Raw genomic sequence first — 288,358 nt, 5'->3', positions numbered from 1 at the left:
GAACACTTGGTTCTACGTTAGAGAAACAGGGACTTGGCCCAGTACATCCAATTCTGATCCACAGCAGAGATGTTTCTAACCATGTCTAATGCTGTCTGTGTTTAATGTTTTCTGCTGATTTATATAGGCAGTACCATCTTGCTGTATTCCCTGTATCCCATTTTTATTGCCATAAGACTTTAATTTTCTCCTTGATAAATCCTTCCATTGGGATCTACTTCTCTGTATTGGGTACTTTTACCAGCATCACAATTTCCTTCCACCCGGCAGATAACTTCCCATCCTATTATATTTATGTCTCTGAATCTCACAGCAAAGCTGTTTGCTGAGAAATAACTGCCTTTTGGGGGAGATATTTCTTATATTTTGTGTATGCCTGAAACAATTGCGCCGAGTTACTAAAAAAAACCGACTGATAAAATTATACAATATCCCTTGTGATTTATATATCTTTGAATGAGCTTTACAAAAGGCTACTGCTTCTCTTGCTAACTCTGGATTGTATAGTTCATCATCAAATACAGTCCTCTACTCCAGTGTTTGTAACATACAGCAAGAAATAGACCTGTGAATCACATTTATTCTGTCCTTATCTATTTGATTTACAAATATTTGCTTTCTTACAGTACCATAATGGAAGATTCCTCACTGTCTCTATTTTCTTTCACTGGCTATTATACAATTGAAAACAAGCCTGTTCTAGCCACTCTTTCATCTCAAAGAGATTTCCCTACTTTCCTCTTACTGCTCTGTGCTCATTTTTCTGTTGTTCAAGTTTCTAAAGGACATAGAGAGTAAGAAAGATTCGAGAGCATTAAAGCGCACCAGAACTTCCGTTTAAGTTTGTTTTTCTTTCCTTAAGTCTGAGAGTCGGTCTCTCAGCAGCACAAGGGACCTGTTTATAGGCAATGCTGGCATTAAAGATCTATTGTGCTGCCTATGCACAGTATTCATCAGATAGCCAGAGACTCTTCATTTTGTTAGTCTGCAAGAAAGCAAACCTACTGTGGTCTTGGCTGCTGCTATTGTGAGCCTGGAGCAATGGAACAAAGTGATGTATTTTGGTTACTTTTTCCTTGGGGGGAAAATGGATGTGGTCTCCAGAACTGGAGACATCTTTGCGCCACATGCCATCTCCCTGAAGTAATGTTTAACATACTAATAAAGAATGAGCAACTTAAACTGCTCCTTTCTCATTCTTCACAGGTGAACACAGATGTTAGCGATACTGCTGGGAATGGATCAATACAAAGCAGCTTGTACTGCACATTACATAGCAATTGCACATAAGGAATAAATATTACCCGGGGATTTCATCCTGAGTCTGGGGAGGCGGGGCCCGTTGCAGCTGTATGTTTGCCAGCACTGTCTGACCCAGCCTGGGAGGACACTGGTAATTGAGGGTGATGTGGTTTCCGACTTGCTTCATCTCAGGCTTTTGCCCTGAGATTCACGCTTTCAGAGGATTTCTCCGGTGAGCTTCAGAAAGATCCCTCCGCAAGTGATGAAGTGAGGCTGAACAGAACACTGGAGAAACAGATAAATGGGTCTTGCCCAGGCATCCACATAATCACCTGGATTCTCTTCAAGAGGATGAAAATTCTGTATATTTTGTGCCCTTTTTAAAAATCAAACAGCAGCAACATTGGAATTTTCATTCCAGATCAGACCAATGGTGTGTCTAAGCCAGTATCCTATCTCTGAGAGTGGCCAGTGTCAAAGGCTAAGAGGAAATAATAAAAAAAAAAAACATAATAGAAAATTCTGGAACAATGTTCTAAACAGTTATAATCCTCTTCTGATTCCTACTAAGCTGTCTCTAAAATACCTTGTGGCAAGGAGTTCAACAAGTTAATTATGTATATTTCCTTTTATTATTTTTAACTCTGTTGACTTTTCATTTTACCGGATGTCCCCCAAGTTTTTGTATTGGAAATACATGCCCCTGATTTCCCTTCTCTATACCATTCACTATTTTATATATCTCTATGATGGCAGGTTTGAGTCTCCTCTCTAACAGTCCTGATCTTTTTATTCTCTCTCCACATGGAAGCTTTCCCATGCATCTAATCACATTTGTTGCCTGACTCCAATCCCCTTCTATTTCTGGTAAAATAACCCAGCTGTTTGGTGGAGGGGAAGGGGGCTGCCATTTGACAGGAACACACCAGATTTTTCTCTTTCCCACTGTAAGCTGGTGTGGCCCTTTCCATAATAACAAGTGGACTGTATTTGCTTTTGGATTAATACTGTTCAGTTATGATCTTGTAAGTTTCAAAGCATCTGATTCATTCTTTTTATAATGGGTAATATATGTCCTATGCGTAGGCTTGCTGTTCCTTATCTGTAACAGTCTGTTGCAATTGATATTAAACAAACCTTTCCTGGCTGTTATGGCACACAGTGCAAGTCTATCTTTCATATTCTAGACTCAAGATGCCCCTCTTTCCTGACTCATTCTTCCTTTAAGACATAGTAACATGCCACCTGAGCATCATCAAGGGTTCACAAAGTGCTGTGGTGGCAACAGATTTTTACTGGCAGAGTCTTCCCACATCTATTGAATATCTCCACACTCTATACCCCTGAGACAGCTGTGATTCTCTGTGGGCACAATATGGCTTGTTCTTAAAACATATAAAACTACACTTGATTATCTTTTCCCCATAATGGAGATTTATGCATTGTTTTAAACACGCTGTCCTCCTCCTCACACACTATCTCTATGCATGCCGCAGCTGGTATTATCTGCTGACTGGTCCTCTTGCTTTTCTTAACATATTAGCTATTCCTCACATCAGTGCAGATTTCAGTGATTATGTAGGGTCTTTTGCATATTGGGTGATCAGAAGTTATAAACACAAACTTGTTTACAGCATTTAAGTTGATGTCATGTCTTTCTTATCTGGATATTTTGCAATCACTGAAATCACACCCACTGACTGATATACACCTTACACTGTCTCTCGCCTCATGTTTAAACCAACCTCTAAGTAATGGGGGTTAGGAGGAAATTTTCTCTGTGGTCAAGTTATCCCACAGCTGCCTACTGCAAAATGTTTTGTCCTTTTTTCATCAAAGGTACCTGGTGCTGGCCACTGTCAAAGAGATGAATCTCTGGTCTGGTCAAATAAGGCAATTCCGAAGTTCCACTAGAGCAGATGGGTGCTTTATACACTGCAGGGGGATGTGTAATTTTTGGCCCATCTTTTCCACCTATGCATATTTTATTCTACAAGGGAAGTTACAACACCCAAAGCTTTTGCCTCAGTCCTACACGAGTTACTTATCTTGCATACATTTGCTGCATTAAACCCCAAATTCTGTTTCCACAGGCAACCAAAATACCAGGACTGTGCAGCTCTCCAGGAGAAAGTGGAGAGAAATCTACTCTGCAGGCCACAAAGCTGCTCCTCTTACATTACACCAGGCTCAGGCCTGGAGCAGCCCTTGGGACAATAGCAGCCCACTCACGGGGCCTATAGCCAGAGGATCTCCGCGGTGGCACATTCAGAGGCCCCATCTTCTACACTCTCTACACCCTAACTCCTGGCACAGTCGCTGGTTTTGGGTGTGTCTACACTGCAATTACACTACCCGCCACTGGCCCATGGCAGCTGACTCGGGTACACGGGGCTCAGGCTAAAGGGCTGTTTACCTATGGGGTAGACATTCGGGCTCGGGCTGGAGCCCAGGCTCTAGGACCCTGCAAGGTGGGAGGGTCCCAGCCAAACATCTGCCCCTTAGCCCAAGCCCCATGAGCCCGAGTCAGCTGGCACGGGCCAGTTGCGGGTTTGTAATTGCAGCATAGACATAACCCTTTGTCTAACAAGCACTTTCTTTCTAGGTCATTTAATATGATTTTTTAAAACCTGGATGGATAGTTTTTTTCTGTAAGCCGGATTGTGAACTGCATACTGACACTCACAGCCTCACTGGCATCAGTGGGGACACTCACGCGAACATATGCACAGCACTGGGAGCAGGGGGTTACAATCTGACCCAATACGAACAGGAATATTCGCCCTGTCTGCGTGTTCCCTCCATCATAGTCTTCCTTGCAATATGTTCACCTCCATGGCTTCAAATGGTGCAAAACACTAAATGAATCTCAACACACTTCACAGTCAATGAGATCTGAGGGCACTTAGCACCCTAATAGTCAGTTCCTAGCAAGCTACATCCCTTTAGTTTGAATCTGTAAATGCTGCTAAATTCCTCTATGATTTCATTTAAACTCTATCTGTTTTTTCCACTAGGCCTAAACAATGCAACTAACAGTGACCACAAATGGGAAAAGTTTGTCTGAAGTCGCTAGCAACATTCTATTATCTTATCTTTACATTGTTTTTCATGGATTATAGAAATGTAGAATTATGATTTTTCCCCCAACTTCTCTTAATCTTGTATTACAATATAATCAAAATCAACCCGTTATAAGATCACTATAGCAAATCCTCTTTTTAAAATGCCTCTTCAACATCCTCCCCAATTTTCATTTTCCCTGCCTTTTCTTATTGTGCTAAAGCCCAGTATCTGAAAATTGAACCAGAGCTTTAAACTTTTTTTATTTATTTTTTTTTAATACAGGCCATATCTGTTCTCTCTCTGGATTTTAATGCTGTAAATATATTGTAGGACTCTAGCCTGTCTGCGGTTAAATGTCTTGCATTCCCATTGTGTTATTGTAAATACCACTATTATGTAGAAATGATTGACTTTGTTTAATACTCTGTTCAAATAGTCTGCAGAGATGTCTGCGATATCAGTGTCATTGCCATAGTTTAATTATAATTTTAATCATCTCAGATCTTCCCTCTGTTTGTGCTATAAGCTAATTATTTTTTTTTCTACCACAAAGCACCGGAACCGTGACTTAGTATTAATAATGTTTATTATTAAGCAGATTAGCACTTTACTGCTGCTCTCTTGCCTATGTGAGAGTGGAGGTAAACGGGCTGTCTGGATTTTCAAACCCTGCTCCTTAAAAAACTCTACTTACTAATCTCCTCTTCCTCTGACTCCCATCACTTTGCATTATTTGTTTAGATTTGTACACACATTAAGGCCATGTATACACAACAGGCTCTGTAGCGGCATAGCTACAGCACCATAGCTAATGCTACTGTAATCCTGTAGCGTAGACACAGACGACAGTGACAAAAGAGGTTTTTTCCACGGCTGTAGGAATTCCACTTCTGCAGGAGATGGTAGCTAAATTGGCAGAAGCAGTCTTTTCTCAACCTAGCTGTGTCTACCCAGGGGTCAGGTCAGCATCACAACAGCATTTTTCACACCTGTAGATATGTCGACCCAAGCACTGTAGATAGGTCGACCCAAGTTTTAAGGGGAAACCAGGCCTATAAAAAGGCTAATTCATATGCCCTTGATATATCTTAAAATACAACAAAATCAAAACCCGTATACATAACTAAAGTGCAGTACAATTCAATACAGCTCACTACCAGCAAACCCAGGAATTAAAATCTCTCACCCTTTACAATCTGTACCTACCCCGTCTTGGAACGCAGCGCAACAAAGTTGAACGTAGCTGCATGCCCTGAAAGTCAATAGATATGGATACCAGGGGAAAGCGGAAAGTAAATCCAAAGCTGTGGGGCGCTCACAGAGAATGCCAGCATATACCACCAGCACTGCAGCTTCAACATCTCTGCTGATTTTATTGCTCTTTTCTGGGCTGGATTCTGGCCTCACTATGGTAGAGTAACTCCACTGATGTTAGTAGAGTCAAGCCAGCATCAGACCAATTGAAGTGATAATTAATTATCTCAACCAGGTGTGCCCTTTTATTTCTATAATTAACTGCTTCACCTACACAGATGGAAGTAACACCACCTAACTAGTGAAGTAATATATTGCCGAACTCTAAAATATCTTATATTCTATTGAAACGTTTGTAGGGAGCTGTCTTCCCTAAGATGCAAGCAGCACTGTAGAATACAAGCACACAGGGTAGAGTTTTCAAAAGGGCCTAGATTTAGGAGTCTAACTCTCATTGACTTTCAGTGGGACTTACGGGCCTACGTCACTTAGGTGCTTTTGAAATTTTTACCCATAATTTCTCTGTTGAATCTTAGCTTTAGTTCTAATCTAACCTATAAAAATGCCAGGTGAAGCTCAGATGCATCCTAGTTTACAAATATAGGAGGCCTTGAGGCAACTTGCTGTATATATTTACCGTAAAACATTAAAAAAATGAAATTACAAAAATAACTGAAAATGCAGATTTTGTAGGATTTTCTGTACTAATCCCTGGAAAGTTAATTCACTTTGATTTGTTTTGATGGAAACTCCCCTTCCCTGAATGTAAGTCTCGAAATGCTAACACCTGATGTAAGAAGAATATAGACAGAAAAGGAAGGGTCACTTAAGAGGAACATGCAAGCAATGTGCAGCAATTCTAGCCTGATCTTTCTGGGCTGAATTTGCCAAGTGGCTAATGCGTGGGTGCAGTGACATGCACTTTTCTGCGTCCTTCCAATTATGGTTTATTTTTCAAAGGTGCCTGCAGTCAGGCTGAAAATTCATTCCTGACAAAAGGACATCCAAAATCTGGGTTGTATGTACAGCACAGGGAGTTTGAAAAGAAGCTTTGAGTAGCCGCGCCTCCTGCTGTCCCTTCTTTCCTTGGTCCTAGCAGGTCTGGGAGAAGCCAAGGCATTATCCAGCTACCTTCTGCTCTGCTGGAATATCCACTGGCTCTGCACTACTCTCTGGAAATTGCTCGCTAAGTTTGGATGTCCAGATAAATTGATTAACATTGTTTGGCAATTCCATGATTAGAAGAGGTAGTGTTGATGGTGATCTAACAGACCCATTTCCAGTCACAAATGGGGTGAAGCCAGGATCTGTCCTTGCTCCTAGCCTTTTTGGTCTATTCTTGGCTATGATGGTAGAGGAAGCCCTGCATGGCTCTGCAAACAGTATCTTTAGATGCTTTTGCACTGACAAGCTTTTTAATCTCTCTCATCTACATATGACTACCAAGGTGATTGAAGCATTTTTCCAGGAACCGCTCTACACTGATGAGTGCGCCTTGGTGACAAGATCTTACAAGTCACTTTGCTGTGCAGCTCATAACTTTGGCCTTACCATCAGCTGAATGAAAACTGAGGCTATGTAACAGACAGTTCCACCACAACCTTACCAAGATCCATCGATATGCTTGGAAGCCGTCAAACAGTTTACGTATCTTGGCAGCATGTTAAACAATAATGTGACAATCAATCACAAAGTGGATGTGCAAAATAAGAAAGCCAGCATCACATACAATTACCTCTGAATCTGGAAGCAACATGGAATCTGTCTAGAGACAAAAATCAAAGTGTATGTCATAAATATAAAGGGAAGGGTAAACACCTTTAAAATCCCTCCTGGCCAGAGGAAGAACCCTTTCACCTGTAAAGGGTTAAGAAGCTAGGATAACCTCACTGGCACCTGACCAAAATAACCAATGAGGAGACAAGATACTTTCAAAGTTGGAGGGGGGAGAAACAAAGGCTCCCTCTCTGTCTGTGTGATGCTTTTGCCGGGAACAGAAAGGAATGGAGTCTTAGAACTTAGTAAGTAATCTAGCTAGGTAGGTGTTAGATTCTGTTTTGTTTAAATGGCTGATAAAATAAGCTTTGCTGAATGGAATGTATATTCCTGTTTTTGTGTCTTTTTGTAACTTAAGGTTTTGCGTAGAGGGATTCTCTATGTTTTGAATCTGATTACCCTGTAAGGTATTAACCATCCTGATTTTACCCAGGTATTCTTTTACTTTTTCTTCAATTAAAATTCTTCTTTTAAGAACCTGATTGCTTTTTTTCATTGTTCTTAAGATCCAAGGGTTTGGGTCTGTGTTCACCTATGCAAATTGGTGAGGATTTTTATCAAGCCTTCCCCAGGAAAGGGGGTGTAGGGTTTGGGAGGATTTGGGGGGAAAGACATTTCCAAGCAGGCTCTTTCCCTGTTATATATTTGTGAGACGCTTGGTGGTGGCAGCAATAAAGTCCAAGGGCAAAAGGTAAAATAGTTTATACCTTGGGGAAGTTTTAACCTAAGCTGGTAAAAATAAGCTTAGGAGTTTTTTCATGCAGGTCCCCACATCTGTACCCTAGAGTTCAGAGTGGGGAAGGAACCTTGACAGTGTATAATGCTGTTCTCCTCATGACGTTCCTCTATGGGTGTGAAATATGGACTTGTTATCAATGGCACATTAAAAAGCTTGACTGCTTCCATTTGCAACACCTACAGCAACTTCTGAGCATCAGATGGCAGGACCAGGTGTCCGACATAAAAGTTTTGGCAAAAGCTGGTTTGGTCAGTCTTGACGATCATTTGATTTGCATTCAACCAAGACACGTAATTCATAAGCTTCAGACCTGTCTATCAGAACAAATTCTATATTCCAAATTAAGCTCCATCAGCTGTAAGTGTGGAAGGCTGATGAAATGCTTCAAAGATCCTCTGAAACAAAATCTGCACAAGACAATATTTCTGACTCAATCTTCGAGCAATTGGCTACTGCAGCTGGAGCCCGGCTTGATTTAAAAGACCCGGGGCTCTAAAGGCCCTGCCTCTTCCGGTTGAGCCCACACCCCTTCCAGTTGAGGCCCCGCCCCCTGCTCAGGACTCCTGAGTACCAGTAAGTCCCTTAAGTTACTTTCACCCCAGGTGTGTCCATAGCTTTGAGACGAATCACATGGCACAGCTGGAAGCACAGCATCAGGTATGGAAATAACATGCAGCTCAGTGAACACAACCAGGCAAAGGCTCTGTTGGTCAGAATAGTAAATGTTGTTCTTCCCGAATTGGTCTATGGAGCCATGTCAAGTCCCATTAGTAGACATTGTGGTTGTCAATGTCACCCTTGAAATCAGGGTGACTACTAGTAGGAGTTACTTTGCTGGAATAAATTAAATGGTAGGCTGTAACTCTGCAAGAGAAAGCGCAGAAGAAAGCCTTAGTGGATTTAAAAACTGCACTGGAAAATTCAGAGAGACTGATTCATGCACTTTGTTTGGCTATTCAACCCACCTCCAAGAAAATAAAAAACACGAACTCACCTTACATGGTAAGGTCCTGCTCCAGAATCCAGCCTAGCTTCTAGTTGACTAAAATTTTCTTTATTTCATAGATTTTTAAGGCCAGAAGGGACCACTGTGATCATATAGTCTGACCCAGGGTGGGCAAACTTTTTGGGCCAAGGGCCACATCTGGGTGGGGAAATTGTATGCAGGGCCAGGGCAGGGGGTTGAGGTATGGGAGGGAGTGCGGGGTTCAGGTACGTGCTCAGGGCAAGGGATTGGGGTGCATGAGGGGGCTCAGGAAGAGGGTTGGGGTGCAGGAGGGGTGCAGACTGTGGGAGGGAGCCTAGGGCAGAGGGCTGGGGTGCAGGAGGGGTGCAAGGTACAGCCGGGGGCCCAGGGCAGGGGGTTGGGTTGCAGGAGGGACTCAGGCTATGGCCCGGTGCTGCTTACCTAAAGCGGCTCCGGGGTGGCAGCGGCACATACCGGGGCCAGGGCAGGCTCCCTGCATGCCTGCCCAGGCCCCACGCACCGCTGCTCTGGGAAGCAGCTGGCACCATGACCCTGCATGGCCCCTAGGGTGTGGGGGCACAGGGCTCCGCGCACTGCCCTTGCCATGCCTCCAGGTACCTCCCCTGAAGCTCCCAATGGCCACGGTTCCCCGTTCCCGGCCAATGGGAGCTGTGGGCTGCGGTGCCTGGAGGCAAGGGCAATGCACGGAGCCCTCTGTGCCCCTCCCCCCGGGGCCCCAGGTACGTGGTGCCGGTCGCTTCTGAGAGTGGCGCAGGGCCTGCGGAACCATGGGGGACAATCCCGCGGGCCGGATCCAAATCCAGATCCGGCCCGCGGGCCGCAGTTTGCCCCACCCCTGATCTGACCCCTTGCATGTTAAACCTTTTCTTGGATCTATGGATAGGCACATGCATACACCCACTATTATCCTATAAGCTTAATTGACAATTTTAGGGGATAAGAAGTCAGCAGTAGGCAAAGTCAACTGCAAAGTTTTCCTAGTCCTAAACAAACAAACAAAAAAGAGAAATATCACTTAGAAACAATTAGAGATGGGCTCAAACCACAAAACTTTATTCACATTTTGAACCCCTCAAAGTCTGGAGGTATTTGGATCTAGGGTTTGGGTTTCTGTCCATCTCTAGAAATAATTAAACCAAATTCGCATTAAAACATTCTAGTTCTGGAAATTCAACATACGCACACACACACACTGCAGAGCTAGTAAATTATAAAATACTTAAATCTGAAATCTAATTGCAGTCATGCCTATATGCTTTCTATATTTGTGTCTTTAGATTTCCTCGAATGGAAAAAAACAAGACAGGCCTCTTTTCATTTGCTCATAATGGTCCACTAAGGCCTGTTTTCAGTGTGCACCCTTTTCTGGACAGACTGGCATAACATGATAGAATTAGAGAACCATGTAGAAAAGTTACAAGCAGATGATTTCTGTCTTGACAGAGAGACAATGAGCCAAACTGGCTGGACACGTGGTACTCATTGACTTCAGTGGGAACTGCACATTTACATTAGAGATCAAGATTTTGCCCAGGATGAATTAATCTTCCCAGATCTATGTTGAACTAGCACATTTTCAAATTTAAATTTTTCCTGTATTTATAAACCCTATGGATGAGGTGTTTAAAACAAAGGGAGAGGGATGCCTTTGAATTCAGTAAGCAATAATCATTTTCTCCCCTCATGTTTGCAGACATGTTCTTTTATCTGCCATATAGCAGATAACACAGCAGCCATTTACGTGGGCACGTTATCGTTGAAGAGAATCTCCTGAGGTGCTGTGTTAAAGTAATCAAATCAAAAGTTTGAAATGTACTGCAGCCGTAGGCTAGACTCTAAAGAAAACTTGGACTAATCACATTTAGGAGTAGTCTCCTGCCAATGCACTTTAATGCATCTTGAGAGAAGTAGAAGCTTAGACAGGGGATGAAATCCTGGCTCCACTGAAGTTGACGATAAAACTTCCATAGAGTTCAGTGGGGCCAGGATTCTCAATCACCAGGTCCCCCAAGCCTTTTTTGTATCTATCAGAGAGACTGGGATAGATCATTTATACAGAAGTGAACACACACAGCATTAAGGAAGTCCAAACAATTTATAAAACAGGATGTTTTCAGATTAAATGTGGTTACACTGGCCCAGTTGTGCCTTCCATTCCCCATATTGGCAGTGAGTTGCACCACTGAAAACAGGCAGAATTGTGTCCTTTAAGTCTTGAATCCCTGCAGGCCCTCAACAGCATAAATCGTACTCGTAGGTGCTGACACGTACGTTGCAGATTGTGATTATTAGCAGACTTTAACTGTCCTGGCTGTGTGTGTGTCTGGCTGTGGTAGAACTCAAATAAGATTAACAAGATAGAAATGGAAATATGCTCATCTGGAGCCCAATTCATTTATACCATTTTGTTGGGTTATTCCACCCCTTTCGCCACCATGCACTTTCATAGCAAATTACCTCCTGGAAGACCCACTTACTTATCTTCCTGGCCAATGTCCTGAATTAACAGATGCAAATAGTGCCCTATTTTCAGTACTCCCGCTGTGAGGCTATTCAGAATACAACTACACTACTCCTTAACAAGCTTACCTTATGGGAGTACATGCATGTGTTCAACTGGCTCTTATGAATATATTTGGCTCTGCTTTGCCTCTATGTATCAGTTCCATCTACTGGCCAGTTAGAGCTGCTGCTTTGTCACACTAAGCAGAGGTGGCTGGTTTGAAGCCAAGGTCTTGCCAGGATTTCACCAATGTCAATCTCAGGTTGTTGAGATTTTCAAAAGTTGGCAGGTATATGATGGTTACTGCTAAGATCTTTACAATTTAGCCTGTTGCCTAATTAACAGTACCATTGTATTTTCCACACTGAGTATAGGGAATACTGCGAATACCAAGGTAATGTTAATTACTTGCCAATGGAAATTAAAAAGATTTTAGCAGTAACTTAAGTCTGTACATAGAGTCGGGGGGGGGGGGGAATGTTCAGTATAGTTTGGAGGAAATTAGATACACCCCTATATCACAGTCAGAAATACCACAGTCTGAACTTTTGGGGCACTTGGTTCAAACTTGTCAGCACCTTCTAATGTTCATCTATTACTTTTAAGCAGTTATTAAAAATGCTTAAATGCTCTTCCCTAAGCTCATTTTCAAAGCAGGCTTCTTAACTATTAAGACACCTCACCCCTTCGACCTCCCGCAGTGTCACAGAGGAATCCAATTTTAGCTCTTTTTAACCTCTAAGCTTTTCCTCAGAAAGAATATTCTTCAAAGTTATAATATATGAAAGCAGAATCGTGTGATTTTTGCTAGTTACCTTCCTAGCAACTGTTGAAATTCATTTTAAAGTCAATCCACAATGAGGTGGTGGGTTTGGTTTTTTTCGGGGGGGGGGGGGGGGGGGTTGGTTAATGGAAGGAAAGGTGAGTCAGATTTAGCTGGCACATCATACACACTGAATAATATGGTTGCATGAAAATAGAAAATTTTTAAATATCTGCCCATATTTCTAAAGACCATCTTCCAGTAGTCCAAAAAAAAAAAGGATCCAATGATACTTAACATATGCTAAAATTCAAGTGAGATTTTCAACAAGTTTGAGTTTCCCGTGTGTGTTAGTTTCAGACAACTGTATGCATTTCTGACTTACGTGTAGAAGACACTGAAAAGCTGCTGGTGTGAGACAATTGTGGATTCTTTGGTTTGTGAGTATTTCACCAATTTTCTGTTTTCTGCACAATCTTACTCTTTTCCCATGAATTGTTTTCTTTCTTTTACTGTTGCTCTGTCAATCCAGGTGAACATAAAATGGTTTCCACACAAAAAACAGCAACCGATATTTAAAATTGTACTTCACCTTCCCCTTTTCACTTCAGGTGAGATATACATTCAAAGACAAGCTGGAAATGTTTAAAATGTTATTAGCCAACAGTAAGCCAAGAGGCATACGTTCACTTGCAGCCAGAGCAGGTTTTTGAAAAACCGCTGCCCCATTTTAGGTTTCAGAGTAGCAGCCGTGTTAGTCTGTGATCTTTGCTTGCTATTTGAAGCATGTCTTTCCTGTCATGCTGCCAAGGTTACAAGGGCACAGAAAAAGGTTTCTCTCCCCGTACCCCTGTTCATGAATGTTTGGAATTTTTTCTTTTTCTCCTTATCAGTATCCATTTCAATACAGAATGTGTATGAGACTCCCTTTTAAACTATTGTATATCGCTTGGTAAGGGGATGCTGAAGCCCTACACCCTATGCTTGGAAACTCAGTATTTAACTGTGCAATGCCTTGTCTCTTAGAGACCTAGTGTTTGTTCTGATGTCTTCCATTGACTTCAGTACGCTTTGAAAAAAGGTCACTAAGGAAAACTGAGTCTTCCCATTTACACCACATAAAACATCTTGAGAGATTGAGCTGCCACGTAAGTGTCTCCTAACAGTTCATTCTTGAGTGTAAAAGAGCTTTAACTGGTTTTATTTTGGACAGAGCAGGGTTGAGTCGCACAATCCAAACACATCTAAGTTCTTTCTGTGCGGGGAGATAAACATTTCATTGCTGTACTGGAGAAAATCACATTGCAAACAGGTTCCCTGACATGGGGGTTGTCCTAGCACAGACAGATTCTCTGTGGGTTTCACTTTTTTTTTTTTTTTTGGCCTGTGTAGCAATACCGAGAAACTGCTTTGTTGAGCTGTTTTTGTTTTTGCCAGAGCATTCTTGCTTATGCCATTTTAAAGAGCAGGTATCACCACAGCAACAGTAACTGAGCAAGCACATGAGTCACTATCACAACATACTTGTACTTTTAAAAATCCTAATAGAAACAATACTTGTTGAAAATCACAGTCCTCTAAATACTTCACAATTTCCCTTCCAAATCTCTGCTGTCCTGGCGAGGATTTGCCTGTTTACATCTCTCCACTTCCAGCCTCTACATCTGCATGAAAGGCTTAAAGTCAGATTCTTTCCTTAAAACCTTATCATCTTGTGCTCTTTCCCCACAAAACTCCAGGACATCCCGAATGGCATCACAGCACCCTGACAGTGAACACAGGTGGCAAACAGGAGCAAAGTGAAGAAAACCCTGATCTAGTAACTTCTGTTTAAAAAGCGGCAAGTGAAGCCTATCAGTAAAATCTACTTCCCTCCCCCCAGTCATTTGCATTTTGTGTTCATTTAGTCCTCATGAACTGGAGTGCAAGAGGAGATTAGGGGACCCACAGCTCCTCGCACAATCAAACGGTAAGGAGGGCTACAACACAAAATCAAGCTCTTGAGATTGCACATGGCAGACACACTGGTTAGTTCCAGGAGTTTTGCTCTGTTTTTAATAATCCTAACATATGGCTTTTAAAGCTGTTTAATATTGCACAGTGTCAGCAGGGGTGCAGGAGAGGCGCAGCATGCTTCCAAAATATACACACTGTATGCAGGGGGGAAATTTCAAAATGGAACAGGTTTGTATAGATATATATTTTTAAAACTACATGGAGGAAAAAATATTATCTCATAAAAAAGACGACTTTTTGCCCATAAAAATGTTATAGGCTCCACTACCCTCCAAGTAGGAGTGTGGCAAAGTTCAATATTGCACAGGTCCTTCTTTAAAATCATGTACAGGTCACTCTGGCAATGACTTCCTTCTGCGGAATAGATAAATTATACAGGATGTTGAAAATCCACATTGGTGGTAAGCTACATTAACCCTGACCCCAGGCAAGTTTAATGTACACACTGGCTTCTTAGGAACACCTTTTTTTTTTTTTTCCCACAAATGTATTTTGCTTTGTGAGCAAGAATTTTTTTTCCCTACCGACTCTACCCCTCCCACCGTAGGCTATCCCAACACTTCTTGGGTCAAAATAGCTCAGTGACTATCAGCAAGATAGTTTAAAGCACATTCCTTTACATAAGTTGCACAAAGTCTGCCCAATACAGTACTAAGTAAAAACAAGAGTTCATTACACTGACTATACAAAAATGCAGATCATTTGGCAAACACAGACTGGTTTCAGATGTGCAATTCTGGATCCCTAGTGAGAATGCTCATTTCCACTTGTATGTTCAATGCTTTATGGCCCAAACCTGCCATCATTAGTTCTCGGTACCACAACTCCTACTCAAGTCAATGGTAGTCGAGCCATTCAGCACCTCAAAGAAATGTACCGAGTGCTCCTGAGAGCTTCTGATCACCCTCAACTAACACTGAAGTCAATGCGAGTTGATGGCAGTCAGCATCTCACAAGAAGTGCTCCACATATTGCAGGGTCAAGCCCATATTGAGCAGATCTAGAGATAGATATTCTTTTTTTTCAAATCGATGTCACCCTAGCGATGGGAGAAGTTCAAAAGTGTCAAAGTTCTATTCAATCCCGATAAGCAGCTAATGGTTTATTTGAACCTCTGATCTAAAAATAGGTCAGGATACCATGGAAAATGTCCCCTTTTGCAAGGCTTTGTGATTTTTGGACTGGGTCTGAAATACGAGAACAAGCTCTGTGGGAATAGTGCAACATTTGAACCAGAACCAGCAGGGGGAAGGGTTAAAAAAAACCCACAAACGTCTTCACACCTCAATTGGACCATAGTTCAGTTCAAGTTTTGATTGTAAGTTCTTTTTTATTTTATCCACCCCCTACGTTAATAACGTGATGCCTCTAAATCATCTGCAGTTTGGGTTATTTTGAGATTAATTTAAAAAAAGAAAAGGACCTCTCCACAACGACATAGAACTCGGCCATCGCCGGCTGGCTGCTTTTGTGTAAGGATCACAGCAAAAGCGGCTGAAGGAGGAGAGGGCAGTGTCCTTGCAGATTAGCTGGGAAAGGGCTTTCCTTGCATACCAGGCAGCACAGAAGAAAGCAGAGGTGTTTGTGGGAGGAGGAGAAAAGTAGGACCTCAAGACTAGCATCATTGGTAAGGGTGACAGAACAACAGGCAAGAGCAGATAAGTAGGGAAGAGTCTGTTCATGCAAGGCCATGTAGGTCAGCACGAGAAGCCTGGACCTTTGTAGGATGGGAATTCAAAGGAGGAGCGACTTGGTTAGACTGATGGGCAAGAAAGATTGTTTTTTTTTAAAAAGCAGGTGCATTTTGAATCAATTGGAAGTGGTCTTTGGGAGACCAGAGCCAAGTGTGCACTAATCAAAATAGGAGATGATGTGGGCCTGAAGGAGAGTTTTAATGGTGTGGATGGCAGAAAAGTGCAGATTTTGGAAACATTCTGGAGGAAGAAACAACACAATTTAGACAAAAATGGATGAAGGGGTATCAGCCACCTGGAAACCCTCATGGAATCTGAGGAGGATCATCCTGGCCCCTCCCCAGGGGATGTTCAGAGCAGGAACCAGTGGGGTGGCACACAAAAGCATGACTCCACTGAGCTTGCTGTGGCAGCCAGTGTCTAAAAATGCTTCCTCTCTCATGGAGGGGGCTACATATCTAAAGGGTGAAGGCCCTGGAATCTCAGTTTCCATATTTGGCTTCCTTTGCTGTTTCCTACATGAACGGTTCTCTGCTTAGATGCTGAGATGAAACAGGTTTTCCATTTGCATTTTCCAAAATAAGTTGCTGGTTTTCTTTTTTAAATTCTTTCCTATGACCTTGGCTGGGGGCACCATGAATTACTTGTGCTATTTTACTTGACCATGCATAGAAAACAGGGAGAGGAATGTTTCAGCAATTCTCAGCCTGTGCATTTTTGGCAGCAGACCAGATCTAACTATTTATTTAGCTCATAGAAATAAGCTTTGCAGGCGAGGCATCTTGGTGTGTCAAGCTATCATATGGATTGGGAGTAGAGAATTGTGTGGACTTTGTTGTTCCTTTCTTGCTGCCCTAACAAGAGCTAAATTATGCTAGATTCTCTCTCTCTCTTGCTCCTTGATTTTATGCATTATCTAAGCCTGAAAAGGTTGATTTCACACTTGATCTGGTATACACAGATAGAAAACAAAAAAAAGTTATTTGTTTTTAATTGGGCAGTGATTTTGTGAATGCTTGTGAAAGTCAGTCATCTGATTACAGTGCTCTGTTATAGGCCAGGGGAGGGAAAGAGTTGCATAAGCTTTCTCCCACGTAGCAAATACCAATCCATCCCTTTTATTCTAGTTCCACAAGCTTCTTCAAAAGAGTGACTGTGGATTTTGGTGTACTGCCCATTTCATTTTGCTGCCAGGTGTAGAGATCTGAAAGTGTGTTGCGTTCCAATAGCATAGCAATTTTCTAATGCAAACAAATAACCCCTGGGAGTGGGATTTTCAAAAGAATCAACGGGAATGCAGTGTTCCGCTCTCATTGAATAGGAAGTTGAGGTCCTAATTCCATTAGGCACCTTGGAGCCCTGATTGATTGTGACCCACTTAATTCCCCCTGTGACCTAAAATAGTCCTGGATCCAGAACTCCAGAGTTGGAATAAACCACAAAACAATCTCTGCCCAAAGTGTACTCTTGAATGTAATTTATCTCCATTAGCAAAGTAACCACTCTGTTTTACGCAGACTTATTGAGTAATAGCAAGAAATACATAGCACTGACAGAACATAATCTCACTTAAGAGTTGATGATCTTGCTAAATACAAGAGTGCAAAGCAATGAACAAGTAAAGGGTGTGGTAGGGTGTGTGTCACTAGACAGAAATTGTATTAAAACTGCACCACTTTTGTTAAAGGTAATCTTAGTGGTTTTCTTTTCTCTGCTGCAGACAATGCACTTTCTTTTTCTTAATCAAAGGAAGCTGCATGGGCCTTAGTCAAGAACGCAGCATTAACCTGGAGATAGGCCAGCATCTACATGTACTAGTCACTCAGTGCCTACTTCCTGCTTGACCTACTTCTAACATCAGCAAAAAAAAAAGCACATTGATCTTGCAGGTAGTTTTGCAAAACAAAACAAACCCAACCAACGTTTATTGTGCTCCCTGGGGATCTGTCGGAAAGATCACTGGAGAAGTTACAGAGATTTAATATGGGGATGGGAGGAGACCAGAGACTGACGCTTGTTTAAACTCACCCCCTGTCCCAGATTTCCAATCTTACCCTCCCCTGTCCCTTCCTACAGTACTTCGGTGCAGGAGTGAGCATTGTTACCACACACTAAAGGCCCAATCCCACAAGGTGTCAATGAAGTCAATAGGAGTTGAGAACCCTAGACCTAGAAGTCGGTGCGCTCAGCATCTTTCAAGGGTGGGCCGTCAGGAAGATATGATAAATTATGAGCATTGAGGTGAATTTCACAGCCTCCCTAACAATTGACAGATCAGCCCTCCAAACCGATTTCTCTCTCACAGGTGATTTCTAAGGCTATGTTTACACTACCCAGCTTTTAGTGATATAGCTGCGTCACTACACCCGTGCTGCTAAAAGTCGTGCAGTGTAGCTGCTGTTTGTCAGCTTTCCTGCTGATAGAAAACTTCCACCCCCAGCGAGTGGCGTTGGTGTTGTCAGCAGGAGAGCACTCCTCCCGACAATGGGCTGTTCACACTGGCACTTCTCATGACACAACTTTTGTCTTTCGCGGGGGGGGGGAGGGCTAACACCTCCGAAAGACAAAAGTTTTGTCGTTCAGTTGCCCGTGTAGACATAGCCTAATTGTCCTCCCTCACAACTGTTGATTTCTCATCTCTTCCATCTTAACTCCACTTACCTTTGCCTTTCCCTCAACTCAACTTATTTTCTTTTCTATTGGAGCTGGGTGATAGACCTTCAACACCACTCATTTGTCCCATTTTTATCGGTGTAGAAATGTCAGCTTCCTTAAGACTGTGGCAGACGGAAACCTGCTCTTTGCTAATCATTAAGCAATAGTAGGCCTGATCACGGACTAGCCCGCAGTGGTGGTGTAGCCATGTTGATCGCAGGATATTGGAAAAACAAGGTGAGTGAGGTAGTATCTTTTATTGGACCAACTTCTGTTGGTGAAAGAGACAAGCTTTCACGCTACACAGAGATTGATGCCCTTAACTGCCATTTTCTGTAACAGCAATAATCTCACCACATTTAGGGTTTTGTGGGAGCAGAATTTTGCTTGTGCAAAGCAAGGAGATATACACTTGATCTGAGCACAATCACTTTTTGCTCTGTTTTTGCTTGATGCAGTGCTTCTGTGTCTTGAGAGAAGAGCAGACACCAATGGAATTTATTGAAAGTGACATTACACATCTATTTTGGTTGAAGGAGTGGAGCAGGTAATGTCTTTATGACAGAATATCTCACCGATTTTACTAAAGGACTCTGACCTCTAATGATTGTTTCTGGGAAAAACAGAAAATGGGCAGATAAAGTGAGTGCTGTCTGCAAGTTGTAGTTTCCTAGACAGCAACATCCCTGCTGTGGGATACATCTGCAAGAAGTGTTACTTCTGAAGCATTTCAAGTTGAGAAAATTTGGGATCTTGTGAATTAATTGAGAATCACAGGAATGACAGGAGCCAGATTAGAAAAAGAGAATTACTACATACATAAGACTAAACTGGATGGAAATCTGGGCATAGCACCCTGAGAACACACCAGTCACAGGTCTTTCCTCTTTTCTTTTACCAATTCTCCATTGCCGTTCTTAGGATTGGAAACCCCAATACATCTGCATGAGACCAGCACTGGAGAACCAGAAAAGGAAACAGACAGTAGGCTCATTTAAGACAAAGCCCTGCTTTGTGGGCAATACAAGATACATCTCCCCAGCGGGCTGTCCAGGTGACAGTGCCTGATGCTAGAGCAATGCTTCCAAGAGCTGCTTAGGAGAGCCTCACTTGCACTATCTGCCCCCGTTCCTACTGCTGGGCTCTGATCTCTTGGTAAGCTGACCCTGCCTGCCTCCCCAACAGCTGACTCTTGGTCTGCCCTCTGGCATGTCTCAGACTTTGATCTCCTGGGATCTGACCTGGCTCTTGACTCCCACTCCAACCACTAAGTCAGACCTCCCACATCCCGGCTGTGACATCAGGGGAGCATTGTGTCTAGACCCAGGGTTGGTGCAGAAGGCTCCTTCTGACCTCACCCCATGCAGTGCCCAGACCTACCGTTACCCTATGAGTAGAAAGTGAAATCTGACTAGAGGTTTAAACACCCGATGGACAGAAAGAGCTTAGATCAGCCTCACACAAAAGACAATGGATCTACAAGCGACTCAGGAAGCCGTTGTCTGATTGTCAGGGTCTCTTTATGTTCAATGCTGAAAGGCTCTAATGGAGCACGAAAAAATATATTAATTTATGCTGAAAAAGAATGTAAATTATGCAAACAAGTAAAATTATAGTGGGACAATCAGCTTTCATTAATTGAGTCCTAAATAAGGAGATGAGAAAGCAAAAAATTGCTTCCCTTACCTCCTGCTAGGAAATTGGTAATTATGCATACAAGAAGAGTTAGCATAATTAGACATAGCTGCCTATTTTAGTTTGGCTCCAGTTATGAAAATGAAGTGTGAGCACTTACAAATCACATTCCACAAAAACAGCTAGCAAAAAGGTGGCAGCAAGGGTACCAAATAGCAAATATACTGTCTACAAATCATTAACAACAGAGATGTTTACATTGTTGTATTTTCCTGAGCCGCTGACAGGAAGAACCCATTTTTGGGGCATTGTAACTCTATATGGATGCACCAGCTTTGGCAGTAGAATAATTTAATATTTTGTATAGGCTAGGGCCTTTTCCTGTGAAAAACTGACTCCATAGCTGCTCCCTGTTCCAAGAAGAGATACTCCGTCAGCTGCTGCTTCCTTTGACAACTCACCAGTAACTGGGTTGCTCTCTCTCTGAGGGTGGAATGCCTCATTACGATGTTGCAATCAGGCCTGACATCACAGATCTGGCTGAGAAGGAATTGCACAAGAGCTGTCGTAACCCCAAATATGCTCTCCCTGCCTGGAAGCCGTGCTCATCAATAGTAAGATGATGAAAGGGCCATGCAGCCCACCTTCAAAGCAAAGGCAGTTGTACTGGGGAGCCCTTACCCACCGCAGCAGAGAGCGCTCACAATGGCAGGGAAAGGAGAGAAAAAGAGCTCTCATTTCCAGCTCCTAAGTATCATTTTTAAATGATTCTGGCCCATAAACCACCCCCAAATCACTCACCTTGCAAAGGCGCAACAGCAAAGGCTTCAGCTGTTCCCATAGGGTAGGCAGCCCAAGCAGGATGGAAGAGACATCCCAGATAGATTGACAGGATAGGGAGTACTGGAACAACAGAGACCAGTAGCTCATTCATGTGATCACTAGGCAGCTCCCTGTTTGTGGAGCTTTTTATTTCCACAGGACATGGGTTGGCAGATCCCAAATTAGGCAGAGCCTTCTGAAGGGAATGGAGACTTTCAGAGGGATTGAGCCCTGGAGCTATTACAGCAGAAACACCTGCTGATGGGATCAGCATTCACAACATCCGTAATGAATCGTCTGTGCCCTATAGATTTTCCAGCTCCGTTGCCTCCCACAGAACTTTTCGTTTCTATTGTTTCTCAGAAAATGACTGCCAGCACCACCAGCAATATACCAGGCACTATACACAACCCCGGGCAGATTGCCTCTGCTCTCTCAGACAGCTTTACTCTTTGGCGCTGGGGAATTCGAGACACACTTATATTTCATTTTGAAACGCGGGGCGGGGGGGAATCAACATTGGAAACTACGCCTCAGCAGAGATTGTTCAAAGCACTGTCAGTAAATTTAGCATTGGCCAAGCTGATTTGCTCGGCTAGTCACTATAGAGGCAGGTCGTATATTTGCTTTTGAATTAGAAATGTACCTAGTGAAAAATTGACCAGACTGCAAAAAAACCAACAACCCAGCTTTTAAAACAAATAATAATAAAAACTCACTTCCAGCACAGTACATATGCTGTACTAACAGACAGCGTTCTTTTGTGTGCTGGATGATAGCCAAGTGACGGACATAAGACCGCTTTCTATGCCGATGTCAGATCTATCACCTGCCTTTCATACCACTGATCACAAAGTGCTCCTGAATCAGCTGCTCTGAGTTGCAGAGGTTCCTGGCATTGCTCTAAGTGACTTTGATCATTTATTTTGAGTAGGTTTTAGTGACTGGTGATCTCTAGTTATTCATTAGCCCTGAGGGTATTTCCATGTCCATGTCAAGCTGACTTCATATATATTTTGTGTTTGAAAGTGATCCAACCATACTGCACAATTGTCTGATTCTGACACTGCTGCTGTGCAAGGTCTATGTGAAGCCGTTCAGAGAACTGATAAGAGAGCATGATCTAACCTGCCTCCAGATTTCTATCCTCCTCTGCCTCGAGGAGGGAGATTCCATCTGAACACTGTCACACCCCCTGCCCAAGACTGCAGATTGACTCAGACATTTTAGAGGAATGTAAAGGCTATTTTGGCAGGTGCTTATTATGCCTTATTGCCTTCATTTAAAAATGTTTTACCTTCATTTTTGTTTGACTCCAAAGACCTCTAGACATGGGGCACTGAAGAAAAAAATTTGTTAGCAGACATCTTGGATGAGCTTTTCCATACGTCACATGAATACCTGAAGAAAATCGCCACAGGCCACACAGAGTATACAATACATCATTCCAGCCCTGATACTGACAGCTAATCACTGTTCCGAACATTGATCTACTTATTGGTTGCCCCATGCCATGTTCTTGTGGGCATTGTGACGTTGCACTCCATATGATTTTATGAAGATATGCTAATGAATGTGAATATAATGTAACCGGAATATGCCTCATGCAAAAGGTCTCTTGTAAGGTATTATTACAAACCTTATAAGCTACTGAGTGTGTTCATCTTATTTGTATAAATGTATCATTCTTGTATCTGAAACTATAAATAAGAAATATAACTCTGAGTTCCTATTGTAACTATGCAAAGTGTGGGCCATTAATGGTGGTTTGGAATCTTGATGGCTCCCATTAATCAGGACAATTGACTGTAGGTGGCTCTGTTTACTTGCAAGCCTTCCTATGTGTCAGGCCTGGAAGAATGAAGGTTTGGGGTCTCACAGGACATGTGACCATGTCACCTGGTACTGGAATCCATCTTAAACCTGGGGTTTTTCCATTTAGAAGGAGGGATGGGGACCCAGAGGGACAAAAGATTCCCACCTTGTGCCAAAGCTATATAAAGGGGTGGAACAGAACAAAGGGGGCTGAGAAATCCCCTAGCTACCACCTGAGCTGGAACAAGGACTGTACCGGGGAAAGGATTGGGCCCAGACTAGAAAGAAGTCTAGTCTGTGAAAGAAGCTTAGTGGAACATCTCTGAGGCCTGGTCTACACTACGAGTTTATGTCGGATTTAGCAGCGTTAAATTGAATTAACCCTGCACCCGTCCACACAACGAAGCCATTTTTTTCACATAAAGGGCTCTTAAAACAGATTTCTGTACTCCTCCCCAATGAGGGGATTAGCGCTGAAATCAACATCGCCATTTCGAATTAGAGTTAGTGTGGACGCAATTCAAAGGTATTGGCCTCCGGGAGCTATCCCACAGTGCACTATTGTGATCACTATGGATAGTGCTCTGAACTCGGATGCACTGGCCAGGTGTACAGGAAAAGCCCCAGGAACTTTTGAATCTCATTTCCTGTTTGGCCAGGCGAGCTCATCAGCACAGGTGACCATGCAGAGCTCATCAAGACAGGTGACAATGCAGTCCCAGAATCAAAAAAGAGCTCCAGCATGGACCAGCTGGGAGGTACTGGATCTGATCGCTATATGGGGAGAGGAATCCGTGCTATCTGAACTACGTTCCAAAAGATGAAATGCCAAAACATTTCAAAAAATCTCCAAGGCCATGAGGGACAGAGGCTACAGCAGGGATGCAACACAGTGCCGCATGAAACTTAAGGAGCTCAGACAAGCAAACCAGAAAACCAAAGAATCAAATGGACTCTCCAGGACAGAGCCCCAGACATGACGCTTCTACTCTGAGCTGCATGCAATTCTAAGGGGGGCCACCACCACTACCCCACCTCTGTCCATGCACTACGATGGTGGGGTACTCTCCGCCATGCCTGAGGATTTTGCAAACAGGGAAGATGAGGAGGAGGAGGAGGAGCTTGAGGAGAGCACACCGCACACCGTTCTCCCCGACAGCCAGGATCTTTTTATCATCCTGACTGAAATACAGTCCCAACACAACCAAGCCAGAGAAGGGACCTCTGGTGCGCGTACCTTTTTAAATATAATACATGTTATAAAAGCAAGCATTTTTTAATTATTAAGTAGCCCTGAGGACTTGGGATGCATTCGTGGCCAGTACTGCTACTGGAAAAGTCTGTTAATGTGTCTGGGGATGGAGCAGAAATCCTCCAGGGACATCTCCATGAAGCTCTCCTGGAGGTACTCTAAAAGCCTTTGCAGAAGGTTTCTGGGGACAGCAGCCTTATTCCGTCCTCCATGGTAGGACATGCCATGCTAGTAGCAAGTAATCTGGTATCATTGCATGACAAAGCCTGGCAGCGTATGGTCCCGGTGTTTGCTGGTATTCATGCAACATCCGTTCTTTATCTCTCTGTGTTATCCTCGGGAGAGTGATATCATTCATCGTAACCTAGTTGAAATAGGGGAATTTAATTAAGGGGACATTCAGAGGTGGCCGTTCCTACTGGGCTGTTTGCCTGTGGCTGAAAAGAAATCCTCCCCTCAGTTAACCACGCGGTGGGTGTGGGGGGGCATTGGCGTGGAGCTGTTCGCATTTGGCTAGCAGGGTTCTTCCCTGATACCAGCCACGCGGTGGGATGAGGGGTAAAGCAATCATCCCAGAGAATTGGATGGGAGGTGGTTAGTTTGGTTTCTGCTGCTGCACATTAACAGGAAAACTGCAGCTCTAAATGGCCAACTCAACATGCTTTTCTTGGTATGGGAGAGGAGGGCGCTGCTGTTATGAAGCTTGCAGAAGCCAAAAGACTATGGCTTACCATGGCCACCTGCAAGCTGAATTCTGTTGCCCGGCACTGCATGTGTGATCTCTAACACCAAAGCCGCAGGCACTCAATATAAGACGCAAAACGCGACCTTGTACCAAAATCACATGTGCTATGTAATGTGAATAGTGTTGTTCACCGTGAAAGAGTATAGCCATTGTTCTGTAAAACGTATCTTTTAAAATACTTCACTCCCTTTTTTCCTTCAGCAGCTGCAAATGTTTCAAGCCTCCCTCCTCCATCCCAAAAGCTATCTCAGATAAGACGGCGAAAAAACGCAAGCACAATGAAATGTTCTCTGAGCTCATGCAATCATCCGGCACTGACAGAGCTCAGCAGAATATGTGGAGGGACACAATAGCAGAGTACAGGAAAGTGGCGATGAACGTGAGGAGAGGTGGCAGCAGGAAGATCAGAGGAGGCATGATGCAATGCTGGGGCTACTGTGGGATCAAATGGACATGCTCCGGTGTCTGGTGGAGGTTCATGAACGGCAGCAGAATCACAGACTGCTGCTGCAGCCCCTTTTTAACTGCCCTCCCGCCTCCCCAAGTTCCATAGCCTCCTCACCCAGACACCCAAGAACGCAGGGGTATGGGGGAGGCTCCGGGCACCCAACCACTCCACCTCAGTGGACAGCCCAAGCAACAGAAGGCTATCATTCAACAAGTTTTGAAGTGGCCTTTTCCTTCCTTTCTACCCTCCTCCCACACCCCACCCGGGCTACCTTGTGAGTTATCTCCCTATTTTTATAATCAATTAATAAAGAATACATGTTTTTTAAACGATAGTGACTTTATTTCCTTTGCAAGCAAGCTGTGATCGAAGGGGGGAAGGCCGGTGGCTTACACAGAATTTAGTGGCAACCAAGGGGGCGGGGTTTCATCAAGGAGAAACAAACAGAAGTGTCAGACAGTACCCTGGCCAGTCATGAAACTGGTTTTCAAAGCTTCTCTAATGCGCAGCGCTTCCTGCTGTGCTCTTCTAACCGCCCTGGTGTCTGGCTGTGTGTATTCAGCGGCCAGGCGATTTGTCTCAACCTCCCACCCCACCATAAACGTCTCCCCCTTACTCTCACAGAGATTGTGGAGCACACAGCAAGCAGCAATAACAATGGGAATATTGGTTTCACTGAGGGCTGAGCGAGTCAGTAAACTGCACCAGCGACCCTTTAAATATCCAAATGCACACACTACCACCATTCTGCACTTGCTCAGCCTATAGTTGAACAGCTCCTTACTACTGTTCAGGGTGCCTGTGTACAGCTTCATGAGCCAGGGCATTAAGGGGTAGGCTGAGTCCCCAAGGATAACTATAGGCATTTCAACATCCCCAACAGTTATTTTCTGGTCTCGGAAGTAAATCCCTTCCTGCAGCCATTTAAACAGACCAGAGTTCCTGAAGATGTGAGCGTCATGAACCTTTCCCGGCCATCCCACGTTGATGTTGGTGAAACGTCCCTTGTGATCCACCAGTGCTTGCAGCACCATTGAAAAGTACCCCTTGCGGTTTATGTACTGGCTGCCCTGGTGGTCCGGTCCCAAGATAGGGATATGTGTTCTGTCTATAGCCCCACCACAGCTAGGGAATCCCATTGCAGCAAAGCCATCTAGTATGAGCTGCACATTTCCCAGAGTCACTACCTTTGATAGCAGCAGCTCAATGATTGCGTTGGCTACTTGCATCACAGCAACCCCCACAGTAGATTTGCCCACTCCAAATTGATTCCCGACTGACCGGTAGCTGCCTGGCATTGCAAGCTTCCACAGGGCTATTGCCACTCGTTTATGAACTGTGAGGGCTGCTCTCATCTTGGTATTCCTGCACTTCAGGGCAGGGGAAAGCAAGTCACAAAGTTCCATGGAAGTGCCCTTATGCATGCAAAAGTTTCAGAGCCACTGGGAATCATCCCAAACCTGTAAACAATATGCGGTCCCACCACTCTGTGCTTGTTTCCCAGGCCCAGAATCGGCATCCCATGGCATGAACCTGCCCCAGTAACACCATGATCTCCAAATTGCTGGGGACCATGGTTTTAGAGAAATCTGTGTTCATGTCCTCATCACCGCACTGCCGTCGCTTCCTCGCCTGGTTTTTCAGGTGCTGGTTCTGCATAAACTGCACAATAATGCACGAGGTGTTTACAATGGTCATAACTGCTGTGGTGAGCTGAACGGGCTCCATGCGTGCCGTGCTATAGCGTCTGCTCGGGCAATCCAGGGAAAAGGGTGCAAAATGATTTTCTGCTGTTGCTTTCATGGAGGGAGGGAGGGTTGACTGATGACACTTACCCATAACCACCCACGACCAATTTTTGGCCCCATCAGGCATTGGGAGCTCAGCCCAGAATTCCAATGGACAGTGGGGACTGCGGGAACTGTGGGATAGCTACCCACAGTGCACCGCTCGGAATGTCGACGCTTGCCAAGGTACTGTGGACGCACACCGCCTTATGAATGTGCTTAGTATGGATGCATGCACTCAACTTTATACAATATGTTCCAAAAATTGACTTCTGTAAAATCAGAGTACTTTCGTGGTGTAGACATGGCCTGAGGGTGAGATTTCCCTGTATTCAGTTTCTTAAATGTATTAGGCTTAGACTTGCGTGTTTTGCTTGGTAACTTACTTTGTTTTGTCTGTTATTACTTGGAACCACTTAAATCCTACTTTTTATATTTCATAAAATCACTTTTGCTTTTTAATTGACCCAGAGTAAGTAATTAAGGCCTGGGGGAGCAAACGGCTGTGCATCTCTCTCTATCAGTGTTATAGAGGGCAGTAAATTTATGAGTTTACCCTGTATAAGCTTTATACAGAGTAAAATGGATTTATTTGGGGTTTGGATCCCATTGGGAACTGGTTGTCTGGGTGCTAGAGACAGGAGCACTTCTTAAGCTGTTTTCAGTTAAGTCTGCAGCTTTTGCGGGACGTGGTTCAGATCTGGGTCTGCATTTGCAGCAGGCTAGCGTGTCTGGCTCAACAAGACAGGGTACTGAAGTCCTAAGCTGGCAGGAAAACGGGCTCAGAGGTAGTCTCTGCATGTCAGGTGGCAGTCCCAAGGGGGTCTCTGTGACCCAACCAGTCACAGGCATATTTTACTTCATTCTTATTTACACAAACTGAAATGCATAGACATCCCAATTCCCTTGCAGTGCTAGGCACAATGGCATGGACTGAAGGACTTGTCCTCCTAACTTTGAGGATGAGTCCGGTCTCCACACACTATCTACCACCCATTTCACGTCCCAGCATCTCCTCACACCCAGTTCCATGCCCTCTGTACCCTTCTTCCACCTTTCAAGCCCCTTTTTCTCCCCAATTAACAGGACATTATAGGCTAAGGGCCTATGAGTTGGGGCTGAAGGATCAACTTTTTTAGACTGTACTGCCTGGCCTCATTGCTAACATTTTAATGTAGGATAGCACCCTAGAGAGTCTTCCTTTTTTACAACATATACCAAAAGCCTATATTGGAGGTGATAAGATGAGAAAGGTTTTATCAGTCGATTGCAGATACCGTGTGCTCATTGCATTGGCTGCTTTTCCTCTAGCCTATTTGTACAGATTTCACATAGCCGGTAAGGCATTTTAGTTCCTGGGGGGAAATAAGTAAATCACTCCAATCAGTTGCATTTCTTGAGGTGCTGCAAACAAATTGCAGTGGAAATGTTATCATTTGGAACAGATTTAGCCTGCAGGATCATGTGTTAATTTAAACTTTAGCATTTAAAAATAGCTTCCCATGGCACCATGTAAATACAGGATGTGGCCAGAGCAAGCAGATACAAATCAAGTGAAGTTTTATTGCTTGAAGTTGTTTATTTCTACATTTGACAGTTACTGAGAAAAACTCACCTCTTTATTCTCCTGAGCCCCTCTGTGCAGCCAGGCTCTGAAACAACACTCTGGAATACAACGGACAGTATACAGACGTATATTATCATCTCAGTGGTTACTTTTCTGTCTCAAACTACTTCCAATGCAAATGTCAATGGCAAACAGATTGGTTACTGTTTGATAAACTCATTGGGCCTGATTTAATGCTGCTAACAGCATTGACCATATGGCCCCAGTTGCGGAAAGCTGGGCCACTGCGCTCGCACTCTGGCTGGGAATCCCTGCAAACTAAGGCTGATCACAAATGTTTTGCTAAAACTGTTTCTTTGATGGAAAATTGGGTTTCTGACCAAAAACATTGTGGAAAGTGGCTGTTTTCTGTGTAAATCTTAGGGATTTATCAAAATATTTTGGCCAAAAAACCAGAAGTAATTTGTAAATATAATTTCCTAGGTTTTTAAAAAGCAAACTGAGAAAAAAAAAAAAACCAAAAATTCCATCATGGGGCATCATATATTGACACCCCCATGGGTCATCGGCAGAGTTGGAACCTTTAGATCCACCACACAGACCTGTGCCACTTGCAGCCAACAGAGTAACCGATAGCAATAGTAGGTTGTCATTCTCTATGTGGACCAGTACTGCAGACGGCTGACACTCATGTTTGCTGGTGAGTTTCACAGATATTTGCTGACAGCAGAGGAATGGTGAGCCTCGGTGTGACGGGTTCGGTCACAGAGACCCCCTTGGGACTCTCACCTGATGTGCTGAGACTACCTCTGAGCCCGTTTTCTCTGCCAGTTTTGGCCTCCAGACCCAGCCTTGTTGAGCCAGACACACAAGCCTGCTGCAACACAAACTCAGGGTCTGAACCACGCCCCCAAAGCTGCAGACTTAACTGAAAACAGCTGAGCGAGTGCTCCTGTCTCCAGCACCCAGACACCCAGCTCCCAATGGGATCCAAACCCCAAATAAATCCGTTTTACTCTGTATAAAGCTTATACAGGGTAAACTCATAAATTGTCCGCCATCTATATCACTGATAGAGAGATATGCACAGCTGTTTGCTCCCCCAGGTATTAATTACTTACTCTGGGTTCAATAATAAACAAAAGTGATTTTATTAAGAATAAAAAGTAGGATTTAAGTGGTGCCAAGTAATAACAGACAGAACAAAGTAAGTTACCAAGCAAAATAAAACAAAACACGCAAGTCTAAGCCTAATACATTTAAGAAACTGAATACAGGGAAATCTCACCCTCAGAGATGTTCCAATAAGCTTCTTTCACAGACTAGACTCCTCCTTAGTCTGGGCCCAATCCTTTCCCTGGTACAGTTCTTGTTAGTTCCGGCTCAGGTGGTAACCAGGGGATTTCTCATGACTGCCAGCCCCCTTTGTTCTGTTCCACCCCCTTTTATAGCTTTGGCACAAAGCAGGAATCCTTTGTCTCTCTCTGGGTTCCCACCCTTCCTTCTAAATGGAAAAGCACCAGGTTTAAGATGAGTTTCAGAGTGGTAGCCGCATTAGTCTGTATCAGCAAAAAGAACGAGAAGTACTTGTGGCACCTTAGAGACTAACAAATTTATCTGGGCATAAGCTTTTGTGGGCTAAAACCCACTTCATCAGATGAATGGAGTAGAAACTACAGTAGGAAGATATATGTATACACAGAGAACATGAAAAGATGGGGGTTGTCATACCAACTCTAATGAGACAAATCAATTAAGGTGGGCTTTCTCCTGCTGATTTGATTTGTCTCGTTAAAGTTGGTATGGCAACCCATGTGTGTGTGTCTTCCTACTGTATTTTCCACTAAGTTATATATTCACAGCTGGGAACTGTGACAGGGTAAGACCAGATGGCTATAGAAAAGTAGTGGGAGATAGATATATTAGCTCGAGGCTAAACAAATTCCTGGTACCAGGATAAGTGAAATGGCAGCTGCTCCAGGTCAATTAAGACACCTGGGGCCAATTAAGAACTTTCCAGAAGGCAGGGAGAATGCTAGGTTGATTGGGACACCTGAAGCCAATCAGGGGCTGGCTGAAACTAGTTAAAAGCCACCCAGTTAGTCAGGTGGGCATGCATGTCAGGAGCTGTGGGAGGAAGTTGTGCTGTTGGAGAGACTGAGTAGTACACACCATATCAGGCACAAGGAAGGAGGCCCTGAGGTAAAGGTGAAGTGGAGCTTGAGGAAGTGAGGGCTGCTGTGGGGGAAGTATCCCAGGGAATTGTACATGTCATGTTTCTAAAAGGTCAGCTACCATAGCTGATACTATTAGGGTCCCTGGGCTGGAGCCTGGAGTAGAGGGTGGGCCCGGGCTCCCCCCCCCCAAACCTTTGCCCCGTGATTAATCACTGAGACTGGGAGACAACAGAGACTGTGCAAGGAAGGATAACTTCTCCTCACTTCCCTCGCTGGCTTATGATGAAAATGGCTCAGCAGACTGTGACCCTTGTCTCTAGAGAGAGAAGGGTTACGTGGAGGGTCACAATGAGCCTGTGAGGCTAGCGAAATCTGCCAGGAAAAGCGGGACCTACGGAGGCAAGGACAGAGCTCTGTCACAAGACATAATTTGGTCTGCAGAGGTTTTATTACTGGTAATGATTCAGGAGAAGGAAAAAGAACAGCTTGACTGCCAGAGCCCAGAATGAAATTTGAAATTTCAGACCAGGCACTTAGGAAATCTTTTTTTTTTTTTTTTTTAACTTCTACAATAACCAGACTAGATCTTGTCCATGGAGAAAGAGACATGGAACCTCTCGATGCTATTTGTACAGTCAATCACATTTTAGGGTAGAATCACACTTCAAGAGCACTGTGGACTTGACTATGAATTCCTTTGCGATTCAGCATGTATACTTCATCTGTATGATTACCACGATTTGATTTCCCCCCCTAATTTGTTCAAATAAAAGATACCATCAGCTTTACATGCAAATGTAAGAACAATGAATTTCACAATCTTGTTATTTTCTTAGATAAAGATACACAGCTGCATAGTCATCCCTAACAGGCTGCAAAAATAAGAAATTTTGGCAATGATGTGTCCATACTAGGATAGAAGGATTTGGGAGGATGGAGGAAGGGAAAGCATTTGTTTACATGTCTTAAGCAAGTCAAACTAGATATGAAAAAGTGTGTACCACATATTTACGTTTTGTGTTAAATGTAACAGGGTTAAAGCTAAAAGGAATTCTATAAAGAACGAGCTATCAGAAAAATGTCAGAGTATACAAAAAACAAAGAACCACATTTTCTTTGATATCATTAAACAGAATCATTCCAAACACTCAATGAAAGTGACATTATTTATTTGAGTTTAACTTCTTTGTGTGTTTAAGAAAAGATTGTGCTGTGAAAACTACAGGAAAAAAGTAACTTGCTATGCCTCCCGTTCCTCCAGGGATGGTTCTAGCAGTCCGCAGGGAACAGCCATACCTATTGAGGCCCTTATTTACTGCTTCACTCATTCCTCACGCTCTTTTGCAGGAAACCACAGGGCTTCAAGTGAGGTCTACCAGCAGGTGCACTGGGACTTAGGCAGGCTGCAAAGGAATACAAACACCAGCTAATTAAGTCTATTGTTAAAACAGTGTGTTTCTTGCTGAGACTGAGTCATCTGAAAACGTTGCAAGATGACAGATTTCATTTGTGGGGACAGAGTGCCATCTTCATTCTGGAGCTGTCCTTTCCCCTCCCCCACTCCATTGCTCTTTCATTGCAGAACTTACAGTTCCCAAAATGAGCGAGCAGGGCAGTGTTGGGTTTTTTTTAACAAACATTTTCCATGGCCACATTTCTAAGCTCTTCCTTAGGTAAAGTCATTATTGATGGGAAATAGCCCGTCACTAATGTCGGGAATATTAGCTCCTAAAAGAAATAAAAGTAACAAACAAGATTTGTAGCATCCGTATCCAAAACTCTATTTGTAATGAACACCTGCCCCCAAGAGGCCAGAGGGGATATTTTTAACTTGTGGGTACCAACAATAGATAACCACAAACCATTTTTTCCATTCGGTATGCAGGCCTGCCAGCAGAACCCCGCACCCTGGCATGAACAGCTTGAGCTGTGACTGTTGATAAATCAAGCAGTATATTTACAATGAAGTTGACTTTTGGACCCTCCTGGGAAAACAGATGTGCTCCACAGCAATGAGAAAAGTCAGCTTATTTCAACATCTATATTCTCTATGAAGCAACATCACAGATACTAGTATAACCTTGATTAGCCAGTTAGGAAGGACACCCCAAACTTCAGATAACTGAGTGAGCTGAATCTGCATTCAGGATCTCCTGATCCAGTCTACTTCTCTCAGAAGTTTCTTTACAATAGTCTTTTATGCAAATGAGCAATGAACCTTCTTCCAGTTACATTATAACATGCATACATTTATAAATGAGAATTCTAGAACACAAAATTCTTTACTCAGCTTTTGAATTCAAATAATTTAACACACTATTAATATAATCCCATGGTGGCCTTTTTGCTCTCAAAGTTACACCCCTCTCTTTGTTTCTCAGAAGTTTTTTTTTTTTTTAATCTTCTCTGTATTAGCTCAGAATACCCTTTAGAAACAGGAATTGTCAATATGGTACCTGTAAGCACATGGAGTTCCCACCTTCCTCCAAACAGGATGCGCGCGCACACACAGACACACAGCACATAGTCCAAAATTTCCCCCTTCCAAGAGTTTGGCTTTATTGATCATCCAAACTAGCCTACACCTAAACCTTATCACCATTCTCGACAGATCCTAAGCTAGGCTTTCCATGTAGGACCTCCTCTGTCCCAGTCCATAGCTCTTTTTACCTCACTCTCTCTAAACCCTCTTCTATTTTGGTTGGGGCTAATTAGATCCACTTATCAGTCTCAGTCAGTAGTAATTACTCTGAATCTTTAGACAGGGTTCTAGCACCTAATTTTAGGGCAGCTCAGCAAAGGAACCCAGTTACCTTCCACTGTTCCAAATCCCATTGTACCATTTTAAAACATTTGAAACATCTGTTCTGGGAGTCCATGACAGTGCATCTTCCCACCAATTCTACAAATGCTGTGTACAACAGATTGCCATATCCTAGTTAGGGACCAAAATCTGAAGCCTTTAATTAAGCAAAACTTTCATTACGTTATTATAAAATGTGGTCAGTTATAATGTGGGAGACAACAAAATCTCCTTCATACCACACATACCGCTCCATAAAAAATATATTTTGGTTTGGGATAATCAGGTAAGTAAGTAATATGTGGAAGAAATGTAAGTGGTATTCATTAGGGATGGTTAAAGCACAGCTCAAAACACTCACACATTTCTCTGAATCAACCCCACATTGATTTTACACCTCCTTTAACTATCATAATTTATTCTGTTAAGAACCGTTTACTTCCTGATTCTCCTCCTCCTGCTAACTCCTTCTCATAAAGCTCTTGCTCCATTTCTATTCCCATTCTACTTCCTGTACCTGTAAAGATGCTTTCCCAGGTCCAGTTGTGTCTCTGCTGGGTCCTGGCTCTCCTTCAATTCTCATGTGCTCTGCAGTTTGATAAAACCCAAACTGCATTGTGTACTTCAGTATATTCACCAGATCTGTCTTTGCATGACTGTTTTCTGTCATGCATTATTTAGTTCTGCAAAACACTCTGAGACACACTGCTTATGAAAAGTATTTCACAAAATACAGCTATATTTTAAGTATATCCAAAAAAACTATGTTTTGCCATCGTAAACGAGTAAAAACAAGGAGGAGTACTTGTGGCATCTTACTAATTTCCCCATGCTAATTTGCCCCTACTGTTACTCACACCTTCTTGTTAACTGTTTGAAATGAGCTGCCCTGATCACCACTACAAAAGTGATTTTTCATCCTGTTGATAATAGCCCACATTAATTGATTTGTCTCGACCCCCCCCAACAGGGTAAGGCAACTCCCATCTTTTCATGTACTGCTATATATATCTTCCTACTGTATTTTCCACTCCAGGCATCTGATGAAGTGGGTTTTAGCCCACGAAAGCTTATGCCCAGATAAATTTGTTAGTCTCTAAGGTGCCACAAGTACGCCTCGTCATTTTTGCTGATACAAACTAACACAGCTACCACTCTGAAATCTGTCACCAGTAAATGAGTAGTTATTCAATATTTCTTTTTATCCTTCTCATTCAGTGTGGCCACAGGCCTCACTTACCATATACCATCTATATCCTGCTCTGAATACAAAACTGTTTATTTCCTTCCGGGTGTTTCTGTGGCACTCATCACTATAGTATCTGAATGCCACACATCAATACTCCTGTGAGATTAGGTGAGATTATCCCCATTTAACAAATGGGAAATGGAGGCACAGAGAGATTATGGTCAACATTGTCACATGTCCACTAATTTTAGGAGGTCAATTTGAGATACCTAGGGTGACCCAAGAACCTTTTGGTGACAACTAGCAAAGGTCTCAGGGGATACATAGGGTCAGTATGATGAGGTGTCCTCCACACACACCTGGAAAGGATTAAAAGAGGCCAGATGGACCAATTAACCTATTCGGCTGAAGGCTGAGGAGAAAGCCCGAATTAAGGGAAGCTCACCTGTACGAGAACAGACAGGTTTCCGTAAAGCCAGGGAGCTGATAGCAGGAAGGAGGCTGCAGGGATCTAATCTGCGGTCATTCCCTGGGAGAAGGGTGGTGTGTTTGAGGGCTTTCGAGACAAGTAGCCTACAGTTGGAGGAGGGAGTAGAGAGGCTGGCAAACCCCAAAGAGAGGGGAGTGCTGAGGTAGGAAGCCCAGGGAGTAAGCAGCAAGGTTGGGGACTGAGTTGACCTTGGCTGTGTGTTGTAGGGTCCCCAGGCTGGAACACGGAGTAGAGGGTGGGCCCAGGTTCCCCTACCTGCCACTGGGGAAATGGAACTGGTAGGGCAGTGAACTGGAAGATTGCCTGGATCACTGTGGGAGCGACAGAGACTTTGAAGGATTATACCCCAGACGGGGGAAACACAGATAGCGACATGGCTGGAGGGTCAAATCATGATGATGATGCTGTGGTTCCTAGACTTAGAGATGGGCTGTAGACCAGAAAGAGAAATGGCATGCAACCGTGGGATGGGACATCGACCTTATGAGCTAATCCCCAGAGTGACCAGGAGGAGGCACCACCTGCAGTGAGTAGAGTACCCTGTGACAATCAGATATATGCATAATCGTTCACCTACAGGTGGCATGTACCAAGAACCAGTAGCCCAATGGTTGTCAGAATCACTGCAAAATGTTCATACAGATAATATTGAAGGAGTTAAGTGTCTATATTAAAATGCATGTTCTTAAGGTCTTGGAATTAAGGCAAGTCACCAGGAGGTGACATGTCTTGGATGTGTTCCTTTCAGACAGGAGGTAGCAGACACTTATCTCCCTGTCTGGTCACATGTGTACTATATGCTTCACAATATAGGTCTATCTGCATACTGAGCCACAGACAAAAGAAGCAACTGTGAAATCTACAAGGGAGGGTTGCCTGTTTATGACAAAAGACAAAGGATTGTTGGGGTATATCTGGAGGTACAAGGAAACACACAGCGTCCTTCACCTGGGAGAGGCAAGCTTGACAGCATACTTCCTTATGAAAGCAGGATCACCGCCAAGCCTGGCTGTAAAATGCTGCAAGGACTTTGGGTAAGTGTCACTCTACAAGTCAGGAAAGTATCTAGTTAATTAAGTCAAGGTTCCAGAATGCATGTTATGATTTTATTTTATATGTAACCATTTGTTTCTAATACTTTCACTTGCTATTACTTGAATCTCTTGTGCTTTGTTAAATAAGCTTATACTTGATTTCCCTATAAATATATCTCAGAGCTGTGTGTTAAGTGGAGCAGTGACCCGAGGTGCAACTGCTAAGCTGGGGTGTACATTTTATTTGGAAGCAGTGAATCTGTTAATAATGTGAGTGTCCAGTGATCAGGGGATGAACACTCCAAAGAGATGCTCGGAGGGCTTGAGGGGTGGGGTTTGCCTAACGCTAATCTATAGAGAGAGATGGGGTCTGTGAGGCCTAGAGGAGAGCATCTGTTGTTTCCCGTGACCAGTGGAGCTGGGGAGCTGACCTCCCACAGGCATAACAAGGCTGCCTCATGCTAAGGGCAGATGGTCGTGCAGTACATCACAACCCTTGGTACCCCCAGGAGGCATCACACCTAGGGCCCAATTTTTCATCATACTTAGCATTTGTATAGCATTTTATATGTTCAAAACACAGCTCCCGTTGATTTCAGTTGCACCCGTGAGTGCTCTGTATTTCTGAAAATCAAAATCGCCCCCCAGGTCTCAGGATGGACACCCAGAAACTGAGGAACACACAATGAGTGACTCCCTGTGAAAAGTTTGGTTTAAGTGACTTTGCACAGAAATTGTGTGGCAGAGGCAGGGATAGAATCCAGTTCTCCATCATTGAACTGCCTTAATCATTACACTGTCCTCTCTCTTCCTCTGTGCCTATCTACACCACGATACCCAGTTCCTGCCTTCTCCCCCCCCTACACCCAGCTCCTACGTGCCTCTCCTTCTGCTCCTATCCAACACCCCTTCCCACCTCCGCCCTGGCCCGCACTCCCTCCTCCTGAGCTTCTAACCAGTTCTGCCTCCCACATTTGCTCCTCTCCAATCCCGACTCCAGCTCCTGGCCCCTTCCCCTGTACTCCTCTCTCCTGCCCTATCTACCCCCAGTAGGCTGGCTCCTGGTCCCACCACATCTGCTCCCCCATCGCACTCCATTGACTTTTCCCTTCCCTCTGCTCCCCCCAATTTCTGGCTCTTGCAACCCCTCTCCTCCTATTACCCCCCTCCGAAAAAAAAAATCATCGCCACCCCTCAGAATTCAAGTCAGGGTGATTCCTCTTTCTCCTCCACACTGCCTGACCTCTAACAATAAGCAGTAACAACATAGGGGAGACCGTCTTCCTCTTCTTAGTTCTTGTGTCCGGCACCAGCCCAGGACACAATGGCCAGAAGTAGTAACTGAGGGAAATTGCCTGCTGCCCTGGACTGGAGCACACTCAGTGCCAATTGAATCTTTGAAGAATTTAGATGCCAAACTCGAACAAGTCTCTACTGAGCATGTGCAATCTGAGATTTTGCAGAGGCTAATAAACTTGGTCAAATTAGGGCAAATTTTTACAGGGATGGCAAAAGGCTCATCCCTGACCCCCTGCTAAATTTCATGTCCCTGCTCTAAACCCAGAGGCACTAGAACAGGGGTGGGCAAACTTTTTGGCCTGAGGGCCTCGTCGGGTTTCTGAAATTGTATGGAGGGCGGGTTAGGGGAGGCTGTGCCTCCCCAAACAGCCAGGCATGGCCTGGCCCCTGCCCCCATCTGACCCCCCTGCTTCTCGCCCCCTGATGGCTCCCCCAGGACTCCTGCCCCATCCAACCCCCCATTCCCTGACGGCCCCCCCGGGGACCCCTGCCCCCATCCAACCACCCCTTTTCCCTGACCGCCCCAGACCCCTCGCCCCCACCACCCCATCCAACCCCTCCTCTCCTTCCTGACTGCCCCCCCGGGACTCCTGCCCCTATTCAACCTCTTTCCCTGCCCTCTGACCACCCCGACCCCTATCCACACTCCTGACCACCCCCCGAACTCCCCTGCCCTCTATCCAACCCCCTGTTCCCCGCCTGCTTACCATGCTGCCTGGAGCACTGGTGGCTGGCAGTGCGGCTGCACCAGGACAGGCAGCCGTGCCATGCAGCACAGAGCGCCGGGTCAGGCAGGGCTCTGCAGCCCCGCCGCCCAGAGCATTGCGGGCCAGGAGCTCAGGGGCTGGGCAGGACAGTCCCGCGGGCCGGATGTGGCCCGCGGGCCCTAGTTTGCCCACCTCTGCACTAGAGTTTCTTAATGAAACAGTGGTACAAATGTTTTTTAACATGGCAAAACAATATATGTTTCTTAATCTCATTCTGACAAACAGGTTGGCCATTTTAGCTGAAATTTCCCAGAACAAATCAGCCTGAGGTGGACACCTGCCATGAAAAATTTCAGCCTCAACAGTTAAAGTTTGGCAAAGTTATAAACAGCTGAAACAGGGCTTTACAATGGGGACTGTCAGGCAAGCTTAACTATAGGCAGCACGACCAACCCTGCCTCTAATAAATAATGAAACACCATCGGCTCTGTATGTGACAATTAAAAACAGGACTAACACGGGTAACCTACAATGCCTTATGGAGAGAGACATCTCATTGTAAAGCCTAATCCTTCATCACACAGTTATGCTGTCAAGGTTTGACGTGAGGAGAGGCTTTTGCTGAACCAGTGTCACAACCTTAACAAGTTTTGAATATGGACATCGATTCTGCAACACATACTCATGCGCTTAACTTTACTACTGAGAGTATTCTATTGAAATCAATGGAACTACTCATGGTAGTAAAGGTAAGCACAGGCATAAGTGTTTGCAGGATTGGCACTGTGTTTTAAGTCCATTTTTCTACATTACTCTCCATGATAAACATTAAATAGTTTCCTGTTAATTACATGTTTTCAAAATCTAATCTATTATGTATTTACAAGAGACATGAACAGCCCAGGGAAAGGAGGTAGTTGGCCTAATAAGATAGCAGTGAAATTTGCAATAAGAATCTGCATTACCCAATGTATTTCAGTACTAAAAATCAGTGAATGCTTAGTATCTGCTCACTGTATACAATATTATATTCTGCATCTTGTGAAAAGAACATTGTTTTTGCCATGTGGTATGTACATTTCTTAAAAATACATTTCACCATCTAGGTCACTTTCTTAGTTAATGTATTTTATTAATTATGTGTCTCTCCTATGTATAACATCTCATAGGGTGAAATCCTGGCCTTATGGGAGTTTTGCCATGGACTTCAACGGGACCAGATTTTCACCCAAAATGTGCCTCTATAACTTGTATGCAATGCAGACATTTGAACACCAGAGGACAGTGTTTGAATGAATTAAAAAATACAGAACAATTGAAATGCACTTCAAAAACATAATTTAAAATACCTACTACTTATTACCATTCATATTCCTGGAAGCAGAATTTTGTAAGAGACTGACACAACAAATTAATGTGAAAGATAATGAAGACTAGAATGATTTAGGAATAATTAATAAGTGAGTTCATTCTATATGAACTTATATTTGAGTATGTATTAAACCTTCTTACCATGATTCATTCTTTTACTGATGATTTTAAATATGCTTCTTTCTCTTTTAGCTGTGAAAACCCAATGATGGCTATAGTTTTTTGACTCTTCTCATCATTTGAAATCATCTCTCTTTTCTTCTTCATGTTGATTCTTATGAAGATTCGATATCTCTTCCTAAACCCAAGAAACTTTGTACACATAATAGACAGTCACTGCAATAACACGAAAAAATAACAAAGTCAACAACTTGAGACTCTTATGACAGCAAAAGGCTGAGCTTACAAAAAGAGGAGGAAAGATATCAACTCTTCTTGCAGGTCACTGCAGAAGGGTCAAAGCTAAATGGGTATGAGCTGTAGCTCATATCCGCTTATGCTCAAATAAATTTGTTAGTCTCTAAGGTGCCACAAGTACTCTTTTTCTTTTTGTGGTTATGAAAAGAAAATTACACTCATCTCTAGAAGCTGGTTCATCAGAATTAAAGCATACTGGTGGTATGGTGTGGGAGAACCCTTTGCCCATACTGTACCTGATCTGTGCCTAAAGAGATGCCCTTCAGGCTCCAGAGATATCCATCTACTGTATACACCAATTATAATGGGAAGTGTTAGGCATCTTTAATAACAAGCAGCACTATCAACCCCACCTATAATCCAAAGACTATAAAAGGTCAAATTCTGCCCTCAGTTTTATCTATACAACTGTACTTGAGTCAATATACTGAAGTAGGCCAGCAGCTGAAGTCAATCTGCTGTTGAATTACCAGAGTTAACTCTACCAGGCTCTAAATGGAAGTTAGTGGGGTGTACACATGTAAGCAAGATTTGAACTTGCCCCAGAAGATTTTTGAAAACAGACAAATTGAGTTTAACCCTTCAGTCTGTAAGAACCTTTTAGGCCTTGATCCACAATTCTTTGGGATGGGTCTGTCATACTAACATCAGCTGCAGTCACTCAATGGATCGTAATAGGCACTTCATTGACATTTCAGTCAAAGCAGTCAGTAATGTTGTGCAAAACAGTCAGTAATGGCTCAACTGGGTAAATCCATAATTGCATGTAAAATGTTTCTAATTTCATGCTAGCCCATTCCAGCTCCATAGGAAATACTCCTTTTAAGCTAACAGGACACACTTCATGAATATTACAGTGAGCACATATTAAGGATTAGACCCATAATGGACTAACAGCTAAGGAGTCATATCCCAATCAGCTGGATCAACATTTCTCTTTCATGCTTTTTTCATTTTTTCCTTTGATTACAGCTGTAAAAGAGAGTCAGAACAAACGAACCTATCACAAGCTTATTCAAATGACACACAGAATCTACATTAATGTCAGAAAATCAATAATGAGGCTTAAAATCCAGGCTCTTGCTCTGGTATGAATTCCCACCATTTTATACCTTTTTAGTATGGCACAAGATGGCAGTGAAAAGCTCAGATTTTCAGCCTTCTCCCTATATTTTCTGCATTTTATGAGAAGTAACATTACCTAAATATTCCAGGAAACAGAACAACATGTTAAAGACATCTCCCATATAATGCATACAGGTAGTGGGGGGAAGCAGCATTCTCCCATGGCTAGAGCACTGGACTGGAAGTCAGGAGACATGGGTTCTAGCCCCAGCTTTGCTGATGACCTTGGGCAGGTGACTTTTTCTTTTATTCTCCTCCCACCACTGTGTTTGTCATGTCTATTTTGACTGTAATCTCTTCAGGGCAGAGACTGTCTCTTGCTATGTGTTTGAATAGTACCTAAGACAACGGGGTCGTGATCTTGATTGGGGCCTCTAGGTGCTACTGACATCCAAATAAATAACAAATAACTTTTTCCTCAGTCTTCTCCCCTGCACCACCTACCCCCAAATCATGTGCCACATGACAACAGCCTTTGTTGCCCCTCCCAGACAATATTTTCCCAATATTATTTCCACTCCAGGAGTGGAAATTCTATACCTAATTCTTGCAGCTAAATCTGGATTCCCCAAAACAAATTTCTAAATGCCTCAATTCATTTTTGCTGCCTACCTTTTGAATTTTTCTGCATGGGTTTTTGCAACAAGATGACCAAAACTAATGCAAGGAGAAAGTGCACTGGCTTTTATATAATGCTACTAAAATCCCTTGCATCTTGTTTAAGATAGCTGAATTTTCTTTTTTGGCTTCCCACTCAAACTACTCACATTGTTGTCTAGATATTTTTCCTGAGAAGTTTTGACTAATTTGTAATCCAGGATTATGTACAGTGTTTTAAATTATTGCTCTTGATGTGCATAACTTTGCCCTTGACTAGATTTCATTTCGGTCAGTCTGCTGCCATGATGTCCAGTTGCCTAATTTTATTAAGTCTTTCTGGAATTATTCACAATCGTCCATAGTACCGGCTGCAATAGCTAACCTAAATAATTGTGCACTGTCAGGAAATGTCACCACTTCATTATTTAACCCCACTTGCTAGAGAATTATTGAACACCAGAGGTCTGAGTAATGATCCCTGAGGCACCACATTGTTAACTAAGGCTAAGTGTGGTTTTGTGGGAACCACAAAGAAACTGATCCAAATCCTACAAACCCCAGTAATGCCCTAGAAATAGATTCAACTCACTTGGATGCTTCACTCCATATGTCCGCTTCACTCAGGAGGCCCCAGCACCTTTTCGCTTACCTTTTGTACTCACCAGTGGTGCAGAGGAGAGGCTGGTGATCTTTATATAAGCACCTCTTGAAGCATTTCAGGTTAGCCAGCTAGCCTACCTCACTAGACATATTTTGCAGGAGGGTATAGTCACCTACGCCTACTATTCTCCCAATCCACAGGAAGCATTTTTGGAAGAATGGCCTTGAGCTCACCCTGCCATTCTCCACTTGCAAGACCAGAATACGCTGCTCCAGTCCTGCAGCTGGCTCTACTAGTTACTCCTGAGGGAATTATGTGCCCCAAAATTAGAAATTCTGCACACAATATTTTAAAATGCTGCAAATTTTATTTGTCAAAATAGCACTACATAATCATGCCAGTTTCAATTATTTTGGTAATTGATTTCAAAATACAGGTCAGCAAGTCTGTCTGTAGCAATACAGACACAAAAAAATTCCACTAGGAGTAGAGCGGTAAAGAAACCCCTACGACAACCCAGTTCCTGTTTCTCTGCCCCCACCTCCCCAGAGCCCAGCCAGGGGGCCTGACACTCACACTCCCTCCTCCCCAGAACCTAGTCACAGCCCCCGTCCCCAGCCCAGACACTCACACTCCCTCCTCCCCAGAACCTAGTCACAGCCCCCGCCCAGAGCCCAAACACTCACACTCCCTCCTCCCCAGAACGTAGTCACAGCCCCCGCCCCCAGCCCAGACACTCACACCCCCTAGTCCCCAGAGGCCAGCTGTAGCCCCCACCCCGCCCAGACATTCACACTCTCTACCTCCCATAGCTCAAGGATCCAGAGGGAGAAATAACCTGATTATGGGTCCTGGGGTTGCATGGAGTTTCCTGCATGCTGCCGCCTCCTTCCTTCAGGGTGTGCTGGGAACGGCAGCTGCAGGGAACCCTCCAATTCCCTCCCCCTTCCTTGTCTTCTGTTTGCGAGCTGGGCTCTGCTGGGTCCAGCAGCCCCTACTGATGGCCAACATCTCTGCAGCCCTTTTCTGTGGGGGAAAAAAGGAAATTCTGCGCACACATTAATTTCTGAAAAATTCTGCATTGCGCAGTGGTGCAGAATTCCCCCGAAGTATCTAGTAGCCCTTATTTTACTCTGGGGCGGAGATCCCCCAGACTGAGATAAGAGCTGTTGCAGAAAGAGCACAGGAGCAATTATTGATCTTGCTGCTATAAATGGGGGACGGGTGGACACTTCTCAAAGAGTTCAGGAGGTGGGTTGGTAAAAGTCATTGCCTCTCCACCTCAGAAGACCACTAAGAGGTATGTGAGTTGGTGGAGAGGGGTAGAACCTAGGACTAAAATTCTCAGCCTTAGAGTCGAAGGTTCGTGTGAATAGGGCATGGGTCTGGAAATCAGGAGTCCTGGGTTCTTGTCTCCTCCTTAGCCATTGACCTACAGCAACTCCCTTAATGAAAAAAATTCAATTCTTCACTAATTTTAGGTACCCCCAATTGGAGTGCTCAACCGGAGACATTTACCGCCTGATTTTCAGAGTTGCTGAGTGCCCACTGCTGCCACTGAGCTTTGGGTGCTGTTGCTGTTGGGGACTAAAGCTGTGCAAATAATTGATATTTCAGTTTAGTGGCTGGAGTGAAAAAAAATAGGATCAGGTCTACCAAAAATAATCTTATTTTTCAGGTGAAATGAAAAAGTTAAAAAAAATGGTTTCAGGTCAAACATTTTGTTGTTCAACCCAAAATGAAACATTTAATGGCCATTTTAATCTTTTTTTAAAAAAACTTTTTAAATAAAATTGAGTGAAATTCCAAAACAAAATAGGTTTCTGAAACAAAGAGTCAAAACATTTCATTTGGGGAAAAATATTTGATTCAATTGAAAAAATTCACCAAAATCAACCCAAATTCGTGAATTGTCTAGGCATTTTTCAGCAAATTAATGATTTGCACAAAAAAATGTTGCCTCGCTCTGGTTGGGACTGTTTTTCTACCAGCCACTTTTAGATCTCCATTCTGTTGACGCTGGGCAACACTTCCCCTTCGCCCTTGGGGAAGTTTGGTAAAAAATCCCACTCCGAGTACCATGTATGCGGGAGTCACTTCAGGGAAAAGCCAAACAGCACAGCAATAGCTAGAAAGAAAACCCATCTCAGCATAAGCTAAGGGGGAAACCCCTCTTTAAATGAAATAAAAATCAAAAGGTCAATACCTGAAGTCTGGAAAGGACAGGAGTCAGCTCCTGAGAGGCAAACAAAACCTCTCTTCCCTTTCCCTCAGCGAGGCCTGAAGAATCTCTCCAATTCAACAGACCTTCAAACATTCAACTCAAAAGGGAAAAAAAACATTTACAGCTGGTCTCCCTTAGTTCATAGGAATCTGGCCTGACTTCCCACTCGCCACAGGGGTGAACAGCTTGTAGCTTCTCTTTCCCAAGAACCCTGTAGCTCTTGGGCCTCAGGGCCCCTGATCCCTTTCAGAACCACAAAAGAAATCCTCCCCCTTCCAAGGCAGCCAGCCTGCTGAAGCCTGCATCCTCCCTTTTGTCTTCTGTTCCTCTCTTGATTATTTCCCCAAGTCTGGGCATTTCTGGCAGGCGTTGTGGGGTGAAGCCATCATTTGCCTGCAGGTCAAATCATTAACCCCTTACTGCCCTGGCCCAGTGTAAGATTTGTACATGCCATCACAGGCAAACCAGAGCACTGGCTGTGTGGCATAGTGCCAATACCATTTAAACTGGCCTATGATTCAATTCTATATTCCTGGAACACGTAAAATTCCCATTTGTGTGAATAGGAGTTCTGGATGCACAAGGAACACATAACCAGGCTCTTAATTTGCTGTTACAACAATATTGTCAATAAACTTGAAAATTGGAAAAGCAACACCACTTCCATGGTCAGCCCATGCTGCAGAATTTACATTGCAGCAGGAGAGTGTTTACCAGTTGTGACGCTTTGGGGTTCAACCCAGACCAGCAAGGTCCTGTGTCACAGCCTGCCCTGCAACTATGGGTGCCTGCAATAGTATGCTGCTGTGGCTCACAGCCCTGACACGGACAGGTCACATCCTGGCTTCCACTGCCGTTACTTTTTACAGAGTGATGCCAACACACTCCCCATCCCAAATTTCCCCAAAACCATCTGTCCTGTGATGTCCAGCCCCCTACTGAAGAGCCTCAGAAGTCATTATGTTTGTTGCTCCTTTAAAGAAACAATATACTGCAGCCTGTTAGCTTAACTGGAGTTAGTATACCCTTCCCTTCAATCCAGGCACTGGATTGGTTTATAGTAAAACTAAAACAAGTTTATTAAACAACAAGTCATGGGTATAAGTGATATATCCATGTATAGGTACATCAGGTAGAAGGAGTAAGGATAGAAATGGTTACAAACAAACAAAAGTAAAAATACTCTTCTAAGACTAAAATTTAACTTCCGCAAGTTCCAATCTTTGCCTAACCAGGTTTCTCACCTATAGTCAGTTCCCGGAGACTTCAACCCAGATGCACTTTTCTCAGCTGTAAAAGGGCCCTGGCCATATGTCTCTGCCCAGTAAAGGATAATCCTCTCTTTTCATAGTCCCAGTGAACCTTAGAAATTTATTCTTTGGAAAGTAAACCCAGCCAATGCATCTCTCTCTTGTTGAGGTGTAGATGCCATGCTGTCTTCCCAAAGTTCATTGACCCTGCTTCAAGAGGCAGGAAGGCTTCCTAGGGTACAGTCTCCATATGTTAAGCATTCAGCTTTCCCTGCTTACTCTTCTGATGGCTTTGTTTACTATGCATGTCAATGTGCTTTTCTTTGCCTTTGGTCACACCTTGCTTAATTTACATTGGCGACACGTTCAAGCAGGTGGAACCATATTCCCTTGTCTGGAACAAGAGTGGCTTAGGCATTGCTCGCCACATACACTTTAAGAACACATTTGCAGCACATATCTGTAAGGGCCTGTGTGGATGTACATATATCACACAAGAACATTAATGATCATTGAGTTACTAGTGTTCCAATGACATATTACATACCACCTTTGGGGTATACATCATGACAACAGTATGCCAACTGGCATTGGGGAGGTCACAGCAATTGGGAGGTCACAGTCACTCTTACTCCTTTTTAGAGAGAGGCTGAAAGAGAAAAAGACAGCCAAAAGGGACAGAAGTAGGATGAGGATCACATCTACTTCTGAACAGTAAAAAAAAAAAAAAGTTACAAAATCTTTTGATCTGCATAGGGAGGGGAAAAAACCCAGCTCGGAGTATTTAGACCACCACCCAGTTCTTGGGCAAAAGAATGTAAAATTATACAAAATGACCATATCTATCTTACCCGTATGACTTTCAAACCAAACCCAACCCTGCCTTTCTCTACGATCACCACTGCTGTTGCTGCTCACAGGGAACGGAGAGCCTCCAACAACACAAAAGACTGCCTCAGGCTGCTGCCGCCTCCACACACACATGTTCATAAAACATTCATAGACAAGGCTCTGTGCTCAGTTATGTTTGTTTCTGCTTCTGCAAGTACAGCTCTGCCAAACAGCAGCGTTACTGGGCTAAAATAAACTAGCAGGAATAATCACACCTGCAGTTACAGTAGATTTGGAGTAGCAGTTCTACTGCAGAAAAGGGACCCAGGCAATGAAGTGACTTTGAGCAGTCTGGATTTGTTGTTCCTCTGGTACATCCCTTTTAAAGGGCCGGCTTGCTTTCCAACCACACCAAACCAGCACTGGGCATGCTCAGTTATTTTAACAGTTCTGAGATTGGTTGCTGTATAGCATTTTGCAGTTTTAAAAAAAAGGGAGAATAACATTTTTGAAAGAAATAACACCTGCTACTATGGGCCGTGTTGCTTCCTTGTCGTCTCCTATCAAAACATGCCTGCCCTGTGTTACAAACCGAACCTCACTTGTATTTGTTCCATATGGTAATAACCTGAGCGTGCTATTGGACTCAAAAAGGTACAGTATGTGATTCTGGCTGCAGAGCCAGACCAATACAAATCTTAGTGCCAGCACTAACCTAGTCACAATGTTTCATATGGACCATCAATAATGAAGACAACAAGCTGTTTTCTTTTCAGCCCAGGGCTCTCTTTCCAAATGACCAAAAAAAAAAAATCAAATACATTCAGAAATACTAAACACCAGAAAAATGTGGGAAAACTCATTTTAAAAAGCTAATCATCCCATTTATGGCCAGCAATAGGATCCAATTATTCAAACACAGATGAAGAGGAATAATTTATGGTGCCCATTTGCACAGTCTGAGACAAGGTCTGTAAGTCAGAATATTAATTGTCAGCTGCCTTTAATTCTTATGTATGTGTTTTATCTACATATATACGTGCTGATCAATGAGATACCACAAAGATTAGATAGAGAGGTGACAGGTGCCTTAGAAATACCTAAGGCTCTGATCCTGCAAGTTACAACATGGGCAGAACCCCCTCAACTCACCTGAAGCCTCACTGAAGTCAAAGGGGCTCTATGCAAGTACGTTCACGCATTGTAACTTGCAGGATCAGAGTTCAAGGTATAGCGCAATAGAACTAGGTGCTACAGTTCTTTCATTAATAGAAATTGTTAAAATTAGTTTTTTATATGCCATTGGTGTACTAGGTAGTGTTCACGCACACAGGAAATCCCCCAACCCAATAGCCCTGCAATCAGATCCATGCCAGCCAACCCCTGAGCCCATGCAGAGCCCCATTGATTTCAGTGGGACTCCACATGGCCCTTTACAGGGGTCTGATCATAGGACTGGGACATAAGACAAGCAACACATGTTGTATACATTTCTCATATATTGAATACACCCAAGCTAACTTTCCACAGTAGTTTATAATGCACTTAGTCCTAAAAGCTTTGGATATTTAAAATAAACTTTAGGTAAATATGCAAGCTGTAGTGTCCTTATCTGATTGACCAGAAGCCCCAAACCTTTTGAGGTTTGCCTATCATTAATATGGAGAAACTGCTTTATATACAACCCTTGCTAATGGTGTGGTTATCCTAAAATAAGTTTTTACATATTATCATTTCTTTAGTATGTGATGCCATGTGTGAAACTTCCAGGAAACACTTTACTAAATTATTAATTCCAAATACAGGGCCAAATGCTGCACTCCCTGTTCAGCTACACCATGCATTGTCTTCACCTAAGGACAGTAAAGTTTGGCCCACAGTACATAAAAATGTTGTTCATGATTAAAAAATTAGAACATTTTAGAACTAAATGGAAAACAGAGGTTTCCTTTGAAATAAACCACAGTCAATCATAATAGGGACTTCAGCGATAAATAAGAATGCAAAGAAGTGGACAAATGATCCTAAGTAAACAAGTTCTCATGACTGTTTTGCTAGCTCAGTTGTTTGCTGTAGTGAATGACAGCTGGTACTTCACAGTCCAATAATTAAACTGACATAGCTCTAGCAATCCGGGAGCTCAGGAAAAGGGCAGCCACAGCAAAACACACAGCACAGAGACATGTTTGATTAGCTGAACGTTGAGATTAATCTGCTTTTGAAATCCCAGCAACTAACTCCACCATAGGAGAGATCGTCTCACAAGGGAAGCACCTCTCATTCCCTAATGAAAGGAATATACATCTGTGCGGCCTCCCTAGGGTAAAATTACAATGATTACCTAATACAGAAAGTCAAAACATCCTCCAGCCACATGACAGGGGCCTCCCAATTATACCCCCAACTTCTTTCTCTCTCTTTGCTCTGAAGCTCCTCCAAGGGGCCTAAGAGGCACTGATTTGTTTGTTGGTCATGCTCTCATCAAGATAAAACAGTTTTGGGTTTACAAAATACCTTGCACTTATGCAGTGACTGTCATGCAAGTGTAAACAGAACTCTCAGAGGAGGGTTATTGTGTTATAATTTGTAATACACCTGAGGGTCACCATGTCCCCAAACTACTGAACAAGATTTAGTAATGATCCATCACAGTGGTAGTATAATTTAAACAGCAGGAGAGAGCTGGTGAGGGGGGGCAGGTTTTACATCATAATAAAGGATTATTTAATGGTAGCCAAGATAATACAACTGCTTGTCAAAAAAACGAGGATTTTATTAACTAGAACAAACAGAACTCGATTCCACCTCCCTACAATAACATTAAATTGATTAATACATATAATAAATAAATTTATAATGGTTCAAATATACACACACACCATAACTTACTGCTAAGTGTACTTAACTAAATATAATCCTCTAAATAAAGAAATATTCCTATAGCTATCTTTGTATACACAGGCTATTATTTTATAGGTTATTTTTTCCGATTTAAGGTTCCCCTTTCCCCAAATATCTCACTGGATGCTGTCTAGCACCCAAGTAGTCTTTGAGCCTCAAAATGCCTCATGACTTCCTGAAGAGATGAACTCGACTCCAGTGATTCTTGCTTGCGTGACTGCACGTTAGACCAAACCACTGGATCAGAAGGACCTTTGGATCTCCTGTTCCAGATCTCCAGGGCCACATGAATCAATGATAGGAGATGACTGGAACCGATGATTAGGAACAAAGAGGAAGGGATGCTCAGGAACACACCATCCAATGTGGACTGACTTGACCAGCCACCTTTAAACTAAAAGAACCCTCATCTGCATATCTATCTTTCCTGCCCAATCTTAGCCTCTCACTTACTCTCGGTTTCTCTCAGTCGGGGTTTCCCCCCCATCCCTCTGGCTGCTCCCTGTTTGACTCAGTTTACTGACAGAGTCTCTGTTTCTCTCAGGCTCCCACACTGCCTGCCTCTATCCTTCAACCATGCCCCTCTTCTCCTCCAACTGTCACTTCCCTCTGAGAAAGTGAGAGGAGGTGGCTGCTCACCTCAGAGGGCGGAGAAGGCCTTCCTCCTCTCCACAGAACAATGACAGTGCATTCACCCTGGACATACCCTAAATCATATGTCCCCATACAGGGTTGCATCCCTTTGCCATATTTACACAAGGATCTCAAAGCACTTTACAGAACAGTGTGTAAAAAATTCCCCATTTGTAAAAAGGGGACAATGAGACACAGATTAAATGACTTGCCTGTAGCAACATAAAAAGTCACTGACAAATCCAGAGATTGAATCCAGGTCATTTGAGTCCCAGATCCCTCTCGTACCCCCCATTTCTGTTCCTGCTATAAGTTAGGTTACATTTTCAGAAGTGCCTCTATGACTAAGGAGTCAAAATCCCATATTCAGAAAAGACTTGGGCATTTAGGAACCTACAGGAACTTTTTTAAATGAAACTTTGGAGCCTAAGTCATTAGGTGTGTTTGAAAATTTTAACCATATGTCTCAGAACAACAGTATTGCAGGCTCATTATTATTTAGTGAGGAAAATATTCTTTATTCTTTACAAAAGTTTGGTTTAAGTTCTAACTTAAGTTAGAACTCAGAGCTCTTTCCTCCTCCTCTGTCTAATGGTATTCTCCAAAGAAGAAATATCTCATTCTTTCCTCTTGCTGTCTCAGTTGAGTGCTTCTTCTGAAAGTCACATGTCATACTGCAGACTGTGGGTTAGGAACCAGGCTAAGAATAGAGCTGAACAAGAACATCTGCACCATGAACAGCAGCAGCTAATATCAGTTTAGCCTTGGGTTTACAGAAAGACTAGAAATATATGTTAGTATCACATTGGATACCCCAAGATTCCCCATCTGGGGAAGAAGCCCTTCCCCACCCTATTCTTCAGCTGGTCTCTTCTCTCCTAACCATCATGACTGGACTGACTCACATGACTGGAGTACAGTCATGGATGGTTATAAACTGTTCAGGAAGGACAGGCAGGGCAGAAAAGGTGGGGGAGTAGCACTGTATGTAAGGGAGCAGTATGACTGCTCAGAGCTCCGGTACGAAACTGTGGAAAAACCTGAGTGTCTCTGGATTAAGTTTAGAAGTGTGTGCAACAAGAGTGATGTCGTGGTGGGAGTCTGCTATAGACCACCGGACCAGGGGGATGAGGTGGATGAGGCTTTCTTCCAGCAACTCACGGAAGCTACTAAATCACATGCCCTGATTCTCGTGGGTGACTTTAATTTTCCTGATATCTGCTGGGAGAGCAATACAGCGGTGCATAGACAATCCAGGAAGTTTTTGGAAAGCGTAGGGGACAATTTCCTGGCGCAAGTGCTAGGGGAGCCAACTAGGGGGGTGCTTTTCTTGACCTGCTGCTCACAAACCGGGTAGAATTAGTGGGGGAAGCAAAAGTGGATGGGAATCTGGGAGGCAGTGACCATGAGTTGGTTGAGTTCAGGATCCTGACGCAGGGAAGAAAGGTAAGCAGCAGGATACGGACCCTAGACTTCAGGAAAGCAGACTTCGACTCCCTCAGGGAACAGATGGCCAGGATCCCCTGGGGGACTAACATGAAGGGGAAGGGAGTCCAGGAGAGCTGGCTGTATTTCAAGGAATCCCTGTTGAGGTTACAGGGACAAACCATCCCGATGAGTCGAAAGAATAGTAAATATGTCAGGCGACCAGCTTGGCTTAATGGTGAAATCCTAGCGGATCTTAAACGTAAAAAAGAAGCTTACAAGAAGTGGAAGGTTGGACATATGACCAGGGAAGAGTATAAAAATATTGCTCGGGCATGTAGGAAAGATATCAGGAGGGCCAAATCGCACCTGGAGCTGCAGCTAGCAAGAGATGTCAAGAGTAACAAGAAGGGTTTCTTCAGGTATGTTGGCAACAAGAAGAAAGCCAAGGAAAGTGTGGGCCCCTTACTGAATGAGGGAGGCAACCTAGTGACAGAGGATGTGGAAAAAGCTAATGTACTCAATGCTTTTTTTGCCTCTGTTTTCACTAACAAGGTCAGCTCCCAGACTGCTGCGCTGGGCATCTCAAAATGGGGAAGAGATGGCCAGCCCTCTGTGGAGACAGAGGTGGTTAGGGACTATTTAGAAAAGCTGGACGTGCACAAGTCCATGGGGCCGGACGAGTTGCATCCGAGAGTGCTGAAGGAATTGGCGGCTGTGATTGCAGAGCCCTTGGCCATTATCTTTGAAAACTCGTGGCGAACGGGGGAAGTCCCGGATGACTGGAAAAAGGCTAATGTAGTGCCAATCTTTAAAAAAGGGAAGAAGGAGGATCCTGGGAACTACAGGCCAGTCAGCCTCACCTCAGTCCCTGGAAAAATCATGGAGCAGGTCCTCAAAGAATCAATCCTGAAACACTTACATGAGAGGAAAGTGATCAGGAACAGTCAGCATGGATTCACCAAGGGAAGGTCATGCCTGACTAATCTAATCGCCTTTTATGATGAGATTACTGGTTCTGTGGATGAAGGGAAAGCAGTGGATGTTTTGTTTCTTGACTTTAGCAAAGCTTTTGACACGGTCTCCCACAGTATTCTTGTCAGCAAGTTAAGGAAGTATGGGATGGATGAATGCACTATAAGGTGGGTAGAAAGCTGGCTAGATTGTCGGGCTCAACGGGTAGTGATCAATGGCTCCATGTCTAGTTGGCAGCCGGTGTCAAGTGGAGTGCCCCAGGGGTCGGTCCTGGGGCCGGTTTTGTTCAATATCTTCATAAATGATCTGGAGGATGGTGTGGATTGCACTCTCAGCAAATTTGCGGATGATACTAAACTGGGAGGAGTGGTAGATATGCTGGAGGGGAGGGATAGGATACAGAAGGACCTAGACAAATTGGAGGTTTGGGCCAAAAGAAATCTGATGAGGTTCAATAAGGATAAGTGCAGGGTCCTGCACTTAGGACGGAAGAATCCAATGCACCGCTACAGACTAGGGACCGAATGGCTAGGCAGCAGTTCTGCGGAAAAGGACCTAGGGGTGACAGTGGACGAGAAGCTGGATATGAGTCAGCAGTGTGCCCTTGTTGCCAAGAAGGCCAATGGCATTTTGGGATGTATAAGTAGGGGCATAGCGAGCAGATCGAGGGACGTGATCGTTCCCCTCTATTCGACACTGGTGAGGCCTCATCTGGAGTACTGTGTCCAGTTTTGGGCCCCACACTACAAGAAGGATGTGGATAAATTGGAGAGAGTCCAGCGAAGGGCAACAAAAATGATTAGGGGTCTAGAGCACATGACTTATGAGGAGAGGCTGAGGGAGCTGGGATTGTTTAGTCTGCAGAAGAGAAGAATGAGGGGGGATTTGATAGCTGCTTTCAACTACCTGAAAGGGGGTTCCAAAGAGGATGGCTCTAGACTGTTCTCAATGGTAGCAGATGACAGAACGAGGAATAATGGTCTCAAGTTGCAATGGGGGAGGTTTAGATTGGATATTAGGAAAAACTTTTTCACTAAGAGGGTGGTGAAACACTGGAATGCGTTACCTAGGGAGGTGGTAGAATCTCCTTCCTTAGAGGTTTTTAAGGTCAGGCTTGACAAAGCCCTGGCTGGGATGATTTAACTGGGAATTGGTCCTGCTTCGAGCAGGGGGTTGGACTAGATGACCTTCTGGGGTCCCTTCCAACCCTGATATTCTATGATTCTATGATTCATGGCATCGCCTTATGGGAGCTTGAGATTTATAACGCATCTATGGTTTCTAACTGGTAGGTATTGTTCTGAGTAGAGCATGGCTGAGAGAACAGCTCAGTTGCTAATTTGAACCTGCATAGAGCAGCCTCAACCAAGTTTGCTGAAAACATGAAAACTGGGAGCTCACTTCAGCAGATGTAGGTTTACCAGTATTACAAGGTACAAAGCCACAGCAACCTTTACCATTTGGGTATCGTTTTTTATCGTATATTTTTTTCTCCCACAGTGCTTTGGGCCACATCTCTTCTGGGAACATCACAAACGGGCTTCCCCTAAAGGACGATTCTGCCATGGACCCCCTGTGATCACCATGTATTCCACTGCTTGAACTACAGTTCAAGCCCTGCTTTAGCCCAAAGTACTGTGCATCATCAGAATCACTATACTTACACACATATGGAATGGCACCTACCTATTCACCGAGAGATCTGAGGACTGCTTTTCTCCGTGGCACTAATATAACAAGAAGGGAATTTATGTAACCAATGGGAACATGGGGCATCATCTTCCCTCATAAAAATTCCTCAAATCTACTACGTCAGCTCAGTGGTGTTTAGTCACCTAGGAGCGGTCACTTCTTACTGAAAGTGCAGCCTGAACCTCATCTGAAGTCACTGTGGTTATGAATCACAGTCTAACTGCAAGTGCCAGGAATTAATCTGTAGCCCGCAGAAATAAATGACTTTCCACAGCTCTCTGGCCTACTGAGTGCTGTGCTGTTTTTTCTGTGTTTAAATAAAAGCATTCGTGGCATATGGTTCAAGCTGCAGTTCTTTCCTAACTTGAATTTTTGTCAGTTTTTGTTCCTGGATTTCTTTTCTTTTTTTAATTGTCATCTTCAGTAGTTTGGCCAATTGTTTCTTCTTCATGCTCTCCTTCCCCACCCCCATGCTGCCAACGTCATCCAGTGAAACCAGGAAACTGGGCAAATTCTTCTGCAGAAAGAAGTTTATGACTTAACCACTTCAGAAGCAGGAATTCTAGGTTTGCTCGTTAGACTGCCTGCATGGAAAGAGTCTGTGGGCAGTTTGCATCTGGCACCACATGGACATAGGAGACAAGAAACCTCCTCCCTTATGCCTCCATACAGATGTGATCCCCTAGTAGCTATACTGACTCCACACTCTTCAAAGAAGTTGAGGATGGAATGGGAGTAAGGGACCCACTTCCCACCCCACCAGCCAGCAGAGTTGTCCACACACTGGAGGAAGCAAATGTTCCACCTTGTAACTGACTGGTGCAGCATTTATATCGCTCCTCTGTCTCAAGGCATTTCAGGCAGTGTGGTGCCTGGCTAACGCTGGATGACTCCTCCAGCTGTTACTGGAGTGACGCTTCTCTGCATTATGCCTAATAAAAAGCTGTGCTTTCAAGGCACAGTGAATTCCTGTATTTGCAAAAGGATTTAGAAAAGAAAAGATGGCTCTTGGAGAGAGGGTTTGGTAATGCCAGCAAGTACTATAGCAGATAAAAATTAACATTGTGCTTATAATACAGTAGGTGCCAGCAAACGCACCACTGTAACTAAAGCTGCTTTAATAACTACTGTTTGTTCAAGTGGTTATATAACTCAGTGACTTTAAAAAATACTGAAATGACTGAATAAGGGAAGATAGTGCTCAGTCCTGGACTGATTTTTTTTTCTTTCAGCGCTGATTGGCAAAAGTATTATTAGAACCATGAAGGGTTTTGTGGTTTCAGACTTTTTTTTAATAAACTCAACAAAAAATACAATTTTCAGGCAGCTGTTCCCTACTGTGGATTAGAACCTTGGAATATCTTGAAAAACCAATAGCGCTTAAGAACTGAAGGTAGGCAGCACTCTTTCCTCTGAGTCAGTTACTGGATCTGAAATCCGGCAGGCTGTTTGAGGGGCATTTTTGTTGATGTCTTTCATGAGAGACCCAAAACAGAGGTCATTAAAGATCCCACTTCACTCTTCTCAAAAGTAGGGCGGCTAATGCTGCAGTTCTCACCAAGTCCCAACTCAGGTAATTGCTTCCTGCCTCTCCAAATACCTCCTGCCCCTGCTGTTTCAGTAGATATAGTGTTCTTCACATCCCTTGCTGGGGCTGTATTTTATTCCCCTCCTCCCTGCCCCATTGAGTTAGTAACAAGTGGCCCATGTGGGTAGCTGGAGGCATCAGATGCCCCTTTTGTTGCCCTTACTTAGGGCTACCAGTGACATTATGCGTGTGCAGGCAAGGACTCCATGTGATTGCCCAAATCCCTTATTCTCTTCAGTACCTAGGGCTCTCTTGTCGCCTCCTTGGGCTGTTCAGAGTGTCTAATTAAAAAATTAGAAAATACACACACAGAATCCAGACAAGCTACATTTATACCAAGAACCACAAAGACCATTTACCTTCAGCAAACGAGTGCTCAAGAAAAGAAAAATTGGAGAGGGAAGTTAAAATATTTCATATAAATATACCCTATCAATAGTACATATTCTAAAATACATGGTACATTTATTCAAATGTAACCTCAGAACAATGATCATTGCCCGCAACAAAATTAAAAATCTAAAATTCAGTAGATCTCTAAGAGGCCTTTGGTCCGAATTCTCTTATGCAGCCCCAATTATCATCTTTTTAAAAATTCAAAGGACTATGATTCCAAGTTCAAGAGCTTAGGCGAGAAGGAGTTCTTTGGGGATTCTTCACTGGAAGATAGATTGAGAGAGTCCTCCTCTAAACCCTTGGGAGGAACCACCATAGCTGTAAATATGCTCCTCCAGCTGTGACCAGAGATTTTGTCTCAGTTGCCTGAAATGCCTTAAAACACTTTAAATTGGAAATTTGCAGAAAAACTTCAGGATAGGGCGTAAATTTGGAAAAATTATAAGCTGCTTAATTGAACGTAAAAGGAGTGGTGATCGTATCAGGACCTTTTGGAATGCTCAGAACAGTAATTAGTTTTAGGAATAAATCTGTAATTAAATAAAAATTAAGAATAGTTTAAATTAGAAAATCTAGTAATGGTGACTGTAGGCTGATGTAATATAGTGAGAGATCCCATTTCTAGGGCACACAGGAGTCCATTGCCTATGATGTAATAATTCCACTTCCTGTGGGGAATGACTCAGCAAAATCCCATAGGGATACATTGAAGCCCATAGGAATACATGGGACTTTCAAACAGGAAGTAGCTGTTCAGCTGCAAAACTCCATAGGAACATATTGAGCCCATAGAAGTCTATGAGAGGAGGAGGAGCTACTAGGACACATGATTAATTAGCATACAATCAACATATGCTAATCTCTAAAACCTGATTGGCTGAGCTTGAGTGTCAGGTTGGTACACATGACATAATTTAGCATATGCAAATCCCTGAAAGCAGATTGGCTGAATTACGATAATAAATTATAGCTAATGCGCTGCAAATCACGCCAGTGGAACTCTGCTGGGTAAGAAAGCTAACGACCCACAGTCACCAGCATCAACAGCACTCGCTAGCCTCAGACAATGCTCACTGGCGGCCATCGCTCACAAAGCAGCTACTACTGCAGCAGCACCACAAGCCATAGCAACGGCTTCTGTAAGGAGCTAATGGCCTTTCCATCCTAGCAAAGCAACTAGAACAGCACCGCAACCCGCGCTCGCTAGCGCAGTTCCCAAGCAGCCACGACAACCCCGCAACCCGCGCTCGCTAGCGTCGTTCCCAAGCAGCCACGACAACCCGGCAACCCGCGCTCGCTAGCGTCGTTCCCAAGCAGCCACGACAACCCGGCAACCCGCGCTCGCTAGCGTCGTTCCCAAGCAGCCACGACAACCCGGCAACCCGCGCTCGCTAGCGTCGTTCCCAAGCAGCCACGACAACCCCGCAACCCGCGCTCGCTAGCGTCGTTCCCAAGCAGCCACGACAACCCCGCAACCCGCGCTCGCTAGCGTCGTTCCCAAGCAGCCACGACAACCCCGCAACCCGCGCTCGCTAGCGTCGTTCCCAAGCAGCCACGACAACCCCGCAACCCGCGCTCGCTAGCGTCGTTCCCAAGCAGCCACGACAACCCCGCAACCCACGCTCGCTAGCGTCGTTCCCAAGCGGCCACGACAACCCCGCAACCCGCGCTCGCTAGCGTCGTTCCCAAGCAGGTCTTGCAGCAGCAGTAACAGCAGTCCACTCAGGGTTCCAAGGTTGCCCCTGGCAATGACCGTTTCTGCCACCCAGCCAGCCGAGGCCACTGCAGCAGCTACCTCCCGTATCTGCTCCCTGAGGAGAAGCTTCACCTCAGTGGAACGGGCAGCTGCTTGAACAGCGGCACAGATTGCTACCAGCGCTCCCAAAACACAGACCGAGCGGAAGGCCCTCGAAGACGGTTCAGAGGGATTGTTAAGAAAGCCCTTGTAAGTCCAATCTTCCTTTTATTTTACCATCCCCTAGAATGTATGGGCTGCAACTGTAAGTAAAGTTGGATTTTGTGTATGAGTGAGATCTGCTCCTACCCATTTAGTAACCACCAAGCCAGCGCTTCCTAGATGCTTAGTTTTAAGTATTTAATATTGACCGGTTAATTAATATATTGTTACGTGTTTAACTATTATATTGTTACAAGGTATAGAGTATTAAGTGAATGATCATATTGTTATATGCCATAGAGTTAAATTGAAATTATTATTGTAGGGTTGTGTTTTTATTTGTCGCGTCGCTTCATTCCGTTTTTAACTGTAACCTTATTTTATCTATCTCTATTCTTTTACTGGAACCACTCATTTCTAAATAAATATTACTTGTGTTTTCAAAGATTCACTGCCTGGACTGTCTATTCTTGATCAGAGGGCTGTATCTGTGTCCTGTCAAGGGAAAGTTAGCTAGCTGCCGCTTTCCCTGGAACCTCCACAATCTTAATTACCGGAACAGATAAATTCAAAATAAAGGTTTTAAATTAAGAGCCACATTTGTAGGCAACATCACTCGCTAAATACAATTGGTTTCAAATCTTCCAGTAACACAGCCTCAGAACTACAAAATAAATATTCACAGCCACCCAAAACAACTTGCAGTTTGGCAGGGTATAAAACCATTCTTTTTGTACAACTTTGTGTAAATCCTGACTTGAACATATCTAGTTTTCTGTGCAGAATATGCATCAGTCTGGCAAAACCCAGAAATTGCTCCTTCCAGAATGCTCATGACTAAGCTCTTATTATTTCAAGAAGCCTATCCCAAACTCAAGTGGAAGAGACAATAACCTCAGGAAAATTAACATGAGAAGCGTTCCCCCTTGCTTTTGTACATGCTATGCCCAGGATCCCAAAGAGGGGAGGAAGGAAAGGGAGCTAACTTGACACCCTTGGCAACGCACAAAGGGAGTGGCCCATGACACTCCTAGCACATCACAATACCCGGGTGAGCAGGGATGGCCCTGGACCAAGTACCCAGTGGGAACATGGGAGGGGGTGAAAGTCAACAGCTGCCACACACAATGGGTTAAAGCTTTCAATCCCTGGAGGAAACACCAGCCCCAATCAAGCCCATCAGAACCCATCAAGCCACACTGCACCATGTCAAGAACCTCCGGAGGAGACAAACTGCTTAACGAGCTTGGCTACAAGCTAGGCCAGACCCTGGGTGAGGGCAGTTACTCCAAGGTGAGGGTGGCCACCTCAGCCAAGTACAAGGGCCCGCTAGCTATCAAGGTGGTGGATCGGCGCCGGGCACCCCCCGACTTTGTACACAAGTTTCTACCACGGGAGCTCTCCATCTTGCGGGTGATCCGGCACCCCAATATCGTGCGGGTCTTTGAATTCATCGAGGTCTGCAATGGGAAACTCTACATCGTGATGGAAGCAGCGTCCACTGATCTGCTCCAGCTGGTGCAGCGGCTGGGGAAACTACCTTGTGTCCCTGAGGCCCGGGACATCTTTGGACAGATTGTGAGTGCCGTGCGCTACCTTCATGACCGGAACCTGGTGCACCGGGACCTCAAGTGTGAGAACGTCTTGCTCACCTCTGATGGCCGCCGGGCAAAGCTCACTGACTTTGGCTTTGGCAAGGAGGCACATGGCTACCCAGATCTGAGCACCACCTACTGTGGATCAGCTGCCTATGCCTCCCCCGAGGTGCTGCTGGGCATTCCCTACGACGCCAAGAAGTACGACATATGGAGCTTGGGCGTGGTGCTCTATGTAATGGTGACCGGCTGCATGCCCTTTGATGATACCCACATCCACAGCATGCCCCGCCGCCAGAAGAAGGGGGTCCTCTACCCCGATGGTCTTCCCCCTCTGCCTGAGCCCTGCAAAACCCTCATTGCCCAGCTGCTCCAGTTCAGTCCAGCCTCCCGGCCTGGGGTGGGACAGGTGACCAAGAACAGCTGGCTGAAAGGGGATATCTAAAAGGGCAAGGCTCCCGCATATATTCCAGCCCTAGGACATGTGCAGGGACAGCTGGGGCACCAACCCTGTGAAGCTGCATGTTAAACAGATATTGACAATGAGGAGCTGGAAAGGACTAGGGTCATTTACAGGTGCAACAGCCACATGAAGCTGATAGTAAGATTTAAAGTGATGATGTGACCACATGTTGCTAGAAGACGGTTAAAGGCCCAACCACCCTATGAAGCTGCTGCAGGTTGGATTTCAAGGTAGCGGGACCATGCTGAGCTAGTGGCAAGAATGACGAATGGGGCTGTTTAAAGAAGCATTGACCACAGGGAACACTGGCGTACCATCAACTTGCCAGTGGCAGCAGGAAGGAGATGGTCTCCCCAGCAGGCAGGTTTGGACTTCACCACAAAGCCTGAAGGCGGCAGTGTGCGGATGAGACGGTGAGACAAATAGCAGCAAAGATCTTTGTGTCACCTACTCCCTAACGGACAATAATAAACTCTGAAGTTCCCATGTGGCTGACTTTCTGTGCTGCTCCCTGATTCCTTTCTGCCAAAAAGCGTCTTGAGTCTGAGTCACCTGATAGCATTTATAAAAGGGGCCATGGCCAGGGCTTTGTGGGGGCTGGAGGAGACCTTTTTAAGCTCTTTCCCACTGCTCTTCAGCCTGTTTTCAAACACCATTTCCTAGGTTGCTCCTTACCTCACTCATTTGGAGGGAGATTCCCTCCTTTTGGAACCTGGGATCTGAACAGTCTCCAACTTTTGTGATGTTCAAAATCCAGATCTGATTCTAGGGCCAAAACTTTGGATTGGGCTCAATCAGAGCTGCATAAAGCTGGAAAATGATAGCTATTTTGCTAAAAACAGGGACATTTTGTATTTCCAGCTCCAAAAGGAACCTGAGAACTGCACATAAAAAGTTAGCAACTGTTCTTAAACCAGGCCCCAAATCTCTGCTATAGATCTCCATAGCCAAACCCCCACTTGCAAAGAATCTTTCACTTATGGGGGAAAGCGCCTAAAAGACCTTTTAATAAGATCTTTAACGTTTCCCTTATTCAAATGAAGCCTGACTCAAACTTCCACTGAAGTCAATGGAAAGGCTCCCATAGAGACACGTATCAAGCCCACAGTCACATCCTGTTAGACAAACGCTTCTGTTGTTGTTTAAACCAACCAAAATCAATAATAGCAGCTTCACCATCCAGGATCCATCTTTCACTAATCAGTGCACATGGCTTTGCAAGAAGCAAGGTCAATTTTTTTGTTTGTTTGTTTAAGAAACAAATTTTGATTTCAAGCTTCTGAGCTTTATAAAAGTAGCGGGTTAAATAAAACCACCCTTAGCAGTGTACATTTCAATCCAAAAGGGTTGTCCAGAAAATGGTCTCTCTGCTGCATGATGGAAAATGCGTTCCTTGTGAGATGACTGTCTCCTCATCTCAATAAAAATATAACCTCTTGAGTTTCAGCACCGGAGGGCATGGATTTATGGAGTCATTAGTGCCTGTGCACATTTCAGCTTTTTTTTATTCTCAGCAAAGAGTGCCAGGGAACATCTTTTATGGAGATCTCACTGCAGGAGGTAAGTGCCACCAAAGGTGGAAAAGTCCCCGCAAGGCAGTGCATCTGTAAAATTGCAAGGGAGCGGTCTCCATTAGGTGGCTATTCATACTGATCATCTGCAGTGGATGAGAAAACCCCAGCATGGATGCAACCACCTACATAAGGCGGGGATCAATTCTACAGGGACATGCTGTCCATGGGGTATTCTAGTGAATTCTCAGGCGGTTTGAGGTTTGGATAAAGATCCAGAGTGTGGATGCTCATCTGAACTTCCAGAAGCCAACTACCCCCCATCCCATGACACTCTCCTATAATCTGTCCCTAAAGAAAACCACCTCCCCTATGGCTGTCTTCATTGGGGAAGTAGAAAAGGCGGTCCCCTCCAGGGTGTTGAGAGGGCAAATAGCAAGTCTGTCACCACACGTACGCTGCAGCTCCCCTCAGACAGCAGCTCCCCTTTTGTTTTCTCAGTGTTGACTCTAGTTTATCCCCTTTCCCTCTCTCTCTCTTCCCCTCGGTGACCTCCAGGTTTCTCTCCATTTGACTGTCCACTGGGAGTTAAAGTAGGAGGTTTGGATAAACATCCAGAGGACACACTCTACTGCACTCCATAGATGGCCTTATCCTCCAGTGAATCCTTCTGTGCTCCCTGCCTAGCCCCAGTGTGGTCTCAGTTTCCCAGCTCAAGTTCCTAAGGGCATTTGCCTTCTAATGCATCCCCTCATTGTCCTCCAACAAGTCTCTGCTGCCCACTCCCCCATTCCCCCGGTGTTCCCAATTCTTTCCCACTCAGTCGTGAGGTGGGAACCTGGTAGTGTAAGTAGGGTGGAAGCTAGGGAAGGAAGCAAGGCTAATGGCATGGAAGAGAAGTAGAGAGACAGGAAAGCAGGAGGCTGGGTAGGTCTTCAGGGAGCTGTTAGGCAGGAAGAGTGATTGGGTATCTGGCAGGATGGGAGGCACAATACCTGGGGAGGTTGCAGGCAGAGAGGGGCTGGGTTACCCTTTGCTGGGGAGTCCCATCCCTATTGGATGGGATTTCTCAGCACAAGGAAGGTTCCTTAGCATGGTCCGTCTGTGGGCTGGACCATGTGGTAGTGGTAGGAGAAAGGAAGACAGCTGTCCTTCCCATGAAGATCTGCCGTCCTCAAGGATTGGGAGGGAGGAAGGGGTCCCCCTGTGGCAGGTGGGGAGCCAGTCAGCTGCCCTCAGAAGACAATGGGATGGAACGGGAGGCAGGAAGACACTGCCCTTCTCTTCCAAAGATCCCAAAGTTAAGTGGGGAGCATTGGGAGGCCCTGGGAATAGGGAGAGGGGCTGCTGGGGGAGGAAGAAGAAAGGAGAACATCATCTTGGGGTGAGGAGCTGGGACAGCAGGAGGAGTTGCTGTGTTTGGGACCAGAAGGGGATTCCCTGGGTTGAGGAGAGCTGGGTGAGGTATGAGAAGGGCCCACTAGGTGAGGAAGGGGTTACTGATTGCAGGGGCTGTTGGCCTCTCTGGCCACTTTCCCTTGTGCCTCTTCTCCTCTGTGCCAGGCTGCCACAGGCCCCAGCTTAGGTGCTCAGAGAGGGATAGGCACCCGCAGACCTCCTGCCTGCACCCCACATGGTGGCCACTGCTAGCTGCAGCCCAGAATTTCCCTTTTTAAAATAGTTCTGCCTACTGCCAGAGCCCCTTGGACAGGGGGTTCAGAACCCAGCTACAGAGGAATGTGCCAGAGAGTGTAATTTTACCCAGACCACCCCAAGGATCCTGGATGCTGAAAGCATTTAGAGGAAGCAGTGCTGGGAATTTTCCAGAAGGGCCACACCAAGCTGAAGATCAGTGAGCTGATGGAGAGAGAGACAGACATGTTTAAGAGCAATATGTAACACCATGGTCTGAGCAAGCCCATGGGCTCTGATCCCAACACCAAATATACATGCCCAACCCCACCCAGCCACTACACTGTCCTCATTTCACATCCCTCCAGGAAACTCACCTCTTCTCTGAGGCCTACAGGTCAATGTCATTCATTACTTGTCCCATGACATGCACCTCCCTACATTGAGCCTTCATGTGATTTTATTGCTGTAGCCCTCATCCTTCCCAACCCTTGCCTGCTGTTTGATCATCCTCATTCACTTTGCCACATGAAAAAATGTAAACTGAAGTTATCCTAGGCAGAGATTGTGTCTGACCTCTGGGAAGAACCTAGCACTCATTTCAGATGCTATAAAATAGTAACGTACATCGTTCTGTGATATCACAATTATCATGTGTGATGTCACATTGTTCTGTCAATCATGATATTTTAGAAAGGTATTTGATGTGGACACAGTGGCAAAAGGAGGACAGACACATGCATGGAATTAAGTGGCAGGCTGAAAATTTTATTAAATTTTAACACGGGGAGAGGCATTATGCACCCATCTCCCATACTCTCCTGTACCAGGCATTTAATTGGTTTTAGTGCAGAGATTACAGTGCTCCTTACCATACAGCCCGTAATTGGTGCCAGGGTTACAGGGCTGCTTACCATATAAGCCATAATGGAGGATAGGCTCTCCTCAGCCTGCTCCCCAGCACTCAGCTCTCTGAGTCCTCATTTCCCCTTCCCCGCACCCCCACAAGGAGCACAGAGGGTGCAGCAGAATGGGGACCTCAGCCCGCAAAGGCCACAAGGTCTCACCTGTGACATGAGCCCAAAGCCCATCATCAAAATCCCAGCTCTTTTTCCTGTTGGAACTGTTCATTTTACTCTCCTAACCGCACTGGAAACCAGCCGCAAGTTGCAATGAATAACCACCACCAACCCAATGCCTCAGTTAGGTACTAAACGTGTTCCCTACTCAATCCACCGTCACTTGCAGGTTCTGTGAGGAAGGCAAAAAGATCCCCGGTCCTCTGCCTATTAGCCCCGGGAGAAAAAAAAAATCCCTCCAGACCCCCTGAACAGGCAATCGGCGAGACCTGCAGCATCTATCAGGCTGGGTTCCCATTCCTAGTTCAGGTGGGTAGTGTGGGCTGCTGGAGCGGAGCCAAAAGAGGCTCCACATGGCCCCCACACTGAGTTAAATCCTGGGAGCTGGGGAATGCTGGCCAATCAGCACCTCTCCCTCAGCTGGCCAATGGATGCCAGCGACTCCCAGGGGGAGGAGCTACCCATGGGCCTTTGGCAAGTGTCTCCCTCTCTTGCTACTAGGACTGTCCCCCTTTCACAGCCAGCCTCATCCATTTCCCTCACCCATTGATGTGGGTGGACATCATTTCTCTGAGTGGCATCCTCAGCCCGGGTATGGGGGCATTCAGTGCTCACATTTGTACTTAACTGGATTTCCCTTTTTTCTCCTTCAATCTCTCTGACTCAGAGTTCCCATCTATGAAATGAGAATACCTACCTACCTCACTGAGGAGTTTTCAGCATTAGTGACTTTGTAAAGTGATCTGAAGATGAGAAGTGCTAAGTGATAGTATTGCTATTACTTATGACTTATTGTTGAAAGATGCTGAAGATTTCCCACTTAGCGAAACATTTACAGAGTTTGTACTTTCACATTCCATCCCCTTATAACTTACAAGAGGGTTCCAAATTCAGTGGCAGCATCTTGGAAGCTGCTAGCCTTGCTTCAGTTCAATCACCATTTACAGTCATTTGTATACAAGGAAAAATCCTAGCACTTAAAAAGCCTTCATGTTTCAGCACATGAATGGGAGAGCTTTATAAATCCATTCAGTGCCTTCCTATTTGTTGTGATTCATCTCTGAATTCAGTGCTGTCATTAATTACAAAATAACTGTGTTCTCCAGTCCATGCAACAATTTTCCTTGTGTAAGCCTTCTGCCAGGTGATTAAGGCCAGCAAAGAGGGCTGAGTTCAATATATCTAAGGTTCCTCTTGACAAATAACTAAACTGGCTTGAGCCTCAGTGCCCCACCCAGAGGCAAACTAAAAGCACTCTCCCCAGCTGCCCTTAACAGGCAGAATTTCCCCACTCACAAGCACTCAGACTGTGTACAAATAAGGAAATCCTTACTAGTGGAAAGGGAACACAGTCAAACCAAGCACAGAATATATATGCAAATCAGAAGTAAAATATATTCCTCCCTTCAGGAATTTGGCAGTAGTCAGTCTAATTCCCTCCCCACCCTCAGGTGAGAATGTGATAATCCCTTGGCTAAACCACCTCACCCATCCACCAAACCCCTCTCACAGTTTGGATCAGCTCGTAGCAGTAGTTCAAGTGTTTCTTTGTGGGTTTCTCTGCAGTCCCAAGGAAGCTGCTTGCATGGTCATGCCAGGAGGCACTACCACCTAACCCGGCTTAGTGATTGTCCACGTGTTTGTTGACCCACTCAAAGAATTCTAATAGATTGAGGCTGCATGATTTCCCTTTACAATGCCGTGTCGACTCTTCCCCAACACATCATGTTGATTTGTGTGTCTGATAATTCTGTTCTTTACTATAGTTTCAACCAGTTTGCCTGGTACTGAAGTTAGGCTTACTGGCCTGTAATCAGGGCCGTCCTTACGCACATGCAAAGCATGCAAATTTTCTGGTGCCCTGCGCAGCTGCTCCAGCCCCTGCTCCAGCTCTTCCCCAGGCTCCTGCCCCTGCTCTGCCTCAGCCCCGCCCCCACTCCCCTGAAGATTGCAGCCAGGCCTGACCCTGCACTCACGACATGGTAAGTGGAGCAACCCGGCCCCAGCCTGCTCTGCTCCCCTGGCTCCCAGCCGCGGGCCGGTGAATTCCCTCTCCCCGAAAGCCTGGGAGCCAGGGCAGCAGAGCAGCCTGGGGCCCCAGGCCTCTGCGGGTGGGAGTGGGGGGGGCTGCGTGGGGCCCTGCCCCAAACCTCCGTTGGGGGGTGGGTGGGGCTGGCCCCAGGCCTCTGCGGGAGGGGTGGGGGGCTGGCCACTTCCTGCAGGAAGTGGAGTGATCCGGCCCCAGCCTGCTCCACTCCCCTGGCTCCCAGGCTTAGGAGCCCGGGGGGGGGACCGGCCCCAGCACTTGCTGGGAGCCACGGGAGCGGAGCAGGCTGAGGCCGGGTCACTCCACTTCCTGCGGAGGGGCTGCGGAGGGCACCAAAATAGCTAGGGGATGGCCCTGCCTGTAATTGCTGGAGCCTTTTTAAAGATATCCACCAATCATCTGGTACAGCGGCAGATTTAAGAGATAATGCAGGTAAGAGAGATGTGTGTAGACCTTTTGTTGTTTAGAAAATCCTCTTCTCTTATGTTATGCTTTGTTCCTGCTGCTAAACAATGCTTTTGTTTTAGGAAACTGTTTTGGGTCACTGTAATCTACTGGTTACAGACCCTTGAAGGAATGCACCGCAGCTGCGGAATCCACTCCGACCTGCTGAGGAAGCACCGTCAATACACAGGGTCCTGTAGTTTAGGACCAGGTCTAAGTGTGGAAAAATAGTGTGATTCCATCCCAAGGAAGGTAAAAGCATGAGGTCTGACATGAACAGTTCCAAGAGGAAAAGGAGCTGGGATTTTGATGATGGGCATTGGGCTCATGTCATAGGTGAGACCCGCATATCTACACTGCAATCAGAGGTGTGACTGCAGCACAGTTGCAATACTCATGGTAGCCTTAACCTAGCTAGAACGGCTATAAATAGCCATGAAGACGCAGTTGCATGGGCTGTGGGCTTCAGTGCTGGCTTACACCCAAGTATGAACCCAGGGTCCTGGATGGACCTGTACTGCCATGTCTTCACTGCTATTTTTAGCTGCACTAGCTAGATTAAAGTTAGTATGAGTATGCCAGCCCCTGCTGCAATCACACCTACGACTGCAGCACGGACACACCCAGGGAGAGGTCGGAGTGGCAGCTGGCCCTGTAACAGTGACAGTGATTCATTTTTGTTAAGGTGTTGGGTAGGCAGGGCCTCACCTGAGTCCACACAGCTCAGCTATGGTCCTCTGCAATGGCTCTTACAGTGAAGCCCTTCGTCTACTCCATCTCTTGCAGTGGCACCTTCAGTCTGCATGGCCTCTCACAGTAAAGTCCCCACAGGAGGGGAGCCAAGAGCAGTCAGGATCTTTGAGCAGTCTCGGCCATCTTGGAAACGAGCTCTTTGCCACAAAGTAATAACTCTATCCCTACCTCAGAGCATCTTTGGGAGCTCACTGCCCCCAAAATCCAAGCCCATGGTAGTTATGGTGACTCCTCAATGCCACTAGAGGAATTGTGGGTAGGTAGCCTATGCAAATGAAGCTCTCTATGGCATAAATTTTCACCAATAGACGGAGTGGACAGCTCTTTCCATTCTACAACTTCTGGCCATAGGGTTATAAATTACAAACAATTCCTCTGGGTGAGAGGCACACTTCTCCAGAGCTTGTATGTTTTGTTTTTTATCACAATTGAAAATTGATGATGCACAGGCCTTTCAGAAGAGTAGTCATGCAAAAACCAAGGGTGAGGAGAGGGAAAGGGGCCATATCAGGGCACTGGAAAATCTCTCCGTGCTCAAAAAAAAAAAAAAAAAAAAAAGTTGCACACATGAGTACATGTGAAAAGCAAACCTATGCCGCTAGATAGGCTGGGTCAGGACAGACTTCAAAGGGAGAGCTCACAGTGAAGGAAACTTTTCCCGTGGGGCCAGGGTGTGGAGCCCAGTTCCTTTTTTCAGTAACAAAGCAACTTTGACAGGGAATTTTGCCCAATTGCTTTCTTCCTGGTAAAAATGCAGTTTACTCCGGCAGTCAGTGGTCTAGTTTGCTCTTGTAACAAACACTCCCCCACCCCCAAAAAACCCCAAACCCCAATACGGGTGCTGTGTATTCAGTTTAGATTTCCATGCACAGAGCAGAGTAAAAAACCATCCCATTTCCACTCTACTGCAATGGATCATGAGCAGTTTAAGTTCAAAAGAGTCTGTTCAGGCTCTGTAAGACCCATTTGCATTACGTCATCTCTACTCTTTTTAAAAAAAAAAGAAAAAAAAAGAACACAGCTAATAAAATTAAAGGTTCAAAACCCAGAGCTATTCATCTGACCTCAGCAACAAATTCTCCTAAACATTTGCATCTGTTCAGGATATGGGTAGATGGGACACATGACTAATGTTTCAAGAGGATGTTCCCCCTTGAGTAACTTGGGAAAGCAGCTGGGGTTAAAAGGACACGGATACAAATGAGACGCACGAGGCTTGTAATGCTACCCCTCAGTACTCTTTTCTTTCTCCATGCAGTTGGTAATCTCAGAGGGCCACTTGCTCATGATCTCGGAGCAGTGGGTGGAGTCATGAGACCATAAAAATCGTCAGTTACAAATTGGATAATACTGATTTTTAAAATAAACGTCATAAAAGATCCCCATTAAAGACACTGAACTTGATTCTGATCTCACTTAAACTAGTGGGAGAACGGTTGTGAATGAGATCAGAATCAGCCAAAATTCAAGAGAGACTTCGCCAGGCACTCAAAAGACAACAGAATCACTTGCATAATTACTGCTAGAATCTATCACTTACTTGTTGGTCTTTCATACATTCCTACCCATCCTTTTACAATACTCTTGTATTTTTCCCAGGTTGGTTCTCATTTTTATTGTCTGCCATGTTTTGAGCTTTTCTCAAACTGGGCATATTTCCTCTTTAGGAACAGAAAAATAATTCAAACACTTCTCAGAACTGCACAATAAATATATCCAACGGCCACTTACCAGCACCTCTGCAGATCGGTTCCATTGGTCTAAAGGAATCGTGTGATATTATGTCACAGAAGTTTCTTGGCAAAGGGCCCATTGTTCTTTGCAAACCGCTCTCAGACCTGACAAGCTCACTGCCCCAAACACGTCGTATGGATATTCATCTATATAACATGTTAGGTATCTACAGAAAGCTTATAACTTGTCAAAATTCATAATCATTGTGAGGCGCATGTACAGGTAATATTTAAAGAATAATGTATTTATATGGAAAGTACGCCTTATGGACTTGGAGTAAAAGTTAATCACCAGGGGATAATATGTCTCCATGATGGCCCATTCAGTCAGCAGGGAATTGTCACCCCACCTATTAAGCCAGGGATGCAATGCAAGGCTCAATTGTTTCACCTTGCTCAGTCGCAAGACTTTCAGTGGAAGACCATCAGAGACAACTGGAAACAATCAAAACCTCTTGAAGGTAAAAAAGAAAGGAACAAGAGATTGTTACAAGACAAGAGATTCACAAGCTTATCCTTCACATCAGCAATGACCTAAAATGACACAAAAGGCTTTTTCAGTATAACACAAAGGAGAGAGATGTCCTCTAAATCCTTTCCCTGAGACAACATCTTGAGGAGCAAGGTGTTCTAATGAAAAATTGAATCCTGGTTCCTGTGAAGCCAGCCAGTTCTGGAACAGACTGATCTTTGGGGAGAGACCCACTTTACTGGATAGGAAAGGTAACTATGAATAAGTGTAGACCCAGGTTGGTGATTTATGATTTTGTTTCATATTGTAACCAGTTGTTTCCATCACTTTCTCTCACTTGTAGTTAAGTCTTTACCATCTCTTAAATAAACCTACTTATGTTTAAACCTACAAGTGCAGCGTGGCTTACTAGTAAAACTGGGGTGCACTGTACCCTTAGGATGGAATTTCTGTGAGTAGCCAGTGTCAGGGGCTGGATATTATGGGGGAACGATTCAAAGGGATTGTGTTGCACCTATCGTTAACCTGCAAGGTGAAGACAGGACTGGCATAGCCCAAAAGAGAGTACTTGATTGGCTGAAAGGCTGGTGGTGTCCGGGAGCTGACACCCAGCCAGGCACAGGCAAGACTCACTCACACCCGAGGCAGGGGGTAACAAGGTGACTCCCAGTCTTGAGTGCCCTGAGAATCATCACTGTATGTACCCCCAGGTGACAGGAGTTTTGCATTGGGAGAGAAATCCATGCTGGAAAATCCCACAGGATTCACACTGTCCAAGTCAGATCTAGAGCTTTGGCTACACTGGGGTTTTAGCAACTGGGTATATTGCACGCATACAGACCCCTAGCATAGACACAATTTACACAGGTGCCGTGAGATTTGTACCAGTTTAAACTGTATCTACAGTAGGGGTTTGCACTGGTACAGCTACAAACCCAATGTAGACAAGACCTGATTTGGGCCTGATCCTGTGAGGTGCTGAGCACCCAGTGTTTGATGAGGGCACTTACCTCCCTGCCAGATGGTGTCTTATCTTCTACACATAACCTCCCTGCGAATCTAATTCTGAACATACACCAATGTAAAACATGAGTAGCTATATTAGTATCAATGGATTAACACAGGTGTTGGAAGAAGTCTCTTTGTATTATAGTTCTGTCCTTTCTACGGTGTTTGCAACATTTTAGTTTAGCTTCCTCTGCAAAGGAAGGGAATTCTGAAGATCTACCCCATAATTAACATGTTACTTACCTCCTCTTCCAGCTCAGTGAGAAAGAAATGTAAAGACAGGACGGAACATTTATCTGTGCAGCAAGCCCCAATCAGCTCCCTGCAGCTTACTAAATTGTCCTTTAATATCACCTGTTGTTAATGGCCCATCAGTCACTACTATTTGCCACCTATCACCCCAGCTATGCAAACACACCTAGCAGCATTGTCAGTTTTTAAAAAGCCTACATCTGTAAATGAGTTACACTGAATCTCAGCATTTCGGGGGGGAAATAAAGAACAGTGTTCCCCAGGCTTCCTGAAGCAGCTTTGTCAGTAAAGAGAATTCACATAACCATTTCAGAGAGACCATTCCAGACTGTGGTGTAATTTAGCTCCTGCTACTGTGTTGTCTATGAATTCATCTGCACCGGGCATGAAACAGTCTTAATTTCTTTCCAGTCCTGCAAACAAAAGGAAATGGAAATAACGCACTCAATGTTGACATTAAATCTCCCTTCCCAGCTAAATAACATTTGTTTACAAGATTTTAGGTCATTGTTGATTTGAAGGATAAGCTTGAGACTCAGATATTAAAAAGTCCGGGTTGTAAAATCACATTGAAAAATATATTAATGAATTGTGGGAAAACACTGCTGGGTAATCAGGTATCTTGTGGGTTTCTACATCAAATCCAAAGCTGACACTCTCAGGGGATGATGCAGACTGAACAATTTTCCTACAATGAGGTTGGACTGCCAAAACGGCAGCTAATGATATATTTCAATTGTCCTTGGTCAATTCTGTATGGATAGATTGGTATTAGGAGTACCTGGGTGACCCTGCCTTTCCTTGGCAGGCAAAGCTTTTAGCAGGCAATATAACAAATAACCCAGTATACTTAACTCTGCTTGAATGCATTAACCTTTTCATAATTACAGCTTTCAATGTTGGCAGCCTTTTATCCAGTTACCTAGCATCCAGCACTCCACTTTCAAGTCACCTATTGTCTTGAATTGTGCTGCTCCTGGCTTATTTTTTTAAAAAGAATAATAATGTAACCCTTTATCAGGTTAAGAATTTGTACCTGTGGAGAGGTTATAGACAGGCTGAATCTGAATTTGGATATTTCTCCCATTTTATTGACCATTTCAGGCTCATAGACCTAGCTGTCTGATAAAAAGGCAGGGCAAACATTTCCTGCTCCTTAAGCCATCCAACCATGCTCAGAAGCAGAAACACAAGCAATAAATTCTCACAGGAGTCGGAGGAAAGCTGAGGGCCATTTGTGGGCATGATTTTCATCTCAAGCAGGAAGTGTTCCCTGGGAATAATGCTTTTCATTTTCAGACTGCTTTACAAACGTTAATTCTCACAATACCCCCGGGCAGTAACAATTATTCTCCTCAGTTTGCAGAGGGAGAGATTGAGGCAGAGAGACTAATGGACTTACCCCAAGCCGAAAGGATTCAGTGGTACATTACAGCTCAGGACAGTCTTGGCTCCCAGTCCTGTGGTCAGACCACCCCTCTTTCTTGAAACAATAAACTCAAAATTAGACTGTGAGGCAACCTATTATTGGTATAAAACAAAGTAGGAGGCATCTGTACATCAAATACCTCAGAAGAAAGACAGAACCTGGAAGTAAAGGTAGGCTCACCCCATAGTCAGTTCCCAACTCAATCCGATTTAGCTCATGAATCATTAAAGAGAACGTGCTAAAGGGCCGACGACTAGTTCTTATTAGGCTCTCCAGACATGAGAGTGTGTTTCGGGAGTTCCTGCAGATAAGGGTACCACATTTCTCATCTCCTTTGTGTATTCAAACTTACTTTCAAGAAGATGCCCTGTCCACAAAGTAAAACTTACCCAAACTTTTGCACTGAAGAGACAATAATGATATCCTTTGGAGGTAAGCAGACCTTGCTGTTAAGGAAATTGACTACAAGGAACATAAATAACTGATTTTCCCCAAACCTAAACCCATGTGCACAGACAGAGCACAAAGCATTTGGCCCATAAACAAAGTCTTTTCTCATGAATGGGTGGAGACTTCTGCATCCTTCCCTGCCAATCTAAGAGTTGTTCACAGGTGGGAAAGCATCCTCTTCAGTGAGCCAATTGCTACCAACCAGCTTTTGAAAATAATTAAATTAAATTAATCTAAATTAAACTAAATAAAAGAACTTCACCCAGAGGAAGACAGTGCCACAGAAACAAACTGGCGATGGGGCAGTTAGATACCTAAAAGAACAAGAGCCCTAGTTAAAACCTGTGTCTGGCAACTGGATTTTATCGCTGGAGGATCTATTTTCTCCTCCCAAAGTGATGGACACTGTATAAGTGCCTAAACAGAACACACACGTGTGTAACACTATTCCACATTTCTCATAGGATTATAGAAAATGTGGGAGCAAGTACCAGTCCTTTCTCCTCACGCATTACTGTAAACTGCAACGAAAAAAAGTGATTCCTTGGAAGACATTTATCTGTGCTGCTTGTTGTGGATGACCATCTGGACACTATTTATATAGCAGTAACATCTAGAAGGCCCAGTTGAGATTGGGGCCCCCTTCTGTGAGGCACTGTACAAAACCAGAGATTGTCCCTGCCCCAAAAGAGCTAAATAGACAAGACAGACAAAGGCTGTGGGGGAAACCCAGGTGCAAAGAAGTTCACACAATAGGGCAGTGGGAGCGCCCAGCTACCTGGCCAGTACTGTCCTCATATAGAATAGAATAGGAGCAGTGCTTCTTAGAACCAAGGCTTTCAGTGTGTTTCTTTAATACCGTCTACTCCGCCTAATGAGAGCAGGATTAATCGGGAAATCCAATTAACTGAGCTACCTGTCAGCAAATCTATTATAATAGTGTGAAACAAGGCCAGTGTTGCCAGGGATATTCCAGTGTGAACATTAGGACCAACATGGTAGATGATAGATAAGCAAAGTCACTTAGTTGGAAAATAGAAGAGCCCCATTTATAAAGGGCCAGATCCTGCCAGGCGCTGAGTGCCCTCATCTCCTTTTGACTAATTTTAAAGTCCATGGTACCTGAGGGCACTAAGCACCAACAGAAGATCAAGCCCTTTATAAACACATCTGTATTTACCCACAGGGTGACATTTGCTTAATCATCATCTACCCTATTGGTCTGACCGGAACGTCACTGGCAACGAGACCTTGTCATAGCATGTAGCGTAGCATCGCTGACCTTGCCGTATCGAAGGGACATGTTCTCGGCAAGGTGTTGGCTGCGCAATTGCTCTTAAACACGCAGTCAATAACATACCCTCATACTGGCTGTAGCTGACCTGGCTTTAACTTTAGCTAAATAAAATATTTACTTCCCCCTTAGAATGGTTCTAGCAGGAAGACTGGTAAGTGTAGAAGTCAGTGTAACAAGTATGGAGTATTCTGTGCTCTTTTTATCACTGAATATGTTTGCAAACATCCTACCAATATGATGACTACTGCTACGACGACTGCTTTTATTCCTTCCCTAACATATTATTGCATTGACGCAACATGGAAGAATATTGCAGTGAAGAAATACATGAGTAATTGCACTGCCCGTTTTATAAACAATTCTATCAAGCTACAGTCAGCAATCATGCACAGGGATTGAAATCAGCAACAGAAGATGAAACAAGACTCACCAAAAATGGAGCTGGTACCTAGTCAAGATGTACACATTCTTACTATCTGCCATTTCCTGTGAGTAAAAAGAACTTAACTCCTCAGCGGATTCACAACACATCTGACAGCATTTGTATTAATTTCATGCTAAGAGAAAGTATATTTTATCTCAAATATAAATAATTGCTGGTTCCATATTTGTTAAACACACACACACCAAACAATTATTTATTAGAGTGAAATACTTTGAAATGCTTTCATTATTCTATCTGAATATTTTCACCCAATCACAAAAAGATTTTGAATTGTGACTATGTGCTTTGGCAGGCCTATATGAATCCTAACAACTGAATACACCTTGGGAACGCTAAACTGTGTATTCTATGTTACGTAGCCAATTTGCCTGCCTGGAAACAGGAACCATGCTTATTTGCATAGTAACAGACCATTCAAAGAGAGAAGTATTGAAAGAAAAACCCATGGATGTTTTAGGCCTGGTTTAATCAGTAGATGTAAAATGTACATTAGCACCCTTGTAAACACTAACAAGCAAACCAATTAAAAAAAAAATAATCCCAAACAAAACAATATTAGTCAAACATCCATGTTATAAAAGAAGAAACTGAGGTTAAACAATGGAAAGGAACAAATGTTATTAGTGGCCATGGAATCCTATGTTAAAATGAATATATCCTTCATTTCTATATCAAACAAATGAGATAAAAACGGTACATCTATAAGAGAGAGAGAGAGAGACCATGCTTGTCACATGTTGCCAGTGGGAAAGACATTTTGTCCATCTGTGGTGTAAGTTATATTTTCATACTTCGCTGCACAGGGTTGGTGTCCACCTAACAGTATATTGTCACAGAATCTGTCTAGAAGTGAATATCTTTGTGATTTTCCCTTTAATTTCTACCCTCTGCCAAATAAACTGTGCTCTCCGATGATGAGGACTGGACATAGCAATTTACATTAGCGTAGCATAGTGATGTAGCATAGTGAGGTACGTTAACGAGAATGAACTCTGGATTCAAAGGAGAGCGAGGGTCTCACTGAAAATAATCCTCATCCTGGTCTCATTGAAATTAATAGGAGTTTTGCCATTGACTTCAATGGAGCCAGGATTTCACTGAGTCAGGAGTAAGAAGAGCTCTGAACACAGTCAAGGAAAGAAAAGGTTGCAATCATCACCTGTAACCATCTGTAAACAAGCAGGCCGGGGGCAGTGTGGGCAAACGGAGAGCCAACAATAAACCTCAGTTCCCTGCCACAGAATATGCTCTATTTAAGGCAGCATCTGAGTCCTTAGCAGGAAGGCATTGAGACCGACCGCTGTGTTGGTGGGTTCAGAACTCTGAGTCACTTTGCGAGCAGATTACATTGCTAATGGGCTGCCCTGCCCTATTAGCCCTATGAGCACTGCCCTCAGGGCCCCATGTGTTCTGTGCCAAGCTGGGCCTAAATTCCATGGCTGCTGCTCAGCAAACGGGAAATTCTGCATCAACTTCATTTCAGAGACTGGAGTATTTTCATATTTAATTCAATAACATGAATGACACACGATGGCTGGATTACTCATCATACTACCATCAAGTTATTTCAATCGGCCTCTAAATTTTCTGTGTGCCTCAGATTTTTATATTGACAAGACTCAAGTGCACTGCAGAGGCTGGAACAGATCCTTAGCTAGTATGAATCATTGTAGCTCAATTGAAGTAAATTGAGATATACCCTTTTACACCAGCTAAGGATCTAGCACTTAAAGCATGAGAGGTGACTTGGGACTGTCGGACAAGCATGTGAACCAGGTATTTCTATTAAAATAATTAGCGGTGAAATTGTTAGCTATGTTGATACAAGCTGCCATTGTTAAGTTTCAGCGTTAACCCCTACATGAAATGAATGGGGCAGTTCACACAGCAGAGTTGTTGTTTTGGGCTGTCTGCAGACTCAGGCAGACAATGCCTCACTTACACACAGTTCGTGTTTTAATGGTGCAAACACAGGCTAGATATGTTGGGGGGGAGGGTTTAAACATAAATTTAGATTCTGGAGGACATTCCTGTGCCAGGTGGTGGATTCTGTGGCCAATTCCATGACCAAAGAATTGGGGGGTGGGGAAAAAATGGGGCCAGTAGGGGAAGGTAGTTTTTGTAATGTGGACACTTCACTAGTAGTTGGATTGGAGTCAAACCACCAACACACTTTACACGTCACTGAATGGCAATCAAATGGTAACAACTCTTGGTCACTACTAACATGAGCTGAATTTTGAACTCCACAGTGAACATATCTACAGCACATTACCACCAATTCCCTATACCATGTCTTCCATCAAGCCCGGCTTAGTGCGGGGGAGGTTGTTGTTTTGATTTAGTTTGGGTTTTTTTTGTGGTGAATAGCTATTAGCAAATTCTCTGCTACTATACTGCAAAAATTCCTTCCTCTTTTTTATTAAAAACGAAAAACAAAAAAAACCCCAAACCCCTGAGGTGGGCCCTCACTCTTCATTGTTGTGGGGAGAAAGCCACTGTCCAACTCATGTAATATTTACCTCTCTGGCTATTTAAGGAGTAACATATAATGTACAAATGCCAAAAATGGTCCCATTCAATCCTGGCGGGACTGAAGAGTAATAGGTATAATGTATTCTCTCAAGGGTGAAAAAACAAGGAATTCTGCTGTGACTGTTTATTTTTATTCTGTGGCATGAAACATCTGTGTTAAGATGCTGTATTTTAGCAAGTTTTTTCTGTCTATTTCTCATACATTTCCTACAGTTTAGCTTTCCAAGAAACAGAAAGGCTTCCTGCCACAACTGCAAACTGATTGCAAACAGCTACATTGCTTGAATCTAATAAGTGCATTTCCTAATGTGCGAGATTATATTATTTTTCTAAAAAAGTAAAAGAATGGTAAATTCATCCACTATCTGCACAGTAAAGATTGAGGACAGGGTTACTTGGAGCTAGTAGAAAAAGAAATGATTATAAACAAAGAGGAGGGGACCCAGAAAGGTTGCAAGAGCAGGGAACTAGCACATTGTGTCCAAAGAAAGTTCAACAATTTTCCCAGCTCACTGAATTGTGGGAACTCAGCTTTTCCAGGGAATAACTTGCTATCTTTAGCATTTTTATTACACAGTTTGTCACAAGCTGTCTCAGGAGACTATCAACAATTCGTTTCAAACAGAATCTGGCCACGAACACTGCTCCACATGTGATTTAGAACATCTGGACTGAAGGAACAAGCTTTCAAAGCATGCCAGGGCTGTGCTGGCTGTACAGTCTTTTCCTCACTTCTGTCTTCATGTCCATTGTCACGGTCTCCGCATAACGCCAATTCAAAGACTAAAATTATAAAGCTGTTAACTTTTCCCTAATTACATATCTGTGCTAAAGGAATGGGCGCGCGCACACTTTGTTCTTTGGAGAGCGCGCAGTTTTGGGTCACATTCCAGGCATTGCAGAGTTTCAGTGATTTAGACGTCATTTTCCCTATGAAATTCTTGGCCTGGAAGGATGCCAGCATGAAAACCCATGCCAAAGTGTTCACATCACACATCATATCTACAGATCTTAAAAGGAGGTGCCTAATGCTTCCAGCTATATTCCTGCTGCACATGCTGGCAGCACATGGATTTCTCACAGACGCAGGGGGAATGTTTGCAACACCGAATATAGAAGGTGAATTGTGATCTCTTCAAACTGGTTTTCAGGAACGCTGAAAAGGGAGTAGAAGAGGAAGTCACGTTATGATCCCAACCGGAGTCTGTAATGATCTGTTTGGTGTCTGCATAGCAGATTGTAAAATGCATGAGACGGGAGAAATCCTGGCCCCATTGAAGTCAACGAGAGTTCTGCCATTGACTTCAGTAGAACCAGGATTTCATCCCAGGACTGTGTCTTTAATGCCTATGTACACTGCATGCACACGTGAGCCAATATATTTAAAAAAAAAAAAGGTAAATACTGGAATACCAACTTACTTGCAAGTTTGACTTTCCCACAAAATTCCCAAACCTATATTCAAATGTTCGTAACAAAGCCAAGACCATACAATAATGGGTGCATTTATATTCATAATACATTTATACATTTTAGTAGGAGAAGGAAACTATAAACTGCACTTCTTATGGGGCCAATGTCAAGTAATTTTAGGCCCCAAATTTATTTTATTTTATTTATATTTAATGAAAAGAATAGGCTGGTAATTCAGAACTATTTCTCTTTTTCAGTTCAACACAGTTCCTCTTTTTCATTAAACATTTTCATTAAACTTTAAAAGATTTTACATTTCCACTAAGTGGCCATTTGACTTTTTTAAAATTAATTTTTACTAGGGGACCTCATCCCTCCTCCTTCCCTTCCTCTGAGATCTTTGCTTTGCATCCCCACTCATTGCCAACAGTCTTATATTTTCCCATAAAATGCCAGCAGACCTTCTGCGTCAGTGGCCTTTGTTAGCTTATGAATGCAACAGTACAAAAAGTAAAACAAAAGTAAAGCATCCACGAGCAAGCACAGTGTCTTTCTCCTCCGACAGTCTGCACTGAAATCCGAGAACAAAATGGTTGCTGAATTCCTCACCCATGGAGAGGGCTTAGCATTTAAATGGAACTGGACACAAAAAAGCCACATCACTGTCACAGATATTTATGCATCCTCCAAGGATTCACGGTTTTAAATGTCATATTCAGTGAAGGCTTCTTTTCACATACAAAGAAAAAACATCCCAAATGGAATAGTAAGGGAAATCTAGTTGGGCTACAATAACAGAGGACTGGACTTGATGATTCAGGATGTCCCCTCCACCCCTATGTACTTCAGTCTCATAGTTTCTGAACACAGATTACGTGCCTTCCATCTATTAAAAGAAAGATGGTGCTACCACTTTCTTACTGACTGGGCATACATTCCACAAGAATCAAATTCCAATCCTTTCATCTCAGCTGGAGGAGCTACAGTCCCCCTATTTCTGATAAACTACATCTGTGACAGCCACCATCTTGGCCAACACATGAAGGACTGAACCAGGGACCTCCTGAGCTCACACTCCTTCCTCTGCTGCTAAGGTAAGTATAGGGAGAGCCTCTGTTGCAACCCCTGACTCTCCAGGGAGGGGACCACTGCTACTCCCAAGGAATTAGGAGATCCGAGCTGCTGCCATCTGCCTATCTGGGAAGGGAGGAGATCATGATACTGTGGGTGGAGGCAGGGCTTCAGGGGGGCCCTGTGTCATGGTGCAGCTAGGGGCTTGGATTGCCTTAATCCAGCCCTGGCTACACATATTGAGAGGCACTGTTGAGTTCCAGTTCACACAGGGATTCACAGCCTCACTGAAGTTGGTAAAAGAAAAACCTGCAAGGCAAAGCAGTGAAACTCACTGACTCTCAGGGGCCGATACTCTCCTGTGGCTGAGTACTGCTCCAATGACTTGATTCCGAGTGCCGTGCTAACCCCAGTTATGAGCTAGGGCAGCCATGGAGTTGATCTAATGGACTTCAGTGGCATATAGTCCCAATTAATCTGCTAAAATGGCTTAAAGTGGCATAAAGACATCAGATCGTACTTACGGAGCACCTGACCCTATGTGTTTTGCCACCCAACTGTGCTTGTGGATTTACGACAAAGAAAGGACTCATAAATGGCACCTTTAGAATGAGCAGGAGTGTTCTGACATGGAGGAATACATTTCCCCCCCCCCCCCCCTTAGGACATTTATTCCCTAACGTCAACATTGGATTTACGTGATTTTTTTCCAGCAAGAGACTGAACCAAGAATAGAAAAGCAAAGTGAAATTCCCAGGAATCCTACCTCCTCCTGGACAGAAAGAGAGGGGGGAAAAAAGTCAGGTCTGAGTATAGATCACACCTAAGGATTAGTATAAACCTGTAAGGTGCTCAGAAGTCATGCTGATAAGAGTGTTATTCATAAAAGACAAGACATCATAACTTTGCCAACATAAAAAATTGTGAGTACATAATCCATTCATTTGGTAACAAAGACAGGGATAAGTTTTGAGCCCAAGTTGATGGACTGTCCAAAGGGAATGCACATGTTGCAAATAGTTTTGAACAAACAAACAGTTTAAAACAAAGATTCTTTCCTAAATTCGTAACTGAAAATTGGTAACATTTACTTTATTTTTCATTAGTTTCACTTTCTGCATTATGCTAAGATTGTAATTCACATCCACTTCTAGGCCCCTTCGCTCTGCCAGAATCCAGTCCTAAGTGCCTTCGTCTGTATGCTACCTTTCACACTTCTCCATTTTCCTTCTTTTAGCCTAACAGGAATTTATTTTGTAGTCCTGAAGACTGGGAGAAGGAAATTAAGTTGGTGTAGGATTTATGAGAGCATCAGCTCACTTGGTTGTGAAAACTTCTCATGCTAAGAGAGAGTAAGATTGGTGAAAGATGCCTGGAGAGCAAGAGAATGTTTTCATGTCTCTTCATCTGTGCTTACATTTTTCCTTTTGCTCCAGTTTTTGGAAATAGCTGGGCTGTAGATATGGTTAGCAATCTGCTCCTGAAAGGGGAACAAAGCATCTTTCAGTAAGGTCAGCTCTTAATTAGAAACTGAATTTAAAATAAAGAGAGAAAACACTCGCCACATGCTTAATTAAATCCAGAAAAGCACAAGACAAAGCAGTATTTAGAGAATCTTTGCTAATATAGCAAACTCTAAAACGATAGATTGCAATTTTATTCTTTATCCTCGAAGTGCATATGCTCCCAACCACCACTGAGCAGTGCAAAGAGCTGCGAATAGAGATGGGGAGAGTGACTACTGTGATAGTAGCCTGCACAGAAGGAACAGGGTTAAGCAGGTACCCTCTTCCTGGAGGCTAACTTTCCTCTCCACCAAATATCACTACCCTAACTGGCCTCAGCTGAAAATGCAGGTGGGCTAGGATGTGGAGTCACACTAAGTGACACTCAAACCTGCCGGGCCTGCAAGAGTCAGCAGGTTTTGCTGCAAAATGCATCAGCTCCTACTTACCTGCTGCAGAGGGACAGAGGACAGTTGAAGTCAGTGAGTCAAGGAGCATGGCTACTAGGCCTGCAGCATTGCTACACGAGAGGGGTTGCCATAGGCTGCAAGCCAGTGCAGTGGAAGACTCCATCCACTGGGCATGGTCCGCAAGATTCTGGGCCAGGATTCCACAGATCCCCAGCTCTCCATTCCATTTTCCAACCCCTAGGATTTCACACCCGCAGACCAATATGTGGGGGTGGAAGGGTCACTGAATGTACAGACTCTATGGCTCCTCTGCTCTCCACACATTTTGCACAGGAAGTGGTTGGTAGGGATCCTTAGCTACGTGGCACTCCTAATGACAACCTAATTAGACTTTATCTGATTCCTTGAGCTGTTTCGACCATTGAGCTATCCTCACGAGTCACAGCCTGTTATTTAAAATACCACCAAACAAATGGAACTTAAATTATATTAAGCTTCTTAAAGTGATAGGATGGCAAAAGGCTTCAGGAAGTCTTGAGCTAAGTTTCTTTTCCTGCATGTTTGCCATACACTCACACCTCCCCTCAGGGTTTGTATTAAGTGGGCACTCAATGGTGCTTTTTCCTTCTCCGCTCTAGAAAGTTAGGAATTGCCTCAGGTTCTACTCCCAGTTCTGAGAGTAAATTGGGGTGTGAACGTGGGCAAGCTCACCTACCCTCTGATCTGCAGCTTCTCCATCTATAGGACTTATCTTATCCCAGTGAACTCTGCCATACTGTCCCCTTGCCTACAGGGCACAGCCCTCCTGCAGGGAGCATTGAAGAAGAAATTAAAATACTCAGCCGCCACCTTCTAGAAGGGATGTTAGATCAGACAACCACCAATGACAACCGTGTCACTCTTGTAAGCACGGTCAGCCTGTCCCCTTTGCAGCATGAGTGACAGCAGAAGAGCTTTGCTTGTTTCTTGTCTCCATCTATGGGTACAAGAATTTGTACACACTTATCTAGGCTAATAATGGACATGTTGGGGAATGTGGTTGAAACGGATGGGTCAATGGCTTTGTTTCTGCAAGATCACACCCCTAAGGTACACTTATTTCTTGGAATAGAGGTTTACTTTTATTTTAGATTTAATTTTCAAAGATTAAGCTAAGTGCCAAATGCCTAACAGCCATAAATAGGGGAAAGCTAAAAGCAGGTAGCATTCTAGGAAGTATATAAAGGTATGATGATTTTTAGAAATGACATCTCTGTTTTTCTTTTTGTTGGTGTCAACTGTTTTGTGCAGCTCTGGTTTGTATAATGTAATTTTGTCCTGTCACATTAAAATGTTGACATTTGATAACAAGAATTGGCGGGGGAGTCTGTTTCAAAAAGCTTTTACCACACAAACTTCACCTGTTGACGATGACATCAGTCACGTCCATTTCTAACACCCATTTTTGAGTTGTTTTAAAGTTGAGTGTTTCAGCCCATGAAGGAGTAAGAGTTGGTTTCAGTTGATGTGGAGTCTGGATGTAGTTTGATGTTCATTTCACAGCCGTTGTTTAGGCAGGCTTACTCTAGGCAAGAACAGCAAGCCATATGGAGTATTCATCTGTGGGTTTCCTTACTGGAAAAACCAAGTTGCGTTTCCTTCCCCTTTACTTTCAGCTTCCAAATGCATTCCACTAAATCTTCCCAGAACTCCTGATCCCAAGCCATCCCACCATACAAGGATGATTTTTCCAGTTTTATTAGCAGCAGTTCAAAAGGATCAGGATCACCGCTAATCCTCATCCTCCATGTCCTCCTTTTAAGAAGCTCAGATGGCTAAGAGACCCCACCTTATAAATCCTCAGTCTCTGATGCATAAGCTAAATGCCAAAGTTAATGTTCTACCATTACTTTGGATCAGAGGATACGGCTTGTGTGTATATATGGAGACAGAGAACAAGCACCTCTATTGATGTTTCTAGCAGAAGGAAATGCTGTTGCCCAAACATGCTCCTTGCCAATAATGTTTTTCGATGTATTGAACAGCCTTTAGCACAACCTCTGGAAGAAACTACCTCACTTAACAAATGGGAAAATGGAAAAGCTTTAGATAGAAGTGACGCATAGCATATTATTGTCCTCTTGTAGGAGCATGGTACCCCTTGGGCTCAATCCTGCAGACACTCAGGTGTTTGGGTAACTTTACTCACATGAAGTCCACAGTATTATTCACATAAGCGAAGTTATGCATGTGCTTCAGTGTCTGCAGGATCAGGCCCCCCGTCTGTAACCTGAATTACAAAAATCCTGTGCTACTGAAAGAACCCTCTCAATAGGAAATCTACTCAGTTAAAAGTAGATTACTTAAAAGTGGTTTCAATTACTACAATCTGTGCCAGAGACCTTTGTTTATTTAGGGGATTTTACAATAGTTTTTTAAAATGTTTTTCTCTCCCTTATTCTTGTGTGCCAAATTCCAGGGGAAACTGATTATACAATGGAAACAGTGAAATTGACCATATGCAAAATATTGTCAAATGCACAGAAATAAAGATGCCGAAGGAGCAAAGATTACAGGAAAAACTGTGTTTTCCTGTTACAGCGATCATGAGTGTTACTTGCCACAACACAGATGTGTGTGAAGTTTAAGTTGATGGCATCCCCTTTAAACTGTTTAGTTTTTCTTTTCTGTCCTTGAACCATTTTAATATCCAGAGAAGCTTAAATATTTAATTTGTGTTGCCCTTCCTCTCCTCTTCAAATAGCAATTATACTATGGTGCCATTTGCAGAAATAAACTATATCATATCCTATAGAACATTGAAATAGGTTTTTCAAAAGTAAGGACTTAAATATTTAAAGGTTTAACTATTAAACAATGAAAATTCAGCAGAAGGGGGAAAGATATTTTATATTTAAGTTTAGGCTTTTTAACGGATTCCAGAAGTGTTTAAAAAAACAATACTTTCACTTCTGGCAAAAGCAAACCAAAAGACAAACAAACCTGGCCTAATACGAATGCTGTTCTTTATGCTGTACATCTTAGTTTACTTATGATGTGATTTGTATAATGAAAAATCAATTATATAATTCAGTATAAAACTGTAAAAAAAAACATAAAAGGAAAATCTCTTCTTCTCTTCCATAAAACAAAAACAAAAAACAGGTTTGTGGCTTGATGCCATTTTATGAAAATCAAGTTAATCTGGCCTATTTACACTATTCCCTTGGGCAGCCAATCCAAATCCTGACAACAGGAACGCTGAATTTGCAGAATGTTCAAAGAAAGCAATGTCTAGAGAAAGGTTTAACTCATTCACATCACATTGCACACAGTAGAACGTCATTGAAAGAAAGAAAAAAGGGTTATTGTGAAATCATTTGGAAAGAGATGTTGCTTCACAAGAAAATTACACATAAAATTCAGATTTTATGTTTTCCTAAACCACTCATCAATATCAGGTTAACCTGAATATTAGGTTTAACCTTAAATCTGAACTTCTTCCCAATCCCATGCAGGTAAAACTTGTAAGGAGTACAAGTAGCAGCTTACAGATTTAGAGAGGATATGGGTCTAGGAACAAAGTTTTATTTCTTATTTGGTGAAGTCTCATGCAGGGAGTTCCCTCCAACAGTGATCCTTGACTGAGAGTTCCAATGACAGATGAAAAATTACAGATAAAGGGATACGTAAGTTCAGCACCAGCGGGTTTTTGCCCCTTTTTACAGTTGCACCAGAGTAGGTTAAGAAAGGAAACGGAAGGAAAGGAAACTAACCACATGACCGTATATTTTCTTTTCAACACCCTGCATACTTATTCTAAACTTCAAAATATCATGACTAAATGAACATATCCAAATAATGTATGTTCAAAAAAACCTCTCTGTACATTTAGAATCCAATAATTTTGTAGGTGTCCAATTGCAATATATGACGAAGTATGAACTAGTTCACAGGTTAGAAATTACCACAGTTCGGGAGAACAAACAACACAATAGAAACCAAGGTAAAGACCTTCATCTTCTTCAAATATCTCAACTATCCTTTTAGTATAATCATTTTAAATACACACCGAGGATAAAATTGAAGTCATTTATAGAGTGACTTGATGCAAAAGTGAAAAGGTAACACTGATTCCATGGGTCAAGTGTTCAAATGCTCCTGAATTCCACCACTAATTTTCCACATGCAAACAATTGCAGGAACCAATGACATAAGAACGGCCATACTGGGTCAGACCAAAAGGTCCATCTAGCCCAGTAGCCTGTCTTCTGACAGTAGCCAATGCCAGGTGCCCCAAAGGGAATGAACAGAACAGGTCATCATCCAGTATCCATCTCCAGTCGCTCATTCCCAATGACAGAATTTACATGTCTGCTTTCCTTATTTCCAGGTTATTTTTTGAAAATTTGGCCCTAATAGGTTCCTACTAGAAGTAGTCTGAAAGGTTAAACAACTTTACAAGCCCTTGTAGCTTTAACTGGATTACACTTTGCCAAGCGGAAATTTTAATTCATTGTATGTGAAGAATGGAGTTTGAAATATTAGATCACCACCTTTGTGCTATGTTTTTTGGGCCATGACTTCATAAGCTGAGTGCACCCTAATATTGCTCTAGAAATTGGAGGCTGCTTTAAAACTTAAAATTAATTAATCTGACAACACAGATTTATTTTGAGCCTTTAGGTATTACTAAAAGATTACGAGAAAGGGGTAGCTTTTGTCTCATTTACGAAAAGTTTAACACACAAGTTTCACCACTATTGCCATTCAAAAAAAGTACACCTCGGTAGCATTAAGGAGACAAGCGGAAGCAACCATTTTGTGCCCCAATCACAGCTAAACCCTTTTATTTCATTTTAACCCAAACCAAAATGTGACAAAAATTTCAAAAGTGGAACAACTGTTTTTCTGGACATGTAAGGAGTGCGTGTGAAGCCCTGGTGACTGCTGCAATAAATAGCAGGGTTTTAATATTGAAAGTCTACATTACAATAGAACAACAACATAAGGACACCTTCACAAATACTATATAACTTCACCAACAGGAGACTAATGAGACTCTGAACTTTGTTTATCTTTACTTTATTTATGCTTGGGCTTTCAGCATTGCATATCTGGTATCTTAACCTGTCTTTGAAGGCAGGGATTTGTATCAGCCTGCAAGCACGCAATACTTCTCAACTGTCCTTTCATCAACAAATCAAACAATTACATTCAACAAACCCTTCACTTGAATAGTTACCTCTATCTAAAAACTCAAAAGTGTCCCCATAAATCCATGCTTTCAGCTAATGCTTCTGGTTTATAAAAGATTAATTGCAGTGAGTTACACTGAAAGTGTATAATGCAGTTCTTGATTGTAAAGTGTTTCTGTGCACACATTACATCAGGCACAAAAAAACTTATAAAAAACAGTTCTGAAATACAAAAATATGGTTATAACATAAGAGTACCAATCATCAGAGAATTAGGACAATTTTATTATTATATCAATTTATATACATCATCCCCCAGAATTACGAAACTTTTTAATTCTAAGTACTTTTCCCAAATTGACAACTGTAGTGTACATTCTAAAAAACTGCAAATTAAAACCACAAACCTACTTTCATCCCTACATCATCTATGCAGGCTGTACCAATCATCTCTCTCTTACACACAAAAGTGTATTATAAATAATTTTTCACAAAATGTCATGGGTGTTTTATTGCACATTGTACATGCCCATATCTGAAAAAGACTAACTCTTCAAATAACTAACCAGTTTAAATACCTTGCAGTTTTCATTATTCATGCTACTGCATTTTTCAGGATCTAATGTTAACCAGTAATTTAAGGAAAAAAGCAGAATAGAAAATATGCTTTGAATTATATTGCTTTTGTGAATGAAAGAAATATGTTGTTGCTGCCTTAATTCTACTCTGCTTCCTACTGTATAGTCATTAAAAATATCTGACCTAATTAGAAAGCCTGTTTTGAAACACCAGCTTCTTTACTGCAAATAAAAACCATATGCATATGCTGCATAGGCAGTTGTACATTCCTTCTGCTTTGCAGAATTAGGTTCCCCTGTGCTACATTCTGTTAAAGATCAAGTTACATACCTCTTAGAGCTGTTTACAATTAAAGTTACTGTTTCAGTCTCATAATTCTACCAGTCTCTCTAATGGTAGCAAACAATTAATCCTTTAGATCACCAGCAGAGATTGGTATAAAAATGCAATGGGCAGAAGTTACCAATAAGCATCATATCTTTTATGATGCAATCTATATATCTTCTGTTAGGCAGATTTCTACTCCAATGAGTATTAATAGTTTTTTCATTAATATGTGGGTTTATGGTATGCTGTACTAAAATGTGATGGCTAAACAAAGAGCACATATCATATGCAACAGATATTTTGCCAGTTCATAAAATGCTGCCACTGGACAAAATGTACATTTTGAGGGTTAAAACTACTGCATTAAGAAAGATTTAAAAGCTTATTAGTCAAATATTTTGCCAAGGGTTTCTAAAGCTATTAGCCACTAGCAGCCCAAAAAACTAAAAATTGCACTATAACAAAAAAACAAGTCCATGAAAGGTAGAGGGATCAACTGCAGTTAAGGTACAGCAACTTCAAGGAGCCGGTTGTTTTTTCGTTTACAAGTTGGGATGTTGCCATTTTTCTGGTTGCCCTGTATAAACTTCACACATACTTTGTCTTGTCTGAACTGAACCAGGAACCTAGGAGATGGAATAAAATGGGTTTTAATTAAGGGTGGAAAAACCACATGTACAGCAAATAGTCCTTTGTGCAAGAGTCTCTTTCATTAGCTACTGTAACAAGAAAAAGGTATATGATATTACCTCATGAAATTGTTTATGATATTAGTAATAAAAGAGGGTTAGAAACTAGAAAATGTTCTGTTATATGTTATTTTTGTCCATTTATGCTCCCATGTGTTCAATTATCTTCCACTGTCAGATTTTCAAACTCTAGATTTTTGCAGTACCAGTTTAGAAAGGGAACATTCAGAATGGTCTGTTTGAAAAAGCGTGATTAATACATGAAAATATCAAAATGACAAGAAACAACACTTAGCATCATTCAACACTCCTGTTAATACACCCCCAGAATATTAGCCTGAGAAACACCAGTCAAGGATGGTCGAGATATATTTAATCCTGCCTCAGTCCTAGAGGAGGGACTAGATGACCTCTTAAGGTCTACGTTTAAAGTACAGTATAGATATATACCAATTAATCCTCAAATACGCCTCACTGAAGGTGGGTAAATAAGAGCCCCATTTTACAGGTGGGGAAACGGAGACAAATGTGGAAGGACTCACCAAAGACCACACGAGTAAGTGGCAAAACAAGGACCTGCCAATTCCTAGCGCTGTGCTCATTTCTCCGGACACCATCTGATGGTTTAACAATGGTCATGTGTATACTATAACTCTACAGACCCAAGCATCGCTACCTTTCCCCCCACAATATTTTATTTCTTCCCCTTTCTCACTACCCTTTAGATCAGGCAATCTAATTGCCTATAGGCAATGTGATGGATATCAGTATATTACATCCAATGTAAAACAGGCACATCAGAGCCATCACATCTGATTGTGCTCTGTCAGCAGATTTGGCAGGATGCTTTCTAATCATAGTTTCAAGAAAGGTAAGATTGAACAAGTTTATCCCTAACCATTTCAAAGAAACAAAACATAAAATAATGTCTTCTAAATTGAAAGAGAGGATGACCTACTATGAAGGGATTTTACAATCCGCTGAAGAGCAACTTGCTTTCCCTGTTACTGCTGATCTTCATGATAGTAAAACTCAGGTATTCTGACTGCCCGCACTGAATATAATTTCAGAAATGCAAATCCACTTTCTTACCAAAGGTTAACGTCTAGATTACATGCACCGAATAATAAAAAAGGTCCTGTGATGAGGCCACTCTTGTAAACAAAGTTTTTAAAAATTAAAACAGGATGTATAGATGTATATTATGGGATTTCTCGAAAATTTCTTGTCTACATTGTTCCTTGAGAAAACTTCCTAAAATAAATATGCACTGTTTCCCGCCACTGTTAGTAGTTTCGGGGTGTAGAATCTACACCCACTAACCATTTGCTGAGACTGGGTCACATGGCTAATACACAGAAATCTTAGTCCAGGGCAAAATTGATGTGACAACGTATCGAGGGCACAGAGATCTTGTATTTGAGACATTTACAATTATTCCCCACTTACTGCAGCACTGGAACAGATCTTCTTGATCTTCTACTGGTTTTCCAAAATCCTTCTCTAACTATATCTATTGCCATAAATGCTAAAATATCAAATTCCCAAGGTCTGCAGACTGTTTCAAAGATGATAAGGTTGTTCAAGGAGCAAATAACCTTAAAAATATAGTTAAGTGTTGTGTGGCATAAAATTACCTTGCATAACCACTATACAACAGATTTCTGACTGGGAAAAAGTGGAATAAAGATTGTGCGTATCTAACAGTCAATACACATACTGATAAACACTTTAGGGTTCCAGAAGTTTTGCCCAACAGTATTCCCAAGTAGCCATTAAGACTGAAGTTAATACAGAAAAGGATCTTTCTCATTTTATACCAGGGTGCAGCATTAGAACTCTGACCTGTAGAAGGTGACCCAACCTGCAGATGGTTTTACTGGGTATCATGAAACAATCTGGAATGCTCAGTTGATAAGGAAACTATTCTAGATGTACAGAATTTATCATTTCTGGAGAATTTCTCTTGTAGATAAATACTTTTATGGCCACCATTATTGTAGTATCTGAGTGCCTCACAATCTAATGTATTTATCCTCACAACACTCTGTGGGGTAGGGAATTGCTAATATATCCATTTTACAGATGGGGAATGGAAGCATAGAGAAGTTCTGAGTGACTTTCCCCTGTGTCATACAGGATATTTGTGGCGAAGTGGGGTTTCCTTGAACCCAGGTTTCCCAAGTCCCAGGCTAATGCTCTAACCATTGAACCATCCTCACCAGAAATATAATAAAGACCATATCCAGCTGCTTCCTGCACCAGAGGAACTGTTGGTTACATGAAATTAAGTGGCACAGACTGGGTATGGTTTGTGGCACAGACTGGTCAGGCACCAAAATTATGAACACTTGGAGCACGTTTGTTCTGGATTGCTTCCATTCTGTGTTTCTGGAGTCTAATAACCCTCATATTTCTTACTCTCAGTCAGTTTTCACAGTTCTCTATTTTGTGATTACATAAATTTCTCAGCCATCTGCAAGTTTCTGATAGCTACTTCCTGCAGTCCAGATCGATTCAATTCTGCAATCTGGCGTCTCTAACCCTTCATTTTCCACTGAGAGTGGAAAAAACTCCCTTGCAATCATCCAGTTGCTTAAAAACCATCAATGCATCTTTATTAAGTCTTTCTGAATTTCACCACCACCACATGTAGCGAAGGGGTATCTGAGGCTAACAGCAGTAAACAAGACAGCACCACATCACTGTTTGGCTCTTCCACAACTCCCATTGACCTAAAATAGGTCTTTTGTAATAGGCAGATTTTCCTTTCAGCATCTTTAAGAAGTCTTCCAGTAGAGGCCAAAAACTTCAAAGAAGTTTCCCCTTCAGCTGGAAAATCAAAATCAAGCTGTCTGCAAAGTGCAGGGGAGGAAGCAGCCTGAGCTTTGCAGAGCTTCCACTCAGTACATTCTTCCTGCTGTACAATGCCAGACGCTGAAGAGTCACTTGTTCAGAGCTCCCAGCCACGCAGCATCCAGAAGTGCCACTAAGTGCCGACATCCACAGGCTGTGTCACCTGTGCTGCACTTTCCTTGATGTTCTGACCTCCTGAAACAACCCCCTGTAGGGTGACCAGACAGCAAGTGTGGAAAATTAGGGGGGGGTGAGGAGGAGAAAGAGATAGGCGCCTATATAAGACACAGCCCCAAATATCGGGACTGTCCCTATAAAATCGGGACCTCTGGTCACCCTAAACCCGTGCAGCTGGCTCACCATGTCTTGTGAGTTTTGCTGACAAAAATGACAATACAGAAGACAGATAACCCCATTTCAGCACATCTGATTGACTCAGCAGTTAGCCTGTGACAATAAATAAATGCAAATACACTACAATGGAAAACTATCTTACCCCCCGGCCTGCCCCAACTGAAAAAAAAATGATTGACTGGGCATAAACACAGGTCAATGGTACTCTTGCCTGCAGGTACTCCCTTCCCAAGGAGCAGTGCCCAGCAGAGAGAGCAACGCCAAGGACATGGCACATAGTTTTTCCTCAGTTCCTAATCATTCAGCTGTGTTTAGATCTACACTTGAGAAGGGACAGCAGAGCAATATTTCTCCATCGCTAAACATGGTGCTACTATGAAGTTCTTTACATACTTTTGTGTGGATAAATACAAGGACAACATATGCCTGAAGGGTTTTAATTTCCAAGACAACAGATCCACAAGCAAACATGCAAGCCTCTGTGAAGACTTAGATTGTCAGCAGGAAAGATGACAAGATCTCAGTCATCAGACAGGCCACACAAGTGCACTAAACAGTCTAACATGCATGCTGAAATGTGATTTTGATAGCATATGCCTCTCCACTGACCATTACATGAGATCCTTGTTTTGGAATTGCCTCAACATTTTAAAATGCTCAGGGCACCTATACTTATGGTTGAGTAAATTTAATTGCACTTTTTATAGCACTAAGAAAAAAGTTGATATTTTCAGATGAAGAGCAACAACTGAGGAACAACATCTGAAGAAGTGGGTTTTTTACCCACAAAAGCTTATGCCCAAACAAATCTGTTAGTCTTTAAAGGTGCCACCGGACTCCTCGTAGCAACAACTCTAACTTTTCAAGTTAACCCTACATTTCAGTATCTATCAGATCCATAAACTGCACTCACATTACAGGACCTTTAGGCAGCAGCCTATGGTTAAGTGAGCAACAGCACATACAGGGTCCACGTTTTGCCTAGAGAAATTGTTAATTTCACTAATGCTAAGAGGAGGTTACTCACCTGTGCATTGATTGCCGCGAGATGAACTCTGATGGAGCTGAGCGATAAACCTTTGTTTTGAGTTCTAAAATGTAGTCTAGGATATTGGGAAGGGGTGTGGTGCAGGGTGTGAGGGTTTTCTGTAAGCACCACACCGAGAAACGTTTCCACTTTTGGAGGTAAGCATTGCGGATGGAGTTGCGTCTTGTGTCATAACACGTGTCTGACTTGCTCCGAAAAGGCCAGTTCGTGCAACTGGCACCAAGGAGGAGCCAGGCCGTCAAATGAAGTTTCTCCAGTTGTGGATGGAGGATGCAACCGTCACTCTGGGAGAGGAGGTCCGGTCTCATAGGGAGAGTTCTCGGAGGGTAGATCGACATGTGAAGCAGGTAAGGATACCAGGTCTGTCTGGCCCATGCCAGGGCGATAAATATGAACTTGCCCTTGTCGTCCCTGATTTTGCAGAGAACTCTTTATTAGAGGAATCGGAGGGAATGCATACATGAGTGTCCTGTTCCATGGGATTAGGAATGGGTCTCCCAAGGAGCCGGTCCCGAGTCCCGCTCTGAAGTGAAATAATTGGCATTTGCGGTTCCTTGCTCTGGCGAATAGGTCTATCGAAGGACAGCCCCAAAGGGAGACTAGGTGGGATTCGATTACAGGATTTAGTTCCCATTCGTGTTCCTGTGAAAAGTACCTGCTGAGGGTGTTGGCGGTGGTGTGCTGACACTCTGGCAGGTATGAAGCCATGATGTCTATGCAATGTCGCATGCACCAGTTCCAAAGTTTGATGGCTTCTATGCACAGGGAGCGTGATCTTGCTCCCCCATGCATGCAATGTTGTCCGTGAGTACTTGAATAGATTTATTTCGAATGAGTGGGAGGAAGTGAAGGCAGGCATACCTGACAGCTCTCAGTTCTAGGAGCTTTATATACAGATGGGCTTCTGGTGCAGACCACCTGCCTTGTGTCATGTTGTGTTGCAGGTGTGCACCCCAGCCTATCAGGGAGGCGTGTGTGGTGAGCATGAGTGCTGGGGGATTTTGGGGAAAGGGAACTCCTGTGCATATATTCTCCCTTTCTGTCCACCAGTGCAGTGAGTTCAGCACGTTTGCGGGTGGAGTTACCATCATGTGGAGGCTGTGCTTGGTGGGTTTGCATACTGAACTCAACCAGCCCTGTAAGCACCTCATGTGTATCTGGCGTGTTTCACCACGAACTTGGCAGCTGCCATGTAGCCCAGAAGTTGCAGACCCATTCTGGGGACACCATGTGTATGAGGTGTTTGATGGTGAGGAACCTGGCCTGCTGGAGGAAGGCTCTGGCGAGGGTCAAGTCCAGGTAAGCCCCAATGAACTCCATTTGCTGTGTAGGTGTCTCAGTGGACTTTTGGAAGTTTATTTGCAGTCCAAGCCTTTGGAAAAAAGCGATGGTCGATAGCATGGCTGTTGGCGTTTCTTCGTATGATCGGCCCTTGACAAGACAGTCTTCCAGGCACAGGAAAAATATGATCCCTTGTTTGCGAGGTGGGCCGCTACCACCGTGAGAATCTTGGAAAACACCCGCGGTGCGGTGGAAAGACCGAATGGGAGCACTCTGTATTGGAAGTGGTCGTGTCCCACTGTGAACTGTAGGAATTGTCTGTCTGCTGGGTATATGGAGATATGGAAATATGTGTCTTGTAGGTCGAGGGGTGAGAACCAGTCCCCTCGTTCCAGCGCCGGTATTATTGTGCTTAACGTGACCATTCTGAATTTTTAGGGGCGGATGAATTTGTTGAGTTGTTGCAGGTCTAGAATGGGTCACCCTCCTCTGCTTTTCTTCTGGGTCAAGAAATAGTGGGAGTAAAATCCCTTCCCTCTGTGTTGTGCTGGAACTCATTCCACTGCACCTAAGAGGAGTAGTTGAGTTACTTCCTCCTGAAGTAGGTGTTCATGAGAGGGGACCCTGAAAAGGGATGGAAAGGGTAGGGGGGCATGAAATAAAGGGGCTGGAATAGCCCAACTGCACTATTTCCAGGACCCAGTGATCATGTGTGATGTTTCGCCAAGGGAAGCATTGGAGGCGACGGCGGTAAGGAGTGGTCACTCAGATCCTCAACCAAGACTTCAAAATTGTGGTTTGTTGACGGACTGGCGGGACGTAGGTTGTTCCGACTGGGTTAGTTGACATCTGGTTAGACCTGCTGTGGGACCTCCCAGTCTCGTACTGCTTGGACTGTGGGTGGTTGTATTGCTGCGGGTGAGACCTCTAGTAAGGCTGGTATCTCTTTCTCTTGGAAGGAGGGGTGTAGATCCCTAGTGTTTGCAGGGTAGCCCTGGAATCTTTCATCGTGTGAAGGACTTCATCGTTTTTTCCAGAAAAACGTTTGTCTTTGTCGAACAGTAAATCCTCCACTTAGGTCTGCAGCTCTTTAGGGATGCCAGATGAAGAGAGCCAAGAGGCCCTACGCAGTGGCTGTGGTGCGACCTGCCATGTCAGGGATGTCCAGAGATGCTTGAAGCGCCGTTCTGGATACTAGCTGTCCCTCTGCCAGGACCAATTTAAAATCCGCTCTTCGCTCCTCTGGGATGTGGGAGATAAATTCAAAGAGTTTGTTGTAATTGCCAAAGTCATAGCTAGTGAGAAGAGCGGTATAGTTGGCAAATCTAAATTGGAGAGTAGAGGATGTGTAAACCTTGCAACCTAAGAGGTCAAGGCATTTGAGGACTTTTTCCTGGGGTGTGGACCGGTAATGAGGTTGCTTAGCCCTATGATTAGCCGCTTCAACCACAAGGGAGTTGGGCTGTCGGTATGAAAATAAAAAGTCTATGCCCTTAGCTGGGACATAATATTTTCGGTCAGCCCTTTTACAGGTTGGCGGGATGGAGGCTGGTGTCTCCCAGATAGTGTCATCCGGTTCTAATATGGTGTTGTTTATGGGGAGTGCAATCTTTGAGGACACTGAGGGTTGGAGGATCTTCAAGAGTTTATGTTGATTCTCCTGTACTTCCTCCAATGGAATGTCCTGGCTGATTGCAACCCTCTTCAATAATTCCTGAAATTGCTTGAAGCCGCCTGCCATAGTTGGTGGGAGTGGCATGACGGCTTCATTAGGCAAAGAAGAGGAGTTGTGTTCAGGCAACTCCATATCAGGTGTGGGCTCTTCCTCCACTTCCTCATGTGGATCCTCAAAGGTTCTAGACGCGCATGGCATTGGGGATCCAGCTGGAGAGTGGATCTGTGCTCTACAGGGTGAGGAGGTGCAGGAATAGTGGGCCTTATAGGGTGCGCATGGGTCCCATAGTGCCCACTGCATGGAGCATGGTAGTTGAGGTCCCATCCTTGGTGGAGCAAACCATGGGAATTGGGGTTGGTCCTTCTGATGCATGTTCCTGTGAGGTGGTCTTTGTTGTGGTGGAAGAGAGTCGGGTGGAGAAAAGACTGCATCTCTGTGATCACCATCATCGTCGTCTGTGAAGACAGAGCATTCAGTTGGAGAGGGTGGCTGGATCAAGGGTGAGCCCTGAGTACTGAGTAGATGCGAATCCACTGAGATGTCTTGATGTGTTAGAAATTGCATCTGCACCGGAGCGTGCATCACCGAGGATTTAGTCAGAAGCTGTTGGTTTAAGCCAGAGGTGGGAAAACCGTGGAACCATCCTGCCTGGCCCCTGAGCTCCTGGCTGGGGAGGCTGGCCGCCCCCGGCCCCTCCCCTGCTGTCCTCCCTCCCCCGCAGCCACAACGCCAGCACTCTGGCCTGCCAGGTGCCCTTCTGGGCAGTGTGGCAGGTTCCGCCAGATGGCGAGCTCCTGCCGGGCAGCGCGGCGGCGTGGCTGGCTCTGGCATGGTAAGGGGGTGGGGAGTGGAGGGATTGGATATGGGGCAGGGGGTTCCTGGGGGCAGTCAGGGGATAGGGAGCAGTTGGATTGGGCAGAGGCTTGGGGGGTGGTGGTGGTCAGGGGATGGGGAAGAGGAAGGGTTGGATAGGCGTGGGAGTCCCAGGGGGCCTGTGAGGGGGTGGGGGTATGGATAGGGGTTGGGGCACTCAGGGGACAGGGAGCAGGGGGGGTTGGATAGGGAGGGGAGGTTCCAGGAGGGGTTGGTCAGGAGACAAGGAGAAGGAGGGGTTGGATAGGGGGTGGGGTCCTGGGGAGGCAGTTAGGGGTGGGAGGTTCCGGGAGGGGTTGGTCAGGAGAAAAGTAACGGGGGGGGGGGGGGTTGAATGGGTCGGGAGTTCTGAGGGGGGCAGTCAGGGGGCGGGGGCCAGGCTGTTTGGGGAGGTACAGCCTTCCCTACCTGGCCCTCCATACATTTTCGCAACCCTGATGTGGCCCTCGGGCCAAAATGTTTGCCCACCCCTGGTTTAAGCCGTTTGTCTTTGGTCTTGGCTGCTGCCGGTGGCCCCATGGCAGCACCAGCAGCCGGTGCCGGATGGTGTGTCGGTGTCAATGGCGTTGTCGGTGCCGGGGCTCTGTGAGCGGACGGCGCCGACTCCGGCGCGGGTGCCAGTGCTGAGGAGGAGACCTGGCCATGATGCGGTCTTGACTCCTTACTTTTCTGCACCATATGCCCGGTGCCAGAGGTGTCGGGAATGTCGCAGGTGCTGACCCTTGAGGCAGCTGGACTGCTGGCAAGGACCTTGCTGGGGACTGTTTGTTTGTGCCCAGTTCTCTGTTTGTGGAGGTCGAGGCTCTCTTCCTCTTCTCGTGAGATGGTGGAGCCATGCTCTTGGTCGGTTCCAAACTGGTCAGAGAGCACCTAGGAGAGGGTTTTGTTCTGCCCGTCTCCAAATCAGGTTGGAGGGATTTCTCCAGAAGAATCATCTTTAAAAGCAGGTCTCGGTTGCAGCAAGTTCTGGTTTTTAGAGGATTGCAGTGGATGCTCTTAGTTGGGACGTGCGTCTCACCGATGCATTTGACACACCAGGACTGTCCGTCCGAGCGTGGTATGGGGTCCTTGCAAGAGTCGCATTTTTTAAACCAGGAAACCCCGGCATCTTTAATGTGGCCCACTGAAGAAGGTCTAAGAATGAGACCTTAGTGGGGTTCGCTCCCAAAGGGGGAAGAGGGGTTAAGAAAAACTAGGTGTTTTGTTTTGAGGGGTGGGGGGGAGGTTGTTTTGTTTTTAGTGAGGTCTATGCAACTGTCTAAAGGTAGGGTAGTAACTGGGGAGGTTTTATCTAACTAAAACTAATTTTCTTTCAAAATGGGGAAGAGGTTCAGCACTGCTCTACTCCATCTTCAGCCAAGGACAGTTGAGAAGGAACTCAGGGGGTTGAAACGCGCGCGCGCCAAACAGACTCCAAAGATGCTACAAGACACCAACTGTACACGCACGTCCCGACCGGGCACTGCTTCCGAAGATCTCCGATCAATGGTGCCTGGACACACAGATACCTGAAGTGGAGCACCCACAGGGACACCACTTGAAGAAAAAAGGACAGATTCTGCCTCCTTTATTCAAAAGGAACAGTACCTTACTCTGTGAGCAGTCCCACTGTAATCAGTGGCATTACTCAGAGTACGTTTCTACGCCACATGAGCAAATGTGGCAGAATCAGGCCCTAAGTCCGAAAACAGTTGGTGGTCTATTTCTTAACAGACCTTGCACTTAATCAATAAAAGCTAATTTACAGGGCAACTTTACTCTATGTACTGATAATAACAACTTTACTCTAACAACATTGATAATCTGAATCTTACTCAAGAGACCAAAACATGAAACAGAACCCAATGGACACAATTTATAATTGGAGATTCCAGTTTTCTGCTTAAGCCACAATCAACTCATTAAACATCAACAGGAATTTTAAGCAACATACACTGAAAAGAAAGTAGAGGATCTTTCAGATGAACTGACATCCTTTTAACGTTTTGTCTCTGTCAATTGCAGCCTGTATCATTTTCTGCTCATGTTCTCCATGATTCATTATTTGGTCACACAGAGTAGCAGCATGTAACGCTGCTTATGTATGTGGGTTACACACAGTGTGAAAACATAAATGTGTACAAGTAAAAGATGGTTTTAAATTGAATTTGTGTTTATTTAATTTCACTGATAATGAAATATGATTTCTGCTCAAACGTATACAGTCTCATTTCAAACAAACCTAAAAAACAAAGAATTTCTCTACTGAGTTTCAAGGCTCTAAAATAGCCAAAAACGAATACTGGAAATGAGCACAGACAGAAACAGAAAACTGGAATCCCTGTCATCAGAAAAAAAATCCCAGTTACACAATGCCCTTTTGTTTATCCAAGGTTAGATTTTTGACTGATGAACCTAACAGCATGCTGCACTGAAGGAAATGTCCTTTTAAAAACAAGCAAAAAATAAACATACTCATCAGAAATCTCGATGTTGAGCTTCTGTTTGGTCTGGCTGAGAGTGGTGCGGTAAAGCTTGGTGGCCATTTCAATAAGGTGATCACTGCTGAACAGGAAATCCCCTTTACCAGCTGCTCCTGAGCCCTGAAACAGAAAGAAATGTCGTTAGTATCACCACAAATATACTCAGAGGAATCCTGTAGCATTTTATATATATATGTAAGCAGACTTTAGACCCCCTCCTTCCTATGCCACCCCCCAAAATGCAAAACATAAGGATCAAATACCAGTAAAGCACACCACTGGGCAAGACAGAGTAGCAAGGAGGTTTCCTGTCACCAGTATTTTGACTTCTAAGTTAAAAAGGAACACCGTTCAAATTTTGGGCTTCATATATGACCCAATTTTAAACCTGTTAGAATCTGATGAGAAAGCTGCATGGGATTCTAAATATCAAGGTAAATTCCCGCTCAGCCCAAAGGAAAGCCACTAAACTTTGTAGATCCTACAGAAATGCACTGTTTTAGTCTCCCTCTGCTGGCTACATCACAGCAATTCACACTATATCAGGAACTGAAACCAATTGTTGATACTAGCACACAGAAAAAGATGTTCTGGCATGACAGGGCAGTATATAAATGGAATTTGTTCAACAAAACAGCTAGGCTATCAGCTCCATTTAAGAAAAACGCTGACAGAATAGATTTTTAAGAGGGTTCTACAAACAGTGAAGAGAAACAAAAGTACTTGTAGATTCTTTTAGATTGGTAACTAAATTAGTGATATAATAATGTAAATTTCTTTGAGCTCCCATTGAGTGGATGAATGGTAAAGTTAGTGATGATGAATGCAGGGAGTAAGATGAAGTGAACAATAAAAATGTGGTAAAAATATTATCAAAGAGTTTTTAGAAGCCTAGGTATACAAGCTAATAAGTTTATTCAGAAGAAAAAAAGGGGATGATATTTAATCTAAACTTCCCACTTTCCCTAAAGAGCAGAAACATATTTACTAATCTGTTCGTTATACTTCAGTTACACTGAAGAGTCAGGGAAAACTATATGAGGGGTTAAAAAGCTAAAGACAAGTTTTCACTATGAATAAAAACCAGACTAAAGGGCCATTTCACAAATGGAAAAAGTCTAATCCTGAAAAGGCTGAAGCAAATCACTAGGTCTCATTTTCACAAGTGAATTGTCACCCATTATTTAACAGTTCCACTACATGGTATTTAGTAATCTTAAACCTACCACTTCATAGATGTGGGAAAGGTTTAGACAGCTTTTTTAACCTTACATGCTAGCAACACAAGAATTAATGTTTTAAAATAATTTCTTCTCATACAGTATAAATGTGCTTGATAATTTATTACAGATTTAAACTCTACCTCTTTGAGGTGCACAGCAAAAAAGCCATCATTTTGAGAGCTCATGGACACTTTAGTAACATCACCCAGAGGGACCTCTGCCTTGATATGTCCAGACTTTTGATCAGCAAGGAGGACATTATTTTTTGTTAGCAAGAAAATCCTGGATGCACACTGTAAAATGAGAAAATGAAAAACATTATCTATTCAAACACACAGAGAGGAAGATTCTACAACACAGTAACCATTAAGAAAACAAACAGTTCATACAACTAAGAACTGTGGCTCAAATTTTCAAACCTGAGTGTCTTAAGCTCAGCGAGAGCTGCAGTTTGATCAACGTCTCTGAAAATGTGGTCACCTTTATTTAACTGCCTTCTTATGGATCCAGAAGCCTAATGCATCCCCAGTTCTTCATTTTGCCCCCTATGCTTACATGTATAAACACAATGTTTTTAATTGTAAGTTTATAGATGTACAATCTGAAAATGGAAAGTCAGAATACATATATAAATGAGAATGATCCTGATTCTTCGTTCCTTGTGCACTGCAAATGTCCATTGAAATCAACATAAATTTTGAGTGCAGAATAAATGCAGTATCAAGTATATACGTTTGTGTGCACACATACTATATGTACCAAAATGCTTATGTATTTTAAATACTATGTTGTCCTCCGCTACCATCTCACAGAACTATTCTCCTAATACGCAGCTAAGCATTAATTTTTCTAAATACCAACATTTTTTGGAAATTAGAAATATACTTATCCTAAAAGAATTCCACACTTCCACTGTGTAAAATGGATAATTTAATAAAAACAGTTATGAAAGAAATTACCATCAATTAATAAATAATACCTGCCTCTTATACAGCACTTTTCATCAATAGATCTCAAAGTGCTTTATAATAGAGGTAAGCATCACTATTCCCATTTTACAGATGGGAAAAGTGAATAAATAAGCATTTTAGTACCTTCAGAACCATTGAGTGGAAAAATAAAATTGCCCTATATGTTAATTTACAACAAGACCTATCACATCAGAATACCCTTTGGGATGAAACAGTGCCATTTTATTACCTTCCCATTAGCTCTATTGATTTTATTCACAACTTCAGCAATAATGATCTTTTCTTCCACGGCATCTTTGAGTCTTTTGTACTTGGGGTTCTTGCTGATTTCCAGGTAAGCCCCCTGGAATGGTTGCCCAACACTATGGAAGGACAAAACAATACAGAAACACTCAAGTTAAGTTTCACCTTTGGGCACAAGTAAAAATCCCAGAACTGTCACATTCTGGTGCAGGCTTTACAATGGTGCATTGGTACCAATGGCAGTCCCAAATACCTTATTCATGGATATTGTATTTACTTGCATATACTTCCCCACCATAGACCTTTGTTAATTGCACAATGTTTAACACAAGAATATATAAAATATCCCAGTCTCAGCACTTAGGTAGATATTTTCCCAGGGGCCTATAGCAATTTGTTAGGCATTCAACTCCCACTGATTTTCATGGGAGTTGGGTGCCTACCAGTCCTCTGTGCCTTTGCAAATTTCTCCCTGAATATACGTCAGATTTGGATTTATCTCCTACTTAGTCCTATCTGACAGCATTCAGACTTCCAAAACCTCAACTGTACATTTTAATGCATAATACTGCACTCTTCAGTCTTGAACTGTTTCTACATGAGAAGCACCACATCAGAGATACAGTGAACACTGCTTCTTCCTTCCTGCAGCACAAAAGGGATTCTGGAGTTCCACAGGCAGATGTCTATTGGCTGGAGGCAGACATAAAAAAAATGGGTGTGCCAACCAAGATCCAGGGGACAGCACCCTCACAGAAATATGGAAGCCTCCATTAAAAAAACAAAAACAAAAGAGGAGGAGATCAAAAAGAGTTAAGAGAAATAGAAAGAGGTGGAAGAGACACAAATACAATGAAGAAAAAGATATTCCAGGATCTATTATATGAAAGAAAGGAGAAAGACTGAGCGAAGCCTGGGATGGAAAGGAAGTATAAGAAAAGCAAGAGAGATGTCATAATTAACATATTTTTAAATGTATTAAATATAAAGTTGTTGGCTGCTGATAACCTCACCCATTAATACACAACTGTTGTATGCCTCTAAAATGCAGGTAGTGTCAATTTGGGGGCCTTCGAAGACCAAATTTTCTCACCTAGTGGCTAGTGGACTTAATCCGTCTAGGTTCTTAAGATAGTAAGTACTGGATAATATTTTCAAGCCCTGCTTCAGGCAACAGTGCAGCACGACAGTATATTTAGCCAAATAAGTTTTCAAGAAACACTAGCATCTCCCCCTCTGTTGCCACACTTAAACCAATTAGCTGAAAATGTTTTGTAAGTCTTTAAACAGTGTGGTTTCATTTCATTCTGAATTTAGGAAACCTTTTGGTTGAAAATATGGATTCTGGCTGAACCAAGAGTTGAAGATTTAATTACAATGGGTATTGGCTTTCATTTAATCAATTACCCATTGCTCAAACAAGAAATCTCTCCACATTCAGATTCTGACTAGCAGGCTGGAGAGAACAGTCTAACACAAGCTACATTTATACAAAAAATAACGACACTCCACAAGGTTTGTTTCCCCTGAAAACTGAACGTCTAGTTTCTCAGCACCAGTCGTGACTTAAGCTTAAATTTCAATTAAGCTTCTTTGAAGATCTCCAAAACTGATTTTTATCAGCGTTACTACACACGACATAAATATGCAGCCCAAGGAAAAATGCAGACATTCTTGCAATTACTTGAGCAACGTTAACTGGGCAGATAGCACCAACTGGAGACGCATCAGAAATTCGCTGATATTTTCAGGCCTCTACCTGTCTGAAATACTGATAAGAGTATTTGTAGAGATATGTAAGGTTTTAGCCAGCCTAGATACTATCACTGAGTAGACAGAATCTCTGGAATAGAAATAATTATCAAACAAACGTGGCCTTGGGAAGATAAAAAGCTTTACAAGTTTCATTATTTAAAGGTATTTCTTAACAGGCTTAACTGCAAAACTGCCTAGTCCTCACATTCCAATACTGCTCACTTATTTCATTAATATTTTGGAATCAATTAAGCTTAAATAATGACCACAGCAAATCTGCTAGCAGCAAGTATTTTTGTTTGCTTCTTATTGTCCAAATCCTGAACAAGTGAGAAAGGCCTACATGCTGCTGCAAAGATCATTTCCCTTGCATGTCTCTTTGCCCTTGTTACTCCTCTCTTTGCAGCCCTCCACTGGCTAGTCCCTTCTTTGCTGCCTCAGACATAAGCCACTTGTCTTTACTTTCAAGGCCCTTCACAACCGATCCCCACCAGAACAAGAGTCCTAAAAATAAATAAATAAATTAAAAGCCAGAATGCAGGGCAGTGGGAGGCCCCAAGAGTGAGCAATGGGGTGCAGGGAGCTATTGGGGGGAACTGGGAGGAAGATAAGAGCAGTGGGGGAAGTTGGGGAGCAGGGGTAACTCCCTGCAGAGCCTGTCCTGTCTCCGTCTCCACCTCCCCCGCCAGATATCTCCTCTTCTCTTGCTAACGTGTTAGTTTCCATAAGAGATATCTCTCCTACGTATGCCCAGCACCTGCTCCCTGTGGAGACTCTGTTGTCCAACTCCCAACATCGCCTGGCTCTCGTTCCACCTTAGGGCTCCCAGCAGCTCTACCCCCTGAGTTCCCCTGCCCAGTCCTGGCTGCAGCACCCTGGCTCCCTTCATGCTGAGTGCCCAACCTCTCACCTGCCAGCTCAGTTGACAGCCTGCAGCCAGAGACGGAAAGGAGCCACCTGGCCCAGGACCAGAGGAAGTACTGGAATGCCACTCCCGCATGACTCAAGTGTGGATACCCACCTTCCCTGTCATCTCTCATTCACTATCTAAAGGTTGATGCCTGTCTCTGAGCAGACCATGATGCCAGCCTCCATCCCCTACTTGTTACATTTTGAAACAACCACTTTCGTGCTCTGTCCTGCTGCCCCACATGCTGGGAAGGAGATCCCTGTAAACATCCACAAAGCCACCTCCTTCAAACACTCCTTTGCCGTGACGCCTCCAAAAACCTTAACGGTTATGCTGCTAGTGTGCTGAGGACCACTGCTTACCAAGCTGACCAATACTGCCTCCTTGTTTCCTTGTACTCTCCCCTGGATCTATCTATATCTATCTGCTGTCCCTTCTCTTACACTTAGATTGTAAGCTACCTGGGGCAGTGACCATCTTTTTTATTTAGTATTTGTACAGAACCTAGAACAGTCAGCTCCTGGTCCATGACAGATGCTCTTTCATGCTAGGGTAATACAAATAATTAAGCATAATAAATCTGCACCGTGTTACAGCAGGGCTGGGAGATGGGATCCTTAGCTCCAATGTGTATTGGATGCTCAGATTTGGAGTAGCCAAGCCACGCTGGATATTGCCGGGGATGGGGGGAGGGAGCAGTGGACTCCATTGGTTGCTCTCTCTCATGTGGGATGTAGGCTACTTAGCTTCGCGCAGAGTGTGGGCTTCATGGCCTTTTCCTCATCTGTGAGTGAGACTTAATTCCACCCCTTCACCTTGTTCTGTGGCACTCACTTCCAGATCAGCAAGGCAAGAGAAGGAGGCAAACATTCCCCTGTGCAGGTTCGCTACATGTTTATTATTCAAAGAAACATCCTTTCTGCTATATTTGGGGTCTTGGCACATGAAAACAGTTCTGTTTACAGTGACAAAACTGGTGGCAGTTTCTGGGTATAATGATTCTAACAGAACACGATCAAAAGTCAGCAGTTTAACATTTAATTTAGAAGCAAGTTGATTTCACTGTGTAGGACTGACAAAATAAGCTATGACACCTCCATGATTTGATCAAGCCAGTAATCCAGAAACAAAAAGTTCTCAAGGCATGTAGGATTGGCAAATTGGTCCACAACTAGCAGTTTCTCCTGGTTAAAATAAACAAGGCGTTGTTTTTTAACTCCCTAAATCTATGTAAGGGTGCAGATTATTTTTGTTTTACACTGTGAGCAGTGGTACCAGAATAAGTCATTACCTGGCAGGATATAAAGCCTTCTTGTCCTTAAAAAGTTCACTGGCTTCCAGTTTTTCTTCATATATAAGCTTCTGTTGATCTGTGAACTGGTCTCTGTACTTTTTACACTACAAAACATGACATTTTAGAGGAATCATAAATCAATCTTGGAAATCTGCTTTAACGCAGCAGCCATCACTGATTACTATCCACTTATTGCTTAAGATACACATTCTTCGTATATTTCTGGAGTGACTCAACTCCATCCGACATGCCATGGTAACACAGCAACCACTAGCTGAGGCCCTTCAGCCTTTGCCTGCTTTACACACCTCTGAATTATATTAGACACATTAGAGATGATTTTAAAGAAAGTATTTCATTTAAGTATATATAGTTAGCTGACTGTACTGTCAGCTAAAATCCCACTGTACTTCTCTGTAGCAGTTCACAAAAACAACACTTCACAGGTGTGGTTTTTTGTTTTTGTTTTTTGCTATGATGTACCACAACACAGCCACTTTACATAATTAATACAATAATCAGGATCCGGCTGTTCCTTTTAGCAGGCAGAACTGTATTGTTGTACATGTTTTATCCTGGAGTTGCTTTGAGTGGGGGCCCCCTACTTTCAGCATTAACTCAACTTTCTGAAAGCAAACACAATTCAGAATATAAACAACATCAAATAATTACCAATAGCTATTAATAGACATACATAAATATACAGAACTATCAAAGTGTAGCTGAAGAATTTAGATCTGTTTGCAGAATTCAGCATGTTCCCAATTTACCATGTTAAAAAGTTACAACAAGAGAATCTTTGCCCTTGACAATTTGCAGAAAATGGCATAGTTGCAAAGAGATCATCACGGATGCTGAGTGCTCACCAAGTGTCTCGGCAGCACTTAAATAGATTCTCGCCATTTTCTCCATTAACAGGTCCAAAACAAATTTCAGCTAACCACAGTTCACATGCATAATATTCCACTGAGTATTTCCACTGTTAGACTGAGCAAACACCAGTCCTGGATATGAACATAAGTATTATAAGCTACCGATTAAGCATATTCACTTCATATTAAATTAAGAGCTGGGGGGGGGGAGAGGGGAAGCAATACACTTTGCTCTTTTTTTCCCCAACCACCGAAAGGACTAGATAATGTATAGTTACGTCTGGAAGGCCAAATAGAACGATAAAAACAAACAGCTTATGCAAAAAAATTAGTGGACAACACTGTAGTAAATATTTCCTAAAAATACATCCTCCATGAACAAAATTGAGGCACTCAAATCATATGATCAAAATGTACCCTACCCTCCACAAGTGGAAAATCCTCTTCAGTTCCTTGTGAGTTGAATCCAAGAAGAGGTAAGGCCTTGCTGGCCAGTTTTTGTCTATTGGTGATAAAGAAGGCATCTTATTCTTCATTTCCAAGAAGTACTTTTGCATCTGTGATAAATTTGAAGCAAGATGTTTTATTAATCTCAACCAGTAAAGCTATTAAAACAAGCTAGAAATGACAGGTGCTCTTCAATAGTAAGTGTTGTTATTCAACTGCAATTCCCACACTTATTAAGCCTGCTCACAAGTTTGGGAGGCTAAATTTATTGAGAAATGCTGATGCTGCTTTAGGTGTAGGCTGCCCATGCCCTTAACTTCAAAACATGTGACTATTCCTTCTTTACAACAGAAAGAACTCAACAGTCATGCTATCACCTGTACAGTATGATGACTCCTTTACAAATATTATTAAGGCCCTCGCAGCTAGCACTTCTGGCTATGCTAGAAAACAAACTTTTACATTAACCTATAATGTATATAGATACTTACAATTTTCTGAAGTGTAAATTCATAAATTTTCCTTCCAGCATTGGCTCGGAAGAATTTCCTGTATTCTCTACGGACCTGAAACATTAAACAGGCCTTCAGAGTGAATATGTATAATTAACATTTATCCATGAATGGTTTTAACAAAGCATTGTACATTACAAAAGTGAAGTTACAAGTGTGGCCAATGGAAACAACAGAAAAATCAAGCATACTCAAGATGTGGGAAATAGGTCACAAAGATCAAAGTTGCCTAAAGCTGCAAAGAACTATATTAAAAGTGATACGGTAAAAAAACAAAGCAAAAACAAAAACCAAAAAAAAACCAGAGGACTTTCCATTATCTTTACAACTGTCAAATATGATCAAGTTGATCGCATATTGAGAATATTTCCACAGCTTTTTTGCTGTAAGCCTGGGATAAAGAGAGTGAAGCTCTTTTAGTGATAAGGATTTTATTGAATCGTAATTGCCACTGGGTTGATTTGTGAATTATTTTGTTAATTGATGGGAGGATTTTTTTCTGTACATGCACTTGGAGGTTTTTTGATGTGTGTATTTTATAAACCTAAATAAACAGAGATAATGATAAATATTAAGAAAGTGAAATCAGAAGAAAAGTTCTGTACATCAAATTTTTCATACAAGTGCTCTTAGAAAAATATCAAGAAAATGAGCTACTGGTGACTGAAAGAAGCAGAGAAAATAGATTAATTTTGCTTAGAGTCAGACACATGAAATAAAATTTAGCAGAACAAATCATGAGTAATCATTAAAAGCCACTTTTAGAGGAGATTTCTGATACTACTTTATATATGTGATTTTTAAAGCAACTCTAAGGTAGAAAACAGAGAAATTTCTACCTACCTTTGGTATTACCACTACCATGGTATCTAACCTCTCCAACTATTACACACTTGAAACCAAAATTGAGACAACACACCTTATTTGGACTTTTGTGAAATGCCCAAAATTCACGACAAGTTAGCTGAAATTCATTAACTTTTTTGCATGCCTTGGCTGAGTTAGAAGCAAACCTGTTAAAGTTTTTAGTGGAAATCAGGGAAAACGGCTATGGTCTTGCATACTTTTCCACACAGCTCAGTGGTTTTGGTGAATTTCGCATAGTGTTCTTGGATTCATCTGAACCAAAACCAAAGTGAAAGCCAGCAGGTGAAAACCCACATTAGTCAAAACACAAAAGGTTCACATAGCCCTATGCCACCAGCCCTCTCTCCCATCCCAAGCATCTCACACAGCTCTTCTCTAAGCCACCATTTTGAAAAGAAGAATTTCTCAAATGTTCTCATGAAAAAAACCCAACATTGGGGGGAAAAAACACACATTAATCACACATTACTGAGATATGTTAACAGCATTAACAATATTTAAAGTGCTTCATTCTCACCAAACTTTCTCTATTCAAATTTTTCTTTTCCTCTTCAGTTAAGAAGAAAAATGTTTGAATTTTCAGATGTTGACTTTTACAAGGGATTTTTTTAATGAATTGCAGAAATTTTCAGTAAAATCTATATCTTCCTTATGCTGTTAAAGTTTAGCCCTCTCTTAATTAGCACACAACCATTATCAGTTAGCAATGGATATTATCCACCAATAAACACATTAACACCTTCAATCCCAGTCTGACAATATTCACTGAAAAATATTAAAAAGGTGACTTCCTTGTAATATACGGGTCCCATATCTCACCAAGTTCTCACTGGTACTCCTTAAAAACAAAGTTGTTATTACTCTTCATGAGCAGCAGTCTGTGTGAGCTTAGTTTTTAATGAGAATACTGCAACACACACACACACACACACACACACTCTCTGTCTCTCTCTCCTGGCACAATAGGAAAGCCAGCAACAACATAATTCCTTGGCAGATCAGTACTAGAGAACCCCAAATCTGGGAAGTACTGTACATACTATTAAAATCCCATTTATTTACTATAAACAGAAAAATAAATCAAAAATAAATTTAGAAATCTTTATGCAGCTTTATTTTTCAAAATACTAATGATCATGATTCAAATAGGTGAAAGTGCTTTGATTTAACAGCTATTAACTCAAAAGCTTCCCTCTACAAACATGTTGGAAGAAAACAAACAAATCACACAGTATCTAACCAGGCAAATAAATCACACAGCATTGATGTAGAAATGATTATACATAGCTAGGATCTTGCCATGGAACTCACAGTGTGTATTCATATTCCAAAGAATTGTGTGCTTTAGATGAGTCCATTTCTGCTAGAAATAAAACCTTCAAAACCATTGCATATACAGACAAAGGCATGTCCTTGCTGTATAACATGTTAAGGTTTTGGCTTTATTAAAGTTAGTTTTCCTTTAAAAAATAATGCTCAATATACAGCAGTGTTCTTGACTTCTTAGAACGGACATTTTCTTGGTTTCTAATCATAAAAACTGACCTACTTTGACAGCAGTAAAGCATGATTCTAATCTGAAGAGTGACTTCTTAAAAATGGCACCTTCATATCCCCTGTGTTCCTTCCCATATGTATATTGAGTCACATTTAATTTAGTGACAATATGTTTTCACTACATTTTATCCATGTTAGCACGCAATAGAACACCTCTGAAGAGTTATGACTTATACATCAACAACAGAACTGTCAATAAAGTTTCAACTGTAGAGCCAAATTCTTTCCCCATTTACACTTGCGTAATCCCGGTTTGGCCCAGAGCATCTCTATTAGTGGTGATGACGATCAAGCCAAAAAACACCCATTTGGTCTCTCAGATCTAAGTGCTCAAGGATAGCAGCTGAAAACTTTTTTCTTGTAAATGAAGCAAAAGGTGATATGCAAGTACTGTGACACAAACATGGAGGCCCATAAGATGCCATTTTTACAGTCTATTTACAGAATAGAACTACACTTTACAGATTGCAAATGTATTTTCTTTTGCCAACCAATCCTCAATGTAGAGGGATATAGAAAAAAATGGACAGACTGTAATCATTCGACTTTTCTAAGAAGGCCTGGCCTCCACTGAATAGATGTCACAGCATCAAAACAACTCAAAGGAAAGTGACTGGACACTATGCTTAACTCTAAGTCACGCTTTGGCCATCCCACATACATCAGTAGGTCTAAAATGAGCAGCAATGACGTCAAATAGTCACACCCTTCTTCCCACTGTAACAAGAATAGGTCAGGAAAAGAAAATACTTGTTTGTAATCTTTCCAGATGGGATCCTTGCCAATGTAGGTCAAATTTTAAGTCAACAACCATGATAGTGTCCCTTTAATTAAAAACATTTTTGGCATTTTATCTTCCATTTGAAAATTGAAACTTCTGATAAGACAAGGAATATCTTCAGATTAAAGACAGCTGTAAATGTAACAATATTGTTAAAAATATTTACAAATGTCTCATTTAACAGACATTTTCGGATTAAGGATTTTTCAATAAAAAAGTCCATGACAAAACTAAGCAAAACTAGTATCATGCTCGCTAGTGATCCCACACAATTAATAGTTTATTATGTGTTAGTAGATGCCACGCTTTATTGAGTTCATTGTTGACACAAGGGAGTGGTTGAGAAAGTACCTTCAGTCCAAGCCAGTAAGCCCAAATGACTGCAACAGCATGCTTACGCCTAGCCTCGTCCTTCAAGCGTTTCAATTCCCTTCGAGCCTAAAATGTTTAGATAGTGAATAAAAGAGACAGCCCGATGCAGATAGCACAATGACCAGGAAAAAGATCCTCCCAGACAGAACAGCTGATTTATGAATAAGATATAGAAAGATGGAAGAATAGCATATAACCATTAAAACCCAATGTGTCAGTGTGGAAATGGTGTTAAGGCACAAATGTGGTCAATACAAGCCTCTAAACTGCTTCACTAATACAAAAGGTAAGAATTACACAGGCTCCATTATTTGCTATGAACATCTGTGTAATGTCTGCCATGCTTGTCTGCAAATCATCAATGTTGAGTGTCTGATACTTGATTTTAATGGAAAGCTTTCCCTCCAGTTACAAGACCAAAGTGATATTTATGAAAGTGAAGAATTGAAGTCACACTATACACCCAACTCCTCCAATGACAAGTGCCTCAGCATCGTATGATTAACTCTAACAATTAAAATTATGAATTATTTTTGGTCCTAGTCACAACTTTAAATAAAAGAATCCTTCTCACACAATTTTACACACTATTTAGAACTTTCGTTTCTGGGGTTTAGTTAAGATTCCAGTATATATTTTCTCCAGTCTGGCAAATGATCTCTTTCTCTTTCTGATTCTCCACACGATGAAGACATTGGTGATGTCATATCACCAAAAAGCATGACTTCATCACATGCAAAACAAGGAGACAGGTACATAAATTTCATCTACAGTCTTTGTTTAGGCAAGCAAAATTCCAAAGTACTAAACATAAAGATGTGATATTCTGTTAAGTTACACTTTTTACATTTCAGAAAGTATTAGTAAATTTATTTGTTCAGTTATTTAAAGACACAAGACCAACAAATAAGTAGCTTCAACTGGCTTGGAAAGGGCATACCAGTAATAGTAGTTATAGCTATGTACTTGCAGTATTCATATCTTGCCAAGTATACTGAAGAAACTGTGAATCCACACCCAACTTTGCCAGTTGCACTTTTTGGATACTCTTCCAATTTAACAATAAAGGCTATTCTCCATTAATTTAAGCCTTTATAAAGGATACATTTTAGTTCATTTGGGATGGTACACAAATTCAAGCTCTCAGTGTATGACATGCTAATGCTAAGGACACTGCATAGTCAATATCTGTTTGAATTTTGAAGAGGAAGGAATTTGAGTTACATTTCTACAGTTTTTGAAAAAAATTAAACAAGTATTAAAATAATCACTGGAGATAGATGGATCCTGAAGCTTTTGCTTTAATTTCCCTCTTAGGAAAAGAGAGAGTTTCCTAAGATGACAGGAAGTTGCCAGATACTGAAAATTTCTTATAACCCTGATGAGCCAAATTAGATTGGTTACTATTAAGTTTATGTCTGAGGGCATGGTAGGCACATTTTTATTTAAATACATTTGTTTCATGTTTAACCAAAAAAAAACCCCAACTAAAATGTACAATAACGATATAAACCAATGTGCAATATATTTTAATTAGGTACTGTAATATAGAATTTATGCTGCATTTTCGTTTGTCATGTCCTTTTTTAATAGAAAAATCCATCTTTACTCTACATCAGTTTGCCAATACTGCTACTGAGCTATTACTTTGCATGAGGGACTTATCACTAAGGCATTAACAATTTAACCAATTGTTTTATATGTTGATACCAAGCACCATAAACAAACATGATTTTTATATTTATATATATATATATATATATATATATATATATATATATATATATATATATATAATTTATACTACCCTAGTTAGGACAAGATAGTGAGACTTCATCTTTACATAAAATAAATAGAGGAAAAAACTGTGTCTGATAATGACAGCTTTTTAACAGTTTATTCTGACACCTGAAGATCAAACTAGAAATAAAAAGATCTCTTATGAGCTAAATTCTGTAGATGTTTATATGTTGATTCCCAGGGTTACCTTTCCATTCTAAGAGATTTATTTCTTTGACAAAATAAAATGGCTAAGATCAAGCTCAGCATTGTACTTCTTCTGTATTTTAGCATGCTACTAGAATCAGAGATATTTCTTTCCTCATTTAACTCGCAAGGTGTTTTGATAGCATATATAAAGCGGGATCCAAATAATAATTGGGCTATTTTAAAATTTTAATTGACTGAATAAAATATTCTAAGTCAAAGAGTTTTTGTTAATTGAAACAATTGTTTCAACATTATTCCCTAGAGTACAACATTTCAAATGTTCATATAACCCAAAACTGCAGCCTGCAATTAGCGAGAATCTTTTAGTGGGACTTCACTTCTGAAAACAAACAGCTGATGCTGGAATTCCTGGGATTTTTCTAGGGCCATAAATTGAGAACTGCATGCTAACATCGTTTTCTCCTAAAATTTGGGTCATAATATTGTACTTAATTTGCAATACTGGACTTCTCATACACAACCAAAGAAACAATCAAAACTGATTTCAGATTTTGTACAAATTATAAATAAAAGTTGTTTACATTTTTAAAATGTACTATTTTGAATTGAAAAGGAGCCTGTTTAATTTAGGTCACAGAATATACAATCCAATTAAAAGGAATCTAGATGTGTATCACTGCAAGCACTTAACAGAAGAACACACGTGTGGAACATTTACATTTAGTTCAAATGCATTTTCTAACTTGACCTTACTGCAGTCTAATCATTTTTAATCTAGTCTAATGACTTGTTAGTAAGCAATCAGTACTATTTGGCTGAGCATGCTTAGAATTTTCTAATATACAAGACAAACATTTAGGATGCTGTCAGGTTTATTAAGTGTGGCATAAATAGAAATGAGAAAAATCAAGGATCATGCTTTAGTATCTACTAGGTCACTTGTATTAGTTATTAATCCTCGCTATTTACTACTGATTAAAGTTGGGTGTTGTTGGGTAATGAAGGAATCATGGAACATGTGCATGAAGTACCTTATATCCAAGCCAGTAAGCCCAAACAACAGCAATAGCATGTTTATTTCTAGCCTCCTCCTTCAGTCGTCTCAGTTCCCTTCGCGCCTGTGGTGTATTTGAAAATGGGTTATAGAAAAAGTTTAGGGCAGAAAAGGTTACTGCAGGTCCCAATGGAGAGAGAGAGAGAAAGAAAGAAACCAGTCAGTACAAAACCGTAAATATAAAAGCATGTCCTGGCTTTCCAGATTGCAACGGTTAAAATGTGTGCAGCGAAGAGAAATGGAAGTTAAGTAATTTAAGCCATTCAAAACATTTCTCTCTCTCTTTTCTGGAGGACTTTTGCTCCACACACTGGCTTTGAAACACTGAATGTTTTCTGGCATTTTCTTACCTGGGTACCATGCCAATAAGCTGCAATGGTTGTGGCTGCTTCCTTACAGCGCTTCTGATGCTTAAGTTCTCGAAGAAGTTTTCGAGCCTGTGATCAATCAAAAGAAAAAAAATAGTCTTATTTCTAACCCAAACTTAATTTCAAAAGGATTTACACCCTACTGTGCCTTTCTAGTTCAAATCTGAGAGGGAGGAAAACAAAACAAAACAAAAAACCCCAAAACACCCTCAAATTTTGCAGATGCACACGCAGAACAACATGCAGATCTGAGAGGATGGGTCTTGTGCTTACCCCCCAAAGCCTCGAGCACTGCAGGGGGATGGGATACCAAGGCCACCAGCCTCTCCCAGGCTCCCGACACCGATTGGGCAGCCTAGGAAGGCTGGGTGAACACCCAAGGGTTCCATGGGTACCATAGCGCCAGCCACTGCGCTTGGGGCCATGGAACCGGTTTCAGTGCCATCGATGCCGTCATCACCATAGGTACCGAGGCTTGTCCCGCAGTCAGGGAACATCGCTCCGTGCCGGAGCTGTAAGTGGAGCGGTTGGTACTGGGTGACCAGGAATGGGCGGAGGGATGGCTCCTGTCCGACTGGTGCTGGTTGCTGCGACCCAAAGCCGACCTGTCCAAGCGAGTCAGGTGTCTTGTTTGGGGTTTCAGAGCCTGACGGCGTTCAGCGGATCTGTATCGGACACGGGACATCGAACAGGACCGGTAGCCACTACAGGCCAGGTGCTGGGAGGAACCTCCTAAGAAGGGAAATCTCCTAGGAGACGGGCGACGACGGCTGGGCGATCAGTGGCCTCTGCTCCCTGATTGGTACTGGGCCCTAGGAGATGGTGAGGGCCGGTCCTGGATATCTTGCTGGGCGGCACATGCCCCTGAGTGTCTGTGCCAATCCACCGGCGAGGAACACCTGGAATCCTTCCATCAGTGCCCCCAGTGTGGGGACCAAAGAGGGCTCCACTTAGCCTGCCTCTCTAGTCCCGAGGCATGACGGCTTCGCACGGGCGACTGATGGCACAACGTCTCTCTCAATGGGGAACAGTGCCACTGAGGTGGGGAAAAAAGCATAGGTCTCAAATCAGGTTTTCCTCGAGACCGGGGTACTGCTGGAGCCAATGTGGGCAGTGTCAGGATCTCTTGAGCTGCTTGAAGGGCTTCGGGCGACAATGGCACCTGAAGTTTGCTGGGGCCTGCACCGCTATTGGAGTCCCAGGCGAAGTACAGGATGCGCCGCACCGCTTGACTTGAGCTGGGGCCCGGGAAGGAGGCACTGAGCTGCCCAGCATGGGTCGTGGCTCGCCCCCAGCCTTCTCCTTTCCCTTGCGGGAGGTAGATCATCCCTTCACATTCTTCTTCGGCTTCATGACCAGGGCCGTGGAGGGAGAGCGGTGCCAGCTCGCAGACAGTGCCAGCGGAGCACTGCACACAGAGGCCATGGTGCTCGGTGCAGAGTTGGACCACTGCTCTGGTGCCGGAGTGAGTGCTGACTCTATCAGGAGCGCTCTTAGACAGATATCGTGCTCCTTCTTCATCCTAGGTTTAAAGGACTAGCAGGTATGGCACTTATAATTTATGTGCCCCTCGCCTAAGGATCTTAAGCAGCTGGTATGTGGATTGCTGACGGGCATAGGCCGTTTACAGCGATTGCAGGGCTTAAAGCCTGGGGACCAGGGCATGCCCAATCCCCCAGCTGAGTCCCATTTGGGACTAACGAAGAGTAGAGAACTATTGCTAAGGGTTTAATTAAGAAACTACTAACTATATACAACTATTTTACAGGTTTTCAAAGTTTGCAAGAACAGAACGAAACAACACTAGCTGAAGCAGCAGAGTTCCAGCACCGTCACTGGCAGCAAGAAGGAACTGAGGGTAGCAGGAGCCAGTGGTTCCCCTTATAACACACCATGCAGGTGCCACTCCAGAGGGCACCAGAACCAGTCCCCTACGGATACTGCTCAGGGAAAAACTTCCAGCACAGGTGATGTGGCAAGCACACACACCTCATATGGAATGGACCGGCTACGTAAATATAAAGAACCAAAGTTATATCTGGGTCGCCAAACCACTATTAACCTGAGTTTGCACAAATAATAATTTAATGTTCTCAATTCTTTTGGGACAGGCAATAGCATAAATTGGCACCTGTCCTACAACTGTTAGGACTACTCTTGTAGCACACAAAGAGTTTAGTTTGTGAGGGATATAACAGTACTAAGATGCCAAGATTTTTTCCCCACAAGATAAAAAGTGGGCTCAACCCTTTCCTGAAACTAGGTTTTACGTGCAAGATTTTAGATATCCTCCAATCCCTGTCTGAGCAGTAAGGAAATCTCATTTTTCTCTCTTTTTACCACCTTGCTCCTTGTAGTCTCTGTCATGGTCACAATTCTTCCTTCAAGAGCAGTGGACAGGATTCTTTGAAGAGAGGCAATGCCACAACAAGTTGGGGGTGAAGATAGGGTGGGGTAATGAGACACTCTCTCTCCAAGGGCCAAGTATACTGTATCAAGAGCATTCCCACATCCCCAGGAGGCACAATTGACTGAATTCAGGACAATCTGACCCAGGACCTGGCAAACCCATAAACTTTATAAAACTGTGTTCAGTTTTGTCTGTGATTTGAAAGTCTCTAAATCAGAGAGTGAATCTGCTACTTACACTCATCTCTCGTCAACTGAGCCCAACATCCTCAGATTTTATTAGCCTAGGCTAGCAGAACCCAAGGCAGTCGCTGCTCAGTGATGTCAAACTCACCTTCCATCCTCTGATGTAAGACTGTACTACAATGGCCGAACTCTTTATCCTCTGATACTTCTTTTGTTGCTGTATTAAAAATCAATAAATATAGTTCAGCAGAGAAAGTCATAGTTTTAAAACTGCTTTACATCAAAACATTCTTTGGTAACATCTAACAAATATATTCATATGCAATTTAATCAAAAAAAAGTAATGGAGAAGAGTGGGTTAATTTCTGAACACACAAATGAGGATGTGGATTTCACATCTAACTCAAGAGGAAACAAACACACAGACAGCAGAGTACATGGACAAGGCCACTTTATACACAAAGAAAGACTAACTTTCTGGCCAACAGAGGAAAGTTATGTGAATTAAATATGAACAGCCACTGTTTTGTTGTCTTTCCCACCAACAAAATAGTTCAGATTGTCACAAACGCTTTGCTCCAGTTTGTCAGCTGAGCTTGCCATTGACAATCATAAGGCTTCTGTTGTTCTTCACACCCACTGCCCTCTTATAGTATCGGTACTGATAATAGCTTATAAAAGATAGTTTGTTGAAAGCTGGACTGGAATGCTATCCACCTAAGTCAGTTTGATGTACACCCTCATGACAATTTCCTGAACTGTAGAACATTTTCCTCTTAAGGTCAATAAGATCCTTATTTTTCTAGTAAGCTGCTGGTTAATTTAATACCCTATCAGCAACAGGCTGAAGGTTCGGCAATGCAACATGAAGGGCCAAATACTCAGCTCAGCACCCAGTCTGAAAAAACTGTGCTGGTCAGCTCTGCTGAATTGCAGGTGTGGATATGGGTGTCAGAAGCCCTCCCTCAGACGCCGCAAAACTAAGGAGCCATTCCATGGCCACTACTGTAGCTTCAACCTCCTCCCCACAACCCTCTCACAGACAACACTTTGTGATGGGAGGGTTCGGTTCTGTGAAACAGCTGATCCCCTCGCCAGACCTTAAGCACAGGGAATTGTCACAGAGCTTTACTCAGGCAGGCCCTTATGCAGCCTCCCAAACCCTGACCCTCTCTGTGCCTCAAATCACATTAGTTCTGATGCAAGAATGCTCTTTATATTAAAAAAAGAGGGGCAGGATTTTCCCCCAGGTAATTTTTTGGGCACTTCAAGGAGCCAAATGACTGCCCATTCTAACAAAATAACTGCTGTACGTTTTCAGAAAACCAATAGAGCTCTACAGGTTAGGAAATATTCTTCCTAATGTTCATACAGGTTTGGTCAGGTCAAATGTTGGTTTTCATTTGTTCTCATTTTCTTATATCAACAGGCCTGCAAATTATGTATTTGACAACTCTATTTTTAAACCATTAAAGCTCCACTGGTATACTCAGTAATGTAGATACATAGCTGTAATGCAATCCAATCCTAATGTTGGCTGAAGAAAAGGAGTGAATTAAACTGGACAAGTTTGTACTGGAAATGAATTTTTACAGTGGTAACAAGACAGTAAATGAGTTATTTTGAGATATAAATAGCCACATATTTTCTAATTTCCAAGACAAGTTAATCTTTGACTGACCTCCATGTTCAATCGAATTGAATACTAAAGGATTTCAAGGCCACGTAGAAGATTATCAAAAACCATACATCATCTGAGATACGTTAATTTAATAATATTGTAACATTTATTTAAGGGGAGCTCTCTTTCAGTATGATATGCTATTTCATCAAACCTTCTCTTGGACTTTCATAAGTCTTGATAATATATATTTCTTTAAAAAAGGAAATTAAAAACTTCTCTTACTAACTGGAAAAAAGATTGAATCATTATACATCATTTAAGTTCAGTTCATAATGATGTGGAAGATCCTGTCTACAACAAAATTTGAAACAGTCTTAGAACTATATTAGTAAGAACCATTTAAACACAGGTCTTTACGAGTTGTACCTAATAAGATAAATCATTGGGACCCTCCCAAGCATTCTTGTGCCTCAAATTTAAAGGCTTCAAATAAGGCAAAAGACAAAAAACATCTTACAATGATAGAATTTCACATACAGTAAACATACACATTACTAAACTTTTGTATGCATTGGTTGCCTGTTGGTACATGCTACAAAGTTTTGCCCAATGCTTGAGTCGGTTGAACTATAGAGAGGTCCCACCATTAGTGCTGGGAAATCCTGTCTCCAAACAGTTGAACTAACCAGGATACCTTGACAATCCTTTTCACACAGATCATGTACTTCATCGTGAGCCTATTTAACTCAGTTTACTTAGTGGATATTTATGGTGCCAAAATACAGACATAAAATTGAATAGTTGCATCACTTTCACCAAGGCTGATAACAAAGAAAAAGAATCATTAAGTACTAATAAGAAATCCCTGTTTAATAAAATTTGCATCTTACTGCATATCTCCTGTACCAGGAAGCAATCACAATCTGGCTCCGTTTCATTAAAAGGAAACGTGTCCGACATTTCCAACCTCTGTAAATCTTCTGAATGAGTGTGGCCAAGTCCTCTAGACGTTGCTTTCTCAGGTCTTCTAATTTGAAGAGCTGAGTTAAAAAAATAAAAATAAATAAAAGACAGAAAAACAGAAAAGCGTAATTAGGATGACAAAAAGGGATCAATTCCCTGAATCCCATGCTTCGCCTCTTGAGAAATCTTTGGCTGGATCATGATTACTGTACATGGCACATAAATGTGGTATTGAATACCATATGCCTTACATCCTGAGGTTATTCAGTGGATGAAGACTACATTAGATATTGGACTGTTGCTGACAATTACCTTCATAGGCTTTTAATTCCCTCTCAGCCTCACTTAGGTTTATTTTTAATGCCTTCTTATAAGCCTGCAATTAATCACTTTAATTTCTATACAATGTTTATCATTCTATTACCAGAGCATTGTGTTTGGAGAAACCTGCACTTGTCATCCAGCAAATTCTTCAGCATTATTGATGGGTAATCGTCATGCAAGCTGCTCTTTGATTAGTGCTTAAAAAGCAGTCTGAAAAAAGTGGGCACTATCATAATCAGGGAGCAGCAACTTTGGAAAGAGAGAGTTTAAAGTGCACCCCTCAGCAACCTGGCTCAATTTTATTTATTTAGTGCCAGGTCTGCAACATCCCATGCCCTCCCCCACAAACAGCACAGTCTTTGATTCTATGGTGGAAAAGATTTGTTCACACACCGTTCTTGGGTTGCGGATGAATATCTTTGATCGGCCAAAGGAATATTCTTCCTCAGGGATTTCCAATTCATTGAACAGTACCTCTACACCAGCCCTAAGAGAAGAAAATCAGCTTTCTGTGATATATTTAAAACTCTTCAGACCAAAACATACATACTACTTAGAGTTTACACACATACACACATTAATAGGCAGCATGTTAAAGGATGTTTTAAATCCTTAGTGTTTTGATATGAGAAGAACGGAAATGTAACTCTTTTATTCATATTTTTTTATTAAGCTCTAGACACAAGAATCATATTTTGCAAGGGTATGGAGCAATTTGTGTACAAAGGGAACAATTACCATTAAACAGTGCCAGTGATGGCCTAGTTTTGACAGCAATGATGGTTTTACATTGAAAAGAAAATGATACAGGATCTCACATCAATGTCGAAATATAATACAGGAATTTAGATAGCACGGACTGAAGTGTTTCAGTCAAATACTACAACTGCACCTGGAAACAGTTTACTCTACAGGGATTAGGGGATCGGTGGTGCTCCACTGTCCTCGGGGGGTGCGGTCTTCGTGCCTGGTGCTGGGGAGCCATGCTTCTTAGTTTTCTTTTTGGGCACCGTTTTACAAACGCAACACTTTTCCTTCACATGTGATTCCCCCAAGCACTTGATGCAGCTGCTGTGGGGGTCACTTACAGGCACAGGTGTGTTACAGTCCGCGTAGAGCTTAAACCTTGGAGACCAGGGCATGCCCCACCTGGAACGAAGTCCCCAGTGAGACTAACTTCTAACTACACTTAACAACTACTTAACACTAACCACTATAAACTATTTACAAGGCCCTAAGGCTTGAAGTCAGAAGGGACAAAACCGCTGGCCCTTGCTATGCAAGGAAAGGCACTCCGACTAACCACCACGGGCAGTAAGAAGGAACTGAGAGGGCGTAGGGCCAGCGGTGCCTGATATACCAATGCATGAGCGCTGCATTCAAGGGGTCACCACAGCCAACCCTACGGATACTGCTAAGGCAAAAATCTCCAACAACTACGCATGTGGGCATGCACACACCTAGAATGGAATCGACGTGAGCAAGCACTCAAAGAAGAATGAGAGTTTGAAACAGATATAGTGAGAAAGAATCAAGCCACACTGGGACAATATTTAATCTTATTTTAGAATTCCTGATTTATTTAAAAATTTCAGGATATGTGGAAAGCAATTATTTTATTCACTGAGCTATGAACGAATAAGAATACCAATGTTTTTCTTACCTAGCAGGTCCTCTCCAGTGAGGCCAGGTCTGCTTACAAAGCATCTTGTACCTTTCTAGACAAAGCTCATAAGGCTGTCTGAACGCATAGCCTGCCCTTCTAACCCGGACATTCTCTAGGAGACCTAGGTACCGGACCTGGTGACACACTAGCGCTTCATTGAAGATATGTGCAGCTTTTTTGTCATTGGGCTTGATGCATCTGGAAATTGAAACAATATTCTGCATTTTGTAGGAATACTTGTTTATAACATAATAACTTTACATGTACAATACAATAGTTTAAATTTTACAAGCCAGGCACGATCAGATATTAGTTCATGTTTAATTTAGGTAAGTGCATTGGATATGAATAGCACCCCATTTTCAAATTTCATTTCCTAAAAACCTACAATGAAATAAAACTTGCCATTCTAAAATATTAACTATGTACACGTGAATTGCTGATGTGCCAAATTCAATGCATACACAATTACAACCCAGTGAGATATGCAGATAGGCTATGATCCAGCAAAACACTTAAGTATTTAACTAACTTTAAGCACATAAATAGCCCCACTGAAGTCAATAGCACTATTCGAGTTCTTAAAACCTAAGCATGTGCTTATGCACTTTGCTAAATTAGGACCATAATTTTATTCAGTTTCTCTATTTTTTTTTTCCATTTACACTCTTTTGTTTAATGGCCTCCTTGTGCAAGAGATGTTAGAATGAAGTCCTATTTATCCACAAACAATTATGTGGTATAGACAGCACCAATGCAAACTTCCTCACACTATCCCTACCAACGTGCCTCACCCTTGACTCTTCAAGAGTAAGGGAGCAGTTGCATTTCTTGGCCAATTCATCCTATGAACTCTCCAAGAATGCCCAGACTCCTGTTAATGCCAGCTCTAGTGGAGGATTTGGGGAAGTGCACTAAAACCACCAACTCATTTCATATAGACAATTGAACAAGCAGGACAGAATAACAATTTTAAGTCACTGCTCACCTGGACTGAATTTACATCAATGAGCTACAAGAGAGAGGTTTCATTATCTCTTGAACTACTCTCTGGAGCCATCCATTCTCTGGTTTTTTGCTATCACATTTGGTTAAAGGCAGACATATCCATTATCATTTTTTAAAAGCTATCAAAGAATAACTTACCTAATATAGTTTGGATTTTTTGTCTGCAAATTCTTCATCAGAGTAGCTACAGAAGCCTTGAATTGTGAACCTGCTGTTGGGGGTCTCTTTAGGTTAATCTTGGCAGGGTTACCTTCTGGGAATAATGCTTTAATGAGGGAGTGGTTGGCCTTCCACATGGCCTGGGAGAGGTCACGGTAGAGTAGATCATTATTCTTGTCAACAAATCCTTCTACCTGGTACATAACCTAAACAACATAGAAGAATCTCATTGACTGATATTTTGGGATATAATATAGGTCAAAATTAGAGCTGGTCAGGAAGTCCCTCCTCTCCCCGTACCCATATGATATTTTCCAAAAAAAAAAAAAAAAACAACCCCGAAATTTTTCTCAACATTTTTTTGAATGTTCATAACACAAACGAACAACTTTGTTGGAGGTTTTTGACTTTTCAATAAAAGCCTAAAATGTTTTGAACAATATGGACATTTTCCGTAAGATTTCTGTTTTGTCCAAAAAAAAAAAAAAAAAAAGTAAATTTTCAGCCAACACTAGTCAAAATATTACCAGAAACTAATACTCTTTAGTGATGGCCTGGGAACTTGATAAACCTCCTCACCCAACTAACACGCCAACAAAGTCTCCCACTCCAGCCAGATTAATAATTTCTCGCTTTGGAAAAATGCAGTGATTATTTCCTACTGTTTTAAATCACTATACCAAAAAAACCATTCAAAATAGCCAACCAACCAACCACATTTATTTAAGTTTACTTAAGTAAAACAGCAGTTCAAAATAATATTAAAAATTACACAATAAAATTCCTAAATCTCAGTTGATATGTACTAGCTAGCTGTATACTCCCCAGGGGGCTGACATTTTAAAAATAATTCTTACATGGAAAACAGCCTGATGACATGCATGCACAGGAAGATCTGAGCTGCACTTGCAGACACAGGAAGCCTCCAGAAGAGCTTTACCCATCTCTCCATAGGAGAATATTCCAGTTTTTTGGGTTGCCTTCTTTTTTAGTCTTTAATGTCTTGGCATATGATCTCATCGATAATACAGATGCCTTCAGTTTCATGATTTCATTTATTTATATGTCTATAGTACATTTAATAAAACTAAATATTAATGTTGTTGCCATATTTTACAGTGGATCAAGTGACTGGAAACATTTCATTTTCCTTTACAAAATGCATTTCTGAATGTAATTGATACGGAAAATATTGGCAGGCATTACTACTGAAAAACATACAAAGTAACTTAAATAATTATATTTTGAGGTAAAAAAAGTCACCAACTTTTGTTAGTGATCAAAACTGTCTTCAACTGGGCATGGAAAAACAATGCCAAAATAGTATGTACCAACTGAATGTTCTGCCCAGTTAGTAAATGTCAGAACAAATGAGGACTCATTGGCTGCTAGTGCAGACAGATCATCTGCCCTAATCCCATGCTGAGTGTCGAGAGTTATCTCCAATCAGTTTATTTTAATTTTGACAATCAAATTAAAAAACAAATTAAAATGCCTTAAATAGTATTCTAGGGCAGATTACAATCCAATACAAAATATAACCATCAAACACAAAATATAAATGTCATTATCTACTATGCCAGTTCGGGGAAACCCTGCTCCCAGCAACTTTACTGCTACGGACTAAGAGACATAACTGTGATGTCAAGTTTGTGATACACAGACTGGTGAGAAGTTAAAATAATGTTAAAAAGGATAAATACATTGTTCTAACCAATGATGGGTGAATTTTTTTTTAAACCTGTCCAAACCTTCACTCATGCCCTGAAAGGAACCATTTTTCAGGTTCAGATCAGTGGCCTAGTCTGTCACTGATTGTCTTATCTTAGCTAAGGTAATCATCATGATTTTTAAAAAGAAAGTTATATGCAAAGAAAATATCAAGAACTTCAAACTGTGAGGCCTGTATTTATTCATGCTGTTTATCTTAGTAAAAAGCAAAATACATTTCCAAGCCTTCTGTAGCGCTTTATCTTCCATCTGTCTAAACAAACAAGACTTCAAAATAAACTCAGCTACCCTCAAATTCATAAGAACTCCACTTTCTCAGAGTATTAGCCATTTCAGTGATAGCAAACCTATTTTCAAGACAACATGTCACCTTCAAATGTGTGTTCACCCTTGCATCTCCAAACAGGACATTTTGGTTTCACAACCTATACACTTTCAGTGATTAAGTCAACACGAGTTTTGCCATTGACCTCAATGAATGCAGGATGAATCCTCAAAAATTAAATACACTGTCAAATAATTAACTTGTCACTAGTTTATTAATAGGAAGATTAAAAAATATAGAAGTAATTTTACTTTATATTCTGCATTTGACTGAGACAACTCCAAACTTCCACATCATTCCTTCATTGTATCCTCATTTATTATTTAAAAGAGCATAGCATTGTTTCGCTTCCCAAACCTGGAGCCCATGCAGTTTGGCCTCACATGCAAAAAACACAGATCAAGCTATGGGGATGTTATTTCAGTACAGTACCTTGCCAGCATAATGCTGAATTCTAAAGCAACTGTGAGGCAGCGATGTATCATTCAGGAAACGTGAACACTTGCTCATCCTACTCTCAAAGTGCTGATGAGTGGCACAGATTTGGTTCAGTTTCTCTAAAAAGGTGTCATCGGTAACGGTGCCTGGCCTCAGACATTCTTCATCTAGCATAGCCAGAATTCCAGTTTGATTCTGTAGTTTAAAAACAAATTTCCTTCTTTCCTTAATGCATTGTTTTTATCTTTTTATGGAGATAAATAACATTGTGCTAACTTATACAAACAGTAACTAAAATTGAACTTTACTTAATCAAAATATACATAGAAATGCAGAAGTCAGAAGTAAAGATCAGCCATATTAGTCCATTTTCTGCTGTTGTTCAGACCCATTAATAAGTCGAAACTTTGCAATTAGCTTTCCAAATTTCCAACCCTCATATTACAGCTGAGTTTTAATTAGGAGCAAAGAAGCCATTCCATTCTGAACCCCTCTTTTTAGCCATTTGTAACTTTCTCAAAATTCTTCTTTTTGGACACACAGTTCGCAAGCTTGATATCAGCTTAAACCTGAATTTTATTTTGAAACTGTGAAGAAAACTTGTTCAACCATTTTCAAGACACCTGAGCATATGGGAAAAAAACAGGTTTCCTCTCAAACAAAAAAATTAATCTTTGCATATGTTTTTTTTTTTCAAAATGACATTTTCACAAGTTCAAATTTATGACTGAATTCTTCATTGCGAGCTAATTCAGCTCTTACATCTAAATTCACCCCCAGCGTGAGCAGTAAAATTCCATTGACTCTGGTAGAGCAGGACCTGTAAAAGCCAACTGTGAACACACCTCAGTGTGAAAGTGTTTTTTAATTAATTGATAATACTAAAAAGAAAAGGATCATTTGTGGCACCTTAGAGACAATAAATTTGTTAGTCTCTGAGGTGCCACAAGTACTCCTTTTCTTTTTGCGAATACAAACTAACACGGCTGCTACTCTGAAACCTGATAATACTAACGAACTCCTATACAGTGCTCAAAGCACTTCATAAAGAAAGGTATCTCCCGATTTTACAGATGGAATATAGAGTTCCAAGTCAATAACAGGTCAGCAACAGACCTAGGGATTGAACCCCAGCCAGTCCCCCTACTCCCAGTATAGTGACTTATTTCACTTGACTAGAATACACAATCTCCACATTCACACTTATGAACTTTTGAAGATGATGCACTAACCATTCACAGTATGTTAATCAACATTTAAAGTGTGCGACCTAGAAAATGGGCCCTTCTTCACAACAACTCAAAATCTGTCCAGTTCCCATTTTCCTCACCCGTTCTCCCCAGCACACATGTGGTTTCTGTATTTCTGAATGCGCATTCTTCAGATTTGAGTCTTCTGACTTGCACTTTTAACTTTCAACCTAAACGTCATTCTCCTATTTCATTTATATAAGAGGCTAATCTATAGCCTTCCACTCAAAAAGAGGTAAGGTAATCAATTTATGGGCAAAGCTAGCATGCATTTTGTATTATTGGTTAAACAATGTTTCAATTTGCATTGTTGTTAAGGAACTAGCATGATGTGAAACATAATGTGTGTTAAATCAACAGGAACTACTGTGATTAAGTACAAGTACAAGCTGTATAAGAAGCATACAATGACTCAATAACTGAGTTGCCTGGTTACCATTCAAAAGAAAAAGTTATTTACAGCATAACTGGCAGTTGCTCGTGATGTCTTTTAATAAAAGCAGCACTGCATCAAAACACTGATTATGTGAAATAAACTGATAATGTATTCTTGTTATCTCACTAATAAGCGCTGCACACATCTATAAGAGAAAATGCAATGACATATGAACTCTATCTTTGTCCACTCCACACTTCTGAAATACGCTAGCTCTTTAGTATAATAAAATAAGTGAACTGTAATTTAATACAAAGTCAGAGGGTCACTTGTTTCTGAAATCAATATGCTAAAAAGCTCTCGTTACAAACTAATTTTAATTCAACGCAGTTACGATATCATTTCTATTTTAGGCATCTTAATTTTCAAATATTAATTCAAATTTAGGAGAAGAATTCACAAAGGCAAAATCTTTGAAAGCAGCAATTGCAACTTACATTTTCTATTAGGTCACAAATTATGGCATTGTTGAAATATTCAATGTGAGTCCATTCAATATCCTATAAAAACAAAAAGCATATAATATATGAACAGAGAAATAACTGCGGGAGTTCTCTCTATTGGCATGTTTTTATTGCATTCCTATTTATTAAAATACCCTTTTAAAAGTCAGCCCTATATATGTAGATTTTGGGACCCTAACATTTTATTTAAAAAAAATGCAATCTACCACTAACATTATTTGGCCAAAATGAATGCCCTTGAATGGTTTCCAGAATTGCTTTCCATTCCCTTCTTCAATCTGTGTCAATTTCCCATGCACTCCATTGGAAACAAGCCAAAATTTTATACAGGAAGGCCTTGGGTCAGTAATGCTTTGTGTAGACTTGCAATGTTTATAAGGAAATAAGTCATAATTTCAGTACAAAAATCTAAGACCAAGATTTTTCTGTTCTTAATTTTCATTCAGGACAAAAAAAAAAGGCTAAATTTAGATGAGATCATCTGAAAAACCCACTGAGTCTGGCTGTTATTCAGATATTTGAAAAAAATTAACATGTTAAAATCAACAATAGAACTTCCAAGTATGGAATAATAGTCCTACACCAGATGACAATGAATGACAGAAAAAACCAAGAGAGTTTCAGACTTGGAGGGATACAGCCAAATGTACAAAGTAAAAATACAAGCATTTCAATTCCATACTTAATTTGTATTCTAGAGTAACATCTAATATTTTAGTTTCTTCAGAGAGGTTGAAATTTAATTCATAAAGTAAATTACAGTAATTATCTTTCAAAGTGCTTGACCAATCAATGCAAAAAAAAAAAAAAAAGAGTTTGTCAAAGCTCCACATTGCCTTCGTGATTATAAGGCAGGAAGAAAGTCTACCCAATTTTCAAAAACATTTACACAACACAATAGTGCCATTCAATCTGAATACAGACAGCACACAAGTTTCTACAGTTTTGAAAGATATTTCCTATGACCTATACATATAGTAGTGGGGAATATTGCTAGAATCAATAAAAACTTTGTAACTTTAGGCACAACCACTGTACACCACCAAACCATAGTAATTTAGGCTCCAAAACTCATCTTCACAGTTTATTCTTAAAATAGCATGTATGGCTCATTGTAAGAACTCATTGCAGAAAACTAAGGGCATGTCTACAGAGCAAACAAAGACCCGCAGCAGCAAGTCTCAGAGCCCAGGTCAACGGACTCGGAATCACAAGGCTTGTACTGCAGGGCTAAAAATAGCAGCGTAGATGTTGGGGCTCGGGTTGGAGCCCGGGCTCTGCAACCTTGCAAGGGGGAAGGGTCTCAGAGCCCAGGCTCCAACCCAACCCTGGTCGTCGAGACTATTTTTCGCCTCGCAGCGCAAGACCAAATCAGTTGGCAGGCTCTGAGACTCACTCTCGGGGTATGGTTTTGTTGTTTAGACATGGGGTTCTCAACATTTTTCTTTCCGAGGCCTCCCCTCCCCCCCAACATGCTATAAAAACTCCACCATCCACCTGTGCTACAACCACTGTTTCTCTGTGTAACCAGCAGATAAAAAGGCAGGACCAGCGCTAGGGAGCAGCAAGCAGAGCAATTGCCTGTGGCCCCACGAAGCTTAAGTTGCTTGGGCTTCAGCTTCAACCCCAGGCGATTGGACTCAGGCTTCAGCTTTCTGCCCTGAGATCCAGCAAATCTAATGCCGGCCCTGTTCTCGGCTTTATTTTGACGGACCCTCTGAAACCTGCTTGCGGCCCCCCAGGGGTCCCCAGACCCCTGGTAGAGAACCACTGATTTAGACATACCCTCAGAGAAATCTATATGCAATTACTTCCACCACACTTCATCCTATTTCATCCACCTTACTGACCTTAGAACTATCACTCATCTGTCACTAAGAATGCATCTATTTGAAAGTTCAGTGTATTTTACGGCCGACAAGATTATACCGTGAAATAAAAGTGCATTTTTTTTTGTATTTTAGCTCTATGAGGGAGCTAAAGGGTTTCCTGGGAAAATTGCATAGACTGGTTCAAGAGGCCAGTCAAAAGACTGAAAACTGTATCAAGTGACCAGCCTGACACTGGGGGATGTAGGAGTCCTGTGTCAGATAGAGAGAGATACACACACACACACACACACTTTTAAAGAGCTATCATGAGACTGACGAGAGGGACAGGCCCTGTGAGAGGACATGAAGGTCTCTGAACCAGGGTCTCCATGCGGAAGATGCACGACACTTTGTAAGCCAGACCTGCATATAAGCTGTTTATTGTTTTTTAAGGTATATTTTCTCTGTAACACTTTTGCTCTGAATAAATAAACTTTGCTTTAGGAAGGGTGGTTGGTCACTGTATAACCCTGTCATTTCTCAGAGGACAGGGCTGCAGGTAGTGAACTACCATTGAATCTGCTAAGGTGATCACAATGAACAATAGCCTAAATCCCCAGTCTAGAAGGGAATGTGTCATGGGACTCTGCCCTGAGAAAGGTAACAGAGGTTTGAGACCTATCACGGGGATCAGAGGTGCAGTTACCTTGGGAACTATGATAGCAGATGGCAACAAACAGTGCTACTCTCCATGGCAGGCTCAGGTTCAGAAAGAGAGCTCTGGGTACGGTGCCCAGAAAAGGCATGTATTGGTAAGTGGGTAAGAAGTGATCATATAAGCAAATGAATTTGAACATTACCTCTCGTATGTATTCCTCCTGTTCTTCTTTTAGGGTGAGTTCAATGAAGATCTGCTGCAGCTTCTCATTACAATAGTTAATAATGAACTGCTCAAAGCTGTTGTCCTGTAAAACAAATCACATTTCTGTTCATTTGTTGCACGTAACATGCTCTGGAATTCAGTTGGAGTAAGTTACAGCAAAGGCCTTGAGTCTACAAGCAGCTTTACGGGCTACTCTTTCTGGTTTTAAAGGTGGCATTTCCATGTATACATTGTTAAAAATGGATTATAATTTCAAAATTTAGGATCAAATCTTCTCATGTGATTTTCCCCACTATGAGGGACTGCAAGTTTGACTTATGGTGTTTCCTCATCATTTCCTCAGGGTGGGGTGATAAAATGGGGCTATTATAATATGATGTGGCCATTTCCCATGATGCCAGAGCAGAGACCATGTAGAGAAGACTTCCCCCTGAACAACCCACTCCTAGCATGTGGTACATTGGGAGCACCTAAAGGGAAGTTTCTGCAGGCTCTGAAACATAAAACCATGAAACCCCTATACCCTGCACAGCAAGATATAGATGTCAGTCTGCTCTCTAACATTATGGTTTTTTTAAAAAAACTGATATGCCTTTGCATTTACTGACTAACCAGTATTGCTTGAGAGAGCAGATATAAAAGTAAAACAAGTCTATTATCAGTATTGTTATAAGGTCCATAGTAAATGAAATATTACATTTCCCTATGGATTCTGATTAGCAGGGCGTGTGGCCACTCAGAGGCAGTGTGGTATATATCAAACTACAGAATGTCATATTTTGGATATCACCACAGTACATTTCCAAAATAATACATTTCAGACTCTGCGAAGCTATCATTAGGACAAGTTCCTAAATACTATGGATGAAATTGCAGCTCCATTGAAGTCATTGGTATAACTGCCACTGAATTCCAAGGGGCCAGGATTTCACTCTAAAAGGTTTTAGCTTATATCTTTATTTCAATTATCTTAAAATCAAGGCAACCAATGTCCAGTTACACATTTTCTGATACATGCTTAAAATGTGTTTATTAACAAAAAGACACATTCTAGGCTCTATTTTCTCCTTAGTAAGTGTTCATAACTCATTAACACCTTGAATATGCATATCTATTAGCAAAAAGAAAAGGAGGACTTGTGGCACCTTAGAGACTAACCAATTTATTTGAGCATGAGCTTTCGTGAGCTACAGCTCACTTCATCGGATGCATACTGTGGAAATCGCAGAAGACATTATATACACAGACACCATGAAACAATACCTCCTCCCACCCCACTCTCCTGCTGGTAATAGCTTATCTATTAGAGCGATTTTACTTACAATTATGTAAAAGCAGTTTTAGTTATTACTACTGTTCTTTCCTTCTCAATTAAAGACATTCCAACATATTACTTTTTTACTAGCTAATATGGCTATGTCTTTGGTTATTTTGGAGGACTGATATTTGCGTAACAAACTAAACCATGAAGTTACACCTGTCAACAAATCTGCTGCACAATACCTATGAAGCTGAAGTTACACTTACAAATTTCTTGATAATAAAAAAAACTGCAATTTTTTAAACATCAGTTTAATCAACTAGCTGCTAAAATACTAAACCATGATTAAGAACACACTCAAGCAGATTAGGAAAAGCTGAAGTAGCATAAAGAAAAGGAGTACTTGTGGCACCTTAGAGACTAACCAATTTATCTGAGCATAAGCTTTCGTGAGCTACAGCTCACTTCATCGGATGCATACTGTGAAAAATACAGAAGATGTTTGTTTTTATACACACAAATCATGAAAAAATGGGTGTTTATCACTACAAAAGGTTTTCTCTCCCCCCACCCCACTCTCCTGCTGGTAATAGCTTATGTAAAGTGATCATTCTCCTTACAAATAAATTGGTTAGTCTCTAAGGTGCCACAAGTACTCCTTTTCTTTTTGCGAATACAGACTAACACGGCTGTTACTCTGAAACCTGAAGTAGCATAGTTACCCATATCAACTTGGGTTTAAGCTAAAGCAAAATCAAAGCTGATCTCTCAGGCTATGTCTACATAGCAACTAGACACTTGTAGCTGGCCAATGCCAGCCAACTCCAGCTTGCCGGGCTCAGGCTGGGGGGCTGTTTTATTGCTGTGTAGACTTCCCGGTTTGGGCTAACTCTACGACCCTCCCACCCACCTCACAGGGTCCGATAGCCTGGACTCCAGACCTGACTCCAGCCCGAGCCCAGAAATTCACACAACAATGAAACAGCCCTACAGGCTGAGCCCTGTGAGTCCAAGTTGCCTGGCACAGGCCAGCCATGGGTGTCTAGTTGCTGTGTAGACATACCCAATTCTTTTCTGCAGTCCCTTCAGATCCTGACGTCCTTCAAAGCTTAATTACAGATCAGGGTTTGGAAATTTTTCATAGCTCTAGAAGAGAAGGTTAAAAATGTAGCATGCATAAAAAGTACACCGCAAACAAGTCATACTTACTGCATTCTGTTTCAAAAAGACAAATTACATAAACTGCAATCAGTCCTTATACAATTTCTGTAGCACTACAGTATACAAAGCTACACTGAATAAGTGCTGACAGATATAAACACAGTAGTACAGTGGCATCTTTTCGTTTACATTTCTATAGCTTGATATAGATTCATGTTTGTACATCACACTGAAGATGTAAAATGTAGTATGAATGTTAAATGTTACCTATGTAGAGATGCATGCATAGTTATTTTAGTTACTTGGCAACGTGACCTAAAACAGGAGTTCTCCCATGCTAAACTTCTCTCTAGTCAGTGAGCAGCATTTGACTTGGACAGTCACATATATGACCCTATGACCATTAATCGATAAATCTTGTTACAGGGTAAGGAGCTACAACACATTTAAGGAAGAATGGGTAAAAGTTTGACATATGTAGATAAACTAAATATATCAAGAGTGATGCCTTTGAGGAGAACAGAGTCAAACTGACATATTTCCTTGGCCAAAACAGTGATGAGATACAGACCATATCCCCAAGTCAGGTAACCCTATGCACTACCAAAAGAATGTTCTTCCTGAGGGATTATTTTTGTCCTTTTACAAGGACAAAGACAGGACTTTTAGTTCACAAACTGTATTCCGTAATCCTCAATATAAGCATATCCATATGGAAAAGTGATTAGTACTAAATTCTACTGACTAAAAGTGTGTGTATGTTACATATATAAAATGTTTATTATTATTCACACATTGAAACATTTTTCAGATTTACTTTTTTAAAAATCCAACATATTGTCTGTTAAAGAAAAGCAAACCCAAAAATCTACATATTTCTTTCCTTTGCAAATCATCAAAAATAGAAAATTAAATTTTATTTAAAACCATCAAGATACTTGATTTTGCCACTCTCGCAATCAATTTAAACAGGACATCTTTATTATTATTGACATTTGCGCATATGACCGAGTCAATGGCCAAAATTTAAATTACAATAAAGGATATAAGAGAAAGTGTACTTGAACTTCCACAAGCACTAGTGACTATTAATACAAGATAACTGCAACTACAGACATACATCAAGTTTTGTTGTTTTTTTTAAGTTAATCTAAGTTATACTTTGAGGAAAGACATTTCTTTTCACAGTTGTCTGAAATTCTACCCCAACAAACCAACTACAGGCAAATACTGAATTGAAAAACAGCTACTATCAAGCTATCACATTAGCTCATCATGTATCAGTCTATATATAATTCAGTAATTCAACAAAAGTCCTTGAATAACATATATTTTCTCAATTTAGATACACTTAGAATCCTAGTGGCCAACTCACAACAACTCCAATCATGCTGCCATGAAATAAACATGATACTGTCTATTTTATAATGCTTCTCACTGAGGCTTTGGTTGGTTGGTTTTTTTTTATTGTTGTTTTTTCCTAACTACTGATTACGTTCGAGCTAAAGGCTGTGGCCCACCAAACTCCACTAGGGAAAGCAGACTTAAAATATACTTCCTAGGATCATACAATATTTGTTGCTTTTTCTGAACATTTAGATCTAGAGACAGTAAGTGCTTTAACAATAATTAGGGATCATAAATAGGGGGGAAAGGAACAATGTCTTTAGATTCAAAGTTTCTCCATAAAAGCTGTTGAATTGCAAATATTGTAGGAAAAAATCTCAATGATCAGAAGCTTTGCACTTTCCAAGATTTACTGGTGAGGCTTCTTTTCCATGATGTAGGCTGCTCTTTTAATGCTGGAAATGTCTATTTAATCATTGCATTTTACAGCAATACTATACTGGCTGCGCCTGGGAAGCCACTACAGAGCAAGTAACATGACCCTCAATGGGGCAAAGAACATTCTCAGTCCCTCAAGTCAAATGAAAGATGCTAGCAAATGAAACGTCACCTGGGATAGATACAAACATACATCCAAATGCAGGTGGTCAACAACCAACAGCTCATTCTCTCAATCTTTAATCAGTTGTGACAGTGAATGGCAACTGAAAATGTAGTCAGACTAGTCCTGTGATACTGTACTGATTCAACATGACCAAATCCATGCCTGGTTTAACACACTCACTCTTCATCTCTTGATCACACACATTTTTCTTTGTTATTAAGTGTCTAACTATTGGGCGTCAAAGTCTGTCATATGGTGACATCTTTATCCAGTAAATTCTTGGAATATAAGAGTTATGGGGCTAACGTCTGCTCTCTTATGCAGAAACATGCTGCCTGTGGGTAAATTAGGCCACTATTTTGCTTACACCCCATGTCAGCGTGCTACCTCTTCATGGTCCATTCCCTTTGCTTTAGAATATTAAGCAAAATTAACTGCTAACAATAGTGAGTACAACACACATCTAAATCCAAGTCCTTCAGGGTCATGAATAAGGGTTTCAGTCTGAAGAAAAGTTGTTGATGTTTAATAGTTTGATTTATTTTATGTTAAGTTCTAGCCATGCAACACATAAAATTATCAGAAACAATATAGATGGATATTCCTGACCTAAAAGGATATTGGCTTGAGTAGATACCACAGACAAGACAAAAGAATGAGATTTTTACCAAAAAGAGTTAATTGAAGCAAAGTTTACAGAGTGGCCTCAGGCAGAAATGCCTTGGAATGGCTAAACTCAAAATGGTTGTCAGATTAGTAAAAGCAGGATAGACATTGATAGGTTTAGACAGGATTTGCAGGAGTATTTCAGGTATATTATGGCAACTCACCATGAAAATGTAGATGTAAAAATAACTGCACCTATGATTTCTACCAGAACTATGAAGATGGGGTTAAGCTAGAAGCAATGGCGAAACAAGACAAGCTTTGTACTCCTGTTGAAGACAATACAGGCTACTTTCTTAATTAAAGGAGTTGCTACAGATTCTAAAGAGAGCGGATATTCTTCTATCAAATTATTTTATACTCTCACATTTTCCCTCATCATAGGCAACATGTGTGTCTATTTTTGAGGTACACTACAAGAGCAATTTTTCAAAGGAACCAAGGACAGTTAGCTGCCTAACTCCCATTGAAAGTCAATGAGAGTTGGATGCTTAACCCACTTTTGTGCCTTAGAAGATCTTCTCCCCACACACACTCCCCAGACTGTTAAATTTCAAAAAGGTTTTGTTTGTTTGTTTTAATACATAAAACACAATAGTACACAAACAAGACTACTTTATAGGAAAGTTGAACTTTTTTTTTTTTAAAGTTCAGAATTGTGCCAGCTTGTATCCAAAGCAACATCCAAACTGGCTCCTTTAAAATTAACATATTAGTTAATTTTTTTTTTTTAAAGTAGCAGGTAACTGAATTCTGGTCCCTTACACTCCCAAAAATGTGTAATTCCTTTTACCTGTACCACAGCTCCTCTCCCCCAACTTAAACATCAAAAAGCGTACCCCCTCCTCACGGTAGGTGGAGGATCCAGGGCAGCTCTGGCAACCAGTGTAGGCTACTGCCAAAAATTGCAGAGGAAAAAGAGCTGGGAAGGGAAACCATAAATGAAAGCCTAGATGCTTGGTTCACTGAAAGGAATGACGTGATGAACCAAGCAGTAGGCCTGAAGATTTAACCTATATCCAGATGTGAGGTCCTGCTGGAAGGATGGGAAGGATGGAGATTTTAACAGATGTGCAAGTGAGACTTGATTTGTAAAGGAGGAACTACATAATATAGATGCTAGGAAGGTGGGAATGTTGCCATAAGAATGCAAATAAGAGGGAAAGGGATGAAAGAGATATCAGTTCTTCCTGCCACAGAAAATGGTTGTTTACATGCAATTAAGGTCAGAACAATCTACCTTTTTCACCCCTGAGAAGTTTCCACAGGTATTTGTTGTTCAGTATTTATTCCCTGAAGTCCTTTAGGGATTGAAGTTTCCCTGGGAAAAGCTTATATACTCTGGTGGTGGACACTGTAGAGAAGCTCTATACAGACTGTTGTGTGTTTATAATACATCTATCAATACAACTGTTGATTTTTTAAAAACCCTGGACTTTTTCTTTGAGAGGGGAAAAACTATACTACCACAGTATTGCTAAAAGAGTTTGACAAATTCCACAAAACATGTCCACAAATTTTTACTTGGATGTCAAGATGAATTCCCTATGGTTCCACTTTTGTGTTCACTTTCATGAACATTCACGTGATCAAACTTTACGGAAAAAATGCTCATGGAAAGCAGATTTTAAGCGCACATATTTCTGTAAAAATATATCTCTAGGCACAGAACCCTAGAAGCATGACACTTAAATGTACATATTTCAGATATCTGTAGTCACAAAACTTCCAAAATATAATTCCCATTCATTAGTTACACCAAAATGTATAATTAAGGCAGTAACAACAACATACGCCCAAATCACAGGGATTTCACATTTCCCACAGTCAGTTAACTGGGCCTGCCCCTGCTCCTATTAATGTCAATGACAAAACACCCAATGATTTCAGGGGCGAAGGAAGATACTCAGGCCCCCTGAACACATCTTGTTCTCATCTGCATTTTTTGGTACATGCAGGCTAAAACCAAGTAGTGAGTGGGAGGGGCAAGAATCAACTGTGTCTCCAACAAACATAATATGTGTGTGTTACACAAAGAAAACTCAGATATAATCACATCACAAACACAGGTTAGCAAATTAATCCTAGAATCACAGATTCTAGGACCTACTAAATAGTGTTGGTCCATTTGCACATCATGGAATTAATCACTGCTTTAGGGGAAAGCCCTTTAGCACACTCAGTTTCTCTGTATTCTATATTTTGCTCATCTTTAAAATTATGATGTAACCCATGAAAAGCATGCAATCAACATGTTTTACAGCAGTGATGAATATTACATAATGAGTTTCAATTATTTCTTAACAAAAAAAAAGTTAAAATTCAGTAAATCAGTTATTTTATAAAAAGTATTTTAAAAGCTCCACTCTGACATCTAGAAATCCAACCAAAAAACAAAGAACAAGCAACACTCTTTATGTAGGGCTTACCATGTTGTGTGTTCCACTTTCACAAAGCTAGCCCGCAGATGCACATGATAAACAACAGATTTAAGACTTAGTTCTACTCTTATATACTTGATTGAGCTGTGCTCTGTAGATTGCACAACTGTCTGAGTACACGTACACCAGCACAGCAATCAATTTTTCAGTACCCTTTCTCTGTTGATGGGTATCAGAATAGACTTGTGTATGTATAAAAAATGAAACATTTATATCTAGAACTGAGATTTATATATTTACAGTATATACACAAGTTGTGTTTTCAGGTGAATTGTTGATACGATGCTTCCATCTATTAGCTAGCCACCTCATAATAAATTTTAAAAAACTGCATCTCTATTGAGATCTCATAACATAATCACAATACCACTGTAGCAAAGTGTGCTGGGCTCTTTAAAAGTGGACACCACTATCCTAGATGTTACTGGGACTCAAGCTTTCATGGAAGAGCATGTGGGGAGATGTAGTTCATAGGAGAGATTGTTGGAAGGCGTAGTATCAGAGGGCTCATGCGATTGCCAGGACTATATAGGAAAAAAGCCTTTGGGGTTCATGTAGGGAGCGCTCGGGTGAAGAAAGGATTTGGAGGAAGCCTATCTAGAGGCCTGAAGGGAATAAAAGGTGGTGAGGAAATAATTTCTTGCAGGCACTGTCTGTGTCTGGACTCTCCCTAGGTAGCATGCTTCATCTTACATAGTCCTGGCAATCACATGACTCCTCTGGTACTACATCTCCAGCTTGCTTTTCGTTGAAGGAGTATGCCCTTGTATCATCTGGGCTAGCAGCAATTACTCTTAAAGAGCCCAACACATTCCACTACAACCACCAAGAGGTAGGTATTATTGTTCCGATTTTACAGAGGGAGAAACTTAGACAAAGACAAGTTATGAGACTTAGGCAAGGTGTCAGAAAGCTTGTGATGGAGCTGAGAACAGATCTCAGATCTTCTGAAGCCTATTTCTCTGCTATAAACACAAAACCACCCTTCCTTAATATAATTCTTCACCCTCTTATTTGAGCATCTCTCTTAAAAAACAACAACATTCATTGAAAACACAACTCTAATAAAGAAAGATGTGTTGCCAATCATGACATCATCTTCTTTTACATTTCTTATGGCATTATCTCAGCACAGATGTTATCTACGTTTAAAGCCAGGATGATGGCTTATGTAATTATATTATTTACATTTACAGAAGTGAATCCAACTTAATTTTTTTATGTGATGATGGATGGGACCATTATCAAGGTGTCACAATGGTAAAAAATTGTTTGTGGGTAGCATATCATCAGCTGCCATTCATGGTGGAAACCAAAGAGTTCTCTGAGAGCATCCAATTAAGTGTTTGTACTCTGCCACAGACTGTCTTACTTGTACAAAGAACTGCTGAATGCGAAATGCTTTCTAGCAAAGTATAAAGGAGCATGTTTCTTACATGATTTCAGGTAATACTGTGTTGCCATGCGGTCTGTTTGGATAGAATATTTCAAGGGAAAATTGCTAGGGAATTTACACATCTTTCTCAACGGTGCTCAATTTTCAGCTATCATCATATGATGTTTGAAGTGCATGCATATTCATTTGGGCCTGATGATGGGTCATTTACCATGTGGACAGGTTGCAGTTTTCTGGAGTTGATTGTTTTGTCCAGATTTTAATTCAACCACTATTATACTGTCCAGATGACACACAATTTTAAAGACACCTGTGCAAAGCCTGGTAAATTATTCTAACTGAATTGGAGAAATCAAGAGAACAATATGATGTGGTGGTAATATTTTATTCTGGTTTCAACACCAAAGTCTAGTGTTTGGGGAAATACCTGTCTATTTCCTTCCATCTGCAGTCACAGTTATCAGATTAGCACCACACTTTCCATGCTTTATAATGGTCCTTAACCTGGAATTTGTGACTTGTCATGAAATGAAGTCTTTGCTCTGGCATATATTTTCAATTGACTTCACGAGCTGGTTTCTTCTGTGAGCTAAGATTGAAGGGATTTGCACAGACATTTCTGTAAGGAGCAGAATCTAGAGATGATGGGTTGCAAGAGAGGACTATAGGAGTTTATTCCCAGAAAGAACGGCTATGGGAGGAGTCACTCAGAATTTTAAATGTTTTTAGCTCCTTTTTCTGCCAGCACTGAGTATATAAAAATGGATAGACATTGCCTAAAGAATAATGAAAAGTTGCTACATTCTGTTTTGTTTTAGCAAGTCAGTTTTTGACACAGTGCAAACACGATCAACTGAACAAAGCCCCAGGAAGCAATCCAGCTAGCTTTATATTCAAACTTCTCGAAAGGAAGCTAGGGGGAGCTGGGAGAAAAACCATTAGAAATTTTCACAAAACTTACATTGTATTTTGAAAAGTTAAACCCAGTGATGCTGAATAAGAGAAATTACTTTTTAACAGGAAAAATATGATCAGCCAGGGAAATTTTAGCAATGGAAGTGAACCGTCAGATAAGGTATTCCAAAAGCACTGTAATTAGAATCTAAACAGGTGGCGTTTTACAAGCAAATTAGTCTGATACTCTCATAGGCCCTCATGGGCAATTTAAACATTTGAGGTGAAACAGTGCCCTGCTGAAGTCAATGGAAGTTTTGTCATAGACTTCAATGGGGTCAGGATTTCATCCTTCATCAGTAAACACACAGAATGTATTGGTTTGTCAATGGTTGGGCAAAAGTTAAAAAATAAGTACCATGCCTCCTGTATTTTCTAACATGTATCTCTCCTCCTCCACCTTCCTGCCATTATTTCTCATATAGCTGATCTTATAAATGTAACAAAGCACATATTTATATTTTGTACATTAACTAAAGATAAACAGGAAAACACATGCAACAGAAAATACATCTTGTGGATTAATGCTGCACTTTTACAAGGCAGTCTAAAAAGGTATCCAAATCAACAGAAGGTGCACTAATACTAACCCAAGTGGTAGTTAATTTGGTTTGAGATTAGTTTAAAATAAGCAATTATACTTTTAACACACTGAATCAAGTTTCAAATTTATGTTACAGGTTTGCAGGTGGAATGGCACTCCAAATGCACTTTTATCATCAAAATCCATCATGTACATTACTGAAGTTCTATCCTTCAAGACAGTGCATGTTAATTTAAGAGATAACAAAACATGTACTAATTGGTTCTTAAGGGGAATTTATAATCACTTCCTGGAAATACTAAGAATAATAATTAGCTCTGTAAATTCACTGCCATTAGCTATATGTCAGCTAAAATTCTACATGTATAATAATCCTTTTGTAAAATATCCATCCAGAAGAAGAACTCTGTACCATTCAAGCTAGAAAATATAAAAGATGTTGCTGATGATTATCTCACTTCATCCGATGTATTGTACTGCATATATTACATAATGTTTCATTCAATTACAGCAGATTAGTTTACTATTTGATATATAACTAGTTTTACCAATATGTATTTTTGTTTGATGGTGGCTAGATTTCTTTATGCAACTATTTCTTATAAGCATTTCCTTAATTGTCTTTGACTGCACATGTGCAGTACCATCATTTATAAAAAGGCTCCATAAATTCAGGTTTTGCCATGTATCTTTGTTATTTAATTGAACTTACTTCATGCAGATTCATTTACCTGACCATAAAAAACATTCCACTATACCTGCACAATGTTTGACTAAAACCTGTTTACCAATTTAATAATTTCAGTGTTAGGATTTTGTTCCAGGTGGGAAATGGATTGGTCTTTTTGAAGGAAAATACACAATTTTGAAACAGAAAACAGAACAAAATTTTTTGAAATGTCTCAGAAAATGAAATTCTGGACAAAAATTAGTACCAGGTCAATTGAAACATTTTGTTTTGACAAAACTGAAATGTTTTGTTCCAATTTTGATTTTTTAAAAATTTTATATTACATAAATACAAAATAAACCAAAAACTATTTTGAAAAAGGAAAAAAAATCAAAACATTTCATTCCAAAAAGCTCAAAACAGAACACCTTCACCCTACCAAAAAAAAAGTCAAAGTTGACTCATTTCCACAACATTTCATTGTCAACTAATCAGCATTTTTCAATGGCAAAATATTCTATCGAAAAATTTCCTGACCATCTTCAGTTCTGATATAAAGCCACCCTTGTTTCCTGAAAGGTTTCTGAAGTTAAATTTGATATTATTAATATTTGATCATAGTAGCCCCAAGAGGCCCCAGGCCGGGATCAGAACCCCGTTGTGCTAGGCATTGTACAAATGCATAACAAAGAGATACTTGTTGTCCCTTCAGCATCTCCTCAGCACATCTCCTCAGAAACACAGGCTACAACTGGCACATCACACCTGTTTTCTGCTCTCTCCGCTGGCTTTTAATAGAATTTCAAATCAAGCTCAAGGTCTCGTCCTTATCTTCCAAGTGCCCAAAGGCCTGGGCCCAGGATACCTAAAAGACCATCTAATACTCCTGGATGACAACTATAGTTGACAGCTTCACTCCTCTGTCACAATGGCACTCTCAACAATAAGAGAAAAGCTTATCTGTGGAGGAGACAGAACTTTCGTGACTGCAGGGTGAATTCTTCCAGGAATTAAGGAGCATCACAAACCTCAACTCTTTCTGCTTCAAGTGCAATGCACGTTCTTTAACCCTGCCTTCTTTAATACAAACACATAGCAACACAAATATTTATTTAATAAATAAATAAAAAACACTGCCAAAACAAGACACTCTACTGCACACACTTCTTCCTTTAGGGAGAAGATGAAAGAACAATACATGACAGATGTGTAGTCACACTGCTTAACACACTACTGGAAGTCACTCAGATACTATGGTGATGAGTGCAGTATAAAAACCTCTATAGAACAGAATAGTCCTAGATAGCTTACAATTTAAAATTTAGAATTTACACAATCTAAGCCATATAATAGGACCTGACCCAACACTCCTCATTGTTAATGGAAAGGTTCCCATTGACTTCAATGAGCATTGGATCATGCCCTTAATATACAGATGTATATCTTGTGGTTCCACCATGACACTTACATGATGCAAATGACCCTTGATTGCCCTGTGTACCTGGGTGAATTTCACCCTATGAGTTTAATCCCGTGAGGTAGAGTACTTTTTCTCCCATCTGCTTAATTAGAAGTTGAGGTTGCTCAGCATTTGATAGGATTGGACACTAAATGAACAAACTTGCTCCATTTTCAAATTTACTATTTTAAGCATTTTATAAACTATAGTATAGTTCAATATACATCTGAGAGGAAAAAAGCATGTAGTCTTCCATTTTGCTGCTATGAAACTGTGTCCTTACGTCTAACTACTTGTTTTTATGGCTTTATTTTTCTAATGTCAAACTTCTTAAAAAAAAAACAACAAAAAACTTGTTTCTTTGCATTCAATTTAACAATCGATAGCCAGCCCACAAACTCAGATTTATTCCAGCGTTTTTAAACTCACCCTCACCCTACACTTAATCAAGTGCACATACACAGCTGGTTAAAACAAAATTTCTGCCAACAACAGTAACATTCTACTGTGTAACTTTCTAAAGGAATATAACTACCACCATCTCCACCAAATATATTCTAAAGGAATATAACTACCACCAAATAGTCCTACTACTAAGAGTTACTTCCAGATTGGTCCCATACAGTACATTTTCCTAAGTTTCTTCATATGTTCAGGAAACTAAATATTATCTTCTTGAGTAAAAACCTGTTTCAAATATTAGCTATATCTCTTCTCTTTACAAAACTGTTAGACTACTCTGATTCATTATATATCTGAAATGAAGCATATACTACCTTCCCCTTTCTAAATAACATTTTAAAACCTCTTTGGGAAGAGATAAATCCAGGTGGATTGTTCCTACCTTCTATTGAGAAAACTAGACTTACTGGTCTCCTAGAGAAATTGTGAGGAAATGGGAAAGGAGGAAATAGACAAGATGTTTTTCCCCATAGTTTCTTAGCTGGAACATTAAAGTACAATATTTAACTAGATATTCAAATCTCCTGAAATAAAGTTTGCCAGAATAAACAATTCAGTCATGATCTCTGTACCTAACAGCATCAGGCTAACCCACTAACTCACTTGATATAACTGAGAACTTTTGATAGTACATTTAAAAACACTTCAAAAAAATCTAAGTGTTTAAGTGTACTGAGATGAAATGAAGTATAATTTATTTTTAGTTCTAGCAGAAAAGATGTCTTCTTTTGTAAAGGAAAAGAACCTTGTTTGCAGATATCTATAAGAAGCCTCAAGGCCATACACAGAACATGTACTATAGACAAATTTTGTATGAGAGCATGGACATTACCACAATATTTCCTATGTTCAGATGGTACCATAGTAAATATTTACTTTTCAGTGGTACCTGCTGTATCAATGCAACATATTCAATTTGGCTTTGATAGATTTGTGCTATAATTGCAAGACATACTAAGATGACCTAACTTTAGTTTCCATTTATCGTGTGTACTTAGAAAGATGCACTAGACTTAACTTACAGAAGGTGAAACTGTGATTACACATACATGAACAACTAGATTTACCTTTAGTAATAGCTGTAAAGTTTGTTATAGATATGCAAAATTCTATTTAAATTGTATTCTAAAGCACTTACCTCAAAAATTTCAAAGCCATAGATGTCCAGTACTCCCATGACCTTCTTTCTGACTTTTGTTTGTGCCTTTTAAGAGAAGATTGAGTTATTGTTCTGTATATTTAGCATTTGTGGTCAAGATACGTTAAATGCGCCTTATAGGTATATTGTTTAGGCTAAAAAGTTAGGTTTGGTTTTCCAAAAATGGTTAATATAAATATTTTCATAAGTTTAAAAACGAAAACAAGCACACAGATTTTATTTGGATACAAATATTCACCTCCAGCATTGGCAGCCCTGCAACCCTGCACTAGTGCATAAGAACAAAAAAGTAAAACAGACCAGTATAGTTTTACTGTCCCCACTCACTTCATCTATTTCTATTGATTTCTTTATGGGCATATAAGAAAATTACCTTAATGCTCTCATTGATTCTGGTAACAAGCCAGGAAAACAGTCTACTGTACAGATTCTTAGCCAGAGCATCACGGGCATAATATGCCTAGCCAAAAGAAAGAAAGAAAACATTAGAAATACTGGGCTAATTCTGAACCATGTGCGCTATTCCAGTGGTTTAAAAGTGCTATAAAAAGGGTGGAAATGACTTCTAAGGAATATGTTCAGCATGAGAGGGCCACCTGGTCAGAATAAGGCTGCAGGAACAGCTCTACAGCGTTCTCCCTCCCAACCTTTGGCATAGGGACTTGGTAAGGGCTGGAGATGGAGACAGTGTAGCCAGAGCACATTGCATTCTGCTAGTCTCAGCTGGCCAACAGCCCATTACAGTATGTCTTTACCAAAATAAAAGACCCACAGCACCACCACAGCTGGCCCTAGTCAAATGATGTGGCTCGAGCTGTAGGGTTATAAAATTGCAGTGTAGACATTCAAACTCAGGCTGAAGCCCAGGCTCTTAGACCCTATGAAGATGGAGGGTCTCAGAGCCCAGGCTGTCTACACTGCAATTTTTAGACCTGCAGCCTGAGCCCCATGAGGCCAATTCAGCTGACCCAGGCTCAGACTGGGTACCACAGGGATTTATTCACAATGTAGATGTCCCAACCTGTGGTGCTAGTCTAACCACCCATATTACCGACTTCCGAGGCTCCTCCCAAAATGTGGCTGCTCTAGCCCTTTGTTCGTGGAGCCTGTGGGAAAACTTCTTTGTCCTCTGACAATTTGAAAGTTGGCCTGTGGAATTGTGGGATACTTTCAGCAGACTCCCAGAGCACAAGTCCATTGGGGCTGCATCGACACTGCAAACCAACAGGGCTTGAAACCTGGGTCCTGGCTTGACGCAGGCTCAGATGCTCCACCTGCGTGGAGTCCTGGGACCGGGGGCCGCTTGATTTGTGTGTAGATGGAAGGGTTAGTCTTGAGCCTGAGTTGAAACCCTGGTCTTACACTACAGTGTAGGCAAATCCAAAGAGGCCTTGCAGCCAGAGTTGCCTTAGGGCTGCTTTTACTTATGCCCACAGTTTGATAGGCCCAACAGAACCAAGAATTCAAGAGGAGCAAAGTTGGCTTAAAGACATCTTTCCCAACCTGCCCCCTCCCCTTACTCCACTGCAGGAACAGAGAACTGAAGCCAGCGGTTAATAGGATTGCCTCGAGTAGTCACATACTTAAGAGATGCCCGAAGGGACCAGAAAAACAGTAGGTCTAATAAAACTTCACATTTCTGTCTCTGATAAAATGACTCTACAATTTATATATCCCCAGCGGGTTCCTCATTCTTTCTGAGGAACAGGCTCCTGGGAACCTTTATAAGAGGTGAAACTTTATGAATCTAGTTATTTGTGGACCAGGGGAATATAGCAGTCCTCACACTAATGTATTCTGAGAAAGCAATAAGAGGAGTTGAGAGAAATAGGAAAACAGATAAGGGATGGCAGAGGGAGAGAGGAGGCAGTAAGGAAGGGAGAGAGAGATGGGCAAAAGCAGCAAAGGGAGAAGAGAGGAATGAAAAGCAGTCCTCAATTTGTCTTAAAAACTCCGAAAGCATGGTTGTTTATTGAACATTTTGCAGTCTCCCTTCTTCAATCTGTTTCTGACAGGTTCCTACTTATGTGCTCTTCTCAGATATTTTTTCAAGACCCCGTAAGTTAAGTTTCTAGTGGAGGTTCAGGGCAGCAGAAATGCACATTATCAAGCAGATTGGATGATGTTGAATAAAATTAAACAGGAAAAAGCGAGGGATGAAATCAGAATTTTTATCACTTAAGTGAATAAGACAGAAGATAACAAATTCTCAGGTCAAAATAGAAAAATACACGTATGCTCTATGTGGACAAATTGTCCAGCACATCAATTAGAAGCATTTGGAGTTTATTAGTTAAAAAAAAAAAAAAAAGGAGAGAGTCACATTTCAACCATCAGCCCCATGTAAAGCAGCAACAAAACACAAACAAGGAAGATGAAAATTGTATCAACAGAAAAATACACTACAAGAGGTGAGATAGTCACTGTAACATGCTAGTTAGACCGCATCTGGAATACTGTGCTGTAAGAGGCACAGTGCCACCAGGAGAATACTAGTGCCTTCAGGAGGGTGAAGCATCAGACAACATGGACTTTACCAGTTCTGAAGAATTTAAGTTATGAAGACAAGTTAGGGAGTTCTGTTTATTCTACTAGAAAAAGAAAGGATCCAAGCTGACTTCACAGAAGGTTTCAAAACTAGTAAAAGGATTCAGAAAGTGATTTTTATCTTTTTTAAAAGCCACCCTCACTCCCTTCCATGTCCACCCATACAGACTGGTTTGGGCTTCTAAAACTAGATAATCTAAAATAAGGAGTAAACAGAGAATGTAAGCAGAACTACTCCAGGACAAGAGAAATAAGTGTATGGAATAAGCTATTGGCAAGTAATTGAAACAGTGTAAGTGATTTCAAGAGACACCTAAATTTGTTGCAGGGGAAGGACTGAAGGTTATGGTGAAAAAGCAGGAAGCTTGGATTAAAATAAACTAAGAATGAGGAGTGGCAAATGCAACCAGACGGCCTTTCCTGTTCCTAAAATATCTTATATTCTTCACGTACAAACTTCCAAGCTGGCTCGCCACCGATATCATTAACTGAAGCAAGAGGAGAAGGAAGGGAGAGGTGCTAAGAAATTAAGAAAAAAGGAACAATATGAAAAGTTGAATTTATTCATTTTAGCTGAAGAAATGTCAGAACAGCCCAGAGCGCACAAATCCTGTGAAACCAAATGGGCTGTTCAAAATGAAAGATGGTCTGCCACAGCAGGATATTTTAAGTTTACCACATTTCTGCACAAGATGTAGGAAAAGCTTCCTACACCCTTTTCTTGTGGACATGACTCTCATAAAAGCAAAATGTTCATCAAGTGTGTTTGAACATTCAAAATGTGTGTTGAAGGAAAGAAACTGAAAACAGTGATAAGTTTTACTAGTGAAATATTTTATCTGGAAGTGCTTTGTGAGCAGTAACTTTATTTGGTTGCTATGCAGAAAACACTTACTTAAAATAATTCTTTCCCTTAAATAAAGAATGTTGCCTCAAGCATGTGACATAAAATAGTGTTCAGTTTTCTGGTTAAGAGTTAAATTTTCAAAAGCAACTAAGTCACTGAGAAACCTAACTCAAGAATTAATGATCTAATGAAGTCACAGGAGCCAAGAGAACGAAAGCTAAAGAGGCGAGAGGGGAAGTGACTTTTTGTCAGACTGTCTGAAGCCATTAATTTGTTTTAATAGCACCATTTAACTTCAATTTCTGAATAATGTTATGGAGAAAGTAAGAGATTCAGCAACTTTTAATTTCCAAGAGATAACAACATACATCCTCTGAGACCCACAAGCAGCAATCCAGAAATTACATTTGATATATCTGAAGTAAAATCAGAACAAAACAATCCCTTAAAATAACCTTTCAGGTCCTTCTGATACATAAAAAAATAAAAACCCACAATCCTTATTATCCTTATGGAAAAGAAAAATGTTTTACATACTTCACAGAAAAGAAAAATCAATAAGAATCTGCTTTTACCTGAGCCACATTTAGTGTTGTAGAGACTTTTTCTTGCTTGGCTTCAACCGTTCGGAAGCTAAAGGCTCTTTCCAACACTGACTGATCGATCCCTGTCAACTCACAAATTTCTTTGAGCTCTATGAAAGCAAAAAGCCAGAGTGTGACTACAATTAACACTTTCATATCACCGTATTTGTATTGGCTAACCTTACCCAACACTACCTCATACAAAAAGTTAATTATCTTCTTTAACTTCGAAGCAGTGGAAAGTTTGTTCAGAATAATTTTTTGTCAAGTTTTGGTTGAGTGTTACCACCACCCCATATAAAGTTGGCTGAAAACCGTAACAAAAAAGATTCCATAAAAATCTTAAGTCTGAAAGCATTTTTCATTTGATTATATTTCAGTAAGAGGCCATTTTTTTCCCTATCTTCTGTGGAATCTTTTTCCTGAAACAGAACTTTCAAACACACAAAAACAAACATCAACTTTTCAAAATGTACCAATTACAAAAAAAGGTCGAAACAAGTGAATAAGCACCACTTAAGTTACACATTGGCAGTACGAAAGCCAAAAATATTAACTGAAAGAATACTGTGGCACAACCAACACGTTATATCCGTTTATAGTAAATCAATTTCTTCCATTTAATATTTCAGAAGAAAGCTTTCATAAAATGGAAAATCTAGAAAATGTTCATGAAAAAGACATTTTTGTAAAAAGCCAAATTTTGACTGAAACACTACATATGAGAGATTTGAACTAAATCTATTTACAGATGATGTTCAGAATAAAAAAGGAAGTAATGTACTTTAATTCAGCTACAAGAGCAAGAGTAAATCTTGTGTCTTTACAAGAAACAGAATTTGCAATGAACTATTCAAATATTAGGTTTTTTCCTAACACCAGTGTCATCTTACCGTTTTTATCTTTGATTTTACTTTCATCTAAACCATTTACTCGAGATTCAGGTTTGAATTCAATGTTTCCCAGTTTTAGAACTGCTGCTACCACCTCCAAGATGGACTGTGTTTCATGATCCATAAAGCCAACAATCTGCATGGCATTCTGGAAAAGGGGAAAAAATCATGAGACAAAGATATACATTTTTAATCAAATAGATCATACTTGCAAAATCCACCATTTATATAGAACAGCACAGAATATAAACATTTTCCAAACATGTATGATATAACAAGAATATGAAAAAATTACTGGGCTTGGATAATTACACCACAGGATACGAAGTGAGGTTTGCGAGAATTGTGTAACTCAGTCGGCATAAAGGTTAATCTGTCCCTAGTGTCCATACCAGAGCACTGAAGTAATTCATGTTTTTATAAAGATTTTTTTTCCTAACTGCCTATAGACCAATTAGTCTAATTTCAGACTCATAACAAATTTGAAAAGCTAAGATAAATGAATAGATCAACAAAACACTGATGGATTAAATTTAAATTTAGCAACAGAATAGGAGAAAAATATCACTGGAGTTCACGCTTTTCTTTCTTAAGTGCATATATACAAAACCAAACTATTCTCTATCAAGACTTTGGTTAACCAATGTTACATCTAAAACTCATTGCATACTATACATCTGCAAGAAAAGTGCGTTTAACACTGATTAAGGCCCCAGTCCTGAAAATGGCTCAGCAGAGGTGGATCCCCTCTAGTACAGACCCACTTGCAGAATTGAGGGTTTCGAATTTTGAGTTGTGTGTCTTGCATTAAACTGGATTAATCTTACCCTAACTGTTCTGAAGTTCACTGCATCATCCACTCCATTTACTCGGGCAGAGTCCAAACTCAGGTAGTTATATCTGCTGAAATCCCGTTCAAGTTTAAGTTTGTCTAATGAATGGAATGAAAATAAGATCAGTCAGGTATCCTTGTTAATGGCTCTCTTTCACCCTTACGGGTGAAAAGTCCTCCTTTTCTTTTCACCCTTACGGACAGTATCTGAATAACTGCTATTAACAAATAGTTAATATTAAATTGACCTAGTGATCTTTAAATTACAAGCCCTTTAGGGCAAGGATGGTCTCTTTTCTGTGTTCATACAACACCTTGCACAAATGGGGCCCCAATCCTGACCATGACCTTGATTACGACAACGTAAGTATTTACTACTACTAACAGTAATAATAATAATAATAATAATAATAAATAGTAAGTTAAAAAATACCTTTCTTCACACAAAACAAAAATATTGGTTGAGAGTATTTTATTAGGAAAACAAAAAGCGGTAATAATGTCTGATAAACACCAGAAGTGCAGTACTTACTAAGCAGGTCATCTGATGCACCAGATAATATCTGATAGAAGATATGAAAGTTTCTTTCACCTCTTGGCTGTTTAACAACACGGGACTTCTCTAACAGATCTAAAGACAAAATCATCAGAGTTAATTTTTGCCACACCATTTTCTCTCTATTTTAACATCATTTTTTTTTAACTGTTTCCTATTAACACCAGAGCTGATCAAATAATACTTCTTGAATAATTTAATAAGCGGTGATATTTCTTAACTAAGTTATTGGCAAAGAATTTCGTTCACTATTTGCCCCGCTCAACCTACAATAAGCTAATGATTTTTATATATTGCAGCCTTACCAATTAGACATGATGGGCCAGATTTTTAAAGGTATTTAGGTGCCTAGTAGTATTTTCAAAAGCATCTAGGTGCCTAATATCACCCATTGAAATCAATGAGTTTTAGGTGCATAGGTGCTTTTGAAAATCCCACTAGGCATCTAAATACCTTTAAAAACCTGGCCCTATATTTTCAGGCATAAACAGCACTGTGGGGACTAACCCCATAGTGCTGGAAGAGAAAATAAGGTTTGGGGAGGATTGTTATATGAAGAAAGAGCTTTAAAAGGAGCTGAGGTGTGTTGAGGGTGGAAGCAGCAAACAGGAACAGAAAATTTTAGAGCGGAACTAAGAAGTGTAACTGGGAATAATTCGATGAAACAGAGTAAGGGGAAATTGGAGATGAATAGTCAGGACACCTTTTATGACAGTGAGGCCTACCAGATTATCCCCCAAGGCACCTGATGAAAAGTCCATCAAATGAGGTATTTAAAACTAGACTGGGAAAAAGCACTCTACGTTCTATAGGAGCATACACTGCACTGGTAAGTAGTTTGAGAAGGTTATTAGCTCTTTTCCACCAGTGACATCTATGATTCTTGCAATGAGGACAAGAATCTTGCAAGACCGTAGAGCTGGATTGGCTCAGAACAAAGAAGATTCTGGAGAGCTCTATCACACTTACCGCTCAGATGGCAATGCAAATTCAGCTCGTGGTTGAATTGCACTGAGATGGTTTTGGTGGCTTTGGGCTCAGTGCAGCGTGAGAATGAAGGGAGATGTGGAAAGGGACGTTCCGGATGGTGAGGGCAACATTCAGTGTGGCACAGAGCTGCTCACCATTTTGTGAGGTTGGAGGCTGAGCTACATCTATTTCTTTTAAAATGTCTTTCATTCCTTGTTTTAGTGGCATACATGAGGGCTCAACACCATTGCCCCAGCCATGCCTTGTGTACAACCCCACCTTTTCCCGGACACGCCCTTTCTAGGTCCCAGGCACCCTCTGGGGTGAAGGTACAGGTGCCAGCACACCATGCCAAGTACAGTGCAGAGAATGTGCTAATGCTACGTGTGCACCTGCTGACCAGTACATGCCACTCATCAGGTGTGCATGCCCTTTTGCACCATGTTAGTGCGTGAAAGATCAAGCCCTTTAAGAGTACACATCTCAACATGTTAAAAGGAACATGGTTGCTTGCATGCCTAGTCTAAGTCACCCAGTTAATTTACAAACAAAATCCAGACAAAGCTTTGTAATTATTTTTAATTCAGTGTTTAGAGTCACAATTTGAACAGGCCAAAACTTATGTGCAGTTAAAAATTCCAGCTACATTAAAGGCAACATACTCAATTAACATCGAGCATTAGCTTCTTAATACGTTAAGAGTTTCATTAGGCATCTGTGGGAGCTTGATAATCATTGTGTAAAACTAATCAAAACGAAGGTTGGGTGTACTTTCTTAATGTCCCTGCAGCAATAAGAAAGAATTACTTAAAGTCACACTCAATCCATGCTGCATGGGTGGAGGTTCCATAAGGCACCAAATACCTAGTCAGCAGCTACTTAAATTTTCTTGTCAAAAACTGTCAATGAAGCATCCTGCATCCTGTTCAATGATTTCTTTAAAAAAAGTTAGACTAAGCTGTCTCTACACTTTCTATCCAGAAAAGGAAGATACAGAAGACAAAGGAAAGTTCTTCAGAAATCACCAAGGTGACCAGATGGCTGACATGGATAAGAGATGGATGTAGACGCTCTGGGCCAAATTCTGTCCTGTGTTACCCCATGTAATTCCAAAGCAGTTGCACTGAGACTGTTGGTAGATGTGATGCTACATTCTAGGAGAGTTTGGTGGACCAGTAATTACAGGTAACACTTCACAGAAGTCAACTATTGGGGTTTTTGAGTTGGCTAAAATGAATTTCTCTGCTAAATATCCCCACAGCCTGGTTAATGTGTGGACACTGAGTGTAGAATTCAGCTCCTCATCAATTTTCATTTTTACTTTGAAATGCAGCATGAGGAGTTAACAGGCTACCCATTATCAAATTCAGCGCTCTCCTTAACTTCCTGACTGGTTTGAGGACACTTACCTTCCTGGAAAGTGACTGTATGTCCCTTGGCACTTAAACATTTATATTCTTATTAATTTTTTGTCTCTAAGAACCATTTGCAGCACTAGTGTTGCACAGAAAGATACACAGAAAACTGCTTGGCTCCACTGTAATTTTCTAAGCATACTGTGGTAGCAATAAGCCATATCAGTGTACACATTTATTTTGTGCTGAGTTGAGAGGACTCCACCATTGTGTTTTGTGTATGTCCCTGCATGCTGCCAGACAGAGTGCTATGTGGAGAGCATTAGAGTAGGTGCGGCTAGAGAATCCAGTACTACATAAATCCTCCAAATCCAACCCTCCCCCACTCTTGGGAGGCTACTCTAGTGCTACACAGATGACTCCAACCCTTAAACTGGAGTAACAGCTGCAAAGCAGCTACATCTTTCCCCATCCCAGCTTTGGATGAGAATTCTTCTCTCTTTTGTGTCTGCAATTTCCCACTGCCCAGCTCAGTTAACAGGAGGATTATTTGGCCCTTGGTGTGGTCGTTGAATGGATGAAGACACAAGGACATTCAGAACTCGTGGGAGTACAATAGAACTTATTAATATTTTAGTCAGTTACAAGCACTACTTTGTCTCCATGCTGCCTGTTGTAATTATCACAGTTCAACCCACTTGCAAACACAGCATAAATCGAAGATAATACTTTACTTATTCTATTAATATGCAGCAGGACTAGGAGAAGGGATTAGATTAAAAAGACCATGCTAGCAAATCAAGTGTAAAACACAGGGACATAAAAATTGAATTTACTATTCTAGTCCTCCCACAAAGACATTTTAACATCTCCTACTCCAGCCCATATTAAGCCTCTCACAAATATATCAGGAACAAAGTAAATTACATTGTGCTCAAAATAACCAAGTGCCAAGGTGAAAAATTTAAAGCACCACACTGACCTGGACAGCAATTGGCAAAACCCACAGCAAGCACAGCATTTCAAAGGCTGAAGACCATGGTAAGGAGAATTTCACTAATTTCGGAGGTCTCAGTGGCACAGTTAGGATGATTTCAGTCTTTTTTTTTCAAGCAATGTCTGCATTTTTATAATCTAATAACCCTATAATTTGTCTTCTCTGCTTCCAGATGTGGCTGTATTTCAGCATATTCAGCAACATGTAGTTTTGCAAAACCTTTTAAAAAACAATCGCTATCCACCGATGCAAATCGCAGTAAAACTTCAGAGTTACGAACACTAGAATTACGAACTGACCAGTCAACTGCACACCTCATTTGGAACCAGAAGTACACAATCAGGCAGCAAAACAAAAAGGAGCAAATACTGTACAGAACAGTGCTGTGTTAAACAAACTACTAAAAAATAAAGTGAAAGTTTTTTAAAAGTTGACAAGGTAATGAAACTGTTTCTGTGATTGTTTCATTTAAATTAAGATGATTAAAAGCAGCATTTTTCTTCTGCACAGTAAAGTTTCAAAGCTGTATTAAGTCAATATTCAGTTGTAAACTTTTGAAGGAACATTTTGTTCAGAGTTACAAACATTTCAAAGTTAAGAACACTACTGCATGACTTTAATAAAGATGAAGTGCAATCACTTATCTTATAAAAATGTCTCCTGTGGCTTGATCACATACTACAAAATCAAATTACCTATATGGTTTAATACAGCAGGAAACGGACTGTGTGTGTGTCAAGGTTATTAAGTGCAAGAGACTGAACCTGAGGGGTTCTGAACATCCACAACACCTAGCGATGACAGGCTCCAGGTTTTTTGGAATACAGCACACATACAGAAATGTGTCATTTATAATAATTTTAGATGAGCAGAGCTACAATCAATGACAGCACACCTCTTATTTATTTCTACATCTGGTTCAACCCATGTAGTTTATTTCTGGTAATCCGTAGCATTTCTGTATGTGTCAAAAATATCTATTGGAATCATATTTAAAAGTGTGGAAGAATTGTCAGAAGTTGGGTTTTAGCACAAACTATCTGAAGCACTGACTTCTGAATGACTAAAGACTGCATTCACGGAAACTTTGAGAAAGGTAAAGGAAAACAATTACATTTTAAAACTAGACTGTGAAATATTTGGAATATAATCAAAACAAACAATACTACAGAATACCATTTTGTAATCTGTCTAAACAATTTAAAAAAGATATCTCCATAGATTTATGACCCAATTATCTAGTTCTGGCAAATCTGAGACTTAACATGCATCTCAGTAATATTTAAAAATCTCTTATAAATATGATTTTTAGGCATACATAACTCTTCTATATACCACCCCCAGACCTTCTAATTTTTAAATTATATTGTAGTGCATAAAAACAACTGTAACCATATTTAATCCCTAATTCAGCACAGTTTTTGAGCACATGCCGAAATTTAAACACATTAGTAGCCTAGAACTACTCATGAATTCCAAGTAAGGCATGTGCTTAAATATCTTGCAGAATCAGGTCCATTCTGCTTTTTTAAGTCATATCTCCCCTAATGGGAAGCTATCCTGTCAAATTAATATTAAGCTTGAGTCAAGAAAGAGGCAAGAGTTATCACAGATAAATTAACTGAATAGACACCTTGCTACTGACAACCTAAGATTAAATTTGCATGTGCCGGGATAGAGTAGGACAGAGGTTCTCAACTGGGGTCTGGGGCTCCCTGGGGAGCCATGGGCAGGTTTCAGGGGGTCTGCCAAGCAGGGCTGGCATTAGACTTGCTGGGGCCCAAGGCAGAAAGCCACAGCCCCCCTGCATGGGGCTGACGCCTGGGGCCCCAAGCCCTGCCACCCAGGGCTGAAGCTGAAGCCTGAGCAACTTAGCTTCATGGGGCCCTGGGCAATTGCCCTACTTGCTACCCCTAATGCTGGCCCTGGCTTTTATATGAAGAAAAACAGTTGTTGTGGCACAAGTGGGCCGAGAGTTTTTATAGCATGTGGAGGGGGTGAAGGTTGAGAACCCCTGGAGTAGGGGACAATTTTAGGTTCAGTCTTACTTAATATAGAATCATAAAAATGTATGGCTGGAAGGGACCTCGAGAAGTCATCAAGTCAGCCCCCTGAGCTGCAGCAGGACAAACTAAACCTAGACCATCCCGATAGGTGTTTGCCCAACATATTCTTAAATACCTCCAATGGCAGGGATTTTACATCTTATTCCAGAGCTTAACTTCCCTTACAGTTAGAAAGTTTTTCCTAATATCTAATCTAAATCTCCCGTTTTTTCTTCTGCCCCACTAGTAGCTGCACACCCTTCCAAAAGTGGCTGTATTTTAGAAGCGCTGTTGAAAGTACATAGTTTGTGAAGCACTTTGGGACCTTTTGGGTTGAAAGGCATATTTGTTACTTCAATACAGCTTTAAAAGCTCAGTTATGGAGCTCTGGCAAAATAGGAGACACATGGCTTTTTCTAATTACATGCATGCTTTCAGAGACTTTAATGTAAACAGTTTCCTGAGCATATGTTAAATTAGTTGTGAGAGAGGGATCGATGTCTTAGATTTTTCTTCTGGGGTTTTGTTAAGCAAGAAAGTTAACTAAATTAGTTATCAGATTTCCAAAGTGCAGTGTTCACTGCACTGTCTGGATATTTAGTGGAGAAAAGTGTCAGAAAGGTATTATAGTCAGAAAATCAGGTATTTACCATAACAACAGAGCCACAATTTGCAATCCTGTTTACAGCTGAGTTTATGCTCTGCTATTCATTGTCCATGTGCAGGCCACAATGAGACTGACAAAAGTGATCCAAATCGTCTGTCATATTCTTAGAAAACTCTGTTTTTGGTTGACCTTCCTTTGGCCCTCTGTTTTAGCAGCATTTTAACAAATCACCCCAAAGTACAGATTTAACAGTCAGCATAACCAACAAATTTTTCACTAACCCCTGATGACTATGAATCCTGCAGACCAAATTTTCAAAGGGAACGCCACATAGGTACATATTTTAGGCAGGCACTGTCATTTTGTTCTATTATTGTACAGTGCCTAGCACAATGGGGTCCCAGTCCACAGCTGGGGCTCCGAGGCACTACAGTAATACAAAAAATTAATAGCAATACCAAATTGCATCCATTTGTTGCAAAAAGTTCACTTCAGCATGTTCAGTGTAGGCAATTCTGCACGGAAGTGCCGGCTGTTTATGCATATAGATGCAGGTACAAACAATGTATGAACATTTTGTAAATTTTAGTGCTGTATATAGAAAATACTCACAGTGCACACACATACATTAGGCACATGTATATTTACCGGGTACACACAGTATCCATCAGTGCTTTTGTCTGGATGGAAAAGAATCCAAAGGTTAACACCCATTAAAACTGGTGTTAAGGATAAAACCTCTTCAGAAAGGTCATTACTGTAAATACATATGGCTTAAAAGTCAAATACTTATTGTTGTTTCTCGAGGCACAACATTCCAATATTCATCTAGTAAAAGGCTCCATCTGATATCAGAACGTTATGGAGATAGTCAAAAGATAATTTGTACTTCCTAGTTGACTACGCCTTTAAAAAGTTACAGGTATTTAAACTGTTTTAATCAGCAGCTGACCAACCATTTGAGTAAAATGGACATTTATTATAAAATGAAATTTTTCAAATCACAGACAACTAGTAATGCTGTACAATACATTTGGCAAGCTATAATATACAAATGATTTTTTCTGGTTTCTGATCAACAGAAACTTTAAGGTTGATAGATGCAGAAATATTTGGTCCTTTCTATTTTTCTAAATGTACAACAAATTGACTTCAGTATCAAGAAAGGAATGAGGATACATGGCAAAACACCACAAGAGAGGAATAAATGTCACTAGCCTAATCCGTTCTAAATGGTCCAGTAGAAGTTATTTTTAGTCCATTCCTTGGCTATGCAGGCCAAATCACAAGGCATGTTCCAACCACTAGGCAGCCGAAAATTTTTACAGATAAACTTGCAGGTTCTTGACATGCCGTATTTTCCCCCTCCTTGATTCCCTTCTCAGCCATGAGAGAACACAATAATGGCTCTTCAACAGGACCTTCCAATATTAACCCAATATTTGGAAATATGTTCCCTTTAAGTGAAATGAGCCCTCAACACATCAGATTTATTTGGAGTATCTGCAGTCAGTCACAACTAACACACATTTTCAAAAGGAGTTAAAGCCTGTTTACACTAGCTAGTAAGTGGTGTTTGTCATTTTAAAAAAAAATTTTGCTAACAGAATTTCAAGCTTTTTTCCTAGTTCAGAAAAGTTTTAACGCTACATATTTACTATCATCAAAAAGCGACTGCAGAAACAAACAAAAAAAACCACCCCAAAATCCATCTAACAATGGAGTGTGAAAAACTTCAGATGTTTAAAACAAGATTTTTTAAATGTCTAGTCATAAGAAATGCTAGTAACAGTGCCTTGACCAATTGAAATTCCACAACAACAATCATAATACATAACCAGAGTTCTTTGCTCTTACTGTTGATTCTTCACTGAATACACAATTGCATATACCTTTCAAAAGGCAAAAATCAAGTGTTCACACTAGCATAAGATAGTTGCTTTGTTAATCTAAAAATTATTATTTTTACTCATAGGTTTCTTTCATATGGTTTCTGAAGGAGGTGAAAATATAGATTTTATTCTTAATTATAGTCATAAGCTGTCATTTGGATTGTAAGTCCTTGTTGATTAAAGTTCTTTTCTAAACCAGGCATTACATCTACTGTATCTAGGTTCATAATTATTTACTAATTTATCATTAAATTAGGGTGAGGTTAGGATACTGTTAGAAAAGACCACCGTCACGTTAAGAAGTGTGAAGGCATTCAGCAGGTGATTCCCTCTACTATCATCTTTTTTAAATCAGTCAGAAATATTTGTTACTTAGCCAATGAGAAACATCTGTTACTAACAGGATTTTTTTTTTTACTTTTTTTCCTAACTTTTTAATACCTCCAGCCTTTAACTCCAAGCTGATTTTTTTTTTAAATGGACAACAAAGCATTTGAAGAATTTCTGTTACTCATCAGAAAAATTACTACCAAAACTATAGCTACCATCTCAGTATTGTTTGTATGTCACTAAATACGTTATAAATCTTAAAAATTCACACTTGAGTAAACTATTCTGGAATAGGATGCAATTAGGGCATGGATTTTAAAGCTGAGTATGCAATTAAAAGTGCAAAATGTGTCCAATTTCCATGTACAATTATTGCACCATGAAAACTGCGTATAAATTAGTCATTTTAAAAAAGACTATACCTATTCCTGAGAAACAACAGTAGTCTACCTTACGAACCCTTTAAATACAGATTTTTTTTTTGCATGCTTTACACAGAGAAACAAACAAAAAAAGTGACAGCTTTGGTTTATTTCATGAAAAGACTGACCATCTAAACGTACATCATTTTCCTTTCACATGGGAATAAATTACACTGCTAGATTCTCGCTGGACTGCCTCAAGGAAGACTACAGAAGGCTGGGGAAGATGCGTAAAGTAATGAAGGCTCACGTGCATCTTCAGTGGGATTCTACCTGTCTCTAGAGAAGGAGAGCAAAGGTGCTACCAGGAGGACTTTGGTATGGTTGACCACTGGGAAGTATTCATGGAGAGATGCCTGTTCTCATGGGATGGATTCCATCTGAGTAGGGACAAAAATACACTTCTAGGATGGAGGTTGGCACAACTGATTAAAAGAGCTTTAAACTAGGATTTTGGGGAAGGTTGTTGAGAGATACACATGTAATCGCCACATCTGATTCTAATACTGAGCAAGAGGAAAATCAGGTAAAAGAGGATACAGGGATAGAAAAAGGAACAGAGGGTAGGAGAACGGACAACATGAGGAAAGACAGCGCCATAACCACTGGCAGTAACAGTCAGGCAGGTGACACTGTACCTCATCAGGCAAGGAATCTGGGTGAAGCCAAGCAGAAACAACTAAGATGTCTGTACTCCAATGCAAGGAGCCTGGGTATCAAAACAGAGGAACTAGAACTACTGGAGTAGGAAGTAAAACCAGATATTATAGTAATAATGGAAACATGGTGGAATAGTAGTCATGACTGGAATTCAGGTATTGAAGGGCATGTGCTGTTCAGGAAGGTCAGAAATAAAGGTAATGGTGGTGGACTAGCATTGTATATTTATGACGAGGTAGACTGCAGAGAAATTTAAGTGAAATAATGCATAAAATGGAATTTGTTTGGACAAAGATCACTTTGGGGAAAAAAGGCAACAGAGGCTCCACTAGTTTAGCGCCTGGGGTCTGCTACAGATCACCAAGAAAAAATATGGATATGGACAGAAACTTCTTTAATATTTTTAATGACATAAATGCTACTGGGAATTGAGGGATTATGGGAAACTTTAATTTCCCAGATACAGACTGGAGAACAAGTACTACTAATAGTGGTAGAGCCTAGGGATGTAAATATCGGTTTAAAAAGTTAACCAGTTAAACGATTAAAATTATATCGTTTAACCGGTTAACTGAGGTCACTCCAACGGGCGGGTCCCACTCGGCCTGGCGCAGCCAGGGCCGCTGGGCTCCTGCCCATCCCATCCCCACCTAAGCCAGCCTCTTCTAGTCACCCTTTGATTCAGGTAGCTTCCCCTCCTCCCCCAAAACCCAAAGACAGTGAGGGGAATCTTAAAAGAGACAAAAGCCCTTTTCTTCCTGCCCATGAAACTCCTACTGCTTTTTAAGCTGCAATGAGCTCTTGCTGACCCCATTCCAACATAACAGGTCACATACAGGAGTTACAAACAGTTATACCAGTCTCATGAGTGGTCAATATCAGACTCAAAGGTCAGAAGGGATTATCTAGTCTGACCTCCTGCACATTGCAGGCCACAGAACCGCACCGACAGTGGCTACTGTTACAATTAGGACCTCATCTACTTCTCAACCAAAAGATGAGAAATTCCAGCACCACCCGTGTACCAACTTGGGACAGTAGTGGTCTGCAGTCACTAAGAAAAGAATGCCACTAAATCACACCATAGCCTCCTTAAGAGTTGCTTACCATCCTGGTTACTCACCTGGCTCTACAACATTTGGCTTGTGATCAAGCAAGAAGATACATGGCTACATAAATTGAAAACTATTTACTGTTCTATAGTCTAAGGCCTGGTCTGCACTAAAAAGTTAGGTCGAAGGAAGCCGCCTTAAGTCGACCTGTTAATGTATGTGTCTACATTACTGGGTCCTTTAAGCCAACCTAAGTCGCCTCTAATGTTGACTTCTGTAATCCACCTCTGTGAGAGGCGTAGCACTTAGTTCGATTTTCATGGGTCGACTGCGAGGTAGTGCAGGTGCAGCGTTGTGTAATTCAACTTAATTGGCCTCTAGGTGGTGTCCCACAATGCTCATCTGTGACTGCTCTGGAGATCATTCTCAACTCTGCTGCACTGCAGCCAGGTACACAGGAAACAGCCCCTCCCCTGCTAAAGCCCCGAGAACCCTTGAATTCCCATTTCCTGTTTGATCAAACATTGGGAGCATGCCAGCTTGAGAACAGCTGATTATGGAGACTACATGCCCCAAATGTGCTCCAGCCTGGTCTGCACAGGAGGTGGTGGATCTCATCGCTGTATGGGGAGAAGAGTCTGTTCAGGCATAGCTCCGATCCAGCAGAAGAAAGGCTGACATCTATGCAAAGATCGCTCGTGGAACGGGGGAGAAGGGCTACATGAGGGACATACTGCAGTGCCGTGTGAAAATAGAAGAACTTCACCAAGCGTACCAGAAGGCAAGGGAGGCGAACAATCATTCTGGTACTGAACCCCACACATGCCAGTTCTACAATGTGCTTCATGCAATTCTTGGGGATGATCCTACCTGCACCCCCAAAAGCAACGTGGACACCTCACAGGTGTGAGAGTCTAGGGACAACAAGGACGACAATATGGTGGATAAGGAAGAGGAGGAGGAGAATGGGAGACAGGCGAGCCGTAGATCCATTCTCCCTGAGAGCCAGGAAATATTTTGAACCCTGGAGCCCTGTGGGTCACAGGACGTCACGGAGGCCAACCGCGATGCCGGGGAAGGCATCTCTGGTGAGTATACAGTTACAATCAAAGTCCAGTTAAACTTTAGCATGCACACACATTCGGTGGGATTGCATGTTTACTGTGAAGAAAAAAGCGAGGTGCTGTGGTTCTCTGCTTACAAGAGGCTGCTCCAGCTATGCAGAGGGTGGCCCCGGAAAAGACTGTTTATGTGGACTGGGATAGCCAGGGAATCCTTCAAGGATATCTCTCAGAAACTTTTGTGGAGGTACTCTGCAATCCTTTGCAGAAGGTTTCTGGGCAGGGCATTCTTATTTCTTTCATCATAGTAGGACACTGTCCCACGCAACTCCTGAATTAATTCTGCTGGCATCATTGTGATACACAGCATAGCAGCATAAGGACCGGGTCTATACACAGACATCTTTCAGCATCTCCTTCCTTTCCACTTCTGATACCCTCAGAAGACTGATATCACATAGGGTCGCCTAGGAGAAACGGGGGAAGTTTTCATTAAAAGTGCTCTTACACCAAAAAAAAAAGGGCATATAGACCCACCCTACCCCCCACATTCTGGATCACCAAACCACACGGCTGCTGATGTGCCTTTACTGTGCTAAGCATGGGTCAGCAAGTAGTTTAAAGTGTCTGATGTGGGGCCCCAGTCCCCTCATGAGAGATTCCACAATTTGGGAATGAAAACGTTCCCTCCTGCCCCGTTCATAAACGGCTTCCCGTGGTGCTATGGGGAATGTCCATTGTTTGACCAGCTACCTCTGCTCCTGACAATAGCCTCCCGTAAACTTCATTAAAAGTGCAGTCACCCATGACCCGGGCGTGGTGGGCATACTCACCATAGCTAGAGAAGCAAAACAGCACAGTGAACGGTTACGGATTCTGATTATGTTATGGCTTGCACCTAGTGTAATAAGGGTTGTTGGGTTGGCTTTTTTTTATGAAAACGGCCTTGCTATGGAAACATTTCATTCATGTACTATGGCTCCTTTATTTTTTCCCATGACTGACAGCTGGAAATGTGTCCTTTGGCGTGTCATCAACACCTGAAAGTAGACTTTTGCTGATTAGGAGGAGGAAAAAGAGAACATGGGAGAACATGTTCACCAAGATAATGAACGCTTCTGGGACAGCTCACACAATGCTGAGAGCATGGAGGATTTCACTGTCCGAGAAGTTAGACATGGACATGGAGAGCAGGAAAGCTTCCAATGAGCGAGAGCGTGCGGTGCAGGATGAGATGCTTTGGATTATGAGGGACCAAGCAGGCATGTTGAGGCATCTGGTTGAACTGCAGAAACAGAAGCAGGTGGGTAGAGTCCCTCTGCAGACCCTGGTGGACAGCCAGCCAGCATTGCCTTGTGCAGAATCACCCTCCCCTAAGTGTTCCATGAGGCATGGATGAAAAGTCCATTATCCCTTTCACTTAACTCAGGGGGTGGATACAAGAAACAGAAGGTGCCCATTCACAGACCTTTGATGGTCTGGAATGCGTTGTTACATTATACAGCTGAAAATGTTTCTCCCGTTGCAACTTTACAACCCCTTTTCCTCAAGGTTACCTTTTCTTTCTGTTCTCCCTCCTTATTTATGTTTGTCAAATAAAGTAAATGGATTCAAGAAATAAATGTCCTTTATTGAGTAGAAGCAGTAGGCTTGGGCAGGGGTTGGCTTTACAGGGACAGTGATACAAGCCAGGTGAAGGTTTGGAAAAGCACAATACAGACAAGCAGCTCACATTACTGTGACTCATTATTCAAACAGCTTTTCAAAGCCTCGCCGATACACAGCGCTCCTTGCTGTGCTCTTCTTATTGCCCTGGTGTCTGGCTGCTCAAAAATGGCTGCCATTCAATCGGTCTTAACTGCTCACCCCTGTGGAAAGATTTCCCCCGTTTTTCCCCACAGATATTACGGAGCACACAGCAGACAGCTATAACCATGGGGATGTTCTCCTCACTAAGGTCCAACCTTGTTAGTAGACTTCGCCAGCGCCCTTTCAAATGACCAAAGGCACATTCAACCACCATTCTGCACTTGGTGAGCCTATAGTTGAACCATTCCTTACTGCTGTCCAAATGGCCGGTGTATGGCTTCATGGGCCATGGAACAAGGGGTAGGCTGGGTCCCCCAGGAGAACTATAGGCATCTCAATGTCGTCAATGTTCATTTTGTGGTCTGGAAAGAAAGTCCCAGATTGCAGCTTTGTGAAGAGACCCAAGTTCCTAAAGATGCATGCATCATGAACCTTTCCCGACCATCCTATGTTAATGTCAGTGAAACGCCCCCCATAATCCAGCAGCGCTTGCACCACAATTGAAAATTATCCCTTTTGGTTTATGTACTCTTTGGCAAGGTGGTCTGGTGCCAAGATGGGGATATGCGTGTCATCTATCGCCCCACCACAATTAGGGAACCACATCGTGGCAAAACTATCCACTATGTCCTGCACATTTCCCAGACTCACTACCCTTCGTAGCAGAAGTCGATTAATGGCCCTGCTCACTTGGAGCACAGCAGCTCCCACGGTTGATTTACCTACTCCAAATTGATTCCCCACTGACCGGTAACTATCTGGTGTTGCAAGTTTCCAAATAGCAATCGCCACTCACTTCTCCACTGTCAGAGCAGCTCTCATTTTTGTGTTGCTGAACTGCAGGGCAGGGGAAAGCTCTGCACAAAGTTCCTGGAAGGTGGCCTTCCGCATTCAAAAGTTCTGCAGCCACTGCCCATCATCCTGTACCTGCAAAACGATGCGGTCCCACCAGTCAGGGCTTGTTTCACAGGACCAGAAATGGAACTCAACAGACTGCAGCTGCTCTGTGACTGCCAGCAGCAAGCGTGGATGTTTTTTTCAATGGCTTGCAGCAGGACAGCTTCCAAGACATCCCTATGTTCCGCATGGCGGACCCTACTTTGGCTCTGGAAATACGGCAGGAGAAGGTGCGAGGTGTTTGAGATGCTCACAGCAAGACTGCACAACTGAGCAGGCGCCATGCTTCTGGGGTTATGGCATACACGTGGCGGTTATAAGGTGCGAAAATCACTGGGTTGTTTGCCATTGATATGAGGGAGGGAGCACAGTGCATCATGGGATGCCAACGCAATGTTCCCATTCTCCCTTGCAACAATGTTTTGATCCCATGAGGCATTGCACAAACTTCCCAAAACACACTGTGGCAAGTTGCACTTTGGGATAGCTACCCACGATGCACTGTTTGTGCATCGATGCAGGCACGGCTAATGAGGACCACTCCGATGAGACAATGAGCACAGTGTGGCCACCCACAGTTGACTTACTTCAGAGGCTCAAGGTCGAATTTGATAAAGTCGACTTAATTTTGTAGCATAGACAAGCCCTAAGTAGCTGATCACAGTCAGTTTCAACACACATGCCTAGAGATGTGATTAATAGGATTTATCAGATGAACTTTTACACTCACCATTTCTTTTTCATGATAGCATTCATGTAGTAAGGTGCCAAATGCATGAAAAAGTGTTGTTAGACACTTCAACACAGATATATAATTTATAATTATCAAATATAAGCTGTCGTCAATTTGGAAACAGACCAGACCTGACTAGCTCAGCAGGTGTTTCAGTTGCTTCCATTTTACAAGATTTGCTTGAAGGCTTTTATTCCCACATAAGGTACACAAGACATTACAGGTCTGATCAATTCCCACTGAAGTTGATGGACGTCTCTCTCTTCAATGGAAGACAGATGGGATCTACATGAATCACTGTGCTAATTATACTCTCTAGTCCCCTGTGGGCAGCTCCTTGCATCCACATTGCCCCACTGAAGGGGGCCACAAGGGAGATCATTGTAAGATATGGTCCTGTAGTAAAGGGATTATCAAAGTAGACTGTTTCATGCTTGTCAGCATTTAATAATTCTGTGCTTCCCAAGAGTTGGATTCCCTAAAAACACTAATTAGTCAAAGATCTTCCTTCTGAAGTCATTATGAAGGCAATAATATTTAATGGCAATAGAAGCTGCAATATAGTCCACCTTATAGAGCATGTAACAGCATAAAAACAGGGTTGGTGAGGCCTTCCTCCCTATTGAGATTTATAGCATTACATATTAGTATAGTTCAGAATTTTTCAAGCAATGAGTTGAAGGCTTGACAATCATTCAGCTCACCTAGACAATGTGGTACCATTAGTTTCTACTTCTTAAAAAGAAGAGCCAGAACCTCTATCACTCTATTTGCAACATTCACATAGGAAATATTTTGGCATGACATGAACCCTAGAGCACAAATGATTAAAAACTACACCCTTCAGAGGTTGCTTTATAGGTGAAAAGGAAAACAAAGAATTACAGAACTACTGTGTTGGCCTCCTTTTGACAAGATACAATATTTTAATCATGATAATTAGTTTGGCGTTTTATAGACAAAACAGATGAAAGTTCACATACTGTATTAGAGAAACATTTTTTGGATGCAAAATATTTTCACGATTAGATGAAAAACAATACGCAAAGCCTGAATGATAAAAATTGTGTCATCTGTATTTATGTTTTGGTGAGTGCAACATTAAACAAACATAATATCTTTTGGCCCCAAATTTCTTTAGTTGCAAAATTTCAAAGTTAATGGGTAATAAGTTTGTAATAAACTCTTCCAAGCACAGCCTTAAAAGGTGATCTGCAAAGAAAATCAAATTTGCCCTGTCCCCTTTTTGCAGTCTATACAAAAAGGGTATTTTTGTACCGCTCCATTACTGTCAGCGCAAACTAATGACTTCTTACTTTTTATTTATTTTTTAACAATTTCTCAACAATGGAGTGCTACTCTGATAAGAAAATGACATACTTGGAATTTGATCACCACACCAAGCTTCCTCTCAGATAACAGCTTCAAGGATGGGTGATATATGGCCCCATAAACCTGGCTTATGGACCCGTTAAGCAATACTTTTCAATAATCCTGGTCCATATTTCCAAATGCATTTTTACTTTGTTTTTTATACAATTCAGTACCAAAGAAAAAGTAACGAATTTTCCACCTCTTTATCACATAACAAATACTGAGTTATTATTAAAAATAAACACTATCTCCTCATAACTCATCTCCCCTCTTTTTACTGCACATTTTGAATAAAGTGCCTGTGAAATGTTTTAAGTCAGTACCAAATGTAATACTCACAGTTACTTATAACTCCGCCAAGTGGATCACCTTTGAAATCAAACTCAATATCCATATACTTTCCCTGTGGAAACAATGGATTTTAAGAATGTTAGATTTGCCTAAGGAAAACCATTCCAGACCTTTTCAAAGTTGCTTGGTCATTTTAATGTACTACAGAGAAATTCAGTTGCTTCTTTGTGGTGTGTGTATTTAAGTTATAACAAATAGTAAATAAGTCTATGTAATAGCTTTTCAGATATTTTTCTTATCCCTTTTGGGGATTTTTATGGTAACAGGCTATAATCTATAGAGGGTGCAGTTTTCTCATGCAGGCTAATAGGCTTTGTATTTTTTAAATTTGTAGAAATAATTGTGATTGTTTTTAAGACCCACGTTTGTTATGCAGTCTTGGTTGCAGTGAGATTACCATCTCCAAAAGGGATACTTAATGGATCTGAGGAAAATGACAGGACTATTGGGGTATGAACTGCAGAGTGCACCGATGTGTTGTGATCATGTGGACGCTGCTGGCATGACTAAAAGATACCTAGTTTGCCTTAACATAATCCTCTTTCAAATGAGACTATGTTAACACGAACAAGGTTCCTTTCAGTTTTCTCCAGCAGCATACACACTCGGCAGTTAAGTCTGCAATACTTTGGTGCACTCTGCAGTTCACACCTGCAGAACAGTGTAGACATATAGTCTAAGAAAACAATACTTGCTACCTTTTAGGCATTACCAGACCTAGTAGATTGGGGAATTCAGGAACCTGTTTTTTTGGCCTTCCCGGATTAATTATACTGTTAAGAACAGAACTCGTTCTGGGTGTAGGTTCTTCCAGAAGTGTGGATCAGAGCACTCATAGGGTATTACATTCTTTGGGATTATTGAGGAGTAGGATATGCTGTAGTTGCTGATGTGTTATACAAGTCTCTTGCCTTAATAAAGCTGCAGCCTTTTCCCACTAAGTTGTCTGCCTCATCACTCAGATGTTTGGGGCAAAGATTTGAGCAGCCTGTTACCACAGACTCAATTTAACTTTCAGCAGTACAAGTGTAGTCCCTCTCCTTGACTTCTGTTTGACTTTTCCACATCACAGAAGATCGTTTCATTCTGTGCGTTACTTTAATTTATGTGACAGGTGTTCAATTTAGTAACAGTTACTTTCAACAGCAACAGCAAGCCATGGACCCTTATTGTTTATGAAATCAACGACAGTACAGCTCACGGGCAAACAGTTCAAGGATAATGCATTTTGGCAATAATTCAAAGAAACTCCAAATACATTCCCGTATAATGGATTATTCTGTTTCACCTTCCCCCAGTGCTTACTTAATGGAGCCAATGAGTTGAAAAGGAAGGTCTTGTGTTTACACATTTCCACTCATTTTACTTAGGACGACTTTTTCCATCACAGAGCAACATAAAATTGAGTATCATATTACACTCCTAAAGTACTGCCTTAAAGATACATTCTTATTTACAGGGTAAATTTGTCAGGATTGGTTTATTAAGTGTCTAGCTAAACAGTAACAAGTAACTTTTTTTCGCAATATTGGCAGCCGTGTCATGGACAACACAGGACAGTACTTGTATTTTCTTGTTTGAAAAATTAATTTGGAACTGGTAAATTCGGGCTTTTTTCAAAATTACATTCAGTTTTTAAAGTAATTCAATCAGAGAATTACCACAATTCCAATTTTCCAATTACTGGGCCAGCAGTATGTTCCCCAAAGAGCATTTTAGCTCTGGATTTAAAAGCAAGATCTGAAGAGAGAAAGACAACTGGTTGTACTCTCTCCCCCTTCATATTCCTGATCTCCCAAATTCAACCTTCTACACTTCCCAACTCCTCGCCGTCTCTTCTTCCCCTCCACCTTCCTTGTTTCATCCACATCACCTTTCAGGCACCTTTCCTTCCCAACCCCATATACTCCAATATCCCCTAAACCTTGTACCTTGCCTCACTCCTGGAACGTCTTGTGACACTCTAGAGCCTACAGTGCCTGCGATAAAAACACTCTACTCCGTTCAATTCAGAAAAACCAACAGGGTCAATCGGAGTAGCAGTCAGAGCAAACTCAGCGGTGTGGAAGCAGCACAAGAATCTCCCACCAGCTACTGAGCAAGAGTTTGCGGGGGGGAAGGCCTTCACCTGGCAAAAGCAGCTCTCCAGCAACCCTAAGTTCTATCCAGGTGGAGGACCACAATATGAATGTGCCATCCTAACCAACTTTGGGGCTCAATTTAAAGCAATAAAGATATTCTAAGAATTTGAATTCAAAGTCAGCCCATGGAATTGTGGGATACTTTCAGCGGACACCCAGAGCACAAGTCCAGTGGGGTTGTGTCTACATTGCCAAGCAATAGGGCTTGAACCCTGCGTCCTTGGTTAGCATGATTTTGTGTGTAGAAGGAAGGGGGATTAGGCTCGAGCCTGAGTTTGAACACTGGGCTTACACTGCTGTGTCAACATACCCTCTTTGTGACTTTCTACTTTCAGCTCCTAAGAGAAATTTGGGGATGGGTGCTCAGTCTTTTGGGTCTCCAAATATTTAGTTCCAGCTTATTAGTAGCAATTATATTTATTGCCAGCCACCAGCTCCTATACAGTTTTGTTAGGGGGCTTATTCCTTCACCCACTTACTTCCCTGGTCCTTCTCGCATGAACAGAGAGCAACAATACCCGAAGTCCAAAGGTGCAAACAATATGAGATTTATTGGGGTGAACTTCCAGCAAGCATGATTCCAGTTTCCTTCCTTAGTGTCCCCCTTCCCAGCTCTGACACCACAGAGCCTTACACCTGTGTCCCTGCTCCCATTCCTGCCCTTAGCCAAACATGATTCCAACTTCCCCACCCCCATTCCCTGTTCCCATTTCCCCCACACACACCCACCCACTTCTTGATTGACTGCAGACTATATAGTAAAACTTGAGTTCTGCTTAGCTATACCTTAACCAATCATTTTCCTGAAATTTAACTAACCAATCCTAACATATTGTAACATGATTATTTAACCAATTATATCCCACCACCTTAATTAGTTTACACCCAGCAAAATTAATTATACAGCAGACAGGAACAATCGCAGAACCAAGACAGAGATTATACAGACAAACAATAGCAAAGTGGGAACGATCATGACAAAACAATACAGAAGTGAGGATTTCACATCCCAGCTATGGATAAGTGAGTTCTTGCCAGACAGGATGCTACCAAACTAAGTTTCCTTTTACATTTTCTAGGCACTTCCCTTTCTCTGGAGGTGATACGAATACAATCCTGTCCTGATAGTGCCTAACAGCCCAATAGCACCTTATTTCAATGTGACTAGTTTGGAATGTGAGGATGTGACCGTTCGCTTCCCAGCTTATGGCTGCCTCTGCTGCTTAGCCAAAGATCTTAGCCTAAGCACAGGACCTCAGACTGTCACAGTAAGAGAAGGACCTTACGCCGGCAGACAGTGATTTTGATTCTTTCTTTTATACCTCTATAACTAGCTAAGCGATAAGAATACACCTAAATTCTTAGAGTATAGGCCTTTACAGACAGGCCTGAATATCTATATCCTAACAAGTTTCACATTTGGTTTTATGCTGAAATCTTTCCTTAACAAGGTATTTGCAGAGTACAAATCTACTAACAGAAAACCAGAACAGCTAACATGGTATTCATCGCAAAACTGAAGAGTAAACACATGTAGAAATTTCATGCCTGCAAAATGAATCTGAATTAAAGATGCAGAGTTAAAAAAAAAAAAAAAAGAAAAAAAGAAAGAGGGGAGATGATATCATGCAGTGATTAACTTGATAAATAGCACAATGCTCCCTGTCACATGACCGTTTAGGCAACCAACTGTGTCAGGAATAGCATCAAATCTAGCTGAGGTATAATTATGTTTCGTCCAGCCAGATAAGTGGCAACTCTCAAATTTAGCACTCTCTTGCATATTTTGGTTTTCAGTCTAATTTTATGTTAAAGTCAGAAAGCAACAAAAACTCTTACCAGGAGACTAAATGCATTTGTAGAACAGGAGTCACAACAAATCATGAATTAAGCAAATATTCAGAAGGGAGAGGTGAAATGTTCTATTGGGTCAAATGAAACATTAAATGCTATACATCACAGAGCAACGTGGCTGGTTTCATAAGTAGTGCTATGACAAAAATGTTTTCCGTTCAAATGACATGGTCATTACTTTCTTACAAGAAAAGCTTCTCACATAAGATGAAAAAGAAAGGTGATCCAACACCCTCTCCCCTTTTGGGTTTCAAGTTCAGCCTTGTAAAAATGTCATGAAAACCTACCAATGCTTGCAAAAGTATACTTGCCCTCCCTTAGTGCTGAAGATGATTTAAAAAATCTTTTAATCCTTCATTAATATTATTTGCCTTGGGCAAACAAAGGAATAGAATCTGACTTCGACTTTAGGAACGTAAGCAGGCAAGAGAACCAAGTTCCTCCCAACATAGTGTCTTTTCATCTACTTACTAGGAAGATCAATTATATAATGGGAATAACAACAACTCTGAAAAAGAGTCATTGCTGTTTACAGGTCTCACCTAACAGGAAATATCTGTTTTCTCGGCTGTGCAAGTCCCAAATTACCACAGATCTAGCTACTATGGTGGGTGTGGGGTAGTTTAAAGAATTCAGCAGAAATGTTGGTCTATTTAAATAGTTCCAGAGGTGAAAGATGCAGATGGAGAAAGATCCCTTATCCAAGTGATCTCTCTGCTTCTGCTCAAAGTCACTAACCAAGCAAGAGTTAGCCTAGCTCTAGAATGAAATGACTCTCCCGCATGCATGCAGGTAATTAGGGAGCATGAGAGCTACGTGCCATTCCCCATGGGGCAGATTGAGTTTACAGAAACCTACAGTGCTGGGATGAGGCCTCCTATCCCTGATAAAAAGGATAATTTTTGGATGTCTGGTTATATTTACACAGCAGCTAGAAGGGTGCTTCCCAGTACAGGGTACAGAAACACAGTAGCTCTGCTTAAGCTAGTCTGCTAAAAATGGCAGCGTGGCCACGGCAGCACCGGCAGCCACTCAGGCTAGCTGCCCAAGTACATACCCACCAGTCAGGTGGGATTTCAAGTGGCCCTTTGCCTCCTGGTGTACAGCTTGATTCTAAAAGGAAGATAGACAGTGCCACATGGGTTACTCACTTGCTACAAACGCCTTAGAAATTCTGGGAAGTGACTGATGGACTCGTTTCCTCCTCAGAATAGGGATTAACCTCCACAGCAACAAACCCCTGCATTCTGGAGAACCAGCTGGTGCTGGAGTAAGTTTTAAAAGCTTGCTGTGAAGCAGTAATCGAAGGATCTACATGGGCTCAGAGAAATTCTATGTCCCATGTTAAGGAGAAGGTCCGATGACATAATTTAAGGAAATACCAATTGATTCTAAGAATTTCAAGACATGACAAAATTTGGTTTGGAACAACTTGACACAGTCCACTTAAATGTTTTCTTAATTAACACAGACTTTAAAAAATATACTGCAGATGAGCAATAATGCCTATTAGAACATCTGCTCCAGACACGCATGATACTGCCCAGGCTTCTGTAACTACATAAAAATCTATCACACTCTAAACTTTGATAGGAATTATTTCCTTTACACTATATGTACGATCTTCTGTGCCTTGTACATATACTTACAAATCTAGAAGAGTTGTCATTTCTTACAGTTTTGGCATTTCCAAAAGCTGGTAGGAAAGAACAAAAAATAAATGAAACATGGTAAAAACATTTAAATACTAAAAAACAAGTCATGACTGTATGTTATGCAAAACCAAAAATAAATAAATCAATGCCTGATGGAAAACAAAGCACTGTCCTGTGTTTGAGACATCATTATCAGTTGCTGAAGATGGATTTATAAAAATCAGTTTAGTTTGAAGTTTTCTAACAATAAGAGCCAGTGAAGAAAAAACTTTCCCAACATTATAGTCAACGTGGTTTTGAACTATGCCTGGCAACTACCAGCTTACAACGTGCATGCAACATGAACTCAAAATAAACTGTAGGGCAAGTTAAGGAATTAGATTTCATCCTGTAAAGCTGTGTTTGTCAAATGGAAGTGTGTTACTCGCTATTGTGAAATATAGTGCTCATGCTCATTGCAGAAGGCTTTGAGCTAACTTGTCACAAAATATATATCTATACTTTCAGTACTCAAGTAAAGTTAACACTGAGTGGAAAAATATATGTTTCTCAGCTTTAACAAATTTGCATGGAGAGACTATTCTGCGTCAAAGAACTGGAGCCAAAAGACAGAGTTTGTTGCTCTTGGAGGCCAGGGTTAAAAGTGACAGAACTGTTTAAAAAAAAAAAAAACTTTATACAGTGCAATAAGTCACCTTTTTAACAAACATATAATTAAATACAGTGCTACACACGAGACTCATCTGTAATCATGCACAGAACTAAAAACAAACTTTCTATTATAAAGAATCGAGACAGTTTTCTCCTAAATTCAGTTTCTCACGTTAATTTACATTAGCAGTATAGTTAAAAAGCAGAGCATTCCCTTAAGATAACTTATGCAAACATAACATATTTTTGCCATTTTCTTGCATTACAGCTTAGTTTAAATGCAACTGCACATAAAGGCATAGAATATGATCTAAGTTGTAAAAAATCTAAGCAGCAGCTGGTACTTGGTCATAGCATGGTTACTGTTAATCATGGGAAGATATGGTGTCACTTCTCTTTTACCGGAATGCAACCAAAAGCTGGACAACACAGCAACAGGCAGCACAAACAGCAGTGCTAAATTCTCAAAAAAAGCAAGGAGTGCCCATACACATCATGATTATATAACATCACACTTTTAAGTCAGGGTTTCTCAAACGGCAGGTCCTGACCCCCCCAAAAGAGACCCCTCTCTCTAAAAGTGCAAAGTTTCAAAAAGTTCAATGAATAGAAGATTGGTGGGGGCGGAATAGATCTGGACAAGGAGAAGAAGTCTGGAGATAAATGTGAGAAGGGAGGGACAGGCAGTAGAAACAAAAGTGAAACTGTTAGAGCAGCATATTCCAGAAGTCTTGAGGTCTTTCTGAGTGTAGCCTTCATTGATTTGAGATCTACCATACCATTCTCTCACTAGAAGGGAAAACTTATAATGGCAGCAGGCCCTAAAAAAGACCCAGTTTGGGAATATTTTAATGAAGTTCCTCTGTCTGTGGGTAAGACAGGCATGCATGCAAAATGCAAACAATGCAACAAAGAAATGCAAGGCCTGGTTGCCTAAATAAAACAACGTCATGGGAAGTCTTGCTTGTTTTGTTAAAATATTATATGTTTGCTGTTGAAGAAAAAATCCAGAATACATAACGTCGTCGTTTTAGTTAAATAAAACAATTTAAATGTCTGTCTGGTGATGTTCTCCTCCTAATACAGCAAGGCAAGAAAATCTTCCAAATATTAATGATTAACCTGTTGAATTGGAGATAGTTCACCTCCCAATGGCTTCATAAATATCTGCTTCAATTACCTTTGGTAAATGAAATAACCAAACAATCATTCATTTTCTGATATAGCTGTAAAACTAATCTGAAAAGTTTTCTAAATAAATCACTTAAAAATGTATAGTGTGTACCTTCTAAAAATGAAACCTACATCTATCTCTGAGTTGTGAAGAATATATATTAAGGTTATAACAACCAACAAGAATGCACTTTTATGTAGAAATCCATGATTACATCAAGTTTTCCTGACTAGTGATTTAAATCAAATCCACCCTGTCTAAAATCCTTTTGTTCTAAATAAATACTTGGCTTTATAAGGATGTTTGGTCACTCATTACCACTCCCATAGCTCCCTAAGGGAAACAAACTGCAGATAGAAAAGGAGTACTTGTGGCACCTTAGAGACTAACAAATTTATCTGAGCAGAAGCTTTCGTGAGCTATGAACCCAAGGTACGCAGATCTACTGAGTTAATCATGGTTGATCACAGCAGACTGCAGTCGGAGAGTGAAAGACTAGCAGGTGACAGCTAGATACCTGAGACACATTCACAAAGAGATCAAAAAGGAACAAAAGTGCAGTTAGCCTAGAAGCTGACATCCTCATTTGCTTCCTTACTAAAAGCCCACTCTTTCAGTCTTGCCAATAAAGAATCAATTTAAACAAAAATAGTTCTATTTAAAAAGAACCTTCCACAGATGAATAATTGTAAGGCTTATTTCTGGAATCCTTTAAAGCACCAACTATGCTTTTGGATACTGTAAATAACAAAGCCAGCTGACCTGGTAGGAGGATGCAGTACAGGAAGCAATGTATTTTCTACACACATTATTAGATTCTTACCTTCAAGCACTGGATTTGACTGTAAAAGTTGTTCTTTTACTTGATTAACTTCTGCTCCTTTTCCACAAACAGCTGCTACATAAGACATAACAAGCTTGCTGGCCTCTGAGGGGTGTAGATTAGAGGATAAAAAAAGATCAAAGTGAGAAATAGTCCCGAAAACTGGCATAAATATTTTATTTATTATGCAGGCTTGTGTACCTTAACATTTTTACCATTCCAGCAGGAGTTAAAGACCCCAATCCTCCTCCACATATCTGTTTCTTCTTGATACTACTCAGGCCCTGATGGTGTGATGAGGCCCATGCATTCAGACCCCTGTGCGCACATTGAGACCTAATGATTTCAGTGGCCTGGAATATTTAGGACCCAAGCAAAACGATGCTGAACACTAGTGAACCAAGCATATATAGGTTCTTTTCCATTCGGCTTGAGTAAAAGTGACTCAACAAGCTAACAGTATGAAAAATCATCTGCAACATGTCAGGCTACGGACAATGGACCTTAACATTGCAAAATGCAAAAGCCAAATAAAACTACTAAATCAATCAATCAGTTAGTAGATTTATTTGGCTTTTGCATATTATATATCAAATCACACACATACACACACATCACATAACGGTAGCTATAAGTCTAAATAAGTAATTAATGCAGTCTATTTTAAAACAGATTACAGAATACAAACCATTAATTTAGTCAATGAACATAATTTCACTGTGTTAATTTTAACATAAGCAAGTTTGAACAAGTTCTGAAATTGTTAAAATCCCAGTTATGTAAACATCAAATCAGTGTCAATGACCCATCCAAATAATATAAGTAAAGATTACATAAAACAAATAGTGTGGATCTTATGATAATATTGTTTAGCACAGAGAGCAGCTGTGACAGGAGCTGAGCAAGTAAGGTTTAAAACAAGGTATGCAGTGTTTAATATGATGCAAGATTGTTCAATTTGGGGTAACTCACAGGATATGCATTAATACAACTTTAAATACAACATAATTACTAACAGCAGGAATCCCACTCAAATCAATACAATGATCATAAAAACTCATTTACTTTCTCCTTTCAAAGATCTGGTACGTATTTAAGGGTCTGATTTCAGCAAAGAACAAACAAACGAACTGTTACTCCTTGAATTTTGATTCTCTTCTGCTTAAGCAAAATTTGCTTAGTATTAACTGGTTGTTTCTGTCCCTAAGTTGAATTCAGCAAACAGACACAGATAGGTATGGCAGGCCTGTGCCCAGGGCCTCATCTCCTGGAATCACATGAGTTCAGCAGAATCTCAGCTTTCATTTTTACAAAAAGAAAAGGAGTACTTGTGGCACCTTAGAGACTAACCAATTTATTTGAGCATAAGCTTTCGTGAGCTACAGCTCACTTCATCGGATGCATACTGTGGAAACTGCCTATCCATTTTTGAGAGCTCATTCTTAATCTTTCCCTGTTTGCTGTAGAGGATGTTGATCAGGTGATTCCGCAGTTTCTTTGACAGCGTGTGGCACAAGCTGTCAGCAGGCAGTTTCCACAATATGCATCCGATGAAGTGAGCTGTAGCTCACGAAAGCTTATGCTCAAATAAATTGGTTAGTCTCTAAGGTGCCACAAGTACTCCTTTTCTTTTTGCAAATACAGACTAACACGGCTGTTACTCTGAAACCTGTCATTTTTACAAAGGTTCCCAGCCCTCACCGTTGCAAAGAAAAGCGTGAAAATGGGACCCAAGTCAAACCAATGCAGTGATGCCTACCCCAGTCCGCCAATAGCCTGAAACAATAGCTCTTTCCAGAAGGTATCATCTACAACTGACACTGCTCTTGCCGACCCTGCCAATACCACAGCAACACTGGAAAGTACTGGGAGAGGGGATGATGGGGAAAATGGGGGACAGGGGCGCACAGGCTGCTACTCCAGATGGAAAGGAGAGCAATTGCCATCACCCCAGCCTCTGCGGTGCGGGAGCAAGACTCTAGCACACAGACTAGAGTGACTAGACAGAAAGTGTGAAAAATCAGGACAGGGGATGGGCGGGTAATAGATGCAAAAAGCCCCAAATATCGGGACTGTCCCTATAAAATTGGGACATCTGGTCACCCTAACACAGACAGTTACACCGTCTGCTTCAACCACAGCTTGCCTTTACAAGGCTTCGCAAACACGTAATATTTCGAGATGTAGAGGTGTAAAATAAGATCATTCACAAAATTCTTCAGGATTTGGGGGCTATTTGGAGTATTTTTAATAGGCTAAAAAAGAGCAGGGCCATTTCTCCTTATAAACACTCCACAAAAAGCTCCATTTTCCTGAGTGACAAGTTTCAGAGTGCTAGCCATGTTAGTCTGTATCAGCAAAAATGAGGAGTCCTCGTGGCACCTTAGAGACTAACAAATTTATTTATTTCGTGGGCTATAACCCACCTCATCAGATGCATGGAGTGAAAAATACAGTAGGCAGGTATAAATATACAGCACATGAAAAGATGGGAGTTTCCTTACCAAGTGTGGGGCGGTCAGTGCTAATGAGGCCAGTTCAATCAGGGTGGATGTCGCCCATTCCCAACAGTTGACAAGAAAGTGTGAGTATCAACAGAGGGAAAATTACTTTTTGTAGTAACCCAGCCACTCCCAGTCTTTATACCAACCTGGGGAAGTGAAGAAACAGATTGACAGAGCCATAAGGGTATTCAGAAGTCACCTACTACAGGAGAGGCCCAATAAAGAAAATAACAGAACGCCACTAGCCATCACCTACAACCCCCAACTAAAACCTCTCCCGCGCATCATCAAGTATTACAACCTATCCTGAAGGACGATCCCTCACTCTCACAGACCTTGGGATACAGGCCAGTCCTCGCTTACAGACAACCCCCGAACCTGAAGCAAATACTCACAAGCAACTACACACCACACAACAGAAACACTAACTCAGGAACCAACCCCTGCAACAAACCCCGTTGCCAACTCTGTCCGCATATCTATTCAAGGGACACCATCATAGGACCTAACCACATCAGCCACACCATCAGGGGCTCGTTCACCTACACATCTACCAATGTGATATATGCCATCATGTGCCAGCAATACCTCTCTGCCATGTACATTGGCCAAACCGGACAGTCTCTACACAAAAGAATAAATGGACACAAATCAGACATCAAAAATTTTAACATTCAAAAACCAGTAGGCGAGCACTTCAATCTCTCTGGACACTCAATAACAGACTTAAAAGTGGCCATTCTTCAACCAAAAAACTTCACAAACAGACTTCAGTGAGAAACTGCAGAACTGAAATTAATTTTGAAACTTGACACCATCAAATTAGGCCTGAATAAAGACTGGGAGTGGCTAGGTCATTACAATAAATAATTTTCCCTCTGTTGATACTCACACCTTCTTGTCAACTGTTGGGAATAAGCCACATCCACCCTGATCGAATTGGCCTCATTAGCACTGACCGCCGCTCCAATTTGGTAAGGCAACTCCCATCTTTGCCTGCCTACTGTATTTTTCACTCCATGCATTTGATGAAGTGGGTTATAGCACAGGAAAACTTATGCCCAAATACATTTGTTAGTCTCTAAGGTGCCACAAGGACTCCTCACTGATTTTCCTGAGTGTCTCCCCTGTTACACCTGATGTACAGACAGGCAAACAAATTAGGGCAAAAATAAGAACTGACCTGAATCTTTGATGGTCAACAAAATTCAGGTACTTTTTTAAAAAAATGTACATGCTTCTGCATGTCCTACTTGCAGATTAGAATAAAAACAGAAGTATCAAAATACATGAAAAGCTATTCTCTTGGTCTCTTATTCCAGTCTGCCTCAGCCCAATATGTACCAGAAACATAATGAAACTCCCAATCAGCTTTCTAGCCAAAGAAATCTGGATAATTTTGGATATACATCCAAACTTTTACTTTATTTCAACATTTGAGAAAAACCTATGCAAGTCTCCAGGTACCTTTGACAGATTAGAAATATTAGGACAAAAAAAGCAGTAGCAAGACATCCTCTTTGTACAAGAAAATGCAATCCACAAAACCAAGAATATTTCCACACCTTGGGGAAACCCATGAGAATGCCACCAGAGCAAATACTCCTGTCTGCCCAAATATTCTTCTCACAGAGATCTCAGAAAGGACAAAACATCTGCAACACAATCCTGTCTACTACACACACTCAAGTCTACAAGACAGTTGACACCACCTCATGGTCAATGGTATGAAAGGCTTCTGATAGATCTAATAATACCAGCATAATCATTCTCCAAATCTTAACCAAAACCAAAAGATATCAGCATCAAGTGATGTTTTTTAGCAAATGTTGAACAAATATTTTCAATGCTACATGTTAACTTCATATTAATACCTTTTATACATCAGAAAGGGTAGCCATATTGGAGGTGAAAGCAATCCATTTATTTAACTACACTTATTTTCCCAAAAAACTAAAAAGAGGCTGATCTAAAGAGTTGACTTAATGCAGTAATATGAATCTCTCATAGAAAACGTATGAGCAGAAGTGGCTGATGAGCTAAGGGATAAAGACTGATTTAAATCTAGATTTGCTGTCTGAACACATGCTTAGGTTAGGGTTGCCAATTTTGGTTGGACGTATTCCTGGAGGTTTCATCACAGGACAATCTTTAATTAAAGATTATTTTTTAATTCCTGGAGACTCCAGGACAATCCTAGGCAACCCTAGCTCAGGTGTTAAGTGGAATGATATTCTGTTTCTACGTGGACATTCTTAAGAGTCTCAACCTTAGGCTCTAATTTCCCTCCCCCGTGAGTTGGGTGGGTGGAATGCTTGCAATCTTTCTGGGTGAAAAAGAGATTTTGGCAGTTGGACTAGTGATCAGATGAGGTAGGACACGCGAGTTGGAGCTTCATGCCCATCCTCCACAAAAAAGATCCCTCAGTGCTGAAGGAGCCATTTTCAGTGGAGCAGTAGAAGGGGAATGGAGACAAGAAATGGAAAACTGTCAGGCCTTTCTATGGAGAATAAAGTACTGTGTATCTCTCTGTTTACAAAGCACCCATTCTGTATGGTATGAAGGCAGTAGCAGGGCATTACAAATGATTGTGTCCCTTTTTTATCTGTCCAGTTTTAAAACAAAACAAGTTAAGAGTTGTTTCAGGTTTTACACTTCCCTCCCAAATCTCCTGAGCCAATCAGTTTTTCTCCCTGCCCTGTTGGGTTAGACCTTCGCAAAAACAATAGGGGAAAGCTATGAAACTGGTTACACACAAAGTGTTGCTGAAAGCACAAAATAAACAAATATTCTCTCTAATCTCTTCCAGTTATTGTAGTCCAAAAGGATCCACTTGAAACAGCAGGGAAGAAATTACTGAGACAAACATGATTTTTTTGTCGGCGGCATCCCCTAAAGATCACAGCTAGATTTAAACTGGACAGTAGTTGTGAGGAAATGGAAGATCTTTACCATGGATCAAAGGCTCCTAATGATGCTGAGACAATCAGGCTGATGTGCAGCAGTGAAATAAGAGACTACTCTGCATGCTTAAGTGTTCCTCAGCTATCTGATCTGACAAATCTCCCTAAACAGTCCAAATTCTTTGGGAAGGGCTACTCAAGCTTTGAGTGAAAAAAGAACTAAAGCAGCAAATAAGTGAATGTAATGTAATTTAGGGTAAGTGTGCACTTTCTGATGACATCAAGATAAATCCGGAGCAATATAATACATATATCACTAAAGAATTCCTTTAAACTATTAATGAAGTTTGAACTACTGTGCAGTGAACTTGTTTTAAGGGAATGTAAGATTATTTTTAATATGCTTATTTACTCAGTAGACCACCCATCACAGAACTGGAAAAGGAAAGAATTACAGAATGTCAAAGCCTCTCATTCAGGATTCACAAAAGGGGCAATAAAGAAAAGGACATAACTTTTGAGAATGCACATTAAGAACACTAAGGTGCAAAACCCTTCCAACCCTATGTCCCCCAAATGAAGCAACTCTCTATGCAGTCTTACAATATGTACACTTGGTGGTTTAATTTGTTATACCAATTTTATTTTTGTTTACTGGATGCATAATAAGCCATAAGTCTTCCTGCTTTCAGAAACAATCGCTCAGATGATGTAGAAACAAATTTAAGTGTTCTGTACCTGCTGTTTCTTTTCCACAGCAGCTCTATTAAATTGCTATTTGAGACTATAATGCAATTGATTTTTTTTTTAAATGAGCTTTCAAGGTGAACAGTTATGAAAGTGACATTTACCCCCACACAATTCCATACTTTTCAATGAACTGAGAATTTTCTCAAAAATTATTCCAGCTTTGCTTGAGAGAAATGCAGTTATCTTGTACGCTTGCCAGTGTACTAAGTGTAGCTGAGCACAGCATGAGAGATTTCATTTCCAAAGCCATCACCATTATGGTTTTTATATAAATAGTGTATGAAATTAAAAGTCCTATATTTAAAGGCTTTAGTGAATGCTTTCCTGGGTTTTCAACCAATCCCAAAACGGCAGGGGAGGTCCAGTTTTCACAGGCTTGGAGTGTATTCTGCAAGGCAAGTGAATCCTGAATTTATTTTGACCTTTGCAATATAGCGTCACCAAAAGGATGATTTGCACATTGATATCATGACATCGCACCAGTACAATGGAATTGCATTTATGCAACAACACTCAATGCAATGTCACACCTGCAGTAGCACATATCATGATGCAATTAGTTTACTGCATGGAGCAACTGCAAAGAGACAACTCCAACACCCTCTCATATTTTTGGAGGGGAGCATGGAGAAGACAAAGCTGTATATTACCTGTTTTTCCAGCTCCACTCTCCCCAGTAATAAGAATACACTGATCTTTATCCTGGTCCCTGAGGGATCTGTATGCTTCATCTGACAGAGCAAAGCTGTAAAGTAAAAGATGATGAATTTAGCAGAGAAATAAGCAAATGTCATCAAGACTATATATATATCATCAAGACATTATATATATGTCCTTGAGGTTCAGATAGCATTAAAACAATGCTATGTAGCTTCCTAAGCACTATACCAAGTGATAAATGGAGAACTGAAGCTTCTTTGGAATCCTATGAGCCAATAAAGTCTAACATGGATGTTCGTGATTACTGATTTATTTCATAATTACAGTTCTAGAATGGGCCTAGGAAAGAAATAGAAGTTACTTCCCTCCACCACACTTTTTTAGAGACTCATTAAAGCCTTCAGAATTTGCAGACATACATCCGTCCATGTAAGTATTCATTTAGCTGCCACTGTAAGAAATGCCAGTATTTTCAGAGTCAAGTAACAACCTAAGTTTACAACCCACAATCAAAGCACTGCAATGAGATATTGTATCAATTTGTTATTTCAACTATATTTGTGGTTAGAATTTATCTTATTCATATCACTACTAACATGCAAGAAGGGGGTTGATGCTCTGCTCTTCCACTGAGTGGAAGATGCTTCAGGCAGGAAATCAGTCAAATCTCCATTGTGATCTTATACTTTCCCCTGGCACATACTTCCCCAATTCCACTCCTTCATTCAAGCAAATTTCCTCCAAACCACTGCATGTTATATTCCAAAACAATTTCCCCTCTAAAGAAGTGGGAGAAACCCTTAAAAATCTTATTAAAAGATTATGAATATAATTTGAATGGTTAAAGTACACACGGTATGTTTAAAACATTAACTATCAGTCCGTGGCTTGTCATTGTTCCTCGGCATATTTTCATGTTTTCTGATTAGCTGAATTACTGACATTTGGAAACCAAATTTAGGGTGGCGTTACATAATTTGGAGCTAAAAAACAGATTAAGAATTGACATCATCATCTCTGCACTAGCAGAGACTTCAGGCCTACTATACTGGAACATACACACACACAGGCCACGAGACAAAATCATAGCAATTTGTCGGACAATTTGGATCTTTGGCTGACAATGAAACTGTATACAGCACATCATACAGTGCTATTAAGAGTGCTATCTACTGTACTGCCAACATTATTTCCTGCAGCACCTGGTTGTTCCCTGAAGATCTCATTCAAGTACTAACTAGGCCTGATCTTGCTTAGTTTATAACATTAGACACAGCTCAAGATGGTTTGGAAACATCCATGCCCAACAAGACGCAGAAACAAGACGCTAACTGGTAACTCATATTTAAGAACAGATTGATGCACTAGCCACTTTAACCACAGCAAACCAAAGATGTCCAACTCCTCTTGATGTATCTGGCATTGATGAGAAGATTCCTAAAACTTTTAATACTGCTCTGGAGACCCATTCATCTTTAGAATTTGAACTCAATGATTCAACTAGATGTGAAAATTGTTTAAAATACAAGAAAGTAGAGAGCTCTAATGTGTTTAACACTGAAATAGAGTTGATTTGCGATATGGCCAGCATGTAACAACAGTAGCAAAGAAAAGACTCCACTGCTGCCGAGAGACCATGATGCAATTCCTGGCAGCAGCCCTATTGTCATGTATCCAAAGTACAGTTGCTAGATTCACAAGATTCTCTGGTAGGACACATTCAGGAAGAGAATAATATTCCTTAAAGGTGCTGCAGATACACTTGCAAAGTTGAGAGTGTAACACATGCCTCTTAGACTTATCTGTGTAAATATGTTCATCATAGTTAATTTTAAGCAACATTCTTTCAAAGCAATCTGTGAGGGAAGAAGCAAAATGGGCCAAGGGCCTTCAGGCAGCAGTAGGGGTCCAGGGAGAGGGCAGGGAAGAGATCATAGAATCATAGAACTGGAAGGGACCTCAAGAGGTCATTTAGTCCAGTCCCCTGCACTCAGGGCAGGACTAAGTATTATCTAGACCAGTGCTTCTCAAGCTATCTGATGTGAGGGACCGGCAACTTTTTTTTTTTCCAATGTGCGCGCAGACCGGCAGCCGAGGGCTCATGGACTGGCACCAGACCGCAGACCACCACTTTGAGTAGCACTGATCTAGACCATGTCCCTGACAAGTGTTTGTCCAACCTGCTCTTAAAAATCCCCAATGATGGAGATTCTACAGCCTCCCTAAGCAATTTATTCCAGTGCTTAACTATTCTGACAGTTAGGAAATTTTTCCTAATGTCCAACCTAAACTGCCCTTGCTGCAATTTAAGCCCATTGCTTCTTGTCCTATCCTCAGAGGTTAAGAACAACAATTTTTCTCCCGCCTCCTTGTAACAACCTTTTATGTACTTGAAAACTGTTATGTCCCCTCTCAGTCTTCGCTTCTCCAGAGACTGAACAAACCCAATTTTTTCAATCTTCCTTCAGAGGTCATGTTTTCTAGACCTTTAATCATTTCTGTTGCTCTTCTCTGGACTTTCTCCAATTTGTCCACATCTTTCCTGAAATGTGGCGCCCAAAACTGGACACAATACTCCAGCTGAGGCCTAATCAGCGCGGAGTAGAACTGAAGAATTATTTTTTGTGTCTTGCTTACAATACTCCTGCTAATACATCCCAGAATGATGCTTGCTTTTTTTGCAACAGCGTTTCACTGTTGACTCATATTTATCTTGTAATCCACTATGACCCCTAGATCCCTTTCCACAGTACTCCTTCCCAGGCAGATGGGATATTAACAACGCAAGCTGTGGTTTCCATGGGTTTGTTTCTGGAAGACAGCTTTCATATAAACACTACAGTGTCATTTTTTAAGTGAAGTCACAGAATGGTTAGCTCACCAAGCCCATCCAGCCATAGAATCCAGTGCCGTTTGTCCTTCAAACTGTCCCATCCATCATCTCCAAGAATACCACCCCAGCACAAACAAATTGGTATTTCTACTACTGAAGTACCAGGTTTGCAAACATCAGTCCTCACTTGACATAGTGGGGCTGGAACAATTTGTATAGTGGGGGTGCTGAGAGCCATTGAAGCAAACTGTAAACAGTGTATATAATGGAAACTACTTTGAGCCAGTGGGTGTAGCAGCATCACCAGCACCCCTAGTTCCAGCACCTCTGCTTGACAGTATTACACCAGAAAACAGTGTGGAGACCTCATCGGCAATTTTAGGGCAACCAACACATTCCTAATTCATATCTTGAATGTGTCACCTTAAAATCATTCACCTCTAACAAGGCTACTGAATTCTCTAGTGCTGAAATGCCACTATCACTAGCCCTACATGGATTGTACAGCATTAGAGATTGTCTTCAAACACACACAATCAATCACCTCAGAAGAACAATTCACAAGCAACGAAGTCTTTCTTCACACGGAAACTTGAAGTATAAGGTTATAAACAACCAACAGAAATGTAAAAGAAAGGAAAACAGTCATTTTTATCCAAATCACCTGGCCTTGCATAATTCAGCCAGGGCTGTTGTGTGTTTATTTGGAATGTTTTCTTTTTCTGAGGAAACCTCACCACTATACAATGCTGGAAAGCCTAATACAATCTTCAAATAGCATATCAAAGAGTATATCCAGACACACAAGACAAATCAGGTTCACTTACACTGACAAAAAATTCACACACACAGTTAATAAAACTTTCCTCATGCAAGTTGTATGTTTACCCTGAAGTTCAGGCTATGCCTTTCACAAATTTAGTTCTAGAAGGCATAGCCCAGGAAGTGTTTTAGTAGCAAGCCTTTTAAAGAATTTTCTGCGTTCGTGGCACTGCCTACACAGAATTAGTGCCATCTGTGTCAGAGTTTGGAACATAAATGTTTATTTAAAATAAAAAAGTAACAGATTCACCCATCATGTCTAATTTAACAATACACCATTATTGTAGAGTATTTTATACATTTTCTATCCTCTTCTTGCTGTGTAATAAAAATTAGATCCCTACCCCTTTCCAGGTACATCCTCTATTCGTTATAAACGATTAGAAATGGTCTCATGCTCTGTAAAAATAGATCTCAGTTTAGTTTTTATCATAATTTAACGACCACAAATAATCCTTCTACTTCTCCTTTTCTTTTGGTAGCATTAACGTGTACTCCTCAGTGATGTCAACATTTATGACTATAACCCTAAACCACATGCCACTCTTCTGAGCCACCATATAATTACAGAACCTAAATAGATCTTTAGAGTAGTTCTTAGCTAAAAGACAGTTGTGAACCGTATGATTTGAATTATCTTATGAGTGTGTCAGCAATGTCATTTACCACACTTCATTATAAACTCTTCTTTCATTTGTAAGTTTTAATATAAAAGTCAACCCTGTTATTCTCCTACCACATCAAGGATACAATATTTACTGAAGTTCTCCCTTAGTTGAGATCTAAGTATAGGAACAATTTGAATCCTAAATGCTACCCATATCTAGATCAATCACGACGTTCCTTGTTCTATAGCCATAGTACTTTTCATAGCACAAAGTGTTTAGGCTGTGTACTTTCAAACAACTGGAATTATCACTGATTTTGAAAAGTTCATTTTGACCCCAATATTTTGTTTTGTTTTCTTTACATCCATTTCATAGAATCATGAAGGGACCTCAGAAGGTCATCTAATCCAACCCCCTGCTCAAAGCAGGACCAATCCCCAATTTTTGCCCCAGGTCCCTAAATGGCCCCCTCAAGGATTGAATTCACAACCCTGGGTTTTTATGCTGGAGTACACGTTCACTGAGGACTTGCTAATCAGAGAAATAAAACTAAAGAACATAAATATCTGAAAGTTAATCACTACATTGAGACTACATCCATGAATGCAAAAAGCACTGACAATCTTCATTCCCCTACCAAGCTCTATGCTCCACTTTTACTTGCAAGTTTCAGAGTACTTGCAAGGAATTTTCAATTTTAACTACAATGCATTACTGCCCACCTCCACCAACTATTGTCTTCTATCCCCATCCGTAGTACTCAGCTTTCCCTTGTTTCCCTCCCTCCAATCTCTCAGACATCATCCTTTTAACAAAGGACACTTAGGGCCAGATTTAAAATCCCAACAGGCACGTTTCCAAATTTGGCCTTTAATGACTGTATCCTGTCTCTTCCTGCCTCCAAACTTTTGCTCCCTTCCCAGCAATAATCACTCACCACCTACCTGAGTGCTCAAGATTGCCACCACTGCCCCCCTCTAAATTCCTTTGCTCTTGTTTTCATAACTATCATCTGTCATCTTCCCTTTCTTAGCAAAACCTAGAAAAATGTCATGATTTAAATAAAACAATGTCATTGTTTAAATAAAAATAGTCATTGTTTGTTTAAATACCACTCCCAAAACAACTTCTTTGATCATTTTCATTCTGGCATCTGTCCCTTTCACAATAGTAAAATACCCTTCTACATGTGGTTAACCACCATGGACTAGCTGATGATTTTCTCTCACCTCAGCACTAGCCAGGGCCGGCTCCAGCTTTTTTGCCTCCCCAAGTGGCGAAGAAGAAAAAAAAAGAAAAACCCGATTGAGCTGCCGCCGAAGTGGAAGAGACAGAATGAAGGACTCGCCACTGAATTGCCGCCAAAGACCCGGAAGTGCTGCCCCAGGCACCTGCTTCCTTGGCTGGTGCCTGGAGCTGGCCCTGGCACTAGCTACTCTTTCCTCATCCTTCTTAGTCCTCAAAGTTTATCTTCATAATTCCCCCACCTTCTCTCTTCCCCTGTTTGCAGTTACTTAGACAGTTCCCTGTGCTAATCAAACAGCAGTGTCTTCTGTTTCCTTGTCTCTCCACAGCAGGTGGCAGATCCTCCTCTCCGAGCTGCCTCCACCATCTGAAATAGACTCCATGTCTCTGAGCCTAACTGAATCCTTGATTCTTTTCAGATCCCATGTTAAGGCCTATTGCTTTGTCTTGGAATGTAACTTCTAACTCATTCTCTACTTTAAAAAAATTCTATTTTTTGAGTCTTCCAATTTACTTATACTTAGTCATTCTCCTTGGAACTCAGCCATTGTAATCCTCTTCTACCCCATTACAGATAAGCATATTGCCAGGATATACTGTAAACGATATGCAGTTAATTATATTTTCACGTGTAGAGGATAATCTGTTTGATATTTTTATGTTAATACAGAAGTATTAATAAATTAGTAAATTGTAATTTATCAAGTTTGAGTAAAATTCAGAGTAACATTCATTATTTCCTTGCTGCCACAACATCTAAATGGATACTAATCAGAGAGAGATTCAAAGAAAACAACAATTGCAAACAAATCAGCACTTCTCTCCCACTCTGAGTTGGAGGAAACAACAAAACCCAGCTGGGTATCAAGAATCTCAGTGCCTTTAAAGACTGGGATCAACATGGAAGAGTGCTGTGTAAATCGTTTTTGAAATTTTATTTTGCTAAACATTACTCTATTTTTGGGAAGGGAATGAAGCTATTCAGCTATCCAGGTTTAAAAAAATACTATCACCATGTATTAAAAAGGTATTCGCTTATATGTACTGAAATATCGTTTAATCTTAATTGCCCTAAAATAAAACGCATTCCTCAGCTCCCATAAGACTATTTGCAATTTAATTCTTTGTGTTCAGCACTTTCCCTTCCTTGGAGAAAGTTGATTAGCTTGCTGTTATATTAAGCGAACAAAGCAGGGGACTACAAAATAGATGTAGCTTTGCCTAGGCGAGGTCTTTACAAACGAGCAGCTATCATTTTTTAAAAATGCCAATCAAAACAAGAATAAAATCAACTGATGTCTATACATGCGGATAAAGAGAATTGTGAAGCCTGTTGTGGCAGAAGGAATAAATCACAAACAACTACTCCCAACAACCCTGCATTTTACAGAAGTTTTGTTGTTGAGAGGAACTCTGAAATCTGTTGTACCAACAATGGTGTGTGGATTATATACACATCAGCAAGAGCATTTTACCTCAGTATACCTTCATATATTATGTTACTTATGTGGGAGACTGCTAACTGTGTGATAGTATTAGACACAGAACAACGCGTGAAGTTTTATACACCAACCCATTTGATTTTAAAAGTAGCCATGGTTTACAGAAGAAAAATTCTGTTCATTGGTTACAGAAAGAGAGCTAACTTTCAACAGCAGAACACTTTAGGCACAGTCTTCTTTCAGGGTCAGAGGAGCTTATTTGAAAGCCCAGTGTTGGGAAAGTTCTCACCAATACTCAACCTCTCTACACTCCAGATTTTATCCATCATCAGTTATTTCAGGCCTGTTCTGCTCTGAGACTCACACACTTTTCTTATCTTCCCCAGGACAAGGCACAGTTCAGGCATGTTCTGGGTCAAGAGATGCTTTTTAACTTTGCATCCAATCTCCCTTGACAGAGGTTTAACTTGCTCTTTTTCCCCAAGGGCAGGGCCATCTCATTCTCCCCAGCACACTATACCCAGATCACAGCCTTCAAGCCCCATGGGAACTTCCCCATGTGAGGCAAGTTAAAAGAGACTATGGGTATGTGTGTACACTGCAGTTAAAAACCCACGACTGGCCTGTGCCAACTGACAGGCTCAGGTTAAGGGGCTGTTTAATTCAGGTGTAGACATTTGGCCTTGGGCTGGAGCCCAGACTCTAGGACACTGCTTGAGCTTGAGCTGCAGCCCGTCCCTGAACGTCTACACCAGAATTAAACAGCCCCTTAGTCCCAGCTCCATGAGTCCGGGCCGGCTGTGGGTGTCTAACTGCAGTGTAGACATACCTTTTGTCCTCTCAGGTATGTCTATCACCTCTATCACTGAATAGGGACTCTGGTACTGAAAAATGCTCCAAACACACCAACTTCTAAAAATCAGGAAGAAATCTCCTTAACGCAATCCACATGAACTACAAACTGAGTGTATATATTCCCCATCTTTCAATTGCATCTAATTCATCTCTTCACATTTACCTGGTTTCGGAGTAGCAGCCGTGTTAGTCTGTATCCACAAAAAGAAAAAGAGGACTTGTGGCACCTTAGAGACTAACAAATTTATTTGAGCATAAGCTTTCGTGAACTACAGCTCACTTCATCAGCTGTAGCTCACGAAAGCTTATGCTCAAATAAATTTGTTAGTCTCTAAGGTGCCACAAGTACTCTGTTTCTTTTTGCACATTTACCTGTAATTATACTAAAGAGCACAAAAAAGGTGAGAAGTCATCTTACATCAAGGTTATACACGCCTCCATCCAATGCTGACGGTGCACAAATGCCTGCTGAAAGGACTGCTCAGCATTTTGGGGTTGGAGAGCGGGCCGTCTGAAACTGTCACTAAACTCCCTTTCTCCCCCCGCCAGTTTTTCCTTCCACCAACTGCTCCCGCCCACCCAGTCTCTCTGTAGACATAAAGCTTCCTTTTACCTTTACCTCCTCATCAACTTTGTCCTTACTTATAATAGGAAAAAGTTTTGCCCTTCCATAAAGTGGAGATCATAGCTTTGTTCCACTGGGAGTTGATACACAAATGTGACATCAAAAAGAGTCAAACAGCCAATCAGAATATGGCTTTGGCTAGTAAGTACCCCTCGGCAAATTCAAATTTGAAGTCAGAAATGAGTCGCCCAGCTGGATATTAGTGTGTTTTGTAAAATACACTGGTGGTGCCCAAGTGACAAAAAACACCTTTAATCGGCTCCCTTGCTGACACTTTTCAACAGACTGGCCAAAGAGCTGACTGGCGGGGGGACTGAGATGTGGTCCCTCCAAAATATTGTTGAGGCACAACGGCAGGGCAGAGCAGTAGGGAAGCTTGAACCGTGCTCTTGTTGTACCAGTTCTGTGGATAAACAAGATGACAGGTCAGTCGCCTGTGCTGTCAATACGCACAAGATCCAGAGGAACGAAAGCACCCATTTTTATATATTAAGTTGAAAAAACATGGGCTGGTTCCAGTTCTAAACATCCCAAACTTTTTTAACATGGCTGCAGTCACAAAGGAGTTAAATATACTTTGTTTTACATAAGGAACAGGTTCCTTGTTCGCAGCTGGAATGAATCCCTATTTCAAGTGAAAAATGCAAAAACTTTATGAAATGAGCTTTTCAGCAAAGCAGTTTGTTTTGTTTTCCTCTTTCCATAGCTCTATTAGTGGAAACAATGCTGACAAGCTAGATCCCACGTAATAGTAGTACTCATTACCTGTAACACTACCTACCCTCTGGATTTAGTGGTAAAGGATGACTCCCACTTCAAAGGACAGTTTCAGAGGCACAGCATTATCCAGTGGCACCTTAGAGACTAACAAATTTTTTGTTAGTCTCTAAGGTGCCACAAGTACTCCTTTTCTTTTTGCGAATACAGACTAACACGGCTGCTACTCTGAAACCTAGCATTATCCAGGTCAGTTGCTGACCAAGGAATCTAGCTCTCACACACCTAACATGCAGGAGTGGTAGCCATGCCAGCCAAACTGACACTTCACCATTTGAACACACATAGCTGAGCCTGTTAGAGCATTAGCAAAAGTATTTGCAATGATAGGTATTGCAGGGATTGGAGACAGATGCCTTTTTCCATAGAACTCCAGGAAGAAAAGTTGTTTGACTGCTTGTTTGTGAGTTTTAGGACGCATTATAGCTCTATTGGGCTGTAGTTTATTTCTGGGAGGAAAAAGTTGCAGAAGCCAAGTTGTTACAGCCAGGGCTAGCTCTACAGTTTTCGCCGCCCCAAGCAGTGAAAAAAACTGCCACTGGATGGCAAAAGGAAGAAGCTGCCGCCGAACTGCCGCCGCAGCAGGAGGAACTGCCGCCCCTAGCACCTGCTTGGAACACTGGTGCCTGGAGCCTGCCCTGGTTACAGCCCTTAGCTGAAAGTTACACGTAATTGAACAGTTTACTTCCTAATACAGATCTGCTCTAGTGGTATCTGTGTTATTGCCTAAGCAGCTACAGTCTCTACTCTCTTTTATTGTAAAAAGTATATTTTGGATTTTTTTTTAAATAAGCTATGGATACTTTAATAAAGCTATATAATCTGTGTACCAATAAATTGCCATTGCTTACTCCACTGAGCTCTGCATGTGAGTGATTGCACTCAAAGGAAAAAATTCAGTATAATATCAGGAAGGCTAGTGGCTGAAGTTGTGTGTTTTTATTTAACCTTTTGGAGCTTTGTTATTCTAACAGTTGGCTTGTAAAGCTTCACATTCACTTCCCTGACAGACACATTCCACCATTTATTGGCACATCAAGATACATGTGTATTTGTTGTGCAACAGCTGAATAGGGCAGTAATGAGGAAATATGAAAAACAAATGGTTTTCCCTGCTACATTTCTAGGAGTTTAACTACTCCTTTGTGTTAGCTACATATCAATGGTTGGATCTGATTAACACCTGTTGAATTATAAAGATCTTGCATTTAGTTTGAAGAGAAACAAAGCCTTTTCTGTACTGGAAGTTTCAAAACTTGAACCTTAAAAGCACCCGTACATGGGCTCTTACTCAGGGTTTCTGCGAAAGTTCTGTATTGAACATAGCACATCTTTGAAAATTATTCAGGATGGCAATGCTCCCCAATTTCCGACTGAACAAGACACATTAAATGCAAGTTGCCTAAACAAAACTGACATTCATTTAATTTGTGCAGTTCAGCGTATTTATTCCATTAAAAGAAACAGTATATTTTAAAGCAATTAGTTATCATTTTATAGCAAAGTACAGAGTTAAGCAAAATCCTCCGGCTCGGGGGAGAGCAATATAAAATATCTTGGTTTTCACTGTAGATTGGATCATCGTACAACTTTTTGAAATGGGGCATATCCAAGACACTAGCGTGGTTCAGATACACTGTTAAACACAATTAGGGGCTGTTTATAGTACAAAAAGAAATCCCAACATTGCTGCATGGGTAGTGTAGACAGGCTTTAAGCATATCTCGCAAAAGGAAAGGGTGCCTTTCTGGCGGTTCTGCTCTGGAAACTGACTTGGCAAGGGGTTGCTTACATGAGCACTTGATTCACGGCAAACTGGGCTGCAAATCTACTCCACACCATGCACTGAAAGTTTCCTAGTGTGCTTTAATGTACTCCCATTTCAAACCTGTGTCGATCAAATCACACTAGGGAACTTTTAGAGCACAGCAGCAGGGCGCACACACACAGTGCGTGGCAAGCTAGTGCAGGCTAGATTTATACCCCACCTTCCCAAAAGCTAAGCGTTCATGCAGGCAAGCCCTAAAAATGTGGGATTCCATTATACTACCTCAATGATTTCTATATATACTATGTTCTGTTTAGAAGATGGGAATGGGGGGAGAACACTTCTAATTGCCAGCCCCAGAAACTCAACCTTGGAATCGGACAATAAAAGCAGCTTCTTTCTTTCTAAGCACCACCACCAGCAAGAAGTCGTAGAGGCCAAATTCTGCCCTCTGCAACAAAACGTACATCACCATTAGTGTTCACTGGAGTTTGCCCAACTGTAACTGAGTGGAATTTAGTCAATAATTCTGTTGATGTACAAGTAGCAATACGCTCCAGCTCACTCTCTCTTAGGTGAGCTCATCCTACAGTCTAAATTGGAGCAAAAAGTACTAAACACTTATTTTTGTCTCTAAAATAACTAGATATGACCTTTAATACACATGGGAAACAACTGTTGAGTAAGAAAGTACCATTTTACAGTCACTTTTCAGAGTGCAACCACACTGTAAAGATTTCATCTCAAAGGACAAGAGCCTGATTTAACATGAGTGAATCCCAGTTCCCTGAACATATCCATAAGAGTTACATCATCTGATGCAGAATGACAACTCTTAGCATGCAGCTTCTGTAGTTCTGCCTAGTGGCACCTCTAAAAATAAAGAAACACTGGACTTTGCCAAATATAAAAGAAGAAAAGCAAAACAATTCATTAGAAAAACTATGATATGTCTTTGGTAAAGTATTTACACAGCAGTGTGTAAACCTCAACTCTAACCACAGGAACCATTTCTAGGGAGAAGATAGCTGTTACTATGCCCACCCAGTCCTTGACTTCTCTGCTGAGACTCAACAAAGATGCCAAATAGAGTGGTGAGTTTTTGTGATGTGAACAACAAGAACTGCAGCTGGTCAGGAATTTTCCATCTGAATGATTGTTCACATTCTCTCCTATGAGCTAGGCTCCCTAGCTGGAGTACATCTCCCATAATGCACCCAGAATCATGAGACTCCCCGCTGGATCATATTGCATCGTGGGAGACTTAGTCTTCCACGTAGCCCACCCATGGAAGATAATGCAGGCCTGAACTACAATTACCATAAGGCAACAAAAATTCAATCTAATGTTGATCTGATTGTAAACAAAGCGCTTTGGTTCAATTCAACAAAAGGAAATGAAACATTTCAATTTCAGAAACATCAAAATGTCTTATTTCAGCCAAAAATATCAAATGAAATGTTTCACCATTTCTGAATCACAAATTGTCAGAATTTCCACACACACAAAAATTCAGCTTTGTATCCCAATTTTGGGATGAAAAAAGGTAGTGAAATAGTAGAAATTCTTAGGTTAGTTCTCAGAGCTGAAATGACTTTTTCTATGTCAAACTGGAGGGGCTTGATAGTGCGGGGGGGGAGGGAGAGAGAATCCACCCAAAAACAAGCAGGACTTGGTCAAAAGTTTGCAGGTTCTGCAAAATACAGTTCGAAATTTAAATCACACTGGACAAATTCATGTCCTCCGGGATCTCCAAACATCCAGGTTTTTGTTCCAACTAGCAAATAATTGTTTTTATTAAAATCCACTAGTTTGGATTGAATATAGAATTCTCACATGCCCTAGACTTTAGAGTGAATTACGACATTTAAGTAAGAACATAAGAACAGCCATACTGGGTCAGACCAAAGGTCCATCTAACCCAGTATCCTGTCTTCCGACAGTGGCCAATGCCAGGTGCTTCAGAGGGAACAGAACAAGTAATCATCAAGCAATCCATCCCATGTTGCCCATTCCCAGCTTCTGGCAAATAAAGCGTTTCATATGCAATATTAAGCAGTGTATATTTTAAAATAAACTATTAAGTGCTTGTTGGATTAAAAACCTGGACTACTGGCTGTCGCCAAAGACCAAAGATGAGAGTCCCTGTCTCAAGCAGTGACCTAATACACCACCTGGAAAGTCTCACTCTTTGGACTTGGAACTCACTCTTTGAGGCTGTAAATCTCACTCTTAAGGACAGCCATCTCTGTCTTTTGCAGGAATCTGACAAATGAAAAACATCCAATCTCATGATCAAACACTTTCTGTTCCTCCTCCTCCCGCCGCAAAACACAGAAACTTCCCTGCTTTTACTTAAAGATACAATGATTTGATATTTGCAGGGTTTAACAACTAAAAATCCCTTCTTCAATATGCAAAAACAAAACAAGAAAAGTGTAGGTTTAAAATAACTTATCTCACTGCAATTTAATTCAATGGTTTTGGGTAGCTTAAATCCCTATTTGTACATCCTAAATTTGTCTCTCTTATTTACCCAATATATAAAAGTGAACAAGTGTACTGAGTTTGCTGTGACAGTAAACTGGAAGATTGTTCATCTTTTTATTCCTACCATATCATAAGAAGGGCTGTGTTTTTCCAAACAATTGTATTACTCAAATAAGATCCTGACGGTTGAGAAGAAATCAGATGGAGCCTAGTGTAGGAAGCGGTATATGAAGGATAAACATTTGATGGGGAAAGTCTTGCCTGTAAGGTTGCAGTGGAGATGGAATTATTCCAAGGGTTTGCTGCCAGTTTCATTTATGTCATATTGTTATTTAAAATCATGTCAAAGGCTCCCAGGATAGCAGATGGTCACCCTGTTTGCATGTTATAAATTGCAAGAAAAAAAATGAGACCATTAAACACAATGAGACATTTTTAATGAAAGAAAACGGCAGCTGTTCTTAATTGTAAGGGAGATCCCAGCCCTTAATAGTACAAATTGCCAGTTTAGGAAAGGCTTGATGCAAAGACTGATCCATCTATACACTAAGCGCAAGCTGGGCTCTGTGTCTTTTTTTTTTTTTAAACTGATATAGAAACTACCCACCTATCTTTCAGTTTTGGTTTAAAAACCAAAACCACTGCTTTAATTCTCCTGACCTTCCTCATTCATTTTTGTTTTTAAAGGCTCATTTTTCATAAAATGCCTTGACATGAAAATCCTATAGAAACTACTGAAGCAGATTTTATAAAAATGAATTAAATATATATTTAAAAGCTGCATGAACTGTTTTAAATTTCAAGACTGATCAGAATGTCAATCAATTCTTTACACAAAAGAACTTCACTTTGCATAACAGTACAAAACAAGCTGGTCTTGCTTTTAGTACAGATTTAACAGCAGAGAGATATTGGGAGGTCTATTAAAGCTTTGTTATTTCAAATATACTGCAAAACATTTACTCACTATTACATTATGGAAATCACATTACAAATTGTCAAAGTTGAGGTATGTTTGTGCTACAGTTCCTTGTTTCTAATCATTTGTCCATTTCATTCATGAAATTCTCAAAGGTTAGATAAATAAATAGAGAGAGTCTACTTTATGTGACTGTGTGAATCAAGAATAGCTCAGCATCTTATTGCCTAAAAATCTTGAGAGCTGTTAATAACTCTAGCCAGATGTTCTAGGTTCCAGGAAAGTCAAGGAAATGGGATCTGGCAAGAAGTGCTACCATTACTTTAAACTACTGTAGCCTCAAAACACATCTTCAAATAGCCAAGATATTAAGTTCTTTTTAGAAAGATCTTGGCTGTCTAACAAAATAATCTAGCCTGAAAGCAGAGTTCTCCATACTCACCCTGAATACAGACCACCCCATTCAACTTGATGTGCAAAAGGGAACAGAGAAATTGTTGTCACAGTTAAATAAAGTATTTTCAATATTTTTGATTTATAATCCATATATGATGATAAAGTCAAATGAACCAGTAAACTGTGTACAGAAGACATGAGTAAGCATTTGAAAATATTTCTAAGAATGAGTTATTCTGATAGGGATCTAAGCTACAAGCTATTTCATTAAGAATCAAGAGGGTATTTTTCATATATAAATATGGCCACCTAATTAGAGATATGCCAGAGGCATAAAAAAGATTGAATCTTGATTTTAACATTTCCATAGTTAGGGTATATTGAGTTTTTGGTCAATGATGAGCACTCTTTAGATCCACACAAAAGAGAGTCATATGCACAATGAAACACAGTCAAACACCCTCCATGGTATATATGCACTTGATTCTTGCACTGATTTTTTTTGCCAGCGCACTCCTTCAAAAATGAATGTGCACCAATGGTGATGTCAACTGATAAATCCCCCCTGTCTTAGCCACTAACTGCACAAACCACATCAAATGTGAAACACAGCTTTTCAAGGATTCCACTATATTATGGCACTATTTTGTGTCAAAGTTAGAAAGGATGTTTTTAAGTGTTGTGAGTAAAGATGACTTCACTGCACAATAATCAAGTACATATATGTCAAGTAACATTTTCAGAAGTGCTGAACTGATTTAAGAGTTCAAGCCCCACTGTAAATAAATGACAAACACTTCTGAAAATCTCACCCATTACAATTTGCGCCACTGTAGCATTGGCCCCTTTTGAAGAGAAAGAGCAATGCTCAGGCATAGTGCTAGACCCTAATATTAACTGTAAAATTAAAAAATAGAAGATTAGGCCTCAGATTTATTAACTCTTTGTAGCCGATATCTGCATTAGCAAACAGTGTTGAAGGAGTCAGTGGTTCCTAAAACATTCCCCATATATACAATTTAAAAAAAAGACACGATGATTCTGCTGCACCCCAGCATTACCCAACAGGCTCCCAACACTCAGGGTTATAGCACTAGCCATTGTCTCCTATGGATCTGTATGTGGGAGCTAACATAAAAGTTACATATATTCCCTAGATATATTCTCCGTTCTAAAAAATGCCTCAAGTCCTTCAGGGACTTTGCTCAATTTGGCAGATTTTAACTTGACCTACAAATCTATTTAGGAGAGAAGTCTTTTGAAGTAACCATGGATTAATCTGAAGCAGCAATTAATGATTTAAAAAAATGATATTAAAAGATTTCTCCTGTATTAAACTCTGCTGTGAGTACAAGTCAAATGCTAGTCTAGAATCTCAGTTATAAACCATTTTAACAACAAACACCATTAGATTTAAATTTGTGAGAATTGACGTCCATCATAAAGGCCAGAATTTCAAATATATGTACCTAATAGGCTATCTGCATATGCATAACCACCAAATTGATGGATTGTGTTTTCATTCCATCTTCACAGACAAGACCAAACTCTGTTATAACACAATCTCTAGACTCAGTAATTTTGTTTGTTCATTTGTTTTGGTCTCCACAGATGGATCTTTAGCAACCTACCATGCAGGCAGGCACTGTGTTTACATAACACTGTGCTAAAAAGGCCAAGTCCTGTATACACTAGCATTTATAAAATATTGACAGCACAAATGCACTCCATAGTTGCTGGAAAAGACAAGTGTAGACAAAACTATGGAGTAGCTGCTGAGTGGCCTATTCTCGTGAACACAATGAAGACTTCAGAATCCTGTGGCCTCTATTGTTTTCTACTGACAACAAAATCTTTACAAATTCAATTCCACAACCATTTTTAAAATTCAGATGCTTTTTAAAATGTTTAAATTTGAAATGGAAACCCATTCTGTATGCCTGGTTTCCAGAAAGCTGTACTCTTTGGACACTGGATGCATATTTTCCTCTGCCTCTCAAAAACCGCACATCCTCTTGTGCATCAATTCCTGTGTTATTACATTTTTAAAACACTGTCTATGTGTGCTCTCAAATACCAATGACAAACCAGCAACTATTTTTCATTTTACTAAGATTATAATATTCACTGCCAATAGCTGTTTGATTGTTGGGATGGAAAGTTTGCATTATATGCTTTCCAAGATTCAGTTAACACAATTCCTGCTCAAGATTTGAAAGCGAATTTACTGCTACATGCAAAAGAAATCCTAATTTACATCTCGATCAAGTCTTGGAGAAGCTCTTGAGTCACTTCTTGAATTCTCTTCAAATAATCAAATATGTCATGTCAACTATTTTACATCTACAAGTGGAGAAAGGCACAGTTACGGCACCCAAACTTTAACTTTGCGCCCAAGCCTCCCATTCCCCTTCATATCTGTCCACTGTGTAAAATGGGTTAATTTTGGATTACAAATTTATTCTAAGGGTTTTTAGATGTCCAAAATCTATGGGCACTAACATCTCAAATTCTGAAGAGCTGCTATTCTGATACAGTTGTCAAGTCAACACAACTCTCCCATCTTCCCACAGCTCTCTTTTCCCCAAAGGAGTTTAACAAGTCTGCAATCTAGTGAGGCAGATGTCTTAAATTTAAATAAAATGTAGCGATATAGCTCCTAGGTGGATTATCAATAGCCTAAAACCCACAGAGCACTGGGAAATCTGAATAGAACGAGAGAAGGGGGAGAAAAGGGGAAAAGGCTCTCATTTTCAACCTCTGGTGGTGAGGACTCTGTCAAATGGTTCTGGAAACCACCATCCTCCCCAAGACCTGAGCTGAGATTGCTGAACAGCGGTCAGAGCAAACTGTTGGCAGTGGGCAGCACAGAGCCGCAGAGGCAGACAATACAAGGCAATGGATGGCACAGAGTACCAGCAGCAGCTTCTCAAAGGTGAGACAGAGCTCAGAAACAGCGACACCTTTGAGGGTATGACACAGAGAAGTGGTGAAGCCAGAGAGAGAGAGAGCGCGCGCGTGCAAGCAGCAGCCTACCCAGGGATGTTGGTGCGGACCTCCCTACCCAGCAATTAAAGAAAAGTCATGCCAGCTGGATCAGGTTGTCAAGCCCCCAGAACAGCCCAGGCAGCACTGTCCTTCAAGAATCCTTGGACTTCTCCAACCCACAACTAACCATGAGTGGGGAGCTGGAGAGGAGGGAAGTGAGCAGAACACATCAGTCACTGCCAATGGCCAAAGGAGAATGAATTTGGGATTACTGTTAAGACACCCTGTGGGGTGGCAGTCTTACAGCATAGAATTTGTAAATTGCTGGTTTTCCCAAATTCATTCTGTCATGTTCCTCCCCAATAAATTTCTCTTTGTCATAACCCCTGGACTCAGCATTTGTGAGTGGAGAAAAATTGCCAACCAGGGAAATGCCCAAGCTGGTCTATATAGTTTCACAGGTTTCAGGGTGGGGGTTTGAATCTGTGTTAGTTAAGTCTTTAAAGAAACACCTAGAAAATTGAACTGGGCCTTTTTGCTGCCTACACCACCTGGCATAGGCGCCGACTCCGTGGGTGCTCTGGGGCTGGAACACCCACGGGGAAAAATTAGTGGATGCTCTGCACCCACCAGCAGCCAAGTTCCCCTCCTCCCTGCCCCACCTCCTCCTCCCGCCCTGAGTGTGCCACGTCCCTGTTCCTCCACCTCTCTCCCAGCATTTCCCGTCTGGCCGCTGCCAAACAGCTGTTTGGCAGCATTAGCACACTCCAGGATGGAGGGGAGGAGCGGGAACGTGGCACACTCAGGGAAGGAGGCAGGGAAAAGGCAGGGCCTGGGCAGGGAGGGGGTAGAGTTGGGGCGGGGACTCTGGGGAAGGGGTTGGAATGGAGGCAGGGAAGGGGCAGAGACTTTGGGGAAGGGGTGGAGTGGGGGCGTGGCCAGAGGTCGAGCACCCACAAAAAAGTTGGGAAGTCTGAGCCTATGCCACCTGGCAGAAGGATTACACATAGATATACCAACTTTGTGACTAAATACACTTGGACAGCTTGAGGCACATGGAATCTTAAAGAAGAGGGGGAATGGCTGCCTTCAATACATTATTTGTTTAATTAGAAATTCATAGAAGTCTTTTTCTATGGACTGTGTTCATAAAGAAAGATGGGCTTGGTGCAGCCACCATACAGTTAAGAGTAAGGCATTCTAGTCCATGTGTTCACTAAATGACACCACATCATAACAGATGGATAAGGGTGTTTCAGAATTTGTTTTTCATTAAGGCATCATAATAGAAGCAGTTATGTTTGTCTAGATGCTTTAAACTGAGCTTTCAAATATTTGGGTTTCTTTTCAATTTAACATTAAACTGCTAGAAGGACAGAATTTAAGACCTGTTTTCCCGATAGTGACAATACTCATTAGGGGTGTACGTTTAACAACTCTGAGGTCACTGATACATATTCTCAACCTTAATTCCAGCATAAAGATTTTTTTTAAATGGGAATTCCATAAATACGAACGTTGGTTAGGCTTGACCTAGATATATTTTTTACTTCTGCATTTATATGCCATTAAACAAAAGAAAGTTTGTTGCATAATTACAAGTAACATGTTACCTGTCACATAAGAGGTGAGTAGGGTTTTCTGGTTTGTTTTTTGGGGGGGCGGGGGGGGGTCATAATGGAATAAAGAATCTGGCTAATCTCAAACTATGAATGGTAGCCAAAACACATTGAAAATGTAAAACAAATATGCACTTCATACATGGCATAGCAAATTGGCTATCTACAGATCACATAGTTAATGTATGTTTGTTGAGAAATTTCACTGCCTAGTGAGGATATTAATAGAAATGTGCCACCCATCATGATACCATATGGCTATATCCCTGCATCCACATCTCAAGAAGGCATGATTAATCTGAAAGGGGAAATCCATTAAGGATATCAGACAGTAGTGATCTGGAGTTGTGGGGCAAAGATGAGCAGCTCTCCCCCTCCCTCTCTGCTCCTGTTGTGGCCTTTAATGCCATTAGCTGCCATGAAAACAGTGAATGTAAAACAGGGCTGTAGGACTGGAAACTGTACTAGAGCACAGGAGGAGAAGACTATAAACTATGGTGTATACTGTACCATCCCCCACTTGTGAGGAACAAGACCAATTACATTCTGTCCTAAAAAACTAAACAGCATGGTATTTATAGGAAGAACATTAACTTTAAATGTACAGGCAACAATTGCCCTTCACAGCTGGGCCTTTATCATGTCCTTGGAACAAAAATATTTGCTTTGAATCCAGGAGGAAAAAAAGTTACTGTAGCCTTGGCGTTTCTGAATACATGCAATCTTGGAATGCCAGCAAAAAACAGAAGCAAATACAACATTTATATTCGCTGCTTACATTGGCTCTCAGCAGCTATGACTTGAAAGGGGAGAAAACAGAAAGCATCACAACTATCAACAGTAGTTGTCATTGTGGTGATCCATCCAAATAAAAATATTTATTAGAAATACTAATGTGAAGGTTCTTCAAACAGGAAGGGGTATTCGTTTGTTCACCCATACAAATGTAAGACACATCAGGGCCAATGTTTTCAAACTTGAGTACGAAATCAAAGTAGGGTGATTTTCAAAAGTGCTGAGCTCCCACAAATCCCACTGACAGCAACAGGAGCTGCTGGGTGCGCAGCATTTAAAAAAAAAAAAAAAGCAAACCAATTTCCAGGTTCATGTAGGAACCCAAATATGAATGTAGACACCTAACTCCAGGCACCAGTGTCTGAAAGTTTTGGCAAAAACGACTAATTTTAAACTGTTTTGTCTCAGAGAATACAGAAGTAATTTTCTTTAAACACCAATTTTAAACAAGCAGCTGTACTTTTCAATCGATTGGAAGCTTGATAGCACTACTCGAGTACTTAAGAATTATATGGAGATAAAATAATTCCCTCTAACCTGACGTAGTCTGACAAAAAACTTCTGTTGAAAAAAGTCCGCAGATACCAACACAGATATCTTTGCACACATCTCAGTTACTAACCCTACTTTGAACTTCTCAGAGTATAGGCAAGAAATGCAGCCAACTCTCAGTGAACATGCATACGGAGCTAGAAGGCAGGACTAGGGGACTACTGACATGTAACTTACTGTTACGCAGTGCAGCTCCCACCTTTTTTTGTTGGGGGAAAAAAGGTAAAATCAGGCTGGTCTCCCCTACCAACCAACTCATCTTAAAATAAGCCACACCTCTTCTAAAACGTGGAAGAACAATCTTTCCAGTGGGAGGGAGAACACAAGCATAAACATGACACAAAGGTTACGGCCGCTGAGGGAAGTGGAACAGAGCCTGCAACCATGCTTGGGGTGCTGGGGGTGCGGGAGCACCCCCTGGCTTGAAGTAGTTTCCATCATATACACGGTTTACAGTTTGGTTCCATGGCTTTCAGCACCTCCACGATAAAAATTGTTTCAACGCCACTGGCCATGCTTCCTCCACTCTCCAAAAGTGCAGATGGGCTTCTGTTAATATTCAGGAGATTGTGGCCAAGACAGGAGGTAGAACCAGGGAGCATCTACTCTACATTTCCTTAAGGAGACTGTTACCTTTACCCACACAGTCCAATGGCTCAGAGGCTGCAGCCCCTGCTTCCTCCACTACCCTCCTGCCCCAAACACCTCCCCTAAGAAGCAGTCATTGGAAACTCGGCACACTCTGCCCCGGGCCATCTGGCTCCTGCAGCTTTCACTACAGGAAGACACAGTATGCTTCTATGTCATTTCTTTGCATGGTTACAGGTTTCAGAGTGGTAGCCGTGTTAGTCTGTATCAGCAAAAAAAAAAAACAACAAGGAGTACTTGTGGCAAGGCAGCTCTCTAACACCACATTCTACAAGCCATTACCCTCTGATCCCACTGAGGGTTTTCAAAAGAAACTACACCATTTGCTCAAGAAACTCCCTGAAAAAGCACAGGAACAAATCCGCACAGACACACCTCTAGAACCACGACCAGGGGTATTCTGCCTGCTACCGAAGATCCATAAACCTGGAAATCCTGGACACCCCATCATCTCAGGCATTGGCACCCTGACAGCAGGATTGTCTGGCTATGTAGACTTTCTCCTCAGGCCCTACGCTACCAGCACTCCAAGCTATCTTCGAGACACGACTGACTTCTGGAGGAAACTACAATCCATTGGTGATCTTCCAGAAAACCCCTTGCTGATTTTTTTCCCCCTAGTGTTACTCAGACCTTCTTGTCAACTGTTTGAAATGGGTCATCATAATTATCACTACAAAAGGTTTTTTTCTCCTGCTGATAATAGCCCACCTTAATTAATTGGTCTCATTACAGTCGGTATGGCAACACCCATTTTTTCTGTGTGTGTGTGTGTGTGTGTGTGTGTGTGTGTGTGTGTGTGTGTGTGTGTGTGTGTGTGTGTGTGTGTGTGTGTGTGTGTGTGTGTGTGTGTGTGTGTGTGTATTCCTACTGTATTTTCCACTGCATGCATCCGATTAAGTGGATATTAGCCCATAAAAGCTTATGTCCAAATAAATGTGTTAGTCTCCAAGGTGCAACAAGTACTCCTTGTTTTTTTATGTCATTTCTATCACTTACCAAGTTCTTCTCTGGGTGAGTAAAGTGCCAATTAATTGCCTGAGCTGAATGAGCAGACTAGCAGAGAGAGAACAGAACAAACAAGCACTTCCACACTGCATTCAAGAATTCACTGCAATGGCATGTTGTGCCCCACAAAACTAAGGACATATCTGAAGATCAAGGGACCAGACAAAGACGACAGAATGTGGGCAAGGTTAGAAATAATTAAATAGCAATTTTTTAAGAAATCCATTGATCAATCCCATCCAAACCCTATTTAACAGCCTCACACACATTCCTAACAAAAAACAAAGATTCCATGATGGGCCTTGAAGGCTAGCATGTTAAAAAGGTGTTATGACCACCCAAACACACATGGGGAGGTGTGAACAGTTAGAGCCAATTTGTTCACTCCAAAAATCACTAGTTTAAATTTATCCCCATGTCATGTCTGTGAACAGAAATTGCTACTCCATCCATTTGGGGTATGTCTGACCTGACAAAGGATCAGCTGACTCAGGCTTGCAGGGCTCAGGCTAAAGGACTAAATATTGCAGTGTAGACATTCAGGCTTGGGCTGTCACCCAGGCTCTGAAACCCCGATAGAGGAGTAGGTCTCAGCCCGAACATCTACACTGCAATTTTTAGCTCTGCAGCCCAAGGCAATTGACCCGGGCTCTGAGACTCAGTTATTGCAGTAAAAACAATGAGGAGACGAACACAAATATCACTCAGAAACCGGTCACCATGCAAGTTATTGCAGTGTAGATAGCCTCAGTAGCCTGTGTGAAATGTGTTTGTGGTCTCATTCCAGTTTCTAGTGGACAACTGTCAAACACCAAAAAAAAAATCTCTACAATTAGCATTAAATAACACCACTGAAACTGTTACTCTTATAGGCTGTTTTATGCAGAGAAGCCAAGGAGACTGCACTACCCTTTTGCCCTTTAGTAAGCTTTTCTGATTAGGGTTAAAGAAATATTGGCAAGTTTGCACATCCATCATTTCTCACATGGGCCTAGATAATCCACCTCCACAAGAGGCAGTAGCTCTGCCGGAGGGTAACAGCACTGTCCACACCAGCTCTTAGGTTGGTATAACTATGTCGCTCAGGGGTGTGGATTATTCTCACCCCTGAGCGATGTAGTTATACCAAAGTAATTCTGTAGTGTAGCCAGGGCTTAGTAGGTTAACACTGTGCTGTCACCCAAAAGCCTTCAGACAGCTTGAAACAGTGAGGTGTGAACTGCCTTCAGATCACTCAGGTGATGACAGTTAAATCTGTTGGTTACACACACTCATTCTGAGCGTGCTTTAGTTTTACTCATCAGAACTGCTGTACTACTGGAAAATCTGCAAGGCTTCAACCAAGATTCTTCCCATCCAAAATCCTGTGTGCACTTTCAGCACAGGCAGAGAATAGGATACATCTGGGGATGTAGAGGATATGAATAGGATAACGCCTCTGGGTAGTTACTAGAGCTGGGTGGAAAGAGGTAATTCCATTTCATGTAGGATTTCAATATTTCAGAACTTGGTTTCATTCCAATTCAGCACAAAACCCAAACATGCTGAAGTTCTCCACAAAAGTGAATGTAGTCCTGTCTCTGGGAAAAATCCACTCGGTGGGACTGGCCTGCAGCTGCGGGTCTTGGAAGCCCTGTAATCCTGAATGCGAGACAGGCTGCATGGCAAGCTGCCCCAGAGACCTGGACCCAGGGAGCTTGCACTGCTGAGGAGTTGAGCAGGCAAGTTGGCAGGAAAACAGGCAGGTTTCCAATGGAAAGGTTTTGTCGGAACCCTGGCTGATTTCTGTAACGATCCTGGGGTTCATTAAATAACAAACTAGCGAATGAGAAAGGAATAAAACTTTAATCAAACAAACTGGAGAATGTCTCTGGTGAACTGCTGCATGCAGCCATATGGTGTTTCCAACCCTTGCCATCAGGGCACATCCCTCCAAATTCCCACACTCAACACAATCCCTTATAAGGGAGCATCTCCAAATCACAATCTTTCATAAATGTATCTCTACTTCTTCCCCCTTAAAGAAAACGAATTAACTCTTATATAAACAGTTAACAACTAATAAAACATACATTAAATTCTCAAACCATCTAGTACATTTCTATAAACCCAATGTATCAACTACCTAGAGAGGAGAGGTTACCAGCACATCACTCTGGAATGAGTCTTTATCACTTACTTTCCTCAAATATCCCTTCTCCAGGCAGTTTAACAAGTCTCTATAAGTCTTTCAGGATTTTTAAATCTCCCACTCTGATCCTCTCAGTATCAGCCTTTCATTAGAGTCTGAGGGCAGGTCTACACTAGAAGCGCTACACCGATGCAGCTGTGCTGCTGTAGCGCATCTGATGAAGATGCTCTATGCTGATGGGGGAGCGCTCTCCCATTGGCATAATTACTTCACCTCCATGAGAAGCAGAAGCTAGGTCAGCCGGAGAGCGACTCCCACTGATATAGCGCTGGTGGGGACAGTGCTTAGGTTGCTGTAACTTGCATCACTCAGAGGGGTGTCTTTTTCACACCCCTGAGCAACGTAAGTTAGACCAACTTAAGCTTTAGTGTAGACCTTCCCTATGTTGTTCTCTTGTTCCTTGACAGTTTCTCCTTTGTGCATTGATGATAAAGGATCAGTCGGATGGGAAATGTCAGAGTTCATATCAGCGGGCAATGTGTTGGAACTTTCTGCAAATATTTGTAGATCCTTTCAATGATGTTGAATTGAAAGGTCTGTCTGTACTACATAAGACCTTGGATGCAGCTGTTCTTTATGGTATCTCTTTGGCCCCAAGTATTAGAGGTGTGATTCCTCAGGCACACTATCACCTGGGTTAAGAGATGGAAGATCACAGGCCCTTTAGTCAAAATAATATTTCTGCTTCCATTTTGGATTTTCTTTCATCTAATGTATCGTTGCATTTTTATGAGATTTCATCAGGTAATTGGTAAATTACATCTGATCTTTCTTTCCATTAACAGCTGAGCTGGAGAAAAGCCATTCTCCAGAGGTGTACTTGAGTAAACCAATAAAGCTTTATACAAATCACCCCCACTGTCACTGTCTTTTTCATAAGGTTCTTTACTGTCCATATAGACCTTTGCACAAGTCCATTTGATTAAGGGTAATTTGGATTTGATGTTTTGTGATGAAAATCCCAATCTATGGCAAATTGCCTAAAACCTGCACTGGAAAATTGTGGCCCATTATTGCTGAAGACTTCATCTGGAATTCCATGTCTGAAGAAGATTCCCTTCAGGCTGGCTATCACTGATTTCCTATTAGTACTGTGCAAATTTCTGGATACAGAGAATAATCATTTGTGATTTAAATAATCCTTTGATTGCCAGGTAAATAAATCAGTGCCAACATTCTCACAAGGCCTTTGTGGAACTGGATGAGGTCTCAGTGGCTCTGCTTGTTGGCATGTCTTGTATTTCAAGCATAAAAAGTAGTTTCCTACCACATTAGTGATGTTGCGATTGATCCGCGGCCAATATAGCACCTCTTGTGCTCCTTGTTTGCACTTCTCTATTCCTAAATGACCCTTGTAGATCTTCTGTAGCATTTCTTTTCGGAGGCTCGTTGGAGTTACAACCTTACTGCCCTTGAAAAATCACCCCATCTATCTCAGTAAGTTCATGTCCGCAGTTCAAATAGTCTCTTATACTTGGACAGTAACTGCTTATTTCTTCAGGCCACCCTTTAATTACTACTACTTTAAGGATCCCCAACAATTCATCTTTCTCCGTTCCCTTTCTTATTTGTTATAGTTTCCTGTTGACTATGGGAATTGACTTTAGAATCAGATCTACCTAGTCTTGCATCTCTGTGTCTAAACTCTTCTCTGGTTTCGTGGGAGTCACTGCTCTGGAAAATGCATCTGCAATGAACATGTATTTACTGGGTGTGTAGGTCACAACCAAATCATACTTTTGCAGATTTATCATCACACTCTTGAATCCTTACGCTACAATCATTTAGCAGTTTGCTAAATAATGCTACCTGGGGCTTGTGATCCGTTTCAACTTCCACTGTCTGTCCATAAATATACTGAATCTCTCACAGGCAAACAATATTCCTACAAGCTCCTTTTCAATCTGTGCGTATCTGGTTTGTGCCTCAGTCAGTGATTTGGATGCATATGCCGGTGGCTGCAACAAATCCTCATGCTTCTGTAAAATCACTGCACCTAACCCAGACTGTTAAGCATCCGCCAAGATTTTAATGTGCCTTCCTGGTACATAGAACTTCAACACTGGTTCTTGTATCAGTTGTTGTTTTAAACTTTCCAATGATTCCTCCTGTTCTGCACCCCAATACCATTCACTTTTATTTTCTAGGAGTTTTCTTAATGCTACTGCTTTGGTAGATAGATTAGGTATGAATTTTCCAAGATAATTAAACATTTCCAGGAACCACTGGACATCTTTCTTTGACTGGGGACGTGGCATAATTTCAATGGCTGAAATCTTATCAGGTTTTATACCTTCTTTGGAAATAATGTCCCCCCAAAATTTGCAAATTGAGCCAAAATCTCTTATCTGGTTGGTAGTTTGAAATGTTCTCTTTTTATAGCAATGCTGAGGTCCCTGGGATCTAAGCATATGTGTAGCTGGCTGTTACTTTTCTCCACAACAAGGGAGCTCACCTATTCTGTTGGCGCCTCAATTTTTTGTATTACTTGCGTTGCTTCCATACTTGCAAGCTCAGCCTTGAATTTATCATGAAGTGCAAATAGCACCTTTCTACATGGATGGATAACTGGAGGGACCTGCTTGTTTATCTGGATTATATGTTCACTCTGCAAGCAATCCAACCCTTGAAACAGGTCATGATATTCCTTAAAGAGTGCCTCATAGCCAGGTTCAGTATGATCTTGTAGCAAGAGCACCCATTTTACCAGACTGAGTTTATCACATGCAGCCAGTCCTAAAACTGGTGTCACCTCTTTTGACACTACAATGAATGGGAGCCTGTTCATGGTGTTTTTATGGTTGATGTTAGCAATGCGCCTCCCCTTCACTGGTATATTTGTTCCAGAATAACCAATTTCTTTTACTTTTGTTAGCCCCGGTTTTGGTCTTATTTTCAGTCTCATTATCTTGTTCAGACAGAATATTAACATGAGCTCCTATGTCCAGTTTCAGTGGAATAATAGTATCCAGTCCCTCTCATCAGGCTTGCTAGATGCCAATGCATCTATGAAAAACTCCTCAACCAGATTGTCTTTAACTAAATACACTTGACTTTTCTGCATTTGGGATCTGCAGCATTTTGCAAAATAATTATTTTTCCTTCATTTATGAGAGAGTTTCCCAAAGATATCACACTGTTTGGGGCCAGGCTGCGATCTACACCTTCTACATGATTGTCTGTACCCAGTCTTCCCCCAGCAGTAGTTTTCATAACGAGTGGTTCCACTCTTTGATTTGACCTACTCTGGCTATATTCTTTTGTACTCAGTACATGAATAACCCCTTGTGGTGAGTCCAGCTCTTTGGCTTGTGCTTTCACAGTTTCTGCAGCCCTGCATATTTGGAGAGCTTTTTCTAAAGTTAAGTCTCTTTCACAGAGCAGTCTCTCTAACACATAGTCTTTAATGCCACAAATGATTCTATCTCTAACCAGAGACTCTGTCAGCTCACCAAAGTCACAAGTTTTACTGAGTTTCCTTAATTCTGTGACATATTGCCCTACCATGTCATCAGTTTTTTGCATGCATGTAAAAAATGTGCGTCTCTCAAAGGTTTTGCTGCTTTTTGGCATGCAATACTTCTCAAATTTAGTCAGTATTTTACTTAACTTCATGCTTCCACCTTCCTCAAACTTAAAGTTGTTATAAATATCCAATGCTTCTTCCCCAACAACATGCAAAAAGATAAATGATTTTGCTTCATCATTTTTCTCCTCTGTCCCTATGGCCGCTAAATACAATTCAAATCTCTGTCTGAACTTTTTTCCAGTTCTCTGCAACACTGCCTGACAATTGCAGACTGGATGGAGGTTGCAACACATCCATTTTTGGCTAGTCAAGCTACTATTGTGCTCACCAAATACATGCAAAAGCCTCTGTGCCATCCTCCATGTGCTTCTCTGGTGCCTCCCTTTGTCTCTGTTTTCAGTTGCAAACACAGGAGTTAACTTCAAAATGACTGCAGTTTCCTTCTCATTCAGCACTTCTGACACCATGTAAAGATCTTGAGGTTCATTAAACAAACCAGTGAATGAGAAAGGAATAAAACTTTAATCAAACAAACTGAAGAGCTTTGGTAATCTGCTGCACGCAGCCATGCGGTGTTCCCAACCCCTCCCTCCCCCACTCACAACACAGTCCCTTACAAGGGAGCATCTCCACATCACAATCTTTCATAAACGTATCTCTATAGCTTCCAGAAGAACTTTGTTGAAATTGAACTGAATCAAACTGAGGCTGCAAAGTCTTTTCCAAAACAGGGCAATTAAACTGTGCAGAGGATTAATCCATGAAGCCACAGTTCAATCGTCTTTTAAATGTCAAAGGAAAACGAGTCTGTAGGTCTCAACTAATCAGTATTTGTCCACATCAGAAGAAATACCACACACTGAAACCCTCCGGATAGCGTCTCCTCCTCAGAGTTCCAGGACCGAAAAAACACCTGAAGACTGAAGGATATCTACCAAATTATACAGGGAAATTACCATGGAATCTGCCCATTCTATGCCTAAACACATTTCTTTTAAAAGTTGTCAGTTACTTTTAAACTGGAATCAATTCTAAAATGAGACTACAAACTCTTTGAGATAGAAACTGTCATTCTGCTCTCCTTAAATTCTCACTTCACACCCATAAGTGTGGTACGTGAGCACCTAGCAATGGTCTTTCTGTTTCTTCTGTGTTGTGCCTAGTTTATTCCTTGCCACAACAGCAGCAGCACAACATCCTACAACTGATCTGGTTTCCACTGTATATCAATATTTAAGTATCAGTTCCAGGCACAGTGAATGGTTGGTTTTGATCTGCCAAAAGCCCTGGAACCCTAGCCATGTTTAAATGACAATACATTATAGGGAGGAAAATTTGTTTAAGATACAAAGAGTGACCTGAAGAAGAGAAAAAGGTATTAACAATAGTTAACCTTACATTTAAACATTTATTCTTTGTGTCTACAATTCCAAAACGGACTCCATAAAACTGGTCAGAACTCCACCATTTTAACAAGTTATGACAGCGTTTTACAGTTCTCATTATAATACAATCACCATATTTAAAAGGAATCATATATTCAGTTCTCCTGACAAGCAGGCTACCAGTACAAAGCACAAAGTGACCGTGTCTACCTAATGTGTCTACAATAGAGGTGGGCAAACTACGGCCTCCTGCCGGGTCCCTCAGTTCCTGGCCTGGGAGGCTAGTCCCCAGCCCCTCCCCTACTGTTCCCCCTCCCCCGTACCCTCAGTGCGCCACCAGCGCAATGCTCTGGGCAGCCGGGCAACAGAGTTGCAGAGCCACAGCCTGACCCCATGCTCTGGCCGGCGTGGCTGTAGCACTACCAGCCACCAGTGCTCCAGGCAGTGCGGTAATGGGGCAGGGTGGGTTGGATAGAGGGCAGGGGAGTTCGTGGGCTGTGGTCAGGGGTGTGGATAGGGGTCGGGGCAGTCAGAGGGCAGGGAACAGGGGGTTGGATGGGGCAGGGGTCCCGGGGGAGGGGGGCAGTCAGGAACGGGGCGGGGGGGTTGGATGGGGTGGCAGGGGGCAGCCAGAGGTGGGAGGTCCGGGGGTGGTGGATGGGGTATGAGTCCCGGGGGAGCCGTCAGGGGATAGCGGGGTTGGATAGGAGGCGGGGCTGGGCCACACCTGGCTGTTTGGGGAGACACAGCCTCCCCTAACCAGCCCTCCATACAATTTTGGAAACCTGATGTGGCTCTCAGGCCAAAAAGTTTGCCCGCACCTGGTCTACAATCTAGTAAAATATTTGGCGTTTCCTCAGTTTGAAAAGAAACCATCTGATATGCAGCACAGACAATTTTCAGTATAATCCTCTGTGACACACTTAAAAAATTGTGTAACAAGAGCGGCAAAATGTAATTTTTATATAGGAGAGGAAACAAGTAAGGCAAATATTTGGACACACATCATCTGTTCAAGGCAAATTATGATTTTACTTATCATTAGTTGGCACTGCATCAAAAGTTGCAATGAAAATCTTAACATTACAAAATTAACATTCCACTGGCATTAGCTCATGTTCAGTGCTCTTTCACCTCAGTCTATTGCTAGTAAGTGGATTTAAAGTGTTTACATTCCAGAAATTATTGCCCTAAGTCAACAGTTGACCATTTGATTATGCCTTTTCACATTGAATATAATTTGCCAATATTTTCTTGTCAGTGTTTCAAGTTACTACTCCCTTCTGTATTTTCCATTTTAAACCATTCATAACCACCCCTATTATCCTGAAACTCATTGCCTTCTGAAAGTTGACAGGTGAGCATTTCTCTAACCAGGATAGAACTTCTGCATACATTTGAGATTGACTTGATTAGGCATTGCAGAGAGAGTGGGCTTTCAGGAAGTAGTGGCTTTTTGTTTGTTTTAAATAAAACCTATTTGTGTAAAGCTATCTCCCAAGAACAGATGGGGCCTGAAATATAAGATTCATTGTATTCTAAATAGGACCTAGTACATAGTCCTATTTTTCAGAATGCAGAGCAAGCTTGAGGAGTTATTCCCTTCTCCATGCCTCAGCTCAAAGGATTAACAGAATTAGAAGCTCTGTTGGCATGCAACTGTTCCAAAGTTTGTAAACTTAGACCTGGTCTGCACTTAAAATTTAGCATAGCAACGGCACTCAAGGGCATAAAAACAACATAGCAATGGCACTAAGGGGCATAAAAAATCCACACTTTGAGCACCGTAGCTATCCCAACCTAATCCCCAGTGTAGACACAGCTAGGTCGATGGAAGAATACTTGTGTTGACCTAGTTTCCATCGATCGGGGAGGTGGTGTTCCCACAGAGATGAAAAACACCCTTCTATCCCTGTAGGCTGTGTCTACACTACAGAGTTATGCCAGCACAGCTACTGGGCTGTAGCTGGGCCACTATAGTCCCCATAGCGTACACATGGCTTTAGTCAGTCAAACAGTTCGGGTCCAAGGAGGTTCCAAACTGAGAGCAGAATATTTGATTCGATTATTAGGTTAGTTTGCATGTCAAACAAACATATATGGTCTTTATCACTTCAGAACAAAACAGTATACAGTACTATTTCCACGTCAAAGTTTTAAAATGTGTTCTAAAAACTAAAACCAAGATTTTCAAAATAAGGTGCCTAAAGTTTTGTTTAAGTTCATATTTAGGCACCCAGAGTGGCCTGATTTTCAAAAGCACTGCACACCCAGCAGCTCCCCTTAAGTATCAAACTGCAAATTGATCAGCTTTCTAGTACAATATCACAATAGGCTGAAATCTCATCTACCTCACTTTTGTCAAGAACTAAGGTGGGGCGGGGGAAGGCTGAGTTATTATACCTTGTTCACATGACAATATTTTATCTTGCTTTAACATTTAAACAATCAAGCTAGCTGCTGACATCTTGTTGACCAGGATAAATTGTGTTCTATATAATGTCTGCTAACTGGCATTAATTCCTTATCCCAGCACATAAGAGTACGGGTGCAGGATTTAACCACATTTAATTGCGGGATGCCGAACATGGTGTGTCTTAATTGAGAAGGACTAGTCAGATCTGCACCAACTAACTTATTTCTTCATAATCACATTCAAAACACAATAAAGACAAGGCCTTAAAACCTACTGCAACTTCCACCAAGGAATTACAAAAGGTGAACGCAAACCAAAATAAAACAGGCCTCTAACTATTCATTTTCATACTTTCAAATGCTGTATTTTAGCCTTAATGTTTCCGTTATATAAAAAGAAGGAAAAAGTGTGACAACTGAAATGTTCTAGTAAGATTTTAATTCTGTTTCACATACATACACATGAAAAGGAAAAAATCAAACCCCCAAATCTTGCCTCTGAGAGAAAATTTTAAGATTAAGGTAAAGCTGTAAACAACATCAAAGTAAAGCCTTACTATATTTGTGTCTTTCCTTCTCCTCACCTCTTTTTGGCCACAGATGTGTGTCATTTTCCAAAATACAGGCTCAATGCTGCAGAGACTCATGAAAGTAAATACAGTTTACTTGAATTACGGACATGAGTGGTTATAAAAAGTTTCTTCCATTCTGAAAGCTCCCTCTGCTCTAAGTGACATTTGCTACACTCAAAACAAGGAGTACTGGTAAAACTACTAATCTCTCCACACAACAGAACTTTAAATGCTTCCATTGTACATCAATAGTATTAAGTTAACTTATTACTGGAAAATATTTAACATTTAGGGGCCTCTGTGGTTTTATTTGTTTCACAATGTTGTAACAGAGGTTACCACTGCACAATTACCAGAAAGAAACTTCCCCCCATATACCGTTTAAGAACCTAAATATGAAATGCAGAAATAGGCACTAAATGAAATATTTCAACTTTTCTCTTAAAATAAAAATCTACAATTAAACTTTGCATACTTTGAGCTCATAAAATCCAGAGCAGATAAAAAACATCTTCTATGACATAAGGAAGACAGCTGGCCCCATCTGTTTCAAAGTAGAGTGGAAACCTAAAACTTCTGCACTATACTTACATGTGAGGACTGAGTTCATAAAAGTTTCTGTTCCTGTATTCTTCAACTTTCTCTGGTGAATAAATGGGTAGCGATCTATATGGGTTTATTGATACAACCACACTGCCAATGTATGTCTGTAGGAGAAAAATAATGCAGAATACAGTGTTTTAATACTCAAAAGTGAGATTTTATTATGACCCATCCTTTAAAAAAATCCATTTTTGCTTTTATATTTAATTCTTCAGTTCTATATGTCAGGAAAACATTCAACATTTGCTGAGGAAAAAAACAACATTTTTTAAATGAATACATTCAAAACATGCATTTATATATTAAAAGCCCCTCAACATCTCTCTCAGTTAAGGGCTCTTAGGTACTACAGAGATAAAAATAATAAAAACAACAATACTGGCAGACTCTTTAAGCAGCTCCTTCTACATTGTACAGGCAGACTGCTCCTAGTTTAACTAAGTGGGGATTAATTTTTGAAAGAATTATCAGGGATCTGCTGCTCTGCATAAGGGAACGGTGTGTTTATATAAAATCAAAATGAACTAGTTCTATATATTTTCCTAAACAATGTTTAAATGTTACACAATTCCAACTAGTCTTCAATATTTAAACAGAACACAAGACAATTTAGTTTAATTTTTCAGTCCAATAAGCCAAGCTCAAAGTAATTATTTAACTTTTTTTTCATTAATAGAAAGCCTTATTAATAAGGTGCATCGGTTAGCAAATTTCTCCATTATGTATGTGAGTGCACATAAAGTGAAGATGGCATAAAACAATGAGCACTTTGTTACATGATGTACAAAACAGAAATTACTCATTGTTCATTAATACTTTATGATGTTCTGCCCACAGAACAAACACACACTAAAGCTACACAAACATTATTTAAAGATCAGAGTATCAAAAGGTTTCCACTAAGTGTTTCAGATCAGCTACTTACCAATATTTCCAATGTTAATACTGCTTAAATGACATAGCACATGGCAGAAGCCAGATTATCCAACAGGTTGGGTGATACCAATTCAGTTTGAAATGGAGACCGGAACTCAAACTCTGGGAGTCCAGTCCTTAGGAGCCCTTACCTTAACCATACACAAACTCCTCAAGAGCTTTAAACTCTCCTCAGGACTAAAGTCTACAGCAAAACTGTATCAGCAGAGCTACAGCTCTATGGTACTCCTATAGCTGTGAAAGAGCTTAACTTCAAACCCTTGCGCTATGTCTACGCTAGGAGCAAGGGGTGTGATTCTCCTGCTCACGTACACAAACTCGTGCTAGCTTTCATCAAGCTACCACAAGTATAAATAGTGACGTAGCCACGGTACCACAGGTTTCAGGCAGACTGGTACCCTGCATTATTCAGCCATATATCTCCACTGCTGCTACCCTGATTTTTATACTCACAGTAGCTTGATGAAAGCTAGTACAAGTATGTGTATACAGAGTAGAGGAATCGCACCCCAGGTCATAATGTACATGTAGCCTCATAGGAGCTTAAAAGGTACAGCAACCTGCTATAAATGGGGAGGTTTGTCAAGTCAGGATACAAATAAGTCAGAATTCTTCTGTAGTTTTTCACTTCAAGACTTAGGTATAGCTTTTATTGTACCAATTCTATGTGTAGTTGCAGTCATCCAGATAGACTTTGAGAGGAAAAGTAGGGACAGTTCAGTCTTATCTCACGCTGTTTTGTTTATTACTGCACTCTTAACATAGCATGATACAATATAACTGCAGCACCTGGACAGAAGATCAGGGCTCCCATCCACGTAGTGCACAGCAGTCTGCACCTAAGTACTACTGCAAGATCACTGGATTCTGAGGCACTGGTGTGGCAGACTGGAAATTCCGCAAAACGTATCTCAGACTCAGCAAGAACATACTACTTCAGCATGCACTGAAACTCAAGTTTCCGGTATCCTTCTTCACAGCCATTAAACACAATTTAAACAACAATAAAATTACATTATGGGACATAATTATCCATCAAGTGGTGGATTCCACAGCAAATTTAATGAATGCAGAATCACAGAATATACATACTCCAGGTAGTGGGTGTCACCCTTGTTATTCACCATTCAAGAACAATAAAAATAATATATATAAATATCAGCAGTATTGTCATAAAAAAAAAAAAAAAAAAAGAGGCAAAAGATTTCAGACCAAGATTTTAAAGAGTGATGAGGGATTTTGGGTGGTTCACCTTAACACTGAAATGGGCCTAATTTTAAAAAAACTGCTGATCACACACCATCCAAAAACAAGGTCCCTTTAAAGCATCACAGGTTGAAAACCGAAAAGCTGATGCAACCAAAATCAGTCACTTCTTTAATATCTTCTCCATCTATAGTACTTATATGCCCCCCCCCCATCCGTATTGGAGTGCCTCTCAATCTTTAATGGATTTATCCTATGAGATAAGGAAGTACTATTATCTCCATTTTACAGATTGGAACTGAGGCACAGAGAAACTAAGTGACTTGCCCAGGGTCACATAGAAAGTCTATGGTGGAGCAGGGAATTGAACCTAGGTCTCCCCCATCCCAGGACAGTACCCTAATCACTAGGCCACCCTTCCTCTCTGGCCTTATATGTTGGTCTTTATGCCCAGGCTGATACTGTCCTTAACTTTGCTCTTATGCGAGATTTAATCAGTGGGTTTTTTTTATCTCTACAGAGACATCCAAAACAAGTAAATGCTTTTCCCCATATTAAAAAAACTAAATGTTTACCATTTGGCAAAAAACAAGTTCACTCCACACACCATATTTGTATAGTCGTCGTAAATCCGTGATAAAGGTTGCCAGCATCTTTCGCCCCATTTAAAATGGAGTTGCACAAATGACACTGCCTACATAAACAGAAAGTTTCACTTTGTGTCTTCTAGACACTCTTGTAGTTTATCTTTGCAATGCTTGTTGCCTACAGAATGAATCAGAAGAAACCACTGTTGACAATTCATTATACAACTACAGCTGCCCTGAGATGTAATACTTCACTAATTGTGCGTAAGACTTACTATTTCTAAATAAACCCATACTTCATCTGTTTTAGAGCTGAACAGATTACTTACCAACAGAATATTTTTCCAGTCAGAAAATATCAATTCATCAAAAATCAGTGTTCTGAGGGAAGGTGTTGATTTGAACAGGCTTGTCTAAACAAGACGTTACCGCACAGCAAGCCAAAGCGTGAACCCACAGTGCACTAGTTTGACGCGCAGTAACTGGATGCTGCTACAGCACCCAGAAAGTTCCAGAGCAGTAACATCCTGTGTAGATAAGCCAACTGAAATTTAGAACCAACATCCCTGGTTTACTGCCAGGTCACCCACCTTCCTCCCCAGTTCCTAGGCAGCGTACCTAGCAAGCTATTAGGGAACATGGGCACAACTGGCTGCCCGGTCACATGGCAGTCCTCCTTGGAAGACAGGCAGCAGATCAAAAAAATTCCATTCCCCCACACCAGAATCTTTTCCCTCTGGCAAAAAAAAGTTTCACCTTTTTCTTTTCTTTAACCCTTTTTCCCCGATTCAGGATGTTGGGGGTGGGGAAGGGGGCGCGGCGGAAGGGGAGACACAACATTTTCAAGTTTTTCACAGGAGGGAAAGACTGTTTTCTGGTCATCTCTAATCTGTTTGTGTTGCCTTGCAATAAAAGGCAAACAGTAATCTTCCACCGTATCTACTCTGCCCCCTGCTTACACAGAAGTTGGGAAGCCCACCAACTGGTAAGTCTATGGATCCTTGCTGAGAGTAACCAAGTGATCTACAAGAGTAACAGGCTCTGCGCATATAGTTCTATACAGACTCCGGGTGTAAGATTCTTCATTGCTGAATTATTTAAAGTTTCCTCTCATGTCTCAAAGAATTCTAGAAGATTGCTAATGGCAGCAGAGCTCACTGCAAAACCTTTGCCAAAAGGCAGTAAAGAGGTAGGCAGGTCTTGAAGGAATTCAGCTGGATATCCACTGTATTACCAACAAGGGTCCTCAAGAAACTGAGGAGAGAGCCCTTTAAGCTATTTCATCACCATAATAATATGCAGTTTAGAGTTCCTTGAAAAGCTTTAGGATGCCAAGGTAAGGAAGGACAGGTCGAAGAAAGAAACCTTTGATTTTTTTAGTTTTGAAAATAGATATTTAAAGAACATTTATTTAGAACCAGCCTTGTATAGTTAAGCATTGCTTAAATCATGTGTTTTGGGAATGGAAGGCAGCTCTTCACTGTCACACATGTACAAAACCAGACAATATAATCCTAAAATAACCAATATTTCAAAAGGTCAAACAACGACATACACATTATGCCCATTTTAAAAACTAAGCATGCCAAGAAATCATTGCTTTGGACTAAAAGTGGCTTAGATGAGCTAAAAAGTTTCCTTTTTTTTTCCCCTCCTTTAAATGAATAGCAGTACAGCAAGCAAGATACCTAATAGTTATTTGCCAGTGGTGGTTGATCAGATTCCACATAACCAGGATGACCACCACATAACATCTTCGTTCCCACCAGAATTCTACTATTAGCAAAAAAAAAAAAAAAAAAGGGGGGGTGGGGGGCTTAATTCCTTGAGCTTGCAATGAATGTAGTAACATTCCAGTGATGAAAACAAAATTCCTGGAGTAGTGGGAGAAAATACAGTGGCAACCAGAGTATTAAAACTACTCTTCATTTTCCCTGTATTCTTATATTAAGTTGAAAGCCAAGCGATTTGTCTCATGATTAAACCATTGAATCCAGTCAAGAGATCTGGATTTCATTCTTGGCTTTGCCACAGACTTCTTCTGTGAGCTTGGATAAGACCTTAGATTCTCTTGTACCTTGGTTTGGTTTCACAATCTACAGTTAACTAAATCCTCCTGTTTGTTACACCCATTTGTTGCAGCCAGTCTTAAAAAACGATTGGCAAAGTTATGTAAGGAAATAATGCAACTAATATGCCTGTTTAAAGCCAGTATTGGGAAATCTCATTTTCAAAGACACTAAATTCATCTTTTTATTTTTCTAGGAGTGAAAGGGAGGACAAAAAGTTATGTCAGTTTGGGTAGGCGAGTGTAACAGCATGCTGGCCCTTTTAGAACTTGGCCAAGCCTCACATGCCTGTTACATCCCTTCTACCCAAAACTGCTTTAAGATAGGATATTCCCTCTTGCTTTGAGACACAGATAGAGACACAGACACACACACCCCACCCCACCCCCGGGGGAAGGCAGAGTCTCTCCAAGCAGAGGGCTGGGGAAGGTGGGGCCTTGGCTAGAGCTGGTGAGAGGTCAGGGACTGCCTGAAATTACTGTGGACATCTGCAGTCAAGAGGGGCAAAAGTACTTTTCACAGGACCTTGCAGGAGATCTGTGGAGGACCCTTGCTGCTGAGGAGCGATAGAACTGCTGCCAACTCTGATACCCAGGAAACGAGTATGAATGTGCAGGCCTCCTACTAGAGCCTGTGAAAGACTGAGGATGAGGCACAGAGAGGAATGGGTTTGTGGTTCAAGTACTGAAGTACATATATTGGTAAACCAGACCCCAGAAGGGGAGATTTTATATTGGAATTCTAGTCATATGATTTATCCCAGAGGCACAGAGAGGGGGAAATTGAATCATGGCCTCACACCTGCAGAGAGACAGGTTGAGGCAACCCTACAAAAGTGGGAAATGTCAAGGAAGGAATCGGAAGCAGAGGAAGGGAACTGGAGCAGCAGGGTAAGAATTTGGGGGGTGGTCTTCAAACTGTTAACAAGAGCACTGGCGGGATAGCCAAGTTGAGATCTGTGCAGGAGAATGCATACTGCCAACAGGGGTTAAAGTTAGGGAAGAGTGGAGATGCAAAGCACAGCCTGCCACATTGCTCTGTGGCCTCCCTTCTCCACAGCAGTAATGAAGACTTAACCTCAAGCAACTACACACGAAATAGCTACAAACCTTTATACTGTACATGGTAGCCATTTTACAAGAAAAACTATGTATTGTTTTAGCTTATGCTAGCTTATAACATTACAAGAAAAGTGCTGCGAAACTTGATCATGTCGTGATTAGTTCTTCCACTATTTCTTAAAGCACACCAGTCACTCCTTGGGACATTCCCATTTGCTACAGGACATGGCATTTATGCTGGGAATTGTAAACTGTGTTCCCAGGGGATGGTATACTTGCATGGCTTTACTATGCTGTTGTGTTTGGCTGCAGAGAACTGCAAATGAAGGATTGCTAGTGTGGACACTAACATTTCCAAGAATACAGACCAATTCTAACATTTTAACTATACAAACAAGGCCCACGTGTACAGAATTCCTTTGATGCTTACTTCTGGGGGAATTCTGCGCCAAAACACTACAAATTCTGTGCACAATATTTTAAAATTCAGCATATTTTATTTCTCAAAATAAAACAATATAATCACACCACTTTCAATTATTTTGGTAATTTATTTCAAAATACCTGTCAGCAACTAGGTCTGTAACAATACAGGCAACAAAAAAGATTCAGGAAATGTTATTTGACAAACAGATTCCTTACTAGGCATATTAATAAAGAACTATGAGTAATAATTCATTTAAACTACAATACAGAAACATATTTCCTGCACCCTTCAGAATCAGTGCGTAAGTTTCTGGGAGTCAGGGGTAATGAAGGATCTAAGGGAGAGGGAAGTAATGGCTAAGAAGGAGCCTGGGCGTGAATTTGGAGGGTTGTTGTGTGTGGATGGTAGACACACAGAAGTAGTTAGGATTTTAGGGGGTGGGGGTCAAGGGAGGGATTGTTAGGGAGTTGGGAGCCTCCCCCATGGAGACCCTGGGTGACCCCTAGCCTCTCCCATTCAGTCAGGCACATCTGCCCCCGTCCCCATGTCCCTGCATCACCATTCAGCCACACCTCCACACCTTTGTCCCCATTTGGGCCTGCACCCTGCCAGCTTCCAGCCCCTTGTGACCCTTCACCCCCACTCACATTCAGACCATGGCTCAATGCTGTCACCCACTAGCTCCTATACCCTCACTAGCCCTTCTGAACCCCAGTCCATGTGACCCCCCCGCCCCCTGGCAGCCCCATGTGCACCGCTCTGTCTGTCCCCCCCATATCCCTCCTTACTTGGCCCCACTGGCAGGGTGCTATGGAAAGGCAGCCGCTGCTCTGGCCCTGAAACAGCTGCCCTCTCTTCTGGTGCCACAGCACCCCCTGGTGGATGAAAGGTGTAACTGCAACGACTCCCCAGCAGAATCTATTTTCTGCGGGGGAGGAGGGAGATCTGTGGGGGACATGAATTCTGCACGTGCAGTGGCACAGAATTCTCCCAGGAGTAGATTCTGAGCAGTTCCTGACATTCCACTAAAAATATTAATTGAAATTAAAGGGATTACTATATATATATATATATCAAACAAATGCCTGACCAAGACTTGCATGGAATCATTCCAGAATTAAGTCACTGATATCACTTTTGACATAATCACAATGAAATGCCAGATCATCATAGCACAATTCTTTTATGGCCATCTGCAATTATGTAGTAAAACATCTCTTCCCTTTATCCCCCAATTGCATGGAAGATGGCACAGGATAACAGCAGCTCTGGTCCATTCAGTGTGGTCAACTCAACTTACCAGATATCAGGAACTGTGATTTGCCTTGGTGACAAGAATTAAGGTCATATTGACGTAGCCAACAGAAGGAAAAAAGGCAGCAGCTTTACCTGGTTTGTCAACTTTTGACACAAGCACAGGATGTTGTGGAGTTGGATGGAAATGGAGAATTTGGGTTTGTAGATGAGATGTTGGCTCTAAGAAAACCCCGAGAATTGGAGGAGGCAGTCCTTGTTTCACTATGCACCTCAAGAAATATAGGACGTTGGACATTCTACCAAAATGCTCTGACTAAAGTCACTAATCTGCTGACAGTACTGTAGCCCAAAGCAAAATACAGAACACATTGTCACTGGCTAACTAAATACTGGATGAAAGTATACCTGCCTGGTTTTAAGAACACTATCATACATGTTTAAGACAGCTGGACATGACATGCATAAAACCTGACCTTGGAGGTAGACTGTACAAGTAAGCTGTGTAGAAGAGCACCAAGAAAGATCCAAAACAGACCTTGGGGAAAGAGAGTCAACTTAGACAAAGGAATGGAATTGTTAGGCAAAAAGCATCAGAAATTTAAGCAGGATTATCTCCTACTCAAAATATCACAGTCCAAAAGGCAGTGTAAAAACAAAATCAAATATGCACCACAGCCCCTTAACTACAACCATGAGGGATGATTTAAATACCTAGATAAACAGGAATTACCCAAGCAATACAAAATGCAGAGGGGTGTAGAGGTGCATAGACACATACTGAAAGGGGTGGGGGGAGTTACAGCATGCCCTATCTTTGGTAAATTACTGAAAACTAGTCATTTAGGGTTCAACCCTGTGAGCTAGGCATCCTCACCTCCTGTTACTGAAGCCAAGGAGAGTTATGGATGATCTGCACCTAGCGAGACTGGAACCTTATTCATTTTGCCACCTGTTGTAGATCCAAGCACTGGAGTGAGAGCAAAGTGTTGTCCTTAGACAAGGTACATATTGGGCAAGAAGAAACAAGCTCTGATTTCACACATTTTCTCAAGAGCACAAAACTCTCTCTCTGCTGTAACATTTCTACTAACCTCAGGACCGTCCTGACAGATTCGAATGCCAGTATTGACAAAATAGCTCAAGTGCATTATCTGGATTGGCTTCAACAATACACAGCTGAAGATATTTTTAAATTATATATTTTATACATATGAATATAGATTCTATGCACAGTAGTCACAATTAAAAATTGAGCATGCAGTGCAAGTGGCAAGGCAGTCAAGCCAAAGAAAAGTCAAGCAATGCAAAAGAAAATACCATCTAAACACATCTGAAAATAAAAGTTTGATAACTTTTTTAAAAATAAAGATTTGTTTTCATAAACAGTAAATGCAGATTCGATAAGCGTCTGTTCCAAGAAACTTCTTCACTCAATATGAACAAGCAACAATGGATGGAAAACTTGAAATGGAAACATTAAAAGTGTGTTTTAGCCAGAATGTTTGTCATTATTTAGGTAGAAACAGAACATAAAAATACACATCATTGTACTGGAACTTAGGTTAATTATATGGAATTACGTTAGAAGTTCTACATGGCAAGAACCATGTGTTTACTTATTTTTAAAGTGTTTAGCAAATTTTTGGGTGCTTAAAAATTACTCAGTTAACACTTTATGGCATTTATGAATGGAAAAAAAAGGGAGAACAGACAGCATGGACTCCAGTGGTTGTGCCTTCGCCATATCCTTTTAAGTTCCCTCCACCATTTCCACAACGATCTCCAGGCAACCATCTTATTTACAGCACCAACAGTGCTTTTTTGTCTTCTGCCCAGGACCTATGGGGAACAGAGATGTCCCCTCCCTTGAGGCCTCCATGTAACTGAGCTCAACTAGCCCTGGTCCCCTCTCTTTTCTCTCCCCACGGGACTTCCTTCCTGCCTCCTTATTAGCCTTGGGCTAACTGGCTCCTTAACCCAGCCAGCCAGATTGTCTAATTACCTCCATCAGCTTTCTGAAGGGAAACTAACTAACATCTGCGTGTTCAAAGTGCAGGCTCACCTGGGTAAGCATGGTGGATACTCTGTAACTGAGTTCCATAGCCCAGAATCTGAACTACATGCTTCCACCTCAGAAGAGGTCAAGGCAGGAGGCCTGACACTTAAGGGGGTGCATTCAGAGACCATGAAGGGGACAGAGGCGCAGCCGGCCCTGCAACTGTGATATATTGCTCCATCTGGGTAAGCTGAATAAAGCCACCAGCAACCTTTGAGACTTATCAGGGGCTCATATTCCCTACAAGTGCCTTGAATCCCCTTTGAGCCTTAGGAAACTCAACAGCCCCCTTGGGATGCCCTTAGATGCTTTTTTTTAAAAAGGCTCTCTTTTCTATTGACAAGCCTCTCTAGTGTTCATGTTACACTTTAAGGTCTAACTCTGCCAAAATGGGAGCCAAAGATTTCTTTTTTCTAAATGAAAGCTAACATCTCCAGCAGTCATTTGACACACTGTACTAAATGCACATTTTCTAACATTACTAAAGTGGTAATCATTTTTACAGTTTCACATTAAACTAAATTTTGATCCTGAACACTAACTAGTTTGCAGATTTTTTCCTACAAAGTGGGGACAAAAGTTAGAAGAATTTTGGAACTTGTATGTTTAACCGATCTATTTTTACAGTTACCTAACTCAGAGCTATTAAAAGACAAGGCTTGTGATATTAGCTCATGTCTTATATCTCTTCAAATTTTATAGAGGACTTCTACCTCTACCCAAATAAAACTTGTCAGTTCTGAGGTAGTTATGACTATGTGTCAATTACAGAGTGCGAACCAAAACCAGGCTTAAAACTGGAACCTCAAGAGCCACTGCCATTGTTCCATAATGCAATTAATTGTTCCCATTAAGAAACAATAACAGGAGCCAATAATCAAACAGCTCTGTTCTTTATAGCGGCAATAGATAGTTGAGCTCTGACTCAGAGGTTGAATGAGGACTCAGGGAGAGAAGACAGATCCACCAAGAACATTTGGTTCAATCTTCCCTATGTCTTCATTACATCAGGAATGAGTACTGAGACGCAGTCTCGCTGTGCTAGACAGCAACGTGGGGAAAGTCCTGAACATTTCAAGATGGCTAGGTCAGAGGTAGAAGTACAGCCGAGTGGAAAAGTAAAACTTTATTGAACAAACAAGCTATATTACAAGGCAAAAAATAAGGAAAAACAGGAAGCACCCTCAAGTTATGAAATAACCATACAAGCCGGGAGCATATGACTACTTATTCAATTTAGGTTATGACTCTGACCTCACACAAGAAGTCCCCTCAAGTTATTATACTGAAACATCAAATATGCAAGCTTCAAAAAAAAGTAAAACTTCAACATGTGTTCAGCACCATACAAGTTAATTCCTGATCAGAGTTGCTCACACATGCCATGCACAAACAATCCAAAGCAAACACTAAATGCACTGGGAAACCCAGAGGGAGATTTTATTTTAGAGTTTTAAAAAAAATGATGAAGTGAGAGGGGAACATTAAAGCTGACTTCAGTTAGCCTTTGAACCCAAGAAAATGGGCTTTCAAACTGCTAAAATATACACTGTTTATAAGTTAGAAAATCTTGTGGCCCTGTTTCATTTCTACCTTCCCACCTTTCCCCTTCTTACAGGTGAGCAAACCTCTTTGCTGCTAAACTGTAATATATTATAGGTTTCAGAGTGGTAGCCGTGATAGTCTGTATCAGCAAAAAGAACAAGGAGTACATGTGGCACCTTAGACACTAACAAATTTATTTGAGCATAAGCTTTCGTGGGCTAAAGCCCACTTCATCAGATGCATGCAGTGGAAAGTACAGTAGGAAGACACACACACACACCCCGAACATGGAAAAAAATGGGGTTGCCATACCAACTCTAACGAGACTAATCAATTAAGGTGGGCTATTACCAGCAGGAGAAAAAACAAACAACTTTTCTAGTGATAATCAGGATGGCCAATTTCAAACAGTTGACAAGAAGGTGCGAGTAACAGTAGGGGGAAAATTAGCATGGGGAAATAGCTTTTAGTTTGTGTAATGACTCATCCACTCCTTGTAATATATTAGTTCCTGCTCTTTGCTGTAATATATTAGTTTATATTGCAGTTCAAATCTGAATTTGGGGAGAGGACGAGGATTATGCCAATAAGCAAATGGAAACAGGGTAATGGAATAAACAAAGAATATCTATATTACATGATGAGAAGAAAAGCTTCTTTTACCTGAAATAGAGGGTGGGAAGAAGGTGAGGTAACAGGACTGAAGGAGGAGGGAGGGAAGAGAGGACTTAGGTTCAGGGTTCAATATTTTATTTGCACCTCTCCTAAGAAATCTGATGGCCCCACTTTGTTTGCTTTTTATTTTTTTAGTGCCGTCAAACATTTAAAAAAATTAATCGCACTGTTAAACAATAGAATACCATTTATTTGAATACCTTAATTAATTTTAAATATTTTTGGATATTTTCTACATTTTCAAATATACTGATTTCACTTACAACATATAACACAAAGCGTACAGTGCTCACTTTATATTAATTTTTAATACAAATATTTGTGCTATAAAAACAAAATAGTATTTTTCAATTCACCTCATACAAGTACTGTAATACAATCTCTTCATCATGAAATATGAACTTACAAATGTAGAATTATGCACAAAAAAATAACTGAATTCAAAAATAAAATGTAAAACTTTAGAGCCTACAAGTCTACTCTATCCTACTTCTTGTTCAGTCACTCAGACAAACAAGTTTGTTTACATTTGCAGGAGATAATCCTGCCCACTTCTTGTTTACAATGTCACCTGAAAGTGAGAAAAGGTGTTCACATGCACTGTTGTAGCAGGCATTGCAATATATTTACATGCCAGATGCATTAAAGATTCATATGTCCCTTCATGCTTCAACTACCATTCCAAAGGACATGCATCCATGCTAATGAGAGATTCTGCTTGATAATGATCAAAAGCAAAGCAGACCTGTGCACGTTCACTTTCCTCACTTGAGTCAGATGCCACCAGCAGAAGGTTGATTTTCTTTTTAGTGGTTCGGGTTCTGTAGTTTCCACATCAGAGTGTTCCTCTTTTAAGACTTCTGAAAGCATGCTCCACACCTCATCCCTCTCAGATTTTGGAAGGCACTTCAGATTCTTAAACCTTGGGATGAGTGCTGTAGCTATCTTTAGAAATCTTACATTAGTATCTTCTTTGCATTTTGTCAAATCTGCCATGAAAGTGTTCTTAAAATGAACAACATGTGCTGGGTCATCATCCATGACTGCTATAACATGAAATATATGGCAGAATGCAGGCAAAACAGAGCAGTAGACATACTATTCTCCCCCAAGGAGTTCTGTCAATTTAATTAATCCTTTTTTTTTTTTTTTTAAACGAGCGTCATGAGCATGGAAGCATGTCCTCTGGAATGGTGGCAAAAGCACGAAGGGGCATACGAATGTTTAGTATATCTGGTACATAAATACCTTGCAATGATGGCTACAAAAGTGCCACGTGAATGCCTCTACTCACTTTCAGGTGACATTGTAAATAGGAAGCCGGCAGCATTATCTCCTGTAAATTTAAAGAAACTTGCTTGTCTTAGCGATTGGCTGAACAACAAGTAGGACTGAGTGGACTTGTAGGCTCTAAAGTTTTACATTGTTTTGTTTTTCAGTAGTTACGTAATTTAAAAAAATCTACATTTGTAAGTTGCACTTTCAGAATAAAGAGACTGCATTATGGTATTGTATTGAAAAATACTATTTCTTTTCTTTATCATTTTCACAGTGCAAATATTTGTAATAAAAATAATATAAAGTGAGCACTGTACACTTTGTATTCTGTGCTGTAATTTGAAAATGTAGAAAAACATCCAAAAATATTTAATACATTTCAACTGGCATTCTATTGTTTAACAGTGCGATTAAAACTGCTATTAATCATGATTTTTTTTTTTTTTTTTTTTAGTTAATTGCATGAGTTAACTGCGATTACTTGACAGCCATGGGCTCTTTTTTTTTTTTTTTGGTTAAGGTCCAGAAGGAGGTAAGAAGGCAGACGAGTTAAAACTCGCTGGGTGAAGTTAAAAGGGGAGGGAGAACAAAAAACAAAACAAAACCAGGGGTGATATCACGGAATGAATCTACTGTAGACCACCAAATCAGGTGGAGGAAGATTTTAGAACAAATAGCCAAAACACAGCACAGGGTAGTAATGGGGGATTAACTACCAAGACAACTGTTGGAAAAGCAAAATGACAAAATGTCCAATAACATCTTGTTTCAGAAAGTGGAGGAAGTAACCTAAAAGGGAGGAATTGGTTGCAAATCTAAAGGTTGAACTCAGTTCGATGGAAGTGATTATGTAACGATAGATTTCATGATTTTAAAGAAAGGAAGGAGTGAGAGGAGCAGAATAAGGACATGGGACTTCAAAAAAGTAGAATTTAACAGCCTCAGAGAACTGATAAGTAAGGTGCCAAGGGAAGAAAACCTGAGGGGAAAAGGCATTCAGGAGAGCTGGCCACTTCTTAAAAAGACAGCAACCATCTCGATGCAAAGGAAAGACAGAAAGAACAGTAAGAGGCCAATATGGCTCCATCAGGAGTTCTTTAATGACCTGAAAATCAAAAAGGAATCCTACAAAAACTGGAAACAATCACAAAGTGCTTAAGAATGAGTACAAAAGAATAGCACAAACATATAGGGCCAAAATCAGAAAGGCTAAGGCACAAAATGAGATACACCTAGCAAGGCACATAAAAGATAAAAAGAGGTTTTTTTAAAACATTAGGAGCATGAAAGAAATTGTAGATCCATTACTTAGCAGAGAAGGAAAGCTAATATCAAGAAGGCTGAGGTACTTAATGCCTACTTTCCCTCAGTCTTCACTAAAAAAGCTAACGGTGAACAGATACTCAACACAATTAATATTAACAACAAATAGAAAGGAACAAAAGCCAAAATAGAGTAAGAACAGTTAATGTATTCACATCAGCAGGGCCTGATGAAATTCATCCTAGGGCACGCAAGGACCTTGCTGAGGCAATCTCTCAATCATTAGTGATTATCTTCAAGAACTCACGGAGGACTGGCTGGGTCCTAGAGGACTGAAGAGCAAACACAGTACCTACTTTTAAAAAGTGAAACAAAGGGAATCGAAGTTAGGCTGACACCTGGAAAAGTGCTGGAACAAATTAACAAACAAACAATCTATTTGTAAGTAGAGAGGATACTAGGTAAATAATGAACAGACAGCATGGATTTGTCAAGAACAAATTGTGCAAACACCAACCTAATTTCCTTCTTCGACAGGATTACTGGTCTAGTGGATTGTAGGGCGGGTGGCGGCCCCCTACAGACATGATACCTTGATTTTAATAAGGCTTTTCAGGTCTCACAGCCCCACATGACATTCTTGCAGGCAAACTAGGGAAATGTGGTCCAGATGAAATTACTATAAAGTGGACACAGCTGGTTGAAAGACCATACTCAAAGAATAGTTAACAAGAGTTTGCTGTCAAACTGTGAGGATGTCTCTAGTGGGATTACCCAGGGGTCCATCCTGCGCCCAGTACTATTCAATAAGTTCATTAATGGCTTGAATAATGGAGAGGCGAGTGTGGTTGTAAAGTCTGCAGAGGACACCAATCTGGGAGGGGTTGCAAGAACTCTGGAGGACAGGATTAGAATTCACAATAACCCTGATAAACTGGGGAATTGGTCTAAAATCTACAAAATGAAATTCAATAAAGACAAGTCCAAAATACTATACTTTGGAAGGAAAAAATCAAACGCATAGCTATAAAATAGGGAATAACTGGCTAGGCAGTCATACTGCAGAAAAGTATCTGGGAGTTATAGTGAATCACAAATGGAATACGAGTCAACAATGTGTTGCAGCTGTGAAAAACACTAATATTCTGGGGTGTATTAACCCCAAAAAGTCCTATCTAAGATATGGAAAATAATTGCCCTGCTCTATTCAGCACTGGTGAGGCCTCAGCTAGAGTACCGTGTCCTGTTCGAGGCACCATGCTTAAGAAAAGATATGGAAAAATTGGAGACAGTCCAGAAAATTGCAAGAAAAATAATAAAAGGCTTAGAAAACAACCTGTGGGGAAAGATTAAAATAACTGGGCATGTTTAGTCTTGAAACAAGAAGGCTGAGGAAGGACTTGATAAACAGTCTTCAAATATATTAAGGGCTGTTATAAAGAGGGTGGCGATCAATTGTTCTCCATGTCCACTGAAGGCACAACAAGACGTAACCAGTTTAATCTGCAGCAAGGGAGATTTAGGTTGGATATTAGGAAAAACTTTCCAAGTATAAGTTGGGTGACCAGATAGCAACTGTGAAAAAAGGAGGGGGGAGGGGAGGGAAGAGAAGAATCGCCCATATAAGAAAAAGTGCCAAAAAAACTGGATTGCCCCTATAAAAACGGGACATCTGGTCACCCTAAGTATAAGGATAGCTAATTTCTGGACTAGGCTGCCAAGAGAGGCTGTGGAATCCCCATCAGAGGTTTTTAAGAAAAGATTAGATGAACATCTGTCAGGATTGGTCTAGGTTTACTCGATCCTGCCTCAGCACAGGAGGCTGAACTAAATGACCTCTGGAGGTCCCTTCCAGCCCTATGGTTCTAGGATGATATTGTTTCTTCCTCTGCCATGAAAAGTTTAGAGGCTACTTCTACTGAAGGAAGTGAAGCTAAATCATCATCTTTGTTGCTGATTAATTCCAATTACAGGAACAATTCAGTGCAGATTCAAGTAGCCAAAGTAGAAAGGTCTGTATATTCACAATATGGTTAGAGAATAACCGTTTAGTGTTTATACAAGTGCCTATAGTCTGATTAGCTAGTAAAAGACATCATCTAATTGCACGTAGTTCATTATGGTGTTATATGAATATTAAGAAACAGACATGAAATAATTATGCAAGTCAGACAAAAATAAGAGTGCACTGAACTGCAAAACTACAAAAAACTGTACAGTTATGCATCAAACTGTATAGCATTCACTGCACTCTGACTGATAAACCCCATTTCAGTGTACCATATATCATCAATAATCAGATCAATAGGTCACAGTAGTCCGCTTGTACCATGTGTATTTTGCACCAAAATATATTAAGGAAAGTTTTGAAGTTACAGTAAAAAGGGGTTCATTCTTGTATTAAGATGCTCCTCCTAAATGTACGCCATTTCTACTCATTCAAGGAGGAAAAGAATAGTGTTCAAACTACACAAGCAGACAAAATACAAGTAGTAGGGGTTGAAGTGATCCTCAGCAGATCTGTGAATGAGTAGACAGGGTAGAGGGACACAGGGAAGCCTTGATCAAAGCAGCATGCTTTGGGAACTGAAATAAATGTGGCTGCTGATTTAGCACTTGGCCCCAAATGCCACTTAAATGATGCACCTGGATGACAGACTTTGAAAGACTGGAGTACTCAGAGTTGAATCCTTTCCTGTCAGGAAAAGTAGGCCAAGATCAGGCCCTGCTGATAAAACTCCCACAAGCACAAATACACCAGGCCCCCTTGTCAATCATTTCCCACTTCCCCTTAACATTTCTGGATTTTAAACACGAGAAAAAGCCCACCCTGTCCAGGAATGAGGTTCAGTTTCATATGCAAACACATACTCAACCAAGTCTTTGTTATCCAGTGAACCGCTAATGGCATATACCATTTGTAGTCATGCCAGAATATAAGAGGAAGTTACTGTTAGAGCTGGATGAACAATTCACAATAATGTATTTAGGGAATGAAGCTGCCTCCCCCACAAATTACCCACAGACAGATTGTGACTTTTATGAATTAGTTCACTGTTTGAAGGTGTTCAATAAATGTTGTGTGAACAAACTTTAGTCTGAGTTGTTCACAAACTTGACTGGAACCTCCAAGTACTCAGTATTAGCGATCAGATATTCAAGCTATGTGACTGGCCAACTAACTTACATCTTCTGTTTACTGATTGGCTAGCCTAACCTTTAAATTTTTGCCCCTTAAAACAAAGGTTAGTTTCACCATGAAATTCATTTGGTTGATTAAAAGAATCTCAAGTTTGGAGTTTGCTTTCTATAAACATCTGTACTGGTAGAACTCTGCTCAGATGTTTGAAAAAATGTGAATAAAAAGGGATGTAAACTTATTGGATGCAAAATTTGCTTTAAAAGTTGCCAAAAATATTTACCAACAATTAGAGCTTTTAAGTGAGAAAAGAAATGCAGAGTCATACCTCACACCAGCCATTTCCAGGCACAATTAAACTGAGTTTCTCATTTTCAATCAACACATGCACTTTACCCAGTGAGCCCCAGAACCACTCAACACAAGATTACTGCAAAATCCTAGAGTAATTATTAGAACATTTGGCCTAACTCCAATTAAACTAGCCTTTATGCTTATTTTTATAGGCACAGTCTCCAGCTTTGCACTCTGGAATGCAACCCAACACCCAACTCCATTAAACTTTGTAAAAAAAAGAAAAAAAAACTTATGAAAATGTACAACATGTAACCAATTCAGTAGCCAGTGCTCTATTATGAGCACTCTTCTTTCCTCCTGTGAGCCCAAGAACATGCTGTTTTTGAAACACTGAATTGTCTCCTATTTTTTTCTCTAACAACTTAGATACCAAAATACAAATTTTGATTTCTATGCTTAAAGAGGGACTCACTTGTATGCAAACACTGAATATGCGAATTTGCCAAGATGTGTTTTAAAAGAAGAAAGAAAAACAGGGATACAGTCATTTCTCCCTTCCCAACTCCTGAATTTTTGTAACAATCCTGTACATTACACTTCCTACTTTGGAAGTAAACATTCTACATGCACTCAGATTTAAATCCTGACTCAGCCCAGAGGCACATAACCATGGAAGTTCCAACTTATCGAAGGCGACACAGTGCCTACAAAGGGGATGGTATACACCCAATGTCCTGCAGAGTTGAGCTCTTAGCAGATACCATTTGTAGTAGTGATGAGATGGAATTTCAGAGACGTGCAAGGAGACAGCCATTGGATGGGCAACAACTCACATCCACCAACCAAACATCTGAGGGGAAAGGGCTTTGAAGGGGAGAAGAGTATTCTATTTCTCCCTCCCACCCCAGAAAGAACCTTGTAAAAATTCTATTAACTTTGTCCTTTAGCACTGGATTGGTTAATTACATGCTTTAAATTATGAGCTTACCTAAAAAGACCAGCTAACGCGTCTATATAGCAGACTCTGCTCCCTGCAAAAATTAACTTTAAAAAATAAATACATAGTCCATGTTAGAGAGTCTATTCTCCACAGGCCAATCCCTTTGAGAGTTATAACAGGATTTTTTAACAGGGTTGTAAAACTGTAACAAATAGGGCGTTCAGACACAAACCATATATGTTACTTTACCAAAAACTGTTTAAAAACTGATGTTGACAAAGCCTTAGTTAACTGCTGTGTAGGCATAAAAGACAGTAGAATGGACAATGCTGTTTGGTTGGTTTTGTAACCCCTACAGTTGAACACTGAAATGAGGGAGGAACTTGAATCTACAAATTAATCAGGAAAGAAGACATCCATTCCTATTGCCCTGTGAATGGACCCTGCAGGGCCAGGTTCATGCAACAGGCATGAACTGAAGTCTGCAGGCTTTGTTCATCTCTAAGAGTAGCTCTTCAGTACTCTCATTTTGCTCCCCATGATAGCATGCAAAACGTGAGGTCCTATATGTTAAAATATACATTACTTCCAGCTGTAACAAGGGATTCATTGTGTTCAAGCTTAAGTCTAAAAAAAGAAGTGAAAAAATGTATTTCGCGGGGTTCAGATTTTGTGATGAGAGGGGAGAAGTGGGGGCTGGTTTTTTGCTGTTTAAAAAATAAACAGGAAAAGCAGTAATAAACAAAACTCTGTCCACATGCAATTTTAAAAAGCATCAGGAAACGAAATCGTGGGGGTGAAATTTACATAGCAGCAAAATACAATTGATCTGGACCTGAAATAACATTCCTTGAATTGCTTAGTACATAAAATTATTAAATATCACAAACCAGATAACCAGTCTACTCAACAGTACATTACTTGGCACTTCCTTGAAACAGCTATTGCTTTTATTGGCGATAAATTAAATATTTTAATATAGTAATGCTCTGCTTTCATCTAAACGGTTCCATCTTTAATAGGTGGATTAGTAAACTGAGTTTTTTAAAACCAAACAATAAAGTGATAAGTAAAGTCGGTTGAAATATCATTTATACTTCCTATCCAGCCTACAAAAACAGGAGTTGAACTACCTGTTTGAAAGGTCTTTTTGCTTGGCAGCAAACTTTTCAGCAAAATGTATTTAAGTGTCAGGATTTTCCACCTGGAAGGCAAATGTTCCCATACTACTGAAGAAAATGATACCTTCCTTTATTTGCCAAAGCAAATAATACAATTAATTACTCTGCACTAATACTTTATCACCTTAGCCAACAGAATTAGAATTTTGAGAAGCTAAATCTCTTGATGTAACTGCCTCAAAGAATGCATTTTTGAAGTGACTAAAAACTGTACATAATTCAGGTAGTTTTTATTCTATACATTTTTAAAAAAAATTAAATTAGACATTTGGTATACAAGTCTGACTTATTTCCAGAAAAAATGTCCAATCTCCCAAAGTTCAGTAAAAATACACAAACTTTTTCTATTCTATACTCCCTAAAATTGAGGTGCTTCAACAATCCATTTCCTAATGGCAAACAAGCATCTTTCCTAAGTGAACATCTGCGGCAGAATCTAGGGTTTCTTCACAGAATAAGTTTTTAGCCCTTATAGTTAAGAAAACAACCTTCCAAATATGAACCGAGGATAAACCAGCACTGTACTATGTTCTTAAGTCTGCACACAAACAGTGACACCACCTCTTCTGCTCTTCATGTTTTCACTTTGCTGTAACAGAGTAAAAACTGATCAGGCTAGTTAGTTTTCACCCTACTGTTGGGAATCCAGGGTCAACGCTGAAACTGACAAGAATCAGGTCAATTACACTGTGCTACATCTGGAGAAAGCTGTGAGCAGCAGCAGCAGGTACTACTAGCCAGGATGGGCAGGGAAGCACTAGACGTGCTATTCACTGGGGAGGACCACCCAGAAAAAGGCTAGGAGAACGGCAGATTATCAGAGTCCCTCTCACCCACCCTCCTCCATCTGGGGATGGAAGGGAGAGAGAGGAAAAAATACATCCTTCTTCAAGGAGCCAAAGGAAGCTTCACATTTTAGTTTTTTAATGCCTGATTATCAGAGACTACAAATAACAGAGCTCCCTTAAAGAGAGAAGTCCTCACACAGCACCTTGAAAGGAATCCTTCTCCTCTCCCTGCATCTGGGGGATCACCTTGGCTCCTCCTCTCAACACTACCTGTGACAATGCAAACTACTTATCTTACTTTAGTCCTCAGCTATCAGGTGACTAGTCAATTCTTCAAGCCCTATATGTGAAAAGAGTGGATGGGTATGGCTAAGCGAGCAGATGTGGGCAACAGCATGTGTGTGGATATGGGTGGGAGAAGAAAGTGAAAGTGTGATTTTGGAGGAGAGAGAAGCAGTAAAGAATATATAGTGGAGCAGGGAGAACACATAACATAGGGGAATAAAGAGACATATAAAGAGAGTGGAAAGAGAGGAAATAAATACAGAAAGCAATGCAGATAAACCACTATCTGTTATAGGATAGAAAGGAGAAAGTGGAATTAAGTCATGGAAGGACTGAATGCATAACAATCAAGAAACATACTATAAGTAACATTTTGAACAGTTAAATAGAAAGTGGATTGAGGATAAACTAAAATTAAATATGGTACACAACTCTTTTATTCCATTAAGTTGCAGGTGCTATGGCTTAGAGAGCTTGGCTCCACTTCGGCTCATAGCTTTCATCTTCTATCTATTAAGTACATTTTTCAAGCACTGCCTTTCATTCAGTGATCTAAAAGCTCTTGAACCACATTACGCACACATTGCCCCAGTGACATAGGTATACTATATACATTTTAAAAAGGAAGGAACTAAGACACAGAAGTAATGCATCTTTATAAGCCCACTCAAAGAACCAGTCGTAGAACTGGGCTCAGGACAGGAGTCCTATTTTCAATCCCTTAGATTGAACCATTAGAACATACTTCTGCTTCCTAATTTATCACCTCTCAAAGATCAATACACATGAAGATTTTGATTAATCCCACACATATCCAAGTTTACAAACCACGTTTCCAGCTGCAAGCAGAACCACAGATGCTTGTGTACATGCTTTGTTTGCAAGCGACAACATTTCATGTTTCAGCTAATCCCTATAGAGTAATTCCATTAAGAAAAGGAGGACTTGTGGCACCTTAGAGACTAACCAATTTATTTGAGCATAAGCTTTCGTGAGCTACAGCTCACTTCATCACTTCACGCTCAAATAAATTGGTTAGTCTCTAAGATGCCACAAGTACTCCTTTTCTTTTTGCGAATACAGACTAACACGGCTGTCACTCTGAAACCAGTAATTCCATTAACACTCTAAATTTGTACGGTTTATATACCATATCAATGATACTCATCCTGTGGATCATGAAAAGAGATGCCAATCAGACTACTTATATCTCACCTTCCATAGAAGCAGATTTGCTTGAAAATGTGTCTTCTTGATACAATTGAGGATCAAACTATTTACATTGTTAATTCCCAAAGTGTCTTCTTTTAAAAGTGATGGGATCTAAATCCCATCTTTAGAACAACGTGAACCTGTGCAAAGGATTCTGAAACACCTCTGAGGAAGAAGAGAAGCAAGTGACTGAATACAGGAGGGCCTAGGTCACAATTTAAAAAAAAAAAAGAAAAAAAGTGTTAAGTACCTCCAGCTAATGTAATTATACATACCATGGCATGCAGTAGACATGCACACCCTACACAACATAATTCTAAACACTTTTTTTAAAAGGAGGATTAAATAGCCCCCCAACGAGATATTTGTGCAGCATGTACTTACATATATTTCACTGTGGTCAAAGCGCTTTTTTAGGTTGTTAATGAATGAATCTTCACTGAGAGGTTCTAAAAGGACCATATCTCCCACTCCAATCATGTTGTCTAGAAGTGACGTCTTCACCTCCATTTTGGCCATTTTCCTCTATTGGGAGAGAAAAAACAATTTGAGCACCATTAATTTGAAAGGGTCTATTTATTCACATTTATAGGAGCCATCCAGGAGTTTGGCTGAACATCATGCAGGAACATAAATACATCTAGTGTCATTTCTATTCAATGTTTTTCAAAATGTTATATTTTTAAATCTAGAAAGGTCAGAATTCACAACAATTCAAAGCAATGTGGACATAAAACAAAGGCACCCAAAACAGCCCACAAAGTCCTATGACACAGCCCTTGTTTGCTATATATCAGATATTGAGAGGCAATTCAAGCTAAAGATTCCAACAGGTCAGAACCCAAGATTCCTTTATTTTTTTTCATGGAAGATGAGCTAGAAACAAGTAAATGTTTTGATTTGCAGTTAATTCATATGGATATATTTCAAATTTAGGGCCCAATCCTGAAGTTCCTATGCAAGCAGATTTTCCAGAGACTTAATGAAGAGTTCCCACTTTTAAGTCAATTGTTTTTAAAACTGAAAATCAAAAACTGAATTGCAACTTATGCATACAATCCAGACTTTTTGATTACAATAAATATGTTCAAGTGTACGCAAACCCAACTTTCTACTGACTTTTAGAATGCCCAGACATTCATAAAAAGTCACTGCTTTTTATGGGCTTACTGTCCATATTCTAATTTGATTCAACTTTTCCCATCTTTACCTTCCCTCCACTACTCCAAACAATCTTTTAGATTCTTAAAAGTAAAACCACTTATTTGACTTAAGTCGGACAAGAAAGCTATTCTAAACTATACATTGCATTTCCCATGTTTTTGGCTTTATTAATAGAATCTTTCCTTAGTATTCACAACATAATAGTCTGGATTGTCTACCACCCAATCACTGTAGAACTATAGCTTTACTGTTCTTTGTCAAATAATTAATTTTCTTAACAACTCCTTTCAACTGGAGTGCAGACACTCAACAATTTACTTCCAACTTCATTTGCTGAAACCATAGATAATTTCCTGAACAGATCTTTTCAATTCAAATAGAAAATAAATGGCTCCGAAACTATGGGCATGTCTACAAAGAAAGAAAAACCCACAACTGGCCCATGCCAGCCGACTCAGGCTCACAGGGCTTGGGATGCGGGACTGTTTCACTGCCATGTAGACTTCAGCTAGAGCCTGAGTTGTGGGACCCTTCTATCCCGTAGTCCGAGCCCCACAAGTCCAAGTCAGCTGGCAGAGGACAGCTACAGGTTTTTCTTTGCTATGTAGACATACTCTAAACTTCCCTTAATAGGGACAGGAGAAAATTGAGGAACAGGGTCAAGCTGAGGAATTCATCTTCACATGTAAACGTTTTTACAACAAAATTAAATAATTTATCATAGACTGCATTGTAAATGCTGAACTACGGATAGGTGAACAGCCTTGCGACATCACAAACTCAAGTAAGTTTTGCGATTATTGTACAGCCATGCAAATTTATAACAGTAGAATGAACAGTCATACTAATGAGCAGTGACCAGTCAGTAATAAGTATCTGGACTGTCATCTTCTGTCGATTCCTCCACAACGAATTCTAGTTTTGTGTTATTTTTTCTTGTTTTCTTATGAAAACTCGTTTAAATAAAGTTTCTGCAGGGGATTAGTAGTTTATATGGTCAGTGGTAAGCAAACTGTTTGCATATTTACTACTATCACATTTACATGATTTCCCATAAAAAATAATCTGAAACTATTCAGTCCAGACTAACCCTTTACCTCCTATTTGCATCTATGACCACCGCATAATTATGCACTATTTGATTTTTGAGTTGTAGTTCAGATATCCCTCAAATCATCAACCCAGACTCAAGGCATGTTTGATGTTATTCCAAGTTCAACCAAGAAAACTTGCAGCTCCACCGGAAGTTAACAGAAGTAATAGTTACAAGACTCCCAACCTTAACCAAACCTGGGAATCTTCGAAATTCACATGGATATGTGAAAGCTGTCTCATATTCATGCTGGACTGTGGTAGACAACTGTTGGTAGGTCAGTCTTGCTAAACAAACAAGAGAGCATTTCCTTGCATATTGGAGAAAGCCATTTCATCAAAATCTTGGTTTAGTCCTAAAAAAACCTTAGCTCCTGAATTAGTGTAAAAAGTATATTAAAATGCCCCCCAAAAAGTCATGCCATAGATATGACCTAGATTTGTAAATCTTTTCCACTCATCCCCATCAAACTACTTTTTAGAAACCACTGGTCTGACTTTAAATTGTATATTTACTCTCCATGGAATTTTTCTCTGCAACTAATGTTCAACTATTTTGTATGAGCTGTTATTAAAAAAAAAAAAGTCCTCCTCGAATATGTAATTTATTAAATATTGAGTCAGTACCAAAAAAAAATTCAGCTAGCAGAAAACCCTAATATGGTCAACTGTAACCTAAAATTTAAGTCTAGCCAGTAGATCTCATTTACCACTCGGAAATTACAAACCACCTACCATGCTAAACGCATCATTGCTATGGAATTTCAAGACCAGGAGTACACAAGCCGTTAAGCCTATTCATATACTGCTCAACTAAGAGGCACTTACAAAAGGAGGGCATCAAGTCACCAGTCCCAGTATCCAAAGCAAGAACAGTGCATGACTTACAGAGATCAGTCCACTGATAGTATTTGAGAAAGAAGTGAATAAACCTTGTGAACTCCTAAGACTTTTTTGCAGTAATCTAGCATCATAGTATCATTGGTCATTTCTATCAGCTTTAGAACAGGAAGATATTACTGACCTAGAGAGTAAAACTGGGACAATATGCTGGCTACACAGTGTGATTCAACAATTTTTTTCTAAATCAATCTCCGTAATTTAAAGGACATGTTTGAAGGCCAAACGTTAGCCTTACATTGAAAGTGATATGATCCAAAAATATTCTACAATCCAAATGGTTTAAGCCACCATTTTCAGATCCTATCGGCAATCCTTACTCTGGCACAGTTGTCACAACGGAGGATTTAAGCAAGCTTGCAGGATGGATTTAGTTTAGAAAGAGGACAGAGAAGAAGCAACTGGAAAAGGATTTTCAGTATACAGATATTGTTAAGAAGAACCAACAATAATGCAAAACACACATTAAACAATTAGACTTATGCTAATAGAATAGAATGGTGGGGAAGAGGCATTAAAACAGAATCATTAAGGTTTGTAAAGCAGTTTGAAAGCGCATGGTGCACTGTAAATGCCAAGTATTATTATTGCTAAAGAAAGAGGACTTTGGAGAAATACTAAGAGTCAACGCTATATATCAGTAGAAAACTAGAAGTCCTCTGTTGCACTGGTAAGGGAATAAGTTTCAGCCAAGACATTCATAAATGGATCTGTAAACTTTGGAGCTCAAATCCATGTTAATCTAATTAAATTGCCTCGTTTTTAAAGGTGCTGAGCACCCAGCAGCTCCCATCAACCTGAAATAGAGCTAATGTGTTCTCAAAGTCACCCAACTTCCTAAATAGAGACTTATTTTTGAAAGTTTTTGCCCTTCAACTATAAAGCAATGGTACCCTTCTGGAATGGATTAGGTAAAGCTAATGTTGCCAAGCTTAAAAACAAAACCTCACTGCCACTAGCCAGCATTAGCCAGTGCTGTGGATGGCACTTATAAAAACAAAACAGGCAAGTTGGTTAAATGTCAGATGTGTTAAAATTATGTTTTACTTTTTTATATAAACACAAGAATGACTTTTGCTTTGGTTATTTCTCTATGCAAATTACTGACCTGAGAAAGATTCATAGAGGTACTGAAATTGTGTAGTATTAAGATGGTAGAAAAGCTTAATAAATATAACCTAAATAGAAATGGCAAACCCCAGATTTACCTAACCCATTTACAGCTGTATCAAGCTTGTTTGGATACACTGTATGAAACAGAGTTGTGTAAAGTTTACAGTTGTAAATTATTAAGTTTTAGTACAACAAGAAGTTGGCTCAGAACAAAACACTTACACTCTGCTAATCAGATTTTTCCCCAAATATTTTCTGAACTCTCCCACACCCACTTGCTAGTTCCCTCCCCTATTAATCTTCCTCATCATCCCCAGAGTATACTCCATCTCCATCCCACAATACCATCCCTGTTCTCTTCCTATTCACTGGCAGCTTCCTCCTTCCTCACTCTTCCTCCTGGCCCTGTTCCCACTTAACTTGCACAGATTTCAATGAATTTTACATTACAAAAAAGCATGTTCAATTGTCTAGAATCTTGTCTATATTAGATAAAAACATGCTGCAACAAGCCAAGGAAAACCTTGGGCTTGCAATACTAGTTCAATGTTTTGTGTCCACACGCTGTTGTGATGCAAGGTGTTTTCCACCCACTGCTTTTATCTAGTCATTACAATGCCTGGGATAACTTTATTCGTGTCTAGCTGGAACACTGCACTTAACAAAGATTCTCTCCTGTCCCCACGCAGTCTAGGAAAGAAGCCATAAAGCTTTGCAGTCTAGCATTGGCTTCTAGTGCCCCATCCAATGACTCCTCCTCTATGTTCAACTTACTCTCTACTCCCTTTATGCTCCTGTTCTTCTCTCATAGACCACTCTTATTAGATCAGAGTCTTCCCTTCCATTGCAATAAATTCCATTTGCTTGGTCAATACAGACATATTTGTTCCCTGAACCCTAATCTGAGTGTTAGCACAGATTTTCGCTTAAAAATAAAAAAAATAAGAACGGCCATACTGGGTCAGACCAAAAGTCCACCTAGCCCAGTATTCTGTCTTCCAACAGTGGCCAATGCCAGGTGCCACAGAAGGAATGAACAGAACAGGTAATCATCAAGTGATCTATTCCCTATCACCCATTCCCAACTTCTGGCATACAGGGGCTAGGGACACCATCCCTGCCCATCCTGGCTAATAGCCAGTGATGGGCCTATCCTCCATGAACTTACCTAGTTATTTTTTTAATCCTGTTGTAGTCTTGGCCTTCACAACATCCTCTGGCAAAGAGTTCCACAGACTAACTGTGCGTTGTGTGAAGAAAATATTTCGTTTTGTTTTAAACCTGCTGCCCATTCATTTCATTTGGTGATCCCTAGTTCTTGGGTATGAGGAGTAAACAACACGTTCTTATTTACTTTTGCCACACCAGACATACTTGTATGGACCTCTATCATATCCCCAATTAGTCATCTCTTTTCCAAGCCGAAAAGTCCCAGTCTTACTAATCTCTCCTCATATGGAAGCTGTTCCATACCCCTAATCATTTTTGTTGCCCTTTACTGTACCTTTTCCAATTCCAATATATCTTTTCTGAGATGGGGCAACCAGATCTGCATGCAGTATTCAAGATGTGGGTGTACCACTTCAGAATAGGAATCTTGTCAAACTTTAACTTCCAACCAGCTCACAGTAACAGAACTGGCAGATAACTGAGGAACAGCATGAAACTTACATGTATGATCAAATCCTGCATTCTAGTTTTCATGTTACTGTGCTGAGCAGCCAGGAAATGGATCTGAAACGGTTTTGTTCTGCATTCTGAAGCTTAATTTATATTTTTTAACATTGAGGAAGGGGGCATTTTAAAACCCAAAAAAATATTTTTCCTATTTTTGAAAGTAAGATGGGTGAGGCCCAAAGTCACCCACCCATAAGGGTGTCAATTCATAAAAATTGTGATGGACATTACCATAATTTTGCATATTTAGACAACCACCAATAATCAATTAATACAAATTCCTTATCAAAACAAAGACTATTTTATAATCTAGACAACACTGTGCATTAAGACTTCAAGTGCAAAATTTAAGATCGGATACACTTCACAAGACTTACAGTAAGTTTACACATAGATGAACAGTCTTAAAATACTTAAAATAATAAATGATAGACCATTTCACAAGCATTTTTAGGAACCAACTAAAGGAACTGCAGCAGAACTGAACGTTTTAATGAGCGCCAAATAATACTGTAAAAAGAAGCCCAACCCAACAAAAGAGGCTAAAGCCAAGCAAAACGCGTACAGTTAAAGTCACTCACCCCTCTTCAAAGGAGGAAGTATAATACTATTTGTATTAAGGACTCCCATACATAATGACACTGCCAGAGCTTTCCTATGCCATCCAAAAATATGATGTAATAATCAAGCATTGCACATCTACAGGAAGCTGGTGACAATTAATATACCTCTTCACTTATTGCTAGGGCCCTACCAAATTCACAGTCCATTTTGGTCAATTTCACTGCTGGGGAAGGAGGGTGGTTAAAATTAGTCAATTTCATGTTTTCAGACATTTACATGGGAAATTTTAGTATTGTTACCCTAGGGGTCCCAACGGCGGTCAGGGTCACAAGGCTATTGCAGGGGAGTCTGGGGACTGCCACCCTCATTTCTGCCCTGCGGCTGGCAGGGACGTTGCCTTCAAAGCTGGGCAGCCAAAGAGGAAGGTTGCTGGCTGAGCACCCAGCTCTAAAGCCAGCTCCACCACCACCAGCAGCACAGAAGTGAGGGGTGGAGGTGGGTTACCATATGCCTGGTTTACCCAGCAGTCTCCCACCTGACAGCTGGAGCCACAGCCACGTCGCGGGGGAAGGAGGGGGGCGCGATAGCTGGAGCTGCCTCTGTGAGGGGTGGGGAGAAGAGCACGCATAACAGCTGAAGCCGCAGAGCTTCCTGCAGCTGGGAGATATCCTGGAGGTGTGTCTGACCCGGCCCTGCAGGGGAAAAGGAAGTCTTGTTCCTCCTCACCCTTGCGGACTAGCAGCAGGAGCCCTGTGCAGGGTAAGAGCCCCTGGCTGGATGCCAGATTTCACTAGGGAGATTACATTTCACGGTCTGGGACACATTTTTCACACCTGTGAATTTGGTAGGGCCCTACCTATTGCACAGCAGCTATTATTGGCAGGGTATATCAGTTAATTGTTTTCCTCCTCGACTGCTGCTGCAGTGAAAGAGGACATTGTAGTGCCTCAGTACCCAAAGCTCTCCTGACAGCGTATGTAGCGCTGGACTCAAGCACACCTGCAGTTTCAGGATAGTTAAAAAAAGTAGTCCTTGCCATCAAGTCTACTCTCTATAGAAAACATTTGTGAAATTAAAGGCCAAGTTATCAGCGACACCAACAACTTGAAATCTAGGACGAGTTAGAAGTAGCTTTAGGTACCATACCTGGCCCTCAGCCTCCCTGTCAGTTTTTGTGATTTTGCAATCCCACTTACATATGTTTCATTTCCCTGTCACTGCATAATAGACCCACACAAATAAAGTAAACTTTCTGACCACATTCAGGAAACAGTGAAAATGACTAGATACACAATGCTGCCAAATGGACACAAGTGAAACTGAGAAATGGGGAAAATGCTAATCTTTTTTTGTCAGAGTAATTTTGTGGCACATCTGACAAAAGCAGGCAAAAAAAAATTCAGAAAGAATCAGGATTTGGAAGTTGATGATGTTCCTTTATACAAAAAAACCACATGCCACTGCCCTCAAGCTGATGCACAGAATACATACATACAGGAAAGAGAGCATGCTGATCGGGAAACAGCCCCTGTTGGGCACAGTGACGACAATCTAGATTCGTGGCACACTCACTGACTAAGAAAACTACGGTGCTCTGTTCACCCAACATCAGAGCACTCAGCATCCAGCATGTAACAAACTGCTGATTCTAACCCAGGAAAACATTAGCAAGGGTTGTTGACTCCCCAGCTCTTCAGTCTTTGGGACAGAGCAGGGCACAGTGGAGCAGCAGCATTGTGGATGTAACCTTTCAGGGAGAGAGCCTATAGCCTCCTGCTTCTCCCAAGACTGTTCAAAGATGCTGAGATGTGGCAATGAAAGGGCTGAAGAAAAGAGCAGGGGAGGGACGACAACTGCCAAACAGCAAGAGGACTTTGGAGCCCAGTGACTTCCTGCTGGAAGGAGAGTAGGTTCAAAACCCTCTGACAGGTATGTTGTAGACCAGGGATCAGCAACCTCCGGCACATGGCCCACCAGGGTAAGTCCCCTGGCGGGCCGGGCCAGTTTGTTCACCTGCCCCGTCCGCGGGTTCGGCCGATCGCGGCTCCCACTCGCCGCGGTTCACCGCTCCAGGCCAACGCGGGCTGCAGGAAGCAGGGGCCAGCACATCCCTCGGCCATGCTGCTTCCTGCAGCTCCCATTGGCCTGGAGCGGTGAACTGCGGCCAATGGGGGCTGCAGGAAGCGGCATGGGCCGAGGGATGTGCTGGCCCCTGCTTCCTGCAGCTCCCATTGGCCTGGAGCGGTGAACTGCGGCCAATGGGGGCTGCAGGAAGCGGCATGGGCCGAGGGATGTGCTGGCCCCTGCTTCCTGCAGCCCGCATTGGCATGGAGCGGCGAACCGCGGCCAGTGGGAGCCGCGATCGGCCAAACCCGCAGACGCGGCAGGTAAACGAACTGGCCGGGCCTGCCAGGGGGCTTACCCTCACAGGCCACATGCCAAAGGTTGCCAATCCCTGTTGTAGACCAAGGATATTATACAAGTTAAAACACTTCTTTTGGTCCTGTACACTGCCTTAAGCTTTGGCCAACAGATGACCATTTTATGAACACCTTTTTCCCCCATCAGGCAATAGTTTACTGCAGTTACACTCTGAACCAGTCAATATTTGCCATTTTAAAGAAGTTTGCAATTTTGGCTTTGTTTTAAAATTAAACAATGCTTGTTATGTCTTATCTAGAATTGAAAAGACACTTCTAAAACTTTGCTCAATGTTTTGTTAGTTTTCAGTAAGCGTCAAACATTCAGAGGACTTCACAGATTCCTCAACTAGTTAACCACAAACGGGTTCAGTAAATTATGAAAGCTAAACAAGAGATAGTGAGGTATATTTATTTATATTAAGAGTGAGGGAATGTTTTTATTAAGAGTCAATTAAACAGCAACAATTTCTAATGCTTAGCAATGTTTGTGTCAGCATAAAGACAAAACACTCACCCCACTCATCCAAAAATATTGCCACAACAGAAAAGGCAACAACAGCTGTTGGCTGGTACTATGAGATTCTCCACGTTTCTCAAGTGGTAGAAAAGTTATGCAATATTATATTGAGGAAGTATGTTTTAATTTGTGTATGCATTAAAATGAAGTCATGAAAGGGGACAGAGAACAATTGCACAGGGAAACAATCTCAATTCCCAGCTACTGAGAATCCAGTGTCACAACATTAGTGGTCAGTTGCCATAAGAATTCTATAGCAAAAGACACACTAAATCGGGTTAGTGTTCTGTTATTTTCTTTGTTAGGCCTGTCCTGTAGTAGGTGACTTCTGGGAACTCTTCTGGCTCTATCAATCTGTTTCTTCACTTCCGCAGGTGGGTATTGTAGTTGTAAGAATGCTTGATAGAGATCTTGTAGGTGTTTGTCTCTATGTCTGAGGGGTTGGAGCAAATGCGGTTGTATCGCAGAGCTTGGCTGTAGACAATGGATCGTGTGGTGTGGTCAGGGTGAAAGCTGGAGGCATGTAGGTAGGAATAGCCGTCAGTAGGTTTCCGGTATAGGGTGGTGTTTATGTGACCATCGTTTATTAGCACTGTAGTGTCCAGGAAGTGGATCAAAGAAAATAACAGAACGCCACTAGCCGTCACCTTCAGCCCCCAACTAAAACCCCTCCAACGCATTATTAAGGATCTACAACCTATCCTGAAGGATGACCCAACACTCTCACAAATCTTGGGAGACAGGCCAGTCCTTGCCTACAGACAGCCCCCCAACCTGAAGCAAATATTCACCAGCAACCACATACCACACAACAGAACCACTAACCCAGGAACCTATCCTTGCAACAAAGCCCGTTGCCAACTGTGCCCACGTATCTATTCAGGGGACACCATCACAGGGCCTAGTAACATCAGCCACACTATCAGAGGCTCGTTCACCTGCACATCCACCAATGTGATATATGCCATCATGTGCCAGCAATGCCCCTCTGCCATGTACATTGGTCAAACTGGACAGTCTCTACGTAAAAGAATAAATGGACACAAATCAGATGTCAAGAATTACAACATTCATAAACCAGTCGGAGAACACTTCAATCTCTCTGGTCACGCGATTACAGACATGAAAGTTGCGATATTACAACAAAAAACTTCCAAACCAGACTCCAGTGAGAGACTGTTGAAATGGAATTCACTTGCAAATTGGATACAATTAACTTAGGCTTGAATAGAGACTGGGAGTGGCTAAGTCATTATGCAAGGTAACCTATTTCCCCTTGTTTTTTCCTACCCCCCCCCCCAGACGTTCTTGTTAAACCCTGGATTTGTGCTGGAAATGGCCCACCTTGATTATCATACACATTGTAAGGAGAGTGATCACTTTAGATAAGCTATTACCAGCAGGTGAGTGGGGTGGGGCGAGAGAAAACCTTTTGTAGTGGTAAACACCCATTTTTTCATGCTTTGTGTGTATAAAAAGATCTTCTATACTTTCCACAGTATGCATCCAATGAAGTGAGCTGTAGCTCATGAAAGCTTATGCTCAAATAAATTGGTTAGTCTCTAAGATGCCACAAGTACTCCTTTTCTTTTTGCGAATACAGACTAACACGGCTATTACTCTGAAACCTATATTTTTCAAGATATTTAAGACCTATTCACTTGCAAAACAATTGATAGTAGCTCAGGTAAATTCCATAACTAGAAGTATTTAACTAAACTCTCTTAAAGTTCACTATCCTATGTGCTTGAAGTACCCTGCAACCCCTCTTCTGTCCACCTTCGGGGTTTCAAAGCTCTCAAGGTGCATCAGAAATGGGCTGCCTCCTGCACATCTTACAAAAACACAGAAGCCCAATTTAAAGTAGTCCCCTACACATTTTGGAAGGTAAATGAAAGATGAGTAACAGCTGTACTATGTAAGTTATGGAGTCACTATGTGCAAAACACAATTTATCATCATTTGAAGAACGCTTTACAAGAATAATGAAAGAACAATGCAAAATGTATGGACAGTATGCATTTTTCAGAGGCTCGTAACTTGCTCTAATCAAAACTAGTTTTCTTCTCAGTGCAAGTAATTTCCATGTCAAACTTCAACTTTTAACCCATTTTAATCACAGAGCTGTTCAAAATTGCATATGTTTTTCTGAGTGAAAAATATACTTTCTATTCATAGCAGAACTATTGTATTCCAAGTTTTAGAAAGTTCTAAGTAAATGAAAAGAGGAGATTAGACTGAAAACTGCTATGCAACCTTGACTATAATCAGTGATGGCTACTTATACTACCATTCTTTCAGAGCCACAGAGAAAATTACTCTGCAGACCATTAAAGACTCACAGCAGCCCTTTAACTGAAAAACAAATCTCTATAGCCTGAAAAAAATTATATGGCACTGATTAAGTAATTTGCAGGCTTACATGTGCTTGTGGTTTGTCATATACATGAGAGGCCAATTAAAATATATATTACTGACCACAGGTCTGCAATTATGAGGAGTAATATTACCTTCCCAGTTGCTAAGGAACTGAATCATCCTTTTAAGTAGTTTAAATTTTATAGGGACTGAACATATTGGGAGTTTAGAAAAACTAGACTTCAGAGAGAAGTGTATTGGTTATTTTACTGAAAATGTACGTCACTCATTGACTTTAATGAGGATTAAAACTTAACATCTTTGAGGTGATTCAGGTTATCGTAATTTTTTATTTAGAATTTTAAAGTACATTGGATAAATAACTCCTACTCCATTTAACTTGTGACGGCAGACTCCCCAAGAGAGTTGTATGTTCTCAGGGATTGCCCCTGGGTGCTTTATTGATATCTTTTTGTGATATAAACATGTTGAGAAAAATCACAAGATGTTTTGTATTTAACCACAAAAGGCAAAGGCCATGAGAGTTATATGTACTAAACAAAGGTTTTTTTCCCTCCTGCTCTTAACTGACTGAATATTAATTGAGTGCTTAATGGTAAACAATGCTATTTACATTTGTCCTATGCTTCTCTCTGATATCTGTTATATTGATTAATATTAAAATGGATTCTCCTTATAATAAGATTACTTTTTTGGTCTAGATAAAGCACTTTCATTTTATTCTCCTGTATGTGTAATTTTTCAAATTACTTGCAATATTTATTATATGTACACAATATCTAGTTACCACCAGTTACTATATTAGGTTGTTGGTCCATTTCCTAATTCAGTGGTTTGTATCTTTACTTTAAAAGAGATCTCTGCTGGTTACTCTGGCTTGGGAGGCTTTGAGGAGGATGCTTGCTACTGAAATATCAGCCTGACAGCCCTTTTTCAGCACCTATTAAAAGGAAGTCTTAAAATATCAAAGATGTTTTAGGCTCTGCTTACACTCTGGGTAAATTCCATTTAAGTTTTGAATTATACCAATAGATTTAAAAGATTGTAGGTGTGGTGTAACCTTTTTTTGCAACAGCTTATTCTGAACCCGGAATATAGTTTTTCTATTTTAAGTTACCCCAAAAAGCAAACGTGAGTGCATTGGTTACTTTCCCTCTTCCCCTTCCCATTTTCTGTATAGCTGGGAACAGCTCCCTAGTAATGGGCTCAATCCTGCTCCATGGACCAGGGCAAAATTCCCACTGACTTCTTTAGGAGCAGAAGCCATTCCACAGAGAATATTTACTTTTAAACTTTCTTTAGCCATATTTTAACTGTAGAATTTTGTAAACATTCTAATCTCCAGTAAATAAACTTGACATCAATTTTAAAAAAAAAAAAAAAGTGTGTGCATTTTTAATCCTACATTGTTAGAAGCAACACCTCAGACTGGAAAAACATTAAAAGAATATTTCTCTTTTTTTAATGATAGCAGTTTGTTTTCTTTGTGCACTTAAATGCATTTTTAAAAAATAGAACCACTTCACTGTAGTCTCAGTCAATTTGTTTATGTGGGTCTCTCCACTTAGAAAGAGTCAAAAATAAATCCTTTTAGAGAATAGCAAAATGAGATTGTAAAACTACATTAGGGACAGATGTCAAACCTAAAACTAACTTTAAAATACGTGTTTTTTTAAAATCACAGACTAGATATTTGGTTGACAGTGCCATTTGAACTACGCAAACTTTTTAGGCCAGACAGGTATTTAGTATAGAACATTAAACACCTGGAAGACAGTCAGTTAAGAAAATACAAATACTAGTTTTTACTACTATTGGTTGTATAGCTGAATTTCAGTACAGAGGGGATGCCCTTTTAACTAGTTACCTTAATCTTTCAAACTGCTCTTAAATTTAGTGCTAATTTTTTATTCATGCTTGATTCAAAGGTTATGTTTGCATAACTGTTGAAGAACAGAGCCACATACACCAAGCTAGGAAACTTTTGTTTATTTTAGGTGTCATAACTTTGGCCTGCTAGCAGGCCAGAGTTCATGTTCAAAGACCCACCAACAGCAGATCCCGGCACATTATTATATATTAATGGCCAGTCTTCACCACACACAGTCAACACATTTTTTCCAAGTGAGGCCTCCCTCCTTTGGGAGACATATTACATTCAACATGAAGCTATATGCTTCACTTACACTCCTACAATAATAAAAATTAATACTTTTACTTCCTTTTACAAACACACAGAGAGCAAATCATTCCTTTATCCATTCAGTGCTAACTGCACACCTCTGTGCAACACGGGACAGCTGGAATTATAAGTTTCTATTTGCCACAGAACAACAGTGACAGGTCACTCAAGGTAGGTCCTTATATGATAAAAGTGTATTACAGTCAGTGGCAATCTTGCTGTCAAATCCATGAATGCTGTTTTGAAACATTTACTCTTCTGTCAAGCGCTAAGTAGATGACAACAGTCAAAGACATCTGAGGAATGTGAATGAAGATGACAAAAAAAAAAAAAAAAAAGACAGGCCACAGCTGTAATAAACATCCAAACACTGAAGCCATCTGGGGATGGGAGGGAAGGATACCACAAGCATAAACCTCACGCTGCTTAATACCTTCAGTGTACCAATAGATCAAGCTTTTCTCCCCATTGGACACCAAGCTAACCAAATTACTGATCCTTCAGAAAATCCATATCCCATGGAAAGATATTGGTCCCTCTCTGAGCACGACCCAATCCCCTCTCACCACCAGTCCTTGAATGGTGAGCTCTGATCTCAATCCGTCCCAGCTATATGAAGGATTGGACGCAACACGTCCCTCATCTCCATTTAACCATACACTTGTGCAAGAACTAATTGTCCAAAGTAAAGCCAGGAACTTACACAGACAGGTACCTTCCGACAGTAGCTTTTCAATTGTTCATTTCCACATTTGGTATGTATAACATAAGAGGACAGACAACCACCAATATCCTGACACAGTCCCCCCCAAAGATCATTAACAGACCTCACATTCATGCAATCCAATCTATCAATCCCGAAACACACCCACTCCCTGGCAACCCAGCCCATCAGCTCTAGTGGGTACCTGCAGTGCCATCCATCTTCGAGAGGGCAGGTGGGACAGATGAACTGTGGAGTAGGATGCAAGAGGCTAATTCACCGCTTAAAACAGTTCAAACGGCTTCACTAGCTGCAAGGAGAGCCAAATGGGGAATCTGCCACTAAAAGGAGCACACTTATTGGCCCTTCGCTCCCTCCTCCCAACCCTCAAGAACCCAGAACTCTTTTCAGCTCTTTCCCATGGACAACATCGGTTATAAGAGACAAGAAGGGTTACAGGGGTGGGGAAGGAAGTGGTTCCCTCTCCATGGCCTGAGCAAGTCAGGTGCTGTGCATAAAACCAGGATATTACTGTCAAAGAAAGACCGCAAACATCTATGACAAAAAAATTCTGTTAATCTATTAATATATTTTGACACCTGGACAAAATTAGTCCCTTTGTGAAAAAGCCAATGGTTGAACAGGCATTGGTTATGAGCACATCGCCCTAGTAGATAGGTGACTTCAGAAACATTACAGTTCAGACATTAGTTTTAAAAGCTATTACAGATCTGTTTCCCTGCCATAGTTTTCCATGACTGTTTGTGCTGCACACTGATTTCTGTACCATGGAGGTTGGCAGTCTTGTGACTACACTACCAGTTATGTCAGTATAACTTATGTCATGCAGGAGTCTGAATAAGCCACCCCTGAGCGGCAGAAGTTACACCAACCGAAGCAGTGGTGTGAACAGTGCTGTTGGCGGGAGAGCTGCGCCACTGTAAGTTCTCGAGTGTACCCGCAGCCTTGGTAACAGAAAAGCAGAGCGGGAAGAAGACTTTATTCTTGTTTGTTTTTTTAAGGGTGCTGTGAGATAGGGAAGAGATTTTGCAAACAGATTAGCTCTGAATTTTGAGCTAATAAAGTGAAGTGTCCCTTTAAGAAAAAGAGAAAGATTAAGTAAATTGTAGGTTTGTTTGTTTTTAACACAATACAGAAAGTTGTGTTTCAAGAACATTTACAATTTAGACTTTGGGTTTTGCTTCTTAATTGTCCATTTTCACCAGTACATCAGAAATCATTATACAATAAATCAAGTTTTCCATCAACCTAACTGCTTTATCAACAGATGGCCTCAGACAATGGAGAGAGCTCTACAACTGGCAATTCAAACCCACAAAGATCACTGGAGTCAAAAGGCACATGTGGCTAAGTGTCACGTTAAATTTAAACTCCTTTGTTTATCTTCCTGGGCTTTAATAGTAGTTTTAAAATGTACACTTCACAATTTTAGTGTGAGATACCTTCCTAAAATAGCCACAGAAGACACAGCCCTCACGGATGCGGGGGGGAGCGGAGAGAGTCAATCTCACAGCACACAAACTCACAACTATACAGAGACACTGAGCTTTTCCAAATTTTGTTTCAGCAGAAACAAAAGTCAGCTGATGGCTTTCATAACGAATACATCTGCAGGCATCCCCTTATCTTAGAATTGTGTTACAAGTTACCAGGAACTCTCGAAATGCATGTGCACTAAATTCTTGTGCTCTCAGAGATTTGAGCTCATCTCAGAGATCTCATATCCTCAGATTTAAACAAAAAACAATTAAGGCATTTTGCACCTTTTTGGTTGCCAAGGTAACCTTCAGAGTCCTTGTCATCACTACACGTAACAGTTTGTAACCAGGCAGAGACAAGGGTAGTTCTCAATCTGCTCTGTGTCCGCAGAGCACAGGGTCAACGCCACAGCAGCTAGTCACATTTTGCTCCTACTAGATAGAGGGCTTCCCAGTGAGGAAACACCTCTGATTGGCTGCCTTTCCACTCCACTGCCTCCTGTGGCAAGGTAGGTAATCAGAGCTGTTCCACATGCTGAGGGCACTTCTTCCTCACTCAGCACATGGAACAGGCAGAGCTCTCTCTCCCCCACCCCTCCCTTGAAGAGCTGGGAGTGTTCCTGAAATGCTCTGCCTCACAGCTGGCTCTGCAGTTCCTACTCTGGCTCCCATCACCACCATGCCAGGCTGCCACTCTCCCCCACCGAGCACTGGGACTGGAAAATAAAGACATTCCTCCAACTCCCCCGCAACACCACACACACACCAGGCAGGAATGACAGACTCCCAGCTGTCCCCTCCAGCCTCACCCAGCACCCGGAAAAGAAGCAGAAGTCAATGTAAGACAGAGCAATAGGGTGGGGAGCACCAGCAGCATCTAAAAACAACATTACTATCTATATTATCAAAAAGAAAAGGAGTACTTGTGGCACCTTAGAGACTAACCAATTTATTTGAGCATAAGCTTTCGTGAGCTACAGCTCACTTCATCGGATGAAGTGAGCTGTAACTCACGAAAGCTTATGCTCAAATAAATTGGTTAGTCTCTAAGGTGCCACAAGTACTCCTTTTCTTTTTGCGAATACAGACTAACACGGCTGTTACTCTGAAACCTATTACGTTTAGCTATCAAACAACTTTCTATTCAACTGGTCTTTTAAAAACATCAGTTACCTCTTGTATCTTCTTTCCTTCCTTGCCTTCCATCTACTTTTCTCTTTCTTGCATTGTTTACAATGTCTATTTCCTCTTTTCATTCTCTCTCTCTCCATCCTCTTAGATAAGAGGATAATTATCCTCCAAAAAATCTCACCCCCAAATACCATACTTCTCTGTTGTAACTTCTCAATTACCTCCGTGCACCCACTCATCCCCTCACACATCAGTTGCTGAGGGTCTGGTAAAATTTTGTGGACTATCTGGCTAAACCTACTAGCCAGGTCATAATCTAAAGAGACCCTTCTCTCTATCCCTACCCCCTTCTTCCCTCCCTCCATTGTCTAGAGGCAACCTCCCCACACAGTTCCATTGCTGGAAAAGAGTTGCTGGGATTCCTAGCAGGATGCTAGGCTCAGGTGCATCAGTAGGCATCTGGTAAACATGAATCCACTGCCCAATCTCTCAAGCAACTAGAAGGAGCATTCTTCTCCTATTTTTGCTCCCCTCCCTAAACCAAAAGACTTCTGGTAGCTTCCTTGGAGAGTGGGAGATCTTCACTATATTCCTAAGCCTGGTAGCTGTAGTAATGGGAGAAGAGGGTGTCTCAAGCAGCCTCTTCATCCCCTAGCCTCAGTGTTTATTGCTTTGCAAAGCTACAGAAGAGGGAAATTGACCAGATTACTGTCAATTTCACAGCAGGACAAGATTTACCTAACAGCAGCAATACTAACTTTCTCTAATTGTGGCATCCAGCCAACCCCTTATTCAATGATCTACTAGAGGCCATATTAGGCTCTAACTCTAGGAAGTGGTTTCAACACAGGTGAATTAAAGTACTGAATCAATTCCTTCTACTTTGCTCATAAGTTTTTCAGAAGCCTTTGTGCAAAAAGTATCACACACAGGTGTCTACAGTTGGTTTTTAAGTTTCAGGTTAATAATTTGCAGGATCATCTAAATGACAGATCATCTCAATACAGTATCAGCATAATATATCCTCTCCATTTCCTGTGTTCACTGGAAACCTTAGGGCTGCTGCTTTTTAAAAATATAAACAGTAACCTGTACTAATGTTCACATGCTAGGGGAGGGGAAAACATTTTAAGGACTCCAACCAAGAAAGAAAAAATTGGCCAGGTTTTGGGTCTATGAACCTTAATCTCTTACTATTTATTTGATACAAGTTTTTCCTTCTTATAGTCATTACTTCAGTTTAATCTTTCCTGTTAATAATTCTTAGTGCCACTGTAGAAGGTGCAAGTGGTAGAGAGGATGAGTAAAGGGATAGAAATAAGGAGAGGGGAAGGAGCACAACAGAGAGTTTCCAAAGCAGATCTGTGGGCTGCGGTAGGGAAGCTTGTATTGTTCCAGACCATGCTGTAGATGGATTAACACAGTCCAGTGCAGTTAATCTGGCACCTTTCACAAGCAATTAAAAACAACAGCTTTCTGCTGATGGTAGTAAAAAAATAAGCACCTCTTGGTTTTCCATTGTTTGAATATTGAGAAATTTTCACTGAATTGTTTCAATACTATTGTACCCACTATCGCACCCTTCTGCTGAGCTTCTCTAATTGTCACCTTCCCGTTCTGTCTCCCACCACACACACCCTTGTCCCTTTATCACACCCGCTCTTTCCCTATATCCGGTCCTCTTGCCCAACGGCATAGGAATGCTACTTATGTCCACTCCAGCAACATTCCCTCTTCCAGGGAGAGGGCAAGGCAGAGATTATGAAGATGTTTAGGACTGAAATGAGCAGTACACCTACACCAAAGCAGTTAGAGGCAGCATAGTATAAATAAAGGAGCACTCTGCTCCCACCCCCCACCTCCAAATCTCAAAAAGCCTTTGACATGCTAAACATTTCTTGCCTTCACTGTTGGCAAATTCTGGATATATGGGCTCCCTATCTTCATCCTGCAGTTTGTTTACTGAATTTTCTGTCTGCTTACCTAGATTTAAACCCCATACATTGATTGCTTTCAATCCAAAGTGTGGAATTGTTAATTTCCTTCCAAGTTTTTCATTAGGACAGAGAAGATCCCATCCTTTCCTCTTGTCCACACTATTCCCAAGTGAATCTTTCCTGCTATTCTGTCTAGACCAGGCTTATATTTTAGGTTTTTTGCTTTAGAATTACCTCTGTCAGAAGTTGGCAAGTGTATCCATCCTTTGACAAAAACAACAAGGAGTCCGGTGGCACCTTAAAGACTAATAGATTTATTTGAGCACAAGCTTTCGTGGGTAAAAACCCCACTTCTTCAGATGCATGGAGTGAAAATTACAGATGCAGACATAAATATACTGGCACATGAAGAGAAGGGAATTACCTCACAAGTGGAGAACCAGTGCTGACAGGGCCAATTCGATCAGGATGGATGTAGTGCACTCCCAATAATAGATTTGGAGGTGTCAATTCCAGGAGAGGCAAAGCTGCTTTTGTAATGAGCCAGCCACTCCCAGTCCCTATTCAAGCCCAAATTAATGGTGTTAAATTTGCAAATGAATTTTAGTTCTGCTGTTTCTCTTTGAAGTCTGTTTCTAAAGTTTTTTTGTTCAAGTATAGCTACTTTCAAATCTGTTATCGAATGTCAAGGAAGATTTAAGTGTTCTCCTACTGGCTTTTGTATATTACCATTCCTGATGTCCGATTTGTGTCTGTTTATTCTTTTATACAGGGACTGTCCGGTTGGGCCAATGTACATGGCAGAGGCATATTGCTGGCACATGATGGCATATATAACATTAGTAGAATTGCAGGTGAATGAGCCTCTAATCGTGTGGCTGGGTCCTCTGATGGTGTCGCTAGAGTAGATATGGGGACAGAGTAGGCAACGAGGTTTGCTACAGGGATTGGTTCCTGGGTTAGTGTTTCTGTGGTGTTGTGTGCAGTTGCTGGTGAGTATTTGCTTCAGGTTGGGGGGCTGTCTGTAAGTGAGGACTGGCCTGCCTTCCAAGGTCTGGAAGAGTGATGGATCGTTTTCCAGGATAGATTGTAGATCGTCGATAACGTGCTGGAGAAGTTTTAGCTGGGAGCTGTACGTCATAGCCAGTGGTGTTCTCTTATTTTCCTTGTTGGATCTGTCCTGTAGTAGGTGATTTCTGGGTACCCACCTCACTCTGTCAATCTGTTTCCTCAATTACACAGGTGGGTATTGTAATTTTAAGAATGCTTGATAAAGATCTTGTAGGTGTTTGTCTCTGTCTGAGGGATTGGAGCAAATTCAGTTGTATCTCAGGGCTTGCCTGTAGACAATGGATCGTGTGATGTGTCCTTGATGGAAGCCGGAAGCATGTAGGTAAGTATAGCGGTCAGTAGATTTCCGGTATAGGGTGGTGTTTATGTGACCACCACTTATTTGCACTGTAGTGTCCAGGAAGTGGATCTCGTGTGGACTGGTCCAGGCTGAGGTTGATGGTGGAGTGGAAACTGTTGAAATCCAGGTGGAATTCTTCAAGGCCCTCCTTCCTGTAGGTCCATATGATGATGTCATCAGTGTAGCGCAAGTAGAGGAGGGGTGCTAGGGGACAAGAGCTGAGGAAGCATTGTTGTCAGTCATCCATAAAAATGTTGGCATACTGTGGGGCCATGCGGGTACCCATAGCAGTGCCACTGACTTGAAGGTATAAGTTGTCCCCAAATCTGAAATGGTTGTGGGTGAGCAAAGTAACAAAGCTCAGCCACCAGGTGTGCCATGGCCTCAACAGGGATACTATTCTTGACAGCTTGTAGTCCATCCTCATGTGGAATATTGGTATAAAGAACTTCTACATCTATGGTGGCCAGGATGGTGTTTTCAGGAAGATCACCAATGCACTGTAGTTTCCTCAGAAAGTCAGTGGTGTCTCGAAGATAGCTAGGAGTGCTGGTGGCATAGGGTCTGAGGCGAGAATCCAAATAGCCAAATAATCCTGCTGTAAGAGTGCCGATGCCTGAGATGATGGGGCGTCCAGGGTTTTCAGGTTTATGGATCTTGGGTAGCAGATAGAATACCCCTGGTCAGGGCTCTGAGGGTGTGCCCGTGTAGATTTGTTCCCGTGCTATAGCAGGGAGTTTCTTGAGCAGATGGTGTACTTTCTTTTGGTACTCCTCAGTGGGGTCAGAGGATAGTGGCCTGTAGAATGTGGTGTTGGAGAGTTGCCTGGCAGCCTCCTGTTCATAATCCAAACTGTTCATTATGACTACAGCACCTGCTTTGTCAGCCCCTTTGATTATAATGTCACAGTTGTTTCTGAGGCTGTGGATGGCATTGCATTCCATACGGCTGAGGTTATGGGGGAAGTGATGCTGCTTGTTCACAATTTCAGCCTGTGCACGTCTGCGGAAGCACTCTATGTAGAAGTCCAATCTGTCATTTCGACCATCAGGAGGAGTCCACGCAGAATTCTTCTTCTTGTAGTGTTGGTAGGAGGGTTCCTGTGGGTCAGTGTTGAAAATATTCCGTAAATTGGAGACGACGAAAGAAGGCTTCCAGATCACAGCAGAACTGTATCATGTTCGTGGGAGTGGTGGGAGAGAAACAGACTAACACGGCTACCCCCTGATACTTGACATCCTTTGACAGACTGTTAGAATGAAACAATGCTTTTCATCACCACTACAAGGTTACTAGCATGATCAGAACATACCATGAAATAACCACAAGTTTAGTCACCAACACAGATCGCAAACTTTCCCTGATGAGAAGGGAAGACACAGGTTACCAGTTTCTGCAGGATTTATGCGTTCATCAAAAAGAAAATTACGTTTCTTGTCCTCGTGGGAGAAAAAATTAGATCTGAGGCACATCTGGATGGTTAACTGGTATAATAATTGTCTTCTTGAGTCTGCAGACAATTCCATGCAATAACTGAGTTGAACTAGTCAGCTTTACAGCTGCTCTTCAAAGCTTGGGGACAACCATGAAAGTGGCAAGAATCATGTAAATTTTACTCTACTTCTTCGGAAACTAAGTAGAAGCAAAATCTGGACCTATTCAAGGAAGAGCTCTGCTTTCAAAGGCTGGGCTGGCCTTTTAAAAGGAGCTGGGCTCAGCCCCATCTGTTATGTAGTTATCTGCCTGCTAGTGATGGGTGTGGGTTAGCGGTTGGCTCAGGTGATCAAGCATCATGTGCTAACAGCCTGCATATGGTGTTTCCTCTAAGGGTATGTCTACCCTGCAACACCTGCAGCTGGCCCATGCCAGCGGACTCCAGCTCAGGGGCTCCAGCTAAGAGTGTTTAATTGCAGTGTAGAATTCCAGGCTCTGTCCACAGCCTGAGCTCTGGGACCCTCCCACCTCATAGGGTCCTAGAGCCCAGAACTCTACACTGCAATTAAACAGCCACTTAGCCTGAGCCCAAGTCAGCAGACATGGGCCCGCCACAGGTTTTTAATCACAGTTCAGATATACATACCTTAAGAGGCAGCCTGCTGAGTTGGTTAGAGGACAGGCAGACCTACAGGGGATCCAAAGTCAGAGAGGACTGGAAAAGGGGCTCCACACTAGCCGAAGCTCCCTGCAGGGAGGGCAGGAACAAAAGCACGAAGGCGCAGGGGACCCTTAAATGGGAATTAGGAGGCCTGTAGTAGTAACCCAGATGAGGTAGTGCAGACAGGTATTGATGGAAGTTGACACACTTGTTTAAGGTTCAAGCTAGGAATTCCAGTGGGAGGGGGGTGTTAAGTTCCCCTTCTATTGCCCTGCAGTCACAGGGCACAATGGTGAGCGCAGCAGGAGTGCCCTCAATCAAAAAGGGAAGGATTACTAGACTTCTGTTTAGATGAACTGCATTCTTTTAATAAATAAGATTGCAGAAATGATGTTGGACTTGCACAAGTATCTCACACAACTGTGAGAATCCTAAGAATAGGGGAATGGAGGCAGGAGCCTATGGCAGCTGAGAGAAGACCCGGTTACACCCACCACAAGAAAACCTGGAGGATCCACAGGAATAGAAGAGCATAGCTTCCCCCACCCCATCCCCGCCAAAAAAACACACACATCTGCCTACAAACAATAAGGCGTTTGGGAGATGGGTTTAATATTGAACATACATACACCCTGTGGTGGGGAAAGAAAACAAAAGTTCCAATCCAGAAGCCGGATCTAGGATGCTTCACATTTATTGAATACCGAAACCTGAAGCAAAAGATGGGAGCTCCAAGCAGAATTCAGAGACAGCCCCCTGGCAGAAATCCCAATGCTCTCCATAACACCTGTGGATTTGGACTGTGGTGATGACCTATATAGCTTGTTCCAATTAGCATCAGTACAAAAGAAAAATCTGCACTTCTGACCATCTGATTCTGGAAACTTAAGCACAAATTAATAGGGCTGTCGATTAATCGCAGTGAACTCACACAATTAACTTTAAAAAATTAATCGCGATTAATCGCAATTTTAATGGCACTGTTAAACAACAGAATACCAATTGAAATTTATTAAACATTTTTGGATGTTTTTCTACATTTTCCAATACATTGATTTAAACACCACAGAATGCAAAGTGTACAGTCCTCACTTTATATTATTTTATTACAAATATTTGCACTGTAAAAACAAAATAAATAGTATTTTTCAATTCACCTCATACAAGTACTATAATGCAATCTCTTTATGATGAAAGTGCAACTTAAAAATGTAGATTTTTTTGTTACATAACTGCACTTAAAAACAAAACAATGCAAAACTTTAGAGCCTACAAGTCCACTCAGTCCTACTTCTTGTTCAGCCAATCGCTAAGACAAACAAGTTTGTTTACATTTACGGGAGATAATGTGGCCACCTTCTTATTTACAATGTCACCTGAAAGTGAGAACAGGTGTTCGCATGGGACTTTTGTCGCCAGCATTGCAAGATATTTACATGCCAGATATGCTAAACATTTGTTTGCCCCTTCATGCTTACCATGCATACCATCATTCCAGAAGACATGCTTCCATGCTGACGACACTCGTTATAAAAATGATGTGTTAATTAATTTTTGACTGAACTTCCTGGGGGAGAATAGTAGGTCTTCTGCTCTGTTTTACCCACATTCTGCCATATATTTCATGTTATAGCAGTCTCGGATGATGATCCGGCACATGTTCGCTTTAAGAACACTTTCACATCAGATTTGACAAAACGCAAAGAAGGTACCAATGAGAGATTTCTAAAAAAAGCTACTGCACTTGACCCAAGGTTTAAGAATCTGCAGTGCTGTCCAAAATCTGAGAGGGACGAGGTATGGCGCATGCTTTCAGAGGTCTTAAAAGAGCAACACTCCGACGTGGAAACTACAGAACCCGAACCGCCAAAAAAGAAAATCAACCTTCTGCTGGTGGCATCTGACTCAGATGATGAAAGTGAACTTGCGTCTGTCTGCACTGCTTTGGATCGTCATCGAGCAGAACCCGTCATCAGCACGGATGCATGTCCTCTGGAATGGTGGCTGAAGTATGAAGGGACATATGAATCTTTAGCACATCTTGTACGTAAATATCTTGCGACGCCAGCTACAACAGTGCCATGCGAAGACCTGTTTTCACTTTCAGGTGACATTGCAAACAAGAAGCAGGCAGCATTATCTCCTGCAAAAACATAGGACTGAGTGGACTTGTAGGCGCTAAAGTTTTACATTGTTTTATTTTTGAATGCAGTTATTTTTTGTACATAATTCTACATTTGTAAGTTCAACTTTCACAATAAAGAGATTGCACTCCAGTACTTGTAGGAGGTGAATTGAAAAATACTATTTCTTTTGGTTTTTTACAGCACAAATATTTGTAATCAAAAATAAATATAAAGTGAGCACTGTACTCTGTGTTCTGTGTTGTAATTGAAATCAATATATCTGAAAATGTAGAAAACATCCAAATACATTTAATTAAATAGTATTCTATTTTTTTAATCGCTTGACAGCCCTACAAATTAACCATTGTTGCCCTTTACTGCTGCTTTGTGATAAAGTGTCTTGAAGTTTTTAAGAAAATGTTTTCTGTCTGAGCTTTACATTAGAAATATCAGGTCTTCATTTCTAAGGATGTAAGCAGAGCTGTTACTCCCTTTCTCCTCCCCTTCCCCCTCCCTATTTGCGGAGGGGGAGCTGCAGATCAGGTTACAGCTTTCTGGGCTGGGACATCACTATTGTGGTCCTCCTAAAACAGTGCCACTGTCCCCCAGCAAAGAGGGGAGAAGACTCATGTAGCTGATATTTTAAAAGGTAAAAAGGTGGAGGGAATAAAATAGTGAGTCTCCATATTCATAAAGAAGCAGTAAAGCTTTTGCTTTTCCTGTCATCTTTTAGAAGTCAGAACATTCCCCAACTCTTGAAACATAAGTCACTAAAATGTTGTTTTTCATTTCAATTTGGTCTTTGTTAACTTAAAAAAAAGGATTAATGAAATATAAGGTAAGATTTATAGGACAATTTCACATTTGAGCTGCCATAAATATGATCAGTGCTCTACTGCCAGACTGTTTAATGTTCCCCAGTGTGTAAGCATTTGTCCCATTTCTGACCACATGTAGTGTGAAATCAAGAGGTAGATGTGCTATACCAACCAGCTCATTCTACGGTTACAAAAAACTATCCTGCAGACTGTTCCACTTTACCTTTCTTCTACTTTCCTCACTGATTCCCAAGCTATTCCACTTCTGCTATTACTGCTGTTGGGGAAAGATGAGATCAGAAACCAGCATGGAGAACTTCTGTTCCCACAGAGCTGAGAAATTTGATGATCTCAGAGGATTGTGTGAAAGAAGACCCCTGACATCTTCTGTACATTGCCAGCAGCCCTTTATGAGTATGCAGTGGGAAAAGTTAATGGCTTTGCTGAGGTTTCCAGTGTCTCTCCCCCACTTCCTCTTCTCATTTGCCTGCCTCTCTTCTCCCATCCTCCTACAGAAGCACAAGGCCCAGAGATGTACACTTGCTCTCCTAAATTTAATGTAAAGCAAAATCATTTTAAAAGGGCTAATGTAATTCTCTAGCTAAACTCAACCACCTTAAATCCATGTTCTGTCATCTCTTCTCTGGTCCCTATTTCCTCCTCATAGATGTGATTTGAAGTGGGGCTCTTACATCAGAAAACGTTACAGGCTTTAAACCAGTGAGTCCCTGTGCTTCCTCTTGAAGATATTTTAAGAATTCCTTCATCTTCTGCTTAATCCTGTGAAAAAACCATAATCCTGTTCATAGTATCCATATAGAGAAGAAGCTAGTAAAATATCCAATACACACCAACAATTAACATGTAGTTACCAGCAACATCTTCTATTCTAAGTGTGGGGGGGGGAAATGTGGTTCTCTAAGATACCGTGGTGCGGTAACTGTTGGAAAATTCTGACTTGAATTTTGACCACCGTATATTGCTATGGGAATAACTGTGATGGTACAAAACAGTAAGTTTTACTACAGAATCAAGCCAGAAACAGTATGCTTCATAGAACACTATTATAAAGTCACATATTTATAATCAGAAGGAAGACTGGAGACAGTTGGAAATAAAATAAAATAAACAGAGGAATTTTATTATGTTTTAATACACTTCAAAGTGGCCCACTTTTGAAGTCCAATTTAACAAACGTGTCAGATTATTTTTACCTCCTAGCAAAACTTGGAGAAAACCTTGCCTTTGATACAGGACTTGACAAAGTGATGATTCACCCAGGGAAGGATGGGCAGCCTGTTGCCACCCTTAATTCACAATTAACAATAGGATAGCAGGATATGGTAAAATCATGACTCAACACTAAAACTGAAAAGTCAGCCACTTTATTGGACCTATGATGTTTGCCAGTAGTAATTTCTAACCTAGCCTTATTTCAAACAACCATTTCTTTCCAATACACAGGCTAACAGCTCTTGAAGTATATTTTATTTAATATTCCATAAGCTCTTTGGGCCAGTGACCATGCCTTATCAACACAGTGGTGTACCAAGCATGCTGTCAGCGAAGAGTAAGTGCATATATGTGTACACAACTAATATACCAATGATTATTTTAAGTGTAAGGAATAAGTGCAAGGAACCCCTAAATGCTCTATCTGTGCATTTACAGCAGTGTTTGCCTGATTATAAGAAGATCCTGCTAAGGGTAGCCATTGTTTCTGAGGTGGTAGTCCTATTCACTTAGGAAGGAGCACTATGCCCTCCTTAAAAGCCACAAGCATAACAGATGTACAACAGTGCATCCTGGTATATCACAACTTCATACGCACAGGCAATTTTTATCATGACCAACCTGCCCTTCAAGATTCATGTCATACCTAAATTACAGTCTGTACATTTGGGACATTTCCACAACCGTGCAGGTCTGGAAAGCCCTTCCCAAATAATAGCGTGCTCTCCTAAAGATTATCTGCTCTTGGAATTTTAAATTCCATTCTAAGATAATGACAATCTCCTCCTGCAATTCTCCCTCATACATGTATCCGTATAAAAATTAGTCTAAGCCATCCATTTAAATTAAATGAAGCTTTCCACACGAGGTAGCTGCTTTAAAAAAACAAAAAGCAGATGTAACAATCTCTCCAGAAAAGCAATACACACTGATTTTAGATTTGGTTTTAAAATCTGGACTATCTTTATGCTTATGGACACCAAAGCTCATGGTTAAATTAGGATTCCTAGAGGTCTATAACCATCCACTACTTGCTAACGAAAGCCGTAACACACCTATATCATTTCAAACAAAATACTTTTATTTGAAGGAGTCATCTCTGGAAGGGATTTCCAATGAAACGTTACATATTGTGATTCATGCATTTAGCAATCTAGTGTTCTTTTAGTGGTTTTTCCCAGACATTCCTTAGAGTGGGTTTTTCGCTCTAGTGTCACAGTTGAAGTTAACCCTATGGACACAGTTTTGTAACAGCTGCCTCCATCCGTCTAGCCCAAGTCGCCACAAATATATTTGCCTCTTCCCTTCCTTTTAAGAATACAGAGCCTGCAAAGCAGTCTGCTATGTGAGTACCAGGTGGGTTTGATCTCAGCAGCCACAGCCGGACCGAGTGGCACATTAACAACATGGCAACGATTAGGTAACTTGTTGCAACAGTAAATATTCCGCCACATTCTTCACAAAGGAGCAAAGACCCAAGGGCGCTGAAAACACACAGCCCTTTTAACAGACGACTCGTTACAACTCACAACCCCACCTCCCCCGCGCACACATCCACACCGTGCACCCCAGGGTCTGGAGAACTCTGATGCACGTCTCCCCTGGTTCTCAATCTGGTTTCAATCCCAGCTGAATCCATCCCATCTCCGCGGGGAAACAAGAGCCGGGACACACACAATCCCTCTCACCAAGGCTAAACAAAGAGGGCAGGCGGGAGATGGGGGGGCAGCTCCACGCAGAGGGAGCTCCCAGCTCCCAGACACACACAACACACCGCTTCACCTGGAAGAGTCCCGCCTGCCCAGCTCCCCTCCCCTCCGGGAGCTTTGTCCTCCCAAGCTCGGCAAAAGTGTCTGTGCGGGGAGCCCTGTGCTCATGGGCATGGAAAGCCAGGTCGGGGCAACGGAGGGATCCCCCAACCAGTGCCGGCATTGCTGGCTCCGTAACCTCTGACCCCGTTGCCCAAACCCTAAAACCATCTTTTCCCCCTTGTTCCCTTCTCGGCCCCGGCCCCGGCCGCGTTTCCCGCGCAGCAGCCCCAGGGCAGCGGGGCCGGGGTCGCTCCCGGCCGGCGGGGCACGGCGCGAGGGGGACGCACTGTACCTCTCCCCTCAGCGGCGTCTTCCGTCCCTCCCGCAGCCCGGCGCGCGGCAGCCGCTCTCCGCCTCTGCCCCTGCGAGTGAACGGGGCGCCGGCCACGCCCCTCCCCCTCTCCACCCCGGCGCAGGGCGGAGGCAGCCGGCGGCCGAGATTGGGAAGGGGCCGGGGCGCTCCCAGCACCTCCGGCCGCCGCCCCGCCCGGCCGCGGCTCGCAGCGCCCCCCGGCGGCCTGACTGCGACGCTCACCCGCGCTCCAGCCCCACGCGCTGGGCGGCCGGGAGCCCGCGCCGGGAGCCCGCGGGGGAGCTGCGCCCCGCTGTGAGGCGGGATGAGGGACGGAGCTGACGCGTCTCCCTGCCGCGGAAACCCCGCTCCCCTCCGTCCCAGGGGCGAGGCGGGTGGCCAGGGTTTCCAACGGGGACGCCCCCAGTTCGGCACCTGCCGTCCAGCCCGGGGGGATGCTCAGTAGCTGGGAAATAAGTTAGTCTAGGGAGCCCCCCCTGCCCGCCCGCCGGACTCTGCCAGTCCTGGCCCCGCCGGAGGGGCTGAGGGACACTGGTCACATGTCCAAAATAGAAATAAGGACAAGTCGCGATGAGGTTTGCCCCGGTGCCCCCCTCATCGGGACTAACTGTAGAAAGGAGCAAACATTGGAAAAGTGTAAAAAGGGGGAATTTCCCTCTTGCCTTCCCCTCCGGCTCCAAAGTGATAAGACCTGCTCTAGACAAGGGCGCCCTGCAGCCTGCCAGCGTGTGGCGGAGACTCGGGGCCCGTGGGTCTCTCACTGCCGCTAGGTGCAATACAGGGCATCACCGCACGGTTGGGTTCAACTCTAGTGACTATTTGTCATACCACAATGAAATACCGGACACTTCCACCTCAAGGAGCAGGGAAACTCAGTCACAGCTTCAGATTCTTTTATACCAGCAGTTCTCAAACTGTGGGTCAGGACGCCAAAGGGGGTCACCACCCTGTTTTAATGGGGGCACCAGAGCTGGTGTTAGACTGGCTGGAGCCCAGGGTCAAAGCCTGGGGTTGGACTGGCTGGGGCCGGGTGTGGTAGGGCTCAGGCTTTGGCTTCAGCCCTAGGTGGCAGGGCTCAGGCTACAAGCCACCCATCCACCGGGAGCTGAAGGCTTTAGGCTTCAGCTTAACCCACCCGCACCCAAGGCAGCGGGCTTCAACTTTGCCTCCAACTCCCCGCCACCCACGGTAGTGGGGGTTGGGCGGGCTCAGGCTTTGGTCATGTAGTAATTTTTGTTGTCAGAAGGGGGTCGCAGTGCAATGAAGTGTGAGAACCCCTGTTTTATACTAACCTAGCAGAGATGACAGGTTTCTAAAAGATAAGGACCGAAGCTTGCACCCATTGAAGACAGTAGCAAAATTCCCCTTAACTTCACACAGAGCAGGAACAGGTCCCACTGCTTGGTAGAAGAAATCATTTATTTCAAAACACGGCTTGATTCCTTCAGTCTTTTATCCAGGGAAAACATTCACTGAACTCACCTGTGCTCAATTCCAGTTTATTCTGATATCGTAACAGCTCAATTCTGACTCAGATAAACACATTACCAAGAAAACAAAACCCCTGCCCGGTGGGAAGAGAAAACAGGTCATGCAATTGGAGAAGTATTTAGGCCTAAGTATTGCATTCAGACTTCCTGACAGAATTCCCCAAAACAAAGTTTCACATCAGATGCTCTTTCATAAAGAATGGTTAATAGATTAGCCCTGGATTCTTACTATATGAACACAGTTCGGCTTTTTAAGTCTACCCACATAATATGCAAAATAAAGGGAAAATGCCGAACAGGTGTATAAAAGAATTGTAAGGTCAAAAGTCTCAAAGAAGGAAGTGAATGGGTTGTGGGACTCATTCTCTACTAATTTCCACTAGTATAAGCCTGAAGTAATTCATTTACTTCAGTGAAATAGTAGTGGTATAAAAATACACTGAAAGGCAAATTCTACTGTATTTGCTAGTTAAATCTAGAACATGCCACCTCCATCTGAGGTGACTGGAAAGAGTTGAACTACTGAGTTCTCTCCTGGCTGGGGCAGTTTTTAAATAGTCCAGATTCAGTTTTACGGTGACCCAGTCTCAGTTAGATATGGCAAAGATAGAGTAGATTACAAATACATTGAAGTAAAGCATAAGCTTCTGGTAAGCATGCTATAGAAATCGTGTCTCAAACCTCATTGGAAAGATGTTACCTTAGCTGTGGTTTCAACACCCTCAGAATCACATAGTAAAGAGAGGCACGAATAAAAACAAAGAGGAGTCCCTGTGGCCTATTCATGTTAGAACAGGGGTTCTCAAATGGAGGGTTGGGACCACTCAGGGGGGTCACAAGGTTCCTACCTGGGGGGGGGCCGCGAGCTGTCAGCCTCCACCCCAAACCCCACTTTGCCTCCAGCATCTATAATGGTGTTAAATATATTTTAAGAGCATTTTTAATTGGGGGGGGGGGTTGTCACACTCAGAAGCTTGCTATGTGAAAAGGGTCACCAGTAAAAAAGTTTGAGAATTACTGTGTTAGAATACCTTTCATCTCCTACATTCAGGGCCAGATTAACTCTCCTGTAGGCCCGGGGCAATTAGATTTTTGGGGCACCTGTCTACAAGTCTTTTTCCTGGGATGGAGTTTGGTGCAGGAGGGGGCAAGGGAGTGGGGTGCAGGGTCTGGAGGGAGTTTGGGTGCAGGAGGGGGATTCTAATCTGGGGCACGGGGTTGGGGTAGATGAGGGGGTGCAAGGTACAGGCTCCAACCAGGGGCACTTACCACAGGCAATTCCCGGCCCGTGGCGCAGCAGGGCTCAGGCAGGCTGCCTGTCTGCCAGCCATAGTCCCATGCCCGGGAAGTGGCTGGCTGCTAGCACATCTCTGCGGCCCCTCAGGGAGGGAGACAGCGTGTCTCCATGTGCTGCCCGCACCCGCAAGTGCCGTCCCCGTAGCTCCCATTGGCCAGAAGCTGCGGGGATGGTGCTGGGAGCGAGGGCAGTGCACGGAGCCGCCTCCCTCTCTCCCCCACCCACCAGGGGCCACAGAGACGTGCTAGCAGCCAGCCGCTTCCAGGAGTGTCGTGTGGCCACGGCATGCAGAGGAGCCTGCCTGAGTGCCTCGCTGCACTGCAGGACTTTTAGCGGCCTGGAGTTGGAGATTGCTGCCTGTGATTTATTTTTGCGGGGCCCCCTTTGAGCTGGGGCCCTGGGCTGCAGCCCCTGCCGTAATCCGGCCCTGCCTACACTACCCTTGACACAATGCACTTTTTAAACTTAAAAAGAAATATGTTGAATGTTCTAGGCTGTGTGAGAAGTTCCCATGTAGTCCTTCCATTTGCCTTTTGTCTAGATAGACTGTAGGTTAAAAAATATAATGAGAACAAGTCTTTCAACTGTAGAAGTATGCAAATGCTAGAGCACACATCACTTCCAGCTAGCCTGCAGGTACTCGTCCACAAAATCTCTTAATTCTTCCAGTATCAGTCTGACAGTTTCATAATTTTATTCTCCCTTTTACTGTCTGCAGATTTTCAGTACAGATGCTTGGTTCCCGAGATCTACTTTGCCCCTAGGCTCATGTCTGTAAAAAGCACTAAGGCTTATTATTAGAGTTAATCACTAATATTTCAATGAAACTTTTTTCCAGCAAAAAACACCATTTTGTTAAAACTTAAGTGGTTCCTGGAAACATGTAGGTGTCATCAAAAATTCTCAGAGACACCTGCTACAGAATAGTCAATAGCACAGTAGTGATGTGGGAAACACAAGTTTATGTCGCTGTTCTGTCTAATTTGGAGCAGGGACTTTATCCTATGTCTCCTACTACCTAGACAAATGACCTAGCTACTGGCTGTTCTGAAACAGGGATCTCTCCCAGCATGACTACTATGTTTTTCCATGAACATTTGTGAAAGGTTGTTTTTGTTCTGAATCAAAATGAAAAATTTTGAAACCCTGAAATTTTTCATGAAACAGAATTGTTTTCCAGTCAACCCTAGTCATTATGAATGTACATAACACTATATGCAAGCATCATGGGTACATCACAAGATGAAGTCAGCTAAGTAAACCCTTACAAACATTTCAGAAAGAAAAAAGCTTTCCAGTTTAGATATTTAAATAATTGAATCTAGATATTGAAGAAATAGACAGACTTCTTTCAGAGCTTGCTACCTCTTATCTTAAATCAGTACTGCTGCCCTAAATAATGTTCTATTTTCATAATCTTCAAGGTGGTACCAATCTATAGATTTAGGCCTGGTTTACACTACACAGTTAGGTTGATATAAGGCAGCTTATGTCATCCTATGTCAGTGTACACACTACAGCTTTGTCCCACCAATGTAAGTGCTCTACTATACCAACAGGTTTCAGAGTAGCAGCCGTGTTAGTCTGTATTCGCAAAAAGAAAAGGAGTTCAATGCATCTGATGAAGTGAGCTGTAGCTCACGAAAGCTTATGCTCAAATAAAGTGGTTATTCTCTAAGGTGCCACTAGTACTCCTTTTCTTTTTACTATACCAACATAACTCTACTTCTATGAGCGGCATAACGCTTATGTCGGTGTAGTTAGGGTGATGCTCTGTGGTGTAGACCCTTACATGGATTGTTGGCTGTCTTGTCAATTTCACAGCTCCAGCATGGAAACTGACAAGAAAGCTGGGCAGCTAGAGCTCAGCTGCCTCTGCTGGCACTCCCAGCCGGACTGCTGCCTGGAGGCTCCCTGCTCCCAGAAGTCCAGGCAACTGCCCCCCCACCCCCATTCCCAGCCGGAATGGGGAGCTGCCTGGCTCCTGGGAGGGAGCTACATGGAGCTGAGAGCCCTGGCTCTCAGCCACCCACACTGCCCCTCTTCAGTCAGTGGAAGTATTCCTGGTAAGGACACATGCCACCGACAGAAAAAGGGTAGGTAATGTGGACATCAATTAGTGCCATGGCTGTAATTACTACAGTGGCTGTAAGTCAACTAATAGGTTGACTTAGTCTGCTTTTATCTCTAAGGGCATGTCCAGACTACAGCCCTTAGAGATAAAAGCAGACTAAGTCTACTCTAACAAGATATAGCTCCTACAGCCTCAGCACCTTATACTGTTGGTTTGATCTGGGTGAGTACATGGATGAGAATCCAGCATGGAATGAGTAGGTATTGAACTTCAGAAGAGGAGCTGGTGATCCAGAAAGCAGCAAACTTACCTCTAAGTCAGTACTGAGCCAGCATGTGCTGCTGGGAATGCCTTTTTTTCTGATGAAAATCAAATTAAAAGCTCTGCCCACTTGTACTCATTAAGAATCTCATGGCATTGTCTGAGTGTCCTGGCCAAATTCCAACTCTGGTGTTTACATTCTGCCCAAATAAATAGCTACTGAGTGACATCACAGAGGTAGGTACATTTCATGAGTGAATGATATGAGGCCCACGTAGTGTTTGCATATCAGATTCTTTAAGCTGTTCAAGCACTAGGGAATCCTTTTAAAAACCACAAAAATATGATGGAACAATTCAGCCTTATCATAAACAACAACTTCCATTGAATTCACAGATCCAAAAATACAAGCTGAGACTGCTTCTCTGAAAAGATTAGCACCAGATCTGCTGTTGGTGTACCTTAGCATCTCCGCATTGACTTGACACAGCTCCTTTGGAGTGGCACCAATTTACACCATCAGAGAATAAACTCATGTGCACTAGAGAAATCTTAAATGGAGTCTCTTGGGAGGTAGGGAAGAGAAAAATTTGTGACTGATGACATTTTCTTAATCCAAGTACAGCATCATAATTCTGTTATAAATACTATGAAATAATTCTCTCCCTTTGGCTCTTCAGGTCACATCCTTATGACAAAAAGCTGATTAAGAAATGAGTTGCAGATTGCAGAATTAATCAATCAATGCCCTTGGATAATTAGAAGAGCTGGCCTTGAAATGTGGTCTCATGGACCTCCAGCCCCAGCTTTGATCCTGGGTCACTGGAGTCAATGGGAGCATTGCTTCCTATATGCAGGATTTAAAGCCTGTTGGGTGGTAACTGCTTGGAGAATATTGTACATATAGGAGGGGAAGGGAGGAATGAGATTGGGATGGTGGGTAGGGGGTTCTTAATGCTATAAGTCATCTGCAGCATATGTTTTAAGTAGTTTTGTTTCTACTGTGTATTTCTTGTGCTTTGTTCTCACCTATTTTTGTTTTGATTGCTGAAGACTCTGCTCTTGCAACCCAAGCAAACTATTAGAGATAAACACCAAGCATATTTGGATCTCACTTCTTCTTCTGCTAGCCTTAGTCCCATCTATCCGGGATCAGCTCTGCTAGTCCTCCATTCCAGTGAGTCTTGAAGAAGTTCCTTTGACACTCCACAGCTAATCAAATCCTTTTGCATGACATCCATCTCTCTAGTTTTGGGTCTTCCAACCCTTCCCTTAGCCCTCCACTTCAAATCAACACCCTGTTTCCTATATATTCTTCCAGTCTTCTTTTCACATGCCCAAACCATTTAAGCCTGGCTTCCCTCGCCTTTTCTATCATTGGTACCAACTTCACACTTCCTCTGATTCATACATTCTGAGCCTGTTCCATCCTCCTAACATTTTCATTTCTACTTTATTCAATAACTGCTCCTGTCTTTTCCTCAGTGCCCAGCATTCAGAGCCATATAAAAGTACAGGCCTATGTACTGTCCTGTAGATCTTAATTTTCAATTTGATAGGCATTCTCCTAGAGCAGATCACTCTGTTCGTTTCTCTCCATTTAGTCCATGCCTTTCCTGTTTTGCTTATAAGTTTGCCATTAATCATCATCCTGTACTATCAAACATACATACTTGAACCAGATTTAATGTCCTATGGTCTTCCTGCAAGCTACCATGGAATCTACAGACTATATAGTCTGTTTTCTATCTGCTTATTTTCATGACATTTCTTTCAAAGACACACCTACATCTCTCAAAATTTTCTTCCACTTCCTCTTTGCTCTCCCTCACCAGCACTACTACATCACCTGCAAAAAGCATGCACCACAGTGCCACTCCCTGGATGTTTTCTGTAAGTGCATGTGTTCACACTGGTGCTCAAAAGCAGCTTTATGTACCCTGACTCTCCATGTAGCCTTCTATTTGTGTCTTTGGGTATTTCTTTCATTCTCATACACCATCAGATGACTTCTCTCTGAACATGGTCATAAGCTTTCTCAAGATAGATGAAGAATATGTGTAGGGTTTCCCCTCTTCTCTATTTTTCTCCCACAAGTAATTTTAATGCAAAGATTGTGTCAGTTGTTGACTTGCCTGACACAAATAAAACCTGATCATCACTGACCTTTGTCTTTGTAGTCTCTTAATAATTTTCTCCCTGATTTTCCTTGTGCTGCTCATGAGTTAAATGCCGTGGTAGTTACCACAGCCCTGGTCTACACTAGAAATTTAGGTTGGTTTAACTATATCTATCAGGGGTATGAAAAATCCACAGTCTTGAGTGGCGTTAGGGCAACCTAAGTCCCTGCGTGGACAGTGCTAGGTCAATGGAAGAATTCGTCCGTCAACCTGACTACCACTTCTCCGGGACGTGGATTACCTACGCCATTGGTAGGTAGTGTCTACACTGAAGTGCTGCAGTGGTGCAGTTGTAGCATTTGAGTGTAGGCAAGCCCATAGTCTTGTGTGTCTCCTTTTATCTTAAATACTGGTACTCGTGCTTTTCCTCAGGCATCTTCTCAGTCCTCATGATGCAGTATGTTCAAAACTACTTGCCCCAGGCAATTCCATACTTCTGCTTGTATGCTGAGAGCTTTTATTTTTCATGTCACTCAGTGCTTCTGCAACTTCTTCTGGGACTGGTGCCACCAGACCTTGGCTTGGATCTTTCTATTAAGAGTCACTATTGCTTATGGAAAACGATAAATTGTCTGCACTGGAGACTAAAGTCCTCTGTTTATCCACAGATCTGGTACACCATAAGCAGCAGCACAGACTTCCCCACGCTATGCCATCAGTGTGCCTCAATCAGGTTAATGAGGGACCACTTGTGGGGTTTAAGGATAGTTCAGATTCCATGCCCACCTGATGACTGGTCTCTTTATTAAAAGGAGTACTGGTGGTTAGCACACTCACCCGGGATGTGGGAGACCCAAGTTCAAGTCCTGTTCTGTCAGATTCAAATGCACTAATAAGGATGGCAGTAGTAATTGTAGTAGTAGCTTTTGTTATGCAGATGTCTATTTAAGGTCCTTTTAGGGTGCTGGTCATCATAGTATCTAGATGCCAGTTCTGTCCTATAGAAAGTAAATGGAGACTGTCTTCTCATAGCCACTAACAACTTTCAGCCTCCACTACATTCAAACCATTGTGAGAAAAAGCTTTCCATTATCAGTCCTCATAGCTGAGTATTATTCCTCTGTCACTTTCTCTCCATTTATAAATAGGATTTATAAATAAATCAGCACTCATTCATTTTATCTACTCTTCTTTGACATGGCTTAATTTATTGCCATTCAGCCCCCCTTCATCCCACCCTAAAGCAAGTTATCATAGTTTAAAGATATCACAACTCCAAGTGTATTTTTTATTCTGTCAACTGAAATACCACAAAAACTGCTTCCACATCCTGCAGTAAATAAAAAGTTTTAAATAATCCCTAAGAGAAGCCTCAGATATACCAGCAGGAAATTGGAAATTATGTTAATTGGGAAGCAAGAAAAAGGTCACAAAACAGACTCAAAGGTTTTAAAGCAAAATGGTAGGCCTTTGTCCATAGGCATATACAAACCAGAGGATAATTCTTGCTCATTACATGTCCCAGTCTCTTGAGAATGCCAAGCATATCCTAAAGAATATTTCTTAAGGGGAATCCATGGATGCATTGAATGTTAGATATCCTATTTCTTTAAGAAATGCTTGTCATTGTAAAAGTGGCTAGAAACAAAATATCTAGATTTTAGATTTGTGTCTAGCCGTGCTCTGGACTGTTTGGGAGCTAAACTAAGCTGAGGGGCTAATCTGGCTGTGTGTCTGTTTTGTGGCTCCAAAATTATGGAGCTGACCAGGGTCAGGAGCAGACCTCATCATAAATTAAAGCAGTCCAAAGAGGCTGTTCCGGGAGCTGGAAATGGCCAGAATGCAGAGATGCTCCAGCCATGCCCAGTTTCTCCCAGCCACACACACTATGCCAAGAGCTGGGAAACAGATCACAAAGAATGACAGGTTTCAGAGTAGCAGTCTGAAATTAGTCTCAGATAAATTTGTTAGTCTCTAAGGTGCCACAGGTACTCCTTTTCTTTTTGCAGATCATGCAGAGCAACTAGCCAGCTCTATATCACCTTTCACCAGGGGAATTCCCAGGTAGCAGGATAAGCTGGCTCCCAGAGCAGAGAAAAGCAGCTGGAATGAGGGGCCAGAATTTGACCCATAATGTGTAATATACTAAATTTTAAAATATAGTTTGATATGTAAACAAACATACCCTATTGGTTACAATCATTCTTGAAAAGCAATGTTATAAAGTAATGAGTCAGGATAAGAAATTCCCAAATTCCCTGTACATAAGGAAGTTAAAGTTAAGCATGACCTTGTATGGTCCTGAACTGGTGCTTAGAGTTTATAGGTCCACAAGCCAGACCAGTCAAATACAAACAACTATAAATATAGCTGTTGCAGGTACTGTAATTACAATACTGTGGAGAACTGCGGCCCTTCCTTATGATTTTATTGTTACACCCAACAAATGTTAGACATTAACATTCCTCAGACTTGCCTCTGACAGTATTAGTATACTTCCAGTTGGCCTAATTAATAGGCTAAGAAATATAACTTAGCCAGCCTTACTGAAAAGAAAGAGGATTGGCTGAATCAAGCACTTTATACAACAGAAACAGAACTACCATGAATTATATCATCATACTGCAGGTCTGTCTGTATAATGGAAAAGCATATTAGCATATCAGCCCACTTTGAAGCCTGTCCAAAGTTCTGGAATAACTAACTAGAAATGCATAGACAACACTGAGAGCTTATATAGTGTAGTACTTTATATTTTGGAAGTGTTTTAGAAATACTTCCAAATTAAACAACTTAACAAATCAAATCAATATTTCTAAACTCCAGATATTTCTGTTATTTGTAACTGAAGTTACTACAGTAATAGAGAGACTGTTCTAGTTAAGGAAGAGCCTGAGAATAAGTCAAACTTCTTGTGTCTCAAGCCTTTATCTCAAGGATGAGAGAGAGAGAGTTACTGATTGCCTTATTTATAATTAAAATGTTTTCCCTTTTATAGAGATGTGCTTTCCAAGTGTTACTGAATTTAGCCTTACATTAACCTACCAAGTAATATTCCTGTTTTATAGATGGGGGAAACTGAGGCAGCAGCAGGTAAGTGATGTGTCCAAAGTGACAGTGAGGCTTTGGTGGAGCTGGAAATAGAACTTAAGTGTCCTTACTTCCAATCCCATGTGTTAGCTATAAGACCAAGTTTACGCTATTTTCCAGCATTTGTACAGGAAATTCTGCACGCTCATGAAATGTTGCAAGCAAATATATATTCTAAGTTAGAAGGGCTGAGTGTGTACCAGAGAATTATGGAAATACAGTATTAATTTAAAAAAACAGTATGTATAAGAAGCCTTCAGGAAATCTTGATCCAAGATTAAACACCAGCATTTAAGTGTTAAGAATCTCCAGCTTTTTCTTCATGGAAAAATTGTAAGGTGTTCACATCTGGGCTGCATTTGCACACAGCTGTGCAATTCTCCACAAACCTGATGGTGGTCCAGCCGCTAAGTCATGGAAAGCTGATGGGAGCAGGGAGCTCATGTTAATACAGGTCCTCATCTTATGCTCACCTGTAGAGCATTAAGCCTTATTCAGATCAGAAGGAACAAAACAGTGGTTTCGTGCAGCCAAAACCTAGGATTTTTCTTAAAGAGTTTTGTACTGTATCAGCTAATTCAGCACTGAGCTAGGATTATCTGCCTCCTCCAATACAGGATTTTACAGAAAGTTTGTGTTCCCACCTGTCAAAACACTGCAAAGTTTCCATTTTCCAAAAATGTCTCCCTTTTTGGCCAAATAGGGTCTTTGTCTGAGAGCAACAATATGTCTTTAATTAACCTGTTATTTTTTCCTCTGCCGGTGTTCAAGGCCTGGATAAGGTAGCTTGGGCATCTAGGCCCAGAGAGAAAGAAATAAAAGTCACTTAAGGAGAAATTCATCCCTGCACTGGTCTTAAGGGTGGTACAGGAATTGAGAGGAGGCATCTTTCTCCTCCTCTGTTCAGGGGCTGCCAAAAGCTTAACTTTTGTACATTCCACCCCCAGTCAGACCCCATATGGGACCTGTGGTAGCAAGGAATCACCAGGGTGTAGGGATGCCTAGCCACACCCCCTATCACCACACTTATCTGGTCCTGTGGAATGCCCCAAACATGCACCGAGCACTTAGGCCTCTTTGAAGCTCCGGTTGAAAAGGCCCCATGTGCCAGTGCTATTCTTGGTGTGGATCCTTATGCTGGCATAAAGAAACCACGGAACAATTAACCCCTTAGATCTTCCAAACAAGGCATATAGAAACTATTTCAGAACCACAATTGGTGGTAAAGGTGCTTTTCCAAATACGGACAGAAAAAGTGGGTGAGGGAATATCTTTTATTGGAGCAACTGCTGTTGGAGAGAGAGACAAGCTTTCAAGCTACACAGAGCTCTTCTTCAGATCTGGAAAAGATACTCAGAGTGTCACGGCTAAATACAAGGTAGAACAGTTTGTTTAGCATAAATAGTTAACACATATTCTAAGAGAATATTCAAGGTGATGTGGCCCGTTAATACCTGTGCAGTGATGGGATCAACAAAAAAAAAGGGCGGGGGGAGGTTTAGTGGGTTACAGATTGTTGTAATAAGCCATAAATCTAGTGTCTTTAAGAACATGAATTTTAGTGTCTAGCAAAGTGATGAATTTAAGCTCCCAGACTCATCTTTTGAAGGATTTTACAGGTTTCTTTTGAGGATGAAGACTGAGAGGTCACCTATGGAGTGGTAATTTTGTGAAACGTATTCGCCCACAGGCAATATGGAGCTTTTAATCATTTTGCTGAGTGAGTTTATTCAAGAGTGTAGTGATTGTCTGAGTTCAGCCACATAGCTGTGATTGGGGCATTTAGTGCACTTGAGGCACTAAATCTCATGAGGCACCAGGGATCTCAAAAGGTGTGTTGCGGGAGGTATGGATCATCATAACAGTGCAGATAGGCCTGGAGGTTTTGCATCTGATGTTATGGCAGGGTCTGGTATTGCTTTGATTTGGTGGGTCCTAGTCTGTCGGGAGCTTACTTCTAGTGATGAAGAGCTTGGTGATGTTAGGGGGTTATTTGAAGGCCTGAAGAGGGGGCTCAGGAAAGATCTCTTTCAGGTTGTGGCCCCATTGAGTTTTGATTGTAATTGTTTAAAGATATCTCATATGGGTTCCAGTGTGGGGTGGTAGGTGACAACTAGGGTGCATGTGGTCGGAAGGGGGTTTCCTTTCTGTATTGAAGCAGGTTCTCTTGAGGTATTTGGATGGCCCGTTCTATAATGTGATCTACTTCTCTAGTGGAGTGTCCTTGTTTGGTGAAAAGAGTTTTAAGTGTGTTGAGGTGTGTATCCTGTACTTTCTCCTCAGAGCATATTCTGTGGTATCTGAGTGCCTGGCTGTAGATACCAGTTTTGATGTGTTTGGGGTGGTTACTGGATTTATGAAGGCAGGTGTGGTGAAGCGTGTGTCTCTTGTATACAAATGTATGTAGGGTTCCATTGTTGAAGCTGATTGTGGTGCCCAGGAAATTGATGCTGGTACAGGAGTTTTCTAGGGAAAGTTTGATGGATGGGAGACAGTTGTTGAAGTTGTGGTGCAATTCTTAGGAAGGTTAATTTATCTCTCCAGAAGATGACAATATGATCAGTCTCAGGTATATCATTAGTTTTGTGATGCATTTATCCAGAAATTCATCCTCAAAGTGATCCATAAAGAGGCTGGCATATTGGGGAACCATCCTAGTACCCATGGCTGTTCCCATGGTTTAGACAAAATGTTTGTTGTTGAAAGTAAATTTTTTATGGGGTGATGATGAAATGGATGAGTTTGGTGATGTGTTTGGGGGTGTATATCTGAGTGTTGTCCTTGTCATGTAGATATTTGAGGCAGGCAGTCATTCCATCACTGTGAGGGATGTAGGTATAGAAGGAAGTGACATCCATGGTGGCAAGGATGGTGTTCTGAGAGAGGTTGTTAATGTTGCAGAGTTTCTGAAGGAAATAGGTTGTGTCCTGGAGGAATCTGGCCCTTTGTGCGGTTTTTGAGTCCTGATATTCCTTCAGTCAGAGCGCCATGGCCAGATATAATGGGTCTGCCTGGGTTCCTTTGTTTGTGTATCTTAGGAAGCATATAGAGGGTCATGTGATGAGTTTGTGGAGGATGAGATTATAGAGTTTCTCTTGGAGTAGTTTGGGGAAGGATTTGAGGATATCCTTAAATTCCTGGGTGAATTATGATGTGGGGTCTTCTTTGAGTTCTTTATAATAGGTGGTTGTCAGTTGGCCTCATTGACATAATCATCAGGGTTGAGAGTTATGACAGCACCCACTTTATCTGATGGTTTGGCCACTAGGAAATATATAAGCTATCCTCTCAACAGTGCAGAAATTTTGGAGGAAGTTGTGTTTGTTAATGATTTCACAGTCATTTTTTCCCCTGAAGTAATCAATGTAATGATCAAGTATTTGGTTTTGTCCACTGTGGGTGTCCAGTCAGATGATTCACATCCTCACTGACAGTTATTAGACAAAAAAGAGTTGTGTTTGGTGCCATCATAGTTGAGAAAGAATTCTTCTGGTTCTCCACCTGTTAGTATGGTATCAGATTCTGTGGTAGGGCAACAGTTCAGTCCCATAAAGAGAGAGTACCGATTATCAAGACTACCCCTACCTCAGCTGAATTAATTGATGATGTTGGGATGTCATGTAGTAGATCCTGATGGCATGGTTTTTCCAAGAGGTGGTGTTCTGTGGGTTGTGGAGTTGTTGTAGTTGACTCCACTTCCTGGTTTTGTGTTGGATGCTTGTCATCAGGCTTTTTTGATAGCTGTTTTGGGTTTCTTGCATGATCTCGAGGTAGGTTTCCTGATTTTTTTCCTTTCCAGTGTGTAGGAGTATGTGTTGATTTCTTGTTTGAGGTGGTCCCTTCTGGAGTGTGTGATATGCAAAAGATGGTTCCTCAGTTTCTATGAGGTCCTTCTGCAAAGTATTCCATACAGCTTGAGCTGTATTTGGAGGCCAGAGGGTTGTAAATGGTGAGTTCTCTGTGGATGACGTTTTGTTTCTGGCCTTTGCTGAGGAAGTAGGTGCCACTGTTAAGTTTTTCTTCCTTTTTCTTCATGTTGTGGAGTTTCCATTTCAGATGGCAAAATTCAATCTCTTCCATTGTTTGTAGTGTTGTTGTAGCCCGATTGGTCTCAGGATATTAAAGAAACAAGGTGGATGAGGTAATATCTTTTATTGGACCAACTTCTGCTGGACAAGGAAACAAGCTTTCCTTCCTTTTTGTCTTGTACACTGAGTTCCACAGTGTCTTTCATGTGGAAGTCTGTTTGGTAAGGTAAAAAAAAATATATATATATATAGGACCAAATCACATCTCTATGCATCTGTGTAAGGGCCAGGAAGCTTTATTAGGCTTCACTTGTGGGGTTTCCTGTGAGTTCTTCTGTCTTCTCTCCCTGAAGGCTGCCCGCCATCTTTCACTAAGGGTTTTGTTTGTTTGTTTTTTAAACAGCTGCCCATCCCACAATGCATGGATGACCTGTTTTTAAAATGCATCTTGGAAGGCTGATTGCCCACCTGTTGTATATTAATTTGATTATTTTCTAAGTGCTCTTCACAAGCAAGTGGGATGTTGTACAGTTTTTAAGAGAGAAATGAGAAACCTGGATTCTTCAGAGGATTGGTTATTATAACACATAGCACCGCATAAACAAAAACAGTGAGCCAAGAAACTAGAAATCCCTAAATAGATTTTTTTCCCCTATATTTTTTATGAAACTTCATAGAACTCTATGACTTTCTACTAACAAACTGTCTACGAGACTTTCCAAGATAGAAGTGTCAAACTAACCAGATCTCTCTTACTCTTCACTTCAGGAGTAGTGCATCCACTAGGTATTAGAAAAATAAACCCCCCAAACAAGTTATGCAAATATTTTGAATTAGCCTCCCCACAGTTCCACAAAGTGGCACATTTTGCAGAAGACTTAATCATATAGTAGGATAAGTTTTGTCAGAGGCAACACTTGTAATTCCAAACTCTATAATTAATCTCTCTCTCTCTCTCTGGAAGGACTATGTAGGTGATGCTATGGGATGGAAGAGGGGCCAATTTCTCTACTAAAATGAAACTAATCTTTCCTTCATCTAAAAGAAAAACTCTTTGGAGACATATTGGGATGTGTTTCTTCATAGATACCCTTGACCAAATCTTAAAGGGCATAACTTAAGTGGAGAGAAGGCACCTTGTTTCATGAGATTCAAAGTTCACATCAGGTAAACTCTCTAGAGTACGTGATAGGGGGAACAAATCCACAGTTTATATCATGAGATGTAGTTGGGGAAAATGAAAATAAGAAAAAGGACAAAGCAAACATTGCAAAGCAGTCTCTGTTGCTCTGGACTAAAAACAGCAAGACAAACAATACATCCTTTGCAAAATATTTGCATTGCAAACTCTTTGCATACAATGATGTACGGCCTGAAAAAGTTTTTCAGTTCAGTAGTCTTTTCTTTTTCTGCAGTTTTTAAAAACAAAAACATTGCCTTGTCTTGTATCTGCTTTGCATATAATAATGTGATGCAATAATGATAGACCTGCATCTACAAATGTTTCTAGTTATAATCAGAGGGTGGTGTTGGGCAACATTCTGTTTATTAATAAAGTTAAAGGCAGGCTTGCTGCGTGCCTCATGTTGAGCTTCTATTCAAAGAAGCATGTTAGGAGATCCACCATCTTCACCAGTTTGATGCGTTTCCCTGACTATTATGAGTACACCCACCCATAACCAGCGAAAGAACAGTGGTTAGCAGCAGTTTTGTGAAGCTGCCTGTATTTCAATTAGTCCGTCTGATTTTTTTAGGCTTAGATAGAATGAACGGATTGAGTGGCTGAATGAATGCACGCAATGAATTCTCCAGGACTGATATTTTAAAAGACTGGCTAAACAGAGGACTTACATCTTTAAGGCTACCATTTTGGAGCCTCCATCAACTACTATGGGGATGACAATATATTAGAAATGCACAGTCAGATAAGACAGGCTTCTAGCAAAAGGAAATTATTTGGTTGCAGAATATGAATTAAGAGGCAGCCTGTGCCATGTTTCATATGGCCAGGTCTTGCCCTCACCTCCAGCTGTTTCACGAAACCAGGAGTCATGGACATTCCCGGGGGACTGTTGGATATACATAGCTGTTTGCAGGATCAAGCTTTAAGTGTAATTCAACTTGTTTGCAGGGAAAAAATGAATACATTATTTATTATATTATTAAATTCTGCAACCAGCAGTTTGAAGCTTTTAAATACTAATGCAGAACCAAAACAGTCATTCCTATCTGCTAGTATGAAAAAGCACATTTGATACCGTACCTTCTGGGTTATCACTAGGGTTGCCAACTTTCTAAATGCACAAAACCGAGCACCTTTGCCCCTCCCCGTCCCTCCCCTTCTCCGAGACCCTGCCCCCTGCTCACTCCATCCCCTCTCCATCTGTCGCTCGCTCTCCCCCATCCTCACTCACACATTTTCATTGGGCTAGGGGCAGAAAGACGGGTTCAGGGTGCAGGAGAGGGCTCTGGGCTGGGGCAGGGGGTTGGGGTGAGGGAGGGTGATGATGGCTCCAGCTGGTGGTGCAGGAGCGGGCTCTGGGCTGCGGGGTGGGGCCAAGATGTTTGGAGTGTGGGAGGGGGCTCCAGGCTGGGGAGGGGGTATGGGCTCTGGGATGGGGGTGCAGGCTTTGGGGTGGGGCCAGAAATGAGGGGCTCAGGGGGCAGGAGGGGGCTCCAAGCTGGGGCCGAGGGGTTCAGGGTGCAGGCTCTGGGTAGCGCTTACCTCAGGTGGCTCCTGGAAGCGGTGACGTGTCCCTCCAGCTCCTAGGCTCAGGGGAGGCCAGGGGGCTCCATGCACTGCCCCTGCCTGCAGGTGCTGCTCCCACAGTTCCCATTGGCCGTGCTCCTGGCCAATGGAAGCTGCGGAGCCACTGCTCAGTACAGGGGCAGCACATGAAGCCCCTGTGGCTGCCCCTAGGCCTAGCAGCTGGAGGGACATACCAGCTACTTCCCAGAAGCCGCGGAGCCAGGTAGGGAGCCTGCCAGCCCTGGCCAACCAAACTTTTAAAAGCCTGGTCAGCATGCAGTCAGAGTCCCTTTTTAACTAGGTGTTCCGGTCGAAAACTGGACACCTGGTAACCTTAGTTACCATCTTGAGGTGTGTCAAAAGCAGACTATAGGCGTTCTGAATCCTCTTCTTCAAGCTATTCCTTCTGTCCATCCCTGCTAGCATACGATCCCACCAGATTGTTTGTTTCCAGTTACTGTAAAGGATGTATTTAGTACCACTCTACTGAAGTCTGATACACTAGAACCTCAGTTACAAACACCTTGGGAATGGAAGTTGTTTGGAACTCTGAAAGGTTCATAACGCTGAACAAAATTTTATGGTTGTTCTTTCAAAAGTTTATAACTGAACATTGACTTAATACAGCTTTGAAACTTTACTATGCAGAAGAAAAATGCTGCTTTTAACCATCTTAATTTAGACAAAAGAGGTACAGAAAGTTTTCTTACCCTGTCAATTTTTTTAAAAAATTTCCCTTTATTTTTTAGTAGTTTACAGTTAACAGAGTACCGTGCTGTACAGTATGTGCTTTTGGGGGTAGGGGGTCTCTGCTGGTGCTGCCTGATTACATACTTCTGGTTCCAAATGAGGTGTGCGGTCGATGACTTTGTAACTCTGGTGTTTGTAACTCTGAGGTTCTACTGTAAATGCATATAAAAAGATAGACCCAATAATTATTATGGAGTGTAAATCATTTCTGAAACAAACAGTTAAGTTAATTTACCTTTCATAGTCAACATTCTCATGCATCAAACTTTTTCTAAAGAAATGTTTTCTGCACTGCAGACGCTGTTCAGAGGAGATATATGGAGGCTCATCAGAGAAGTGGTTAGATTCCCTAATCTTATTCATTCCCATTGATTTTTTAAAATATTTTCTATCCCTCCTGATGCCTTGTCATGGAAGTTAAAGAAGACAAAATTAATTTAATTTCTCTCATCCTAGTTTATAAATACCTTATAGATAAAACAGATTCAGCACTGCACTGTAAAGCTCAGGGGTTAGATTGCTCAATAATATCAACCACCCTCAATAATTAAACAACAAGTGGAGGGAAGAAAAACTTTATATGATGAAAACCAAATTAGAATATGGAAATATCTTAGTATCCAGTGAAGTGCATAACCTTCCAAACATGGACTAGTGGGTCACAATCAAGGAAATATGACAGATCTGAGGCTAAAACTGGTTAGGTTTGTTATATATTAACAGGTTGTGTTGGTTTATCCATTTTTACACAGTACTGTGAGAAATATTTAAGCATTTGTACTTTTTTCCCTTTTCCACTTAAAAAAAAGTCTCCCTTCAAGAAATCAACCCATACAGATGAGGAGTTAGAACCCAGTCCTGCACATTCAAGTCAATAGGAGTTTCAAACTGAGCAGGAATGGCTCCTTCATGAGAGAGTATGCAGTCCTACTAAGGATGTGATGCATGAGCATCATATGCAACAGGGCTGAACACTGTAAGAGGCATAGAAAACCATTTTTCTATCTGTCTCTTCCTTCCTCTTCACCTCAGAGTGCACCAGTTTCTTTTTGAATGATGTAATATTCTCTCACCATCACTCTTTGAAGAAGAGGTTAAACATGATCTGATTATGTAAGACTCAGTCTCAAAACCTTTTTGATCTTGAAGCAAGAGCACAGGCAGATGGAAAACTCCATCATCCTCTTTGTTGGCTATTTGCCATTCTGTGAACGATGGCAACAATGAGAGCAGCATAAATAATTAAAAGAATTGCAGAATGGGAAAAATAGTAGCTGAAGCGCCCAGAAAGAACACATTTTCAGAAGCTTTGTCCTAAATATTCTGCAAACCTGAGAGTTCTTACACTCATCCCGATCCCTAAAGGGACAAAAAGGCATAAGCAGTATGAATACAATTTTCTCCACATGTACTTCCTACTTCCATGCAGGAAAATACTGCAGATGGTAATCCAGTTATGATGGATATGACTACAAGCACCAGGCAGATGTGCAGCTTTGGGGTTCTCCACATGTCTCCTAAGCTTTATCCCAATATGTTGTTAACAACCCCCTTGAAATAATGCGTGTTTTATATGCAGAGTAGTTGTCATTTTTATTCTCCAACTTCATTATGACAGTGAACTTTTTCCAAAGCAGCAGCAAATTAACATCAATGCCTCCTTGTTTCCATTTATAAATGAATTTTGATGTCACAAGCACCTTTCTGACACAAGGAACCCAAATTCAATCTCATCTGCATCAGAATAAATCAGAAGTAGCTCTTTTGAAGTCAATGGGGCTATACTGTTGGATCATATTAAAGAAGTTCTGTATTAAAATCACAAATGAGTTTGATTCCCCATAGTTTAAATTCCAGGGTATTACTAATTAAGAGGTCTCTTGGTTTTTGGTACTGTTTCTCTCCCTCTATGTGTGAAACTTGCAAGCTGCTAATTGTGTTAGTACATTCTAAGACAGAGTCTGTTCTCAAAGCAATTCACAGAGAGAGAGACTCAAAGCAATACTCTAACAACAGAAACAGCACCCAGAGACTCCCCGCCCTTTTGTTGTATTAACAATTGTGATTAAAACAGAGATAGAGGATGTATGTGGATGGATGCTTGGTGTGGATAATAACTGAATGATCAGGGAGGTGCCAGCCTAAGAATCCAGTGTCCATCGGCTGAAGAAGGCGTCAAGTGGAAATAACCAGAGGACCCCCAGAGGGCAGACTGGAATCCACCCAACAGCCTCAAGAATGGGAGAACCAAAGAACAAGATAACATCTAGCAGCAGGAAGCCGTCAGGAATATGCCATCTGCTGATTGATTCAGCAACAGCATGATGAAGCAATTCCCATAGACTGGCATAGGAAGAAATTCCTATAAAAATAGACTCTAAAAAGTGAGAACTTTGGGGTCTGATTCTGCAAACCAACTTCCAGGAGCACCAGATGAGCATCTGACAAGGCCCTGCTCCCTCCTCATGTCCAGGCCACCTGGCCAGTGGCTTGGCATGAGCAACTCTAAGGCTGGTAACTATGATAACAACCTTGCAGAACCTGTGTGTGTGTGTTTGTATGAATGAATGTGTGAATAAATGTGAGATTGAATGGAATGTTATAGCTATAACTAACTGCTTACTATGATAACAACCTTGCAGAACCTGTGTGTGTGTGTGTGTGTGAATGAATGTGTGAATAAATATGAGATTGAATGGAATGTTATAGCTGTAACTAACTGCTTACTATGATTCTTTCTGTATTCACAATAAATGTGGTATTTTGCCTTTTTCCCTTTAATAAGATCCTGCTGGTTTTTAATTTATTGGTATAACAATACCAATATGAGATCTAAATCATGCCCAAACTCTATTTATCCACAAAACAGGAACAGCATCAGTGCAACTGTTCTCACACTGCTCCACAAATGTACTTCAACTCCAGTTGCCATGGAAATCCACTTGTCTGCATCCACCAACTCTTTTCACTGAACATCGACAGATCATAGATGCTGGAAGCGCTACTGCACCCCCTGCCTTGAGGTGGTTTCCATCATGTGATGAGTGCCCCCCCTCCCCTTAGGATGCCACCTGATGTGCTGAGATACCACTGAGCCTGCCTGTTATGCCAGCCTGGGCACCCTTTTTTACCTGTCTTGCTGAGCTAGGCTACTAAGCCTCTGCCAGCAAACGCACAGGTAGGGCCACACCCAACTGCAGAACGAAACAGACATGGAGATCAGTTCTGGGTAGGCTCAGCTTATGGGATTTGCCCCAGCACTCAGGTGTCCACTTCCCTTGGAGTGCAGACCCAAAGTTATGTTATGAAATCCGCCTCCTCCCTCAATGTGGAGGAAGGTACACACAGCCTCTTATCCCCCCCAATTATGAATTGCATAAACTGGGTTATATTATAAACAAGAAATAAGTTTATTAATTACAAAAGGTGGAGTTTAAGTGGTTAAAGAGATAGTAATCTGCTTTGTTCTGTTTGCTAAGCAAATAAAACCAAACATGCAAACTAAGCTAGTTTCACTAAAGAAATTGGTTACAAATAGTAATTTCTCACCCTAGATATTGTTAAAGGCAGATTACAGAAAGTCTTGAAAGGTAGCTTCACTGGTCTGCAGCTTGAGACCTCAGATATTATTACTCACAAGCTAGATGTCCTTCCAGCTTGGCTCAACCCTTCTCCGCCCAGTTCAGTTCTTGCTTCCAGGTGTTTTTCAGTGTCCCTTTGGGTGGGGAGGCAGAGGAGAACCACGGCGTCACTCCCCTGCCTTATATAGCTCTTGTGTATGATGGGAACCCTTTGTCTCCCAGTGGAAGAACACTGGCATACCTAGGGGTGGGTCCAGTACCAGGTGACTCAGACCCATGTCTCTGCAGGGCTGTGGCAGCCATTACCCGTTGGCTGTCTGGAGCGTCCACAGGAAGACTAAGCTCTTGCACAGTCCATTGTCTTTGCTAATGGGCCATTCG

General features: G+C 41.4%; 2 protein-coding genes across 5 annotated transcripts; one reads left to right on the top strand and one right to left on the bottom strand.

Moving 5' to 3' along the window:
- Positions 1–59,598: 59,598 nt before the first annotated feature.
- Positions 59,599–60,432, top strand: LOC102940479 (testis-specific serine/threonine-protein kinase 6-like). Its single transcript, XM_007069909.3, has one exon. It carries the CDS (start codon positions 59,599–59,601, stop codon positions 60,430–60,432), a length of 834 nt encoding a protein of 277 aa, XP_007069971.2.
- Positions 60,433–86,984: 26,552 nt separating this feature from the next.
- On the bottom strand, positions 86,985–266,695 carry MYO1B (myosin IB). Of its 4 annotated transcripts, XM_037912505.2 has the most exons (31): positions 266,517–266,691; positions 237,834–237,974; positions 215,236–215,351; positions 182,153–182,247; positions 175,346–175,450; positions 172,692–172,738; positions 167,036–167,099; positions 150,470–150,568; positions 149,933–150,036; positions 149,106–149,253; positions 148,204–148,322; positions 144,608–144,694; positions 144,214–144,279; positions 130,088–130,192; positions 127,390–127,452; positions 125,261–125,461; positions 122,752–122,978; positions 121,603–121,803; positions 120,333–120,426; positions 119,543–119,692; positions 117,177–117,245; positions 114,416–114,502; positions 114,043–114,129; positions 111,041–111,127; positions 107,464–107,538; positions 106,948–107,082; positions 105,651–105,757; positions 101,681–101,813; positions 100,621–100,773; positions 99,250–99,377; positions 86,985–88,645 (listed from the first exon to the last, which is right to left on the bottom strand). In XM_037912505.2, exons 2-31 carry the CDS (start codon positions 237,966–237,968, stop codon positions 88,522–88,524), a joined length of 3,411 nt encoding a protein of 1,136 aa, XP_037768433.1. In that variant the 5' UTR covers positions 237,969–237,974; positions 266,517–266,691; the 3' UTR covers positions 86,985–88,521. The 4 variants fall into 4 exon arrangements, with proteins under 4 accessions (XP_037768433.1, XP_037768435.1, XP_037768434.1 ...); XM_037912507.2 differs by lacking the exon at positions 111,041–111,127 and having other exon boundaries at positions 266,517–266,652; XM_037912506.2 differs by lacking the exon at positions 114,043–114,129 and having other exon boundaries at positions 266,517–266,652.
- Positions 266,696–288,358: the final 21,663 nt, after the last annotated feature.

Source organism: Chelonia mydas, chromosome 11 (assembly GCF_015237465.2).
Source record: "Chelonia mydas isolate rCheMyd1 chromosome 11, rCheMyd1.pri.v2, whole genome shotgun sequence".
Classification (NCBI taxonomy): domain Eukaryota; kingdom Metazoa; phylum Chordata; order Testudines; family Cheloniidae; genus Chelonia; species Chelonia mydas.
This window is presented reverse-complemented; position numbering and strand designations above follow the sequence as displayed.

Coding starts and splice junctions, on each gene's coding strand:
- LOC102940479 (XM_007069909.3), top strand. CDS start 59,599: ATGTCAAGAACCTCCGGAGGAGACAAACTGCTTAACGAGCTTGGCTAC.
- MYO1B (XM_037912505.2), bottom strand. CDS start 237,968: ATGGCCAAAATGGAGGTGAAGACGTCACTTCTAGACAACATGATTGGA. Junction 114,130..114,415: donor CTTATTGGCATGGTACCCAG/GTAAGAAAATGC, acceptor AATACACCACAG/GCGCGAAGGGAACTGAGACG. Junction 100,774..101,680: donor TCAATAGAGCTAATGGGAAG/GTAATAAAATGG, acceptor CTCATTTTACAG/TGTGCATCCAGGATTTTCTT.